This window comes from Saccopteryx leptura, chromosome 1, assembly GCF_036850995.1.
Source record: "Saccopteryx leptura isolate mSacLep1 chromosome 1, mSacLep1_pri_phased_curated, whole genome shotgun sequence".
NCBI lineage: Eukaryota > Metazoa > Chordata > Mammalia > Chiroptera > Emballonuridae > Saccopteryx > Saccopteryx leptura.
In genome coordinates, this window is record NC_089503.1 from 9,896,556 (window position 1) to 10,120,347 (window position 223,792).

Here is a 223,792-nt window from a genome sequence, read left to right on the forward strand (position 1 = left end):
GTTTTTTCCTCAAACCAGATGAGCCCGCACTCAAGCTGGCGACCTCGGGGTCCGGAACCCGGGTCCTCTGCATCGCAGTCCGATGCTCTATCCACTGCGCCACCGCCTGGTCAGGCGGAATCTGGTCATTTTTTAAAAATAAAACATCGTTCAGACTTAAATATAAATAAAACGGAAATAATGTAAGTTATTTATTCTTTCTCTGCGGACCGGTACCAAATGGCCCACAGACCAGTACTGGTCCATGGCCCGGGGGTTGGGATTCACTGCTCTACAGTAAACTGGTAATGGTAAGTGAAGCCCTTTCCAAGTCCTGTGAGTTATTCTAGAGAAGTATTGAACCTGAGGAGGGATTAGGGGAACGCCCTGAAATTATAGTTGATCGATACCAGTGACAACCTGGGACATCTCAAATGGGGACAGTCTTGTGGGAACAAGCCCTGAACCCGTGGGATCCAATGCTGACGGCCCATCGGGAGTGTAAGAACTGAACTGAACTGCAGGACACCCAGTCAGCGTCCAGAGAGTCAGAGAATCAGAGAATCGGCTGGTATGAGAAAAAAACCACACGTTTGGCGTCAGATGTGTTGTGAGTAAAAACAGTTTCTATACCCCACAGGTGAGGAAACTGAGGTTAAGAGATTTAGTCAGGCCCTGGCCTGTTGGCTCAGTGCATAAAGTGTCGACCTGATGTATGGATGTCCTGGGTTCAATTCCCAGTCAGGGCACATGGGAGAAGCAACCATCTGCTTCTCTCTCCCTCCCTCTCCCCCTTTTCTCTTTCTTCCCCTCTCATAGCCAGTGTCTCCATTGGTTGAACCATGGGCTCCCAGCGCTGAGGATAGCTGGTTGGTCTCAGTGTCAGCGTGTCAGCGTGTCAGCGTCAGGTGCTGAAAATAGCAAGGTTCATTTGAGCATCTGTTCCAGACAAGGGTTGGTCGGGGCACATGCCGGAGGGAGTCTGTCTCACCATCTCCCCTCCTCTCACTTAAAAAAAAAAAAAAAAAAAAAAAAAAAGAGCAAGGAGTCCATCCCCAAATGGTCTTCAAGCCCATGCTCGCCTTTTGTTAACTCTGGCTGCCTCCAAGGCTGACTCATTTATCTTAGTGCCGACATCATGATCTCTCCAGCCCCGGGGACCTCGCCTTCTGCCCCACATCGGCAATGTCCTCAATGGCTCCTTCGGCTCCCTCGTGGAGAGCTTACACACTAGTGTTCTCACTGCCCACTGGCACCAGGCTCCCTCTTCTCCTCCAGGCCCTGCCTTTTTACGCCCCATCATCCAGCGCCCTTCCCTACCGTGGCTCCTCCCTTCCCTGAGAAGCGTGAATCAGGCAATCTTTCGTCCATGCCACACATATGTGCAGTGCCCTGGCTCCTTGGTTCCACTGCAGACTCACCACCCTGGATCAATCCTCCACCCATGCTCCCTGACCCCACGTGGGCCCTCAAGCACTGCTGGAAAAAAGTCCTTTTCTACCTTGCAGATTGGCTCCAGAGGAGACACAGGGTTCCTGACCTCAGCCAAAGGGCCTCATGGTGCCATGTCACCATCCTTGTACTTGTCCTTGGTCGGCTCTTTGCCTTAATCCCAAAAGTATTCTCAGTTTTCATCTCTGTCTTTATACCTCCTGCTCTCCACCTCACAACAGGTCTCCTTGCATCCTGCATGTTCATTTAAATGACACAAGACTCAAACTCTTTAAGAAATCTTGATGCCTGCCTGACCAGGCGGTGGCACAGTGGATAGAGCGTCGGACTGGGATGCGGAGGACCCAGGTTCGAGACCCCGAGGTCACCAGCTTGAGCGTGGGCTCATCTGGTTTGAGCAAAAGCTCACCAGCTTAGACCCAAGGTCACTGGCTCAAGCAAAGGGTTACTCGGTCTGCTGAAGGCCCGCGGTCAAGGCACATATGAGAAGGCAATCAATGAACAACTAAGGTGTTGCAATGAGCAACGAAAAACTAATGATTGATGCTTCTCATCTCTCCGTTCCTGTCTATCTGTCCCTGTCTATCCCTCACTCTGACTCTGTAAAAAAAATAAATTAAATAAAATAAGTAAGAAATCTTCTTGGCCTTGGCCGGTTGGCTCAGCGGTAGAGCGTCAGCCTGGCATGCGGGGGACCCGGGTTCGATTTCCGGCCAGGGCACATAGGAGAAGCGCCCATTTGCTTCTCTACCCCTGCTCCCCTCCTTTCTCTCTGTCTCTCTCTTCCCCTCCCGCAGCGAGGCTCCATTAGAGCAAAGATGGCCCGGGCGCTGGGGATGGCTCCTTGGCCTCTGCCCCAGGCGCTAGAGTGGCTCTGGTCTCGGCAGAGCAACGCCCCGGAGGGGCAGAGCATCGCCCCCTGGTGGGCGTGCCCGGTGGATCCCGGTCGGGCGCATGCGGGAGTCTGTCTGACTGTCTCTCCCCGTTTCCAGCTTCAGAAAAATACAAAAAAAAAAAAAAAAAAAAAAAATCTTCCTTTTTTTTTTCATTTTTCCGAAGCTGGAAACGGGGAGGCAGTCAGACAGACTCCCGCATGCGCCCGACCGGGATCCACCCGGCACGCCCACCAGGGGGCGATGCTCTGCCCCTCCGGGGCGTCGCTCTGTTGCATCCAGAGCCATTCTAGCGCCTGAGGCAGAGACCACAGAGCCATCCTCAGCGCCCGAGCCATCTTTGCTCCAATGGAGCCTCGGCTGTGGGAGGGGAAGAGAGAGACAGAGAGGAAGGAGAGGGGGAAGGGTGAAGAAGCAGATGGGCGCCTCTCCTGTGTGCCCTGGCCAGGAATTGAACCCAGGACTCCTGCACGCCAGGCCGATGCTCTACCACTGAGCCAACTGGCCAGGGCCAAGTAAGAAATCTTGATGCCTGGACAGGCAGTAGTGTTGTGGTTAGAGCATTGGCCTGGGATGCTGAGGAACCAGGTTCAAATCTCCAAGGTGGCTGGCTTGAGCGTGAACTCACAGACATGACCCCATGGTCATTGGCTTGAGCCCAAGGTCACTGGCTCAGCTGGAGCTGCCCCCTCCCCTTCAAGACACATATAAGAAAGCAATCAATGAACAACTAAGGTGCTGCAACTATCATATTAATTGATGCTTCTCATCTCTCTCCCTTCCTGTCTGTCTCTCTATCCCTCTCTCTCTCTTAAAAAAAAAAGAAAGAAAAAAGAAAAGATTTTTTGCCATTGTCTGACCTGTTGTGGTCCAGTGGCTAAAGCATTGACCTGGAAGGCTGAGGTCACATTTGAAACCCGGGCTTGCCTGATCAGGGCACACACACTCCTTCCCTTCACCACATCCCCTGTCTCCCTCTCTCTCTCTTTCTGAATAAATAAAATCTTTTAAAAAAAAAAAAAAAAGAAGAAAGAAAGAAAGAAATGTTGTCATCCTTGGGTCTTATTTTACCTCCTGCACGTGGGAGAAGAGAGATGTACCAATGCTCCCCTTCTGGCTTAACAAAAAACTCACAGGTATTTATACCTTCTAGAAAACAGAGGTGTGAATTTAAATATTATTGCCAGGGCAACACAGTATTAAGGAAGACAAGCAATTAGAATTGCGAGCTTTTTAAAAGTTGAAGGTTACTTTCACAGGCCAAAGAACAGCCTCTGACATTGCATTGTCTTGACAAGCTTCCCTGGTTAGAAATAACATTTGCAAAGACATTTTTGTGATGCAGGGGAAAAAAAAATCTGCTTTTATTTCTGTTTTATTTGCTTCTGAAAAGGAGGAAACATTTTCTCCTTATCACACTGAGATTCTTTTTGCACGCGGGGGTGGGGTGGGGATGTAGAGTGTAAAGCGATGAAAACCCATGAGTTACCTCCAAGAGAAACAAAAGCAGGTTGTTCACACTGCCTGTCAATAAGTCTACCTTTCCCTCCGATAATGGCTCTACCATTCTCCTACATCAGGGCTTGTCCAACTGGAGTGTGCACAGGAGTACCTGCAATTTAAAATCGGACTCAGACTCTAAGTCAATGGGTCTGGCGGGGGCCTGAGATCCTAACCGGTAGGTGATGTGCTTGCAACCAGCTCCCAAACAGACACTGTGAGTAGGAAGATCCTGGCAGATTATTCGAGTACTTCCCCCCTCTTGGTCTCTGTCTCTGTTTCTCTCTCCAAATATATATAAATATAATATAATAATGTATTTAAATTACACCTCAATAAAAAATTAAATTAAATCAAAAATAAATAGTGAGTGCCTGACCTGTGGTGGTGCAGTAGATAGAGCACCAACCTGGAAGGCTGAGGTCGCTGGTTCGAAACCCTAGGCTGCCCGGTCCAGGCATGACAAGCAACCAATGAACAGTTAGAGTGAAGCAAGTCCTTCTTGTTCTCCGTACCCTGCTCCTCTCTGTAAAATCAATAAATAAAACCTTAAAAATAAAAGAGCACAAGGATTGCCACTCTCCCCACTCTTATTAAGTAAATAGATAGCTAGATAGTGAAAGAAAACAAAGCCTTTGGCTCCGTTTGTCCTCCAACTATTGCCTCTTTTCTTCCCTCCCTGCCTTCAGAGCCACACTGTCATTAGTCCCTGACTCCAAATTCTCTCTTCGGATCCTCTTAAACTCTTTCCAGTCGGCTTTTGCCCCAGCCCCAACCAAATCTGCTCCTGCCAAAGTCACCGAAGGCATCCATGCTGAAAAACCCCATAGCCCAGGCTCCGTCCTCCACTTGGCCACCAGCAGCGTTTCATGGAATTGATCGTCTTCTCCCTCACTTGACTCCAGGGCACCCTCCTAGCCACCTCGCTGACCCTCTTTCTCGGTCTCTGTTGCTAGCTTGTCAGCCCTCATACCTTTGAAGGACAGCTTTGGTCCTTGGTCCTCTTCTCTTCCCTCTCTACCCTGACTCCCGTGGTCATGTCCTGTCGTCTCATGCTTTTAAGTGCCAGCTGTCTGCGTGACTCCCAGACCCTCATCTCCAGCCCAGGTCTCTTCCTGAACGCCAGAGCAATATGTCCAGCTAGAACCCTGGCGTTTCCGCTTAGATGTCTGCTGGTTCTCAAAGGCACCAGGCCCTAAACTGAAATGCTCACTGCTGCTTTTAAAGCCCGGTCCCCAGCAGCCTTTCCTGCCACAATAAGTGGTAAATCCAAAGTTCCAGCTGCTTAGGCCAAAAACGTTACAGTCATCTTTAACTCTGTGCCTCTATCTAGGGCAGGGGTCCCCCAACTTTTTACACAGGGGGCCAGTTCACTGTCTCTCAGATGGTTGGAGGGCCAGACTATATAAAAAACTATGAACAGGCCCTGGCCGGTTGGCTCAGCGGTAGAATGTCAGCCTGGCGTGCGGGGGACCCGGGTTCGATTCCCGGCCAGGGCACATAGGAGAAGCGCCCATTTGCTTCTCCACCCCTCCTTCCTCTCTGTCTCTCTCTTCCCCTCCCGCAGCCAAGGCTCCATTGGAGCAAAGATGGCCCGGGCGCTGGGGATGGCTCCTTGGCCTCTGCCCCAGGCGCTAGAGTGGCTCTGGTCACGGCAGAGCGACGCCCCGGAGGGGCAGAGCATCGCCCCCTGGTGGGCAGAGCGTTGCCCCTGGTGGGCGTGCCGGGTGGATCCCGGTCAGGCGCATGCGGGAGTCTGTCTGTCTCTCCCCGTTTCCGGCTTCAGAAAAATACAAAAAAACAAAACAAAACTATGAACAGCCTGACCAGGCGGTGGTGCAGTGGATAGAGCATCGGACTTGGATGCAGAAGACCCAGGTTCGAGACCCCAAGGTCTCCAGCTTGAGCACGGGCTCATCTGGTTTGAGCAAAAAGCTCACCAGCTTGGATCCAAGGTCGCTGCCTCGAGCAAGGGGTTACTCGGTCTGCTGAAGGCCCACGGTCAAGGCACATATGAGAAAGCAATCAATGAACAACTAAGGTGTCACAACAAAAAACTGATGATTGATGCTTCTCATCTCTCTCCGTTCCTGTCTGTCTGTCCCTGTCTATCCCTCCTTGACTCTCTGTCTCTGTAAAAAATAAAATAAAAATAAAATAAAATTTAAAAAAAACTATGAACAAATCCCTATGCACATCCCTATAATAATAAAATATCTTATTTTAAAATAAAAAAATAAAACAGGAACAAATACAATATTTAAAATAAAGAACAAGTAAATTTAAATCAACAAACTGGGCCCTGGCGGGTTGGCTCAGCGGTAGAGCGTCGGCCTGGCGTGCAGGGGACCCGGGTTCGATTTCCGGCCAGGGCACATAGGAGAAGCGCCCATTTGCTTCTCCACCACCCCCCTTCCTCTCTGTCTCTCTCTTCCCCTCCCGCAGCCAAGGCTCCATTGGAGCAAGGATGGCCCGGGCGCTGGGGATGGCTCCTTGGCCACTGCCCCAGGTGCTAGAGTGGCTCTGGTCGCAACAGAGCGATGCCCCGGAGGGGCAGAGCATCGCCCCCTGGTGGGCAGAGCGTTGCCCCTGGTGGGCGTGCCGGGTGGATCCCGGTCGGGCGCATGCGGGAGTCTGTCTAACTGTCTCTCCCCGTTTCCAGCTTCAGAAAAATACAAAAAAAAAAAAAAGTTAAATCAACAAACTGACCAGTATTTCAATGGGAACTATGCTCCTCTCACTGACCACCAATGAAAGAGGTGCCCCTTCCGGAAGTGCGGCAGGCCGGATAAATGGCCTCAGGGAGCTGCATGCGGCCCGCAGGCCGTAGTTTGGGGACCCCTGATCTAGGCCCACGTTATGGCAATCAGCACCGTGGTGTGAATGAGAAACAGGCATCTCGTTGGTGAAGGCACGGTACCGCGGTGCCTGGGTCCACAGTGAGGCTCGCCCGTGGGGGCCATTGCAGATGGAGCACGCTCTGAGTAGCAGCCTCACCCACAGCCCACCCAAGCCGCCAAAGGCTCTGTGCCCAGCCTAGGTGTACTGGCAGTGTGTCCCCAGGTGGCAGCCTCCCAGGCTGTTCCAGTTAAAAGACAATTGTACTTCCTGCTGCTTGGCACTTGCTTCCTGACCATTTTTTCATATCTGGTCCTGCCTCCTCCTGGCAGTTCCTGATGACCTTTCAATTAATTCTTCTGCTGCTTAAGAAAATCAAGAACTCCGACTGATACTATCGAGACAACTTGTACAAACCTCTCCCTCCCTTAAAATCAAGAAAAACCATTTCTCCGCCGTGCCCTGGAAGTGCTCTGGAGAACACCACCAGTGACCTCTTTGTCACCTTGTCTGAAGGCTAGCTAGGACAGCTGTCGCTGACACTGACCTGGCCCCTTCCTCCTGTCTTCCCATCCCCCTACCCTGCCCAGGGCTCCATTCTCTTCCTTCCTTCTCACATTGTCTGCCCTGTAAGTGTTGCCAGTCCTCGGGGCTCCAGCCTTCTCACCCACACAGTCACCCAGGCATCATTCACACCCATGTTGCACCCCACCTCTACCCCGAGGACTCCTAGGGCTCCCCTCTTCCCCACCCGGAATCGCCATCTACAAGTCCGAGAGCACCTCAACCCAGCACGTAGACACAGAGCCCATTCCTGACCACCTGCCGCGGCTCTGATCTGTCAGCTTCAGCCCAGTGGCCCAGCCTGCCCCCTCCTCACTCAGGCTAGAAAGTCAAGTCACCACACAGCTCCCCTCCCCCCTCACTTAGTCCACCCCTCCTACACCCTCATGAAATCCTGCATCTTCTTCTGTTGACCATCTCTCCAGGCCACTCCCTCCACGCCAACCCCACCACCCCTGCCTCCTTAACTTCTGAAGCTTCCCAGGCTCTTCCGAGGGGCTCCCTGCCCCTGCCCAGCCACCCTCCAATTCTTCCTCCACAACTGCAGAGCAGAGTGAGCTTTCTGGGACTCAATCCTGACTGACCGTGTTACTCCCTGCCAAGCACCTTTCAGGGGTTTCCCTGCCAGCAAGAACGGTGTTCCTTTCTCATGCTTATCTGAGCCTCTTTTTTGTTATTTTTATTTATTGATTTTTTAGTGAGAGAGGAAGAGAGAGATGAGAGAAAGAGTCAGGAACATCAATCTGTTCCTGTATGTGCCCTGACTGGGAATCGAGCCGGCAACCTCCGCACTTCTAGATGATGCTCAACCAACTGAGCTACCCAGCCAGGGCTTATTTGAGCTTCTTATACAGATTCTGGTGTATCCTAGACCTTCTGAAACGGAACATCCAGGGGGAAAAACAGGACCTCTCTAACTACTGTCCTCAGGCGTAACAAAGCAAGTTTGAGAAACGTTAACATAGTGATTTCCAGAACTGCTGTGAGGATCATTTTGGGAAGTTGGTTAAAAATAGACTCCCAGGCTCACCCCTTTAGAGACCCCGATTTAGTGGATGTTGGATAGGAGATACTGTTTTCAGAGGAACCTGCATAACCAGGCTGGGAACCACATTTGAGCGAAGTGGAGCTAAACTGAGCATGGCTGTTAGCGCCTCTGCTTGGCGCTTGCCACTGCTCTAAACCGTCCGAGACTGTACTCTGTGCTCCCGCACACACATCGAGCTGTCTCAGCTGTCTCAGCCGAGTGGCTGTACACATTGTCCCCTCTACCCAGGTGGCCCTGTCCCACAGCCTTGATCTCCGGACTGCAATTAATGGCACACCTGCTACCATTCCCTATCAGTAAAGCCTGAAGTGCGGGACAAGGGCAGCATTGTTTTTCTTTTTTAATTGATTTTAGTGAGAGAGGAAAGAGACAGAGAGAGAGAGACAGAAACATCGATGATCTGTTCCTGTCTGTGCCCTGACCGAGGACCAGACCAGCAACCTCTGCGCTTCAGGACGACATTCCAACCAACCGAGCTATCTGGACAGGGCAGGGGGCAGCATTTTAGTCCCCTTTTCTGTCCCCCAACACTGTAGCACACTGACTGGTAATGGAGGAATGACTCAGACAGAACGTCAGTCCCTTCCCCGACCCACAGGCAGTAACTGACCAGGGTCTCTGGAGAAAGACCGAGTCCCGCGGCACAGGGAGCTTGACCACAAAGCTTAAGGCCGGGTCCAAACGGCGAGCTCGACTGGTGTCCAGGAGAGTCCCTTCACTGTTCTGGCCCTCAGCCCTCCTTGAGGACTGAACGGAGAAAAAGTAAAATTCTCAATCAGTTATCTCACTTAAGTGTCCTTAACCCTTAAGAGGTAGCCTTCAGTGCCTAGAATTCCAAGCCTCTGGTCTTTTGGGGACCGGAAGCTTTGTGAGGGGAGGGTCTTGTTCACCCTGAGTGCAGAAATTTGAGGGTGGGACCAGAAACAGAGCAGTAACTCAAAAGATGTTGAGCCTGACCAGGTGGTGGCACAGTGGATAGAGTGTCGGATTGGGACACGATCCCAGATTCAAAAACCCAAGGTCACTGGCTTGAGGACGGGCTCACGAACTTGAGCGCGGGTCACTGGCTTGAGCATGGGATCATAGACATGACCCCATGGTTGCTGGCTTGAGCCCAAAGGTTGCTGGCTTGAGCAAGGGGTCACTTGGTCTGCTGTAGCCCCCCTCCCCCAGGTCAAGGCACATATGAGAAAGCAATCAATGAACAACTAAGATGCTGCAAAGAATTGATTCTTCTTATCTCTCTCCCTTCCTGTATGTCTGTCCCTCTCTGTCACACACACACACACACACACACACACACACACACACGAAAGTTAGTGTTTAACGGATACAATCTCAGTGTGGCACCACAAAAAAGTTTTAGCCTGACATGTGGTGGCACAGTGGATAAAGCGTTGACTTGGAACGCTTGAGGTCACAGGTTCAAAGCCCTGTGTTTGCCCAATCAAGGCACATACAAGAAGCAAGCAATGAACAACAGAAGTGAAGCAGCTATGAGTATGAGCTGATACTTCTCACTCTCCTGTCCCTCTCTTTCTTCTCTCTGTAGAATCGATAAATAAAATCTTAAAAACAAAACAAAAACCGTTTGGGAGGTGGATGGCAGTGATGGTTGCACAATGTCATGTACTTAATGCCACTGAACTGTAATAGCTAAAAATAGTTAAAATGGTAAATTTAGTTATGTATATTTTACCCGGGTTTTTTTTGTTGTTGTTTTTTGTTTGTTTTGTACTTTCCTGAAGCTGGAAACGGGGAGAGACAGTCAGACAGACTCCCGCATGCGCCCCACGGGGATCCACCCGGCACGCCCACCAGGGGGCGAAGCTCTGCCCCTCCAGGGCGTTGCTCTGTTGCGACCAGAGCCACTCCAGCGCCTGGGGCAGAGGCCAAGGAGCCATCCCCAGTGCCTGGGCCATCCCTGCTCCAATGGAGTCTCACTGCGGGAGGGGAAGAGAGAGACAGAGAGGAAGGGGGGTTGGAGAAGCAAATGGGCGCTTCTCCTATGTGCCCTGGCCGGGAATCGAACCCGGGTCCCCCGCATGCCAGGCCGACGCTCTACCGCTGAGCCAACCAGCCAGGGCCTATTTTACCCGTTTTTAAGTAAAAGCTCACAATATATGGCAAATCACACAGGCATGCCCAGCCTGCAACCGGAGTGACAGGATGCTACAAACCCTGGGTCCGAGAGGAGGCCAGGAGGCAGAGGAGGGGAGAGGAAGGGAGGGCTGGAGCTGGGCCTGGACAGGGGCCTGAGGGGAAGAGGCGGCACCTCAGGAAGAGAGGCCTCGATTAAACAAAAGCCAGGAAGGGGGAGGGGGAGGGAAATCCTGGGCGGTCCAGCTGGCCGGCTGGCTGGGTGTGTCTGCCCTGGTCCTGCCGGACCCCTCAGAGTGCACGCCCAGGGTACACCCCCCTTGCAGCCCTCAGGCACAGATGCGGAGCGAGGCAAACCAGTCAGCAAACCAGGACTGGGCCTGAATTTGATTTGTTCCCTTTCACCTGGACACCCTTCGAGCCCAGGCCCAATCCACCAGGAACTAGTGTTCTTTCCAGCAAATCCTGCGGTTGGATCTGCAAAATAAATGCAGGATCCAAACCAAGCCCACTGCCACCACCCTCCTAAGTCTTCTAAGCAGTAGCAACCACCATCCTAATCAGTCCGCTGCTGGACGGACAGCCAGTAAGCTAGATAAAACCTAAGTCAACCCGGTCAGCACCCAGAACCCTCCCAACAGCCACCCCATTCCCTTACACCCGGACAGTGAGGAATTCACTCAGCCCCCAGGGGCTGCTCTCCAGGGCCCTGGAATGTACGGAACAGCAGTGCCTTTGTTAGTACGGGCACTTCAGACATCGGTCTAGCAATGTGATTTATGATGAGGGCTCACAAGCTTCTAGAGGAATTCCCGTTCTCTAGAGGAATAAAACTAAAGGTATTCCTGACCCTCTGGGACAGGCTGGTGACTAAAGGTCAGCCATTTACTTACCTTATTTCAGTATGTGCTTTGACCCCAAGAAACACTCTGGACACCCAAGGCTCGGGGAGCTCCCCTCCTGAGCCAGCTCGCGTGTCCAGGCCTCCACTGGGAGGCCCACCCAGTAGAAGCTTCATGTTTGGATTCTGCCCTTTGCACCTTTGGTCAGTTCTAATATGTATCCTTTCACTATAAAGCTGATCTCAGTGCTTTCCTGAGTTCTATGAGTCATTCTAGCAACAACCCACTGAGCGTAGTCAGGAACTTGCAGCTGAAGTGTCTGAAGTGAGGGCAGTCTGGGCAGACCACGCCCTCCCCGTGTGCTCTGCTGCTTTGTACCTGCAGCGCAGGGACCCTGCGTCTGCTCCCTTCTCTCCTCATTCCTCCCGGGGTCAGGCATGCTCCCGCCTCAGGGTCTGGCAAGCTCTGTCCCACTGCATCGGCCTAGTTAACTCCCTGCTTCATTTCCAGCCTTTTATACAAGTCACTTCATGGTGAGGCCTATGCTAGCCCCCACCCCAAATTCCCTTCACCCCCAAACACCCACCCCTTTTCCTGCTTTACTTTTCCCTCTTTGACCACTATCACCATATCCACTACACACTAAAATTTACTTACCTTATTTCTAATCCGTCCCCTCACCAGAATATAAGCCCTAAGGAGACAGGGATTTTGCTCCCTCGTGGAACCCCATACCTAGATCTCCTGGAACATACTGAGTGTGCAGTCAATTCCTACTGAATGAACTCTTCTCATATCCCTTAGAAGTACCTCTTAGCCTGACCAGTGGTGGTGCAGTAGATAGAGCATCAACTTGGGACACCGAGGTCCCAGTTTGAAATCCCAAGGTCGCTGGCTAGAGCAAGGGGTCACTGGCTAGAATGGATCCCCCTGGTCAACGCACATGTAAGAAGCAATCAATGAACAAATAGTGCCACCACTATGAATTGATTATATCTCATCTCTCTCCCTTCCTATCTCACTCATTCTCTCAAAAAAAAAAAACCCCAAGTACCTCTTAGAAAACATGCCAGCACACTCCCACTCTAGCTCCTTGAAGGCTGAGTCAGCAAAAACAGGAAAACGAACCACACATGGCTGGAGACCCATTGCTGGGGGAGGTAAGAGTCAGCAAGACCTGAGAGCACGGGTATAGCTCCAGGCCCAGCCAGGGGAGGAGGCATGGGACCCGTCCCAGCCTGGGCACTTGCACGCGGACCTTGGCCGGCCCCTTCCCCTGGGCTGGAGCAGGTGTAAAAACTCTCTGGCCATGGCCCTGGCCGGTTGGCTCAGTGGTAGAGCATCGGCCTGGCGTGCAGGAGTCCCGGGTTCGATTCCCGGCCAGGGCACACAGGAGAAGCCCCCATCTGCTTCTCCACCCCTCCCCCTCTCCTTCCTCTCTGTCTCTCTCTCTTCCCCTCCCGCAGCCAAGGCTCCATTGGAGCAAAGTTGGCCCGGGCGCTGGGGATGGCTCTGTGGCTTCTGCCTCAGGCGCTAGAATGGCTCTGGTTGCAAAAGAGCAATGCCCCAGATGGACAGAGCATCACCCCCTGGTGGGCATGCTGGGTGGATCCCGGTCGGGCGCATGCGGGAGTCTGTCTGACTGCCTCCCCGTTTCCAACTTCAGAAAAATACAATAATAATAATAATAATAATAAATAAAACTCTCTGGCCCTGATCACTGTGGGTAAGGTCCAGGCGGAAGGAGGACGGGAGAGAAATTCCCGCCATAACAGAGGGGTGGACGAAGACAAGACCTCACCAGGCAGGAGTGACTTTTATTGGAAGCCAGAAAACACCCTATTGGGGGTTCATCTATAACCTATGACAGTAAAAAACAAAGAGAACCCAGAACCCGAAGGGCCTGGGGAGTGGAGGGGCAGGGTGGCGGGTCCCGGTCAGGCCACGTGGGGGAAGCGAAGCAGCAGCCCCTCGTGGGGCTGTAGTCTCAGGTGCTCCAGCTCAAGAGAGGCGCCTTCCTTACGGCCCGGCTGGGTGCTGAGCTCCAGGGTAGCCCTGGCAGGCAGGCTGGTGCTGGAGGGCAGGTCAGGGACCCCCAACATGGCAGACTGACCTACATCCCCAAAATTGAGCACTACCAAAAAACGATCATTCTGGTCCCACTGGCGGATGTAGGAGAAGGAGTCCGGCTCGGAGGAGGAGAGGACCTGGAAGTCACCATGCAGCAGGGAGCGCTCCTTACTCCGATGGAGGCTCAGCAGCCGGAACAGGGAGAGGAGGGAGCCGGTGTCCTTATTCTGGCCCTGCAGAGGAAGACACCCGCAGGAAGAGATGAAGAGCTCCCCGGGGCCCGGGGCGCAAACTCCTCCAAGCCACCTGGCCACCGTTGGCTGGTCCGGCCCTGCCCGCCCACAGCCCTCACCTGCACAGTCATGTTGGCGCTCACAGATCCTGTGCTGTTGACAGAGCTGAGTTCATCCCACAGCATGACTGGGGCCTTCATAGGCTGAAAAGCAGGGAAACAGGGCTGGGAAAAGGCCTGGGCCCTGCCCCCTGGCTCCTCCCCTTGTGCCCACCTCACCAAGGCACAGCTTCCCACACTCACACCTAACTCCTACTGGACAAGCAGCAAGGCAGGCTCCCAGCTCAGGTCGCAGCCACACCGTCCCCTCAGCCTGCAGGGCTCTTCTCGCAGACAGCCCCACACAGGCGGCCTCACTTCCCTCTAGGCCCTGCTCAATTGTCTCACAGGGTTTCTGGTGGCCCCTCAATATAAAACATGACCACAGCCCCTATTCCCTGACCCCGCACAATGTTTCCTTTCGCATCGTGCCCATCAGCACCTGGCACCTTTATCACACCTGCTGATCGCCTCATTTCACCACCTCCAGTCCCTCTGGACACTGCTGAATCCTCCCTGCACGGCACACAGGACTTAATACGACTAGGTGGAATAAATCAGTGGCTGGTTCTATAGACATCAGCTCAGATGTCAACCTGCAAGCTCATGGCTAGAGCCAAGCGAGTGCTAAGCAGCCAGAACAGGGAGAAGGAGCCGGGGTCCTTATTCTGGCCCTGCAGAGGAAGACACCGCAGGAAGGCATGAAGAGCTCCCCGGGGTGCAAACTCCTCCAAGCCACCTGGCCACCGTTGGCTGGTCCGGCCCTGCCCGCCCACAGTCCTCACCTGCATAGCCATGTTGGCTCTCAGTGCTCATGGTCTTACCCCTATCCGACACTCACTGCCATGTACTTCTCTCACCCATCTGGCTCCCCCACTAAACTAGGAGTTCCTAGGAGGCGCAGCGCCTAGCTCAGAGTGTCCACTGTCCAATGAATGAATGAATGAATGAATGAATGAATGAGTGAATGAGTGATGGCTACCATACTGAACACATACTCGGTACCAGGCATTGCATTTTAAAGTAAACCAGCATTTAATCCTAACTACACTGCAAGAAATACAGTGTCATAGAAGAGATGACCAGAGAGTGAAACAGCTTGCCAAGGCTACCAACTAGGTGATTAGGAATCAAACACAGTTCCACCCTAAAGTTCACGTCTGCCTGTCCGCCAACATCCACAGAACCATCACGATGGAGGAACACACCCTCCCCGACTCTGCTGGGGAAGGCAGCACGGAATACCTGTCCAGGAAGGGCCGCTGCCGTGAGACCAATCTCATCCCCAGAGCTGAACACGGGGGTCCCGGGCAGGGTGAAGAGCAGCAGCTGGTAGAGTCGGAGGAGGTGGGCTGGCACGAAGGAAGACAGCAGGCCCGCCTGAGACAACTGGAGGGATGGGCACACTGGTGAGCCCCAATGCCCATGCCGCCCTACCTCCCAACACCCCTCTTCTCCAAAACCCAACCTGCCCCGGCCCTCGCCCACCCTGTGCTACTCACACTCCAGCTGCACCAGTGCTCGTCAGTGACGTTATTCCAATACTGTGTAACTAGGAACTTCATATGCTTCCCTGTGCTGTCAGAGGCTGACAGGTAGGAGCTAGTCAACAACAGGTCCTTGGTGTGTCGGAGGAGGTTCAAGATCTGCTGAAGGTTGGAGGATTCGGTCCCTGCAATCAAGACCCTGCAAAGAGCAGAGCAGGGGTCAAGGTTGGTACAGGATAAAAAAGGAAGAACGGAAGGGAAAAAGACCTTTAAATTAGGAACTCCTTCCTTCCCCGGGTCTAGCACTCCACTGAGGGGTCGCCACGTGGAGTGAAGTTGGGGATAAAAGGGTCTGGCACTCACTTATCTTCACTGAAGCTCTTGGTGATGTTCTGCCACTCAGACAAGAATAGAGATGCATCCTAGAAGGCAAGAACCAGAGTCAACTCCTACTGGGCCCTGGCGAATCCCGCTGTTCTCATCCAGGCTCTGCCTCTCACGTGCAAAGCCAGCTTACCGTCACACTGTCCATATCCCGAACCTGGAACCCATCCACGCCAGCTTGCAGCCAAAAACTCAGAGCATCCTATGAGGAAGGGGAGCAGAAGACCAGAGGAAAACTATTAGCACTCCGAGGCAAAGGCTCAGAAAACTCCAGCCCATACGAAACCGTGCCTGCCATGTACTTCCCCATAACCTTGGGAGTCCCTTAAACGAGAACCTTAAATTAAATGGTCTCATTTTCCCATCTCTATTTTTTTTTGAGAGAGAGAAAAACAGGGACATCAATCTGTTCCTGTATATGCCCCGACCAGAGATCAAACCAGCAACCTGTGTGGCAGGACAGCGCTCTAACCAACTGAGCCATCCAGCCAGGGCCCCACCTCTATTACAAATGTTCAGCCCTTGGTCCCCTCTCATTCTAACCTATCACTGATGTTCTTAGCGATAGAGCATTTCCCTTCTCTACTCCTACCCACGTCAAAACACGCGCCTTCACCTTTGACAACCACAGAAAAGTGTGTCCATAACCATAACTTCATTTAATACTTGGCATGTGTGGAATGCCGGGATACCCATTTTAGAGATGCAGAAACAGTCTCAGAGGAGGAAGGAGGCACGCCCAAGGCACAATCAGAGAGCAGCAGGCACAGGACCGCAGGCTAGTCAAGATCCCAAGACAAAAGTACTGACTCCTCCCCCAGTGTCAGAGGCCTGGGGCGGGGAGGTTTACAAGCCAGTCAGAGCAAAGCAAAGGAGAGTAGAATGCAAAGTATACCCCCGGGGCATTCTAGAGGAAGATTTGAAAAGAGCCAGCTCTGAGCAGCAGGCCCAGGCCTGAAGCCCTGAGGTTTGCAGCACAGAGAACACCAGGCCCCATTCCAACTGCCCCGTTTCCCTCTCCTCCTCTCTGCTCCATGTGCGCTCTCCTCTCGTCTCCACTTTCACCTGAGGCTAGTACTTTTCATGTCAAATTTCCCTTACCAATAATAATTTTTAAGGTTGTTGTCCCGGCATCATTTTTTTTAATCGATTGATTATAGAGAGGGAGATAAAAACATTGTTTTGTTGTTCCATCTATCTATGCATTGGTTGATTCACTGGTTATTCAATGACCTGATCCAGGACAGAATCTGCAACCTTAGCATATCGGAACAACGCTCCCAACTGAGCCAACCAGCCAAGTTTTCCCTTTATCAATAACATCCCCCCCAAAGTGAGAAGCGGGGAGGGGGGGGAACGGACACAGACAGACAGACTCCGCATTTGCCTGACCGGGATCCACCCGGCACGCCCACCAGGGAGCGATGCTCGGCTCCTCTGGGGTGTTGATCAGCTACAACCAGAGCCATTCTAGCACCTGAGGCAGAGGCCATGGTGCCATCCTCAGCGCCCGGGCCAACTTTGCTCCAATGGAGCCTTGGCTGCAGGAGGGGAAGAGAGAGAGGAGGGAGAGGGGAAAGGGTGGAGAAGCAGATGGGCGTTTCTCCTGTGTGCCCTGATTGCACCCAGGACTTCCACAGCCAGGCCGACGCTCTACCACTGAGCTAACCGGCCAGGGCTATCAATAACTTTTAAGGGGTCCTCCAGTAATTCACTAACTGGTGAACTGGATGACCCCCAGGGTCCTCCAGAAATGTCGGGAGTGTAGGATTCTACCACAGAATCAGGGCAGCCAGCAGTATCAGGATCTGCGCCCACTTTTGTTCTACACGTTCTGAACTGGTCAGTGTCCTGGAACACAGGCATTAGGAGCTTGGGTGACATACAACGCCCCACTCCTAGCCTGCTGGATACAGAGCTTGAACCTATACCTTCAGAGAAGTCAGATTAGAGAAATAATCCTACTTGGACCATAAATCCCAGGCACATTGAGTCCTCTGAACCTTAGCATTCTCATTTACAGTTTGGGGGTATTGATAGGGACCTTGTGTAGGTATGCAGGGGATTAGAATACATATACAAAATACCTTGCATAGTCCCAGACACACAGGAAAACCTCAGTGCTTACAATTTCAGACCGGGCTGTTCTCCAAAGCACATCAAACAAGAACTGGGAAACCAGTCAGGACAGATTCCCACTGAGCAAGGGTTTCCTCTCCCCAAAGGAAGAAAACTCAAACCCAGTTTAACATCTGAGAAGCTGCCTTCCTGGCAGTCACCATCAGAGTCAAGGAAACAAGAAAAATGAGCAGGTCCTAGCCGGATAAATTAGTTGGTTAGAGTGTCATCCCAATATGCCAAGATTGCAGATCCCAAGTCAAGGTACATACAAGAATCAACCAATGGCCTGACCAGGTGGTGGCACAGTGGATAGAGTGTCGGACTGGGATGCAGAGGACCCAGGTTCGAGATCCCAAGGTCGCCAGCTTGAGCGCAGGCTCATTTGGTTTGAGCAAAGCTCACCAGCTTGGACCCAAGGTCGCTGGCTCAAGTAAGGGGTTACTCGGTCTGCTGTAGCCCCACGGTCAAAGCACATGTGAGAAAGCAATCAATGAACAACTAAGGTGTCTCAATGAAAAACTAATGATTGATGCTTCTCATCTCTCCCCGTTCCTGTCTGTCTGTCCCTATCTATCCCTCTCTCTGACTCTGCAAAAAAATTAAAAAAAAATAAAAAGAATCAACCAATGAATGCATAAGTAAGTGGAACAACAAATTGATGTTTCTCTCTCCCTCCCCCTTCTTCTCTCTAAAATAAAAAGAGCAGCAGCAAAAACAAGGGTGCACTGCTGGGGAGGAGTGTGTCTGCTTGGCTCCAAAGAGCAAGGGCCCGTCAGCAGGAGCAGCACTAGGGTTACAGAGCTTGCAGTGAAAGGACCCACAAAGGCCTTGCACCTGGCTGCCACCTGCCATCAGCACCAGCACACTTACCTTCATCTTGGTATCCACAGTGTTCATCTGAATGGGGAGGAACCACGAGTTCTGGCCCCTGTAGTTTGGAGTGAGGTCCAGAATGACCCGGATACCTAGAACAACGGAGGAAGAGGCCACTGTGAGAAAGATTTTGGGGTGAAGAGAAAGGAAATCAGCAAATACAAGTCAGTAGCCAATAAAGTATTTCCTTTGTATTACTTGGTACAAAAGCTTAGATTTGGTCCAGGCCAGAAAGCTCGGTTGGTTAGAGCACAATCCCAAAGCACAAAGGTTGCCAGTTTGATCCCCAGTCAGGGAACACACAGGAACAGATAGATCTATGTTCCTGTCTGTCCGTCTCTCTCCTTTCCTCGCTCGCTAAAATCAATAAAAACTTTTTAAAAAGGGCTTAGATTTGAACCCTGGCAAATCTCAGTTCACTGAAACAGAAATGACCAAGGAGGGGCCTTTAAACCTAATAAGACATGTTTAACAGTGTTACTTAGAGAAGGCTAAGTTATGGAGCTCTGGACTCCCGATCCCCAAAGTGAACACTTTTAAAGTATTAATAGATTTTATCTAGACCCCCCCCCCCCCAAGAAACCACTTGGCCCTGGCTGGCTGGCTCAGCAGTAGAGCATCCGCCCAGCATGTGGAAGTCCCAGATTTGATTCCTGGTCAGGGTACATAGGAGAAGTGAGTACCTACCCCTCCACCCCTCCTCTTCCCCCTTCTCTCTCTCTCTCCTACTCCCACAGCCATGGTTCAAATGGTTTGAGGGAGTTGGCCCCAGGCACTGAGGATGGCTCCATGGCCTTGCCTCAGGCACTAAAATAGCTCGGTTGCCAAGCAACAGGGCAACAGCCCCAGATGGGCAGAGCATGGGCGTGAGGGTTGCTGGGGTACATGCCCGAGTCTGCCTCCCAATTCTTACTTAATTTTTTAAAAATAGAAAGAAACCACTCTTAAGTTTAAAAGCCACCAATTTAGTAAAATCCTGCGTTCTGAAAATAATAGACCTGAATGAAGCCCAGAAGTAAAATGATTGCACAGTGAGTAGGAAGTCTCTGAACCACTTGACAAATCCATTTTAGGCTGAAGCCTAACAAACCTCCTTCAAACATGCCCGAGGAAAACTCAGAGCCAGTCAGGAGTAAACCTGACAAAAGTCCTATCCTGCCTCCCTCTGTCCAGAAAACCAAGCTAGGAAAGCTGCTCCCTCTCCAACAGGACACCCACTTTTTTTCTTGGCCAATTGCAGGAGGCTGTCAAAATCTTCCTTGGAGCCAAAAGTGGGGTCGATCTGTTCCAAGTCGGTCCTGTCGATGTCATCTTTCTGGTTCTTGTGAATTGGGCCCAGCACAAAGCCCTTCACCTTCAGGGTGCTCAGGTAATCGAGCTTCTCCTTTAGGCCTGAAATAGAGAAAAGCGTTAAAAGTGAGGCCGGTGTGTGGGGGGGGGGGCGATCTCCTCTCTCGGAGACTGTGTGGAGGCTGAGGCTGGATCAGGAGACGCTGATGTAAGGAGGCTCGCACATTGCTTTAGAAACTGGCCGTGACTGGCTCTGGGCGCCACAAGAGGAAGGGCAGATGCTGAGTCAACTACCTTCGTGAAGGAGAAGGGAGGGGGAGGGGAGAGGGAGAGGGAGGGGAGGGGAGAGGGAGAGGGAGAGGGAGGGGACAGGGAGAGGGAGAGGGAGGGGAGGGGAGGGGAGGGGAGGGGGAGGGGGAAATTCTTCAAAGAAAAGAAGGAGAAGCTACATCCCGGGGAGCGGAGCGGCAGTCGCTACTGGGTGGGGTGGAGAACCGTCCGAGTCAATTCGGGTAAGGAGTCTAAGCCGGTGACCAGTTAAACCAAGGCGGTGCGGGGTGAGGGGTGGGGTTGCATCGCCCTCACCTGCTAGGTCGCCCTGGTCGCGGCCCAGGAATGCCTGAAGGTCGCCGATGCGGTAGAGGGCGCCCTTGTGCCACCAGTGTTGCGTGGGCAGCTCGCGGCAGCGCGGCGCCTGCACGATGATGACCACGGCGCCCGCCAGCATGCCCAGCCAGCCGAGCCAGAAGAGCAGAAGCAGCGCCCAGCGGGTGCGCACCCAGCCGGGGCTGCCCGCCACCTTCAGCAGCTCTTCTTTAGACAGGCCCGTGAACTTGGCCGCCGCCACCTCCGCTTCGTCGTCGGCCACCTTGATCTTCACCAGACCGTTCTTCTCCGAGCCGCCCGCCATGACCGCGGACACGGCCGCCTCCGACGCCGCGTTCATCGGCTGCTTCTCGGGTTCCAACTCGTTCAGCTCCACTTCCTTCATGTCGGACTCGGTGCCCTGGCTCATGGTGCCTGCGGAACCGGCAACACGACGCGGTCTGTGATCGGGTGGTGGCTGGATACCGGTTTCGACCTCCCGGCCCCAGAACGGTCTTCCTGGCTTGTGACTCCGTGTAGCTCGGAGACCGAGTCGGCCGCGGGGCGGGGCGGCGCGACATCGGGGAATTGGGCGGGGAGTCCCGCCCCGGCCCGCCCCCGTCTGCCCCTTAAAGTGGAAACTCCAGGGTTGCTCTTTCTGGGACGCTCGGGTGGGCGGGGTAAGGGGTAAGAGTGTCGAGAACAGGCTTCCAACGGCTACGTGGGCCAATTCCTCATATCGAACCCGTCTACCCTCAACGTTCCTGCAAGCCGGACGCTAAGAAGACACCTTAGCACGGAGCCATCTTTAGGTGGACCGAGTCTGTGATTTTCACCTGCCCTGAGTTCCCACTGGTCACCCCATCCACCTGAAACTGGATACAGAAAGGTGATATCCGGCTCCATGGGAGTCCCCAGGATCCTCTTCGGAGGCCACACCATCCTCCATATTTGCCCCTGCCCCAGGGCTCAGGCCACAAAGCCACCTGCAGCTCAGAGTCAGCCAAATTCAGCTTCTACCCTTTTCCCACCTGGCCTTGTCTTCTTAGGCCTCCGGGCCTTAGCCAGACCTCTGTTTCCCCCACAGGGCTTACTCCCACTCCTTCAAAGCTCATCTTGAGTTCAGTTAATACATGAGGCGGCAATTATTTATGGACCGCCCACTACAATACTTTGCTTTATTAACTTTATTGAATTAACTCTAATCCAGTCTTCTCCATGTCGTTTTACAATAGCTGTTTGGACAGGAAAGTTGCTGACACTCCATCTTACCCTCCCCTCCCCCTCCCCCAGTTTCTGGCGCCAGGATGTCAGGCAGCTAGGAATTTGACAACCAAGAGACTGATAGGCAACCTCTGGGCTGTAGCAAACATTCCAGGGCTCAGTTAGAGGCATCCACCTTTTTCCTACAACAGATCAGAAGGTGCCATGGTCAGACTCTTCCCTACCTTGCACGTCCTCCCACAGATTATCCTAATCTCCCCAGGTGCCAGGGTTCCCTTACCTCCCCACCATTTAACTATGCTAGGCCTTTGAAGCAGCTGGTGCTGCGGAGGTCTGGAAGACCACCCAAATTCCCTCCACAGAGGTCCCTGAATTGACGGCAAGTGGGGCAGGGTGAGAAGGTTCACAGCAGGGACTGCTAGACAGCAGCACCAAGAGCTCCCCACACTCGGGAACTTCCTGTCCCTGAGCACTGCCAGCTGGGTTATTTTCAGAGAGGAGCGAAAGGAAGTACTTTCTCCCTCTCTTCCCTGGGCTGGAAGCCAAGATGGCTGTGTATTTGGAAGAAGGCAGAAGCCAAGATCTGAAGAAACAGTAGACAAAGGGTACGAAAGGAGAGCCAAAGGTGTGAAAGGCTCATCCTCTGCCATCCCCTTCTTCATCCCAAAGCCCATACCCCACCCCACGCCCTGAGAAAGCCAGAACCAATTCCTAAAGGGAGGCAGGCAGGTGGGTAGAGGTTGGAGTTCAGACCAGTGTTTAATGATGATAAGAAGTCCGAGGTGCCCTGAGCATGCAGTGGAGTGCCAACCAGGGCCTCTGCACAGACTTTACCCCTAGCACGAGTTCAAAGTCAGACACTGAGGTCAGAAGCTGTCCTTTAGGCGGTCCAACATAACACCCCCCAGAATGCAGTATCTCATTCACAGTTCCCCTGGCTCAGTAGATAAAGCCAATCCCTTTTGCATGCGATGAAGCGAACCTCCTGTTTATCACCCACCACACCTGCCACAGGGACTGCCCTCCAGCCACATCAGCCTTCGAACACCTGCCAGCCTCACAACAGCCTTTTCCAGGCTTCTGCCTCTCTGTTCCGGCCATTCCCTCTGTGCTTTGCCCTTCCTCTCGGCCACTCTACCTCATAAGCGCCTATTCATTCAAGACTCAGCTCAAATGACAGCTTTTCTCAACTCCCCCAAAAGAATTACCGTGTCAGACATGCATAAAAGTTGCCTTTTCGATTCCCGGTCAGGGCACACCACAGGAACAGCTCATTGTTCCTGACTCTTTCTCTGTCTCTCTCTTTTTCTCTCTCTGTCCCCCTTCCTCTCTTTCACTAAAAGCAATAAATCTGGTGTGAATGAATCAACATTAGACCTGACTGTTGTCAGACCCTCAAAAAAAGAATTACCTTCCATCCATTGTGTACCTACCTCTGCTACAATTCATATCCTGTTTATTTTCTCTCTCTCTCTCTTTTTTTTTTTTTTTTTACTATTTTTCATTCTTATTCATCTCCCATTTATTACATTTCCTTGTCTGAGTGTCTGTTCACACTTCAAGACAAGGAGCAGGGACCTTGTGCTGTTTGTCAGTGAACCTGCCTGCTCAGAGGTAGCAGAGAGCACGCACTTGTTTGATCAATTAGTGGATGAACTATATCATTCAAACCCAAATAATTCCCTCGTAGACACAATTCAACAAAAGTACCATGTGAAGATAAAGAGAGAAAAATTAAAAGGAATTTTAACAATATTGTACCTTTTAAAGATGAAGCTGTTCATAGAGGAAAAAACAAGACTTATAATTTGTCAACCAAAATAAAAGTACTAAATGTGGGCAAAGGGGAGGACATAAAAGCAACTAAAGAAAGAGGACAGAGGGTGGCTAGAGTGCCTTAGATCCTACAATGTATGTTAATAAATATAAATTTTAATATTTAGCCCTGGCTGGATAGCTTGGTTGGTTAGAGCATTGGCCCGAAGTGCAAAGGTTGCTGGTTCGATCCCTGATCAGGGCACATACAGGAACAGCTCAATGTTCCTCTCTCTCCCTGTCTCTCTAACCATTCCTCTCTCACTGAAATCAATAAATAAAAATTTTTTAAAATAAAATATTTGCCCTGGCCAGTTTGCTCAGTGATAGAGCATCAGCCTGGCATGTGAAAGTTCCAGGTTTGATTTCCATTCAGGCATCCACTTCTCTACTCCTCCCCCTTCCCTTCTCTCTCTCTCCCTCCCGTAGCCATGGCTCATTCAAGCAAGTTAGCCCTGGGTGCTGAGGATGGCACCATGGCCTCGCCTCAGGCGTTGAAATAGCTCAGTTGCCAAGTAACGGAGCAGCAGCCACAGATGGACAGAGCTTGCCCTGTTGGGGGCTTGCCAAGTGGATACCGGTCAGGGTGCATGCAGGAGTCTGTCTCTCTGCCTGCCTGCTTCTCACTTAATAAAAATAAACAAATAATTAAAATAACAGAAACTTAATATAGGAATGCAAAGTGTATAATTTGTCAAAAAAGAACTTAGCCTTTAAGAGAAGCTGAGACAAAGCAAAGAATAAAAGCAGTTCCACAGTTCAGAGGCCAATAAGGACCACGTGAGACCACGAGCCCTCAGTATTCCACACCCTCAGGCCGGCAGATGGAGAAGCTCTGAAATGCAGAAGGCCAAATGTACAGAGAAAGTTCTCTCTAATCCCGTTGCAAAAAGTCATGTCACGTGTTTCCCAACAGAGGACGATTCCTTGATCTTGGCTGAAAGGTAAGGACGTTATTTTTCCCCCAAAGTGTAAAAAAGGATTTCCGAAGAGAGCAAAGACGGGGAGGTTAGTTAGAAACTTAGGAGACTATCTCTGTCCAACAGACGCTGCAGCTCTGCCAAAGCCCAGGGCAGTCTCCCAAAGACCCAGAAAAAAAGCATCCAGGCTCTGCTTCTCAAGTACCCATCAGCCTTGAGCAGTTTAGCCGTCTGAAAAATCGCTGTTGGCTGAAGTTAAGAAACTCAGTATTTGGAAGTCAAAGAGCAGCTCTGATGAGAGCCCAGGAGCCAGTCCCGCCCAAAGGGGCTGGTTCGGCAGCTGTTACTGAAAGAACTGATGTCCGAACAATGTTGTTATTCCAAGTCCTGCAGAAGGGACACTGGCTGCTAAAGAAGAGTTGTCTTAGGGAAGGATGAGGAATGTGAGGGGGGAGAAAAGCCAGAAAGATAAAAAGAAATGCAACCAAAGCAATCTCTTAGGAAAAGAGAATAAACGCACCATCTGAAAAGTATCAGGTACTCAAATAAATTGGATAAAGGCATCCAAGATGGCTAAGTGCTACCAGAGCTTTTCAATACTGCAATCCCACAGTCACATAATGAGAAGTTGGGATCTCTGATTTCAATACGGGATCTTAGATTTCCTGAACATGAAGTCTCCCTTCATTCCCTGGCTGCAAGTAACTCCGTATTAACCCCACCCACATCTGCCCCTGCTCCATTCTCTTTCAGGTCTATTATAGGAAGTCTTCTTAGGGCCTGCATATAGAGAGGGTAGAGAATTTATCAGATATTATGTGGTAAAAACTGGTATCGTTCTTGATCTTGGGCAAAAAAAATATATATAAACCTACAATTAAGATTCCTGCCTGGCCTGACCAGGCGGTGGCGCAGTGGATAGAACACTGGACTGGGATATGAAGGACTCAGGTTTGAGGTTGCCAGCTTGAGCACAGGCTCATCTGGTTTGAGCAAAGCTCACCAGCCTGGATCTAAGGTCGCTGGCTCGAGCAAGGGGTTACTCGGTCTGCTGTAGCCCCACGGTCAAGGCACATATGAGAAAGCAATCAGTGAACAACTAAGGTGTCACAACAAAAAACTAATGATTGATGCTTCTCATCTCTCTCTGTTCCTGCCTGTCTGTCCCTATCTATCCCTCTTTCTGATTCTCTATGTCTCTGTAAAAAAAAAAAAAGATTCCTGCCTGACCAGGTGGTGGTGCAGTGGATAGAGTGTCGGACTGGGACACCCAGGACCCAGGTTCCAAACCTCAAGATTGCTGGCTTGAGTACAGGCTCATCTGGCTTGAGTGCAGGTTCACTGGTTTGGGAGTGGGATCACAGACATGACCCATGGTCACTGGCTTGAAACCCAAGGTTGCTGGCTTGAGCAAGGGGGTCACTCGCTCTGCTGTGCCGGTCAAGGCACATATGAGAAAGCAATCAGTGAACAACTAAGGAGCCACAACCAAGAACTAATGTTTCTCATCTCCCTTCCTGTCTGTCTGTTCCTATCTGTCCCTCTCTCTGTCTCTATCACACAAAAAAAGATTCCTAACAGGTCTTGCTTCATAAATTTCACTCAAGGCGACAAAGGCAGCCTGAAAACTGTTCCTTATAAAATTCCACTTTGTGCCCTGGCCGGTTGGCTCAGTGGTAGAGCGTCGGCCTGGCGTGCAAAAGTCTCGGGTTCGATTTCTGGCCAGGGCACACAGGAGAAACGCCCATCTGCTTCTCCACCCCTCCCCCTCTCCTTCCTCTCTGTCTCTCTCTTCCCCTCCCGCAGTGAGACTCCATTGGAGCAGGGATGGCCCAGGCACTGGGGATGGCTCCTTAGCCTCTGCCCCAGGCGCTGGAGTGGCTCTGGTCGCAACAGAGCAATGCCCCGGAGGGGCAGAGCATCGCCCCCTGGTGGGCAGAGCTTCGCCCCCTGGTGGGCGTGCCAGGTGGATCCCCATCGGGCGCATGCGGGAGTCTGTCTGACTGTCTCTCCCCGTTTCCAGCTTCAGAAAAATACAAAAAAAAAAAATTCCGCTTTGTGTGTGTGTGACAGAGACACAGAGAGAAAGACAGGAACATCTATCTGTTCCTGTATGTGCCCTGACCAAGGACCAAACCAGCAGCCTCTGCATCAGGATGATGCTCTAGCCAACTGAGCTGTCTTGCCAGAGCTCAGGGAAATCTTTCCCAGTTTTATATTAACCATTACCTGCAACCCACATTTCAAGAATTATATCCATACACTTCCTTTCGTTTCTAGCTCCAAGCCTGTGCTCAAATTATTTAACTGAAATTTCCTCCCTGGGTCTACCTTGAAAGGTAAATAGACCCAGGGAGGAAATTTCAGTTAAATAATTTGAGCACAGGCTTGAAGCTAGAAACAAAAGGAGTCAAAATTCCCATTCCCACCTACAGCCTTGCTAGCTTTGTCTGCCTACTCTAGGACTTCTGGATCTTCCATAGTTTATCTGTTCCCTTTTCTATACATTTTGTTATTACTTTTCAATCATGTACTTGATTGAATAAGCACTTAACTATTGGAGCCCTGCCAGGGAGCTCAGTTAGAGCATGGTCCTTATATGCCAAAGTTGTTGGTTTGAATCCTGGTCAGGGCACATAAAAGAATCAACCAATATCCTGATCAGGCGGTGGCACAGTGGATAGAGCATCAGACTGGGATGCAGAGGACCCAGGTTCGAGACCCCGAGGTCGCCAGCTTGAGCGCGGGCTCATCTGGTTTGAGCAAAATCCCACCAGCTTGAACCCAAGGTTGCTGGCTCCAGCAAGGGGTTACTCACTCTGCTGAAGGCTGGCGGTCAAGGCACATATGAGAAAGCAATCAATGAACAACTAAGGTGTTGCAACGCGCAATGAAAAACTAATGATTGATGCTTCTCATCTCTCTCCGTTCCTGTCTGTCTGTCCCTGTCTATCCTTCTCTCTGTCTCTGTAAAAAAATAAAAAATTTTAAAAATTAAAAAAAAAAGAATCAACCAATAAATGCATAAATAGGTAGAACAAATTGATGTTTCTCTCTCTCTAAGATCAATCAATACACAAAAAAAATTTTTAAAGCACTTAACAGCTCTGGCCAGGCGGCTCAATGGATAAAGCATTCTCCCATTGCACTGAGGCCGCAGGTTCAATCCCCGGTCAGGGCACACATGAGAACCAATCACTGAGTGCACAATTAAATGGAACAACTAAGTAGCACAACAATTTGATGCTTCTCTGTCTTCCTTTCTCCCTTCCTCTCTCTCTTTCTCTCATCTCTCTCTCCTCTGCTCTCCCTTTCTCTCTCCTTTCTTCTCTGTCTCAAATCCACGGGGGGGAAATTTTTTTTAAAGGCACTTAATAGTTACTGAGCAAATTAATTTACCGCAGTCCACAATACCTGGAATTTTCTCAATATTGTATAGTGTCACTTGTTATGTTGCCCTGGAACACATGGGGACCACACGGCTTTCAAAGGAGCAAAAACTGATTCTTGGTAGAGGAAGGGTATAGGGATCCTAACAGTGAAGACCAGGATGTGATCTCTGGTTCTCATAAGAAACTGCAAGCAGCCTGACCAGGTGGTGGCGCAGTGGATGGAGCGTTGGACTGGGATGCCGAGGACCCTGGTTCGAGACCCCAAGGTCACCAGCTTGAGCACGGGCTCATCTGGTTTGAGCAAAAGCTCACCAGCTTGGACCCAAGGTCACTGGCTCGAGCAAGGGGTTACTCGGTCTGCTGAAGGCCCACGGTCAAGGCACATATGAGAAAGCAATCAATGAACAACTAAGGTGTCACAATGCACAATGAAAAACTAATGATTGATGCTTCTCATCTCTCTCCATTCCTGTCTGTCTGTCCCTGTCTATCCTTCTCTCTGACTCTGTCTCTGTAAAAAAAAAAAAAAAAAAAAAAAAGAGCCTGACCTGTGGTGGCGCAGTGGATAAAGCGTCGACCTGGAAATGCTGAGGTCGCAGGTTTGAAACCCTGGGCTTGCCTGGTCAAGGCACATATGGGAATTGATGCTTCCAGCTCCTCCCCCCCTTCTCTCTCTCTCTCTCTCCTCTCTAAAAAAATGAATAAATAAATAATATTAAAAAAAAAAAAAGAAAAAGAAACTGCAAGCAGCAACAGCTCCCCCAACCTATGGGCTGCGTGCCCTAGGACCAGCTCCCTTGTGTATCTGGGCTAGCCTTGGTCCCCCGGCATTTCTAGGTCAGCCGCCCAGAAGACTCTTCTTTTGGGTATAGGCTAGCTAGCTCAGCAAGTTGACATCACCACACTGATGTAATGGTTGATGTGATATTAGCCCCATGCTGCTACTGTCCCTAAGCCCAACATCTATCCGCGCCGGTACTGCTAGGGAGGATACAGAAGACATCAGAATTCAGGAGAGGAGACATCATGATTCGGAAGACTGAGGAGACTTCAGAACTGAGGATTCATTAGACTTGAGATGAGGACTGAGGAGACTGGGGGGAGGTGGACATCAGAAACAGAAATAACAGCTGTTGCATTAGGAACAGAAGCAGCAGAGATAAAGCAGCAAATAAAACATTGAGGAATATAGCACCTTGCCTCCGGCTCCTAGTACTTTCTTTCACCTTAGGGATCACACTACCTAAGTCACCCCTTGTAGACCCCTTGTAGGTGTGCTCCAACAAACGGGCAGCAAGAAAACCTCAGATATCAAACAGGTTTCTGGTCCTCTGTGGGCCACAGTACATAAGAAGATATACAGTATACAAGTGGTACGAACATTTTATGGAGGGATGGATTAGAGGGGAAATGTCTTTTTACAGCTCCTGTGGAGAGACAATAATGAAAAAAGATTGAGGAACAGTAAGTAACCAGGGATCATTTCACTTGCTTCCTATGTATTTGCTCTGGGACAATCTTGAGAACCATGTGTGTGATGGCAATAAAGCAAAGTGGTAAAAAGGGCAGGCTCTGGAATCAGACTGCCCTGGATTTGAACCTTGGCTCTTCTATTTCTTAGCTGGGTAACACCAAGCGAGCCACTTAACGTGTCTACGTCTCAGGTTCCGCACTTATAACATTACCTTCATACCTTCCTCCTAGGGTTGTATATCAAGTGAGGTTGTACAGAAGAGCACATACAACAAGCAGTTGTAAGTGCTTATAAAACGTGCATGTAGGCCCTGGCAGGGTAGCTCAGTTAGACCACTGTCCCAATAGCCAAGGTTGCAGGTTTGATCAGGTCAGGGTGCAGATAATTATCAACCAATGAGCCTGACCAGGCGGTGGCGCAGTGGACAGAGCGTTAGACTGGGATGCGGAGGACCCAGGTTCCTGACCTCAAGGTCGCCAGCTTGAGCGCGGGCTCATCTGGTTTGAGCAAAGCCCACCAGCTTGGACCCAAGGTTGCTGGCTCGAGCAAAGGGTTACTCGGTCTGCTGAAGGCCCGCTGACAAGGCACATATGAGAAAGCAATCAATGAACAACTAAGGTGTCGCAACGAAAAACTGATGATTGATGCTTCTCATCTCTCTCCATTCTTGTCTGTCCCTATCTATCCCTCTCTCTGACTCTGTCTCTGTAAAAAAAAATTTTTTAAATCAACCAATGAATGCATAAATTAGTGGAATAACAAAGCAATGTTTCTCTCTTCCTCTCTAAAATCCACAAATTTAAAAATAAAATAAAACAAAACGTGCACGTACATTAGGTTTTACCACAAAAGACTGATGAGCTAATGCTGGCAGGTATCAGTAACAAGACTGTAACCACCTTGACAATCAGGCGGGAGGCAGCTGTGCAAGAGCATAGCCCTGGGGTCCCTCATCTATCAATATAAAAGGTGGCGTAGTTGCACCTACCTCTTGGGATTTGGGAGGACTAATCAATTCATGCAGCGTGCTTAAAACGGTGCTCCTAAAGCTAGCCGATCTACAAGCCAAGATCCTAGCAAAGTCAGACCAGACCTGCAGGGCACTGGTGGCCAGTCAGGAAAAATCAGACCGTGCCCTAAGACTCAAGCGGAGCTCCTACGGCCAGACTCACTTCCCCAAATGAATCCATGCAAGGGACCTCCAGCTGAGCTCAGCCCAGCCCAGCCCGGGGCTCAGTACCTGAGTCGCCTCCCGCGCTGGCATCCTGAGCACCTGGCCCGGATTGCGCGCTGGGCGGCTGGCACGAAACTGAGACGACATCAGTGGAGGGTTCAGGAGGTTCGGGATCCATGGAGGCGGACCCTGTATGGGGTTAAGGGTGCGTGTGGGCAAAGGGAGCTCAGGAAAGGGTGTCAGGCAGACGGCTGTAACCCAAACGGAGCATCAACCCGGAATCGGCTAGAAGCCGCCCCAGGCCTCAATGCTCCAGTCCCACCAGCAGCAAGAGGTAGAGAACCTGCCGCAGTGCCGCAGCGCCCCAGTGCCGCACCGCAGTAGGCGTGCCCGCTCACTGCTCTAAGGCGCATGCGCGCCCTTTTCGCGCCGCTTGGGGCGCGCACTCACATCTCCCTTGCCGGGAACACTCTACCCACAATTCCCAAGGTTCGCACAGGCTCTCGTAATGCGCGTGCGCCCAACACAGTCCCGCCCTCGAATCCCGTGGGCCTCTGCGAAATAGTATTTAAGTGTCTCGTAGTGGTTTTTAGGCCTCGTTTTTCGTTTGCTCCAGGTAGGTACGTTTTGCCTTTGAAAAAGTGATGATCGCACGTGCGGGGCGGCCATGTGTCGCACCCGTTTGATTGGAGGGGAATGGGACGGCTTGGCCATGGCCTCCAGGCCTCGAAGCTGCTGCAGGGCTTTGTAAAGGACAAAGTGGTGATGGCGGGCGGTGCCGGCGGCCCTCTCTGTGATGAGAACCTTTTCACAGACCTGTTCTGAATTCCGTGAGGATAAGAAACTCTGAGACTGGCCTTGCACAGCCAATGCAGTCCTTCCGGATAACAGGGTTTGCGAAATATCCAGTGCTGACCTAATGTCCTCTTGTCTTCAGGGTTCAGGCGCACATTTGAACGCTAAAGAACCTGAAACGTCTCTTGTTAGAGTAAGTGCTTAAGGCCATTCTTTATGGCCGATCCTCCGTTGTTGAGTGTATGGAAGTCCTATGGCATGTGCTACGGAGATGATAAAAATTGAACTCTCTCTTTCTGATGGGTTAGTGGAGAACTGTAAATTCTGAGTAGCACCACCCACAGCAAACGTTTGGGGGGTTGGTTTTGTTTTTTTAATTCTGAAGTGTTAAGGCACTAACACGCAAAGTATAAAAGAGTGCTTTTCATTTTTTTCAGATGTGGTTTAGTTCAAAAGAGCTTACGGGGTGGATGATGAGACAAAACCTGTCCCTTTGCAAATCTGCCATTACACTGATGCTCCAGGTGGGTATACGATGCTTAAGCAGTTACAGGTAGGGGCACAGTGTCTAGATGGGCATCTAGTTGGGCTGGCCACTCCATGATGAACGTAAAATGACAAGCATATGACTGATCATAAAAGTGATGTCATCATACTCCTGAGAAGTGGGCCAAGAATATTAAAGGCATTGTTTGAATGGCATTGCTGGGTTCACGTACTACCTCCCTTTTCTGTCCGTAGCATCCCATCACCAATACTGAAGAATTCAGCTGTCTCCCAGAGTGACTGCAGGTAAACGGTTCAAATGGGGGTTTGGGATATCTCTCCAGTGTTCCCCACAACCAGGAGAACAAATTGGCCAATGGAGCAGTGTTGCTTTTTTTGCTCCATCCAAATTTGTTTTTCCTGGGGAGGGAGAGAACAACCAGTAGTACTGTTGGTTCTTGAGGGTGTGAATTTTTCTTGCCCTCACCCACATGTCACTGTCAGATGATTTGAATTGTTACGCTGATGCTCTGTGAGGTGTGACAGGTAAAATAGCATGTTAGAGTTCTGATGGCAGTTTCTGTTAAAAACAAAATTCTCCTTCCGTTCTAATATTTTTAAGTAATGTTTGCTCTTTTACAGGTTGTCCTGATGATGATCTAGTCAGCTACTTTACTGGTAAGTTCCTTCCAGTATTGTGATAAATTAACATGTGAACCCATTATCCAAACGATGACTTAGCAACATGGGAGGTTTAGTTACCAGAGCTCTGATAGACTCATATAGCTTTCTGGTGTCTTTTGTTCCTGGTAGTGATGTTTCTTTATCTCTTTCCTCTCCTAGATGCCCGTTGGTCTGCCCAGGGTTGAACTTGTGGATGGAGTCGGAAGTGGTGAGTGTCTGTAACTTAGTTGTAGCTTGCTCCACTTTTCAGTGCCAGTGAGGAGAGCAAGCATCCTGTCTTATCCCTGTTCTAGCCCCAGAGCCAGTCATGGTGAACCCACTGGGGCTAACAGGGAGAGAGGATGAGAACTTGTTCTACAAGGAACTGTCTGAGGTGCCACAAATACCTATAGATAGTATTAGTTTTTCTTGACCTATCCATTAACCGTAGCTAGAGTATCTTTGGTTGTAATAGATACTCTGCTAATTACATGATCTCATTTAGGAGCATTTGGGTCCATACTACTGAGAAGCTGCCAGAGATAAAAGGTTAGTTCATTAATGTCAGGCTTATGCCACCAAGTAGTCAGTTTCTATGATGAAGCAAACTAGCTCACTATGACTTAAATAATGAAAACATTTGAACACCTGAGAAACTGGAGAACACAAAAGTGGAAGGGATACTGACCAAGTTACGGGATTTTTACCAGCTACAGCTTTGCTTTGTCTTTACCTAGGTAGTATTACCAGGAACCAGCTTGTCTGCTCAAAGGTGAGTGATTGCCCTGTGTTGGTGCCTGCAGCATGCACGCTGGGTAGAAAAATACCTTTGTAGGCCTATACATATGATGACTTACCTAGAATCTCGTTCGGCTGATGACTTGCTGTTGAGACTCGGAAATCTGATTTTCTAGGAACTGGCTTGGGCAGGGACAACGTCTAGTGCAGAAAGGACACATTGCTGACTAGGTTTTATTTGTTTCAGGTCTGACACCTTACCTGGAGCCCAAGAGTGATTATAGGTAAGTCTTGACAGCACTCAGTTTGTGGCTGCTACATAAAATTTGCCACGATTTTGTGTGTGGCACTTTAGATTACTCACCAGTGATGAGTTGAATACCGCCCCAGTCTGATTAGTGTGACTGAAAGGTATTTTCTGAGCTGTGAGCTAGCCTTAGCGTGAAAAATGACAGTGGACAGTGGATTGGGAAGGCTGTTGAGCCAGTAGGAAGTTCTTAGGAATACCTCGTTTCTGTAAAGATGTGCGTGTGCAGGTGTGCCTTCCCTCCAAGCAGCAGCGTTCCCAGGACTGCAAGGCTTAGTTCCCAATCATTCCTTTGCAGGGAAAGTGCGGGCCGTTTTTCTGCTTGGCTTTTGTCAGAAGTTAGAGGTGAGTAACTTCAGATGTAAAATGTGAGCCTAGTTAAAATTTCCCAGTGAGGAAACATTCACATGTCTTACCTCCTGTCCTGGTCCCAGAGCCTGTAAAGGTGAACCCACTGGGCCGGGCTGGGGGAGAAGAGGAAGGATTGTTCCAGAAGGAACTGTCTGAGGGATCATAAGGTTTCTAAACATGGGAAAGAAGTTTTAAGTCACTTGTTGAAAAGTCGTGCATTTTTTTTCCAGTTCTAAGGAAGAATAAAGCCATGTGCACATAAAATGGGTAGGTATCTGCTCACTTGTTGCTGTTTAGTGTTTAAATTGCTGCCATAACAGAAGAGCTAGAGGTGTAACCAGTTTAAAGGTTAGCCCCTTACAAACTCATAGTGCACATTCTTTCCCATCAAGTGAGAAAACTCATTTTTCTTTTTCTTTGTAGGACTCCAGCTCTTGGAAGATGTCAAAGGAGTTTTCATCCAATTTCTTATACAATCTAGCTGTTCAAATTTGTATATAACTGTTTTGGTCTTTATAAATAAAATATTTGTTGAGCTCTTCACTGTGATTGATGTGTTTGAGTGAGTCTGGTTGTTGACCTAACAAGGATGCAATCTCTAGGGCAGGGATCCCCAAACTTTTTACACAGGGGGCCAGTTCACTGTCCCTCTACTGTTGGAGGGCCAGACTATAAAAAAAACTATGGGCCCTGGCCGGTTGGCTCAGTGGTAGAGCATCAGCCTGGCATGCTGGAGTCCCAGGTTCGATTTCCGGCCAGGGCACACAGGAGAAGCGCCCATCTGCTTCTCCACCCCTCCCCCTCTCCTTCCTCTCTGTCTCTCTCTTCCCCTCCCGCAGCCAGGGTTCCATTGGAGCAGAGTTGGCATGAACAAATCCCTATGCACACTGCACATACCTTATTTTAAAGTAAAACAAAATGAGAACAAATATTTAAAGAACAAGTTTAAATCAACAAACTGACCAGTATTGCAATGGGAACTATGGGCCTGCTTTCAGCTAATGAGATGGTCAATGTCCAGTTCCATATTTGTCACTGCTAACCATAACAAGTGATATGATGTGCTTCCGGAACCATGATGTGTGCATCCCATATCACTGGAAGTACTGGACTTGAGCGCCGCCGCCACAGTACTCTCACCACCAATGAAAGAGGTGTCCCTTCCAGAAGTGTGGAGGGGGCAGATAAATGGCCTCAGGGGCCGCATGCGGCCTGCGGGCCATAGTTGGGGACCCCTGCTCTAGGGCATCTGGTAGCTGCTCAGGTAAATGCTTGTTGAATGAATAGTGTGATTGCCACCTGACCAGGCGGTGGTAAAAAAAATAGTATGATTGCCATTGACCATCCACCCTGAGCTCCATATACCCTTACATCTGAGCTCATGTAAATGGTTCTTTGAGAAGCCTGTTTCCACACATACCCACCATTTTAAAATCTTTTTTTTGCTTTTTGTTTTGCCCTGGGCAAGTAGGCTTTGGGGATGAATTAAGGGCAGTGTGGCACACAGTGTGGTGGTGGGGGGTCTAGTGAGGTCAGTAATTCTTGGTCTTGAAAGCCATTATGTAGTCTTATACCTTGAGGATCAGATCAGTCTGCACACTGACTCCCACACGCCAGGAAGTATTTTTTTTTTAGTGATTAGAGGGGAGGCAGAGACAGACTCCCCATGCACTCCAACTGGGATCCACCAGGGGTGATGCTCAACCCATCTGGGGTCGGTCTTCGCTTCATTGCAACCAGAGCCATTTTTTTAGCAACTGAGACAGGCCATGGGAGCCATCCTCAGTGCCCAGGGCCAACTCACTCTAATTGAGCCATGGCTGCAGGAGTTGAGAAGAGAGAAGTGAGGGGGAGGGGTGGTGAAGCAGATGGTCACTTCTGTGTGCCCTGACCAGGAATCAAACCCAGGACATCCACATACTGGACTGATACTCTAACATTGGGCCACCAGGAAATTTTTTTTAAGATCTTGCTTAACATGACCTGTGGGGGCACAGGCGTCCCCAAACTATGGCCTATGGGCCACATGCGGCCCCCTGAGGCCATTTATACAGCCCCTCACCGCACTTCTGGAAGGGGCACCTCTTTCATTGGTGGTCAGTGAGAGGAGCACTGAATGTGGCGGCCCTCCAACGGTCTGAGGGACAGTGAACTGGCCCCCTGTGTAAAAAGTTTGGGGACCCCTGGAAGCGTCAACCTGGAGTGCTGAGGTCTCCAGTTCAAATCTCAATCCTTGTGCTTGCCTGAGCAAGGTGATGCTTCCCGTTCGCCCCTCCCCGTACCTCTCCCTCTCTAAAATCAAGTGAAATATTAAAAACAAAAAACTAATACAACCCTGAGGATGGTAGGGTTTCTGAAAGTGGATCAAATAAGAAAAGACCCATAGCAGGACCCTGGGGGAAGAGTGGGGGGATAGCAGAGGAGAAACCAGGAAAGTCACTGCAGGCAGTGGGAGACCCGCAGATCAGGAAACCAGGGGAAAACCAGCACACGTGCCTGAGGAATGGTGTGTCAAAGCGGCAGAGATCAGAACAGACCAAATGACTGCCAGCAGGTGTGGAGCATTAGCTACAATCCAGTGCCTCCTCTCCCCTCACCATGAGAGGCATGTGCCAGAAGCATCCTTGGGTAGAGGAGGAAACTGAGGCACAGAAAAGATAAGCAAATTGCCCATTGTCACAGAGTTAGAATAGCAGGAAGGAGAGGGTCAATTGTTGAAGTCCCAGGCCAGATAGCTCAGTTGGTTAGAAGATTGTGCCAATATGCCATGAATCCCCAGAAATCAACCAATGAATGCAAAAATAAGTGGAACAACAAATAGATGTCTCTCTCTCTCTCCCTTTTCTCTCTAAAAATCAATTTTTAAAAATTTAAATGTACCCATAGAAAGAATATTCTTCCCATGCCTGATCAGGCAGTGGCACAGTGGATAGTGTTGGAATGGGACGCAGAAGACCCAGGTTCGAGACCCCGAGGTCGCCAGCTTGAGCGTGGGCTCATGTGGTTTCAGCATAGCTCACCAGCTTGAGTCAAGGTCGCCAGCTTAAGCAAGGGGCCACTCGGTCTGCTGTAGCCCCTGGTCAAGGCACATATGAGAAAACAATGAACAACTAAGGTGCCACAACAAAGAATTAATGCTTCTCATCTCTCTCCCTTCCTGCCAAATAGATCTTACACTTTTGGAGGTCAATAGTCCAAAATGGGTCTCACTGTGTCAGTAGGGCTGCATGCCTTTCTGGAAGTTCTTTTTTTGTTTTTATTTTTTGTTGTTGTTGTTTTTGTGGCAGAGACAGAGAGAGTCAGAGAGAGGGACAGATAGGGACAGACAAACAGGAAGGGAGAGAGATGAGAAACATCAAATCTTCGTTGAGGCTCCTTAGTTGTTCATTGATTGATTTCTCATATGTGCCTTGACTGTGGGACTACAGCAGACCAAGTGACACTTTGCTCGAGCCAGCGACCTTGGGCTCAAGCTGGTGAGCTTTGCTCAAACCAGATGAGCCTGTGCTCAAACTGGTGACCTTGGGGTCTCGAACCTGGGTCCTCCACATCCCAGTCCAATGCTCTATCTACTGCGCCACTGCCTGGTCAAGGCCTTTCTAGAAGTTCTAAGTGAAAATAATCTCCTTGGCTTTTCCAGCTTCCAGAGGCCACTGGGCATACCTCCTGCCATCTTCAGAGCCAGCAATGGCTCATCAAATTTTTTTCATGCTGCATCGCTCTGATACTGAGTCTGCTGCCTCCTCTAATTCCTATTATAAGGCTCTTTGTGATGACACCAGTGACCCACCAGATAATCAAGGGTAATCTCTCCTCAAAATCCTTAATCATATCTGCAAAGTACTTTTTTCCTTGTAAGGTAACACATTCAGAGGTTCTAAGACTTAGAACAGGCCCTGGCTGGTTTGCTTAGTGGCTAGAGTGTAGGCACAGCGTGCAGACATCCTAGGTTCAATACCTGGTCAGGGCACAGAGGAGTGACCATCTGCTTCTCTTCCTCTCCCTCTCCCCCTTCTCTCTCTCTTCTCTCAATTAGTTCGAGCATTGGCCCTCAGACAGGGGTTGCCCCGTGGATCCCAGTTGGGGAGCACGCAGGAGCCTATCTCCCCTCTTCTCACTTAGAAAAAAAAGAATTAGAACATAGGCACCTTTGTGGAGGGCATTATTCTGCGGATCACAACCCCTTAATTTAGCCCAGGGGTCTCAAACTCGCAGCCCGCAGGCCGCATGCGGCCCGCCGAACAATGTTGTACTGATTTTTTTTTTGTTTTCAACTGCAGTGAGAAAAGTGTTGCGTAACAGTTGCCTTTTGTAGACCTAGTGCGGCCCGCAGAACGGCTGTGATCTTGCTCTGCGGCCCACATGCTGAGTTGAATTTGAGACCCCTGACCCTTCCTGGAGACTCTGGTTCTACTGCTTCTATTTATTAACGTCAGGGACACAGTGCTGAGAACCTTGACATTGTTCTCTAAAATCATGAATTATCAGAAACTTTGCTAGTTGAAAATAATGAACTAAAGTGAGGGAACTATGAGTTGATACTTCTTGTTCCTCCCCTCTCTGTCTCTCTCTCCCCTCTGTAAAATCAATCAATACAGTAAAATCTTTTTTAAATTATTATTTTTTAAAAAAGAAAGAAAAGGGCCAGGCCTCTTCTTCCAGCCCAGCTGCAGCACTTTAGTTAGGGAGGTTTCCAACAGAACATCCAAGAAAAACCCTGACCTGTGGTGGCACGGTGGGTAGAGGCGACTTGGAACTCTGAGGTCACTGGTTCGAATCCCTAAGCTCGCCTGGTCAAGACACATATGGGAGTTGATGCTTCCTGCTCCTCCCCTCTTCTCTCTCTCCTCTCTCTAAAAATGAATAAAAAACAAACAAGGACCTCAAGTCCCTTCTCAGGGCCAGATATATAATCCCTTTCATACAGCCGGGATTTTGCTTTGAGACTATTAAATATCTGCTTATTTATTTATTTATTTATTTATTTATTTATTTTTAGAGAGAGAGGAGAGAGAGAAGGGGGAAGGAGCAGGAAGCATCAACTCCCATATGTGCCTTGACCAGGCAAGCCCAGGGTTTTGAACCGGCGACCTCAGCATTCCAGGTCGACACTTTATCCACTGCCCCACCACAGGTCAGGCTTATTTATTTATTTTAATGGAATATATTAGGGTAAAGATCTGCTCATTTAAAATTTTGACCTACCCGACCTCATCGCCCCTCCTCCACACGCACCTCCAACAGTCGATGTGACAACTCAGGGGGAAGGCACAGAAAAGAGCCAGGAAGGGAGGAGAACGCAGTCCTAAAGGCCAACCTTCACTGTATCCTCATATCCAGGCGCGTTAGGATTTTCCCATTTAACAGTGGAAGAGACAGAAGCCTAAGCAACGTGCCTCACGGCTTTAAGTCAGGAATTTGCGAGGAGGGATCGCAGCTCGGCAATTTGGACTCCAATGCCTGTGTGCACTTCGGTGCCGCGGCCTCCGCAGTTGTTGCCCGCAAAGGGGGATACCGCCACCGCCGCACCCGCACCCTACAGCAGAGACCACCGCTCGGCCAACCCAAGGGACGCCTAAAAGCCTTCAGGACAGGACACTAAAGTCACAGTCCAGGAGAAAAAGAAAGCACGCGGCCAATAAAATCACTTGTATGTGAACCAATCCCAAGAATATTACGAAGCATAGGGGCGGGTTTATGCAAAAGAAAGAGCAGTGAGCGGGTTGGAAAGCAGTAAAGAATTCTCTTTAAGGTCTAGTTCCAAAATCTAACCTTATTTTGAAATGAGAATAATAGGAAATTGAGTATAAGAAAGATTGTGTATGGAAAACAATATTATTATTATGCCATAAAAGTCACCAGAAACGTAAAAGCTATAGTACTGTTAAGCCTGGGCGGGAGAGCAGAGTCTTGTTATCGCTTCTCGGCCTTTTGGCTAAGATCAAGTGTAGTATCTGTTCTTATCAGTTTAATATCTGATACGTCCTCTATCCGAGGACAATATATTAAATGGATTTTTGGAATTGGGAGATGGAATAGGAGCTTGCTCCGTCCACTCCACGCATCGACCTGGTATTGCAGTACTTCCAGGAACGGTGCACCCCCTTCGGGGGAATCTAACTGGTTAAAAAATAGATTGGCTTGATTTTTAGTTCGCTTCTTTTATTGGGTACACTGGCTTTAACTATAACTATTTAAAGTATCTTGGTTTTATGTTCAGTGTTTTCTATGAACTGTAGATAAACGTTGGGTATAACTTTCAGAGTTCTAACTGTACCTCTCATTACACTTTCTTTTTGGTACTGTCTGGACGGGGTGGGGGTGATCAGTTTTTTTTTTTGTATTTTTCTGAAGCTGGAAACCGGGAGAGACAGTAAGACAGACTCCCGCATGCGCCCCACCGGGATCCACCCGGCACGCCCACCAGGGGCGACGCTCTGCCCACCAGGGGGCGATGCTCTGCTCCTCCGAGGCGTCGCTCTGCCGCGACCTGAGCCACTCTAGTTCCTGGGGCAGAGGCCAAGGAGCCATACCCAGTGCCCGGGCCATCTTTGCTCCAATGGAGCCTTGGCTGCGGGAGGGGAAGAGAGAGACGGAGAGGAAGGGGGGGGGGGGGGGGGAGAGAAGCAAATGGGCGCTTCTCCTATGTGCCCTGACCGGGAATCGAACCCGCACGCCAGGCCGACGCTCTACCGCTGAGCCAACCGGCCAGGGCCAATGTTCAGTTCTTTAGTGTTTGTTTAATGTGACTACGTATTAAGTGGTGGGATAGCAGGTCTAATCCTATCATCCTTAATACAGAGAAAACCGCACAAAGGAGAAATGGTTGAATGTACCTCGCCAAAATAACGTTACAGAATTTAAGGAAAGGTGGGGTTTAAGTTTAATTTAGTGTTCTAATAGGCTTAAAGTACGGCTCTGGACAGAGATGTCAACATTAGGTCGCGACTGTGAAGTGTACCCAGGGTGCCATTTCCTTAGTAACACAAAAATAAATGTGGAATGTTATGCTCAGAACTCTTATTGGCAGCTCTGTGCTCTGATAATCAAGGCTGCTTTTCCGTGGAGGACTTAGATCTACCAGGCAAGTAGATCCACCAAGCAAGAGTGGGGTGCTTTATTCTTTTCTTTTTTGGACAGAGAGAGAGTCAGAGAGTGGGATAGATAGGGACAGACAGGAACGGAGAGAGATGAGAAGCATCAATCATCAGATTTTCGTTGCACACCTTAGTTGTTCATTGATTGCTTTCTCATATGTGCCTTGACCGTGGGGCTGCAGCGGACGGAGAAATCCCTTGATCGAGCCAGCGACCTTGGGCTCAAGCTGGTGAGCTTTTGCTCAAACCAGATGAGCCCGCGCTCAAGCTGGCCACCTCGGTGTCTCGAACCTGGGTCCTTCTGCATCCCAGTCCTAAGCTCGATCCACTGCGCCACCGCCTGGTCAGGCTCTTTTCTTTTTAAAGATTATTTATTTGTTCATTTTTAGAGAGATAGGAGAGAGAGAGAATGGGGGAGGTCCTATATGTGCCTTGGCCAGGCGTAAGAAAACAATCACTCAAAAAGAAAAAAGAAACACTCAAAAAAGGAAGCCATGGCCTGGTCTGTGCTGACACAGTGGATAAAGCATCAACCTGGAACACTGAGATCGTTGGTTTGAAACCCTGGGCTTGTCTGGCCAAGGCACATATGGGAGTTGATGCTTCCTGATCCTCCCCCATATACTCTCTCTCAAGCTTCTCTAAAATAAATAAATAAATAAATAAATAAATAAATAAATAAATAAATACATACATACATACATAAATAAAATCTTAAAAAACAAAACAAAACAGGGAAGCCATTATGACATTTTACTTTCCCTTCCCCCAAGTTATGACATTTTAAAGTGCGTCTTATGTTTGGGAGAAATATTGTTTCTACTAACTGTAGATTTTTTTACTGTTTGAGCTAGTTTTTTACCATCACCAAACCTCAATGTGAGTTCCCGTGTTTCTTCGTTTTGTGTCTTTTACACTCGAGTTTGAATCCACGCACCACAAAAGTGATTTTTAAATTTTTAAAAATTGATTTTAGAGGAGAGAGAAAGTGGGGGATGGAGCGGGAAGCATCAACTCCTAGTAGTTGCTTCCTGTATGTGCCTTGGCCAGGCAAACCTGTGGTTTGGAACCTGTGATCTCAGCATTCCAGGTGGACACTTTACCCACTGCATCACCGCAAGTCACGCCACAATAGTGATTTGAATCGTTTCTGAAGTGTGCTCTTGTGCAGAAAAGACATGCCATGATGTTTTTTTGCAGCAGATTACCGGACTACAGTTGGCTCGCCCACATTGCGGTCCACTTAGGATGCGTTATACTCGAATTGAAAATTGGTTAAGTTAGCCTGACCAGGCGGTGGCGCAGTCCATAGAGAGTGGAACTGGGATGCCGAGGACCCAGGTTCCAGACCCCGAGGTTGCCAACTTGAGCGTGGGCTCATCTGGCTTGAGCAAAGCTCACCAGCTTGGACCTAAGGTCCCTGGCTCGAGCAAGAGGATACTTGGTCTGCTGTAGCCCCACGGTCAAGGAACATATGAGAAAGCAATCAATGAACAACTAAAGTGCCACAACGAAAAACTGATGATTGATGCTTCTTATCTCTCTCCGTTCCTGTCTGTCCCTATCTATCCCTCTCTCTGACTCTCCGTCTCTGTAAAAAAAAAAAAAGAAAGGAAAGAAAAGAAAATTGGCTAAGTTACTCTTCAGATCCTCACTTCATTTCATTTAAGTATTGCAAAACTAGCGGCAGTGGGCAGGTGACTTGTGCTTTTCCTGCTTTAAACTCCCGGAAACCACGTTGTTCAGATCCCACTCGGCCCAGGCTGGTGACGCAATGCTGCGCCGGAAGTGCGGCTGTCCGCTGCCAGGCTCCGTGATGGCTGATGCAGGGGCATGCTGGAACCACGTGTGGGTCGGCACCGAGACAGGGATCCTGAAAGGTGGGTGGCAGGACCGGGCGTCGGTAAGTGGGGCGGTCGCCAGCTTGGGACTCCGGTGCGATTGACGCCCGCGTCCCGCAGGGGTGAACCTGCAGCGCAAACAGGCGGCGAACTTCACGGCAGCGGGACAGCCGCGGCGCGAAGAGGCGGTGAGCGCCTTGTGCTGGGGCACGGGCGGCGAGACACAGGTGAGCGGCCACCGGCCGGGGTGGAACTGTGGAGGCCAGTAGTCTAGCTCTCCTTGCCATCCTGCCCTCCTCTGTCTACAGATCCTGGTGGGCTGTGCCGACAGGACAGTGAGGCACTTCAGCACCGAGGAGGGCAGATTTCAGGGCCAGAGGCACTGCCCCGGCGGAGAGGGCACGTTCCGAGGACTCGCCCAGGTCGACGGGTAAGACCGAGGCCCTCGCTAAACGCTTAAGCAAAGCGTAGAGACTCCCGCAGGACGGCCGAATAATAGCAATCGACCCTTAGGTGACGCGAGCCAGCCCTGGGTGACAGGGACCTGTGTCCTATCGTTCATTCCTACAACTACCATTTATTGAGCATCTACTGAGTTACAGGCACTGAGCAAAATGAAAGGGCTGCAGGTAAACCAGACGCGTAGCATCTACCTTCAGTAGAGTTTCCATCCTTGAGGAATTTTCTCCTGGTTCCTGAACCTTTTTGATTGACCCAGAGAAAGTAATTTAATAGTTTAGAACACTGTTGTGTTTTTTTAAGATTTTTATTTATTTATTTTTAGAGAGAGATAGAGAAGGGAGGGAGGAGCAGGAAGCATCAACTCCCATGTGTGCCCTGCCCAGGCAAGCCCAGGGTTTGGAACCGGTGACTTCAGCGTTCCAGGTTGACGCTATTCTCTACTGCCCCACCACAGGTCAGGCTTAGAGGATTTTTTATTTTTTATTTTTTTTGACAGAGTCAGAGAGATGGGCAGATAGAGACAGACAGACAAGGAAGGGAGAGAGATGAGAAACATCAATTCTTCGTCGTGGCACCTTAGTTGTTCACTGATTGCTTTCTCATATGTGCCTTGACCCGGGGGCTACAGCAGATTGAGTGACCCCTTGCTCAAGCCAGCGACCTTTGGGCTCAAGCTAACGATCATGGGGTCACGTCTATGATCCCACACTCAAGCTGGTGAGCCTGTACTCAAGCCAGCGACCTTGGAGTTTCAGACCTGGGTCCTCTGCATACCAGTCCGATGCTCTATCCACTGCGCCACCGCCTGGTCAGGCAGGCTTAGAGGATTTTTTTTAAAGATTTTTGAAAATTGATTTTAGAGAGAGGAGAAGGAGAAAGCAGGGGGAAGGAGTGGGACACATCAGCTTGAACTCAAGAGAAGAATCTGGTGTTTGACCTTGGCCAAACCCTAAATCCAGACCAGTCCCATTTCAGTCCCTTCAGAGTTACTGATCCTGACCCCTGGTGACCAACTCAAGATTCAGAAAAACCTTCAGGGCCAGGCACTCCCAGATGAACCTGTGGAATACAAAGGCATGCTGCTTTGGAGTGTCACAGACTTGATTTTTGGTTTTGACATTTGCCGAGTGGGCAATCTTAATTGCTCAAAACTTCAGTTTCCTCACTTGTAGAATTGGTAAACCCTCACTCTGTTGAGGAAATTAAATAATAGACACTGAAGCCAGAAACTTTCAAGCCCTGTCTGGGTTACCTGGAAGCTTTCTTAGGAACAGGGCTGGTAGGAATCTAGTTAATTTGGGGATGGCTTGACCAGGGCCTAGAAAACACTTTCACACTTTTTTTTCTTTAACCTAACTCTGTCCTTCCTCTGCCTACAGCACCCTCATCACATGTGTGGATTCTGGGATTCTCCGAGTCTGGAGTAACGATGATAAGGAGACATCCTCCGACCCAGTGAGTCTCCCCTGCCCGGATCCTGATGGTGGGGAAAGTGGGGGCCAGGGTGGGAGTTGCATGAGGGTTTTTGGGAGGAGTGTTAAGGACTCTGGAACTGACTCTCATTTCCTATCTCATCTCTCATTATTTTTAGCTCCTGGAACTGAAGGTAGGCCCTGGGGTGTGTAGGATGCGCCAGGACCCAGTGCACCCCCACGTAGTTGCCACCGGTGGGAAGGAGAATGCTTTGAAGGTGTGGGACCTGCAGGGGTCCGAGGAGCCTATGTTCAGAGCGAAGAATGTGAGTGACAAGGGTAGGGAGGGGATGGGCCCGAGGTCCAGGGAGGCAGGGGCATTGACTATGAGTCATAGACCAGTGGGCTTTAGGGGATGACGACAGAGGGCTGAAGGAAGGGGCACACTGAGCTCTCACCACCCTTTCCCCCATCTGCCCACCCCACCAGGTTCGGAATGACTGGCTCGACCTGCGTGTTCCCATCTGGGACCAGGACATACAGTTCCTCCCAGGGTCACAGAAGCTCGTCACCTGTACAGGGTACCACCAGGTAAGGCACCAGCCCCACCCCTGCCTCCTACCGGGCTTAAGCAGCCTCATAGAGAACCAGCCACCCTGTGTAGACTGCGCCCCCATCCTTTGTCACAGCCACCCTTCACACCATCCATCCATCCATCCATCCATCCCTCAGCTCTCAGAGGAGGGATCTTCCTCTGACCGTTTCAGCCCTGTGACCTTCTCTTACTGCATTTTCGGGTGGAGTTTCCTGAACTCTGCCTCTTCCTCCCAACTGGAAGGGAGGACAGGAGAAGGAAGTATGCCTCTCACAGTAGAATTACAGGGTCAGGTGTCATGAGAGGGCACTGGGCCGCATGTCAAGAGAAATGGGTTTCTGGTCCTGAGGCAGCCTCTGATTTGCTTCAGGCCTGGGCCTCTCTCCTCTCTGGCCTCAGCTCCTCAGTTGTGTAAGAAGGGCCGACTGCGGATCTTTACTGACTCAGGCAGGACTGGGTCACCGTTTTTGCTGTGTCCTTTGTCCTTTGCTCTTGCCTTTTTTTTTTTTTGCTCCTGCACATTGAACTCTGATCTTGGTGATACGCTTCTCCTCAGAACACACGTGAGAGCTTCCTCTTTCCTCCTTTGTTCGGGCTACACCTCTGCGCTTGAAATTCAGCATCCTCTGACAATTGCACCAACTTGCTTTTCTGTCCCCGGATGGGAGTATGGGGGATGGAATGGTCACACATGCAGATCATGGGAGTGCTGCCACTTCCTAACTGGGGACTGCTCCCCTCAGCCTTGTCCCTGATGCCCCGGAGCAGCTCCCCCCACGCACAGGCACACGCACACACACACTCAGAGAAGAGGGATACGTTTCTTTTTTTTAAAGATATTTTTTTAAGATTTTATTTATTCATTATAGAGAGAGAGAGAGAGAGAGAGAGAGAAGGGGGAGGAGCAGGAAGCATCAACTCCCATATGTGCCTTGACCAGGCAAGCCCAGGGTTTTGAACCGGCAACCTCAGCGTTTCCAGGTTGACGCTTTATCCACTGCGCCACCACAGGTCAGGCCAAGAGGGATATATTTCAACCGAGAAAGTTTCTCGAAGAGTGGGTTACAAACAGGAAAGCAGTATAAGGAGGAAAGGAAGATGTGGGGAAACCACAGGGTGGGTATTTGGGGTGAGTGTACCGGTGATAACTAAGTCTTCCTCCAGGTCCGCATCTATGACCCAGCCTCCCCCCAGCGCCGGCCAGTCTTGGAGACCACCTATGGAGAATACCCACTGACGGCTATGACTCTAACTCCTGGGGGCAAGTGAGTGTTTAATGGACAAAGAGTGGGGTCAGGAAGGACTCCAGGAGGCTCCTGCTGACTTCATCTGCCTCTGGTCTCCTCCTCAGTTCGGTGATTGTGGGGAACACTCATGGGCAGCTGGCAGAAATTGACCTTCGGCAAGGTAGTGGACTGGGAGCCTTGGGGGAGGGCAGGGCAGGGTTCCCTCTGAGGCAGGACAGTGGGGCTGCGGAGCCCTCATTTAGGTGTCACGTTGTCTGGGCCCATATCCTGGTTTCAGAAGCTGTATGACCTTGGACAGATTACTACACTCAGCTCCTCCACCTGTAAGAGGGGGACGTATTGGGAACTCCTACCTTAGCATTATGTTGAAGATTAAATATTGAAATGTAAAGTGATTTGAACAGTAAACACTCAGTGTTGGTTGTTGGCTGGCCAGCTGGCACTGATGCCTCCCCCTTCTCCAGGGCGCCTACTAGGCTGTCTGAAGGGGCTGGCGGGCAGTGTCCGGGGGTTGCAGTGCCACCCTTCAAAGCCCCTACTCGCCTCCTGTGGCTTGGACAGAATCTTGAGGGTACACAGGATCCGGAATCCACGGGGCCTGGAGCATAAGGTGAGAGCCTGCTGCCTCCTGTGTCCCCCACTCGTGTTTCTGTATATTTCAGTGTGTTTGGCTCATTAAGGCCCTTCATCTCTTGCAGGTTTATCTCAAATCTCAACTGAACTGCCTTCTCCTGTCAGGCAGGGATAACTGGGAGGTAAGCGGTTGGGTCTGGGAAGGTAGAACCAAGGGCAGAGATGTGAGGATTTATTTCCCTGTGGGGAGAGAAAGAAGCAGCTGGAACACAGACCTGAACTGTCCATCTCCCTGCAGTCCTGACAGGGTTACTGCCAAAGGTGACATAGGAACATGGATGGGAATTATTTCCCAGAGTAGGAAATAAAAGGGGTGTTATCTAGAAAGATTGTTTCCCAATTAGAGCCTCCTTCCCTGTAGGTTTGTTACTGTGCTCCTGACCCCTAAGCTTTTCTCCACTCACCAGGATGAGCCTCAAGAGCCTCAAGAACCCAGTAAGTTGTCCCCAGAAGACAGAGAGGCAGATGAACTTTGGGCCTCTTTGGAGGCGGCTGCCAAGCGGAAGCTCCCTGATTTGGAGCAGACCCCTACGGCTTTCCAAAGCAGACGGAGAAAGAAGAAGCGGCCTGGCTCCACCAGCCCCTGAAGAGCCTGTGCTCACTTTGTAAATAAACGGCTTGACACCTATCATGACAGACCCGTTTGTGACTGGAGAAATGATAGGGGCGGCAGTTCTCTGAGCTGGGGCTGCGGGATATCTGACGTCACAAAAGCCTGGTGGGGGCCAGGTGGGCTGAAGTGGCTGGCACAGTGTCCAGCCGCGGGGGCCATGGGCTGTTGCCAAGCCAAACAATCGAACACCTCAGGTGCGCCGGCCAAGCAGGACCAATGGGAGGAAGACGGAGAAGGTGGGAACGGAGATACACCTGAAGTGCATAAAGAATGGGAGGCTGGGAAACCCCAAGGAGGTTGGACGGGGTGGGGGTGGGGGGGAGCGGAGCTCAGCTGCCGCATCTTTGCAGACACAGAAGAGGTCGATGCGGAATCGTCGGACCACCGGGATCGTAGTTCTACCGAAAGCCTTTTGATCACTGTGCTGTGGCGGCGGCTATCTATGTTCAGCCGTCGGGGTTCCTCGCGGACAGGCAGGAAGCGATCAATTCAGAATCAAAAGCATGGGTGTAAGTTCCAGGAGAACAACCCAGAGGGAATCAAGGAGGAGCCGGAGAAGGGGTAACCTCAGCCCTGCACTCATTCCTCCCTAGCTTCCAGATAATAAAGTTTCTAATGTGTACTTGCCCGAGCGCCTGTGCATCTGTTGCTCCTTGAACGTACTGTATCCGGGCAGCACCGGGACCGGGGTTGCGGTCTCTTTAAGGCTCCTCCCCTGAGGCTGGCCCAACCTGGTGGACCCAGCTCTAGTCCCAAGGAGGCGGAGTCACGGTAGCGGCCTAGCCTATGGGAAAGCAGGGTTGTAAGTGCATTTGAGTGGGGGCGTGTCGCTTGGTTGCCGGGCTCAAAAAGGCGTGGCAGCGTCCTCCGGTCACTGGGGGTGGGGTTACGTGTGGGTGACGTGGCGGCTTCTAGTCTTCGGTCGGGTGTTAGAAGCTTCCGCTCTCGTGGGAGTAGGCAGTGATTATAGCTGCGGCGGCGGCGGCAGGCGGCAGAGAGGAGGTAGGACTTGCGCTAAGAGTGGTCTGGCCGCTGGGTCAGCTTGGGGCAGCGGCTTTCTGGGGGCTGCGACGGGCGGGGTAAGGGAAACGGGAGAGCTGACGAGTCCTGCCGGCCCGGTTCGGAGTGAACGAATACTTCGGAGTCCAATCAGGAAAGTCTCTGTTGAGAAAGACATTGGCATTAGCTAATCAGTAGTTGCAGTCCCTTAGAAGGCGGGGGTTGACTTAGGGTGGGACTTCCTGTTTCAAATAAACACCCAGAGATCCCCCCCTCCGCCCACCGAAGTGTGTTCCCCTCCGAAGGTCCGTTGTCACTTCTCTCTGAGGAGGCGAAGGGACCCGTGAAATCAAGAGGCCCAGCTAGGGCCTGGGATAGTTGCACAGACCAGGCTGGAGCCTCGGGGACACGGGACCTTCCCTTGGCCCTGTCTCCGTTTCAGGGCCCCCGACCTGAGCTCTGACTACCCGAGCTAAGTTGGAAGAAGAGTGAGGAGGGGAACGGCTTAGGCCAAAGAGGAAGTGGAGTCCTGCCCGTTGCCGGCCGGCCCCAGGTTCTGCGGGTGGCTTTGGAGCTCAAGAATTTGCTGGTTGGGGGGAATTGGTGGGTAAGAGGCCTGCGGAATGACCCTCTCCCCTCCACAACAGTCTGAGGTTATGCGTCTCAATGATCCCGCGGAAACGCTACGGGTCTAAGAACACGGATCAGGGTGTCTACCTGGGTCTCTCGAAGACGCAGGTCCTGTCCCCTGCAACTGCTGGCAGTAGCACCAGCGACATCGCCCCTCTGCCCCCCCAAGTGACCCTGGCCCTTCCCCCTCCCGACACCATGTCCTGCCGAGATCGGACCCAGGAGTTCCTGTCTGCCTGCAAATCCCTGCAGAACCGTCAGGTAAGGACCAGGAATGGCGAAGGCAAGGGTGAGCTTTACTCAGATGTGGGAGAGGATGTGTTGATTGAAGTTACTCTAGTGGGAAACTGGTGAACTCATCAGGCTTGGAGGAGGCAGTAGGATCTATGTGGCTAGCTACCTAGAGGCAAGCATATAGACTTTTTTGGTGGGATGCATTTTTAAAAATTAATTTTAAAGAGGGGTTGGGGGAGAGAGACACACATATTGATTTATTGTTCCACTTATTCATGCATTTATTAGTCGATTCTTGTATGTGCCCTGCCCCGACCAGGAATCGAACCTGGGACGGCTGAGCTCTAGCCACTGAGAAACCAGCCAGGGAAAAATATTTTTACTAGTCAGCTTTTGTGTGATCTCCAAGAGCTTTTCAGTTATACTCTTTGATTCCCTGATTTATTTATTTGATTCCTTACCATTTACTTAGTGTTTACAATGTACCAGTTATTTGGCTAAAATATATACGTTATAATCCTTATGTTGTTTAATCTTAGCAACAACCATAGGAGGTGTGTGGACTGTCTCTATTTTACAGAAGAGGAAATAGAGATTCAGAATGGTTTAAGTAACTTGTCCCAAACACCCCAGCTAGTAAGTGATAGAGTCAAGATTTATTTATTTATTTATTTATTTATTTATTTTAATACTTTATTTATTGATTTTACAGAGACAGGAGAGAAAGGGGAGCATGGAATGGGAAGTATCAACTCATAGTTGCTTCATGTTAGTTGTTCATTGCTTGCTTGTGTGTACCTTGACCAGGGCAGCCCAGGGTTTCGAACTGGCAACCTTGGCATTCCAGGCCAAAGGTTTATCCACTGCGCCACCACAGGCCAGGCTGGAGTCAAGATTTTTTTATTTATTTTTTGTATTTTTCCTGAAGTTGGAAACGGGGAGGCAGTCAGACAGACTCCTGCATACACCCGAACTGGATCCACCCAGCATGCCCACCAGGGGGCGATGCTCTGCCCATCTGGGGCGTTGCTCTGTTGCAACAAGAGCCATTCTAGCGCCTAAGGCAGAGGCCACAGAGCCATCCTCAGCACCCGGACCAGCTTTGCTCCAATGGAGCCTTGGCTGCGGGAGGGGAAGAAAGAGACAGAGAGGAAGGAGAGGGGGAGGGGTGGAGAAGCAGATGGGCGCTTCTCCTGTGTGCCCTGGCCGGGAATCGAACCCAGGACTCCTGCATGCCAGGCCGACACTCTACCACTGAGCCAACTGGCCAGGGCCTGGAGTCAAGATTTGAACCCAGGTCTACTTGTCTTCAAATTTGAACTCTAAACTACCACTACTAGTACTAAAATTAGACCGTTTGGTGGAGGACATCATCAATACTAGAAGGAGAGTTCTGTGGACACCTGAGAACAGTGAAAGCTTATAATAGGGAGGGGGGACTAAAATGTCACTTCTTGACATTGTTTTTCAGAATGGAATACAGACAAACAAACCAGCCTTGCGTGCTGTGCGGCAGCGCAGTGAATTCACCCTCATGGCTAAGTGAGTTGAGAGAAGTTATGTGGTGTGCTGAAACAGGGTCTGGGGAGGAGTAGGCTTGCCTCCGAGGGCCTTGGCTGTGAGGGCTGGGGTTGGTTATGCTGGAGCTAACGCGGGAACAGGCCCTCTCCTGTTCTTCGCAGTGTTCTCACTAACGCTTGCTCGCAGGCGCATTGGGAAGGACCTCAGCAATACGTTCGCCAAGCTGGAGAAGCTGACGTTCTGTGAGTGTTTCATGGATGGGGCAGTGAGCCAAGGGGGTGGAGGAACCGTACTCCCTGAGCCTTGTCTTTGATGTCACCTGTCATGACTTCTTGTTTATCTCTGCAGTGGCAAAGCGCAAGTCCCTCTTTGATGACAAAGCAGTGGAAATTGAGGAGCTAACTTATATCATCAAACAGGTGAGCCACTAACAGTAAGAGAGCCCAGATTTCTAGTCAGATCATTTCTGACATTTTCTTAATTTCTTTTTTTTTTTAAAGCAAGGGGTGGGGGTGGACAGATGGACAGGAAAGGAGAGAGATGAGAAGCATCAACCCATAATTGTGGCATCTTAGTTGTTCATTGATTGCTTTCTCATATGTGCCTTGACCCGGGGACTCCAGCTGAGCCATTGACCCCTTGCTCAAGCCAGTGACCTTGGGCTCAAGCCAACAACCATGGGGTCATGTCTATGACCCCACGCTCAAACTGGCGACCCCATGTTCAAGCTTATGAACCCACATTTAAGCTGGCGACCTTGGGTTTTTTGTTTTGTTTTGTTTTTACAGAGACAGAGAGAGGGATAGACAGGGACAGACAGACAGGAATGGAGAGAGATGAGAAGCATCAATCATTAGTTTTTTGTTATGACACCTTAGTTGTTCATTGATTGCTTTCTCATATGTACCTTGATTGGGGGGCTACAGCAGACCGAGTAACCCCTTGCTTGAGCCAGCAACCTTGGATCCAAGCTGGTGAGCTTTGCTCAAATCAGATGAGCCTGCGCTCAAGCTGGCAACCTTGGGGTCTGGAACCTGGGTCCTCTGCATCCTAGTCCAACGCTCTGTCCACTGCACCACTGCCTGGTCAGGCGCGACCTTGGGGTTTTGAACCTGGGCTCTCTGAGTCCCAGGCCGATGCTCTATCTACTGCACTGCCACCTGGTCAGGCTTTTCTTTTTTCCTTTTTAGCAAGAGAGGAGGGAGGCTTAATATTTATTGATTTTAGCTAGAGAGGAGAGAGAGAGAAAGGTGGGGAGGAGCGGGAAGCATCAATTCCTGGTAGTTGCTTCTATCTGCCTTAGCTGGGCAAGCCCAAGGATTTGAATCAGTGGCCTTTTTTTTTTTTAGATTTTATTTATTTCTTTTTAGAGAGAAAGGGGGGGGAGGGGAACAGAAAGCATCAACTCTCCTATGTGCCTTGACCAGGCAAGCCCAGGATTTTGAACCAGTAACCTCAGCGTTCCAGGTCAACGCTCTATCTACTGCACTACCACAGGTCAGACTGTAATAACTTATATGTATTGTTTATGCTGTTCCCTCCCCTCAAAAGAAAAAAAAAGGAAGTGCCACAAGAACAGAGATTTTTATTTTATTTTATTTTTTTTAGCAAGAGAGACAGAGAAAGGGACAGACAGTAAAGAAAGAGATGAGAAGCAATTTTTCATTGCGGCACCTTAGTTGTTTATTGATTGCTTTCTCATATGTGGGGAGGACTGTAGCAGAGCATTTGACCCCTTGCTTAAGCCAGTGACCTTGGGCTTCAAGTCTATCATCCCTTGCACAAGCCTGCGACACTGTGTTCAAGCTGGTGAGCCCACGCTCAAGCCAGTGACCTCAAGCCTGAGTTCAAGCCAGGGTCTCAAACCTGGGTCCTCTGCATCCCAGTCTGATGCTTTATCCACAGCGCCACCACCTGGTTAGGCCGGAGATTATTTATTTATTTATTTATTTATTTATATCCTGCTTGTATCCCAAATGCCTATAACAGTGTCTGGTGTTTGGTAGGTACTCAATTCGTTGACTGAGTAAGTAATGTGCAGAAGATGAGGCTGTAAAGGTAGCTTGGTGGCTGATTGTGAAGATCTTTTGGCCTTTGCTAAGGAATATGGAATAACTCTGAATGCCATAGGCTATGAAGATGATTAGAACCTAGATCCCAATTCTGTCTTTTTTTTTTTTTTTTTATTCATTTTTAGAGAGGAGAGAGAGAGGGGGGGGGGAGGGAGGAGGAGGGAGGAGCTGGAAGCATCAACTCCCATATGTGCCTTGACCAGGCAAGCCCAGGGTTTCGAACCGGCGACCTCAGCATTTCCAGGTCGATGCTTTATCCACTGCACCACCACAGGTCAGGCCCCCCAATTCTGTCTAAAAGACATTGATGTAGCACGATGCTCTACAATTGTGACTCCTTTTCCCAACACAATATAATAAGAATAAAATGTGAAGTTGAATGACCATGGCTGGAGGCGGGGGAAATCCTGAGAGTGGCTGAGCAGAGAGGCGAGGATGACCCTGTGCATTGTCCAGTGCGAAGATGATTATGGCAGAATGCCCAGGGAAGACACGTTCAAGAGCTGCTGTGCTGGGCTGTGCTGAAAAGAGAGGGTTGGGTGTTATTACATAGGCATTCAAGGACCGCAACTGGATTCAGACAGACTTGAGTTCAAATCCCAGATCTACACCTTAATGGTGTGACCTAAGCTCTCTAACTCCTCTGAGCTTTAGTTCCCTTATAAATAAGAATGGGATGATAGTAGTCCCTACCTCCCAGGGTTGTTGTGAGGACTCCTCTCTCTATTTTCTAGTCACTCGTGTGACTGAGTGCGTTTGACCGCCTGGTTCTGGGGACTTGGCAGTGAACAAGGAAGATGTGTGGTCCCTGCCTTTGGGAAGCGTCTGTCCGAATGGTTGAACTAAACACTCTACAAATAAACTGAAAACATAATTTCAGATAGTGGTAAATCCTTTAGTAAGAAATAAGGTGCTTGACCTGTGGTGGCGCAGTGGATAAAGCGTCAACCTGGAAATGCTGAGGTCGCCGGTTCGAAACCCTGGGCTTGCCTGGTCAAGGCACATATGGGAGTTGATGCTTCCAGCTCCTCCCCCCCCTTCTCTCTCTGTCTCTCCTCCTCCCCTCTAAAATGAATTAAAAAAAAAAAAAAGGCACCTCTTACCTAAGAGTGTGCCTTAAAAAAAAAAAAAAAAAAAGAAATAAGGTAAGTGAGGTGGTCAGGGTAGGGGATGAGGTCAGAGACCTGTGGGCCAGACCATCTAGAACTGTGTGAGTCAGGTAAGGAATTGGGTTGGATTCTAAATTCAGTGGGGCGCTCTGGGGAGATTGTAAGCAGAGGGATGGTGTGCCCCATTTTTGGTTTAAAAGGGAACTCTAGGTGTTGTATGGAAAGTAGATTGTAGGCCTTGGCTGGTGGGCCCAGTGGATAGAGCGTTAGCCCAGTGTGCCGACATCCCGGATTTGATACCCGGTCAGGGCACACATGAAAAGTAACCACCTGCTTCTCCTCCCCTCCTGCTCCCCCTTCTCTTTCTCTTCCCCTCTTGTAGCCAGTGGTTCAATTGGTTTGAGTGTCAGCCCTGGGCACTGAGGTTGGTTCAAGCATCGGCCCCAGACAGGAAATGTGGGGTACGGGATTCTCCCTTTTTTTTTTTCCAAGTGAGAGAGAAAGTAAGGGAGGGAGATGAGAAGCATCAACTAGTAGTTGCACCACTTTAATTTTTTTTTTTTTTAACAGTCAGAGAGAGGGATAGACAGACAGGAACGGAGAGATGAGAAGCATCAATCATTAGTTTTTCGTTGCATGTGTGACACCTTAGTTGTTCATTGATTGCTTTCTCATATGTGCCTTGACTGCGGGCCTTCAGTGGACCGAGTAACCCCTTGCTTGAGCCAGCAATCTTGGGTCCAAGCTGGTGAGCTTTGTTCAAACCAGATGAGCCCATGCTCAAGCTGGCGACCTTGGGGTCTCGAACCTGAGTCCTCCGCATCCCAGTCCGACGCTCTATCCACTGCGCCACCACCTGGTCAGGCTAGTTGCGCCACTTTGCCACTTTAGTTGTCCATTGGTTGCTTCTCATACGTGCCTTGACTGGGGGCTTCAGCCAAGCTAGTGATCCTTTGCTCAAGCCAGCGACCTTAGGCTTCAGGCCAGCAACCTCTGAGTTCAAGCCAGCAATCATAGGGTCATGTCTATGACCCTTGATCAAGCTGGTGAGCCTGCGCTCAAGCTGCTACCTCAGGGTTTCAATCCTGGGTCCTCAGCGTCCTCGATTGACACTCCATCCACTGTGCCACTGCCTAATCAGGAGCCTGTCTGTATCTCCCCTCCTTTCACTTAAAAACAAACAAAAAAGTGGATTGTAGGGGAGCAAGCTCTAAGATGAAGGTCATTTATTTAGGAGGTTTTTGGAGATTTTTTTTTTTTTTGTAGCAGATACAGAGTCAGAGAGAAGGACAGATAGGAACAGACAGACAGGAAGGGAGAGAGATGAGAAACATGAATTCTTCATTGCGGCTCCTTAGTTGTTCATTGATTGATTTCTCATATGTGCCTTGACCGTGGGGCTGCAGCAGACCAGCGACCTTGGGTCCAAGCTGGTGAGCTTTGCTCAAACCAGATGAGCCGTTTCTGAGCTCGAACCCTGCAAGAGGAGATGGGGAACCCTGGAATGTAGTTTTGGCACATGGCTGTGAGGAGGCTGCATCCACTTTCCAAAGGGACAGACTACTAAACAGTATAAATCATCTAGTAGTCTCAAGAGAATGGTTGGGACTGGAGTACTAATTGAGGAGACTATTGAAGTGACTATAGAAGTTGTCTATTCTAGTTTTTCCTCTAGTTTATTTCTTCTTTTTTTTTTTTTTTTTTACATAATTTCTTCAACTCACTGTTCTAGCCCTCTCCCCTCCCTTCCCCACTGCTCAGCCCTGGCTGCTGCCCGGGGCCAGCCTTTCTCCGCCCTTCTCTGGCAGCCCCCTTCACCTCCTTTGTGCCGTGTGGCCCTTGGCGGGCTGGGCGGAGAATGGACGAGGCACTGGGCTCATGTAGGAAGCCTGGCATGTACTCATTGAGTGGGACCCAAACAAGGTGCAGCTTTCATTCTTGCAGTGATTGTGGGTTTTTTTGTTTGTTTGTTTTTTGTTTGTTTGTTTTTTACAGAGACAGAGTCAGAGAAAGGGCTAGATAGGGACAGGCAGACAGGAACGGAGAGAGATGAGAAGCATCAATCATTAGTTTTTTGTTGTGACACCTTAGTTGTTCATTGATTGCTTTCTCATATGTGCCTTGACTGTGGGCCTTCAGCAGACTGAGTAACCCCTTGCTCAAGCCAGCGACCTTGGGTCCAAGCTGGTGAGCTTTGCTCAAACCAGATGAGCCCACGCTCAAGCTGGCAACCTCAGGGTCTCGAACCTGGGTCCTCCGCATCTCAGTCCAACGCTCTGTCCACAGCACCACAGCACCACCGCCCAGTCAGGCAGTAGTGATTGTTTTTGAAAGGAATTCTATCTATAGAAATTGTTTTATTGATGCTTCTGGAAAACCATGTTACCTTTGACTCTTCTTTTGATCTACTTATTTTTATTTTTGAGTCGTCTTTTCTCCTGAATCCTACATAGGTGCTTGCTTTGTTGGTCGATGTGCTCTGGGTTCAAGATTTTGACCTTTTTTATTTTTTTTAATTTTTTTATATTGTTTTTATCATCTTGCTGACTTTTTTTTTTTTTTTTTTTGTATTTTTTCTGAAGCTGGAAACAGGGAGAGACAGTCAGACAGACTCCCGCATGCGCCCGACCGGGATCCACCTGGCACGCCCACCAGGGACGAAGCTCTGCCCACCAGGGGATGATGCTCTGCCCCTCTGGGGAGTCGCTCTGCTGCGACCAGAGCCACTCTAGCGCCTGGGGCAGAGGCCAGGGAGCCACCCCCAGCGCCCGGGCCATCTTTGCTCCAATGGAGCCTTGGCTGCGGGAGGGGAAGAGAGAGACAGAGAGGAAGGAGGGGGTGGGGGTGGAGAAGCAAATGGGCGCTTCTCCTATGTGCCCTGGCTGGGAATCGAACCCGGGTCCCCCGCATGCCGGGCCGGCGCTCTACCGCTGAGCCAACCTGCCAGGGCCGATTTTGACCTTTTAAGTGGTTCTGTGACCATGAGCTTGGCCTCATGGTGTGGAGTAGGGCAGTAGGGTGGAGGGGTAAACAAGTGGCCGAGGCCGTATTTCACCCTTTGGCTTGCATCTGCAGGGGCTGAGCCTGAGCAGACCCCATAGCCTGGAAAATCCCAGTAGGCCCTTTTTGGTCTGATTAGTAACTGCTAGTAACTCCCACTCTGCCCTCCCTGCCAGAGATGTCTATGTGGGAGAGAGGCTGGCTGAGGACTCCTGGCTGATACTGTTTCTCCATTGGCTCTTTCCCCAGGACATTAACAGTCTCAACAAACAAATTGCCCAGCTTCAAGATTTTGTGAGGGCCAAAGGCAGCCAGAGCGGCCGGCACCTGCAGACCCATTCCAACACCATCGTGGTCTCCCTGCAGGTGGGACCTGGGGCGGGAGAGGGGAGATGGAAGGAAGGAAAGCACTGTCTTCCTCTGGCTGACCCTTTCTCTTTTTATTCTAGTCAAAGCTGGCCTCTATGTCCAATGACTTCAAGTCAGTTTTAGAAGTGAGGACAGAGGTAAGAAAAATCGGTGTAGGACAGATAGGAGTGGGGGGTAGGGGTCCAAGGGGGAAATGGGAGAGAGATGAGGAAGGACCAGGGCGACAGGGCCATGGGCCGACAGGAGGAATTTCTGTACCAGGCCTCTTCCCAGGACCTTTGCATTTCTCCCCCAACCGCAGAACCTGAAGCAGCAGAGGAGCCGGCGGGAGCAGTTCTCCCAAGCGCCCGTGTCAGCCCTGCCCCTGGCCCCCGACCACCTGGGTGAGTTACAGGTCAGAGGAGCCGGCGGGAGCAGTTCTCCCAAGCGCCCGTGTCAGCCCTGCCCCTGGCCCCCGACCACCTGGGTGAGTTACAGGTCAGAGGAGCCGGCGGGAGCAGTTCTCCCAAGCGCCCGTGTCAGCCCTGCCCCTGGCCCCCGACCACCTGGGTGAGTTACAGGTTAGAGGAGCCGGCGGGAGCAGTTCTCCCAAGCGCCCGTGTCAGCCCTGCCCCTGGCCCCCGACCACCTGGGTGAGTTACAGGTTAGAGGAGCCGGCGGGAGCAGTTCTCCCAAGCGCCCGTGTCAGCCCTGCCCCTGGCCCCCGACCACCTGGGTGAGTTACAGGTCAGACAGGGAGTCCTGAGGGTAAGGCTCGGTTACTCTGGCTACGGTGGTGTCTTCGAAGGGCGAGGGTTGGGTAGGGTAGTGGAGGGGAAGGAAGTTGGGAGGCTTTAGCTGTCAGAGGTCAAACCTGATTGCTGGCATCCATGGTCCGTGTTTAGTCTCTCACAGTCTCACTGTTGGGGACAAATTCAGTCATGTTCAGAATGACAGTTACTGATATTTTTTGTGTACTCACTTTATTCACATTCTCTCATTTAATTTTCACAACTACCCTTTGAGAAAACAACTATATATTATAGTATTATTCCCCATTTTACAAGTGAGGAAACTGAGTCTCAGAGGGGTTAAATGACTTGTCCAGGATCACAAGGCTAGTAGGTGCCAGAGCTGGGATTCAGATCCAGAGCATGTGGGCTTTGAAAGTGCTTCTTTTTCATTCAGTGAGAGGAAGGGAGGCAGAGCAACAGACTCCAGCATGCACCCTGTCCCGGATCCACCCGGCAAGCCCACTAGGGGGCAGTGCTCCGCCCATGTGGGTGTGCTGTGTTGCCCAGTAATCAATCTTTTCTTAGTGCATTTGACGGAGGCCATGGAGCCATCCTCAGTGTCTGGGACAAACTCGCTCTAATCCAGCCATGGCTGCAGGAGAGAGAGAAAGAGAAGCGAGAGGGGGAGGGGTGAAGAAGCAGATGGACACTTTTCCTATGTTCCCTGACCAGGAATCGAACCTGAGACATCCACACGCTGGGACAATGCTCTGTGACTGAGACAACCGGTCAAGGCCTGAAACTGCTCTTAACAAATAAATAGTGCCATTTCTTCTTTCTTCCTCTAGGGGGCGGTGCTGTAGTTCTGGGGGCAGAGTCCCGTGCCTCTGGAGATGTAGCCATCGACATGATGGACTCTCGGACCAGCCAGCAGCTACAACTCATTGATGAGCAGGTACCCAGGTTCTGAAATGGGAAGAGTTGCCCCTTTGTTCTCTGGGCCACAAGCAGGTGTTTGGAATGTGCCATGGATGAAATGGCAAGCTGAAACAGTCTTAAAGAGGCAAGCACCCCACCAGATAAAGGGCAGGCCTTACTGTGAAGAAGCTCCCAGTACTCATATGCCTTCTCTCTCCTCTGAAGGATTCCTATATCCAGAGCCGGGCAGACACCATGCAGAACATTGAGTCCACAATTGTTGAGCTGGGCTCCATCTTTCAGCAGTTGGCACACATGGTGAAGGAACAGGAAGAAACCATTCAGAGGTAAGACACTCTCTCTCTCTCTCTCTCTCTCTCTCTCTCTCTCTTTCTTTCTCTCTCACCCCAAACAGAGGAGCCTTCTCTTCCCTGTGGGCTGGCATCCTAAGGGTCCTCAGAAACAGCCCTTTGGAAGAGTAGAGAGAATCCTGCCCACTCACAGGGCCCAGCTCACCTCCCTCCATTTATTCCGCAAGTGTTTATTGAGCACCTGTTCCATGTCAGGCACTGTTCCAGGGGCTGGGCACACAGCAGTAAGTAGAACAACAGCAAAGTCTCTGTTTCATTGAACTTAACTTTTGTAGTGTATGTATGGAATTCAATTGAGTGTGTAAGGACAGCTATTAAAAAGTTAACAGCCTGGCCTGACCTGTGGTGGCGCAGTGGATAGAACATGGGACTGGGATGTGGGGGACCCAGGTTCGAAACTGAGGTCACCAGCTTGAGCGCGGGTTTATCTGGTTTGAGCAAGGGGCACCAGCTTGAGCCCAACCAAGGTCGGTGGCTTGAGCAAGGGGTCACTTGGTCTGCTATAGCCCCCCCACCTCCGTCAAGGCACATATGAGAAATCAATCAATGAACAACTAAGGAACCACAACGAAGAATTGATGTTTCTCATCTTTCTTCCTTCCCTATCTGTCTATCCCTATCTGTCCCTCTCTCTGACTCTCTCTGTCTCTGCCACAAAAAAAAAAAAAAAAAAAAGAGTTAACAAGCGTGAGCAGGTAGTGGCGCAGTGGATAGAGTGTCAGCCTGAGACGCTGTGGCCCTAGGTTCAAAACCCTGAGGTCGGCCCTGGCCGGTTGGCTCAGTGGTAGAGCGTCGGCCTGGTGTGCAGAAGTCCTGGGTTCGATTCCGGCCAGGGCACACAGGAGAAGCGCCCATCTGCTTCTCCACCCCTCCCCCTCTCCTTCCTCTCTGTCTCTCTCTTCCCCTCCCTCAGCAAGGCTCCATTGGAGCAAAGATGGCCCGGGCGCTGGGGATGGCTCCTTGGCCTCTGCCCCAGGTGCTAGAGTGGCTCTGGTCGCAACAGAGCGGCGCCCCGGAGGGGCCGAGCATCGCCCCCTGGTGGGCAGAGCATCGCCCCCTGGTGGGCGTGCCGGGTGGATCCCGGTCGGGCGCATGCGGGAGTCTGTCTGACTGTCTCTCCCCATTTCCAGCTTCGGAAAAATACAAAAAAAAAAAAGTGGGGGGGGGGGGGCCTGAACTGTGGTATTTTAGTGGAGAAAGCATTGACGTGGAATGCTGAGGTCCTGGTTTGAAACCCTGGGCTTGCCTGGTCAAGGCAAATAGGGAAGTTGATACTTCCTGCTCCTCCTCCTCTCTCTCCCTCTCTCCCCTACCCCCCAAAAAATGAATAAATAAATTTAAAAATCTTAAAAAAGGAAAACATATATATATATATTTATAATTGATTGATTTGAGAGACAGAGAAAGAAAGAGAAACATCAACTTGTCGGTCGGTCCACTTATCTATACATCCATTGGTTGATTCTTGCATGTGCCCTGATGGGATCACACCCACATTCTTGGCATATCGGGATGACGCTCTAACCAACTAAGCTACCCAGACAGGGCGTAATCTCTGTTTTTTGGGGGGTTTTTTGTTTTGTTTTTTTGTTTGTTTGTTTGTTTGTTTTCATTTTTTCGAAGCTGGAAACGGGGAGGCAGTCAGACTCCCGCATGAGCCCGACCGGGATCCACCCAGCATGCCCACCAGGGGACGATGCTCTGCCCCTCTGGGGGGTTGCTCTGTTGCATCCAGAGCCATTCTAGCACCTGAGGCAGAGGCCACAGAGCCATCCTCAGCGCCTGGGCCATCTTTGCTCCAGTGGAGCCTCAGCTGCGGGAGGGGAAGAGAGAGACAGAGAGGAAGGAGAGGGGGAGGAGTGGAGAAGCAGATGGGCGCCTCTCCTGTGTGCCCTGGCCGGGAATCGCACCCGGGACTCCTGCATGCCAGGCCGGCGCTCTACCACGGAGCCAACTGGCCAGGGCCCATAGTCTCTGTTTTTAAAAGTACGTTTTTCCCTTGCAGTCAGCTAGTAATATATGGGCACCCTGTGCCCCAAAAATCTTTACCTAATGTTTCTAACATCCATTTATGATGCTTGTCTGAATCAGTTTATCTTGTTGGGATACATTTTAGTGTGAAGAGAGCTTTTCTTTGTTAATGGCAGGTGAAGTTTCTCATACTTGATATAGATAAAACCTTATCATTATTTTCCTGGGTTTTCAGAGTAAATAGTTGGTGGGGCATTTGCCATAGTCAGTGACCACAGAGTTTTTGTTTTGTCTTTTGAGCATCACTATAGGCTTAAGGTTTTTATTTTGACTATTATAATGAATTAGGATAATGGTTATTTTCAATGCTCAGATTGTTTCAGTTTGCCCAGTGGGAGGCAAGAGGTTGCTTGGTTGGTTGGTTGGTTTTTAAGAATGAGAGAAAATAAAAATGTTTGTATGCTAATGGGAATGATCCAACAGAGAAATAAAAATTGATACTATAGGAGAAAGGGGGTAGAATTCTTAAAATTATGTCATAAGAAGTAAGAGGAAAGAAGAAAAAAAAAGAAATGGTAAGAGGAAGTGGGATGCAGAGCATAGGTGGTGGGCTTGGCTTTAAGAGGAGCTGGTGAGCCTGACCTGTGGTGGCGCAGTGGATAAAGTGTCGACCTGAAACACTGAGGTCGCCGGTTTGAAACCTTGGGCTTGCCTGGTTAAGGCACATATGGGAGTTGATGCTTCCTGCTCCTCCCCCTTCTCTCTCTCTCTTTCTCTCTCTCTCTCTCTCTCTCTCTTTCTCTCCCTCTCCCCTCTCTAAAATAAATAAGTAAAATCTTTATTAAAAAAAGGAGCTGGAGCCTGACCTGTGGTGGCGCAGTGGATAAAGCATCGACCTGGAAATGCTGAGGTCGCCGGTTCGAAACCCTGGGCTTGCCTGGTCAAGGCACATATGGGAGTTGATGCTTCCAGCTCCTCCCCCTTCTCTCTCTCTGTCTCTCTCTCCTCTCTCTCCCTCTCTGTCTCTCTCTCCTCTCTAAAAATGAATAAAATAAAATTAAAATTAAAAAAAAAAAAAAAAAAAAGGAGCTGGAGGCCCTGGCCGGTTGGCTCAGTGGTAGAGCGTCGGCCTGGCGTGCGGGGGACCCGGGTTCGATTCCCAGCCAGGGCACATGGGAGAGGCGCCCATTTGCTTCTCCACCCCGACCCCCTGCCTTCCTCTCTGTCTCTCTCTTCCCCTCCCACAGTGAAGGCTCCATTGGAGCAAAGATGGCCCGGGCACTGGGGATGGCTCCTCGGCCTCTGCCCCAGGCGCTGGAGTGGCTCTGGTCGCGGCAGAGCGACGCCCCAGAGGGGCAGAGCATCGCCCCTGATGAGTGTGCCGGGTGGATCCTGGTCGGGCGCATGTGGGAGTCTGTTTGACTGTCTCTCTCCGTTTCCAGCTTCAGAAAAATATTAAAAAAAAAAAAAAAAAAAAAAAAAAGGCTGGAGATCGGGAACCCCTTTCTACTTAGTGCATGGGATACTGCCGAGTTCATGCGTCATTTAAGAAAGCCAGTTAGATCTTCAAAAAAATAACAAAGAGGAGCCAGTGGTAGGTGAGAAAGCAAACTGTTTTGCACAGATGTTGGGGGTGGGGATGGTAGGTCTCCTACGACTTGAGTTTTCCCAGTTCAGTAAGAGGAAAAGCCATCAGTGGAGAGAGCTGGGGCAAGGAGGCACGGGAGGTTTGAGGAATCCACAGATCACACATGCGCCTACTTGCTCTTGTGCCTTTCGGTGGCATCCAGTCCTGGTTAAACTGTATTGTCCACAGCACCTAGCAGAGCCCTTTTACCCTATGTTGTTGATCATGTGAAGCTGGATAAATACCTGCATTTTGTATACAGCAGCTTGACCCATCGGCATCCTCACTTACTAACTTAGGCAAAGTATAGAAAATAATTTCCTGGCCTCACACTTAGAGATTCTGATCCCATAAATGTGAGGGGAATGTGAGTTAAAGACCCTAAGGCAGTGGTTCGCAAAGTGTGCGCCAGGGCACACTGGCGCGCCCTAGAAGATTTCCAGGTGTGCCCTATGGTATTCCAGAGAAATATGGGCCCGTTGGGGACGAAACAACCAACAGAGTTTTCGAAGTTTAGATTTTTGGGGACAGAGGTGTGGGGAACTGGCTGTAAGCTGACAGTCTGCCCAAGCCCCCACCTCACTTGCCTGATTAGGTTGCAAAAGGCTGTTAAGCTGTGGTGCTGGATTGTTTATACTACCCCCCGTGTTCCCCGGAAAGACTGGAGGCAAGTTTCTTCAATCCTTTGTTTGGTGTAAAGTTAAGATGATATGTATGGTGGGGATTTTCTGCACTCAACACGATTAAGAGTAAAAAGAGAGGAATTCTTCAATGTATTGACAAGGAAATGAGAGTTTGCCTTTCAAATATCTGCCCAAACATTGAAGAAATTGCTAGGACACATCAGGCTCATGTTTCTCATAAACACAAGAATGAAAAAACTTAACACATTCGCGCAAGGACCTGCCGAATTTAAGTGTATCTATATATATAAAAAGATAACTTTTTTGTCTTTTTAAAAATTTTTTAACCCTCTTTTTTACGAATTCTAGACAGCATAACTAAAAAACTGTAATGTAAAAATGTTTTCTGGCCCTGGCCGGTTGGCTCAGTGGTAGAGCGTCGGCCTGGTGTGCAGCGGTCCCGGGTTCGATTCCCGGCCAGGGCACACAGGAGAAGCGCCCATTTGCTTCTCTACCCCCACCCCCTCTCCTTCCTCTCTGTCTCTCTCTTCCCCTCCCACAGCCAAGGCTCCATTGGAGCAAAGATGGCCCGGGCGCTGGGGATGGCTCCTTGGCCTCTGCCCCAGGCGCTAGAGTGACTCTGGTCGCAATAGAGCAACGCCCCAGAGGGGCAGAGCATCACCCCCTGGTGGGCAGAGCGCCCCCTGGTGGGCGTGCTGGGTGGATCCCGGTCGGGCGCATGCGGGAGTCTGTCTGACTGTCTCTCCCCGTTTCCAGGTTCAGAAAAATACCAAAAAAAAAAAAAAAAAAAAAAAAAAATTTGACCTGGAACGCTGAGGTTGCTGGTTCAAAACCCCAGACTTGCCTAGTCAAAGCACATAAAGGAGTTGATGCTTTCTGCTCCTCTCCCTTTCTCTCCCTCTTGTCTCCTCTCTCTAAAATGAATAAAATCTTTAAAATAATAAAGAGTGGGTATAGACATTCTTTTTTTTTATTATTATTATTATTATTTTTTACAGGGACAGAGAGAAGGATAGACAGGAACGGAGAGATGAAAAGCATCAATAAGTTTTTCATTGCGCATTGTGACACCTTAGTTGTTCATTGATTGCTTTCTCATATGTGCCTTGACCGCGGGCCTTCAGCAGACCGAGCAACCCCTTGCTTGAGCCAGCGACCTTGGGCTCAAGCTGGTGAGCTTTTGCTCAAACCAGATGAGCCCACGCTCAAGCTGGCGACTTCGGGGTTTTGAACCTGGGTCTTCCGGGCCCTGGCCGGTTGGCTCAGTGGTAGAGCGTCGGCCTGGCATGCAGGAGTCCCGGGTTCGATTCCCAGCCAGGGCACACAGGATAAGCGCCCATCTGCTTCTCCACCCCTCCCCCCTCCTTCCTCTCTGTCTCTCACTTCCCCTCCCGCAGCCAAGGCTCCATTGGAGCAAAGTTGGCCCGGGCGCTGAGGATGGCTCTGTAGCCTCGCCTCAGGCACTATAATGACTCTGGTTGCAACAGAGCAACGCCCCAGATGGGCAGAGCATCGCCCCCTGGTGGGCATGCCAGGTAGATCCCAGTCGAGCGCATGCGGGAGTCTGACTGCCTCCCTGTTTCCAACTTCAAAAATACAAAAAAACAAAACAAACAAACAAAAAGCCTGTGTCTTTCGCATTCCAGTCCGACACTCTATCCACTGCGCCACTGCCTGGTCAGGCGGATATAGACATTCTTATGTTTGCTTTCTGGATGCCAGTGGATCTGGATTTGCACACCCTTCTTAAGAGTCCAAAGTCTCCTCAGCCTGTTGATGTTCCATGCCTGACTGGTGTGAGATTGTAGATACCAAAATTGTAATTTTCTAATTCTCTCAGTCCTTCTGCATTTATTAGCTGGCATTCTTCTGGAAAAAAGGAGCTTTTTCTCTTGCCTGACCAGGCGGTGGTGCAGTGGATAGAGCAACGGACTGGGATGCCGAGGACCCAGGTTCGAGACCTCGAGGTCGCCACCTTGAGCATGGGCTCATCTGGTTTGAGCAAAAGCTCACCAGCTTGGACCCAAGGTTGCTACTGAGCAAGGGATTACTCGGTCTGCTGAAGGCCCGTGGTCAAGGCACATATGAGAAAGCAATCAATGAACAACTAAGGTGTCTCAATGTGCAACGAAAAACTAATAACTGATGCTTCTCATCTCTTCGTTCCTGTCTGTCTGTCCCAGTCTGTCCCTCTCTCTGACTCTCTCTGTCTCTGTAAAAAAAATAAAAAAGGAGCTTTCTCTCTTTAAAATTACAATAGAACCCCTGGCTCGAGAGCTCAGTTGGTTAAAGTGTCGTCCTGATACACCAGGTTGTGAGTTCAATCCTGGTCAGGGCATATTAAGAGTCAGCCAGTTGCCTGACCAGGCGGTGGCGCAGTGGATAGAGCATCAGACTGGGATGTGGAGGACCCAGGTTCGAGACCCTGAGGTCTGCAGCTTAAGCGCGGGCTCATCTGATGTGAGCAAAAAGCTCACCAGCTTGGACCCAAGGTCTCTGACTTGAGCAAGGGGTTACTCAGTCTGCTGAAGGCCCAAGGTCAAGGCACATATGAGAAAGCAATCAATGAACAACTAAGGTGTCGTAACAAAAAAACGGATAATTGATGCTTCTCATCTCTCTCTCTGTTCCTGTTTGTCCCTGTCTATCCCTCTCTCTGACTCTCGCTCTGTCTCTGTAAAAAAAAAAAAAAAAGTCAGCCAGTTAATGCATAAATAAATGGAATAGCAAAGCAATCAATCTCTCTCCCTCTAAAAATCAATTTTTGAAAGATATTTTTTTGACAGAGAAAGAGAGAGTCAGAGAGGGACAGACAGGAAGGGAGAGAGATGAGAAGCATCAGTCCTTCATTGCAGCTCCTTAGTTGTTCATTGATTGCTTTCTCCTATGTGTATTGATTGGGGGGCTACAGCAGAGCAAGTGACCCCTTGCTCAAGCCAGCGACTACGGGATCATGTTCATGACCCCTCGTGCTCAAGCTGGTGACCCCGTACTCAAGCCAATGAGCCACGCTCAAGCTGGTGACCTCGGGGTTTCTTTTTTTTTTTTGTATTTTTCCGAAGCTGGAAACGGGGAGAGACAGTCAGACAGACTCCCGCATGCGCCCGACCGGGATCCACCCAGCACGCCCACCAGGGGCGACGCTCTGCCCACCAGGGGGCGATGCTCTGCCCTTCCGGGGAGTCGCTCTGCCGCGACCAGAGCCACTCTAGCGCCTGGGGCAGAGGCCAAGAAGCCATCCCCAGCGCCCGGGCCATCTTTGCTCCAATGGAGCCTTGGCTGCAGGAGGGGAAGAGAGAGACAGAGAGGAAGGAGGGGGTGATGGAGAAGCAAATGGGCGCTTCTCCTATGTGCCCTGGCCGGGAATCGAACTCGGGTCCCCCGCACGCCAGGCCGATGCTCTACCACTGAGCCAACCGGCCAGGGCGACCTCGGGGTTTCGAACCTGTTTACTTTATGTCCCAGTCCAACGCTCTATCCACTGCACCACCACCTGGTCAGGCTGAAAGAATTTTAAAAATTAAAAGTAAAATTAGTATGGAATAATTGTCATTTCTTTTTATATACAACATATTACTGTATTTTTCACTCGATAAGATGCACTTTTTTTTTTTGTATTTTTCTGAAGCTGGAAATGGGGAGAGACAGTCAGACAGACTCCCGCATGCGCCCGACCGGGATCCACCCGGCACACCCACCAGGGGCAATGCTCTGCCCACCAGGGGGCGATGCTCTGCCCCTCCGGGGCGTGGCTCTGCTGCGACCAGAGCCACTCTAGCGCCTGGGGCAGAGGCCAAGGAGCCATCCCCAGCGCCCGGGGATGCTCCAATGGAGCCTCGGCTGCGGAAGGGGAAGAGAGAGACAGAGAGGAAGGAGAGGGGGAGGGGTGGAGAAGCAAATGGGTGCTTCTCCTGTGTGCCTTGGCTGGGAATCGAACCCGGGACCCCTTGCACGCCAGGCCGACGCTCTACCCCTGAGCCAACCGGCCAGGGCAAGATGCACTTTTTTTAACCCCTGTTGTGGAGAGAAAAATGCCCCTGGCATCTTATGGAACAAAAATTACAGTATTTTATTAAATATTTTAACACAACATTTGGTTCAGAATATTTTTTTTCTTATTTTTCTCCTTAAAAGCCTAGGTGTGTCTTATGGTCAGGTGCATCTTATGGAGCAAAAAATATAGTATATTATATTACCATTACCATCATTATTCTTTTTTACTAAATTTGGCCAAATCAAGCTACATCAAGGCAGTGTTTGGCATCCTCTTGAACACAACACAGTTACTCTCAATCATTGTCAAGTTTTGGAGAAACTGCCTGAGCAGGCGGTGGCGCAGTGGACAGAGCGTCGGACTGGGATGCGGGCAACCCAGGTTCAAAACCCTGAGGTCGCCAGCTTGAGCCCAAGGTCGCTGGCTCGAGCACGGGGTCACTCGTGCTGCTGTAGCCTCCTGATCAAGGCACATAGGAGAAAACAATCAATGAACAACTAAGGAGCCGCAATGAAAAATTGATGCTTCTCATCTCTCTCCCTTCTTGTCTGTGTGTCCCTATCTGACTCTCTGTCTCTGTCAAAAAAAAAAAAAAAAGGCCCTGGCTGGTTGGCTCAGTGGTAGAGCGTCAGCCTGGCGTGCAGGAGTCCCGGGTTCGATTCCCGGCCAGGGCACATAGGAGAAGTGCCCATCTGCTTCTCCACCCCTCCCCCTCTCCTTCCTCTCTGTCTCTCACTTCCCCTCCCACAACCAAGGCTCCATTGGAGCAAAGTTGGCCCGGGCACTGAGGATGGCTTCATGGCCTCTGCCTCAGGCGCTAAAATGGCTCTGGTTGCGACAGAGCAACGCCCCCTGATGGTCATACCAGGGTGGATCCTGGTCAGCGCATGCGGGAGTCTGTCTGACTGCCTCCCCGTTTCCAACTTCAGAAAAATACAATAAATAAATAAATAAATAAATAAATAAATAAAATAAAAAGTTTTGAAGAAACTGAAACTCAAAAACAAATTCCAGATCTCTTTATCACGGTCACACAATCTTCATAGTTGGGTTCACGATCTGTTTGTCTCAACCTCCTGCTTTTGTTTTTCCCAGCCTTCTGTTCCTCTGCTTTTCCATGCCTCTCACAACAATTTCATCATTTCCCTTGTTCAGAAAGACTCCAGATTCTTTTTTTTTTTTTTTTTTTTACAGAGACAGAGAGAGAGTCAGAGAGAGGGACAGACTGGGACAGACAGACAGGAACGGAGAGAGATGAGAAGCATCGATTATTAGTTTTTTGTTGTGCGTTGCAACACCTTAGTTGTTCATTGATTGCTTTCTCATATGTGCCTTGACCGCAAGCCTTCAGCAGACCGAGGAACCCCTTGCTCAAGCCAGCGACCTTGGGAACAAGCTGGTGAGCTTTTGCTCAAACCAGATGAGCCCTTGTTCAAGCTGGCGACCTCGGGGTCTCAAACCTGGGTCTTCCGCATCCTAGTCCGACGCTCTATCCACTGTGCCACCGCCCGGTCAGGCAAGACTCCAGATTCTTATTCCTTGATACCTTTCTTCAGTAATTTTTCTTTCTCTCTTTTAGACATTCTTTTGTCCTCCTCCCCTTTAAGCTTCTTCCCTTTCCATTTTCCTCAGCCCTCTCCTTCCCAAGCCATTATTTTCTGCCTCATTCATTTCCGCTTTCTAACTCCCCTGCAGTTTCCTCTCAGTATCCCACTGATTTGTAATTATTTTCACCACCAGTGTTCCCTTCTATTGGTTTCATTCATGGACTACCATTTAAAATCTTTTCTGTGCCAGATTGCAGTTATTTTTGTCATTATTTTTCTTTTTCTTTATTTACTTGTCTTTTGTTTTTTAAAGCAAAGCCAGTGTGAGCTTTGATATGAAATGACAAACGTTCGCACGCTGAGAAATATACAGTATGGCAGAAAGCTAGGAAACCTGGTACTTTGTTAGCGTCTCTGACATAAACAGGGAAGCAAGTGCAGTCCAGCCTTCTGTACTGGGACAGATGAGCTCACAGTTCTCATGACCCTGGACCTTGGGCACGCAGCCACTAGGCCAGCCTCTCCTCTCCCTTTCCTGCTGCATTGCCAGCTCCGCCAGCTTCTCCGTCCTCATGGCTTGGAAAAGGTCTCTGTTCCCAGGGATTCCCTATGCCAAGGCCCGGGTTTGTATTTGGGTTTTTTTAGCATATGCAGATTGGCTGGGAAATGTTTTCTTTTTCTCAGCCATCTCCCAAGAGATTGGCCTTCCTCTGAGGACTTCTCTCTACCCTGGAGAGACGTGTTCTAATGCAGGGCTTTTCTTATGCCCTGACTTCCTGTTCATAGGATTCAGTTTCTCTTCCTGTCTCACTCAGAACCAGGATTTCCTGACTGGAATGGCCTGTAAACGTCTGTCCTCCCCCCCCCCCCCCCATTACAAATGCAGTATATTTTTAGTAGACAAAAATCAATAAATGCCTGACCTGGCGGTGGTGCAGTGGAAATGGAAAGAGCATTGGCCTAGGACTCTGAGGACCCAGGTTTGAAACCCCAAGATCGTCAGTTTAAGTGCAGTTTCACCAGCTTGAGCACAGGGCCGTTGCTTTGAGCGTGGGATCATAGACATGACCCCACGGTCGCTGGCTTGAACCCAAGGTCTTTGTCTTGAACCCAGGGTTGCTGGTTTGTGCAAGCGGTCACTGACTTGGCTGGAGCCCCCCCCCCCCCCCGCCCCCCCCCCCCCCCCCCCCCCCCGTCAGGGCACATAGGAGCAAGCAATCAGTGAACAACTAAAGTGCCACAACTATGAGTCGATGCTTCTCATCTCTCTCCCTTCCTGTCTGTCCCTGTCTGTCTGTCTGTCTGTCTGTCTCTCTCTCTCTCTCCCCCTCCTTTGCTTAAAAAAAAGAACAATAAATACTGGCTTTGACCAGATAGCTCAGTTTTTTAGCATTGTCCTGACATGTTGAAGTTGCCGTTTAATCCCTGGTCAGGACACGTATAAGAAGCAGCCAAGGGGGGGAGGGGGGAATGGGAGAGGGAAAGGGGGAGGGGGAGGGGCACAAAGAAAATAAGATAGAAGGTGACAGAGGACAATCTGACTTTGGGTGATGGGTATGCAACATAATTGAACGACAAGATAACCTGGACTTGTTATCTTTGAATATATGTATCCTGATTTATTGATGTCACCCCATTAAAAAAATAAAATTAAAAAAAAAAAAAAGAAGCAGCCAACGAATGCCTAGATAAGTGGAAAAACAAATTGATGTCTCTCTTTCTGTCTCTAAAAATAAATTTAAGAACTGTTTTAAGAGCCTGACCTGTGGTGGCGCAGTGGATAAAGTGTCGACCTGGAAACCCTGAGGTTGCCGGTTCGAAACCCTGGGCTTGCCTGGTCAAGGCACATATGGGAGTTGATGCTTTCTGCTCCTCCCCCCTTCTCTCTCTCTCTTTCTCTCTCCCCTCTCTATAATGAATAAATAAAATCTTTTAAAAACAAGCAAAAAAAATCCTGTTTTAAGGGTTGTTGTTTTTTTTAATTTTATTTTACTGATTTTAGAGAGAAGGGAAGGGGGTGAGAGAGAGACAGGAACATTGATCTGTTCCTGTATGTTCCCTGACTGGGGATCAAACAGGCAACTGTGCTTCGGGACAATGCTTTAACCAACCGAGCCACTGCCAGGGCAAACCCTTTTTTAAAATCAATAAGTAGCCTGACCTGTGGTGGCGCAGTGGCTAGAACGTCGATCTGGAATGCTGACGCAGGTTTGAAACCCTGGGCTTCAGAGTTGATGCTTCCTGCTCCTCCCTCTTCTCTAATTTTCTACTCTCTAAAATGAATAAATAAGATCTTAAAAAATAATAAATCAATAAAAATCAATAAGTAGAGATTTGACTTTGGATGGTGAACACAATACAACATACAGATGATGTATTATAGAATTGTACACTTGCAGCCTATATTATTTTATTTACCAATGCCACCCTAATAAATTTTTTTGTGTGTGTATGTGACAGAGACAGACAGTGGGACAGACAGACAGTAAGAGAGAGATGAGAAGCATCAATTTTTCGTTGCAACACCTTAGTTGTTCATTGATTGCTTTCTCATATGTGCCTTGACCGGGGGGGGGGGGCTACAGCAGAGTGAGTGACCCCTTGCTCGAGCCCACGGAGCCCGCGACCTTGGGCTCAAGCTGGTGAGCCTTGCTCAAACCAGATGATCCTGCACTAAAGCCGGCGACCTCTGGTTTTGAACCAGAGTCCTCCACGTCCCAGTCTGATGCTCTATCCACTGCGCCACCACCTGTACTGGCACCACCCCCAATAAATTTAATAAAATTTTTTAAGAAAACAAATATTAATGAGCAAAAAATTATAATAGCTAATATTTGTGGGCTCTTTGTATGTATTGGGCACTTTTTTTTTTTTTTTTTTTTAATTTATTCATTTTAGGGGGGAGAGAGAGACAGAGAGAGAGGAGAGGAGGAGCAGGAAGCTTCAACTCCCATATGTGCCTTGACTGGGCAAGCCCAGGGTTTTGAACCGGCGACCTCAGTATTCCAGGTCGATGCTTTTATCCACTGCGCCACCACAGGTCAGGCCTGTATTGGGCACTTTATGTGACTCAGATAAGATTGACAACCAGAACCTGACCAGGCGGTGATGCAGTGGATAGAGCATCGTACTGGGATGCGGAGGACCCAGGTTCAAGACCCCGAGGTTGCCAGCTTGAGTGCGGGCTCATCTGGTTTGAGCAAAGCTCACCAGCTTGGACCCAAGGTCCTTGCTGGCTCGAGGAAGGGGTTACTCGGTCTGCTGTAGGCCCACGGTCAAGGCACATATGAGAAAGCAATCAATGAACAACTAAGGTGTGACAATGAAAAACTGATAATTGATGATGCTTCTTGCCTCTCTCCGTTCCTGTCTGTTTGTCCCTATCTATCCCTCTCTCTGACTCTCTCTCTCTGTCTCTGTCAAAAAAAGTAGAAAAAAAGAAGAAAAAAGATTGACAACCAGAGAGGAAGGTTTTGTGTTAGCCTCACTTTTCCTTCCTTTTCAGTTGGGTCAGATGAGATTTGAGGTTAAATGACTGATTTAGGGTCATCAGCTAATAAGTTGCAGAGCTGATTTTCAAACTAGAGCCAAGACTTGTTCTAGACACAGAGACTTTTTCTGTGTACAAATATGCATACACAAAAATGGGATCATATTGTATATAAAGATGTTTTATTTGCTTCAAATTATAAGAGAAAGTTTAAAGAAAAATTAAAAAATAAAGTTTATTTAGAAAATTTCACTGGGTGATGGGCATACAACGCAATCAACAGTTCAAGTGCTATCCAGATGTTTACCTGAAATCTTTGTACTCTTGTTGACGAATGTCACCCCATTAAATTTAGTTTCTAAATTAAAAAAGTTTCAGAGGTAGAAGCGAGCTGGCTGGACCGCACAGGCTCAGGAAACAAATTACAGAAGGAAAAGAAGGGCCCTTGGCACTGAGGAGTCGGAAAGGCAAAGAGAAGGCGCCTCAGAGGGCAGGGAGGGGAAAGACACGGGGTGCTGGTCAGAGGAAGAGTGGGCCTAAACACTTTCTACTTCCACATACTGTGACCATCTTTCCATGTCATTAAATACACTTCAGTAGCATCCCCCATGCCCGCCCCCAATGCCATTCTTTCTAATCCAGTGTCCTGTTTCTTCTCCTCCCTGCCTATCCCCAGGATCGATGAGAACGTGATGGGAGCCCAGTTGGATGTTGAGGCCGCCCATTCAGAGATCCTCAAGTACTTTCAGTCGGTTACCTCCAACCGGTGGCTCATGGTCAAAATCTTCCTCGTCCTCATTGTCTTCTTCATCATCTTTGTAGTCTTCCTGGCTTGAAGCCTCTCTACTCTGAGGCACTCGGTGGGGGTTTGAAACCTACCTGGGAGGGCAGGTGGCCAGGGCTGCCACTGAGCCTGTGCAGGGTGCTTGGGAGAAAGACCCTGTTTTCCTGGAACTGCTAAGGATGGTCTCTGGCCCTGTTCCCCGGCCCCTTGCCTCTGGCCAGCCACCCTGTCCTCCCCTCACTGTCCTCCAGCCCAACAAAACACGGTTCTGGATATGGACTCTGCTGTGAGGTGGCTAGAAAGGACCAGAGGCCAGGTCGGTGGGCGAGGCTGTCTCCACTACAAGATTTTTATAAACCTCCTTAGCTCTCCTCGAGGAGACTTTGGCAGCACGGGGAGGTGATGCCCTTCCTCACATCCTGAGAGCGAGGAGGGGAAGTGAAGCTGCCCTGGGGACCAACTTTCCCGTCTGGCTTAGAATTTGACCTCTTTTTCCCTCTCTTCACCATGTGAGGCAGGGGGCCCTGAGCACCTCGGCTGCCAGCACAGCCCCAACTTTGGCTTGTTGTGACTCAATCAGCCAAATGTGCTGCGGCCTGTTTTCTCCCAATTACAGCAAGACTGGCGGCCTCACTAGCCATGGTGTCATTTCTGGGTGGGAGCGACGAAGGGCCTAGTCAACAAGTGCGGTGAGCCCACTGCCCCAGTTCCAGAACTGAAAGGGCTGGGCTGACGGCTGGGAGGGGCCAGTTTTGGGCTGTGTGCATAATGGCCTCCAGGCAGGAGAACAAAGTGCAGCACTTCGATAACATGGCAGCTTCCCTTCCAAGAAGGAAGCAGGAACCACGTGTGTCCCTGATCGCTGGCAACCTCCAGGATCTTCTCCAGCAGTATTCACACCTGTTTCATCTGCATCCTCTGGTTGGCCCCAGTGTTCCCTGAGATAGATGAGGCAGGAGCTCTGTCTGCTGCTAGGGGTGAAAGGTGAAGAACTGGTTCCCAGCTGTATCTGAGGCTCTTGGTCCCCTGCAAGCTCCTCACCAACTCCAAGCCCTGAGAGACCTGTCTGGAGTACCCACCATCCAGGGAGGTTAATATACTGTCATTCCTGACCAGGACCAACATCATCATTATTAGGTCACTGGAATCTTTCCATCTCACACATCACAAAGGAAGCTCTAGTTACAGACAACATCACCGTAGACTAGCTTGGCCCTAGTACACAGGTGGGGGCATGTCTAGGCAAGCCCATACCTTATAGCCCTGGATTTAAATATTGCCTCTCCCCTTGGTTTCTGTTCAGCAGGGGGTCTTGCTGGAATCTTCACTACCCAGTTGACACACCATACAGGCCTAGCACAACACATCTGGTGGTGGGTGGGGAGGTTGTAAAGACAGTTGCTCCGCAAAACCTGACAAATCAGTCATTTGCAATGCTTCATGGGGTGGTGGTGGTGCATAGATCAGAAATTCGTTTTATAAATATTTTTGAGTTCCTGCTATTTGCCAAGCATGGTACTGACCCAGGCACTAAAGAAAAAAGCTATGAATTTGTCAAGGTCCCTGCTCTCATGGAGCTTATGTTTAGTTTCCTATTTTTTTTTAATTAAGATTTTTAAAAATTGTTGATTTTAGACAGAAACGTCAATTTGTTCCACTTACTTATGCATTCATTTGTTAATTCTTGAAGTGTTCTGACTGGAAGATCGGCAGGAGGAGGGACATACAGGTCTGATGAGTTTTATAAGAAGTTTGTTTATGTATCAGTGGTGAGCTGCAGGGAGAGGATGTCTGATATAGGGCTTGCTGCAGACATCTGCTGGCATGGGGTTGGGCGCACCTGGACATCCTCAGATTAGCATATCTTGGTTTGTTGCCTTTGGTCACAGACTCCCTTTCCCAACCTTCAGGTCCCTCATGATGGCCTTGTCTCAAGGACATTTTCCAGAGCCTTCCCAGGGTTGGAGGGGGGTTGCTTAAGGGGAGGGGGAGGTTGGGTGAGGGAGATGCTTAATGAAGAAGTTGCACTAGTGGGAGGTGGGATATGGAAAATTTGAGTTGAAAGGGGCTCTGGATTTTTTTTTTTTTTTTTTTTTTTGAAACGGGGAGGCAGGCAGACAGACTCCCGCATGCGCCCGACCGGGATCCACCCAGCACACCCACCAGGGGCGATGCTCTGTTGCAACCAGGGCCATTCTACTGCCTGAGGCAGAGGCCATAGAGCCATCCTCAGCGCCCGGGCCAACTTTGCTCCAATGGAGCCTTGGCTGTGGGAGGAGAAGAGAGAGACTGAGAGGAAGGAGAGGGAGAGGGATGGAGAAGCAGATGGGTGCTTCTGTGTGCCCTGGCCGGGAATCGAACCCGGGACTCCTGCACACCAGGCCGATGCTGTACCACTGAGCCAACCGGCCAGGACTGGGCACTGGATTTAAAGGAGCCCTGAACCCAAACCTAACTGACTGGGGATTGAACCCGTAACCTTGGCATAGTGGGATGATACTCTAACCAACCAAGTATCCAGCCAAAGCTAGTTTTCTTTTTTCTTTTTTTTTTTTTACAGGAACAGAGAGAGAGAGAGGGATAGATAGGGACAGACAGGAACGGAGAGAGATGAATGAGAAGCACCAATTATCAGTTCTTTGTTGTGACACCTTATAGTTGTTCATTGATTGCTTTCTCATATGTGCCTTGACCGTGGGCCTTCAGCAGACCGAGTAACCCCTTGCTGGAGCCAGCGACCTTGGGTCTAAGCTGGTGAGCTTTTTGCTCAAGCCAGATAGATGAGCCAGTGCTGAAGCTGGCGATCTCGGGGTCTTGAACCTGGGTCTTGGGCATCCCAGTCCGACGCTCTATCCACTGTGCCACCACTTGGTCAGGCAGTCTTTGTTTTGGGGGGTTTTTTTTGCTTTTTTTATTTCTCTGAAGTTGGAAACGGGGAGGCAGTCAGACTCCCGCATGTGCCAGACCAGGATCCACCCGGCACGCCCACCAGGGGGTGATGCTCTGCCCATCTTGGGGCGTCGCTCTGCCACAATCAGAGCAATTCTAGCGCCTGAGGCAGAGGCCACAGAGCCATCCTCAGTGCCCGGGCAAATGCTGCTCCAGTGGAGTCTTGGCTGCGGGAGGGGAAGAGAGAGACAGAGAGGAAGGAGAGGGGGAGGGGTGGAGAAGCAGATGGGCGCTTCTCCTGTGTACTCTGGCTGGGAATCGAACCCGGGACTCCTGCATGCCAGGCCGACGCTCTACCACTGAGCCAACCGGCCAGGGCCTCTATATTTTTTTTATTAAAGATTTTATTGATTTTACAAAGGGGAGTGAACAAGAAGTATCAACTCATAGTTGCTTCACTTTAGTTATTCATTGATTGCTTGTCATATGTTCCTTGACCCTGCAAGCCCAGGGCTTTGAACTGGAGACTTCAGCATTACAGGTCCACACTCTATCCACTGAGCCACCACAGGGCAGGCTAGTTTTATATTTCTTGACAATCCACTTTATAGGTAAGAAAAGAGAAGAACAGATCCACAACTGGTAGAGGGCTGAGCTGAGACAAACACTGGCTGGATCCCTTGTAGGGGTCTGTGAGCGGTCACTGCCGCCTTGAACCTCAGGTCTCCTAATCCTCGGGAGCCCTGCGTGTGGCCCCTGTTAGCCGTTTCCTTCCCGAGTCCTGGGTTTCAGTAGCTTGCCCTGTGCTCCAGGGAGAACCCTGCAGGTGCTAGCGTACCAGCAGATGGGTGAAAAGGGCGCGCAGCAAACCAGCCCCAAACCTCCGCTTGCCAACTTTGTGCCTTGGGCGGGGCGTGCAGCAGTAGGGCCCCGCCCCCAGCGCGGTTGTTTGCGTAGTGCGCACGCGCAGTGGGTAGGGCACGCCTGCGGCCCCACCCACCACCTAAGGACGTCGACGGCGCACCGCACGCCTGGACGCATAAATGCAGTGGCGCCGGTCTCTGGGGCACTTCGACCCGGAGCAGCTGCGGGTTCGGACGTTTGGTGGCTTTGCGGCCCGCGCCTGAGCTCGTCCTGCATCTCGCTGTGCCATGGCGGACGAGGGGAAGTCATACAACGGTAAACGGTGGTCCCGGATCGGGGAGCCGAGCGATCTGGGGCCCGAGTGGGCGGCGCCGGCCTAGGCCGCAGCCCGGAGGCGGGAGGCCGCGAGGGGCCCTCGTCCACGGGGAACGGTGGAGGCGCGGGCCCGGGGCTAGGGAGCTCTGGGGGCCTGGCTGGACTCGAGGGTGGGTGTCAGAGGTGTTGGCTACGGAATTCTGGCGTTGTGAAGAGCTGCGGCTCGGACCTGGTGTCTCGGCCGTGGGGTGACGAGATTCCTTTGAACTTGGTGGGTGGTGTGTCCCTGTCATTTCAGTTTGGCGGCCAGACTCTTTTTAATGTGAGTCAGTGCCTTGCTCATGGGTTACCTGCACCCTATTATCTATCGCGTCCAGTCGGTTTTGCCCCACTTTCTGTGGCTTTGACTTTGGCTTAATGTTTTAGACCTACACACCGACTCCATGCTAGCCCAAACACTATACTGGGTCCAGGGTAGTAGTTTGGAGCACGTAACAGCCAAGTTTTCAATCCTATATTAGCTACACCAAGTCTGAGTGAGTAAAACTCTCAGGCCTCAATTTCCATACCTGTAATGCAGGTAGGAACAGTATCTATAATACTTCCTAAGTTTGTGTCCTTTTATGTGATGTGGGTATGTGTTAAAATGAGATCATTCATATCAAGTGCCTGGAGTATTATAGTGCCTGGCACTGGAGAAAGTTCTCAGTGAATGTTAGCTGTGCCCTCTATTCATTTATTCTTTTTTTTCCTAGGATCATTTCTTGAAGTTCATTGTTTGCAGAACATTGCATTAGACAGAACTTGTTTTGTGTGGTGGATTTAAGTTTTATTTATTTACTGAAGAGAGAGGAAGGGAGAGGGAGAGAGTGGGAAAAAACATTGATTTTGCTGTTCTACTTATTAATGTTGATTCTTGTATGTGCCTTGACTGTGGATAAAACCACAACCGTGGTGTATCTATCTGGACAGAGCTCTATAACCAACTGAGCTACCCAGCCAGGGCATGGACTTTATATATATAATTTTAAAAATTATTGACTTTTTTTTTTTTGTATTTTTCCGAAGCTGGAAATGGGGAGGCAGTCAGACTCCCGCATGCGCCCGACCGGGATCCACCTGGCATGTCCACCAGGGGGCGATGCTCTGCCCATCTTGGGGCGTCTCTCCGTTGCATCCAGAGCCATTCTAGCGCCTGAGGCAGAGGCCACAGAGCCATCCCCAGCGCCCGGGCCATCTTTGCTCCAACGGAGCCTCGGCTGTGGGAGGGGAAGAGAGAGACAGAGAGGAAGGAGAGGGGGAGGGGTGGAGAAGCAGATGGGCGCCCCTCCTGTGTGCCCTGGCCGGGAATCGAAGCCAGGACTCCTGCACGCCAGGCCGACGCTCTACCGCTGAGCCAACTGGCCAGGGCCTGGTTGATTCTTTTTTTTGCTCAAGCTGGCGACCTCGGGGTCTCAAACCTGGGTCCTCGGCTTCCCAGTTCGATGCTTTATCCACTGTGCCACTGCCTGATCAGGATCATTGGTTGATTTTTGTATGTGCTCTGACCAGAGATAAAACCCTCAACCTTGGCCTATTAGGACAGCACTCCAACTAACTTGGCTACCCAACTAGGGCAGCTTGAAATTGTTTTTTTAAAAGATTTTACTTACTGAATTTTAGAGAGAGAAGAGAGAGAAAAATGACACAGGGAGCAGGAAGCATCAACATGCAGTTGTTTCTCCCATGTGCCTTGACCCAGCAAGCTCAGGGTTTCGAACAGGCGACCTTAGCATTCTAGGTCGACACTTTATCCACTGTGCCACCACAGGCCAGGCAGGGTGTTTTTTTAAGAAGCCGTTCCCAAATACCAAGATTCAGAGGGTTATATTTCTGGAGAATATTTGAGGGCCCTTGGTTAAACACCCTAGCTGTCACTATGACCTGCATCTAGGATTTGTCTTCTGAATTAAAAGACATTTCTGGCCAAGGAAATGAAGAGCTCGTTCCCAAAACTTTAGAGTGGCAGTTTGAGAACAGGACTTTTAAAGAATTCCTTAAAGCCCTGGCTGGTTAGCTCAGGTGGCTAGAGCAGAGTTTTTCAATCACTGGACCGTGAGCAGATTAACCACCCTGGTATTGTATGAAGATTCTAGAGTCTATAGTTGTTGTGTCTATAATCTTCATACAACATCAGGGTGGTTAATTCTTGGGGACCAGCATCAGTCCATGAACCAGCCATTGAAAAACACTGTAGAGCATCATCCTTAAGCACCAAGATTGCATGTTCAGTCCTGGTTGGGGTCGTGCAGGAATCAACTAATGAGTGCATGAATGGGTAGGGCAACAGGTTGATGTCCCCCCCCCTCTCTGTTTTTCTCTCTCTCTCTCTCTCTCTGTTTCTCTCTCTCTCCCTCTCTCCCCAGCCCCCCTTCTCCCTTTGTTTTTCTCTAAAATCAATAAAAGTAAATTAGTGGCTTTGAAAGAAATGAAAATAAAAAGTTCTTAAAAGTAATATTTGTAACCAACATTTGTACTGTATACCTGTGGTCTGCAAACTCATTAGTCAACAGAGCCAAATATCAACAGTACAGCGATTGAAATTTCTTTTTTTATTTTATTTTATTTTTTTTTGAAATTTCTTTTGAGAGCCCGACTTTTTAAACTTAAGCTATATATGCCTGACCTGTGGTGGCGCAGTGGATAAAGCGTCAACCTGGAATGCTGAGGTCGCCGGTTCAAAACCCTGGGCTTGCCCAGTCAAGGCACATAAGGGAGTTGATGCTTCCTGCTCCTCCCCTCCCTCTCTCCCCCCTTCTCTAAAATGAATAAATAAAATCTTAAAGAAATAAAAAAAAATAAACTTAAGCTATATAGGTAGGTACATTGTTATTAACTTAATTAGGATACTCCTGAGCTGGCCTTTGCTAAAAACGTCCTCAATCTGAGAGCCACATGTGGCTCGTGAGCCACAGTTTGCCGACCACTGGATAGGCAAAAGAACTGTTACTGAAAGCTGTTGTAATTATTGTGATGGATTATTTTAAGGGGGTGGGAGATAGGTCATCATCCGAATATTGAGTGGGTTAAATAGATTTGGGAGGCTGAGTGGAAGCGGGTGGCTCAGGGTCTGAGTTTGTCCAGTTCTACTTTTGGGTCACTCACACTTCCACATTCTGTTTCTCCTCGCTGTTGTTCCAGTTTCTGCTTCATTTTTCAACAGCTGTGCAGTTTCCTAGTGATTTTTGCCTGATGCTGCAGTCCCACAGAGAAGGTTCTTTCCCGGGGCAGAGCAGAGGAGTTTGTATGGAGGGTGGCGCTGCAGTTAGTGTGTATCTCTTCCAGCAGGGTGTCGGGTGGACACCAGTGATGGATCTTCTTTTTTAAAATTTTTTTTAAGACTTTATTCATTGTAGACAGAAGAGAGAGAGAGGGAAGGGTTGGGGAAGAGCAGGAAGCATCAACTCCCATATGTGCCTTGACCAGGCAAGCCTGGGATTTTGAACCAGCGACTCTAGTGTTCCAGGTCGACGCTTTATCCACTGTGCCACCAGGCTAATGTATCCACTTTTTCTTTTTCTTTTTTTTTTTTTTTTAATAGAGACAGAGAGAGAGGGATAGATGGGGACAGACAGACAGGAACAGAGAGAGATGAGAAGCATCAATCATCAGTTTTTTGTTGCGACACCTTAGTTGTTCATTGATTGATTTCTCATGTGTGCCTTGACCGTGGGGCTACAGCAGACCGAGTGACCCCTTGCTCGAGCCAGCGACCTTGGGTCCAAGCTGGTGAACTTGGCTCAAACCAGATGAGCCTGCGCTCAAGCTGGCGACCTTAGGGTCTTGAACCTGGGTCCTCCGCATCCCAGTACGACGCTCTATCCACTGCGCCACCGCCTGGTCAGGCTCTTTTTCTTTTTCTTTTTTTTTTAAGATTACTGTGTTTAATGTTTACCAAGTTAAATTCTTACAACTAGCAAGGTGTTTCCTACACCACTGTGGTGCGCCCGATGATGGAATGGTCTCCGGAGGACGAGATCACGGATTCCTTAATAGCCACCTTAGCTACACATCTGCGCCCGTAGTCACATTGCCCAGGTCTCCAACATGCCTCTCTTGATCCTGTGGCCCACCATGTTTTGTTTTGTTTTGTTTTATTATTTATTCATTTTAGAGAGGAGAGAGAGGGAGGCAGAGAGATAGAGAGAGGGAGACAGAGAGAGACAAGGGGGAGGAGCTGGAAGCATCAACTCCCATATGTGCCTTGACCAGGCAAGCCCAGGGTTTCGAACCAGCAACCTCAGCATTTCCAGGTCGACCCTTTATCCACTGCGCCACCACAGGTCAGGCCCACCATGGATTTTGTGTGGAGGATTAAAGTGAGGGCCTGCACTGGTACAACCTTGAGTATTGTCTCCAAACTGATGCACATGGAATTCATACTCACCTTTGGTCAGTCCTGAGATGGAGACTGAGACCGTGACTGGCCCACTTCCCTTCTGCTCAAAGTGGGTGGTGCCCTGCACTGGGTCGTCGCCCTTACCATGCACACAGCCTTGGTTGCTGTGATCACGGGCCATCCAGCTCCGATAGCCCACAAGACGCCACAGACACACTGACCTGTATGTTCCAATTTGTGTTCTAACTCCAGAGCACGATGATCGTGTTAATTTCCCTCAAAGAAGAAAGAAAGGCCGGGGCCCTTTTCGGTGGAAGTGTGGTGAGGGGAACCGCAGGACTGGAAGAGGAGGTACTAGCATTCGGTCCTCCCGCCTTGAGGAAGACGACAGAGATGTGTCAATGAGTGATGCCCAGGACCTTCCCCGAATACGATAGTAAGTAATCAGTTCTGGTTTAAATTCAGTGACTCATTCATTTATATAGCCCTCTTACTCTCCGTGTCATTTCCCCTACTACCTACCAGAGTGAGAAGTTCCAGGGCCAGCTTAATGGTTGAACAGTCTTAGTGTCGCCCAGATAACAGTGCAGCAAAGTCTTAAAGGAGACATTCCTAGCATTATGGACATGTTATTCTCTGCTTTCCCACAGCATCCCCTATGCGTCTCGACCCAACCGTCGGACCGATAACTGGCATGATCGAGACCGCATTCATGTTTCTGTGCGGAGAGACAGAGCTCCTCCACCGAGAACCGGGGCTGGCACCAGCCAGGATGGGACCTCGAAGAACTGGTTCAAGATTACAGTGAGTATCTTGGAAGTAGATAGTGCAGGAGAAGTTGGGGGCTGCGCTCAGAGTGAAACCGCAAGATCAGTTTTCTCCATTGTTTGCTCCACAGTCAAGTATCCATCTTCTCTCCTAAAGATCAGTATCTTAGAACAGCCGAGGATAGGTTCAGGAAAGGAGAAGGCACAGGCAGGATTGGAGGCAAGGAGAAGCTGTCTAAAGGGAAACATGGCTTCTAGTTGGGAAGTGGAATAATGCCTCTGCATGTTTCCATTTGGCTCCAGCCAAATTGTAGGGGTTGGAGTCCCTGACCTCTGAACGGCAGGCAAGGTATAAATATCTTGGCAATTTTAACATCAAACAGTTTGATTCTTGATGAATAACCAGTATAAACAGAAGGGAGGTTAAGGAACCTATCTGACTTGAATAGACTTTTAACTGGTATTTTTAGAAAGTCTTTTAAAGCTCAGCAGACTATGTAAAGGAGCATTAGGTCGGATCTGCTGTTCAGCCTCAGTTACGTATTGTTCCCTTCTTTTTCTCTCATGCAGATTCCTTACGGCAGGAAATATGATAAGGGATGGCTCCTGAATATGATTCAGAGTAAATGCAGTGTCCCTTTCACTCCCATTGAGGTAAGAGGAGACCTGAGTGGCTGGCTAAGCGCTGAGGAAAGGGGGGGGGTCGGGTGGGCCAGGGGCTCTGGGCCCTAAGCCTCCTGTTCCTGTTTCCTCTTGCAGTTTCACTATGAAAACAACCGGGCCCAGTTTTTTGTTGAGGACGCCAGCACCGCTTCTGCTCTGAAGGGCGTCAACTACAAGATCCTGGATCAGGAGAACCGCAGGGTGTGTATGAAGGGGCTGGCTTCACTGGAAGTGGGGACTGGGGCCCAGAGGGCTGGGCCTTGGTCCTGGGGTTTAGGCTTCTTAGAATTCATCCTGCCCTTGGTGTCTTCCCTGTAGATATCTGTCATCATCAACTCCTCTCCTCCACCCCCTACTGTGCTGAACGAACTGAAGCCAGAGCAAATAGAGCAGCTAAAGGTGAGGCAGGCTCGTATAGTGTGTTTCCACCCCAGTCCTAGCAGTTCTTACAACTGTGCACTCCTCCCCGCAAATGCACAACCCCAGTGACCACTGAAGCCTTTTCTTCTCTGTAGCTGATCATGAGCAAACGATACGATGGCTCCCAACAAGCGCTTGACCTCAAGGGCCTCCGTCTAGACCCAGGTATTGTTGGCAGCAGCTCTCAGCTAGGTGGAGACAGAGGGCTATCTTCCAGGGAGGGAACGTTTGGGAATGGTAGGGTGCTAATGCTGGCCTAAGCAAACCCTCTCACACTTCCTTTCCTTCCTGAAGATTTGCTCGCCCAGAACATTGACGTTGTCCTGAATCGCAGAAGCTGTATGGCCGCGACCCTGCGAATCATTGAGGAGAACATCCCTGAGGTGAGGCCTCTGCCCCATTACTGGGTGGAAGCAAGCAGGGTGGGACATACAGGATGGGGTAAGAGGCAGATTTGTCTCTGGTCCCCTTCCTTGGTAATGCTTCTTCTAAACTTTTCTCCCCAAAGCTATTGTCCTTGAACTTGAGCAATAACAAGCTATATAAGCTGGATGACATGTCCAGCATTGTGCAGAAAGCACCCAAACTGAAGATCCTAAACCTCACTGAAAATGAGGTGAGACTTGAGAGCAGGCTGTGTGTTGATTGGGGTGGGGGGAGAGGGAAGAGGACGTGCCTGGTGGTGGCAGGAGGCTAAGGAAGGCATTGAGCGGGTGAGGGTGGGGTTTAGGAGTGTGGGCGCTGAGCTGGCTCTCTTTACTTAGGGTGTACTTAGGGTGTCCTTTCTGCCTTTTGCCCCATCCTTTGCAGCTGAAATCTGAGCGGGAACTGGACAAGGTGAAAGGGCTGAAGCTGGAAGAGCTGTGGCTCGAAGGCAACCCCCTGTGCGACACCTTCCGAGACCAGTCCACCTACATCAGGTCAGTTGTGGTTTTTGTCTCCCCTCCTGGGGACCTTCACCCCCTGGGGGGCTGAGCTAATGCACCCTGACCAGTGCCCATCTGCAGGAGATGTGCAGCCCTGAGCTGGGACCACCTGGCCTTTGGGAGGATCACATGCTCCTCCCTTTTGTCTGTCCACATCCCAGCTGGCCCCAGGTGTCCTTCCCTTTTTTTCCCCTTCATCTGAATACTGTTTGCTGATTCTATGGCCTTTCTCCTTCCTTCCTGAACACAGCCTTTTCTAGAATCTCTCTACCCTGATGTTCCAGGAAGGGCATCTCCCCTTTGCTGGCATGACTGGGGATGTCTTATATGAGCCTCATACGTGGAGTTGTCTTATGCCAAGAGCCTATAATTGCTGGGCTGAGAAAGCCCTCCCCCTGGGTCTGCCTGCTGATGGGCCATTTTCCTTTGTCCTCTGCTGGCCCCTCTTGCCCTTTTGCCAAGAGGGACCCTCTTCTCACAATCCATTTGCCCACAGCTGTTGCTGGGCTTTCTGCTCATGCTAAGGCTGAGGCCTCCTGGTGGCCGGTGCCATGGATCTGTCTCTCGCCCAGTGGTGTGAGCTGGGCCCTCCCTGGAGAAGAAACCTGGGTTCCCCAAGACATGTGACCAGAGCTGGGGCCCCGCCAGTAGGCGAGGGAGTCCCAAGGCAGGTGCTGGGCGTGGAGGCCATGGGGGCATAAGCTACCAAGGAGACAGAACTGAACATCTGGGGGGGGCACTGCCCCTCCCTCACTCGCACACCTCACATCACCCTGCTTGGCCCCGGAGGATGGCTGGTTAGCCAGAGACGGGTAAGATTCCTCAGGGAAGGAACAACCTAAGACAGGCACAGTCGCAGAGGGGCCATCAGGAGAGAATTTGGGGGCCAACAGAGGTGGGGCACAGACCCTCACCCCCCCAACATTGCAGGGGCCTGCACCCTCACCCCTTCTGAGGGCGGTCTCCTGCCCCCATGGCTGCTCTGCTTCCCACGCCCAGCTCAGATCGGGACCCAGGTAGCAGACAGACACCCGGCCAATGACAGCTGCCCTCCCGCTGTTGCAAGGGCTTGTTTCCCGTTTCTGCCTTGGACCACAGGGACAGGGCAGCCGAAGGAAAGGGCTGTGTCAGTGCTGCCTCCTTCCCTCTGTTCTCCCTCTTCTTTTTCTAATGCTCCCTTGCCTTGTAGTTTTTGCTTTCTCTTTCCTTTTTCTCTCTATCCCCCGATGTCTCCTCCCATCTCTCCCTCGCTCCTGCCCTATCCTACCTCTCTCTCCGTCTCCTTTTCTTTCCCTCACTTCTTCCTTGGCTTTCCCCCTTCCCGACCCCCGCCTTGCTCACCTCCCTGCCCCACACCCTGTGCCCCCTGTGGTGTGTGCTGGTCTTGGCCACGGCCAGACTTGGCAGAACTGATGGATCCCTGTTGAGGCCGCGGAGCCCCTGGGCTCCCACCCCATTCCCTCCTCCCGGGGCTGCACAGGTGAGTAGGTAGAAGGTAAGGGGCGGCGGGGAGGGAAAGGAGGTCCTGGGCTTAACGCCTGGGCTGCAAGTGGGTGCTGCTCCTGTGGCACTGGGGTCAGGCCGGGAAAAGAGGCTGCCTTCAAGGTAGTCATTTCTGGGTGTCCCAGGTGAGGTGGGGCATGGGGCCATTTTTCTTGGAGCTCAGAGGCTGGGAGGAGTGAGAGAATGAGTGACGTAGGATGGGCTGTCCCTCGGGTGTTGGTGTATTTGCTCCTAGAGCAGCCCAGGAGGCACGGTGGCTCTGAAGCGTCACTCACTCCTGTCCCGTTCTTGACAGCGCCATTCGTGAACGATTTCCCAAATTACTACGCCTGGTAAGTCCATGACTTCTTTTAATGCTCTTCTAACAAGCATCTCTCAACTAGTTCTTGCCTACTATGTGTTTGTCTGACCATTAACTTGAGGACATGGAGCCCTTTGAAAATCCAACAAAGGCTATAATCCTTCCCAGAAAAATGCCTGTAGACCAGTGGTTCTCAACCTGTGGGTCAGGACCCCGGTGGGGGTCAAACGACCAAAACACAGGGGTCGCCTAAAGCCATCGGAAATACGTATTTTATTTAAAAATGTATTGTAGGCCCTGGCCGGTTGGCTCAGCGGTAGAGCGTCGGCCTGGCATGCAGGAGTCCCGGGTTCGATTCCCGGCCAGGGCACACAGGAGAGGCGCTCATTTGCTTCTCCACCCCTCCCCCTCTCCTTCCTCTCTGTCTCTCTCTTCCCCTCCCGCAGCAAGGCTCCATTGGAGCAAAGATGGCCCGGGCGCTGGGGATGGCTCTGTGGCCTCTGCCTCACGCGCTAGAATGGCTCTGGACGCAACAGAGCAACGCCCCAGAGGCGCAAAGCATCGCCCCCTGGTGGGCATGCCAGGTGGATCCCGGTCAGATGCATGCGGGAGTCTGTCTGACTGCCTCCCCATTTCCAGCTTCGGAAAAATGAAAAGAAAAAAAAAAAGTATAATAAATATGTATTTTCCGATGGCTTTAGGCAACCCCTGTGTTTTGGTCTTTCGACCCCCAGCGGGGTCGCGACCCACAGGTTGAGAACTGCTGCTGTAGACAAAATGGCATCTGTCTGGATTCCATGTCTCTTTTACACTTTCCGTCTGACTCCTTACTCTTAGTTTTTCTGTTTTCTGTTCACCCAGCTTTTTTCCTCTGGTTTCACTCCCATCCTCATTTCTGGCAGGACGGCCATGAGTTACCTCCGCCAATTGCCTTTGATGTCGAAGCCCCCACGACGTTACCGCCCTGCAAGGTGAGAAAGGGGACAGTTAGAACTTGTGTTGGGGGGGAGGTATTGCTTACATGGTCTAATATCTGTTTGATTCCAGGGAAGTTATTTTGGAACAGAGGCCCTGAAGAATCTGGTCCTGCACTTCTTGCAACAGTAAGTATCCTGGGCCCCTGAGGCAGGGGAGAGGTGGGCTAGTCCCAGCACAACTCACTCTTGAGAGCTATTGGGTCCTTTTGTGGATCCAAACCGTGGAGCACAGACTTTTCCTCTGTTCTCCCCCCAGGTACTATACTATTTATGACTCCGGGAACCGGCAGCGGCTCCTGGATGCCTACCATGATGGAGCCTGCTGCTCCCTGAGCATCCCCTTCATCCCCCAGAACCCTGCCCGGTGAGTGCCACCTCCCGACACCCGCCCAGGACCCGCTTCTCGGCCAGGACAGGCCTGCTCCTGTTAGCGGCCAGCTGCTCTAACTGCCACTGCCTTCCCTCTTGTTCCCAGAAGCAACTTGGGCGAGTACTTCAAGGACAGCAGGAATGTGAAGAAACTGAAAGACCCGAGTAAGTGTGGGATGTGAGCAAGCAGGCCTGGGAAAGGGGGTGGGGCTCCGGAGTGCGTGGCAGCTCCTGACTTTGGCCTCTGCCCCGCCCACAGCCCTGCGGTTCCGGCTGCTGAAGCACACACGGCTCAACGTGGTGGCCTTCCTCAATGAGCTGCCCAAAACTCAGCATGACATCAATTCCTTCGTGGTAGACATAAGTGCCCAAACAGTAAGCGCTTCCTTCTGCCCTGGCAGCCTGGCCTCGGGAAGGGCTGCTTCAGAGGCAAAGGGCCCGAGGTTGTGGCTGGGAGCCTGTGTGGTCACCATGCTGCTTCTCTTTCAGGACCGGCTGCTGTGTTTTTCTGTCAATGGAGTCTTCAAGGAAGGTGAGCATCTTTGGAGTCCTGTTCTCAGAGCCGTCCTCTCCCCGTTAGAGCCCTTCCTCAGCGCTCGCAGCCTCCAGGCTGCTTTCCCTGCTCTTCTCCTTGGCCTCTGCTCTGCCCCCAAGCCGTCATCATTTGGCCCACCCTCTTTACCTCGCTTTCCTGTAGCTTTCCTGTCGGGATGTGGGAAAAGCCTGAGGGTTAGGAGGATACAATCTTTGGAGTCAGGCAGGTCTGCGTTTCTATCCCAACCTTGGTCCTGTGTGTCTGGGCAATTTCCATTACTTTTGAGTCTCAGCTTCTTTTATAAAATGGAGTGAGGAATAGCCATTTCATACTGGTGCTGTGGCTTGGCACCTAGAGACTGTCAGAGGAATAATAGTGGTTATTACTTCCCTTCTGACCTTGACACTCCTCCCCACCTCTGTACCCCTGCACACATATAGCCATCCCTGTCTGGCCCACTGAGGGTTCTTTGTATCAAGTATGATCATGCTTTAAGAGCTGGTTATAAACAAAGTGTGAGGGACTCTGGGATCATCGCCATCCTTATCATTGCCATCATTATCATTGCAGTGGATGGAAAGTCCCGGGATTCTTTGCGAGCCTTCACACGGACATTCGTGGCTGTTCCAGCCAACAATTCCGGGTAAGTGTTTGGCTTACCACATAGGTGTCTAGTCCCAGCCCCTGGAGAGCACTGGGAGTTGGAGGGGTTGGGGGTGGGGTTAGTCCTCAGGCTCTTTTTGAAATTTCAGGAAGTTGAGGGGGAATCAGGAGGAGGCTAAGTGGTAAAGAGCTTGGCTCTGGAGTTGAACTGCCTGAGTTTTTCAGCTTGGCTCTACCACTTCCAAAGGCCAGTTTCCTCATCTGAAAACTGGTGTAACTATACACTTCCTGAATCTGTTGCAAAAGTATAATGGGAGGTAAAAACTTGCGGGGGTGGGGGGAACTATGGTTTGAGGCAGATGACTCCATCATCTGTGGAGTCCATGGGAAAGACCATATCAATAAAATGATAACAGGAATAGCTTTTTTTTTTTAAAAGTAGTGGCCCTGGCCAGTTGGCTCAGTGGTAGAGTGTCGGCCTGGCGTGCAGAAGTCCCGGGTTTGATTCCCAGCCAGGGCACACAGGAGAAGCGCCCATCTGCTTCTCTACCCCTCCCCCTCTCCTTCCTCTCTGTCTCTCTGTTCCCCTCCCGCAGCGAGGCTCCATTGGAGCAGGGATGGCCCGGGAGCTGGGGATGGCTTCTTGGCCTCTGCCCCAGGCGCTAGAGTGGCTCTAGTCTCGGCAGGGCGATGCCCGGGAGGGGCAGAGCATCGCCCCCTGGTGGGCGTGCCGGGTGGATCCCGGTCAGGCGCATGCGGGAGTCTGTCTGACTGTCTCTCCCCGTTTCCAGCTTCAGAAAAATACAAAAAAAAAAAAAAGGTAGTAACTAAGAGTGGGAGAGGGACCTTGCAGGTATTTTAGAATCTGAGTGCGAAATGTCGGTGAGAATAGGAATGATGTTGGGAGGATCAGATTAGCTGTATTCAACTGTTTAAGGTGCTTTTTGTCCCCAAGGCTGTGCATCGTAAACGATGAGCTGTTTGTGAGGAATGCCAGCCCTGATGAGATCCAAAGAGCTTTCGCCATGCCCGCGCCCACACCCTCCTCCAGCCCGGTACCCACCCTCTCCCCGGAGCAGCAGGAAATGCTCCAGGCATTCTCCACGCAATCCGGCATGAACCTCGAGTGGTCCCAGAAGTGAGTGTTGGGCATGTGTACGAATAGGGGTAAACCGAGGGAGAGTTGGTAGTGAATGATGAGTGTTCCTGAAAATTTTAAAGCCAAAACATTTTTATTGATTTAAAAAAATGGTCCTCCTGACCTGTGATGGCACAGTGGATAAAGCAGAGGTCAACCTGGAATGCAGAGGTCGCTGGCTCTAAACTCTGGGCTTTCCTGGTCAAGGCACATACGAGAAGCAACTACTATGAGTAGGTGCTTCCCACTGCTTTCTCTTTCTCTTTCTCTTTCTCTTTCTCTTTCTCTCTCTCTCTCTCTGTCCCCCCCCTTTCTTCCATCCTCCTTCTCCCCCTCCCTCCCTTCTCTCCTTCCTCTAAAATCAAAAAATAAAATCTTTATTAAAATGTCAAAAAAGCCCATAAAATTATTTTTCCTATATATAAATTAGCATAACAAAGTTTAAAGCCAAAATGAAGTCCCTTTACATATACTGTTCTGCACTTTCTTTACTTATCCCATGAACACATTCCTCTATCAGTATAAATAAGTCACCTTTGTCTTTTTTTTTTTTTCAGTCTTCTTGGTAGCTGTTCAATATTACTTTGTGTTCAGTAGATCATTGATGAACATTTTGATTTTTATGTATATTGTGCAAGGATGTTCATGAGTTGGGAAACTTGGGCCAGTGTAAGGATTTTGAAGTGGCAATTTAGTGATCAGGGTGACTGCATTTTGGTTCCAATGGAGCTGCTCCTTCTTCCCCCACTCCAGGTGCCTTCAGGACAACAACTGGGACTACACCAGATCTGCCCAGGCCTTCACTCATCTCAAGGTAAAGTTTGGGACTACAATGGCGAACAGATCTGTGGGCCTTCAAGAGGGTCGAGTAACGGGAGTGTTGGGGGCAGGAGGAGGCTGGCAGCAGGCGCCTGACTACCCTTTTCCTTTTTCTCAGGCCAAGGGTGAAATCCCAGAAGTGGCGTTCATGAAGTGAGCCGTGGCCATGCCCCTGACGACGCCCCGTGTAAATAGTCCTTGGATATACTGTCTGGTTGTTGTCTCGTCCTCTCCTCTCCTCTCCGGCCTGGCCTGAGGCCACCCTGTGACTGTGATGGAGGTGGGAGGGCAGCTGGGTCCCTCTGTCTCCTGCCTTCTGAAAGACTCTGGAAGACTTTCAGAAGATTGAGCCTCACTAGTGCCGGGAAGCCAAAGGTTACTTTGTAGAACTGACACTAAACTACCCGAAGGACTGAGGTGCTTTGTGTACTTAACCCCAGAATTCCACCTTTACTTTTTAAGATAAAGAGTGATACAGTATTTTGTGTGTATGCACTGGATTAGTTGGCCCCCTCTCTAGGGTTGGAGCGGGGCGGGGGCTACCCGCCTCTGAGACCCATTGGAGAGGCTTGGGGGGCGGGGCCTGCCTGCAGGAAGTCCCGCCCCAGGAGCGGTGGTGCTGCACGGCCATGGCGGCAGCTGGGCGCCTGTGGCTGGTGCAGGTTGTCGCCCTGAGGGACCTTGCTGCACGCCGGACCCTGCACGGAGCGACCCCACCGCGGGACGTGCTGCTCTTTGAACACGAGCGGGGAAGCTTTTTCACAGTTCTTGGGCTGTTCTGCGCCGCCCAAGGCGTCTTCTGGGCCTCTCTCACCGGGGCAGCCTTAGCCCATCCCCCCGTGCCGGCGCGGCCTTCGGATGCGGAGGCCCCAGAGCGCGGCCGCTTCGACGTGCGTTCTGCGCTTTGGCGCTACGGCCTGGCCGTGGGCTGCGGCGCCATCGGTAAGGCATGGGCTGGCTTCTTACCACAGGGAGGTGTGGAGGCTGGGCACGACCCTCCCTTAGGCAAGGAGAGCAAGGCGCTCCCGACCCTCCAGAATGAGCGGGAAGGATGGGCAGGCCACTGCCCATGGGAGTGAGGGACACTGGAGATGGAAGTCCCCAAGCATGAATCCCTCAGACAGGCCTAGGCTGAGGTCAGCCTCTCTCTGCGCCCTTGAGCGAGTTACTTCAGCTTGGATCCGTTTTCTCATAGTTCAGATGGGGTCGGACATCTACTCAAGTTGTTAGGAGGAATGAGTTAACACAGGATCTGGGGTATAAGAGGAGCTCAGTGAATGTTCCCATCATCACAATCATTTCATTTATTCTGGGGACACCAGAGGGGTTGTTGCTCAGCTCTCTGGTGAAAACCCTGACCCCAGTCTGCTCTACCTGCAGGTACCCTGGTACTTGCTGCTGGTCTTCTCTTCTCCCTCCGCTCTGTGCGTTCAGTGATGCTACTGGCTGGAGGGAAACAGGTGACCCTCACCACTCATGCCCCCTTTGGCTTGGGTGCTCATTTCACTGTCCCCTTGAACGAAGTATCCTGCATGGCTCACCGGGGTGAAGTCCCTGCCATGTTGCCTCTAAAGGTCAAAGGCCGACGCTTCTACTTCCTCTTGGACAAAGCTGGACATTTCCCCAACACAAAACTCTTTGACAACACTGTGGGTGCCTACCGTAGTTTGTGAAAAAACCACCTTGGGACACTCACCCCTCCCACTGGGGAATAAAAACTGAAATTTAGTGATGAGTTGACAACCAGAATAACAAACAACAAGGGTCCCAAGATGCATGAACAGCAAATTAAAGCAGGCATCCCAAGAGCAGGTACCTGAATAAACCTCTTAAGTTTTGAACTGTCGATCCTTGACTCTTTCCTCCCATCTACCTACCTACGGAGCTTTAACACTAAGAACTCAGTACCAAGATGAAGGAAAAAAAGTAATATAATATTTTGGTACAAAAACAGCTGTGAGAGATGGAGGGGGGCTTTCCCTCTTGGAGGGAAAAGGGCTGAAGCTCCCAGCATAAACAGGGCCAAGTCAGGCAAGAGGATGGCAGGCGCTTGGGCACAGAGTCACTGACTGCAGGAAGCACTCTGATCACTCTTCAGGAATGGGAAAGGTGTGACCCAACTAGAACATCTGTTTCAGAGCTCCACTCAGGGTCCCCTCTCTCCAGGGACGGGTATGAGGCGGTTTCAGACTTCAGCTGTATGACCTGTAGCACCAAGATCACACTCCACAATACCAGATTCACCCAAGAAGAGTTCTGTGGGAAATAAGAACAAGAGTGTGATGGGTGAGGTCATCTTAATCCAGTTCTACCCATACCCCCCTCTTTTACTGTTTGCTGTCAGGCTGGTAAGCCCTTCAGCATCTCTCAGCTTCTCATTAGTGGCGGCCATCCTTATATCTACAGACGTTTCTATGAATCTGTGTATCCCTGGGTCTCCACCCAGTCTTTCATATCCCAGGACCTCACTTCAGCGTTGTGTAGGTTGGAGTAAAAATGCAGAGCGGTTCCAGGGGGTGTCCACGGACTTTTCTGGGCTTCAGAGCAGCTGTGGGGTCAAAAGACAGTTGTGAGAAAGGGGTGTGTGTGTGTGGGGGGGTATATCCTAAAGACTCTGGTGCCCAATTGCCCTTTAAGATGAGAACAACTGATAGGGGTAAAAATGCGGTTGTAGGATTCCCTCTGCAAAGGGAAGGTAGTATAAACCAGTGGTCCCCAACCCCTGAGCTGCGGACCAGTACTGGTCCGCAGAGAAAGAATAAATAACTTACATTATTTGTTTTATTTATATTTAAGTCTGGACGATGTTTTATTTTTAAAAAATGACCAAATTCCCTCTGTTACATCTGTCTAAGACTAGTCACTCTTGATGCTTGTCTTGTAAGTTTGACAATTATATTTTAAAATACCAGTTTTTACGCCAGTCACGTAATTTTATTTTGTGCGTTTATCCGTCCCACCCTAAAGGCCGGTCTGTGTAAATATTTTCTGACATTAAACCGGTCTGTGGCCCAAAAATGGCTAGGGACCACTGGTATAAGCCATATAGGGCCAGGCTCCCCCCTTCTCCCATTACCTAATTGTAGTGTTCTGAGAGATGATGGAGTTGCAGAGAGAACTGGTGCCAAATCGAAGGACACAGGCAGACACTAAGACCAGGAAGATGGCTATAGCTGAGATGGCCAGTGCAATGCGGAGCCCTATCGGGCCTCTGAGGGAAAGAACAAGCCTGTGGTTGGAGTGGGACTCCTCCCACCTCTGCCCCTGGACCTCAGAGTGGAGCAGTCACCTTTGGGAGTCCTCGATGCAGCTGCTGTAGACCCAGAAGAGCAGAAGCAGAAGACAGTAGAGGGCCAGGAGACCAGAGGCCCCAGCCACAAAATAGCAGAGCGAGAGGTCTGCACCTCTGGACAAGGCCAAGGAGGAACGATTCAGGTGGGCCACACCATACAGGGGACAGCTGCCACTGAAGGAGGCCTGTGGAGAGAAGTTGCTCAGTCCTAGATATCAGGTTAGTGACTGTGGATGCAGGCTCGTGGCAGGTATTAGGGATAACCTAGGCCAGGGCCACACTAGCAAGTTACTTGCACACTGTCAGTTCCTGTTCAGAGCAGGCAGAGGGCCTGCTGAGGAAATCAAACCTGCAGTGGCCAGAAGATTAAGGAAATAGGCGGTGGTTATGAAATACATTGAACTTCAGAGATGCCTCACAGGTTCTGGTCTCCTCTCTGCAGAAATCCTAGGGTAAATAAAACCAGAACTTGTGTCTCCTATGTTTTCTGATCTGAAATTAGTGCTTACTTGATAGGGATTAAATGAACCTGTTCACTAACAAGATTTCTTGGCTGGGTTAAACACTCAATGTAAATCACTGGCTTGTTTCTGCGTAACCATTTTCTACATCGCTTGTCATTTACCACATTGTGTTTACAACTATGTGGTAACTTGATCATTGCTACCCTATGCTTTACTTCTTGGCATAGGTCAGCACAATCGTGTCTGACTTGAGGATGAAGTCAGGGCGTCGCCCAGCTTGTTTCAGAACCAGGGTAAAGTTATGCAGCAGAACCACCAGGCAGGGCCGTGACTGGTGCTGTCAGACACTCCTGAAGGCTTATTCATTTGGCCACAGTATGACGTAAGTATGACCTGGGCAGACGGAGTCGCAGAGTGCGTTTAGCGCGGATCCACCGCCAGCGATGGGCGCCGCCAACCCCAGGGCTTCGTGGAGCAGTGCGCCAGGCCCGACCGCAGAGTTCTGTTTCCGCGTTAGGATCAGCCCACACCCAGCCTACCCGTCCCGACCCCACTGCTGGCCCCCGCACCGCAGCCACACCTGGGTCCGGGTCAGCGCCGCGGTAGCCAAAACCCCGCACAGGAAGGCGGCGAAGAAGAGCGTAAGCTCGGCCCGCTGCAGACAGGACAGCGGCATGGTTCCCTCGCACCCCGGAAGGGCTGCCGCCCAAACCCCGCCCCTTCCGGCACCACCCACGAGCGCAGAGACTGACTTCCGGGCACGGGGTTTATTTACACAAAAAGGCCGCACAGCCTCACAGAGGCAGGTACAGAGAGTAGTCCGAGAGCGCCCAGCGGCGGGCCGGGCGCCCGGTGCGGCCGATCATGGGCAGTTTCTGCACGTAGCGGGAGGCCGGTCCGGGCCCGTACGGCGCGGGGAAGGCGGTCTGGAAGAGGCGGCCGCGGCACCGTCTCCCGGCCTGCCGCCCGGCGATGATAAAGCGGAAGTGGGGAGCGCCGCGCGGGGCAAAGCGGCTCTTTTGGAAGACGTCGCGGGTGCCGGCGCCGGGGCCCTGTTGCCGGGGCGCCCCCCGCGCCCGGTGCACGCGCGGCAGCGGGCGGTTGTCGGAGGCGGCGGGCGCAGAGGCCGACGGGGGCCCGCTGCTGCGGGGGCTCTCGTCGCCCTGCGGGCTGACCATGGCGTTGGCTGTCAGCTGCGGCATCTTCCGCACGGAGTCTGGGGCCGCCGCCGGCTCCTTCTTGTCCCCGGGCGGCCGGGGAGCCTTGGGCGCGGGCTGACCCGTGCCGAAGCGGGTGGCCAAGCTGTCACCGAAGAAGGCGTAGAGCTCCCGGTAGATGTCCGCAAGGGTCACCGAAGGAGAAGGTTCCTCCGGCCCCGCACCTCCTGGCGGCAACGGGAGGCCAGACACGAAGCCTGGCTCTGCGCTGCCCCCGGAAGGCGACTCCTGCAGGAGAAGGCTGTCCCAGGGCAGGTCGTCTGAGCGCCGGCACCCCCTGCCGCCGGGGCCACACTTGGGCTCTGCGGCCTGGGCCTTCATCTTCAGCAGCCGCTCCACGGCCACCTGTAAGAGCAGAGTGGATTAGGTACAAACACCTAGGAAGAACCTGGGCCCCTCAAGTATTCCAAAGTAAGCCCGCTGAGTTCATGCATGGAAGGGAGGCTGGAAAAGGCTGACACTCACCAGAATGGCTCCATAGACTTTGTGCCCATCTGCTTTAACCTGGGCGTTAGATACTGAATAGTCATCTAGCACAGCTTGCAGATTTGTCCAGTAAGTGGACAGGTGTGGGTACAAGACTCGTTCTACTGCCTGGAAGACAAAGGGACGCAGTGAGGGCCTCTTGGTGGCTTACTGCCCCCAAGTGCCCTTTCCCATGAAAAAGGTACTTTTATCTCCGATACTGGTCAGGATTCATTTTCCTTAAGGCCCCTGCTTGGTATACTTAGCCAACATTTATTTGAAACCTGCATGCCCAAGCCTTCACTAAGCACTGGGAATAAGGGTCAGGTACAGCCTGACCAGGCAGGCGGTGGCACAGTGGATGGAGCGTAGGACTGGGACGCGGGAACCCATGTTCGAGGTCCTGAGGCCACCGGCTTGAGCGTAGGCTCATCTGGTTTGGGGTTTTTTTTGTATTTTTCTGAAGTTGGAAACAGGGAGGCAGTCAGACAGACTACCACATGCGCCCGACCGGGATCCACCCGCCATGCCCACCAGGAGGCGATGCTCTGTTGTGACCAGAGCCATTCTAGCGCCTGAGGCAGAGGCCATGGAGCCATCCCCAACTCCAATGGAGCCTCGGCTGTGGGAGGGGAAGAGAGGAAGGAGAAGGGGAGGGGTGGAGAAGCAGATGGGTGCTTCTCCTGTATGCCCTAGCCAGGAATTGAACCCGGGACTCCTGCATGCTAGGCCGACGCTCTGCCACTGAGCCAGTCAGCCAGGGCCGGCTCATCTGGTTTGAGCATAGCTCACCAGCTTGAGCCCAAGGTCACTGGCTTGGGCAAGGGGTCACTCAATCTGTTGGGCCTCCAGGTTGGGGCGCATATGAGAGAGCAATCAATGAACTAAGGTACCGCAAAGAAGAGTTGGTGCTTCTCATCTCTCTCCCTTCCTGTCTGTCCCTATCTGTCGTGTCCCCCCCATCTGTCACAAAGAAAAAAGACAAGTACAAAGACAATATACAGTGACCTCACTATAATGGACATGTACCATATCATCGACACAGGCGCTAAAAGGGTACAAGTGATGCCCAGTGCTAACAACAGAGGAATTTAATTTGCCAACTGCTACCCCATACAATCAATAGACAAGTACTGTCCTCACTTAGATGTAAACTTGGACTCATTTCAAACTATAAAAACAGACCAGAGTTCTGGACTCTGATTCTATAATTTTAAATCCTGTGGTTAATTTCAGGAAAGGAATTAAGATGTCACAGAGAAGGTTACATTTTATTGGGCTTTCGTCTTTGGTTAGTTATCCAAAGCCTGAGGATTTGAGAATGCTAAGAAGTTCCTGGAAAAATATAATTTGGTGCCGACTCAAGATATATGAAAGTCAGAATAATTCTTTATTCTGGTAAAAACCTTATGCCAGAATTTACAGTCTACAGACACTCAATGAAAAGAACATCTCAATCTTACTAAAACAAATATAAAAAACTTTCCCTCCCTCATTCTATAAGGCCAATATAACCCTGACCCTAAAACCATATAAGGATAGTACTGAGCGGAAATAGGATTAATTTCACTCATGAATATTAAGTCCTAGAAATGTTAGTAAACTCAACAGTGTATAGAAAATGCGTTATAGCCCTGGCCAGTTGGTTCAGTAGTAGAGCATCAGCCCGGTGTATGGAAGTCCCAGGTTTGATTCCTGGTCAAGGTATACAGGAGAAGCAACCACCTGCTTCTCCACCCCCTCTTCTTTTTCTCTCCTCACACAGCCATGGCTCGAATGAGCAAGTTGGCCCCAGGCACTGAGGATGGCTCCATGGCTTTACCTCAGGCCCTAAAATAGCTCAGTTGCCGAGAGGTGAAGCAGTGGCCCCAGATCAGCAGCACAGCCCCAGGCAGGGGTTGTCAGGTAGATCTCAGTCACAGTACATGCAGCAGTCTGTCTCTCCACCTCCCTGCCCCTCACCTGATAAAAGATAAAGACAATTGGCCCTGGCCGGTTGGCTAAGCAGTAGAGCGTCGGCCTGGTGTGCAGAAGTCCCGGGTTCGATTCCTGGCCAGGGCACACAGGAGAGGCGCCCATTTGCTTCTCCACCCCTCCCCCTCTCCTTCCTCTCTGTCTCTCTCTTCCCCTCCCGCAGCGAGGCTCCATTGGAGCAAAGATGGCCCTGGCGCTGGGGATGGCTCCTTGGCCTCTGCCCGGGGCGCTGGAGTGGCTCTGGACGCAACAGAGCGATGCCCCAGAGGGGCAAAGCATCGCCCCTGGTGGGCATGCCGGGTGGATCCCGGTTGGGCGCATACAGGAGTCTGTCTGACTGCCTCCCCATTTCCAGCTTCGGAAAAATGAAAAATAAATAAATAAATAAAGACAAAAGAAAATGCATTATATTCTAATAAAGTTTTGGGGTTTTTTTTTGGTTTTTGTGGGTTTTTTTGTATTTTTCTGAAGTTGGAAACGGGGAGGCAGTCAGACTCCCACATACACCCGACCAGGATCCACCTGGCATGCCCACCAGGGGGCGATGCTCTGCCCATCTGGGGCGTTGCTCTGTTGCAACCAGAGCCATTCTAGCGCCTGAGGCAGAGGCCATGGAGCCATCCACAGCACCCAGACCAACTTTTGCTCCAATGGAGCATCGGCTGCGGGAGGGGAAGAGAGAGACAGAGAGGAAGGAGAGGGGGAGAGATGGAGAAGCAGATGGGCGCTTCTCCTGTGTGCCCTGGCCGGGAATCGAACCTGGGACTCCTGCACGCCAGGCCGATGCTCTACCACTGAGTCAACCGGCCAGGGCTAAAGTTTTGTTTTTTTAGAGAGAGAAAGACAGGAAGCTAGAGAGATGAGAAGCATCTACTTATAGTTACGACACCTTGGTTGTTCATTGGTTGCTTCTCATACGTGCCTTGACCAGATGTCTCCATCCGAGCCATTGTCCTCTTGCTTAAGTCAGCGACCTTTGGGCTCAAGCCAGCGACCATGGGATCATATCTATGGCCCTACACTCAAGCTGGCAAGCATGCACTCAAGCTGGCGACCTCAGGGTTTCAAACCTGAGTTCTCAGCATCCCAGGTCAACACTCTATTCACTGTACCACCACCAATCAGGCAAGTTTGGATCTTTTTAAAGACTAGACCATGACCAAATTAATTTTATCCTAGAAATGTAAAGGTTTACTGTCGAAAACCTAGCTGCCACCTGGCAATCAATCAGTGGCAGCCACTGAGCAGATCGGACTCCTCTTGTTCGTGCACCTCACTCCACTTCCTCTGCAACCATGTCTGGCAAACTCGACATGGGCTAAGATTGAGAATTCATAAATTGAAACTGAAGGAGACAGAAACACAAGAGAAAAATCCACTGCCTTCAAAAGAAAAGAACTATTATCCACAAAGGCCACACCTGCCTCTCCCATCTGCCTGTCTGGCAAGCAGGGAAGAAAAAGAACTTGCATGCTGGGGAAGGAAGAAGAGGAAGAAGCTGGGTGGGACAGCATTGAAATCTAGGGTAAAAACCAAGCTGGGGCCCTGGCCGGTTGGCTCAGCGGTAGAGCGTCGGCCTGGCATGCAGGGGAACCGGGTTCGATTCCCGGCCAGGGCACATAGGAGAAGCGCCCATTTGCTTCTCCACCCCCACCCCCTCCTTTCTCTCTTCCCCTTCCGCAGCCAAGGTTCCATTGGAGCAAAGATGGCCCGGGCGCTGGGGATGGCTCCTTGGCCTCTACCCCAGGTGCTAGAGTCGCTCTGGTCGTGGCAGAGCGACGCCCTGGAGGGGCAGAGCATCGCCCCCTGGTGGGCGTGCCGGGTGGATCCCGGTCGGGCGCATGCGGGAGTCTGTCTGACTGTCTCTCCTCGTTTCCACCTTCAGAAAAATACAAAAAAAAAAAAACAACAAAAAAAAACAAAACCCAAGCTGGTCCAAGGAGTTCTGCAGGCTGTAAAAGGCGGTTTAATCAGAGTACGATTTTTTGTTCAAATGATTTTAATTACTGGAATGCACACAAATTTTTCAATATACAAATAAAAAGTTTTTAAAACCTCTCTACACAATCACATTAACATAAAGCAGAAAAACCAATTCAATTAAAAAGTATAGAAAAATGCCTGACCTATGGTGGCACAATGGATAAAACATTGACCTGTAATGCTGAGATCACTGGATCAAATCCCTGGGCTTGCCCAGTCAAGGCGCATACGAAGAGCAACTACTACTATGAGTGGATGCTTCTGGTTTCCCCCATGGCACCCTCTCTAAAAAGCAATAAATAAAATCTTTAAATATACATATAGAAAAAGCATTTGCCTGGCCTGTGGTAGCACCATGGATGAAATGTTGACCTGGAATGCTGAGGTCCCCGGTTCAAAACCCTGGGCTTGCCTGATCAGGCAGTGGCGCAGTGGATAGAGCATCGGGCTGGGATGTGGAAGAACCAGGTTTGAGACCCCAAGGTCGCCAGCTTGAGCGTGGGCTCATCTGGTTTGAGCAAAAATTCACCAGCTTGGACCCAAGGTCGCTGGCTTAAGCAAGGGGTTACTCGGTCTGCTGAAGGCTCACAGTCAAGGCACATATGAGAAGGCAATCAATGAACAACTAAAGTGTCGCAATGCGCAAAGAAAAACTAATGATTGATGCTTCTCATCTCTCTGTTCCTGTCTGTCCCTGTCTATCCCTCACTCTGACTCTGTCTCTGTAAAAAAATAAAAATTAAAAATAAATAAAAATAAAAAAACCCTGGGCTTGCCTGGTCAAGGCACATATGGAAGTTGATGCTTCCTGCTCCTCCCCCTTTCTCTCTCTCTCTCCTCTAAAATGAATAAAGAAAATCTTAAAAAAAAAAAAAACTTAAAAATAAAAAGCATTTGATAAAAGTTCAACAAATCAATGATAAAACTAAGAATAGATCCTTTTTCGGTTCATAAGTGTGATGATTGGGTGTTCACGCTCTTGTGTGACATGTGCCTCCCTCAAAACTTGTTACGACGTTGGCACATTACCCGTCGGCACATTACCCGTCTGACGTGAAGAAAAAAAAAACAAAAACAAACAAACAAAAAAACCTAAGAATAAAGTTCCTGGCTAAGTAGCTCAGTTGGTTAGAATGTTCAAATATGTGAAGGTTGTGGGTTTGATCCCTGGTCAGGGCATGTAACAAGAATCAACCAATGAATGCATAAATAAGTGGAACCACAAATCCATGCCTCCATCCTCTCCTCTCTAAAATCAATAAAAACTAAAATTTTTTTTTTTTTACAGGGACAGAGAGAGAGTCGGAGGGATAGACAGGGACAGACAGACAGGAACAGAGAGAGATGAGAAGCATCAATCATCAGTTTCTCGTTGCGACACCTTAGTTGTTCATTGATTGCTTTCTCATATGTGCCTTGACCGGGGGCCTTCAGCAGACCGAGTGACCCTTGCTCAACGAGCTTAGGTCCGAGCTGGTGAGCTTTTTTTTGCTCAACCCAGATGAGCTTGTGCTCAAGCTGGCGACCGCGGGGTCTCCAACCTGGGTCTTCCGCATCCCAGTCCAACACTCTATCCACTGCGCCACCGCCTGGTCAGGCTAAAAAAAAATTTTTTACTTAATCTGAGAAAGGTTATGTATAAACCATACAACAGAGATGGAAAATGTATTAGCACTTCTTTTAAAATTGGAATGAGACAAAGTTGCCCATTATCTTATGTAAAATGGTATTAGTGGTCCTAGCAATGAAATAGATATTAAAGGCATTATGCCCTGGCCAGATAGCTCGGTTGGTTGGAGCAGCGCCCAGAAGCACAAGGACTGCCGTTCGATCCCCCCAGTCAGGACAGCTCGATGTATCTGATCTCTCTCTCTCCCCTACTTCCCCTCTCACTAAAATAAATAAAAAATCTGTTTTAAAAAAAGAAATTAGGTAGCTCAGTGGTAGAGCGTCAGCCTGGCGTGCAGGAGTCCCGGGTTCAATTTCTGGCCAGGGCCCACAGGAGAGGCGCCCATCTGCTTCTCCACCCCTCCCCCTCTCCTTCCTTTCTGTCTCTCTCTTCCCTTCCCACAGCCAAGGCTCCATTGGAGCAAAGTTGGCCCAGTTGCTGAGGATGGCTCTATGGCCTCTGCCTCAGGCGCTAGAATGGCTCTGGTTGTAACAGAGCGACGCCCCAAGATGGGCAGAGCATCGCCCCCTAGTGGGCATGCCGGGTGGATCCCGGTCGGGCAAATGCAGGAGTCTGCCTGCCTCCCTGTTTCCAACTTCAGAAAAATACAGAAAAAAAAAAAGAAATTAGGTTTAGAAAAGATGAAATAAAGCTGTCATTACTTGTATACAATATGATCTACATTAAAAACGGAAGAATCGTCTGACCAGGCGGTGGCACAGTGGATGGAGCATTGGACTGGGATGCAGAAGACCCAGGTTCGAGACCCTGATGTCCCAGCTTGAGCGTGGGCTCATCTGGTTTGAGCAAGAGCCCACCAGCTTGAACCCAGGGTCGCTGGCTCCAGCAAGGTGTTGCGCAGTCTGCTGAAGGCCCACAGTCAAGGCACATATGAGAAAGCAATCAATGAACAACTAAGGTGTTGCAACACGCAATGAAAAACTAATGATTGATGCTTCTCATCTCTCTCCGTTCCTGTCTGTCTGTCCCTGTCTGTCCCTCTCTCTGACTCACTCTCTGTCTCTGTAAAAAATAAATTAATTTAAAAAAAAAAAAAACGGAAGAATCCACAGACAGAAATGATAATTTATGTATAAAGTAGCTGAATCAACTAACACAGTCAGTTCTTTCTACATAGTTATATCAGAAATACCATGAAAAGAAGGCACCATTACAACCGCATCAAAGAATAGCAAGAATCTAGGACTAATTTTTTTTTTTTTTGAGAGAGGCAGGTAGGAGAGACAGACAGGAAATTGAGCTGTTCCTGTATGAGCTCTGACCATGGATCAAACAGCAACTTCTTTCGGGACGATGCTTCAACTGACCTATCCAGCCAGGGCTTTATTTATTTATTTATTTTTTAAATATTTTATTTATTGATTTTTAGAGAGAGAGGAGTGAGAGAGAGAGAGAGAGAGAGAAGGGGGGAGGAGCAGGAAGCATCAACTCCCATATGTGCCTTGACCAGGCAAGCCCAAGGTTTCGAACCGGCGACCTCAGTGTTCCAGGTCAAAGCTTTATCCCACTGTGCCACCACAGGTCAGGCACCAGGGATTTATTTTTTATTAACTGATTGAATTTTAGAGAGACAGAGAGAGGAAGGGAGAGAGAACGGAGGGGGGAGGGAAGCATTCATTTGTTGTTCCACTCAGTTGTGCATTCATTGGCTGCTTCCCACGAGCACGCCCTGACCAGGAACAAACCCACACATTGTTTTGGAACAGAGCTTTAACTGGCTGAACTGACCGTCCAGGGCTTAGGACTAAATCTAATAAAGTATTATAGATTCTCTTCAGGGGAAATTATGAAAGGATCCTGAAAGAGTGAAAGACCTATAAAGAGAGAGATAATGAGCCTGACCAGGTGGTGGTGCAGTGGATAGAGCGTCGGACTGGGATGTGGAGGACCTAGGTTCGAGACCCCGAGTTCGCCAGCTTGAGCACACGGGCTCATCTGGTTTGAACAAGGCTCACCAGCTTGAGCCCAAGGTAACTGGCTCAAGCAAGGTGTCACTCGGTCTGCTGTAGTCCCCCTGCCCCCGTCAAGGCACATATGAGAAATCAATCAATGAACAACTAAGGAGCCGCAATGAAGAATTGATGTTTCTCATCTCTCTCCCTTCCTGTCTGTCTGTCCCTATCTGTCCTCCTCTCTGACTTTCTCTGTCTGCCACAAAAAAATAAGAAATAAAACTAAATTTAAAAAAAAAAAGAGAGAGCCCTGGCCGGTTGGTTCAGTGGTAGAGCGTCAGCCTGGCGTGCAGAAGTCCCGGGTTCGATTCCCGGCCAGGGCACACAGGAGAAGCGCCCATCTGCTTCTCCACCCCTCCCCCTCTCCTTCCTCTCTGTCTCTCTCTTCCCCTCCTGCAGCCAAGGCTCCATTGGAGCAAAGATGGCCCGAGCACTGGGGATGGCTCCTTGGCCTCTGCCCCGGGTGCTGGAGTGGCTCTGGTCGCAACAGAAGCAACGCCCCGGAGGGGCAGAGCATCGCCCCCTGGTGGGCAGAGCGTCGCCCCCTGGTGGGCGTGCCGGGTGGATCCAGATCGGGCGCATGCGGTAGTCTGACTGTCTCTCTCCGTTTCCGAGAAAAAAAAAAAGGAGAGATAATGACATATTTGTGGACAAAGGAGTTAATATTAATGTCAATTCTCTCCAGCATTGATCTAACGGATTCAATGTAATCCAATAAAAATCTCAAGAGCAGCAAACAGAATTTCTTCCAGGTAGGCAAGAGTGAGTCAGAAAAATCCATTCATATAACCTGTCAAATCAGAACTAAGGTGAATAATCATTTGATAATCTCTACAGATGCTAAAAAAGTATTGACAAGCTCAATTATCTATTCCTGTTTAGAATACAGTATATGCAATACGAGAGGAAGTGAGGGATAGTTCCTTAACGTGATAAAGTAGAATGTGCAGGAATTTATGAAATGGTATATTAATATTTGCCATGCAGACTTTTGAAAAGGTGTTTATATACAGAAAGTCAGTTAACCAATGTTGCCCCAATAAATTCAAATAAATAAATAAAATTAGGAAATAAGTATAAAAAAATAAATAAGGCTATCACTGATCCTGGCCCAAGGCAAGAACTCAATACACAGCAGTGGCAAGCATATACCATTTTTGTGATAAAAGAGATACTGTTTTTCTAATTATAAATAGGGGCTCTTGCGGCTCTGTGAGCAAGGCCAAGGTCCTCACCTTCCAGCCGAGGGCATGCAGCCCCACCACAGCCCCATAGTGAGAGCAGAGAGGCCGCACAGGGTCTGCCAAGACCTTCTGAAGGGAGAGCAGGATCTGCTGATACAAGCCGCTGACCAGGTCTCCGTGGGTCCTGTGGGAGCAGCATCCATCAGAGGGCTGAGGCCAGCACCGCCCAGTGATCCTGGTCCCAGCATACAGGGCAAACAGCACTTGTGTGGCACTCTGGGGTCAGTGAGCGAGGTTGCTAAGGGTGACTGGTCCGGGACCAGAAGGCGTAAGGACCGAACCCTGGGCCTATCTGCCATCCATTTGTAGAAGCCCAGTGCACTATGGCACAGTGGCTGGGAGCTCCAAGGGAAGAGGCTCCTGACCTCTCAACATAAGGCTTCAAAGCCTGAATTTTAACCCCACCCACCTCCTGACCCCAACCCACTCAGCTCTGGGCCCAGCAGCTACCAGAAGATATGGCTGAGGAGGAGGGCAGCACCATCCCGCAGAGTCCAGTGGTCATTCAGGGGGTTGATGGACGCAGCCAGCGGCTCCAGGACACAGTAGAGGACACTGCCCACCAGGGAGCGGACATAGGGCCCTAGGCAGAGGTGTGGGTTCCGAACCAGGCTCCGGGCCACTTGCAAGAGCCGGTGAAGCTGCTCCAAATCATGGCTGACAGATTTCACCTGTTGGTAGAAGAAGGTAGCTCAGGGCGACACAGGGGTGCAAGGAGCCTGCCATTCCGATGGTACCTTGCATGAGCCCTACTTGCTGTTAAGTCACCTCCGCACAAAACGTTCTCCCCACCCCAGCCTGGCCACTTACCCCACTGACCACGTAAACAAAGTAAGGCAGGAGCGCCGCGATCTTGGAGTTGGTCTGCAGGTCCTGGAGAGCGATCTGAAAAGGAAGGGGCCAAACAGCAGCGGGGCCGCCAGCCACAGGGAGAAGTCGGCGGTTTTTTTAAGGAGAATTTAGCACTTATATATTGAATGTTTATACTCTGCTTCAGCAATTCTACTTCTGTAAACTTACCCAATTATAAAAAAACCCATTCATATACATACCCATATACAGCACTATCTTTAGTAATAATAAAATTCTTTTCAGTTAAGATTTCTAAAAAATTTTATTTATTGATTTTTAGAGAGGAAAGAAAGAGAGAGAAGGGAGGTGGAGGAGCAGGGAGCATCAGCTCATAGTAGTTGCTTCTCTTATGTGCTTTGACTGAGCAAGTGTAGGGTTTCAAGCCAGTGACCTCAGCATTCCAGGTCGATGCAATAATAAAAAATTGAGGCCCTGGCCGGTTGGCTCAGCGGTAGAGCGTCGGCCTGGTGTGCAGGGGACCCGGGTTTGATTCCCGGCCAGGGCACATAGGAGAAGCGCCCATTTGCTTCTCCACCTTCCCCCCCCCCCCCTCCCCTCTCCTTCCTCTCTGTCTCTCTCTTCCCCTCCCGCAGCCAAGGCTCCATTGGAGCAAAGATGGCCCGGGCGCTGGGGATGGCTCCTTGGCCTCTGCCCCAGGTGCTAGAGTGGCTCTGGTCACGGCAGAGCGACGCCCCGGAGAGGCAGAGCATCGCCCCCTGGTGGGCGAGCGTCGTCCCTGGTGGGCGTGCCGGGTGGATCCCGGTCGGGCGCATGCGGGAGTCTGTCTGACTGTCTCTCCCCGTTTCCAGCTTCAGAAAGAAAAAAAAAAAAAAAAAAAATTGAATCTAGCCCTGGCTGGGTAGCTTAGTTGCTTAGAGCATCATCTCAAAACACCAACATTGCAGGTTCATCCCCTGGTCAGAGCACATACAAGAATCAACCAGTGAATGTCTAAGTGGAACAACAAATCAATGTTTCTCTCTCTAAAATTGATAAATTCAAAAATTGTTTTAATTGAATACAATTGCTCTAGCTGGGTGGCTCACTGGATAAAGCACTGACCTGGCACACCAGCGATCATGGTTCAAGCCCTGGTCAGGGTGCATATGAGAAGCAATCAATGAGTACGCAACTAAATAGAACTAATTTGATGTTTCTCTCTCCCCTCCCCGACCTCTTTCTTTTTCTTTTTCCCTTTCCCTACTTCTTTCTCTCTCCCCCTTCCTCTCTTTCTCTCTCAAATTAATGGAAAAATTTTTTTTAAAGTTTAAAAAACTGAATACAATATAAATGCCTAACATGTTTAAAAATATTTTTCATTTCTTTAATTTATTGGGGTGACACTGGTTAATAAAATTATATAGGCTCCAAGTGTACATACAATTCTAATACATAATCTGTATGTTGCATGTGTGCCCACTGACTAAAGTCCAATCTTCTTGTCACCACCAACATATTTTTAACTGAGAAAAGCAGTTGTTCTAAGACTAGATAGATGTTTTGATAACACCACTTTGGTTTATATTACAGTATTGATTGCTTATACATAGAAAAAATGGTGGCCCTGGCCAGTTGGCTCAGTGGTAGAGCATCGACCCGGCATGCAGAAGTCCCGGGTTTAGTTCCTGGTCAGGGCACACAGGAGAGGAAACTATCTGCTTTTCCACCCCTCCCTCTCTCCCCTCTCTTTCCTCCTCCCACAGCCATGGCTCATTTGAGCAAGTTGGCCCCGGGTGCTGAGGATGGCCATGGCCTCATCTCAGGTACTAAAATAACTTAGTTGCTGAACAACATAGCAACAGCCCCAGATGGGCAGAGCATTGCCCCATAGGGGGCTTGCTGGGTGGATCCCAGTCGGGGTACATGTGGGATTCTGTCTCTCTGCCTCCCTGCCTCTCACTTAATAAAAAAATAAATAAAAAAGTGAGGTCCTGACCTGTGGTGGCGTAATGGATAAAGCGTTGACCTGGAAATGCTGAGGTCGCTGGTTCAAAACCCTGGGCTTGCCTGGTCAAGGCACATATGGGAGTTGATGCTACCAGCTTCTCCTCCCCTTCTCTCTCTCTGTCTCTCCTCTCTGTCTCTCCCTCTCCTCTCTAAAATGAATAAAAAGCCCTGGCCGGTTGGCTCAGTGGTAGAGCATCAGCCTGGCGTGCAGGAGTCCCGGGTTCGATTCCCGGCCAGGGCACACAGGAGAAGCACCTATCTGCTTCTCCACCCCTCCCCCTCTCCTTCCTCTCTGTCTCTCTCTTCCCCTCCCGCAGCCAAGGCTCCATTGGAGCAAAGTTTGCCCGGGCACTGAGGATGGCTCCGTGGCCTCTGCCTCAGGCACTAGAATGGCTCTGATTGCGGCAGAGCGATGCCCCAAGATGGGCAGAGCATCACCCCCTGGTGGGCATGCCGGGTGGATCCCGGTCGGGCGCATGCGGGAGTCTGTCTGACTGCCTCCCCGTTTCCAGCTTCAGAAAAATACAAAAGAAAAAAAAAAGTGAGGGTGGTTCAATAGAAGACTTTCACTTCCTACTTTGTATGTTTTGTTTTGTTTTTTGTGACAAACAGAGAGAGTCAGAGACAGGGATAAATAGGGACAGACAGGCAGGAACAGAGAGAGATGAGAAGCATCAGTTCTTCATTGTAGCACCTTAGTTGTTCACTGATTGCTTTCTCATATGTGCCTTGACCGGGGGGCTACAGCAGACTGAGTAACCCCTTGCTCAAGCCAGCGACCTTGAGTCCAAGCTGGTGAGCTTTGCTCAAACCAGATGAGCCCGCGCTCAAGCCAGCTACCTCAGGTTTCGAACCTGGGGCCTCTGCATCTCAGTCCAAATCTCTATCCACTGGGCCACCACCCGATCAGGCCAAACAGTGCTCTTAACCAATCAAGCTATCCAGCCAGGGCAGAAAGTTGCAGTGTTGAAGCCCCCACTAAGCCTCAGGTCAACAGACACTCCAAGAGTGGGTTCTGGTCTGCATATATACGTATACATATATGTAGATATAGATGCATGTTTTTTTTATTATAATGATTAATAAAGCATCTCTGTGCTTAAAAAAGAGTGAGCTCTGGAGACAAGGTGTGGAGACCCCTCAAGGGCCCTGCTGAGTTGCCTGTTTCCCTCAGGAGCGGGGTTTCTTCTAGAGTGGGGAGGGGTCCCTACTGGAGGACAGCCAGCCTCCGCACACCACTCCCTCCCCACGTCAGTCAGTGTGGAGAGGACAGGAAGTGGGGAACTGAGAGACTTTCATGAGAATTCGGAAGATGAGCCCCGGCGGGCCAGCTTGGCTGGTTAGAGGATTGCCCTGAAGCACAGAGGTTGCCGGTTCAATACTGGGTCAGGGCACGTACAGGAACAGATTGATGTTCCCCCCTCTCTCTCTCTCTATACCTTCTTCTCTCTCTCTGAAATCAATAAAATAAACATTAAAAAAAAATTTTAAAGCTAGACTTTTGTCCCAAATTGGTACCCCCTTGCTCACCTTCATCAGCTGTGGATCGTCCCCCAGGACAGCCCGAGTCACTTGCTGGTAGTACTTGAGAAGGTCATCGGTCAGTGAAGACACAGCACTGGGCACTGAGACGACGAGGAGGTGCTCAGGGCAGAGCCTGGCCCTCTCTCGTCCTGCCCCCCCACAACCTCCATCCCCACAGCCCCTTAGACTGGACTCCCCACGCAGAGCCAGCAGCCCCTCCGAGCACCTGACCTTACGAGCTCTCCACACCTCTGTGCTCTGTACGCTGCCTCCCCGCCCCACCCCCGTCCTCTGCCAGGCAGCTCAGTTCTTAAGCCCCAAGCTCTGCTCAGCAGAACCTGGGAGCAAAGCACACCGCATCAGGGACCCCAGCACGCTACGCGGACTTCCACGCTAGCATCCAACACTCAGCATCATGGCTGGTTACAGGTCTGTAATCCTGAACAGCTTTGCACCCTCTGGGCAGCGACCAGTGCCCACTCCAAACAGGGTGTCAATAAATACTTGTCAGATGAAGACTCAGGGGTGTAGAGGCACCACCCTCAGCTCCTCAGGGAGGAAGGGTCAACCGGAGGGCCCATTCCCCACAGTGCACAGGAAGGGTCCCTTACCCGATCCTTGAGGCGCCAGGTTCCCTTTGCCGTCTAGGTAGGAGACATGGACTAGAACCAGAGCGGAGAGCTGGCTCAGCCTCGGGCTGTGCCCCTTGTGCACCACACACCCACCAGCCAGCCCACCGCCACTCCTCTGACAACCCAGCTCTTGTCCCCACCCCACAAAGGACCCTGGCATTCACCTCTCACAGCCGTCTCAGCACAGCCTTTGGGGATGTTGGTGGCCAGGGCCAGCTCCACGAGGTTCACCTCTCGGTCTTCAGGGAAGTAGAGCTCACCCTCCCTGGTGGGGCGCAGAGGCAGCACCTCCTGGGACCCGTACCCACACACAGCCTGAGCACAGAGGATGGGACAGCAGGCTGAGGGCGGCCCGCGAGGAGGTGCTCTCCTGGCCGGGGCAGGGAGCCTCCTATGAGGGAAGTCCAAAAACTCTGAGGAAAGGGGGATGCCTGGGGCTTCAGACCCATCGCTGGGAATTTGGCTGGGGCATTCGGGGCTCACCGGTCAAGATGGAGAACGTGGTTCCCACTCCCAGACCCATAGGTGCTCTGAGTTCCCCCCTCCGCAGGTCCTCCTGCTCACACCCAACGCAGGAAACACTCCTCTCTTCTAAACACAACTTTCTTCCCCCAAGTTAGCTCTCACTAACTTGTGTGTTGGGTGTGTTTCATGAACTGAGAGCTATTCTTCCTGCCCAGAACAGCCACACGGGACATTCTAACACCCACACTGTGCCCAGGCCCCTCCCTCACCCAGAACGCTCTCTTCTCCTCCCACATTCGTCTAACCCGAGCCTCCTCGAAGGCCCAGCTCAAGTCCCATCTCTTCCCAGAAGCCTTGCCTAACCTCCTGGGCCCGTGGCCTCCTCTCCTGTTTCTGAACCCATAGACTTCAGGGGCCTAAGCCCAGCACCCATCCTGAGGTTGCTGTGAGCTTTCCTCTTCACGTCCGGTGTTCCATCCATGTCACTGCGCTGCCAGCCCTGAGCTTGGAGCTGGGCCCTCTGCAGCCAGTGGCCCACTCACCTCCACGCTGCTCCATCTGAGGGCCCTGTTGAAATCTTCCACAGTCAGCTTCCGCCGTTTGGTGTGTTTCATGAACTGAGAGCTATTCTGGGAGGAGAGGAACGGAGTCGGGACAGGGAGCAGGGGAGCAGGGCCCTCAGTGCAGCGAGGCAGCCAGGGGCGGAGGCAAAAAGGACACCAGACCAGCGATGAGAAAGCCTGGACAACGCCAGTGTCACGGTCCCTCTCTGGGCCTTGGTTTCTCACCAGCAGAATGTGAACCCGAACCTGCCTGGGCTGCCCAGCAGGGTGTTGTGAGAAGCGCACGAGAAGATGCCCAGCAGGTGCTTTGTCTGCCAGAAGCCCAGATGGTTAGAAGGGGAACCCTGCGAAAGGCAGGACTGCCTCACTGTGGCCCCTCAAAGCACAGAGAAGGTCCCCTATATGTTTGGTGAGCGAGCCCCTGGGGGAGGGGTAGCTAAGGAGAGCCGGGGGCACTGCGAGGGGGTGCGTACCTGGGTGGCCTCTCGGAGACGGTAGCACACATCCTCCGCGAGCAGGGCCGCCACCTCGTCACTCAGCTCCAGGCCCGTGCTCTCTGCCATGAGTCGAACTGACTCCCGAGGGATCTCCACAAACCGCCGCTCTTCTCGTTCTGACATGGCCCCAGTGGAGCTGGGAGTGGGGGAGGGAAGGTTTGAAAAGCCACCCATTCCCCTCAGAGCCCAGGAGCCTGACTAAGGCCTTCTACACCGGTCTTCCAGCTCCTGTTCCCGAATCCCCCACCAAAGAGCCATAGAGGCTGAGTGTCCAGGTGAGGACACAGAGTTGATGGGGCCAGGGGGAAGACGACAGTGATGGCCTGACAGTGTCCAGCCTTGGGCTCCTAAGAACTGGGTCCCAGCCCTGCCCTACCTACCACTTCCGAAGTGAATCTAGCCAAGACCTTCACCAATCTGAGCAACTGGTGTCCTAAATTGTAAGTCAAGGCAATAATCCCTGCCTTCCTGAATTCAGAGGGTCGCTATGAGGACAGAATGCGATGACGTACGAGAAAGCCAGGGACTAGTGTGCTACACAAATGGAAGACATTATCACCATTCACTGTAAACAAAAACTTCATACCTTCTTCCTTCTGATTCTTGCTACAACCACTGTCCACTAAATCTTGATGAAAACACTATTTTACCTGACATGCCCTTGTTCAAAAATCTTCAACACTTCCCACTTCCCCTCTGCTTAAAAAAGGACAGCCCACACTTCCCAGAATGTCATTCTGTTTGGTCCCAAATCCCCACAACTGTTCAAGCTGAACCCTCCTCCCAGTAAGTAGAGCCTGATGTTTTCTGGCCTGCCTGTCCCCCAGCACCAGTGCCCAGGCCACTTGATCGCCCTCTACTCCAGAGCCTCCACGCCCTCCCCTTTGCTAAGGCAAACTGTCTCTCCTCTGAGATCTCCCTCCCTCATATGCCATTTGGGACTGTCAGACTTTTCAATAGTGGAATTTTTTGCCCATGTGCCTGGTTCTCCCAGTTCGGCTACAAAGCCTAAGAGTAGGAACCTGTTCTTTCGTTCACAGGATATGGCAGAATAAGACCCCAACAAAAGCCTGACCTGTGGTAGCACAGTGGACAAAGTGTTAGCCTGGAATGCTGAGGTCGCCGGGTTTGAAACCCTGGTCTTGCCCAGTCAAGGCACATACAGGAAGCAACTACAAGTTGATGCTTCCTGCTCCTCCCTACTCCCTCCCCCCACCTCTCTCCTCTCTCTAATATCAATAAATAAAATCTTTGAAAAAAAAAAGAAAGGGCCCCAACAAAACACTGCAGCTGTGACTGCCTCCAACACACAACACTATTAGAGGATAGTCCCCGTGGGTCAAAGTGAGGCATTAGCCCCACAGGAAGCAAGAGTGAGTTCCACGGTGACCCCTCCAGGCACTGCCCCACTACTCCTCTCTGGAAGGACTCATCAGGTCATCAGTGACCATGAGGTCCCTAAATCCAATGGGCATCCTACCACAGCTTTTCTCCCAATGGCTCCCCATCGCCTTTGGAATAAAGAACAGACCTGGCCTGACCAGGCGGTGGCGCGGTGGATAGAGCGTCGGACTGGGATGCAGAGGACCCAGGTTCGAGACCCCGAGGTCGCCAGCTTGAGCGCGGGCTCATCTAGTTTGAGCAAAACCTCACCAGCTTGAGCCCAAGGTCGCTGGCTCGAGCAAGGGGTTACTCAGTCTGCTGAAGGCCCACGGTCAAGGCACATATGAGAAGGCAATCAATGAACAATTAAGGTGTTGCAACAAAAAACTAATGATTGATGCTTCTCATCTCTCCGTTCCTGTCTGTCTGTCCCTGTCTATCCCTCTCTCTGACTCTGACTCTGTCTCTGAAAAAAAAAAAAAAAAAGAACAGACCTGGACTGTGGCTCCAAGGCCCCACATGTGCACCTACTTCTGCCTCACCTCTTCCCACTCTGTTCCGCACTCCTGCCCTTGGCCTCTTCAATTCCTCAAAGGCACCTCATTTTAGGTCGACCATATGTTGTATTTCCTCTACTTGAAATATTCTCCCCCCCTTCCCCGGCCACCCCTGTCTAGGGAATGCCTACTTACTTCTTCAGATCTCAGTTCAAATGTCATTTGCTCAGGGAAGTCTTTAGACCCCCACAATTTCCCAGTATAGTACTTCGCCTTCAAAGCAGTTACCACAGTTTATATAATAATCATACATTTTTGTAACTTTTTGATTAATACCTACCTCCCCACTAGGTCATAAGTTCCAGTCCAGCAAGGATCATGCCTGTTTGCTCACCTTTGCATCCCCAGCTTCAGACACAGTGTCAGCACATAATACACCCTCAGTAAACACTTGCTGGAAAAAGAAATAAAGAACAGCTATTTTTCTAAGCACATGCCATGCCTGAGGCACTGGGCTAAGAGATTATAGGCTTATACCTCATTTTACCTTGATTAACAATGAGATGGGTATTAGTAAGTATTGAGCCTATTTCACAGCCAAGGAAATTAAAGCTCAGAGAGGAAAAATGTTAAATGACTTGTCCAAGATCTTCCAGGGAGCACCAACTAGGGAGCAGGGACTCAAATCATCAGAAGTGGCTGGCTGTGTGGGGAGCAAGGCCTGGATCCCCAGCGCGAACACCTGGAGCTGGAGACCAGCCAATACATCATTGTTAAGCTTCTGTTTCCCCGTCTGCAAAATGGGAGCATGAAATCCTGTCCCGTGAAGGCGCAGAAGGCGTTTCCCTATTATGTACCCACATTAAGACCCACAAAGTCTGACTCGGACCAAGATCTCCCGCTCCCCAACCTCCCCTCGGCGTCCTCGGCCACTAGCCACACTGCGATAGGGAGGCGCGGAAACTGACCTTTACAGGCCTCAGTGCTGCGCATCCTCCCGACCGCTTCACTCATCCCAGACCCAGAGGTGGTGGGGCGCGGTGCAGGAGGTCAAGGGTTACGGAACTTGGGTCACGTGGTCAGCAAAGGAGGCGGGACCCCAGCGGAGAAGGCTCTAAGGCGGGCCGGAGTGCGCAGCCCGCAGCAGGACAGGGAGTCTTCAGGCCAGCAAGGGCAGCTCACCTGAGCTCCAGCAGGCGCAGGTGGCTGCCCAGCGACAAGGCAGCGACGGCTCCTTTAACCCTGATCACACTAATTCATTCAGGACCCGCCCTCCTCGAGCACAGCCAATCGGCGACCATCTTGCAAAGTTCCCGCCCGCCAAGAGGTGCCCATCCAAGTGATTGGCCAGTATAAAGGCGCCAGGGTCACGTAATACTAGAGTCGCGTTTCTTAAAGCAACGGCTCTTCGGAGTTTTGGAAGTAGCTTTGTATGGTTTGGTGTACGCTTAAATAATCCTGTCCTCGCCCTGATCGGTTGGCTCAGTGGTAGAGCGTCGGCCTGGCGTGCAGGAGTCCCAGGTTCGATTCCCGGCCAGGGTACACAGGAGAAGCGCCCATCTGCTTCTCCACCTTTCCCCCTCTCCTTCCTCTCTGTCTCTCTCTTCCCCTCCCGCAGCGAGGCTCCATTGGAGCAAAGTTGGTCCCGGCGCTGAGGCCTCTGCCTCAGGCGCTAGAATGGCTCTGGTTGCAGCAGAGCAACACCCCAGATGGGCATAGAAATACAAAAAAAAAAAAAAAAAAAAATCATGTCCTCAAGGAAAGTGTCCCCACTCCCTTGATCTTTTTTTTTTTTTTCACATTTTTTTTTAAGATTTTTATTTATTTTTATTCATTATAGAGAGGGGGGAGAGAGAGAGAGAAGAGGGTAGGAGCAGAAAGCATCAACTCCCATATGTGCCTTGACCAGGCAAGCCCAGGGTTTTGAACTGGCAACCTCAGCGTTTCCAGGTTGACGCTTTATCCACTGCGCCACCACAGGTCAGGCCCCCACTCCCTTGATCTTGAATGCTCCTTTTTTTTTTTTTTTTTTTTTTTTTGCAGGTTAACCAATTTTAATGGAACCAAATGATTATATAGAAATATTTTATATACGAATACATTCATTAAAATAAAAAAACCTTACAACTTAAAAAAAAAAAAAAACTTACAACTTTTCAAAGATTGAAGAAAGCAAGCAGTGGGGAGCATAACCTTAATGTAAAGACTCCTTGGAGTTGGAAATGGAGATTAGTATTTTGGTCTTTTCACTTCAACCCCATCAGCTTTCATCTTCTTCCTCTTCTCAATGATTGCACTAATCTTTTTCCATTGGCGATCAAGCTCTGCCTTGTCATTGGTTTCCTTGAAGCGCCTGGTTTTCCGTCCTTCAGACATTTTGATGTCATACTGGAATTCAGCCTTGGGTAAAGCTTCCTTGTTGTTCATATACTCGCTGTATTCTTTCTGGGTATCAAAGTCCCAACGGCCTAAGGGCCCCTTCTTGTTACCCTGGTCCATTTTGCTATAATCAACCTCCTCATCACTGTCGACAGCCACGTCATCCATCGTGGCTGGGTAGCACTCAGCATAACTGTTGGACATGCCAAAGAAATCTCCCAGCTGCTTCTTATCCTCTGGCTTCTTCAGCGATTCGGTGCCTTCCCAGCCAGCAGAACCAGCAAACTTTTCATTGATTGATTTGATCTACTCCTTGGCAGACCCAGGTCCTTTGTCAACATCTATGGACTCATCATCCACATTTGGCTTCTCAAAGTAGCTGTGCCTCTTCTTCTCTTCCTCTCTCTCTCTCTCTCTCTCTCTCTCTCTCTCTCTCGGTCCCGCTCCCGATCTCGTTCTCGCTCCCGCTCTCTGTCACGGTATCTCTCTCTCTCTCTCCTGATCACGCTCCTGCTCCCGCTCCTTGTCCCGAGGCGTCTTGGTTGTGGAAGGCACATAATCCCCAATGTCTTCGAATATATTCATGTCAGCCCCAGGGGGGTTCTTCTCTTCCAGCCTCCTGACTTTCTGAACACTTTCATTTATGTGACTGCAGCAAAGCTCTAGACTGGTGTCTGGCTTAGTTTTCCTGTCCGCTCCACTTACCTCTGCAACACCGCTACTTACTCTTCCCAAAAGAATGGATACGACCTGACTGGTGGTGGCACAGTGGATAGAGACCTGTGACGCTGAGGTCCCAGGCTCCAAACCCTGGGGGTCACTGGCTTGAGCCTAGAGGTTGCTGGTTGAGCCCAATGTCGCTGGCTTGAGCAAGTAGTCATTGACTTGGCTTGACCCCCCTGTTAAGGTGTGAATGAGAAGCAATGAACTACTAAAGTGCCGCAACTATGAATTGATGCTTCTCTCTTTTTCTCTATCGCTAAAAAAATAAATAAATAAAAATAAAAGAAAAAGAATGGATGAGGTTCCTGTTAGGTATTCTCTGTGGGCAAAACGGTCTTCTAACTGCAAGCTCTGGACTCCCGGGCTCTGTTCATCTGGGCACCCTATCTCGCATCTTCCCCATTCCTGTCCAGTAAGCCAATATAAGCCGTCACCCGCCTCGCTGACTTCCTTGACAGTTTCACACTCACACACTTACCCGAACATAGGCAATTCTCAATTGAGAAGCAAGTGGGCATATTAAGTAAATGATGGTATCTGAAGTCAGACCAACCTGGGTTCAAACTCTAACACTGCTTTTGAGCAAATTACCTAATCACATTTCCCATCTACAAAGTCGGTAATAACACCTATCTCGCAGTTACTGTAGGTTGAGACGTCTGTGAAAGCACTTTGCAGTTGGTGGTTGAACTCTTGCACTCACATCATGAAACACAGTAAATTAATTCCTTATGTTCATCCAATAGAGGATAGTTTGCATGGGCTATTCTATTCTTTATACATTTGTGTGTGTGTGTGTGTGGCAGAGACAGGGAGAGTCAGAGAGAGAGACAGATAGGGACAGACAGACAGACAGGAAGGGAGAGAGATGAGAAACTCAATTCTTTGTTGCAGTTCCTTAGTTGTTCATTGATTAATTTCTCATATGTGCCTTGACCGTGGGCCTTCAGCAAACCGAGTAACCCCTTGCTCGAGCCAGCGACCTTGGGCTCAAGCTGGTGAGCCTTGCTCAAACCAGATGAGCCCACACTCAAGCTGGCAACCTCGGGGTCTCGAACGTGAGTCCTCCACATCCCAGTCAGACGCTCTATCCACTGCGCCACCGTCTGGTCAGGCTCTTTATACATTTTTTTTTATTATTCATTTTAGAGAGGAGAGAGAAAGGAGGGAGGAGCAGGAAGCATCAATTCCCATATATGCCTTGACCAGACAAGTGCAGGGGTTTGAACCAGCGACCTCAGTATTCCCAGGTCAACGCTTTATCCACTGCGCCACCAGACATCAGGCTATACTTTTTTTTTTAATTTAATCTCAGAGATAAGAAGGGGAGAGAGAAACATGTTTTTGTTGTTCTACTAATTTATGCATTGGTTGATTCTTGTATGTGCCCTGACTGGGGATCAAACCCTTTTGTGCCTTGACGGGGCAAGCCTAGGGTTTTGAACCAGATCTCCACATTCCAGGTCGACGCTTTACCCACTGCGCCACCACAGGTCAGGCCAGGTGGGCTATTCATTATAGAACACAGCTTTCTGCAGGGGAGCGAGCATGGATGTAATACCCTCTCTTCCTCCCTCTCAGGGTAGATGCTGCTGCCTCTAGAGAAGATCCTCTGAGACCAGAGCTGGGAAAGCCAGATGGATGTGAGGGGGTTGTCATGGTAACACCACTTAAGGAGACTCTGACACTGCTGAGTCTCTTCCAGTCATATTCAGAACGGCATTTGGAATAGTTTCAGTACTGTGCTTGAACACTGGAATGTCTGTCAACCTATTTATGAAGGGAAGGACTGAAGTCCAGAGTCTGAGATCAACTCAGCAGAATCTGGGCTGCTGGCAGATCTCCATGCTAAGATATCATTGGTCGTGGCAGTCATTGGCAACCTTGGAGGCATGAGTCAAAGGAGAAAGGCCCAGGGTCTGTGGGATGTGAACTGTCTCCGAGCTGTCTGGGGCTCATTTGCTCCCAACCTGAGTATAAGCATGAGCCAGGGAAAACAGAAGTTAAAGGAAGCATGACCACAGATGGGAGAAAGGGTGCTTCCATTCACTCCCCAGACACCCAATGAGTGAAGAGTTATGATGGCTGACAGTTTAAAAAAATAAAAGTTCCACTACTCACTAGTTGTGTGACTGTAGGCATGTTAGTTCATTTCCCTGACCTCTGTTTCTCAATTGTAAAGTGGGATAACAAAACCTATTTTATGGGTTATAAAAATTCACTAATGTGTGTAAAGGTATATAAAGGATTTACTACTCACAAAAATTAGGGAGTCAGGGAACATGCACATACTCCAGTACTTTCAGCCTTTTGTATAGTGTGTTTTCACCAATGAAATAAAGTTGGTTTTGTATCACATTTGCATAATCAAACAACTTTCTTTGACTTGTCCTTTGCGTTTCTGATGTTCTTGTTCATTTATTTATTTATTTATGTTTGTAACAGAGAGAGGAAGGGAGAGAGATGAGAAGCATCAATTTTATGTTGTGGCACCTTAGTTGTTCATTAATTGCTTTCTCATATGTGCCTTGACCGTGGGGGCTACAGCAGATGAAGTGACCCCTTGCTCAAGCTGGCAACCTTAAGGCTTAGAACCTGGGTCCTCCACATCCCAGTCCAATGCTCTATCCACTGCGCCACGCCACTGCTTGGTCAGACTCTGATGTTCTTGTTTAATAAAAAATCAAATGCTTTTATCACTTCATATTCATTTTGAAATATCCCCTAATTTTTGTGAGCAGTACAGCATGTTACCAGGCAGACATTCCTGTTACTACTGGCCTGTGATCTCTTTAAGACATCCTTAACTGCCCAGTATCAGAAGGGTCCTGGAAATCACCCGTCTCTCCTGCCTATCCCCTTAGTCCCTTCCCCACAGTGCTAGCCTTCTTGGTGGGTGCCACATTCCACATATTAATATGTATCCATATGCTTATGTTCCCTGAGCTGTTTCTGTCCACCAGTATCTTACTTGTAGGCCTGATGTTCCTTCCGCGTTATCGCTGACACGGTTTACAGAAAGGTGGGTCCATTTGCAAACTTGGAAAGAATTTTAGTCTCAACAAGACACAGGATGTTTAGGGTCTAGAAAAATCCTGTCCTGTCCAGATAGCTGTGTTGGTTAGAGCGTCATCCTGAAGCACAGAGGTTGCCAGTTCAATCCCCAGTCAGGACACATACAGGAGCAGACTGATGTTCCTTCCTGTCTATCCCTCTCTCTCCCCAAAATCAGTAAAAATAAAAATTTTAATAATTGAGGCCTGACCTGTGGTGGCACAGTGGATCAAGTGTTGACCTGGCACGCTGAGGTCACTGGTTCGAAACCCCGGGCTTGCCTCGTCGGGGCACATAAGAGGGTTGATGCCTCTTGCTCTTCACCCCTTCTCTCTCTATCTTTCTTCTCTAAAATGAATAAATAATCTTAAAAACTTTTAATAATTGAAACTTTAAATAATTAAAAAATGAAGAGGGAGGCAATAACAGAATAACAGTATCTTCTGACCCACTACAGAGGGATGAATGGAACAGCTTCTCGTGGTCAGGGAGTTGGGAAGGCGAGGGGAACAGAACCGCATTCTGACCATGTTCCGGATGATTCCGGTCAGGGTTTCTGGACCATGGCACAACTGCCATTGGAGGCCAAACCCAGTTTTGTTGGAGAAAGCTGTTCTATCACTGTAGGATGTTTAGCAGCAACCCTGGCTTTCCCCCACAAGGAGGCAGTAACACCCCCCCACACTCTGCAACATCCAAAAATGTCACTGTCTAATATCCTCTAGGGGCCCAAATCACCTCAGATAGCTACTGCTTATGATTGTAATCATGATTAAGTTGAATGATTCTCACGGACCACCACTCTATGCCGGCCAATTGCATATACAGGAAGTCCTCACTGAACACCACGGACAGCTTCTGCAACTTAAAGCAAAATGACATATAAAAAGACAATTTTTGTTGTTGTTGTTTCCAATTTGGTTTTTAATTGTTATTTATTTATTTAAAAAAAATTTTATTTAGTTATTTTTTACAGAGACAGAGAGTGAGTCAGAGAGAGAGATAGACAGGGACAGACAGACAGGAACAGAGAGAGATGAGAAGCATCAATCATTAGTTTTTCATTGCACGTTGCAACACCTTAGTTGTTCATTGATTGCCCTCTCATATGTGCCTTGACTGCGGGCCTTCAGCAGACCGAGTAACCCCTTGCTGGAGCCAGCGACCTTGGGTTCAAGCTGGTGGGATTTTGCTCAAACCAGATGAGCCCGCGCTCAAGCTGGCGAGCTCGGGGTCTCGAACCTGGGTCCTCTGCATCCCAGTCCGACGCTCTATCCACTGCGCCACCGCCTGGTCAGGCTAATTGTTATTTATTGATTTTAGAGAAAGGGCAAGAGAAAGAGAGACAGAAACACTGATCTGTTCCTATATGTACCCTGACTGGGGATTAAACCAGCTACCTCTTCCTGCTTCTGGATGGTGCTCTAACAAATAGAGCTATCTGGCCAGGACAGGAAACCAATATTAAAACAGACTAATTGACATACACAAGAGTTAAGTTGCAAAGGAATCTCATCAATGTTACAATGAAACAAAATTGGCCTGACCAGTGGTGGCACAGGGGATAGAGCACTGACCTGGAATGCTGAAGTCCCTGGTTCAAAATTCCAAGGTCACCAGCTAGAGCATGGGGTCATCAGTATGATCCCAAGGTCCCTGACTTGAGCTCAAAAGTCACTGGCTTGAGCAAGGGGTCACAGGCTCAGCTTGAGCACTTCCTCCCACCTCCCCGGCAAGGCACAGATGAGAAGCAATCAATGAACAACTAAAGTGAAGCAACTACGAGTTGATGCTTCTCATAGCTTTCCTTCCTCTCTCTCCTTTCCTGTCTCTCTCTCTAAAAAAAAAAAGTAGTGTTGACTGAAACCATGTTGAAAAAAATGACATTATTGCCCTGGCCAGGTAGCTCAGCAGGTTAGAGCATCATCCCAATAAGCCAAGGCTGCAGGTTCAATTCCCAGTCAGGGCACATACAAGACTCAACCAAGCCTGGCCAGGTGGTGGCACAGTGGATAAAGCATCAGACTGGGATACGGAGGACCTGGGTTCAAAATTCTGAGGTTGCCAGCTTGAGCAAGGGGTTATTCGGTCTGCTGTAGCCCTCAGGTCAAGGCACATGAGAAAGCAATCAATGAACAACCAAAGTGCCACAATGAAGAACGATGCTTCTCATCTCTCCCCCTTCCTGCCTGTCTGTCCCTATCTCTGTCTCTCGGTCTCTCTCTCTGTCTCGGTCAAAAAAAACAACAAAAAACCCTCAACCGGCCCTGGCCGGTTGGCTCAGTGGTAGAGCGTCGGCCTGGCGTGCAGAAGTCCCGGGTTCGATTCCCAGCCAGGGCACACAGGAGAAGCGCTCATCTGCTTCTCCACCCCTCCCCCTCTCCTTCCTCTCTGTCTCTCTCTTCCCCTCCCGCAGCGAGGCTCCATTGGAGCAAGGATGGCCTGGGCGCTGGGGATGGCTCCTTGGCCTCTGCCCCAGGCGCTAGAGTGGCTCTGGTCTCAACAGAGTGATGCCCCGGAGGGGCAGAGCATCGCCCCCTGGTGGACAGAGCGTCGCCCCCTGGTGGGCGTGCCAGGTGGATCCCGGTCAGGCACATGCTGGAGTCTGTCTCCCCGTTTCCAGCTTCAGAAAAATACAAAAATTTAAAAAAAAAAAAAAAAAAAATATATATATATATATATATATAAACCCTCAACCAAGGAATGCATAAATAAGTGGAACAATAAATCAATGTTTCTCTCTCAAATCAATTTAAAACCGTAAAAATTAAAAAACAAATGACATTATGGAGGACCTCTGATAGTAGCAGCAACCATTCAAAGAGGGCAGTATACTCATTTTACAGCAAGGAAACAGAAGTTGCCCAGCTGGGACTGAAACCGGTTCTGTATCAGTCCAAATACCAAGCTGTCCACTGCACAGCTCTGTTGGCCAAGGAAGTCAAGGAAAGGTGAGAAAGAGAGAAAAGAAAAGAAAAAACTAACCGGTTTGCTAGATTAGGTTGGGAAAAGGGCACTCCGAGGTAGACAAATAGTACTGCAGAGGCTAGATGTGACGAAGGGTAGTGTGTTTCATTTTGTAATCATTTCCTGTATTTTTTTTATGTTATCCTAAGGAGATTATGAGCCCTTTCACGCTGTCGGTTCAGTTTAGCATAGTGATTACTCAACACATAAAGGCTTCTGTTTTGTTTTTTATTTTATTATTTGTTGATTTTAGACAGAGAGGAAAAAAGCGAGAGAGACAAGAGCATCATTCTGTTGCTGTATGTGCCCAGATCAGGGATAGAACCAGCAACCTCTGTGCTTCCAAGAGATACTAACCAACCGAGCTAGCCGGCCAGGGCAAGGCCTCTGTTGTTTATGTACCCATTCTAGGAAGGGCCATGTTGGGACCCTAGTCTGTGTTATTACTATCCTCTTGTTCACTTCTCCTTGCATGCTGTCCCCTCTCCCCAGCTATACTCATTATTTTTAAGGGTGAGGAAGCTCAACTTTAGACCTTAGCAAAAACAGATCCCCTGGTGGCTGAGGCAAGTTGAAGCCTCAGGCCAAGTAAAAAAGGGCAAGTGAGCAACTGCACCCCAGCCTTTTAAAAAAGAGCTGTTCTTACCAAAGAAAGAAGATAACACTTCCATGAGAACCAAGGACCATTTATGGTTAGAGCACAGACAGAGTCAAAATCTGGGAGTAGGTGCTAAGCCGCAAGGAAAGCCAGATGCCTTCTGGGACGAGGAACCTTCCTGGCCTCTCCCACCGCAGCCAGACTGGGCCTTGGGACAACAAGGAAGTGTGACAATCACACCTCCTAGAAGGACCAACCCAGGTAGGAGGTGTGGTGTTCAGCTCACGAGCCCTAGGAAAAGAGGGAAAGCACATCCATGAGACCCAGAACTTGGGGCAGCTGTACCTGTGTACTCCCCATCCCAAGGGGCACATGTCCTGAGCTTCCAACAGACGGCATGCCAGTTTTCTTCATCTGGGACTCAAGCAAACCCCATCTTCACCCCTATCCCCACACATCCCTTCCCCAGGCAAGAACCCTGGCATGCATGATCAGGGACTCACCCAAGTAATCGTCCATCAGGGAGCCAATGGCAAACTGTGGGAGGGAAGGTAAAAAGGAAATGAAGCCTAAGCAAGCCCAGAACTGTCCTCTACGACTCAGGCCCAGGCCTCCTGCAACCCCACGCCCTCTTCATGGCAGACGAGCACAAAACCCCCAGGAAGTCTAGGTGGTGAGAAATCAACAGCTCCCAGCTCTGCCTGGTACAGGAAGGGAGGCCGGCAAGCGACTCACGATGTCATTCTTATCCACACGGGTCCCCACAATTTTCAAGCGGATTTCGTCATCCTGCTGAATCACGATGTCCTGGAGAAGAGGCAACAGTATACTCAGACATCCCCCCTGAGTGGCTCCCTCCCTCCCTTCTCTCACTGACTTCTTCCTACCCACTCACCTCATCCATTGTCTTGTAACATGGTGGATTGGAGTTAGGATCAAACTCCATCTCTGATGGAATGGACTGAGAGGAAAGTGAGACTGGGTTAGCACTTTAAATGGATGTACCAGTGGATGTCATGAGTGGGTGTCTTTCCTTAGCCCCACTCAGCGTGCCCAGACTTACATGTCGAGAGATGAAGCAGGACATAGGTCCAATTTCTGTGAAGAGTCCAACCTAAAAGGAAAATGAATGACCTTTGCTTTTTCTTTTGTCTTCAAAAGTCTTCTAAGTTTCCTATCCCCCCCCCCCCCAGAGAGAGAGAAAGGAAGGGAGATGAGAAGCATTAACTCATCTATTTTCTTTATTAACTGCTTTCTCATATTTGCCTTGACCAGGAGGCTCCAGCTGAGCCAGTGACCCCCTAACTAAAGCCAGTGACCTTTGGGCTCAAGCCAGCAACCACAGGGTCACATGTATGATCCCAAGCTCAAGCCAGATGAGCCTGTGCTCAAGCTAGCAACCTCGGGGTTTTGAACCTGGGTCCTCAGCGTCCCATGACAACACTCTATCCACTGCACCACTGCCTGGTCAGGCTAAACTTCCCATCTTTATCTGATTCCTAACAAATTCACCATGCGAGGCCATGGGGCCATCCTCAGCACCTGGGCCAACTTGCTCCAATTGAGCCATGGCTGCAGGAGAGGAAGAGAGAAATAGAGTGGAGTGAGAGGAGGGGAGTGGTGGAGCAGATGGTTGCTTCTCCTGTGTGCCCTGACCAGGAATTGAACCTGGGACATCCACATGCCAAGCCAACGCTCTACTGCTGAGCCAACCAGCCAGGGCCACAAGCTTTCATTTTAAGTTAAGTGAATATACTGTAATAGTGAAGAGCTGAGGCTTGGGACTTGTCTGTCCAGGATTTGAACACTTCTTGGTCACATGACCTTGGCCACTAGACTTAACTTCTCTAAGCTTAAGCCTCTATAAAAAGCACCTACCAGCCAGAGTCACTGTGAGGCTTTACATGTTACCTGACCCATAGTAACTACTCAATCAGTGGAGGCTACTAACATCATGACTATTATATCGCCCCTGAGTAAGGTAGGGGAGACCATACCATTTGACAGGTGAGAAAACTGGAGTCCAGAGAAGTGACTTGGCCCAGGACACAGTTAGCAAGTGGAATTGGGACCTACCCTACATCTTCTGAGGGACCATCCTACTGCCTCCCTTGTATGGTCTCACCTTGTTGACCTGAGTCACAACAGCATCCACGACTTCCCCTTTAAAGGGCCGGAAAACAATGGCCTTGTACTTAACTGGATAAAGGACAAAGCCTCGGCCTGGCTGGATCACACCAGCACCAATGTTGTCAATGGTGGTGACAGCAATTACAAAGCCATACCTACAAAGAGGATGACAAAGAGAAAGGCACTGTGTCTTGAAGAGCCTCTAAAATCACCTGCAACAAGAGTCCATGAGCCCAGGGGTAGGGGGACAGCACAAAGAGGAAGTAGATGGCACCCCAGCCCCTACACAGCTTAATGGCCAAGAAAAAAGGCAGGACACTGATCAGTATCTATAATGCCAAACACTGCTCTCCTAATTTCACAATGAATATTCAAGAAAGCTGCAGTCCTTAAGCCAAAGATTGTCAGAATCACCTAGGAGGAACTTATTAAAATGCAGATTCCCAGGCATGTCCTCAGGGAGTCTCAATTGTGTAGTGAGAGGACGGGGCTCAGGAACACCCAGGTTATTCTAATGATGGAGGCTCAAGTACTCCAATAACCCTCAGCTCATCCTAGCTCTTGCACATCACCGTGTGAGGGTCCTCCCTGTGTAGAGCCCAGAAATGTGCCATGTCAGGTTCCTGGGAAGGGGAGATAGAGAAAACCGGCTGAATCACAGAAAGCAGACACATGAACAATGATTTAGACCGTGAGCTCCGCGAGGGCTGGCCTGATTTATTTCATCTTTCACTGCAATGTTCCCAGCGACAAACACTGGACCCGGCACACTGCGGGAGCTTTAGAAATGTTTGCGCAGTAAATGAATGACCAATCTCAGCTGAAGGAAGAAAGTCTTGTGATCCAGCTTTGCAAAGGGGGCCACGGGAACCCACAGCAGAAAGCATCTGACTGCCTGGGCGCCTAGGAGTGTATGAGGAGGTTCCCAGAGTCGGTGGCAGGACCTTGCAGAATGAGTAGGAATTGGGGACGGGCTGTAAGCATAGGGCTGATCGATCAGGAGGCACAGGGCGCTGGACTCACTTGCCGGTGCAGGTCCCCTCCACCTCGGTGAAGAGCTTCTGCTTCACCGTGTTGAGCAGGTTGGGGCCGAAGTAGCGCGGGTGCAGCAGGATCTCGTGCTCCAAGGAGATCTGCGGGGACAGGAGGATGGAGACCGGGAAAGGCAGGGCAGGAAGACGGGGCAAGAAGAGGCCCTTCGTCTGGACACCCCGCCTCTCTCCTCCTTTCCACCCTGCCCTCTCCACCACCCCGTGCCCAGCTCACATGATAGAACATCTTCCTCGAGGACTCTGGAAAGCAGACGAGTAGGCAACTCCGAAAGCCGCACCACCTCCGCCCCCACCGGAAACACACACAACCTCCCCAACCCTGCTTCCGGAGCTTCAGCGACCTGATTGGGCGTCATTGTTGTGGGCGGGGAAATCCACGAAGCCCCGTCCCATCCCGCCCAGCAGCGATCCAACCGCTGGCTCTCTTAAATTAACAGGGCCTAAATAAATACTCAATAAATATTTTTAAACTGAATTAATTCGTGAAAAATAATATTTCAACCTCTGCGGTTCAGTACAAAACTGTAACAAACTGAGCTATCCAGGGCAGATGCAAGAATTTTTTTTTTTTTGGACAGAGTCAGAGAGAGGGACAGATAGGGACAGACAGACAGGAAGGGAAAGAAATGAGAAGCATCAACTCTTCCTTGTGGCACCTTAGTTGTTCATTGATTGCTTTCTCATGTGTGCCTTGAGGAGATGGGCGGGGGCGGCTACAGCAGAGTATATGACCACTTCCTCAAGCCTATGATCCCACGCTCAAGCTGGCAACCTCGGGGTCTCGAACCTGGGTCTTTCGCATCCCAGTCCAACGCTCTATCCACTGCGCCACCGCCTGATCAGGCTGTTTTATTTTTAAAGAATGACCAGATTCCCTATGTTACATTCGGCTAAGACTCTCTCTTGATGCCTGTCTTGGTCACGTGATACATTTATTTGTCCCACCCTAAAGGCTGGTCCCTGAAAATATTTTCTGACATTAAACCGGTCCGTGGCCCAAAAAGGTTGGGGACCAGTGCCCTATGGTCCTTTCTCCACAGAGTAGCCAGGATAAGCCTTTAAAACCGAGAATCAAAAAACAAAAAAACAAGAATCATATCAGAACACTTCCCTGCTTAAAACCCACTGTTTCCTATTACACTCAGAATAAAATACAAACTCCTCACTGATAGTGAAATCCCATGCCTACCCACCTGTGTGAGGCCAGATTTTCCTCATGTAATCAAAACAATATTTCGTAATGGCTTGGAAACAGATGTGTGAATCCTACTGTCTTCTGTTAAGCCAGGCATTAAAGAAATTTGGTAAAATACAAAACTATGCCACTATTTTCACTACTACTTTCTTTTGTTTTTAGAAATAGTCAGTTTTCATAAAAAAATTAAGATGTTATGTTTGTTTTTGTCAACAAGAAACGTCCAAACCTGTAAGAATTTTTTATGAGTTTACTTAGGCCAAATTGTCTGTAATTGCTGGGAAGCAGTCTCAATGGATTGAGAAAATGTTTCAGAAAATGGTGGTTTTACCACTTTATACATTAGAATCAAAGGGGGAGAGTTAAGAGGGTTACATGAAATTGATTGGTGATAGATTAGGAAAGTGGGAGAAAGCACAGTGGGGAAATCTCTAGGATTGGATAAAATGTAAAAAGATACTGAAAGTTCTTTTATATAGTCAGGAATAAGAGAGTTAATGGGATGCCTGCTCTGGTAGGGCATGAAAATATTACCCTTACATTTCAAAGACATGTTATCAAGTATGTTACTGTAGATAAGGTGACCAACTTTTTTACAATGAAAAGGAGGACAAAAATAAATTGAAAACAATATTGTAAATAAAAGAGACATTTTATTCATTGCAACAATAATACACTATATGATAAATGCATAAAACATTTGTAATATTTTATATTGTAATTATGATTACATGCCTATTAATTTTATTTTTTTTTTGTATTTTTCCGAAGCTGGAAACGAGGAGAGACAGTCAGACAGACTCCCGCATGCGCCCAACCGGGATCCACCCGGCATGCCGGGGGGCGATGCTCTGCCCCTCCGGGGCCTCGCTCTGCCGCGACCAGAGCCACTCTAGCGCCTGGGGCAGAGGCCAAGGAGCCATCCCCAGCGCCCGGGCCATCTTTGCTCCAATGGAGCCTTGGCTGCTGGAGAGGGGGAAGAGAGAGACAGAGAGGAAGGGGGGGGTGGAGAAGCAAATGGGCGCTTCTCCTGTGTGCCCTGGCCGGGAATTGAACCCGGGTCCCCTGCACGCCAGGCTGACGCTCTACCACTGAGCCAACCGGCCAGGGCCTGCCTATTAATTTTTAATAATTGTAAGAAAAAAGTACTCATTTAGATGCAAATATGTCACATCACATGCAATGGATCGACTCAGCATCGATTAGTCTTCCAATATCAAAAAGGAGGACATGTAAGAGGACACTTTTCGAGGGAGGACAGAACTTACAAAAGGACTGTCCTCCCTAAAGGAGGACGATTGGTCACCTTATTGTAGATGAAAAATGTTTGGTCCACAAAGAGGAATCACGCACAAGGCCAAATGGGGAAAACAAAGTTTATTGTTACATCTGGGTGCAGATGGGCTGAGGTAAAAAAATAAATCAGCCTCTAGTGCTAATTAGAGAGCCACTTTTATAGGAGCAAGGCTGCTACAAAAGGTAGATAAGGCAGACATACATCAGAGGCAGCTGTGTCCGTTGCTTGCAGTTAGGACAAGATATCTGCATCAAAGGACTTATCTATATAGTCTCCCAAGGCAGAGACTCTGCCCTTGGTGCCTTTGTATCTCTGCAGGGATTCAGCTGTGGTCATCTTGGAAGGTGAAGAGGGGTGGGAGCTTGGCCCTTTCACAAAAGACAGGCTCTATCTTTTAAGGCAGGGATTGTGAACCTCTTTGGCTGAGAGAGCCATGAACGCCACATATTTTAAAATGTAATACCATGAGAGCCATACAACGACCCGTGTACCTTATGCATTATCCAATAAAAATTTGGTGTTGTCCCAGAGGACAGCTGTGATTGGCTCCAGTCACCCGCACAACCATGAACATGAGCTGTAGGAAATGAATGGATTGTAATACATGAGAATATTTTATATTTTTAACGTTATTTTTTTTTTATTAAAGATTTGTCTGCAAGCCAGATGCAGCCATCAAAAGAGCCATATCTGGGCCCTGGCCGGTTGGTTCAGTGCTAGAGCATCAGCTTGGTGTGCAGGAGTCCCGGGTTCGATTCCCGGCCAGGGCACACAGGAGAAGCGCCCATCTGCTTCTCCACCCCTCCCCCTCTCCTTCCTCTCTGTCTCTCTCTTCCCCTCCCGCAGCCAAGGCTCCATTGGAGCAAAGTTGGCCTGGGCGCTGAAGATGGCTCCATGGCCTCTGCCTCAGGTGCTAGAATGGCTCTGGTTGCGACAGAGCATCGCCCCCTGGTGGGCGTGCCAGGTGGATCCTGGTTGGGTGCATGCGGGAGGGAGTCTGTCTGACTGACTCCCTGTTTCCAACTTCAGAAAAATACCAAAAAAAAAAAAAAAAAAAAAAAGCCATATCTGGCTTGCGAGCCATAGGTTCCCGACCCGTTTTAAGGTAAGCATTGACCTTTAGAAAAATACCACCCTAGGTCATGACCACCCACCATGACCTGCTGTTAGTTAGAAAGTTTTAATTTCAGAACATCTTGTGTGGTTACTGTAGGCCTCTGAGTTTGTAAGGCCACCATGCAGGGCTCACCTGAGCTTGTCAGTTTTAGTCTGTGCCCCTATTTTTTTTTCCATCCACATTTTAAATCCTATTCAATAAACACTGTTGCCCTGGCTGGATAGCTCAGTGGGTTGGAGCATCTCCCAAAGTGCAGAGGTTGACGGTTCAATCCCAGGTCAGGGGACATACAAGAACAGCTTGATGTTCCTGTTTCTCTCTCCCTTTCGCTCTAAAATTAATAAAAAATTAAAAAAAAATTGTACGGCTTAGAAGACTACCTGAGGCAGCGAGGTCTCAAGCTGAGCCCAGTGTGTCCTGCATGTTTGTACTACAAGATAGCTGAACTGACCCTAATTCTGGTTAGGTTTGATTGGAGGGCTTTACTGCAGAACAAAGTGGAGATGCTTTGTGTGGTGGGTGAAGGGGTCAGCAGTGAGTTAAGGGCACTGAATTAATCCTCTGTAACCCTGTCCACAACACACTGCTCTGGTCAGAGAAGAGACAGGTAGCACTAATTCCCAATTTACAGCCACAACACACTGCTCTGGTCAGAGAAGAGACAGGTAGCACTAATTCCCAATTTACAGCCCTTTCCTTTGATTCTCTAGGGACCACTCTCAAATATTTCTTCATAAGTAACCATGCTCTTTATTCTCCTGTCCTGGGGTATTTTAGGGCCTTGAACTCCCTCACCATTTATCCGCACCTGCCAAGTATGCTCCAGAGAAAGGACACTTTAAACTCTTCATTGTAAATTGACTATAGAGCTCAGGCCAAGGACTACGACTACTTCCACGCAGCTGCTAGTTCTCTGACACTACTAGTGAGTCAGGAGCCCAAACCATGAAATTGCGGGGAGGGAAGCAGTAGTGCCCCTTGGAATTTTTTTTTTTAACTTTATTTTTATTTTATTATTATTTTTTTACGGAGACAGAGTCAGAGATAGACAGGAACGGAGAGATGAGAAGCATCAATCATTAGTTTTTCGTTGCGCATTGCGACACCTTAGTTGTTCATTGATTGCTTTCTCATATGTGCCTTGACCGTGGGCCTTCTGCAGATTGAATAACCCCTCGCTCAAGCCAGCGACCTTGCGTTCAAGCTGGTGAGCTTTTTGCTGAAGCCAGATGAGCCCGCGCTCAAACTGGCAACCTCGGGGTCTCGAACCTGGGTCTTCCGCATCCCAGTCCGACGCTCTATCAGGCCCCCTTGGAATTTTTGAGGGTGTAAGGAACCTTCAAGAGATAATTGCAGTGCAGAGAGGTGTGACTACTGCCCACGGTTACGACAGAGCAGGGTCTAAAAACCCAGGCCTCCTGATACTCTTTCTCCCGGTAAACCTGCCGTTGACGTAACACAATACTCCGCGAAGTCGATGATCTCGCGCCCGGACGCGAATCCGTCGCGCTCCGCTCCCTAGAGCCGGTCCTGGCTTCAGGTAGATGAAGAAACTCAGCCAATCCAGAGGCCTCTGGAACAAAGAAGGAGGGACGAGGAAGAAAAGTTTAGGACAGGAATGCCAACCAATCCGGCGCTTATGTGCCTGAGCGACAGCTACCAGCACCCATTTGGAAACGCCGCTCATAGAGGAAAGCTGGTTAGCGGACAGGGAGCCAATCCGTGACAAGGAAAAGCAAACTTGAGCCCTTACATCTGAGAGGGTGGGAAGGGGCGGAGTTCGCCCAGTGGCTGCTCGGTTGTGGGTGAGGGATCAGCTTTCTCTGCTAGTTCCCACCCTAGGACTTCATAGCTCCTCGAATGCGAGAGAGAGAAGCTCAGGGAGTTCTCGGAGTGGGGCGTAGAGGTATACTCCCGGGAAGGCCTGGGAGCGAAAGAGAATCTTAGTTGGAGGAGCTACTGGAAGCCACCGGGTGGGCATCGAGGAAGCGGAGGCTGATTAGGGGGCAGGACTTCCGGGGGCGGGGTTTGCTTCTAATGTTAAGGGGGAGGAGCTAAAAGAAGACCACTATGTTTGGGACCCTAAGAGAAGGTAGTGATATAAGCAGGCGTCTTGGGGTCAGGACAGTGTTGCCAGAGGTTTGGGGTGGCAGGTGATAGTTCAGGACTGACTTTATGGTTTCTGGGAGGTTACCTGCCTTAACCCACTGTCCTCTCTTCCCAGGGAACCACTGGTGGGGACCTTTTTGGGGACTTTCCCTTCGTGGGTGCTATGGAGTTCCCAGAACACAGCCAGCAGCTGCTGCAGAGCCTCCGAGAGCAGCGGTCCCAGGGTTTTCTTTGTGACTGCACCGTGATGGTGGGTAGCACCCAATTCTTGGCCCACCGGGCTGTGCTGGCCTCCTGCAGCCCATTCTTCCAGCTTTTCTACAAAGAGCGGGAACTGGACAAGAGGGATCTGGTGTGTATCCATAACGAGATTGTCACGGCCCCAGCCTTTGGGCTGCTTCTGGACTTTATGTATGCTGGCCAGCTGGTACTGAGGGAGGATACCCCTGTGGAAGATGTGCTGGCAGCTGCCAGCTACTTGCACATGAATGACATCGTCAAGGTGTGTAAGCGGCGTCTGCAAGCCAGGGCCCTGGCAGAGGCAGACAGTACCAAGAAGGAGGAGGAAACCAGTTCACAGCCCTCTAGTTTGGAGTTTTTGTCCAACACTTCCCGTGGCCCTCAGCCCTCCTTGGCATCTGCTGAGACTTCAGACCACTGGGGCAAAGGGGACTGGAAAGGCCCTGCAGCTCCCTCACCTACTCTGTGTCCTCCAGATGAGCCGCCAATGCCCGGTGGAGCTGACACTACACAGCCTGGAGTGGAGGTTGACTCGCTGCATCTGCGGGCACCCCCTCCGCCAGTGGCTGATGTCTCCCTTGCCAGCCCCAGTAGCTCCACAGAGACCATTCCTGCAAACTACTTCTCTTCTGGCCTCCCCACAGTGTCAGTGGAGCCACTGGCTCCCCTTGACGTGGGTTCTGAGAGTCTGAGGGTGGTGGAACCAAGGGGTACTGGAGGTCCATTGCAAGGCTTCTATTCCCCGGCTTCAGCTGCAGTCCCAGTCCCGCCCCCAGTTCCGTCCCAGGCTCCAGCCCCAGCGGAAGCTGAGCTAGTCCAGGTGAAAGTAGAAGCTATTGTGATTTCCGACGAGGAGCCTGATGTGTCAGAGGAACAGCCTCAGGGGCCTGAGGGACTGTTCGCACCTGGAGGGGCAATGTATGGTGGACAGCCCGCACAGCCGGAGGCTTTTGAGGAGCCAAGGGCAGCAGGATTGGAGGAGTTGGGGCCAAGTGAGCACTTTCTGCCCCCAGATTCTCACGTACCTTACCATTTACTGCCAGGTCCAGGGCAGTATCATCGGGGATTGGTGACCTCACCCCTGCCTGCGCCCCCCACCCTGCATGAGCCACTTTACCTGCCTTCTGAGTATGATGCAGCCCCAGGAAACTTTGGTGTTTTTACTGAAGATGTTCCCACTTGCAAGACATGTGGGAAGACCTTCTCATGCTCTTACACACTGCGGCGACATGCCACAGTGCACACACGTGAGCGACCCTATGAGTGCCGCTACTGCCTGCGCAGCTACACGCAGTCAGGGGACCTTTACCGTCACATCCGCAAGGCTCACAATGAGGACCTGGCCAAACGCAGCAAACCGGACCCAGAGGCTGGCCCCCTGCCAGGAGTGCAGCCTCTCCCTGGCTCCCCTACAGCAGACAGACAGAACGCTTGTGGAGGGCCACCCAAAGATTTTGTACTTGGCCCCAAAAACTAACATCTGGAGAGCACAAGCTGATGCTAGGCCTGCTTTTGCCATCGCTGGGGCAGCACAGAAGGTTGAAAGCATCTCGTTTCTTCTGGGTTAGAGAATGGATTCTGCTCATGCTGAACGTTCTTCCTGTCGTTTCCTTCCCCCAGCCAATTAGGACCTTAAGGGGCAGAGCATCGCATTCAGATCCTCTCCAAGGGCGCTGGGATTTTCCTGGGGTGTAATCGCTTCTCACTCCGTGTTCTGGCCCGTAAAACTAGCAGTGAAACTATGTCGTTGAACTGGTGTTGGCTGGTTTTTTCCACAAACCTTCATGACTCCTGACTCTCAAGCCTCTCCTCTAGATCTTTTAACAATATGATAGCTGTACTTGGGGTAGGGGTGCGGATCGGTTTGCTTATGAGGGAAAAGGTGAGAGGAAGAGGGCAATGTAGACTTTACTTAGGAAAATTATACAAGTTTGAGAATCTTACACAATTATGGTTTATTGTTGTAGTGAGCTCCTGTATATTGGACTGTATTAGGAACTTACTATAAATACCATTTCATTTAATCCTTGACAACTTTATGATGTATTTTTTTTACTACTTTTATTTTATCCTGTCTCTCTCCCTTCCTCTCCTCTAAAGTCAATAAATTAAAAAAAATTTTTTTTAAGGGTGAATTTTATGCCTGACCAGTGGTGGCACAGTGCATAGAGCGTCGACTTGGGATGCTGAGGTCCCAGGTTCAAAACCCCAAGGTCAATGGCTTGGGCACGGGCTCATCTGGCTTGAGCATGAGTTCATAGAAATGATTCCATGGTCGCTGGCTTGAGCCCAAGATTACTGGCTTGAGCAAGGAGTCCTTGGCTGGACTGGAGTACCCTCCCCTACCGGCTTCGAGGCACGTATGAGAAGCAATCAATGAACAACTAAAATGATGCAACTAGGAGTTGATGCTTCTCATCTCTCTTCCTTACCCCCCTTTCTAAGATAAATAAAAGGGTGAATTTTGTGGTATGTGAATTATATATCAATATATATAGATATATAAACACACACCGTATGGGGGAGAGAAATTGGTTGCCTGAGAACAGGAGTTCCTAAAAGCCAGACACATGAAAGGTGCCCACATGTGTATATAATGTACTATATCATTTCTGGAGACAGAAGAAAAAACACAGTAACCATTGTTACTGTCTCTGTATGTACCCTTACACCTAACTAGGGAGGATCTTACTACTTGGAGAAAGTCTCCTGAAGAGCAACTACTTGCTTTCAGTTCCCAGCATAAAATGCATTTAAAAAAAAATTATTGCCTGACCTGTGGTGGCGCAGTGGATAAAGCGTCGACCTGGAAATGCTGAGGTCGCCGGTTCGAAACCCTGGGCTTGCCTGGTCAAGGCACATATGGGAGTTGATGCTTCCAGCTCCTCCCCCCTGTCTCTCTCTCCCTCTCTCTTTCTCTGTCTCTCTCCCTCTCTCTCTCCACTCTAAAATGAATAAGTAAAATAAAATAATAATAATAATAATAATTTTTAAAAAGCAGGGAAGTGCCTGACCTGTGGTGGCGCAGTGGATAGAGCATCTACTTGGAAATGCTGAGGTCGCCGGTTCGAAACTCTGGGTTTGCCTGGTCAAGGCACATGTGGGAGTTGATGCTTCCAGCTCCTCCCCCCTTCTCTCTCTCTCTCTCTCTCTCTCTCCCTCTCCTCTCCTCTCTAAAAATGAATAAATAAAAAGAAAATTGTAGCAGGAATTTAAAAAAAAATTATTTACTGATTTTAGTGAGAGAGGAAGAGAGACAGACAGGACCATTGATCTGTTCCTGTGTGTGCCCTGACTGGGGATCGAACTGGCAACCTCTGTGCTTCAGGACAGTGCTTCAACCAACTGAGCTATCCAGCTAGTGCATTCCTTTCTAAAAAAAAATTATTTTTAAAAAATATTTTGAAAATTATCTTTGGCACATAATATTATATTAGTTTTATATGTGTTTTATATGTGAGATGCATTCTTCATTGGAGGTGGCAGGAGTTTTCAATATTTTTTTTTTTTTTTTTTTAACAGAGACAGAGAGAGAGTCAGAGAGGGATAGATAGGGACAGACAGACAGGAACATCAATCATTAGTTTTTTGTTGCGCATTCCAACACCTTAATTGTTCATTGATTGCTTTCTCATGTGTGCCTTGACCGTGGGCCTTCAGCAGACCGAGTAACCCCTTGCTCGAGCCAGCGACCTTGGGTCCAAGCTGGTGAGCCTTTTGCTCAAGCCAGATGAGCCCACGCTCAAGCTGGCGACCTCGGGGTCTCGAACCTGGGTTTTCTGCTTCCCAATCCGACGGTCTATCCACTGCGCCACCGCCCAGTCAAGTGGAGTTTTCAAGATGTTTAAAGCAGCAGCCAACACAGCCACAGTTGCCTGACTTGAACTGCTGGATGCTAGGATGCGCAGGTATGCTCAACAAGATTATCTTTGGTTTTCACTGTTTTGTTTGTTTTTTGTTTTTGTGAGAGACAGAGAGAGGGACAGACACACAGGAAGGGAGAGAGATGAGAAGCATCAATTCTTCGTTGCGGCAGCTTAGTTTTTTTTTTTCTTTTTACAGAGACAGAGAGAGGGATAGATAAGACAGACAGAAACGGAGAGAGATGAGAAGCATCAATCATCAGTTTTTCATTGCTATACCTTAGTGGTTCATTGATTGCTTTCTCATATGTGCCTTGACCGTGGGCCTTCAGCAGACCGAGTAACCCCTTGCTCAAGGCAGCGACCTTGGGCTCAAGCTGGTGAGCCTTGGGCAAACCAGATGAGCCCGCTCTCACGCTGGCGACCTTGGGGTTTGAACCTGGGTCCTCCACGTCCCAGTCAGACGCTCTATTCACTGTGCCACCGCCTGGTCAGGCGGTTTTCACTGCTTTGATGCTGCATCCTATCCAAAGATTCAAGGAACCACAGGTTGGCTCATCTAACCTCTTGTCCAACAGTGATCCTTCTTTTGCCAGTTGTTAAGCCTCTGCTTGAAAGAGAAGTCCCTGTCCTCATAGGAAACCTATTCTATTGTTGGAGACTCTAATGTATAATACTTCAGTCAACGGGCTAAAATCAGCCTTCTTTTATGGGGAGGCGGGAGGAAACAGGCCAGTCCTCAACCTATTAAGAGTTTCACCCTTGGAGTTATTTGGTTTTGAGATAGAAGCTTAGTTTTTATTTATTTTTTATTTTATTTTATTTATTCATTTTTTAGAGAGGAGAGAGAGAGAGAGGGAGAAAGAGGAGAGAGAGACAGAGAAAAGGGGGAGGAGCTGGAAGCATCAACTCCCATATGTGCCTTGACCAGGCAAGCCCAGGGTTTCGAACCGGCGACATCAGCATTCCAGGTCGACGCTTTATCTTAGTTTTTAGACCACTCTTTTTCTCTGAAGCTGTGAAGTTACTTCTAGTTTAGGATTTCATTTCTTTTCCTAATTGGCTATTTTGTAAGTGTGCCTTCGCCTGGTGCTAATGCCTCTTCAACTGCCAGACATTTGGCCAAGCTCAGCTTCACAGAACTTATCAATTTGGCCCATCTCACATTGGACTTTGATTTTAATTTTGCCAAAAGCCAATGTTTACAAAGATGGTTTACTTGGACATATAGTAATATTTTTTATTGAAAATTTTATGTATTTATTTTTGGCAAATGATATGATATGCTCTAAAGTCCCCTTCCCAGTTTTATCAGTAAGCAATTTCAGTATATACTTTAAAAAATTGGAGGGAAATTTAAAAAAAGGACCAAATACATTATCATGCTCAACAAAATTGACAATAATTCTTGTTCCAATTCCCCTGATTGTCTCATAAACTTTAAATTTTTTCCAATGAAAATGCAAATTCCAAGGTTTTTAGGAACACTGCCAGGAACTAGGAAGAGACATATATGTGTATGTATGTGTGTGTATGTGTGTGTATATATATATATACACACACATACACACACCCATCTTTTGTTTTTCTAGTATTTCAGTCTCATAAACTTCTCGTTTTGCTCAAATTAGAATCCAAAGTACAGTCACATTGTGTGGCTGACGTCTCTTAAGCCTCTTTTGCTCCATAGTCTCCCTCTCTTTTTCCTTGCAATTTACTTAGTGAAGAAATTGAATTACTCCTCTTACAGTTTCAGTCTGGAGTTTGCTATTTACATCCCCATAGTATCATCTTTTTTTTTTTTTTTTTTACAGAGAGAGCCAGAGAGAGGGATAAATAGGGATAGACAGACAGGAACGGAGAGAGATGAGAAGCATCAATCATTAGTTTTTCGTTGTGACACCTTAGTTGTTTATTGATTGCTTTCTCATATGTGCCCTGATCGTGGGGCTACAGCAGACCGAGTAATGCCTTGCTTGAGTAGCAACCTTGGGTCCAAGCTGGTGAGCCTTGCTCAAACCAGATGACCCCCGTGCTCAAGCTGGCGACCTCAGGGTCTCGAACCTGGGTCCTCCACATTCCAGTCTAACACTCTATCCACTGCACCAACGCCTGGTCAGGCCCCATAGTATCATCTTAACATGTTCCTCTATCCAAAGGTTCCTTTAAAAATACCTATTTAACTTATTTACTAAATAAGAGTATAGGTAGTATGAGGTTTTTTGCAAAACTGTTAATGGGAGTGGGTATGAGTTTGGAAAACACTGTTGTAAACTGTCCCCTACGAGCCCAAGCATAAACCTTCACATCGCCGTGAATGCTTTCTCTTCAATCAAACCCCGAAATCCCGTGTGGAAACCACTAAGGGTTGGTAGAGTGAGCAGCCTGCCCTCCTCTGTATTTCACAGAACAGAGATTTTGGTATCCACTGGATGGTTCCTTCAGGATCTGGGCTTGCCAGACCTCCTCCAGACCCAATCAGATCGCCTACATTTGTCTACTTTCCTGTTCATTAACATCTCCATTAAGAGCTGCCGTGGGCCCTGGCTGATTGGCTCAGTGGTAGAGCGTCAGCCTGGCGTGCAGGAGTCCAGGGTTCGATTCCTGGCCAGGGCACACAGGAGAAGCGCCCATCTGCTTCTCCACCCCTCCCCCTCTCCTTCCTCTCTGTCTCTCTCTTCCCCTCACGCAGCCAGGGCTCCATTGGAGCAAAGTTGGCCAGGTGCTGAGGATGGCTCTATGGCCTCTGCCCCAGGTGCTAGAATGGCTCTGGTTGCAACAGAGCAACGCCCCAGATGGGCAGAGCATCGCCCCCTGGTGGGCATGCCGGGTGGATCCTGGTCAGGAGCATGTGGGAGTCTATCTGACTGCCTCCCCGTTTCCAACTTCAGAAAAATACAAAAAAAAAAAAAAGCTGCCGTGGAAATCAAGACTGGAATGTGAGTGTGAGCACTTTGTCTCTTAGCAGCGCTAATAAACGGATGCACAGATAAATTTCTAAAATCCATTTTTAAACAAGTTTTATTATTTCCTCACTGACGCAGAAGTTAGTTTGCTGTAACATTAAGTCTTGGAGGAACCCCCCTACACACAAACAAAATAAAATCAGAAAGCAAAAACAGCCCAAAACAAAACATGCAACCATGACAAAATTTTGTCAACAATCTAGACTTAGAAATTTAAGAGGCTTGGAAGAGGAATAAAATACTTTTGTTAGTTGTGTCCTTGGACTTCATTAAGATTATTTGGTTGAAAAACCTTTTGTTGTAAGCTGATGGTTGCATCATTTAAGGGTGCAGAAACACAAAGTGGAGCCTAGTTCACTGGGAGGCGGGGGGTTAATGATAAAAGGGAAAACTCATGTACATTTGGCGAGACTAAGGTTTCTCTGAAATCTGTCCGTGGTTACATGATGGTAATGACACATGCTTATCGTTATCACCTGCACTCATAAAGCTGGAGGCTGTGCTATACGGTCTCATCTGCTCTGCAGAACTCACACTGGGCATTATCCGTAACGAGTGATCTCTGGTCCACGGAGCCCCCTACTGAGCCATGACTGCGTCAGATTGGCAGCCCGCACTCGTGCCCAATATAGCTTCCAGAAAGTTCGTCAAAGGGCTTAAGATGCACTAAGGAAGGAGAACCTTCCCTATTGTTTCCCCCTCTATAAAGGAAACTGAGCCTTGGCAAAATAGAAGGTGACAGGGAAAGAACAGATTTATGTTTTTACCCTGCTCTTTTATGGTATTGTTTCTAGGAGCCTTGGTAGTCCGTCTTTCCTAAGGGTTTCAGAGATACAAGCATACTATAGCTATGCACTTGTTAAAAATTAAAATGTTAGGCTCTTGGTTCCTGAGATTATCATTAGAGGAGAGAGCAGAGAGAAGAGAGTAGAAAAAAAAAAATCAAAATGTTAAAAAAGATTTTTTTAATAAAAACTTTAAATTTTTACTTGGGTGTTTTTATAGCATGAGGGCTAGAAGTTTATTAAATAAATACTCAAATGCTTGACTCCAGAGATCTTAAAATAGAAGAGTTTAACAAAAAATTAAATAAGTCTACTATATGAATTATCTGAATACAAACAACAGCAACAACTAGAAGTTACCAAGAGGAACAATAAGAACCAGGTAATTTCATAGGGGAAAAAGAATCTGAATGTATGTGGAATATTAAGAATAAGAAATTAATTTAATTAAACATAGTTGATTTCAAATCATTCGTTTTAAGACATGTGGGCCCAATTTATAAATGTCTAGTATTCCAAAAGAAATATATTGCCCAGTATGTGGCCCATGTAACTTTGGCTTTGGGCATCTGAGGAAACAAAGAAGAAACTCCTTTCCAGCACTCACTGTTTCATCCTCAGCTAGCCTTCCCTCTGCATATGAATACATCTAACAGCACGTATCCGTTAAAATCTATGCCATACATATGATTAATTCCACCCATAGCTGACGAATGTTTCTGGTTCTATTTCTCAGGGCAACTGTCTCCAAGAATACCATATAGAAAAAGCTATACAAATATAAAAATGGACAGACAAAAAAAGAAGCAGACTATGTAAGTAGTTAAGACTTTGTGCAGAACCAGAAACAAGACAGGAATCCATCTGGGTCAGAGGTATGGGGTTCATTTCTCTCGTGAGGCTCAGGTTTCACTTGATGGGTCTTTAATGGTTCACCTAAGTTCAAGAGGAAAAGCATCATTCTTCTCTATTAACCAAACATGCCCAGGTAGAGCTGCTTCTCTTTCCGATGGTAGCTACTGAGTTCCGACTGTGTTAGCTGGAGGTACCGCCGGACGTTGGCATCTTAGAAGAGAGCAGAGAAGGCAATGAGACAATGTCATCCCTATAAACTCAATAAAAAAGAATAGCTCAGTTGATTGCAGCCTTGTCCTAGTATGCAAAAGTTGCCAGTTCAATCCTCGGTCAGGGGATATACAGAAACAGATTGATGTTTCTGTCTCTCTCTCAAAGCAATAAATCAATTTTATAAAAATAACTTCAATTTTAAAAAAAAGTAGGCCATTAGAGACAAACCATAATCTCACCTCAGGGCAGGAGAAGATTGTTAGCATACTTACATTTTTGAAAATCATTCTAGCCTGACCAGTGGTGGCGCAGTGGACAGAGCCTCGACCTAGAACACTGAGGTTGCGGTTTGAAACCCTGGGCTTGCCTGGTCAAGGCACATACGGGAAACAACCAATGAAAAATTACAGTGAAGCAACTATGAGTTGATGTCTCTCTCTCTAGAAATCAATCAATAAAAATGTTTTTAAAAGAATTTATTTAGTGATTTTCAGAGAGAGGAAAGAGAGAGAAGTGGGAAAGCATCAACTTGTAGTTGCTTCCCATATGTGCCTTGACCTGGCAAGCCCAGAGTTTCGAACCCTCGACCTCAGCATTCCAGGTCAATGCTCTATCTACTGTACCACCACAGGTCAGGCATAAGTTAAAAAGATCTAAAAAAAAAAAATCACTCTAAGATCTGGATATATTATTTCATGCAATAGTTAATCTCATTAATACCCCTTTAAATGTTTGAAAAATCTCTGTACAGGTCTGGGCTGGTTGCTAATTTTTTATTTTATTTTATTTTTTATTATTATTTTTTTTGTATTTTTCTGAGGCTGGAAACGGGGGGAGGCAGTCAGACTCCTGCATGCGCCCGACCGGGATCCACCCGGCATGCCCTCCAGGGGGCGATGCTCTGCCCATCTTGAGGCGTTGCTCTGCCGCAATCAGAGCCATTCTAGCGCCTGAAGCAGAGGCCACAGAGCCATCCTCAGCGCCCGGGCAAACTTTGCTCCAATGGAGCCTTGGCTGCGGGAGGGGAAGAGAGAGACAGAGAGGAAGGAGAGGGGGAGGGGTGGAGAAGCAGATGGGCGCTTCTCCTGTGTGCCCTGGTCGGGAATCGAACCCGGGACTCCCACATGCCAGGCCGACGCTCTACCACTGAGCCAACCGGCCAGGGCCGTGCTGGTTGCTAATTTTATAATGAAAGGGGGTTTGAAGAAATAAGTCATTGTCATAGCAGAGCCGGGGAAGATACTATACCTGGGGGACAGTTAATCTATGTACTTGAAGACAAACATGAACAGTGGCTCATATTTTATATCTTTATTAATTCATAGTGGCTTTCTATTTCAGTCAGTGAGATTTTACTGTATTATTATAATGTTTGGGGACCCTCTAATCCTAGCATCTAGCAGTTGCTTTAAGCCAGAATGCAAAAAGGGAGACCAGTTTTCAGTGCTGAACCATCAACACAGGAATGAGCCAGCCATCGCAGTCCCCACCCCGGGCAATCTGCTTCTCAGTACCCTTTTTGCCTTGGAAACAAAGAACCAGGTCTCAGACTCTCAGTAGGCCTTTTTCTAGGTCATACTAGGGGTTAGTGGAGCTAAAGAATAAATCGATTAAACTGAAGAGCTGGCAGAAACAAGGATTATCCAGCACATTCACTGGCTTCCATTTCAGTCACCACCTAGGAACCGAAACTGGAAAAACAATGCTTTTAAATCTCTTTCCTCAGGGGAGGAGGGGAGATTATATGTGTGTGCCTGTTTTAAGCACAAGGATTTCTGGAGGTTATACTATATTGCTTTACTGTGGAGACAAGAATGTAAGAGTAGCCCTGGTAGGTTGGCTCAATAAATTGAAGGTCAGCCTGGCATACGGATATCCTGGGTTCAACTCCTGGTCAGGGCGTACAAGAGAAACCACCATCTGCCTCTCTCCCTTCTCCCTCTCCCCCTTCCCATTCCACAGCCAGCGGCTCAATTTGTTTGAGTGTCAGCCCTGCGCACTGAGGATAGCTGGGTTGGTTCTAGCAGGTCAGCCTCAGGCATTGAAGATAGCTTGGTTGGTCTGAGCAATGGCCTCACTCACTAAAAAATAGCTAGTTTGATTACAGCATCCACCCCAGACACGGGTTACCTGGTGGATCCTGGTCTGGATCCCAGTCAGAGCGCATGCAGGAACCTGTCTCTCTATCTCCCCTCCTCTCACTTAAGAAAAGAATATGAGTAGAACGCCTGTTCATTGTACACTTTTATACTTTTTGAGTTTTGAACCATGTGAATATATTATTACCTACTCAAAAAAATTCAATACATTGAAAAAGTAAAAGTAAAACCCCTTCCAAGCTACCCCCTTATCAGGACAATTTTCTTCGTACTTCCCACTCCGATCCCCTCCTCTCTCACCTTTTGGCTGCCTATTGACAGCAGCCAGGAGGTAGTGCCGCGCTTGGTCATAGTCCTGCAGGTGGAAAAAGGCCACTCCAGCCCGATACAAGGCCTTGGCATTATCAGGCTGTCGTTCCAGGACTTTCTGACTGTATTCTTTCACTCGTTCGTAGTTTACTGGCTCCATCTGAAGGAGACAGGCTAATAGGGCCAAATGAAAGAAAGAGAGAAGAGGGAGCAGGGCCTTATAACACTAAATTCCACTGGGAACTCAAGGCAGACCAAACATAGAATATCAACAACATTCACTTACTCAACAAACAAATGTGTCTGCCGCGTGCCAGACCTTCTTCTAGGCTCAGGATGCAGCAGTGAATAAAAGCTTTACATACATACCTTCCATCGACGGCAACATCTACCTAATGCCTAATTTGGGTTAGGCCCAGCTATAAAACTGATAAGAATATATTATAAAATTTACTTAAACCTTTTCTTCATCGTGTCTCTTCTACCTAAGGCTCTCTGTGTTGAATCTCCCATTTCTCCACAACTCTTGTACTGCAGCTTTGCTAACAACCACAGTTGCCCTTAACTGTGTGAAGTACTGGCAAGCACTGTGCTACACGCTCGTTTCATCTTCTCATCTATGAGACTGGTATGGTTTACTACCTCCATTTAATGAAGAAATCAAAGCTCAGAGAGGTAAAGTAACCTGTCCAAGATCTCACAGCTTCCAGGTGAAATGACAAAGAAATCTGAAGCAAGGACTCTCACTCTCCATGATGATATTTCACTTCACTAATCCCCTGGATGACTTAATGGCACCTCACAATACAAATCTGTTTAGGAGGCAAGGGTCAGGTCAATCTGCTTTTTATAATTAAGAAGGGAAATGTTCCCCTATTTCCTAACAGTGGGAATTAAACGTATTATCACATCATGGGGCTGGCAAGCACAGAGAATCAGGGCGACGAGAACGTTAAAGGGCTGATGCCTGCATCCCTTCTGCAACATCCCCACCAAGTGGTCATACGGTTTATGCTTAGATATTTCCCCAGACTAGTGGTCAACCAATGCATCACTATAGCTTCATTCATTCATTTGACAACTAGTTATGGAGCACTGACCATGTGCTATGCAGAGCTAGGAATAGGGGATAAGAGGAATGAATAAACAGAGTTTGCATCCTAGTCCCCAAGAAGTAAAAATATACAATAAACAAATAAGTAAATTTTTAAAAGTACATTGAGAAAAATAGAACTGTCCTAAGATAGTGTGAACCGAAGATGAAGCCAAAATGCAGCTTGGGTACTGAAGGCCTCTCTAAGAAAGTGATTTTATTTTATTTTCAAAATTTTTATCTATTGGTTTTAGTGAAGAAGAGGAAGGGGGGAGAGAGAGAGAGAGAGAGAGAGAGAGAGAGAGAGAGAGAGAGAGAAAGAGAGAGAGAAGAACATTGATCTGTTCTGGTATGTGCCATGACTAGGATCAAACTGACAACCTCTGTGCTTCAAGATGATATTCTAACCAACAGAGCTATCTGACCAGGGCTAAGAAGCTGACTGACTTTTGAGCCAAGATCTGAATGACAAAGGTCATTCAAGGAACAGAGGTTTTAAACCTGAAAAAAGAGATCCTATAAATTCATTGTATGGAGGAGCCAGATCATGTCAGGCCCTGCAGATAAGGGTTAGAGATTGCATTTTGTTCCTAAATGTAACTAGATGTCACTGGAGGGTTTTTTGTTTTGTTTTGTTTTTACAGAGACAGAGAGAGTCAGATAGATAGGGACAGACAGGAACAAAGAGAGATGAGAAGCATCAATCATCAGTTTTTCTTTCGTTGCGACACCTTAGTTGTTCACTGATTGCTTTCTCATATGTGCCTTGACCGTGGGCCTTCAGCAGACCGAGTAACCCCTTGCTCGAGCCAGCGACCTTGGGTCCAAGCTGGTGAGCTTTTGCTCAAACCAGATGAGCCCGTGCTCAAGCTGGTGACCTCGGGGTCTCGAACCTGGGTCCTCCGTGTCCCAGTCCAACGCTCTATCCACTGCGCCACCACCCAGTCAGGCGCACTGGAGGGTTTTAAGCAATGACATGACCTGGCTTCCTTCTCTATAAAATGGGGATTATCATAATTTCTTTACAGAATTATTGTGGAATGAGAAATATTATAAATAAACTGCTCAACATGTTATAGGCAGTCAATAATCGAAAGTTGTTGCCTGACCAGGTGGTGGTGCATCAACCTGAGACCCAGAGGACCCAGGTTTGAAACCCTTAGGTCTCTGGCTTGAGCGTGGGATCATAGATATGACCCCGTGGTCACTGGCTTGAGCCTAAAGGTCACTGCCTTGAACAAAGGGTCATTGGCTTGGCTGGAGCCCCCTGGTCAAGGCACATATATGAGAAAGCAATCAATGAACAACTAAGGTTCCGCAATGAAAAATTGATGCTTCTCATCTCTCTCCCTGTCTGTCTGTCCCTCTCCTGCTAAAAAAAAAAAAAAAAAAAAAGTCGTTAATTCAGTGAGTCTTTGTGGAGCATCTACCAATTAATTACCCACAAGCAGTAAGGTCTCTGCCTTCAAGCTCACCTGGAGAGTCAAGATATTGACAGGTACCCATCTCTACAACATCTCATTTCCTTAATTGCTGGTCAATTCCCTAATATGTATCCTAGTCTCAAAATACAAATCTGTTTAGGAGGCAAGGTTGAGGCCAATCTTCTGCCCCTTTTTTTCCCAGCCTTTTTATAATTAGAAAGGAAAATGTGCAGTATTCTGTAATAAGAACTTCAGTTCTGATGTTAAGAATTGCCTAGGTTTAATTTTAGTTCTTTGACACCATGGTTCCTTACTAGCTGTTTGACTGGTTCATTAAACTTATCTCAAAGGATGCTGTGATACTTAAACAGGTTAAAACGTATAAAGGGCTTAAACCAGTTGTTCTCAATGTGTGCACCCTAGAAGATTTCCGGGTGCGCCCTATGGTATTCCAGAGAAATATGTGCCTGTTGGGGACCAAAAAACCAACAGGGTTTTTGGAGTTTAGATTTTTGGGGGACAGAGGTGTGGGGAATTGGCTGTAAGCTGACAGTCTGCCCAACCCCCCACCTCACTTGCCTGATTAGGTTGCAAAAGGCTGTCAAGCTGTGGTGCTGGATTGTTTACACTACCCCCCATGTTCCCCAGAAAGACTGGAGGCAAGTTTCTTCTATCCTTTGTTTGGTGTCAAGTTAAGAAGATATATATGGTGGGGGTTTTCTGCACTCAACACAATTAAGAGTAAAAAGAGAGGAACTCTTCAATGTATTGACGAGGAAATGAGAGTTTGCCTTTCAAATATCTGCCCAAACACTGAAGAAATTGCTAGGAAACATCAGGCTTATGTTTCTCATAAACACAAGAATGAAAAAACTTAACGCATTCATGCTAGGACCTGCCGAATTTACTAAATCTTACTAAGAATGTGTATCTATATATATAAAAAGATAACTTTTTTGTCATTTTTAAAAAAATTTTAACCCCTTTTTTACAAATTCTAAACAGCATAACTCAAAAAATGTAAAATAAAAATGTTTTTTAATGTCAGAATAAATTTAATTTTGTTGTATTTATTTTGTTTAATTACCATAAAAGCACGTTTGGACTTTATACTTTTTTCTTTAATATTTGACTTAATTATTATAATATATTTCTCAGAAATTTGTATATAGTGTGTTTACAATTATTTGTAGGATTTAAAATGTGCCCCGACTTCAAAAAGTTTGAGAACCACTGGCTTAAACAGTACCTTCCCAGGGCATTTCATGAATGTTACCACAGTGAGCCCTCCCTGACCACTCTTGAAAAATAAACACCCCATGACTGTAGCACTCCCTATCCCCATTTTCTGCTTTATTTTCACGTATTACCATTTTCTATCCATTATCCTACTTTTTTGTTGTTGTTGTTAATTGTCTATCTCCCTTACTTGAATACAGGTTCCATGAGAGCAGGGATTCTCAGCATCCAATATATAATTGTTGAATTGAAACATGAGCTACTATAATTATCATTTTTCTTACTTGAGTCCAAGAGTAGCACTGAACACGCACTGTAAAAAGGTCTGTAAAAAGGTCGATTTTCACCCAACTCTAGATGATGAATATTGAGAAAAAAAAAAAATCACCTTTAAACAACCATTACAAAGTGTAAAAGCTACTCCTAATAATTTCTCTGGCCTCAGCTTGGACCGTTAGAATGTTTTAATGTACTTCAAAATAATTTTTCTTCATGGTTAGCTAGCCTGCCACAGAACAGACCTGAGAAGTTTCCTTTCTTTTAGCATATTAATCCTAGTATGTTAATTAATCCTGGTAATTCTAGACAGCCATCTCCTTACCCAAGGTTATCTGGAAATGGAAGATACTCGTTATCCAAGTTACCCTCCAGCTGATTTACAGGTAGGAGGAAAATAAGGAAAAGCTATCCAAAGCATCTGAGTGACTTACACCAGCTGAAGCAAGAGTCTTCTTTCCTGTATTTTAAATATTTTTGTAAATGCCCCCTTGCCTGGCCTGTGGTGGCAGTGGATAAAGCATCAACTTGGAACGCTAAGGTCCCGAGTTCGAAACCCTGGACTTGCCTGATCAAGGAACATACAAGCAATCAATGAACAACCAAAGTGAAGCAACTAGGAATTGAAATTTCTCGTTCCCTCCACCTCTATATCTCCTCTCTCTGTAAAATCAATAAATAGTATCTTTAAAATGAAATAAAATCTCCTCAGTGTAAACTCAGTATTTTCGCCACCGCGTGCAAAATTTCCTAAACCTATCAGCATCACCTGGGAGTCTGTGAGAAAATATAATTAGAGCTGCATAAACTGGAAACATATTTCAAATTATGGCGGACTAACTAGATGACAACAGAAAAACCCTCCAGTGTTTTTCCCAATGTTCACAGCTTTTCCTTTACCTGCCTGGATTCCTCTACTCACACTTCGGCCCTGTTCTTACCAGCTAGATTGTTGTAGCAGTCTGTCTGGGTGGTGTGCAGTATGTTTTCTTGTTCAGGTGTGAGAGCCGGGCCCTGAGGTCCTAGATTAGGTATCGGGGAGGGCAGACTTGGATCCAAACCCCGCAGCTGAAGCAGAGCTCGATGGTACCCACTCACAGCGTCTCGGTACTTCCCTTCCCGGTATCGCTGGTTCCCTTTCTCCTTGTACAGCTGAGCCTCCTGCAGGCGCGTCTCCATAATTCCGTCGCCCGTGCTCTTGAGGAATTGGGAAGTTAAGAAGCAACGGAAGCTCTGGGGGTGGGAGTAAAATGACTGGTTTTGGTAGCCAATTAAGGCAGGAAATGACCCTTCTCCAGGAGGCTCTACAGGGAATGCGATGTACTTGTTTCTACTACCGCCTCGTCCCTTCCTCCCCGCAGTATTTTTCAATCTCTAGTAGCGCGGGAAACTAATCAGTAAGAGGATGTGAGAATAGTAAAGCCAGAGATGAAGTGATTTCTCTAAAGAGGCGACTCTGAAGTGAGGAAACTGCCGAAAAAGCACAGACCGCGCCAAGGAATTGTGACAGGCGTTTGAGAGCCGGCATAATTTGCTTCCTTCTCTCTTTTAAACACTCCTCTCTGACCTGGAAGTGGAAGAAAGTAGGCGGGAACAACTGCTAAGAAATTTAAAGGGCTTTCCTCCCTCCCAGCTCTTTATCCGCACATATTCAAGAAGCGTTCGTTGTGGCCTTTGCCTGGAGCTGGGAAACCGAATGTGCTCCATGGATCACAGGCCGAGGCTGAGCCGGCCGTACAGAAGCTCAGCTGCAAGCCCCCCAAACCCCACGGCCTGCCCTTGCCTTCTGCAAATGGCCAAGTCCGGAAGTTCCCCCCTGGACTTTGAATTACGGATGGAAACATCCGGGGGACTGGGTCCGGTCTCCTGACAGTTTGTTGTCTAGGGTCGCGCGCATTGCACCAAGCCGCCCAATCAGAAGCGGCCTCAGAAAAGTAATCCCGCAGAAACGACTCCGCCTTCCCAGCCTCCCCTGCGGCCCAACCAGGAAAAAAAAGAAGAAAAAAAACCTCCTGTAGTTTCGCCAATTGGAAAAATCCGGACGATCCCGGATGACCAATCAGAATTGTAGATGACGATTCAAGTTGGCCAGTAAGGTAGCTAAAAGGCGAAGCAGGGGCGTCCGTTACTAGGTAGAAGTTGAGGGATGGGGGCGGGGCAAGGGGTTACTGTATTCCTTGGTTTTGGAGAGCCCTTTAGTTTACTAAGTATAACGACGATTACTAGAAGACTTTTACGTCGCAACATGTTCTCTTCTGGATTTTTTTAACTCTTAAGAAACTGCTCCATACAAAGACAGTAGGAAAAGTGACTAGTAAGCAAGCACCAAGACTAAAGCGCGAACCGATATCAGACGAGAGTTAGCGCAGTGACAGGGTGGGAGGGGCATGTGGGAGAGCTCCGGGCGGCTGCGCAATTCCCCGCTGAAAGTACGGAAAGAAGAGCGCGCACACGCCTCCATGCTACGAGGCATTTGAGCCGCAGCCAAGCTTTCCCGTCTCAGGCTTCGGTGCGGCTGCGCAGTGAGACACCCGGCGGCGATTGGCCAATAGGTGAGAGGAGGCGGGAGGTAAAGGGGGGGAAGTCCGTCGTCCTCGGCGCGCGCCCGCCCGCGGCAGGGAAACCGAGGGAGGAGGAAGCGAAATAGTTCCCCGCTGCGTTGTTCTGTGCTTCGTAGGCCGAAAAGGGGAGGGGAGCAGAAGGGAGAACCGTAGCAGAGGCTGCGCGCGGCCCTAGCCGCCTGCGTGCGTCCGTGCGTGCGCTGACTCGCGCGGGCTCAGTGCTGGCGAGTGAAGCGGAGGCGGGCGGCGGCGGCGGCGGCGCCTGCGCGGTCGGGCTCGGTCGTCGGTTCGCAGGGGAGGAGGCAGCGGGAGGCGGAGGAGGCGGTGGCGGCGATGGAGGTGAAGCGGCTGAAAGTGACCGAGCTGCGGTCGGAGCTGCAGCGGCGGGGCCTGGACTCGCGCGGCCTCAAGGTGGATCTGGCGCAGCGGCTGCAGGAGGCGCTGGACGCTGAGATGCTCGAGGACGAGGCCGGTGCTGGCGGGGCCGTGCCCGGCGGGGCCTGCAAGGCGGAGCCTCGGCCTGTGGCCGCGTCGGGCAGCGGCCCGGGCGGGGACGAGGAGGAGGACGAAGAGGAGGAGGAGGACGAGGAGGCGCTGCTTGAGGACGAGGACGAAGAGCCACCTCCTGCTCAGGCCTCGGACCAGGCCGCTCAGCCGCCGCCGGAGCCCCCGGAGGCGGCAGCAGTGGAGGCCGCAACCGAGCCCGATGCTTCCGAGAAGCCGGCCGAGGAGGCCACGGCCGAGTCAGGTGGGGTAAATGGTGGCGAAGAGCAGGGTACCGGCAAGGGGGAGGAAGACGAGCCGGAGGAGCGGAGCGGGGACGAGACGCCAGGATCCGAGGCGCCGGGTGACAAGGCCGCAGAAGAACAAGGTGAGGAGCTGGCAGCGGGGCCCAGCGCCGATCTGCCGGGTGCGCACTTGCCCCAAGCACCCAGCCCTGCCACCGCGGGGTCCGGTCCCGTATTCTCACTTGCCTAAAAGTGCAAGATGCCCACCGTCGTTGGATGGGACTCCCCAGGGGAGGTGGCTTTTATTCTCTACGCACCTTTCTAGGTTTGGCCGCCTCTGGTGGCCCCAGTCCCTGCAGGCGGGAGGTTCCTGCCTAACTTGGTTCGTTGATGGGAGTGAATGGGAGTGAGCGGCGTGGCATGCCAGCAGCTTGCGAGCTAGCTACCTGTGGCGCAGCCGCCCACGGTGCAGGTTATCTTTGCTTGGAAGTGAGAATGCACTGAGGTATTGGCGATTCCACGGACAGCCAGGCCAACTGGTGGAGGCTTTGGCCTTTGGGCTGACTGTTGACCTTTTCGCCGTAAAAAATATTAAGCAGTAAACCAAATTCGTCCTTCGCTTTGTGAAAAGCACAGTGGTTAGAGCGTGCGCGACACAGAACCTGGCAGTCTAACCTTGCTCCTGCTTTAGCAGTAGGGAACAACAGCCTGTGGTGTGACGGTGTCGAGTTTAATGGTTAACTAGTAAGAGAAAGTCTTATCTAGTGCATTTGGAATAAGTCAGTTAACTTGGCTAGCGGTTTTATCTTGCCTGTATTGTGATTAAAATGTAATCTTCCCACTGAGTTGATAGATGGGCATGTTTGTAAATTTGTTATGCACTTAGCTCTTCTCTTACATTTCAGGTCCTTGACTAACAAATGATTGAGGTGTTGGTGGGTCCATTGAATTACCTTGTCAGGAAGAGAGTGTAAAGTTGCCCCAGGGAGTTAGTGACCTGTCTTTTCTTTGAAGTGATTGGGTGGTTAGAACTGATCCATAACTCTCTCTCAGAATAAGGAGGGAAACTAGAGCTGCTTCCAAGTCTTACTATGAAGGGGGTAGCTTTAGTTCTTTTTATAATACATTGGTTAGGCTGTTACTTAGTGTCATGATATAATTGGAGCCTATTCTACCATAGTCATGTGCAGCGTGAAGATTGTTTGTCTTATGTCCTGGAATAAAAATCCCATTACATAACCTTTGACTTAATGTGTATCCCAAATAGCAAATAAAAAAGGTTGAGGAATAAAGGACTGCCTTAAATTATTTAAAAGCCTTCTTTATGTTGAAAACTACAAAGGGCTGAGGAAAAACTCTTGGGGTATTTTTTCCCCTCTTGTAAAGAATGTTGTTAAATATAGGACAGCACCTTTCTGCCCCAAATTATGTGCAGTAAAGATGCAGTATTGTTTATGGGTCTCTTGTGAAAGAATGGTTTGTCTTGCAACTTTCAGTAAAAATCCATGATAAAAATACAGCTCTGTATTGTGCACCTGCGTCCACATGCTATGTAAGTAAATCCATGGATAACTGCATTTTAAAGCTGGGAAGGCAAACTTTTTTTTTTTTTTTAATTAAGGCTCCAGTATCATGAAGCTGTGGAAAATGTTGAAAATATGGTTTGTGTCTAGCTTAAATCCAGATCTTACAACCAAGAATCAAAATTAACCTGTGAAGTTTTCTTTCTTTTTTTTTTTAATGTCATATTGGTGGGGAAAGCTGCAAGTTTGACCTGATTTAAGCGGATAAATTTAGAATACAAGAATTGCCCAGCCTTTATCTACTGCTTGACTGTAATTAGCCCATAGTGTCCTTCTTAAAAAAATAAGTAAATAAAATTCCAGCCAGTGACAGGAGGATGATCTTGGGAGATGAAACATTCTGTGGATATAGTTGGAGAAATTTGGCTATTCTGAAGAGACACTCAGACCCCTCCCCCTTTAGTTTCTGTTGGTTCTGAGCTGTTCTACACTACAGTATGAAAACTGCTGATTTTCTTTCCCTCCTTTTTGTAGGAGATGACCAAGATAGTGAAAAGTCAAAACCAGCAGGCTCAGATGGTGAGCGGCGGGGGGTAAAGAGACAGCGGGATGAGAAGGATGAACATGGCCGAGCTTACTATGAATTCCGAGAGGAGGCTTACCACAGCCGGTGAGGGAAACAGTCCCTTTCATTGAAGGGACTGATTTTGGTATACCTGATGTTCATTGGAGAGTCTGGAAAGAGGGGTGGATTAAAAATGGAATAGGTTTTTATAGGTACACGTTTTAGATCGAATCTACCCTGAAAGCTCCTGTTGCCCTTTACTCATTTAATGAAAGAAGCTGTCTGCTGGAATTTTATATTCATTGATAGTTTAAAACACATGATGTCATGCAGACACCCCTCAAAGAGAGGGCTTTGGTTACATTGTGTTTTCTTTTATGTGTATAGCTCAAAGTCACCACCACCCCCTGAAGAGGAGGCAAAAGATGAGGAGGAGGATCAAACTCTTGTGAACCTGGACACATGTATGTATAAGGCAGCCAGGTGGGGTTTTAACTAATCAGAAGTAATTTTGGAGATTAAAACTTCATGGCCTGCAATTTTTTTTTTTTCTTTACATTTTTAAAATTTCATTTTTATTGATTTTAGTGAGAGGAAGGGAGAGAGAGAAACAAAATGAGTGTATTTATGTTCTGTTGGTGGCTTTCAAGTGTTGGGTATTGGAATAAACAATTGCTTCTTTCTTAACAGATACCTCTGATCTCCATTTTCAAGTGAGCAAAGACCGCTATGGAGGGCAGCCACTTTTCTCCGAGAAGTTCCCCACCCTGTGGTCTGGGGCAAGGAGTACTTATGGAGTAACAAAGGGGAAGGTCTGCTTTGAGGCCAAGGTAGTATGTACAGCTTATAAAGACCATTCAGTTATTAATTCTTCATTAAACTACTACATATTGGACTCCTGCTTACCAGTATTTTATTAGTGCAGAAAAAGGCACCATACTTTAACAATAACCTTAGCTCCAGTAATCAAGAAATTAACACCGCCTGACCAGGCAGTGGCGCAGTGGATAGAGCGTCAGACTGGGATGTGGAAGACCCAGGTTCGAGACCCCGAGGTCGCCAGCTTGAGCGTGGGCTCATCTGGTTTGAGCAAAAGCTCACCAGCCTGGACCCAAGGTCACTGGCTCAAGCAAGGGGTTACTCAGTCTGCTGAAGGTTTGCGGTCAAGGCACATATGAGAAAGCAATCAATGAACAACTAAGGTGCCACAACGAAAAACTGATGATTGATGCTTCTCATCTCTCTCCGTTCCCGTCTGTCTGTCCCTATCTCTCTCTCTGACTCTTTCTGTCTCTGTAAAAACATAAAAAATTAAAAAAAAATTTTTTTTTTAATTAACACTCTTTCCTCCCAGGGCTTTGGTTTTTAAGTTTGACAGTTATTCTGATGTTGAGTTGTGATAGTTGTCATTTCCAGTTTCTATAGTATAAAAATCTTGTCTTTTTAATCATCTTTGCTTCTGAGTTGGTCAGAGTATCTGAGAGTTACATTTCTGACTTGGCCAGGTAACCCAGAATCTCCCAATGAAAGAAGGCTGCACAGAGGTTTCTCTCCTTCGAGTTGGATGGTCTGTTGATTTTTCTCACCCACAACTTGGTAAAGTTATTTTTACTTCATTAGTGTTTGCTACCATATTGCTTACTTCATGGGAAGTTTGGTTTTAGGTAACTAATTTGTTGACTATTCTAGGTGAGGATGAATTCTCTTATGGTTTTGATGGACGAGGACTCAAGGCAGAGAATGGGCAATTTGAGGAATTTGGCCAGACTTTTGGGGAGAATGATGTCATTGGCTGCTTTGCTGTAAGTGCTGCTGAAATTTGTGGCTTCGTAGCAAAGAGTGGGTAGAGGGCACTGGAATTCACTTTGTTTTCTGTCAGTTACTGTCTTTTATGTATTTGATGTATTGCCCACTTAGTTGTGTTGTACAGCAGTCTTTGAGGTTTGTTTTTTTGACATTAAATTGTAAGATTCAGTCCACCTCAAACCCTGTAAGCCTATGAGTGCTCTTGTCTTTTGTCATTATAGAATTTTGAGACCGAAGAAGTAGAACTTTCCTTTTCCAAGAATGGAGAAGACCTAGGTGTGGCATTCCGAATCAGCAAGGAATCCCTGGCAGACCGGGCCCTCCTACCCCATGTCCTCTGCAAAAATTGTGTTGTAGAATTAAATTTTGGTCAGAAGGAGGAGCCCTTCTTCCCAGCACCGGAAGAGTTTGTATTCATCCATGCTGTGCCTGTTGAGGAGCGCGTGCGCACTGCAGTCCCACCCAAGACCATAGAGGAGTGTGAGGTATGGCACACAGTGTGCAGAAAACTTAGTGCTCACGGTTTGGAGTGGGGCTGGGTTGCTTTTCTTCTTAAAGCTCTACTGGGTACGTTTTGGGTCTGCAAATGCCCCGTGTCAGCCATATGCAGCCAGCATATTTAATAAATCTCCTCCTTTAATAAAACTTTTCAAAATTAAAAAAAAAAAAGGCTCTATTAAACTGGGGTAGGGGAGGATATTATTAAATTGGGCTTTTAATTTAAAATTTTTTAAATTTATTGATTTTTAGAGAGAGAAAGAAACACCGATTTGTTGTTTCACTTATTTGTGCATTTGTTAGTTCAGTGGTCCCCAACCCCCAGGCGTGGACCGGTTCCGGTCCACAGAGAAAGAATAAATAACTTACATTATTTCCATTTTATTTATATTTAAGTCTGAATGATGTTTTGTTTTTAAAAAATGACCAGATTCTCTCTGTTACATCCATCTAAGACTCACTCTTGACGCTTGTCTCGGTCACGTGATACATTTATCCATCCCACCCTAAAGGCTGGTCCGTGAAAATATTTTCTGACATTAAACCGGTCCGTGGCGCAAAAAAGGTTGGGGACCACTGTGTTAGTTGACTTTTGTATGTGCCCTTATGTGAGATTAAACCCCCCCAACCTTGTCATATTGGAACAGTGCTCTAAGCAGCAGAGGTATCTGGCCAGGACTACTAGGACTTTTAAACATGGCCCTTGTTTATTTTTTTATAGCATACCTGATTCTGTTTACTTGCAGGTGATTCTGATGGTGGGACTGCCTGGATCTGGAAAGACACAGTGGGCGCTGAAATACTCAAAAGAAAACCCTGAGAAAAGATATAACGTCCTGGGAGCTGAGACTGTCCTCAATCAAATGAGAGTGAGTTGCTGGGGGAGATCAGTCAAGTGTGTATTTGCTCTGGAGGTGCCAGGAAACTCCTAGGACCTTTTCCCAGGGGAGCTAGTCTTTCAAGCATCTGAGAACAAGGGTCCACAAATAGAGAAGTGAGTTCTTCTCAGTCTATGTTAAAGGGAGGTTTTTTGTTTTTTCCCCCCTTTGCTGTGTTGTGTTTCTGAAAGTTGAGAAAATCTGGATTCTATCCAGATGAAGACTGCAAATGACCGCTACAGGAAATGGGCAACAGTCATGGCAGTAGGAGTAGGAAGGAACTGATTTGGTAGCTTTGGGAGCGTTAAAGAGATGATACTTACCAATGGCTCTTGGCTTTAACTTGCTGCATAACTTCTTATGTTTCTCTTTATTTCCTCTCAAACTCATCAGATGAAGGGGCTTGAGGAGCCAGAAATGGACCCCAAAAGCCGAGACCTTTTAGTTCAGCAAGCCTCCCAGTGCCTTAGCAAACTGGTCCAGATTGCTTCCCGGACGAAGAGGAACTTCATTCTTGATCAGGTATTTTTCAGATACTCAAAAGAAACCTAGTTTTACAGAAGACCCAAAGATGAAAATTTTGGCATCCATTCAGTCTGACACAATTGCTTAAAGTCAAAGTGCGGTGTAGAAAGAGATTGAATTAAGGAATAAAGTCAGTTTACTTAATTATGACCAAGTGGTTGTGTGTTATAGTTGTAACGTAGAAGTACCTCTTATTAGTGTTTTTACGAGAGAGGATATGGATCCAGACTGCAAAACAATACTAGAGGCTGACCTGTGGTGGTACAGTGGATGAGCTTTGACCTGGAATGCTTAGGTCCCCAGTTCGAGACCCTGGGCTTGCCTGGTGGAGGCACATGAGAGAAGCAACCGCGAGTTGATGCTTCCCACTACCCCCGCTTCTTTCTCCCTTATCTCAAAAATCAGTAAATGGGGTCTTTAAATTAAAAAAACAACCACACACACACAGAGACCCATATTAGAGGCAGTGGAAATAGCATTAGAGCCTCTTTGGATTCCTGGCCCTACCACCTACTAGGTTTGTGATGTTGGCCAAGTCTTGGCCTCTATAAGTCTCAGTTTTCATGATGAGCAAACCCAGTAATGTCTGCCATGTAGAGTTTGAAGAATCAAAGGGAAGTGTATATGCAAGATCTCTAGTCTGATGCCTTATCTATAAAAGATGTTTAATTAGTGTTTTGATTTAATTTGAGTGATGGGGGTTTGTTTGTTTGCTTGTTTTTAGTGATGATCTTTATTTCTAAAACATCTGAAACCATCAACCTGTAATGCTGAGGTCGCTGTTTCGAAACTCTGGGCTTGTCCAATCAAGGCACGTGCGAGAAGCAACTATGAGTTGATGCTTCCTGCTCCTGTGCCCCCCTTCTATCTCTGTCCTCTCTCTAAAGTCAAATAAAATAGTTAAAAATAAATAATAAAACCTCTGTTCTTCCTTCTGTCCCTAGTGTAATGTATACAACTCTGGCCAACGGCGGAAACTGCTGCTGTTCAAGGCTTTCTCTCGGAAAGTGGTGGTGGTTGTCCCTAACGAGGAGGACTGGAAGAAGAGGCTGGAGCTGCGGAAGGAAGTGGAGGGAGATGATGTACCTGAGTCAATAATGCTGGAGATGAAAGGTGGGCTGATACTGTACAAGTTAGGGACAATGTCCTTGGACAGTACACACTGTACTAGGGCCTTTTAGCCCTCAGAGTGATTCTCCACACTGAAAGTATAAATCTGAAGAGTGAATTAATGGGTCTGAGCACCTGTAGATGAATGAATAAACAGTGAATGGAGAAGCACTAACTCCTTGGCTCATTCTGAGTAAGATACAATAGTGATAGACCACAGGATAGTTAAAACTCAAGGCAGAGGCTTCCTTGAGTCAGTTATTCATTGAATAAATACTTACGAAGTGTCTGCTATTTGTCCAGTACTATTCTAGATGTAGGGCAACCATGAATGAAATGAAGTTCTACTTTATTGAATTTATATATGTGGAGGGAGGGGTATTGGGTATCGTGATTCAAATTAAAATATAGTGGTTGGACTGAAGGATCTCATTATATCTTGATTTCTGATAACACATTAGGTTTGCTTGTTGTTTGTTTGTTTGTTTGTTTTAGTTTTTGGGAGGAACCTGAATCTTTAATGCAATGCAAAGCCTAATAGCAAGGTTCATAAGGTGGAAGTATCTGTCTTGATGCCACTTCTGCTGTCGCCTTCAGAGTGTGATTCGTTTTTCCCCTTGTAGCCTTCAGCTCCTGGCACCCCACCTGCCCCATCAATTGCTGGCTCTTTGAATTCTGATAACGTCTCGGATGGGAGCTGGTTCCTCATTAGAGAGCCAGATTGTCTGAGTTTATGCAGCATGAACAGTACCAGTCCAAAACTGATCCTCAGGCTCTCGAAGGAATTTAGTTCAAGAAGGTTAACTGGATTCATCAAAGAATTAAGAAAGCCCCCAGTGAGCTGAATTCCACTGGGACTCAGCCTCCGAACTTGTATTTCTTAGCCTCTTATCTAACCAGCACCAAAACTTTCTCAGTTACTTTTAGCCTCTGGCTACCTGTTTCTGTCCTGATAAGAAACCTTAACCCAGTTCACTCTTAATTTATTATGGATCACTCGAGAACTTGTAAATCTACAGTTTGCAGATAGCCCTTTGCCTGGGAGTTACAATTTAGGGGAAGCTTATGTTAGAGAAAGTACCAGTATGTTTTGTGCATTACTAGAGGAGGCTTAGGAAATCATATTCTTCCTGTAATAGAGTTTTTATAATGAGATCTTACCCATCTATGCACTTTTCAGGCCCACAAGCTTTTCTCTTACTCTTATAGCCAACTTTTCTTTACCTGAAAAATGCGACTATATGGATGAGGTGACATACGGGGAACTGGAGAAAGAAGAAGCTCAGCCCCTTGTCACTAAATACAAGGAGGAGGCAAGGAAGCTGCTGCCCCCCTCTGAGAAACGGACAAACCGCCGAAACAATCGAAACAAGCGCAACCGGCAGAACCGAAGCCGAGGCCAAGGCTATGGTGAGTCCCGGGGGCCTGCCAGCCCCGAGCTGCGGGCTGTGCTTTGTGCTGAGCAGAATCCACAAGGAAACCAAGTCCAGTTACTAACAAGGAATAAGGAAGTAACTTCTTTTCTTTATGGAACTTACTTCTTCCTGTGTCCTCTACTTCCAGCTTCTTGTGCTTTTTTCCATAATCCTTCAACAAAAGGAAGTTATTTTTCAACAGAAATATTTGTTTCTGTGAAAAGTCATGCTGAGCCCTCTCATTTGTCTGCTCCTCATTTGTACACATGGTCCCACTTTGCAGTGGCAGTGTGTCTAAAGTATTTGTGCAGGGAAATTGGATCTTCGTCTTGCTTTGTCTAGTGGGTAAACCCAGTTATGTAGACCAGAAAGTAAGTGCATTATTCAGTAATTTTTTAGGGTTACAAAGTCACTTAGGCTACTAGTGGAATTCATATCCCTCCTAAAGGTTTGGTTTATCAGTTAACCCTCTACTGTGCATCCACTGCCCTTTCAGAATGTGTGCATGCATGCACATGTACGTGTGTGTTACGTCAACAAAATGTTTGAGTGCCTGCCCTGTTATTAGGCACTGAGAATAGTTCCAGGAGTTCCTGCCCAATAGTTCCTGGCCTGGATGAACTTACTACTTAAACTTTGTTTCATTTGTATAAAATGATGGGTCTGGGTTATATGATATTTGAGATCCCTTCTAGGGCTGAAAGTCAATGATTTTATGGATGGCAGTATTTACTTATGTTTCTAACTCTGCCAGATATTGTTTGCCATCTTAAATGTTTTGCAGGAATTGGGGACCTTCAAAAGAAAGATGGCTTGGTTTTCTTGTGTCTCTGTTCCTCTGCCCTCCCCCCTCAGACTTTCTAAAAGATCCTGGCTGGTGCTTTAATTAACATTGCGTGAGCCTGACAAACGCAGGCCTCCTATTCCCCCAGAATTGCCTTTGGCTCCGACTTTTTGATTTCCACTCCGATGTGGAGCCAGGACCCCACGCCAGCTGTCTGAGCGCGCTCTCCCATTTCTCTTCCAGTGGGCGGGCAGCGCCGAGGCTACGACAACCGGGCCTACGGGCAGCAGTACTGGGGGCAGTCTGGAAACAGAGGGGTGAGTGCAGCTCTCCTCCTGCTCCTCCTCTGGGCTGTGTTAGCCATTCCTACTGGCTTGGGGGAGCAGAGTGGTTTGGGCTGTTTTCTTAGGGTTTAGGGTTTTCCCCGTTTAATGTGTTCCTCTGGAAAAATTTCTCCTGGGAAGATTAAGTCTGTATCAAATCAAGCTGAGATGTGTTTCATTTAAGATGGGGGACAGCAGTGGCTCATGACGCCGGAAACCCATAAATCTTTACTCTCCTTTCTCAGGGTTACCGTAATTTCTATGATCGCTACAGAGGAGACTATGATCGATTCTACAGCAGAGATTACGAGTACAACAGATACCGAGACTATTACAGACAGTACAATCGGGATGTAAGTATCGTCTGGGGACAGAGGGGGAAGGGAGGCAGGACCAGAGGGGAGTGTCATGCCTCTCTGTCCTCAGCCAGCTGTGGCTCCAGGTGATGGGGTGTCCCCTCTCTTCTAGTGGCAGAATTACTACTACCACCACCCCCAGGACAGAGACCGATACTACAGGAACTACTACGGGTACCAAGGGTATCGGTGAAGCCCCTGCTCTTGTCGCCTGTCAGCCATGAAGCTGAATCTCTTGGGGGTGCCAGGCACCCCCCAAAACACAACCAAGGAAAACAGGGGCTGTCGGGGTGGGGCTGAGCTGCCAGGGAGGGGTGGTGGGGGGGAGGGTGCGCAAGCAGGGGGGAGGGAGGGGGGAGGTGGAAACAAACAACAAAACTGTACATTTTTTTTAAAGTTTGTTGAAAAGAATATTGTCTTATTCTATAAAACATTTCAAACCTAGTTAGATATTTGTAATCAAAAACATTTGCTCAGAAAGCAGCACTTAGGGCTGCCTGTCCTGTACCCTGCAGTTGGACAGGAAAAGTACTGAAATGTCACCCTTCCGACACTGTAAGGCAGCTTGGACGGGTGGCCACATGCGGAGAGTGAGGCGGCATGGTGAGAGCGGCAGGCGGGCGAGGGCGCTCTCCGTAGTCGCAGGAGCGGGGACAGGGAGAGCTTGTGACTGGGGCGGTGAAAATAAACAATTGGCTCTTATCAATCACTTGCACCAACTAACCGTTTGTATTTTCTTTACCAACCTTTCCCTCTTGGGATATCTGGTCTGGTGGGCTGGGAGGCCAGAGTGGCATTGTCTCCACTTTGCTGTGCCTTCGTGCCGTTTGGCCGAGGCCTGGAGACTACCAGTTGGATGGTTGTATTGTATAGGATGCCCAGGCTGAGGCGGCAGGGAGCTGTGCTTGCTTGTAGAGCAGAATAGCTTGGACCCTCCATTAATGAGTTCTCATGCAGTCTTAGGAGAAAATGGGGCTGCAGGCCTCGGCCTGAGGGTTGTCATCATCAGTCTGTCCTCTGTCTTCCAAGGTTGAGAGAGGCGGGAGCAAGTCTCTGAAATCATCTCTGTTGGAGTATCTGTCCTCTTATAGTGAGAGAGAAGGAACGTTTCTCAGGGTTTCAGCTCACACAGAAGAGAAGCAGGATTCTTTTCGCAGCAGCAGGATGTGTATATAGGTGAATCCTGTGGTGTGGGCTCCCCGGCCCAGGTGCTGAGAATAGCAACTATTTTATACAGTATGGAGGGCGCAGCCCTGCTGGTCTTTTTGATACATAGGTAGAAAGTGAATAGAAAGGGGAGGGTGGGGGGGTGGGAGGCAGCTCAGTGGGGCTGCTGCAACTTGGGAAGAGCGTGAATGTGTGTGTAATGCGTGCATGAAAGGGAGCACCACTTCCCAAGTGAAACGGGATTCCTCCTGGGTGCTTTTCCTGCGTCCCCAGAGAGGCCTCTGGCCAAGAGACCAGTTGGGATGGTCTTTGTAACTTCACCAACACCCTCCCAGTTCTTGACAGACAGCTTCAGGTGGCTGGGGTCAAGGATATGGGTGGGCTGTGGGAATGCTCTTTTCAATACTTAGCTTCCGTTTTAATTCATCTTCCTGCTCAGCACTGAGTCAGCCCAGAGCTCACTCGGCAAGTCTCACCTACTGCAGCGCTTCCTAGTGGGGGAAGACCCTGAGTTGTGCACTAGAAAACGCTTCCCTTCCATTTCCTCGCCTGGGTGGTTCTCTTGCTTCAAATTTTGTGCTCGGATTTGACCTTTCTCCCTCCCTCACTGTGATTGCCACGCAGCCCTTCTCCAGGCTCTCGTTGGAGCCCTCTAGTTGCCCGTCTGTGACACATCCTGCCCCACAAGTACCCCGGACCCTGAGGCTGGAATGGGGGGCTGGTAGGAAATCAGTTTGCTTGCTCTAAAATAAATGATGTTTTTCTCTGGGCACCTGCTTTCTCGTGGTGCCATAGGATGGATTTGTGTGTGGCAATGGGGAAGTGATTGCATGAACTCTCCTGTAACTCACTAACTTTGTATTAAAGAAGTTTTTGAGAAGCTTTGCTCATAGCATTAGGGCAAGGAGGTGAACACTGGAGCCCGAAGAAATTCTCTTAAGGCAAGATCATGTTATAATAGAAAATTGAATTTGAGGTGGAAACTGCTACCCCATATGAAATGTTTGGTCCTCCAGTGAATAGCATCCTTTTATAGTCTGTGACGTGGTTTGGGGATGCTAGGCCATCAGGCCTAGGGGGACAAACACTATGCCACTTTGGGTTTCTTGGAGGCAGGGAGGCTTAGGGGAGGTACTTGCTGTTAATTTTTGACACTAGAAAATCATCTTTTTTAAAAAAAGCTGTTTTTCTAAGTGGGTGGAAAGTGAAACTGCCACGTCCTTGTTGGTTTAGTCCAAAAGATCACTCGGAACAACTGTAGATGTCTGGGTTTTGTTTGTCTGTCTTTTTATTATTAAAAAACAAAACAATGTCAAGAGGACAAATGTGGATTAACTGGAGGGATCCTTAGCCTTGTTTAGTGTTTTATCAGACGTCTGTTATAGTTGTAGATGGAAAAGCTTATGAGAAAAACAAACATCACACGGAGCCTGTAAATGTTTTTGCACAACCTGTAAAGCATCTTGGAAGTGGCCAGTAAAAAAGGGTTTTACCATTTTTAACAAATGTAACTGTGTCATTGTTTACATCTGTAACTTTTTCCTTCCCTGTTCTCATTACAACATTCTGGCGAATATGTAGGCTCAGTAGCTTCCAGTTTTAGAATAAATAACCATTTGGATTGAATTCACTCTTATCTCCTGTGGCTGCACTGACTGGGGCGGAGTGTGTCATCTGGGGGGTTGATTTATTTATCTTTGATGCTGCAAGTTGCACTGGAAGGCCAGCCAAGGACGGCTTTCTTCTTGCATGGCTGTTCCTCCCCCCCTGTTCTGCCGTGACCTCACTTGGGTGCTAGCCGTGCCTTTCCTCTGGGGACTGTTAGCCTACCCAGGGCTTGCTTATGCTACAAGCCGAACCGCTGGAACAGAAGAAAATTATGTCGCTACCTCTGCGTATCTGGCATATACTAAAACCAGTTGGACGCTTGAAGTTCATGTGTAAGATTCCATTTGGGAACCAAGTAAGTTTATTTATGATCATTTATAATTACCACTTTGGAGGAAAAGCCTACTCATCCAACAGCCGATATTTAATAGGAGTTATTTCCTAGTGAATTTGGAGAATGAGAAGGAAACTATAATTAAAAGCCCTATTGCATTGCTTGCAGTGAACTGATTCTAGTTGTAATCTCTAATAAATGGTCAGGGCTTTCCTGAGGCTGGGCTGCCCCAGGCTGGGGCGTGTTGTGAAGGAGGAGTGCTAGAGCTCTAGGTACTGCTCCAACTTTCTGTGTGGCACAGATTCAGACCCCAGGGGCGGACAGCTTTGTACGCTAAAGGCTACTCTTGCTTTCAGTGTCTGCCCATTCTCTAGGATATTTAAAGTTATTCAGTGTTAAAACTAATTAATCATTTTTAACGGTTATTTATAGCTCATACCTTGTCTCTCAAGCTCCTTTTTGCCCAACTAGGGCTGCAGTCATTCACTCCTGATCCCATGAGTATGAAAATAGAGTGCAGAAAAACTCAGTTAAGGCTTTTTTTTTTTTTAAGTATCAAGATTACATTTATTGAATTTTTCTGGCTTTTTACTAAGTCTGAGCTGGTTGTGGAAATTTTCACTTACTCCCCTGGAATTTGCCAAACATTGTGATGCAGTAGGAAGAAAAAGGTTTTTAGTGTCTGCTATGCCCTACTTGCCACTTCAGCGTGTATAGCACAATCCATTCATTAAGTATTTGAGTGCCAGCCATGTGCCAGACACTGTCAGGAGGCAGGGGTTTTCACCAAGCACCAAGGAGGAACGAACCAGCTCCTGAACAGAGTAAGAGTAGGTCCCCACTTCAAGAGGACAACCTGCTTCCTTTCCCACTTTCCTCTTATTTCTCTCGTTTTCCTGTGTGGTGTGGGGAATCTAGGGGTGATGGGCTACCCATAATAGAGGTCACTCTCCTATTACTAGAGACATATACACCCCACCCCACCCCGCAAAAGTATCCAGGCACAAAACATGGGCTGGCCCAGGCTTCCCCTGGGGAGAAAAAGCTATATCCCTGAATACGGGGGGTCTTCACAATCCATGAGGAGCAGACATCCTGGAACCGGGCCGTTAACCTTCTCTGCTGTGGCCCTGGTCCCACCTCAGTATGTTCACCCTTGAAAGGAAAAGGCTTCCAGGAAGACATGCAGGGGCTTATAAACCTGCCAGGTTTGAGTCCGGAGGCGTTCGGAAGACGCGGAGTCTTTGGCCTCTGGACAGGCAGGATGTTGGGCCACTACCAAGGGTGGTAGGCACACTGCGGGCGGAGGCATAGCTTCTGGTAGATGTGACATAATGGGCCTGAGGGGGAGACGGGAGTCCAGCAAGCGCCAGTTCCCCCAGAAAATCCAAATTTCGGGCTTATCTGACTCCTAGAGCGCGGAGGTGACCAAGGGACAGCGCCACTGACAGCACTTTTCTGTTTCCGCTCCAAAGGGAACCTCTATTTGGCAGGCTGCAGAAACCTAGGTTGCCCCGCAAGATCCACGTGTGACCGGAGCCTGCTACGCAGTGCTTGCTGAGGTCCTCTTGTCCCATGATCCTAGTCTGTAGCGTCCTGTATGCCTTAACTTGGACTGTGGGGACGGCGGCTCCCAGACGCCGGGGTGGGTAGGAGTGGGTATCGAGTTGGCGAGGGAAAGGGCAGCCATTTTGAAGCTAGACGAGCAGGAAAGGGACCATATTGAGAATTCTAGCTGCCTATGGCCGCCATTTTGAGAATGGAGCTGGCGGAGAAGCCCTGTACGGTGAAACGCAGTGACGTGAGCTGCCATATTGGCTCAGGTCCCATGGCGGCAGCCATCTTGGAAAAGGGCCCGCTGTGGGCGCGGCCATCTTAGAAGTAAGACCGGCCCCTTCGCAGGAACTGCAACCGAGCTCTTCCTCCCCCTCGTTACTGGGCTCCTTCTGTCTGCCGCTGCCCTCCCGAAATCTTCCCTAAATCCACCCTGTTCGGTCTGTTTTCACTTTCACTTGCCTTCATTGTTCATTGCTCGTGTGTGTGTGTGTGTGTGTGTGTGTGTGTGTGCGCGCGCTCCGTAGCCTCTGAGTATCTGTGGTACCTTAATTCTTCCACTTGAGATGCTCTCTTGCGCCTGCTATTCCCCCCAACCCCACCGATCTCCGATCCTAGACAGTGTCTAATCTGCTTTGGCCCTGTTCCCTGGGTATAGCAAGCCTTTCAACTGCCGCACCCACCCTTGCATCTAATGACTGATGATCCTCTCCCCCAAGAACGCTAACACAGGCGCTGTACCTCTGAGACTCTGGATGACTTTATTCTTCAAATGGCTTTACCATTCCAAAAGCTCCAGGTGAGACTGGAAGCACGCGCCCGGCCCATCCCTCTCTCCATTGTCTGAGCGGGTCACAGAGGGAAGTGCGCAGGACACCGGCAGAGACTGACCGCACTTCTGTGGGTGGGGCAAAGGGTGCCCCGGTGGGCGTGGATATGGGGTCGACAGATAGGAGGGCCTTGTGCTTCAAATAACCTCATAGGTTTGGGTAAGGGCCAAGAAGGGGGTGCAGGAGACCCTCAGGGAATAACGACAGTGACTGACCTAAGTAAGGAAGGGCTCAGGAGAGGGCAAGGTGAGGAGTTGTGAGAGGGACCTGGCAGCTCAGAGGAGGGCACAGAAGAACTTCTTCTCCCGGAAAGGGTTCTCCGAAGTGGGCACAGGGGTGATGAGGGGATCCTCACAGGCGTGGGCATCACAGTAAGTCATCAGGTCTGCTGCTGCCTTGGACACCTGGGGCACAGCAGGAGAGGATTGTCAGCCGGCCAGAACCCCTGAAAGGCACTGCAACCTCCCGTCCCACACGGGTTCTCTTTTATAAGCCCGAAGGCTCCTTACAACAATCTTCTAGTCCCTCATCCACCAAGAGGCCTGGGGACACCTCTTCTAATAGAGCCCGGGTCTCCTCCCCCGATCTCAGGGAGTCAAAGGGGGAAAAAAACATCTCCTGAGGTTTGGGAACGTACAGCACAGTCAAGGCAACTGATGGAATCCAGGGTCCCACCTACCTTTATCCGGCACAAACTGGCCTCAATCTTAAGCTGTTCCACCATCTTGCGGGCTTGCCCAATGCTCATAGTGCTGTTCACAGGGGTCTCCCCTTTCATCCTGAAGAAGACGGACAGATCAGAGCAGTATCAAGAGACGGCCCCCCTCCATGCTCACCCATCCAACCTTTATAAGTCCGGGGTCATGTGTCCCAATATTTTGTTCTCCCCTATCCCCACTGTTGTGTCTCTCGGCTGAGGAAGTGGAGAGGGTAGGATGAGATGCCCCACACCCCAGCTCCCACATGGCCGGGCCGCCTGGCATGAAACATACAAATAAGATAAAGCTTTCAGCCGGTCGAGCAAGTGTTCCCGGCTCTGAAAGCCTCCACCAGAAGGAGCCCCGCCCTGATGGGGAGGGTACAGAATCCCCACCTGCCCCCTTGAGCTCCAACAGGGAAAAGCAAGATGTTCCTGACTCACCTGAGGCCACAGGCAGCCGCAGCCTTGGGGAGTAGGGGCAGTGGGGTGCACCAAAACCTTCGATCTGAGATGGATGCCCCACCTTGCAGGGCGTTGCAGCTGGAAGTGTCTGACGCAGAAGCTGCTAATACAGAGTAGGCCACTGGGGTGGGTCAAGTCGATGGTCTGTTGAGGGCTGGTCCCAGTTTCTGCAGCTCAAGCACTTCCCAGACAGCTGGTACCTGCAGGATGAAGGATGCTGGAAGGAGCTGTTCAGATCCTGGAGCATACCAACTGCCTGGCCAGTGGGGGAGTCTGGCTGCTGCCTGCAGCCCCTGTGCACACTCCCACTGTTACTCTCTCAACACCTGCCCCTCCCCCATTGCAGGCATCCTGAGTCTGGCCTAGAGGCTTCCTCACAGGAGCTGGAGCCCGGGCCGACTTCCCCCTCAAATAAGGTGGTCTGGACCTGTGACCGCTTCTGCAGGGAAGTCTGTACTGGCTGCGGGGGACCCTGCTCATTTGAAAATCTGACATCAGCTGGGCAGTCACCCCTACCATCCCCTCCTTCCTCTAACTCTGACACAGCATTTATCACGTGAATCTTCGTTTCTCTCCCAGGGACCCTCCATTCCCTATACCCAGGAAAATGTGATGAGCTACAGGTATCAGCTTCTAGATCTCCACTTCATATTCTAGCCACAAGTGACAAGTACAAGATCCAGGGGCAGCGAGATACGTCAGGAAAATGTCTAAAGAAATGGCAGACCAAAGAGAAGAACCTGGAGGGAAAGAGGCGTGCAGAAACCAGATAAAAGAATCGGACAAAGAAGAGGTAGGAGGCATTGTGGTGAGAGTCGGTGGATCTTTCTGGAAATAGATGGGCTTTTGGGTGGAGGTGGAGAGCATTGGTCTGAGAGATGACATCCGACACCAGCATCATTGTGCTTGGTGCTGTAGTGCCAGGATGCCCACAACACTGACCTTACCCTCTGAGAGCTCTTATTTGGGGTGAATAAACGTACAAAATAGAAGGTGTCGCCTTCCAAGACCTAGTCTAGATAGTGTGCGGACTCTGAGGGAGAGTCTAGTTAGGGTCAGAGGAGGTCAATCAACGCATCGTAAAAGCTGGAAGCAGAACGCGGGGCTGAACTGCTACCACTTCTGTCTGAACGGGACAGCCAGAGCGCCGGCGCCACGCGCACGATGCACAGGTTTCCCGCAGATGGCACCGTTCTCTGGGTGAACGCTCTCCGCTTTGGACGCGTACCGGTCCGAAGAGATATGGACGGTAACGGTCAGCGCCAGCTGGGTGCCCGCCTCTTTCCCCTTTTGGGGGGTTAAGTGGCCGATGGGGGGGAAGGTGTGGACGGAGGGCCGTGATTGCGGTCTCTAGGGGCAGGCTGACTAATAGCATGCTGACTCATAGCATACCCTAGGGATCTAGTGGGGCCAGGAGGGAGGCGCCTGTCTCCTTTGGTCGTGGTAGCCGTAGGGTGACGAACCGCAGGGAAGAAGAGTGCGGATCGCGCGGCGGTGGCGGCCCCGCTGTCTGGACAGCCCGCCCCTGCGCCTAGCCCCGCCCCGACGGGCCCCTCCCCTGGGCAAGGCCCCGCCCCCCGAGCCACATTGGCGGCCGGCGCAAGGAGGCGGGGCGTGCCCGAGAGGCGGAAGTCCCTCTCGCCGTTGCCCAGGCAGCGCGCGATGCTGGTGAGTCTGAGGAACCCTGGTGCCCCGTGAGTTGGTTTTTTCAACCGTGGAGTCGTTAAGTGGGGGTCCCGGTCGCCGCGCCCACCGGCGAGCTGGAAGGTGCTGGCGGGGAGCAGCCATAGTCTGCAGGGCGCCCTGCCCCGCGTGGGGCGTGGGCTCGTCAAGGAGCGAGCGCAGCTCCAGGAGGAGAAGGGAAGCTCGGGAGGCAACTGTGACTGCCCTTCGGCTGCTTGCTCGGAGTCTGGCTGTGCGACTGTACACATGTCGCGTATTCTCTCCGTGCAACTACCTAGCCGTGTGGATTCAGTGTGTGTGTAAATGCGCCTGAAGGTTTTAAAGCGCTCATCCTCTGCTATTGCTATGCATGAGTATCCGTGTGGCCTGTCCTGAAATCAGTTCAACTGAGATCTGCACTGGGGGTGAAGAGAGCACAGTGGAGGAAAAGGAAGAGATAATTGGCTGAGAAACACAATCGTTTGGAGAAAGGCCATTTGAAACAAGAGTGCGCTATGTTCCTGCTACTCTGGTTCCTCAAAGCCAACCCAGTGACCTTGTCCTTTATGCCCCCCCCCACCACCACCAAGAAGCTTTTCTTTCCCCCTCTCTGTCTTTTTCTAGGAACCACCAGCTGCTTCATCCCATGGCCAGAGGTGGCGTCCAGGTGGCAGAACAGCCAGGAGCTCAAAGCCTGAACCTGGGGCCAGACCCTCTGCACACTCTGCCATGGTCAATGACCCACCAGTACCTGCTTTGCTGTGGGCCCAGGAGGTGGGCCATGTCTTGGCAGGGCGTGCCCGCAAGCTGCTGCTGCAGTTTGGGGTGCTCTTCTGTACCATCCTCCTCCTGCTCTGGGTGTCTGTCTTCCTCTATGGCTCCTTCTACTATTCCTACATGCCGACAGTCAGCCACCTCAGCCCCGTGCATTTCTACTACAGGTGAGAGGGGTCTTCTATGACAGTAGAAGAATTCTTTTTTTTTTTTTAATTTATTATTATTTTTTTAATTTTGTTTATTTATTTTTAGAGAGGAGAGAGAGACAGAGAGGGAGAGAGAGGAGAGACAGAGAAAGAGAAGGGGGGAGGAGCAGGAAGCATCAACTCCCATATGTGCCTTGACCAGGCAAGCCGAGGGTTTCGAACTGGCGACCTCAGCATTTCCAGGTCGAAGCTTTATCCACTGCGCCACCACAGGTCAGGCGACAGTAGAAGAATTCTGTGGGAGAATTGCTGTAAGGCCCCTTAGGCCTCCTTCATTTCAACCCCCTCATTTACACAGGAGGAAACTTGGGCCCAGTGTGCTTTATCACTTCTTGCCTTTCACAGCCCAAGGCCAGAAAGCAGGTCTGGACTGATAGGGCTCTAGGATCCTAGTTCTACCTCTGGTGAAGAAGAATTTTTTTAAGAACCCCTTCTAGACTGTCATTATTCATGTCAGTTCTCTTCAGGTTGGATCAGACCTCTCTTGGGGCCACAGACTTCTGAAACAAGCCAGCTCCTTGGGTCATCTGAGAACTAAACTGGCCTTTACTAGAGGAGGTGTTAGGAAAGCAGCAATTTGCCTTTTACATTATGTCATTCCCAGTCATTATTGCACAGTAGAGATTATGGAAACAGGGTGGCTGGATATATAAACTCCCAGAGGCCTGCTCCTGCCCATCTTACCCTGCCAAATTCTTTCCCTTTTCTTAACAATGGCTATCAGACCAACCAAGAGATGACAAGGGCATTATTATCAGTTGTCCAGAATCTTTTTTTCCCCCTGTCCTGAGTCCCTGGTCATGAACTATAATTTCTAAGGCTGAGCTGCTTAAATTTTTAGGTAGTATGGATTTCATAAAAGTTATAGGCTCTTCCTGCCATAAAAACGTATCAGGCCTGACCAGGCGGTGGCACAGTGGATGGAGCGTCGGACTGGGATGCAGAGGACCCGGGTTCGAGACCCAGAGGTCGCCAGCTTGAGTGCGGGCTCATCTGGTTTGAGCAAGGCCCACCAGCTTGGACCCAAGGTCGCTGGCTCCAGCAAGAGGTTACTCCGTCTGCTGAAGGCCCGCGGTCAAGGCACATATGAGAAAGCAATCAATGAACAACTAAAGTGTTGCAACGCGCAATGAAAAACTAATGATTGGTGCTTCTCATCTCTCTCCGTTCCTGTCTGTCCCTATCTATCCCTCTCTCTGACTCACTCTCTGTCTCTGTAAAAAAAAAAAAAAAAAAGTATCAGTATGCCCATGCATGTGCTGCACACACAGGCCCATGTGCAATTTTGCATAGGACTTGAGGGGTTTGTGAGCCTCATTAAGACCAGGTGTGGATTCCTCTCGAAGAGTTGATTCTAACTAGGCCCCAGACCAGAACTACAGAATCAGAATCTTGGAGTGGGACTGCAGAATATGCATTTTTTTTAAGCTCCCCAAGTGAGAAACACGTAAGTCTGAATCTTTTCAACTAAATGTCCATAGATTCCCATTTAAGAACGTCTGTTTTATGAGAGGAAATAAGCTGAAGTAGCAGGAAGAGAATGAAAGAAGCACTTGGATCTGCTGGCTGCATTTCTGCTCCCTCTCCCTAACAGAGGCGGGCATCTGTTCTCCCAGGAGGGGGGAGGACAGGAGGGCGCTAGGGCGCCGACGCTTGGGGACAGGTAAGGCAGACTCCAGCATAATTTAGCAATGTTGTCCTCATTCTCATTTAGGACTGACTGTGATTCCTCCGCCTCCATACTCTGCTCCTTCCCTGTTGCCAATGTGTCCCTTGCTAAGGGTGGACGTGACCGGGTGAGTATGGGAGTTGAAGAGAGTTGCATTAGAGCTTTGATAACTTGAAATCAAAAGGGAGTCTTGAGAAAGACCTAGAGAACAGGGATTGAGTAATAGAGACCAAGGAAGGAAGGCTTTCAAGAAAAAGGAAGTTATTAACCAATGTCACCTGAATAATTTCAATAAAAAAAAAAGGAATGGGAAGTTAAAAGAAAAATTAAGGTCTAAATAAATTGTATGGCCCTGGTCTGGTGGCTCAGTGGATAAAGTGTCATCTCATGTACTGAGGTTATGGGTTCGACTCCTGGTCAGGGCATGTAGAAGCAATCAATGAGTACAGAACTAAGTGGAATGACAAGTTGCTGCTTCTCTCTCTGTTCTCTCTCTCCTTCTCTCCCTCCCCCTCTCACACTCTCTCTTCTCTCTCCTTCCCCCTCTCTCTCCCTTTCTTCCTTTCCCTCCCCCCTCTTTCTCCTTCTCTCTCTCTCTCTCTCTCTCTCTCAAATCAGTGGGAAAAAATTAAATGAATTGGATGACTTGTTCTTTCCTGCAGATGTTAGCAATGTTCTCAAATTGTTGCAGCCAGTCAATATCTACCACATGAGGTGTGTTTCAGACCTAAATGAACTTAAACTAACAAACTAGTTATTTCATTGGACTAGGATGGAATTCACCCAAGAGTTTTGAAAGCTTGTGTGTAAAATTATGAAACTGTTGTCAAGTGTGTGTAATCTGCCATTACAAAGGGTACTGTGCCACAGGACGGACCAGATGCCAATATGACTTCAACAAACCTGGAAACCCCAGGAAGTGCAGAATGGGAATGCATCCTTCTTTAGTAGACTCTGAGAAAAGGGTAGGATCCCTGAACACTTCACATGGGCCTTGGAAGAGCCATACAATTTCTGATCATCAGAGTTTTTTGAGTTGTCAGTCAGCAACATCATCAGTAGTTAGACTTACTTTAAGAATTTCAAGCCTGACCTGTGGTGGCGCAGTGGATAAAGCGTCAACCTGGAAACACTGAGGTTTCCGGTTCAAAACCCTGGGCTTGCCTGGTCAAGGCACATACGGGAGTTGATGCTTCCTGCTCCTCCCCCCTTCTCTCTCTCTCTCTCTCTTTCCTCTCTATAATGAATAAATAAAGTCTTAAAAAAAAAAAAAAAAAAAGAATTTCAAAATTATTTGAAAAACATTTTTTTTTCTTTTTTCATTTTTCTGAAGCTGGAAACAGGGAGAGACAGTCAGACAGACTCCCGCATGCGCCCGACCGGGATCCACCCGGCACGCCCACCATGGGGCGACGCTCTGCCCACCAGGGGGTGATGCTCTGCCCATCCTGGGCGTCGCCATGTTGTGACCAGAGCCACTCTAGCGCCTGAGGCAGAGGCCACAGAGCCATCCCCAGCACCCGGGCCATCTTTGCTCCAATGGAGCCTTGGCTGCGGGAGGGGAAGAGAGAGACAGAGAGGAAGGCGCAGCGGAGGGTTGGAGAAGCAAATGGGCGCTTCTCCTGTTTGCCCTGGCCGGGAATCTAACCCGGGTCCTCCGCACGCTAGGCCGACGCTCTACCGCTGAGCCAACCAGCCAGGGCTGAAAAACATTTTTTATTTATTGTATTTTATTATTTTTTTATTTTTCTGAAATGAGAAGTGGGGAGGCAGTCAGACAGATTCCTGCATGCGCCAGACCGGGATCTACCCGGCATGCCCACCAGGGGGTGATGTTCTGCTTATCAGGGGCATTGCTCGTTGCAACCGGAGCCATTCTAGCGCCTCAGGCGGTGGCCATGGAGCTATCCTCAGCCCCCAGGCCAACTTTGCTCCAGTGGAGCCTTGGCTGCGGGAGGTCAAGAGAGATGGAAAGAAAGTAGAGGGGGAAGGGTGGAGAAGCAGATGGGCACTTCTCCTGTGTGCCCTGGCCAGGAATTGAACCTGGGACTTCCACACATCGGGCTGACACTCTACTGCTGAGCTAGCCGGCCAGGGCCTTCCCCCCAATTTTTTTTTTCAGAGACAGAGAGAGAGTCAGAGAAAGGGATAGACAGGGACAGATAGACAGGAACAGAGAGAGATGAGAAGCATCAATCATTAGTTTTTCGTTGCGCATTGCGACGCCTTAGTTGTTCATTGATTGCTTTCTCATATGTGCCTTGACTGTGGGCCTTCAGCAGACCGAGTAACCTCTTGCTCGAGCCAGTGACTTTGGATCCAAGCTGGTGAGCTTTTGTTCAAACCAGATGAGCCCGCGCTCAAGCTGGCGACCTCGGGGTCTCGAACCTGGGTCCTCGTCATCCCAGTCTAACGCTTTATCCACTGTGCCACTGCCTGGTCAGGCCCCAAAATTTTTTTAAATGATACTTAGGAGTATACTGACTTAAAGATAGAAAACATAGGATAGGTCCTGGCCAGGTAGCTTAGAGCATTGTTCTGGTATACCAAGGTTGTGGGTTTGATCTCCAGACAGGGCACATACAAGAATCAACTAATGAATGCACAAACAAGTAGAACAACAAATTAATGTCTCTCCTTTCTCTCTCTCTTCCCCCCCACCCTGCCGCTTCCCTGCTCTAAAATCAATTTAAAAAAAACAAGATAGAAATAAACGGTCACTCTGAAGGAAGGAGTATAAGCTATAGAGTACGGTGTTCCCTGAGATTGGGGTGTAGACTGGCCTTATATGACAATAAAAACAACCTGAGAGATTTGTATATCCTGTGACATCTTCCACTTTACCAGGTGGCCCTACACTATCAAAAATAATTACCAGGTCAGCCCTGGCTGGATAGCTTGGTTGGTTAGTGTGATCCTGATACACAGATGGTGATTCAGTCCCCAGTCAGGGCACATACAGGAACAGTTTGATACTTTTTCTCTCTCTCCCTCTCTTTCTCTAAAAGAAACAAACATACAAACAACTTACCAGGTCATATGAGTGAGCCCCTACAAAGTAGTGAGGTGGAATGTTGGGCATTGCAAGACAGATTTATCATTGTAATGCCGCTGCTCAGGAAGAGAGCTTGGAGATTGTTATAGAACGTTCTGTGAAGACATTGGTTCACTGTGCTTCTGTGGCTATAATAATAATAAACAGAATAGACAGAGCAGACTAGAAGTAAAGCCTCAGTCCATCTTCACCGGAAATAGTGCATACAGTTGTGTGGCTGCCCATCGTAGAGATCACAGTGTTGCTGCAGGGAGCCTAAAGAAGTCAGCACAAGGCTGCCTGCCGGATGGGGAAGGAAGGAAAGTTGAAGGATGAGGAGAGAGCCAGCCCAAGTCCCTGTTCATTAAAGCAGCTTGGTCATTTTGTTCATTTACAGTGAACATTTTTGAATGGATGGATGGATGCATGAAATAATGTATCTATGTGTAACCCTTGCTAACAATTGAAAAGTGGTCCTGCTTTCAGGGAACTCACAGGACAGATAGAATTCTACAGTATTCTATGGTATTAAGTAGCAAAATGTAAGCCTGACCAGGCGGTGGCGCAGTAGGTAGAGCGTCGGACTGGGATGCGGAAGGATCCAGGTTCGAGACCCCAAGGTCGCCAGCTTGAGCGCGGGCTCATCTGGTTTGAGCAAAAAGCTCACCGGCTTGGACCCAAGGTCGCTGGCTCCAGCAAGGGGTTATTCGGACTGCTGAAGGCCCACGGTCAAGGCACATATGAGAAAGCAATCAATGAACAACTAAGAAGTCGCAACGCACAACGAGAAACTAATGATTGATGCTTCTCATCTCTCTCCGTTCTGTCTGTCTGTCCCTGTCTATCTCTGCCTCTGTAAAAAAAAAAGTAGCAAAATGTAAGATGCAGATTCTGCATTTCAGAAGAATCTGTGGCACTGGCCCAGTAGCTCAGTTGGTTGGAGAGTTCTCTGATACACCAAGGTTGTGGGTGTGATCCCTGGTTAAGGCACATACAAAAATCAACCAGTGAATAGATAAGTGGAACAACAAATTGATGTTTCTCTCTCTAAAATGAATAAAATTTTTAAAAAATTAGAAAAATTGATGAAGAATTGGAGAGATCAGTGTGAGGCTATGGAGACAGTGAGGCTCAAAGTAGACCTTTTAAAGAAGGGTGAAGATTATGTGGGAATGGGAGAGAAGGGGGAGAATCTGCCCATTAGGCAGACACAGGTGAACAGGGACCCTTTACAAGGGTCTGGTATTAGATTCCATGAATCTCCCTGGAGATAACATTTATTTAGACAAAATTACTAGTTTAATATATAATATATATATGTATACATATACACTTAATATATACATACACATAAAACAGCTTTGTTAAGATATAATGCACATTATATACAGTGGACTCACTTAAAATGTACAGCTCAGTCATTTTTAGTGTGTTCACAGAGTTGGTCAACCATCCCCCACAGTTGGTTTTAGTTCATTTTCATTGCCTCCAAAAGAAACGCATGATCATTAACTAGCAGTCATTCCCCATTTCCCTCCAGCCACCCAGAGAACTATTTTAATATTTCAAAGAATTCAGTGAAGCAGCTGGCCTCTAGAGGGGATTAGGAATATCATGGGATACAGTACATCTTTTTCAACAGATAATTCCGTCTGAAAATAAGATATAAAGATTTGGATCAGCGTTTTCCACCTTTCACCCTACTGATAAAATGCTCAGAGGACCCTCATAGCTACATCCAATTTTTAGAGCTAGTTCACTATAGTTAGGGCAATGTTTTTCAACATTTAAAAAAAAAAATCTGAGTTGTACTTGAGGAGACAAGATGGCAATGGAGTAGGCGGATGTACCAACTTCCACCTCCCAGAACCAAAGTGGATTACAAACTAATTTTAAGAACCATCATCTGGAAAAACCAACTCTGGACTAAACTAAGAGGACTCTTCAACCAAGGAACACTGAAGAAGCCACACTGAGACTGGTAGGAAAAGCGGAAACGCGGAGAGGGCTGCCCAGCTCCCCGGAGCAAACGGCAGCCAGGAGAGACTCGTGTGGTGGGAAGTGAGTTTAGCAGAGAGGGGAGGATCCTGAGTCCCAGGAACAAAGCCCCAGCCTGCAGCCCCAGAGCCTAGAAGAGGCATATGGACAGTATTTAGCTGGAAACAAGACAGGATACTGTTTATGAGAAAGAGACTGATTTCTCAGACCTAGGTTTCTTCTTAAAGGGACTGTGCAGAAAACGTCTCGCACAAACACCCGGGCTCCAGGGGATGGGAAGAGAGTAGAGGACCAGAGCAGCAGGAAGAGAGTGTAATCTAGGAGGCACAGGGAGAAACATTTTGGGAGACACCCACCCTAATCCCTGGGCTGAGTCACTTCCCAAATCTGAAGTGAATATTTCCCCTGGAAACAGCAATACCAGCAAAGGGAAGCAGGACACCAGCCAAACAAGCTCTCCCGCAGCATTCAGAGCAGAGTTGCTTAGAAGGAGGGAGCTTTTGGGACTACGGTAGTGAGTGTTAGGGTCTGAGCTGCAGCGCCCCTACCCACATGGCTGAGGGCTCGCCTGAGGGCGGGTGGCAGTGGGAAGTGGAAGTGTGGTTCTGTTGGCAAGGGCGGAAGCTGGCTGGCCACCACTGGGCCCAGGTGTGAGCTCAGTTGTGTCCAGCTGGGAAGGAGGGGGCGTGCAAAAGCAGCCAAGCCTAGCTGCAGGCCGCCTGCAATTTGGGCGGGAGCTGGCTGGCCACTACTGGGCCCAGCTGTGAGCTCAGTCTTGTCCAGCTGGGGAGGAGGGGGCATGCAAAAGTGGTCAAGCCCAGCTGCGGGCCGCCTGCAATCCAGCCTGCGGGAGAACCGCAGGAACCCCGGAAGCGGTGGAGACCTGACCTTGGGCGAGGGAGCAGGAGCACAGCCCTGCCCCTCCTGTGAACCGAGGCTTGTGGCCTGACTTGAGAGCCGGCTCCTCCCGCGGGGGTGGAGCCAAAACCCAGAACAAGCAGAGTCCTGCTACTGAGCGTGGGCACGCAGTCCCGCCTGGCCTGTGGAACCCAGGCTTGCAGCCATCCCACGAGCAAGCTCCTCCTGCAAGGGCAGGGCGAAAGCCTGGAATCAGGCGGAGACCTGCAGCTAAGCAAATATGCTCGCCACTGCCCTCAGGGCCGAGCATAATGCCACCCGCGGGGGCGAGGCGAAGGCCGAGTCCACCGAGGCTTGTATACCCGAGCAAGTGATCACAGCCACTCCCATGAAGGAGAGGCAGAAACCACAGCAACAGCCCCAGTGGGCAGGCACTGGCAACGCCCATACCTGAATGCCCTAGGCAGCAACAGCAGAGGGGGGGGTGGACCTGTAGACAGATCACACCTAGGGAACACAGAGGACACGCCCAGTGGACTCCAGTGGCCAAAACCTTCTGTTACACAAACAAAATGAGAAAGCAGAGAAATGCAACACAAATGAATCAAGAGAAATCCCAGAAAAGGACCTGAATGAATCAGATATAACCAATTTACCAAATGCAGAGTTTAAAATAACAATTGTTAGGATGCTCAAAGATATTAGAACAACAATAGATAGTCATTACGAACACCTAAAGAGATAGCAAATATAACAAAGGATATTGAAATAATAAAAAAGAATCAGTCAGAAATGACAAATACAATATCAGAAATGAAGAACAAAATGGAAGGAATTAAAAGCAGTATGGATGAAGCTGAGAATCGAATCAGCAAGTTAGAGGACAAGATAAAGGTACAGAAGCAGAGCAGAAAAAAGAAAAGAGACTCAAAAAGTCTGAGGAAACTCTAAGAAAGCTCTGTGACAACATGAAGAGAAATAACATCCGCATCATAGGGGTTCCTGAAGAAGAAGAGAAAGAACAAGAGATAGAGACTTTGTTCAAACATATCATAGCTGAAAACTTCCCTCAATTAAGGCAGGAAAACATCTCAGAAGTTCAAGAAGCACAGAGAACTCCATTAAAGAGAAACCCAAAGGAATCTACACCAAGACACATCATAATTAAAATACCAAAGCTAAGTGATAAAGAGAAAATATTAAAAGCTGCTAGAGAAAAAAAGACTATCACCTACAAAGGAGCCCCCATAAGGATGACTTCCGACTTCTCAACAGAAACACTTGAGGCCAGAAGGGAATGGCAAGAAATATTCAAAGTAATGCAAAACAAGAGCCTACAACCAAGACTACTTCATCCAGCAAGGCTATCATTTAAAATTGAAGGAGAAATAAAAAGCTTTCCAGACAAAAAAAAAAACTCAAGGAATTCATTACAACAAAACCAAGGCTGCAAGAAATACTAAGGGGCCTGTTGTAAACAGATCAAAGAAAAAGAATATAGCAAAAGAGGAATACAGGGCCCTGGCCGGTTGGCTCAGTGGTAGAGCATCGGCCTTGCGTGCAGGAGTCCCGGGTTTGATTCCTGGCCAGGGCATACAGGAGAAGCGCCCATCTGCTTCTCTACCCCTCCCCCTCTCCTTCCTCTCTGTCTCTCTCTTCCCTTCCCACAGCCAAGGCTCCATTGGAGCAAAGTTTGCCCGGGCACTGAGGATGGCTCCATGGCCTCTGCCTCAGGCGCTAGAATGGCTCTGGTTGCAACAGAGCAATGCCCGAGATGGGCAGAGCATCGCCCCCTGGTGGGCATGCCAGGTGGATCCCGGTCGGGCGCATGCGGGAGTCTATCTGACTGCCTCCCCATTTCCAACTTCAGAAAAAAATACAAAAAAAAAAATGAAAAGAGGAATACAGTTTTAAAGAATAAAATGGCGGCCCTGGCCGGTTGGCTCAGTGGTAGAGTGTCGGCCTGGAGTGCAGAAGTCCCGGGTTCGATTCCCGGCCAGGGCACACAGAAGAAGCACCCATCTGCTTCTCCACCCCACCCCCTCTCCTTCCTCTCTGTTTCTCTCTTCCCCTCCCGCAGCCGAGGATCCACTGGAGCAAAGATGGCCCAGACGCTGGGGATGGCTCCTCGGCCTCTGCCCCAGGCGCTACAGTGGCTCTGGTCGCGGCAGAGTGACGCCCTGGAGGGGCAGAGTGTCGCCCCCTGGTGGGCGTGCCGGGTCGATCCCAGTCAGGTGCATGCGGGAGTCTGTCTGACTGTCTCACCCTGTTTTCGGCTTCAGAAAAATACAGAAAAAAAAACCCAAAAAAACCCCAAAGACTATAGTAAGAGATAAAGAAGGTCACTACATAATGATAAAGGGAGCAATCCAACAGGAAGATATAACCATTATAAATATCTACACACCTAATATAGGAGCACCTAAATATATAAAGCACATCTTGATGGATATAAAGGGCGAGATCAGCAGCAATACTATAATAGTAGGGGATTTCAATACCCCACTAACATCACTAGATAGATCCTCAGGAAAGAAAATTAACAAAGAAACAGCAGACTTAAAGGACATACTGGGTCAACTCGATTTAATAGATATCTTCAGAACCTTTCACCCTAAAGCAGCAGAATATACATTCTTTTCAAGTGCTCATGGTACATTCTCTAGAATAGACCACATGTTAGGGCACAAAAGTGGCCTCAACAAATTTAAGAAGATTGAAATCATATCGAGCACTTTCTCTGATCACAATGGCATGAAACTAGAAATCAACCACAACAGAAAAACTGAAAAATACTCAAACACTTGGAAACTAAATAGCATGTTATTAAATAATGAATGGGTTAACAATGAGTTCAAAGAAGAAATTTAAAAATTCCTAGAAACAAACGATAACGAGTATACATCAACTCAAAATTTATGGGACACAGCAAAAGCAGTCCTGAGAGGGAAGTTCATAGCATTACAGTCATACCTCAAGAAGCTAGAAAAAGCTCAAATAAACAACTTGACCATGCATCTAAAAGAACTAGAAAAAGAACAGCAAGTAAAGCCCAGAGCTAGTAGAAGGAAGGAAATAATAAAGAGCACAGCATAAATAAGTGACATAGAGGCTAAAGAAACAATACAGAGGATCGATGAAACCAGAAGCTGGTTCTTTGAAAAGGTAAACAAGATCGATGAACCTTTAACCAGACTCACCAAGAAAAAAAGAGAGAGGACTGAAATAAATCAAATTAGAAATGAGAGTGGAGAAATAACAACTGACACAACAGAAATACAAAATATTGTAAGAAAATACTATGAAGAACTGTATGCCAAAAAAACTAGACAACCTAGATGAAATGGACAAATTTCTTGAAACATATAATCTTCCAAAAATTAATCTGGAAGAATCAGAAAACCTAAACAGACTGATTACAACAAATGAGATTGAAACAGTTATCAAAAAACCTCCCAAAAAAAGAAAAGTCCTGGGCCTGATGGCTTCACAAGTGAATTCTACCAAATATTCAAAGAAGAACTAACTCCTGTCCTTCTCAAGCTATTTCAAAAAATTCAAGAGGAAGGAAGACTTCCAAGCTCCTTCTATGAGGCGAGTATAATTCTGATTCCAAAACCAGGCAAAGACAACACAAAGAAAGAAAATTATAGGCCAATATCCCTGATGAATTTAGATGCTAAAATCCTCAACAAAATATTAGCAAATCAGATTCAGCAATATATGAAAGAAATCATACACCATGATCAAGTGGGATTTATTCTTGGGAGGCAAGGCTGGTACAATATTCGCAAATCAATCAATGTGATTGATTGATAAACATAAACAAAAGGAAGGAGAAAAACCACATGATAATTTCAATAGATACAGAAAAAGCATTTGATAAAATTCAGCATCCATTCATGATCAAAATTCTCAGCAAAAAAAAAAAAAAAATTCTCAGCAAAGTGGGAATACAGGGAACATACCTCAACATGATAAAGGCCATCTATGACAAACCCACAGCCAACATCATACTCAATGGGCAAAAATTAAAAGCAAACCCTTTAAGATCAGGAACAAGGCAGGGGTGCCCCCTTTCACCACTCTTATTTAACATAGTTCTGGAAGTCCTAGCCACAGCAATCAGACAAGAAAAAGAAATAAAAGGCATACAAGTTGGAAAAGAAGAAGTAAAACTATCATTATTTGCAGATAATATGATATTGTATATAGAAAACCTAAAGTCTCAGTCAAAAAACTACTAGACCTGATAAATGAATTCAGCAAGGTGGCAGGATATAAAATTAATACTCAGAAATCAGAGGCTTTTTAAAAATATTTTTATTTATTGATTTTTTATTTTTTTTATGATTTTTTTTTTTTTGTATTTTTCTGAAGCTGGAAACGGGGAGAGACAGTCAGACAGACTCCCGCATGCGCCCGACCGGGATCCAGCCGGCACGCCCACCAGGGGCGAAGCTCTGCCCACCAGGGGGCGATGCTCTGCCCCTCCGGGGCGTCGCTCTGCCGCGACCAGAGCCACTCTAGCACCTGGGGCTGAGGCCAAGGAGCCATCCCCAGCGCCCAGGCCATCTTTGCTCCAATGGAGCCTTGGCTGTGGGAGGGGAAGAGAGAGACCGAGAGGAAGGGGGGGGTGGAGAAGCAAATGGGCGCTTCTCCTATGTGCCCTGGCTGGGAATCGAACCTGGGTCCCCCGCACGCCAGGGCGATGCTCTACTGCTAAGCCAACCGGCCAGGGCCTTATTTATTGATTTTTTAGAGAGAGAGGAGTGAGAGAGAGAGACAGAGAGAGAGAGAGAAGGGGGAGGAGCAGGAAGCATCAACTCCCATATGTGCCTTGACCAGGCAAGCCCAAGGTTTCGAACTGGCGACCTCAGTGTTCCAGGTCGACGCTTTATCCCACTGCGCCACCACAGGTCAGGCCTCAGAGGCATTTTTATACTCTAACAATGAGCTGTCAGAAAGAGAAATTAAGGAAGCAATCCCCTTTTCTATTGCAACCAAAAAAAAATAAAGTACCTAGGAATAAATTTAACCAGGGAGATTAAAGACTTGTAGTTGGAAAATTATAAAAGATTGATAAAAGAAATCAGGGAAGATACAAACAAGTGGAAGCATATACCGTGCTCATGGTTAGGAAGAATAAACATCATTAAAATGTCTATATTGCCTGACCTGTGGTGGTACAGTGGATAGATCATTGACCTGGAATGCTGAGGTCACCAGTTCAAGACCTTGAGCTTGCCTGGTCAAGGCACATAAAAAGCAACCAATAAACAACTAAAATGAAACAACCATGAGGAGATACTTCTCGTTCCCTCCATCTGTGTAAAGTCAATTAATAAAATCTGTTTAAAATGTCTATATTAGGCCTGACCTGTGGTGGCGCAGTGGATAAAGCATCGACTTGGAAATGCTGAGGTCGCCAGTTCGAAACCCTGGGTTTGCCTGGTCAAGGCACATATGGGAGATGATGCTTCCTGCTCCTCCCCCATCCATATCTCCCTCTCTCTCTCTCTGTCTCTCCCTCTTTCTCTCCCCCCCCTCTCTCTCCTCTCCAAAATGAATAAATAAAATTTTTAAAAAATGTCTATATTACCCAAAGCAATTTATAAATTCAATGCAATACTGATTAAAATACCAATGACAGCCTTGGCCGGTTGGCTCAGCGGTAGAGCATCGGCCTGGTGTGCGGGGGACCCGGGTTCGATTCCTGGCCAGGGCACATAGGAGAAGCGCCCATTTGCTTCTCCACCCCCCCTCCTTCCTCTCTGTCTCTCTCTTCCCCTCCCGCAGCCAAGGCTCCATTGGAGCAAAGATGGCCCGGGCGCTGGGGATGGCTCCTTGGCCTCTGCCCCAGGCGCTAGAGTGGCTCTGGTCGCGGCAGAGCGTCGCCCCTGGTGGGCGTGCCGGGTGGATCCCGGTAGGGCGCATGCGGGAGTCTGTCTAACTGTCTCTCCCCGTTTCCAGCTTCAGTAAAATACAAAAAAATAATAATAATAATAATAAATAAAATAAAATAAAATACCAGTGACTTACTTCAAAGATATAGAACACATATTCCAAAACTTTATATGGAACCAAAAGAGAACACGAATAGCCTCACAATCTTGAAAAGGAAGAATAAAGTGGGAGGTATCACTTCCTGATATCAAGTTATACTACAAGGCCATTGTACTCAAAACAGCCTGGCACTGACATAAGAACAGGCATATAGATCAATGGAACTGAACCGAGAACCCAGAAATAAACCCACAGCTCTATGGACAACTGATATTTGACAAAGGAGGTAAGAGCATACAATGGAGTAAAGACAGCCTCTTTAATAAATGGTGTTGGGAAAATTGGACAGCTACCTGCAAAAAAATGTAACTAGACCACCAACTTACACCATTCACAAAAATAAACTCAAAATGGATAAAAGACTTAAACGTAAGCTGTGAAACAACAGTATCTTAGAAGAAAACAGGCAGTAAGCTCTCCGACATCTCTCGCAGCAATATATTTGCCAATTTATATCCACAGGCAAGTGAAATAAAAGACAGGATAAACAAATGGGACTATATCAAACTAAAAAGCTTCTGCACAACTAAAGACAATAAGAACAGAATAAAAAGACAAACTACACAATAGGAGAATATATATATTATATATATATATATAATATATATATATAATATATATATATATATATTTTTTGCTATTTTTCTGAAGTTGGAAACAGGGAGGCAGACAGACTCCCGCATGCGCCCGACCGGGATCCACCTGGCATGCCCACCAGGGGGCGATGCTCTGCCCATCTGGGGCGTGCTCTGCCACAATCAGAGCCATTCTAGCGCCTGAGGCAGAGGCCATAGAGTCATCCTCAGCGCCCAGGCAAACTTTTGCTCCAATGGAGCCTTGGCTGTGGGAGGGGAAGAGAGAGACAGAGAGGAAGGAGACGGGGAGGGGTGGAGAAGCAGATGGTCGCTTCTCCTGTGTGCCCTGACCGGGAATCGAACCCGGGACTCCTGCACGCCAGGCCGACACTCTACCACTGAGCCAACCAGCCAGGGCCTAGGAGAATATATTTGACAATATGTCTGATAAGGGGTTAATAACCAAAATGTATAAAGAACTTGTAAAACTCAATAAAAGGAAGACAAACAATCCAGTCAAAAAATGGGTGAGAGAAATGGATAGACACTTCTCCAGAGAGGACATACAGATGGCCAATAGGCATATGAAAAAATGTTCAACATCACTAATCATTTGAGAAATGCAAATTAAAACCACAATGAGATATCACCTCACACAAGTCAGAATGGCACTCATCAACAAAACAACACAGAATAAGTGCTGGCGAGAATGTGGAGAAAAGGGAACCCTCCTGCACTGCTGGTGGGAATGCAGACTGGTGCAGCCACTGTGGAAAACAGTATGGAGATTTCTCAAGAAATTAAAAATCGAACTTTCTTTGACCCAGCTATACCACTTTTAGGAATATACCCCAAGAACACCATAGCACTGTTTGAAAAGAAGAAATGCACCCCCATGTTTATGGCAGCATTGTTCACAATAGCGAAGATCTGGAAACAGCCCAAGTGTCTGTCAGTGGACGAGTGGATTAAAAAGCTTTGGTACTATGGAATACTACTCAGCCATAAGAAATGATGACATTGGATCATTTACAACAACATGGATGGACCTTGATAACATTATACTGAGCGAAATAAGTAAATCAGAAAAAACTAAGAACTATATGATTCCATACATAGGTGGGACATAAAAATGAGACTCAGAGACATGGACAAGAGTGTGGGGTTTACAGGGTGGGGGGGAGGGGAGGGGCACAAAGAAAACCAGTTATAAGGTGATGGAAGACAATTGGACTTTGGGTGATGGGAATGCAGCATAATCAAATGTCAAAATAACGTAGAGATGTTTTCTCTGAACATATGTACCCTAATTTATCAATGTTACCCCATTAAAAAAAATCTGCCTGACCAAGCAGTGATGCAGTGGATAGAGTGTCTGCCTGAGCTGCTGAGGACCTAGGTTCAAAATCCTGAGGTCGCTGGCTTGAGCGCAGGTCACCGGCTTGAGCGTGGGGTGATAGACATGACCACATTGTCACTGGCTTGAGCAAGGGATCACTGGTTCAGCTGTATTAAAGCTGATAGTAAAGCTTTTGTTTTTAACCAGAAAGGAAATGGATTTTTTTGTATCTGTTTGAGTATGTGAGTGAGAGAGAGAGAGATAGACAGACAGAAGGGAGAGAGGTAAGAAGCATCAATTCCTCGTTGTGGCACCTTAGTTGTTCATTCATTGCTTTCTCATATGTGCCTTGACCAGGGGGCTACAGCTGAGCCAGTGACCCCTTGCTCAAGCCAGTGACTTTTGGGCTCAAGCCAGTGACCATGGGGTCGTGTCTATGGTCCCACAGTCAAGCCAGCGACCCCACGCTCAAGCTGGTGAGCCTGTGCTCAAACCCGCCACCTCTGGGTTTCAAACCTGGGTCTTTTGTGTCCCAGTCTGACATTCTATCCACTGTGCCACTGCCTGGTCAGGCTCATCCCTATGATTTTAAAAAAAAAAAATTGTTTATTGATTTGAGAGAGAGAGAAAGGCTGGTGGGAGCAGTGGGAAGCATCAACTCAGAGTTGCTTCTCATTTGTGCCCTGATTGGGCAAGCCTGAGGTTTCAAACCTGTGACCTCAGCATTCTAGGTCGATGCTCTGTCCACTGCACCACCACAGGTCAGGCATCACCCCTGGGATTTTTATTTATTTATTGGCATTGATTTTGTTGTTTACCTGTTTATTCATTGGTCAATTCTTGTATGTGGCCTGATGGGGGAATTGAACCTGCAACCTTTGTGTATTGGGACAACACTCCAACCAACTGAGCTACCCAGCCAGGGCTCCCCTGTGATTCTTATATGCCACCCTGAGGGGTCGTGCTATAGGAAAAGAGTTGATAAAGGATTAGAGGAGTATGGGAATAATCAGGAGAAACTATGATATATTTAGTGGCAGGTCTTTAATATTTTGAGGTTAATCTCAGAGAAGAAACCTTCTCACTACGAGTCTCAGGGTTCTACTAACAGAACGAAGACAAGGGACCCAGAATGACAAAGATGATCTGGAGCAACAGTGACTACAAGAGGTGGCTAGAGAGATGGCACTTGGTTAATTAATAATGTAAGTGAAGGCAGGCTGGGCCTGGAGGGTTGGTCTCAAGGGGACAGGCTTGAGTCACAGATGGCCCACTTGGCAGCATGATGGTTCTCTTGGAAAATAAACGTGTCTCAGAAAAGAGGAGCAAGAGTCTGGTTCAGATCTCAGAAATAGGAAGCATCCAGCTACCAGAAGGGGGCAGCATGTTATTGGGATGAGAGATTGAGAGGCCTGTTCATGCCAACCAAGGGGGTTGTGGCAGAGTATTTGGAAGGGTAGGGGAGAGGGGGAAGAGGACAGTGCCATTTAAAAATAGTGTTTTTGAAAAAAGTCGGGGCTATCTCGGGCAGGTGCTGATGTACGGACAGCCGTACCGCGTTACCTTAGAGCTGGAGCTGCCAGAGTCTCCCGTGAACCAAGGCTTGGGCATGTTCCTGGTCACCATCTCATGCTACACCCGAGGCGGACGAGTCATCTCCACTTCTTCCCGTTCCGTAAGTGTTCACGGCCTGTTTGGGAGGGTGTGGAGAATGAGGACAGATGTTATAATATCTGGGTAGACCTTCTGGAGAAAAGATCCTAGGCCTTCGGTCACAGACTCATCAGGACTGGGAAGCAGAGTCACTTTACCAAATCAGACAAACACCCCAGATGTCTGGTGGCATCATCCAGCTTTGGGATAAAATATGAAAAGTGGAACTGCTCTGAAAACAGGCATCTCGGAAGCCAGACAGAACTGAGCTCAAATTCTCACGCAGAAACATACTAGCTGTCTGACCAGGAGGTGGCGCAGTGGATGGAGCGTCGGACTGGGATGCAGAGGACCCAGGTTCGAGACCCTGAGGTCGCCAGCTGGAGCGCAGGCTCATCTGGCTTGAGCAAGAGCTCGCCAGCGGCCTGACCTGTGGTGGTGCAGTGGATAAAGCATCAACCTGGAAACGCTGAGGTTGCTGGTTCAAAACCCTGGGCTTGCCTGGTCAAGGCACATATGGGAGTTGATGCTTCCTGCTCCTCCCCCCCCTCCCCTCTATATAATGAATAAATAAAATCTTTAAAAAAAGAGCTCACCAGCTTGAACCTAAGGTCGCTGGCTCCAGCAAGGGGTTACTCAGTCTACTGAAGGCCCGCGGTCAGGGCACATATGAGAAAGCAATCAATGAACAACTGAAGTGTTGCAACGCACAACGAAAAACTAATGATTGATGCTTCTCATCTCTCTCCGTTCCTGTCTGTCTGTCCCTGTCTATCCCTCACTCTCTGTCTCTGTAAAAAAAAAAAAAAGAAAGAAAAAAGAAAAAGAAACATACTAGCTGAGGGGCAACTTACCTAAGCCCATTATCGAGTATACACTTAACCCCATTATCGAGTATACACTTAACCCCATTATAGAGTATATAAACTATAATGGTAACTCCTCATAGCAAGTAGTTTGGATTCAGTGAGGAAATGGAAAGTGCTTACAGCACATAGCAGGTGTTCAGTAAATGTTAGGCTTTGTTCTTTTTTTTTTTTTTTTTTTTTTTACAGAGACAGAGAGTGAGTCAGAGAGAGGGATAGACAGGGACAGACAGATAGGAACGAAGAGAGATGAGAAGCATCAATCATTAGTTTTTCATTGCGTGTTGCAACACCTTAGTTGTTCATTGATTGCTTTCTCATATGTGCCTTGACCACGGGCCTTCAGCAGACCGAGTGACCCCTTGCTCCAGCCAGCGACCTTCGGTTCAAGCTGGTGGGCTTTTGCTCAAACCAGATGAGCCCGCGCTCAAGCTGGCGACCTTGGGGTCTCGAACCTGGGTCCTTGGCATCCCAGTCCGACATTCTATCCACTGTGCCATCGCCTGGTCAGGCTAGGCTTCGTTCTTAATTGTCAACAGGACCACATCATGAAGCAAATCCCTAGACTCTGGGAAACAGAGCTTCAGGTGGTACACTGGGACTTAATCCATTCTGGAATATGGAACTATTTGAGGGAAAGGTAGATCAGAGACAGTATTCAGCTTAAGCTAGGAAGGTTTCTTAGAAGAAGGGCTTTTGTTGTACTGGAACAGAGACGTGGTGAGCAGGGCAGGGTGGGGCTGTCCACTCAAGCATTTGGAATGACTAGGTCAGGTTTGGGGGATCGTGGTAGAAGGTGACAGAAGGTGGAGTTTGTCTGACTTGGAGCAGGGACCTGGGGGGAAGCAGCCTGCATAGACTGGGCAGGGTGACTGAGGGGCGGTGGGCCTGTGAGGATCGGGGGTGCCTGACCACCTCCTCTCCCTCCTGCCCCTGGCAGGTGATGCTGCATTATCGCTCAGACCTGCTCCAAATGCTGGACACGCTGGTCTTCTCCAGCCTGCTGCTGTTCGGCTTTGCAGAGCAGAAGCAGCTCCTGGAGGTGGAACTGTACCCGGAGTACAGAGAAAACTCGGTAAGAGGGTGAGGAGGGCTAGGAGACGGCCCTCCCCATACGCCCAGAATTCTACCTGGGGAGCCTCTGGGCTCGGTCAGGAGGAACCGTGACCAAGAGGCTGGAGGCAGGCCTCAGACTGACAGCAGCAGGATCCTGGCCTCACGTGGCTGCCACCCTCCACCCCCAACCCCACAGTACGTGCCCACAACCGGAGCGATTATCGAGGTCCACAGCAAGCGCATCCAACTGTACGGAGCCCATCTCCGCATCCACGCCCACTTCTCTGGGCTCAGGTGAGGAACCACTGATGTGTGCCTCGGAGGCTCGTGGGCTGCCCTTTCTAAGTGAAGAGGGCCTAAGCAAAGGTAACAGGTTTCACATGGGCCACAGGTTTCCAAGCCTGGCTGCACACTCACTATCAGTTCCCTGGGAATCTTTTATTTTTTTCTTGAGATAATACTGGTTTCTAACTTTTTTTTTTTTTTAATTTTTTAAAAATTTTATTTATTCATTTTAGAGAGGAGAGAGAAAGGGAGAGAGAGAGAGAGAGACAGAGAGGGAGAGAGAGACAGAGAGAGAAGGTGGGGAGGAGCTGGAAACATCAACTCCCATATGTGCCTTGACCAGGCAAGCCCAGGGTTTTGAACCGGCGACCTCAGCATTTCCAGGTCGATGCTTTATCCACTGTGCCACCACAGGTCAGGCTGGTTTCTAACATTTCAATGAGAAAAAGAGGCAGACAGACCCGCTGGCACCCTGACCATGATCCACTCAGCAAGCCCACTAGGGAGCAATGCTCTGCCCATCTGGGGCTTTGCACTGTTGATCAGCAACTGAGCTGTTCTTAGCACCTGAGGCAGAGGCCATGGAACCATCCTCAGTGCCAGGAACCAACTTGCTCCAGTTGAGCCATAGCTGCAGGAAGAGAAAAGAGAGAAAGAGAGAGAGAGAGAGAAGCGAGAGGGGCAAGGGTGGAGAAGCAGATCAGTGCTTCTCCTATGTGCCCTGAATGGGAATTGAACCCTGGACATCCACACACGGGGCTGACGCTCTACCACTGAGCCAACCAGTCAGGGCCAGTTTCTAACATTTCAAGTATAAAAATTATAATTCAACAACTGTATACACTACAGGATGCTTACCACCAAAAGTATATTCTATCCATCACTATACAGTTGACCCCCTTTACCCATTTCACGCTCCTTCACCCCCCTTTCCCTCTGGTAACCACCAATCTGTTGTTTTATTTGTTCATTTGTTCCCTGGGGGGCTTTTTTTTTTTTTTTTTTTTTTTATAGAGACAGAGTGAGTCAGAGAGAGGAATAGACAGACAGGAACGGAAAGAGATGAGAAGCATCAATCATTAGTTTTTCATTGCGCATTGCAACACCCTAGTTGTTCATTGATTGCTTTCTCATATGTGCCTTGACCACGGGCCTCCAGCAGACCGAGTAACCCCTTGCTGGAGCCAGCGATCTTGGGTTCAAGCTGGTGGGCTTTTTGCTCAAACCAGATGAGCTCAAGCTGGCGACCTTGGGGTCTCGAACCCGGGTCCTCTGCATCCCAGTCCAACGCTCTATCCACCGCGCCACCGCCTGGTCAGGCTCCCTGGGAGACTTTTTAAAAATACTGATGTCGCCTGACCTGTGGTGGCGCAGTGGATAAAGCGACAACCTGGAAACGCTGAGGTTGCTGGTTCAAAACCCTGGGCTTGCCTGATCAAGGCACATATGGGAGTTGATGCTTCCTGCTCCTCCCCCCTTCTCTCTCTCTCTCTCCCCTCTCTATAATGAATAAATAAAATCTTTAAAAAAAAAAAATTTAAAAAGAAATTAAAAAAAAAATAAAAATACTGATGTCGCCTGACCAGGTGGTGGCGCAGTGGATAGAGCGTCGGACTGGGATGCAGAGGACCCAGGTTTGAGACCCCGAGGTCGCCAGCTTGAGCGCAGGCTCATCCAGTTTGAGCCCAGGGTCACTGGCTCAAGCAAGGGGTCACTTGGTCTGCTGTAGCCCCCCAGGTCAAGGCACATATAAGAAATCAATCAATGGACAACTAAAAATACTGATGTCTGGGCCCTGGCCGGTTGGCTCAGCGGTAGAGCGTCGGCCTGGTGTGCGGGGGACCCGGGTTCGATTCCTGACCAGGGCACATAGGAGAAGGGCCCATTTGCTTCTCCAACCCCCCCCCCTTCCTCTCTGTCTCTCTCTTCCCCTCCCGCAGCCAAGGCTCCACTGGAGCAAAGATGGCCTGGGCGCTGGGGATGGCTCCTTGGCCTCTGCCCCAGGCGCTAGAGTGGCTCTGGTCACGGCAGAGCGACGCCCTGGAGGGGCAGAGCATCGCCCCCTGGTAGGCAGAGCATCGCACCTGGTGGGCGTGCCGGGTGGATCCTGGTCGGGCGCATGCGGGAGTCTGTCTGTCTCTCCCCGTTTCCAGCTTCAGAAAAATACAAAATAAATAAATAAATAAATACTGATGTCTGGCCTGACCAGGTGGTGGTGCAGTGGATAGAGCGTTGGATTGGGATGCCGAAGACCCAGGTTTGAGACCCGAGGTTGCCAGCTTGAGTGTGGGCTCATCTGGTTTGAGCAAAAGCTCACCAGCTTGGATCCAAGGTCACTGGCTCGAGCAAGGGGTTACTTGGTCTGCTGAAGGCCATGGTCAAGGCACATATGAGAAAGCAATCAATGAATAACTAAGGTGTCACAACACGCAACAAAAAACTAATGATTGATGCTTCTCATCTCTCTGTTCCTGTCTGTCTGACCTTGTCTATCCCTCTCTCTGGCTCCCTCTCTGTCTCTGTAAAAAAACAAACAAAAAAACCCTGATGTCTGGAACACCCCACCAGACCATCTGAACCAGAATCTGTTAGGTTCACATTTAGCCATCAGACTTTTTTTTTTAAGATTTTATTTATTGCCTGACCTGTGGTGGCGCAGTGGATCAAGTGTCGACCTGGAATGTTGAGGTCACTGGTTCAAAACCCTGGGCTTGCCTGGTCAAGGCACATATGGGAGTTGATGCTTCCTGCTCCTCCCCCTTCTCTCTCTCTCTCTCTCTCTCTCTGTCTCCTCTAAACTGAATAAATAAATTTAAAAACAAACACAAAATATATTTTATTTATTGATTTTAGAGAAGAGAAATTGGTGGTGGTGATTGGGGGCATCAAGTCATAGTAGTTTCTTCTCGTATGTGCCTTGACCAGGCAAGCCCAGGATTTCAGACCGGCGTCCTCAGCGTTCCAGGTCGATGCTCTATCCCCTGCGCCACCCCAGGCCAGGCTAGCCATTAGACTTTGTGAAAGCACCCTAGGGATGGTTTGTGCAGCCAGAATTGAGAACTGATATCTTTTTTTTTTTTTTTTTCATTTTTCCGAAGCTGGAAACGGGGAGGCAGTCAGACAGACTCCCGCATACGCCCTACCAAGATCCACCTGGCATGACCACCAGGGGGCGATGTTCTGCCCCTCTGGGGCGTCGCTCTGTTGCAACCAGAGCCACTCTAGTGCCTGAGGCAGAGGCCACAGAGCCATCCCCAGCGCCCGGGCCATCTTTGCTCCAATGGAGCCTTGGCTGTGGGAGGGGAAGAGAGAGACAGAGAGGAAGGAGAGGGGGAGGGGTGGAGAAGCAGATGAGCGCTTCTCTTGTGTGCCCTGGCTGGGAATCGAACCCGGGACTCCTGCACGCCAGGCCGAGAACTGATATCTTAGGAGAAGCCTGGTTTCCGTAACTGCTCCATTCCTGTCCCTCCTTTTTGCCTCAGGTACCTGCTGTACAACTTCCCCATGACCTGCGCCTTCATAGGCGTTGCCAGCAACTTCACCTTCCTCAGTGTCATCGTGCTCTTCAGCTACATGCAGTGGGTGTGGGGCGGCATCTGGCCCCGACACCGCTTCGCCTTGCAGGTTGTAAAGGGCCCCTTTCCTCTCCCCTTCCTGAGCCTTCTTGGACTGGGGAATGGACCAGGGCAGGTTGGGGGCTCAGGCAAAGGGCCCTCCCTGGTCACTGAGTGAGGAGATTGCTAGTCAGTCCGTGCTGCTGAGCAGTTTCTCCTCCACAGGTAAATGTCCGCAAAAGAGACGGTTCCCAAAAGGAAGCCCAGGGGAAGGTCTCTGCCCATCAGCCAGGTAAAGGTGATGGTCGGGGGCTGCGTGGTGAGGCGCTTGCTGCATCCAGTGGGAGGCTGGAGGCTCCCACACTGAGCAGAGGGTCAAAGGGTTGGAGGACTGCCGTCCAGGCGCAGCCACCCGGACCCTGTCCTGCCCTCTATCCCAAGGCCAGGAGGAGTCAGCCCAGCTGCCAGATGTCACAGAGGACGCCGAGGGCCCTGAAGACCCCTCAGGGACAGGTATGGTGCTGCTGCCATCCTCCTCCCTCTCACCTGACGCCTCCAGCCCCCCGCCCCCGTCAGCCCCTCCTGTCTCACTGCTTGTTCCCCTGTCACGGCAGAGGCCCAGCTCTCTGAGGAGGAGAAACCAGACCCGCAGCCCCTGAGTGGCGAGGAAGAGCTAGAGCCAGAGGCCAGTGATGGTGAGGGACACTTGCCCAGGGAGCTGTGGGGTGGGGGCGTGGGGTGGCTCGGGAGGAGGCCCCATTGGCTGGGGCGGCCCCTGGTTATCTCAGTTCCCACCCCTGGCGCAGGTTCAGGCTCCTGGGAAGATGCAGCTCTGCTGACGGAGGCCAACCTGCCCGCTCCTGCCCCTGCTCTGGCCCCAGAGACTCTGGGCAGCTCCGAACCCTCGGGGGGCTCTCACCGGCAGCGCCACACCTGCTCCAGTTCCTGAAGAGAGCAGAACACTATCACACTCCAGCCCTCTTCCACCTGACACTCCCTTCCCCCTCTCCTGGGCCTTCCCCAATAAACTATATTCTTGCCATCTGCTTCTTTGATTCTTTGAAGTAGATTCAGGGCCATTTGAAAATCTTGTGTTCCTCAGGGCCCCCCGCCCGATTAAAGGAGGTTGTCTGTCTTGAGCTCAATGGGGAAGGCCTCCACACCCTGACCCACTAGGCACAGCTGTTTCCATCCGTAAGCCTAGGGGTGTGAGGAGAGAACACCTAGCTTGCCGGCTCCGTCCCTTCCACCCCTCCATCCAGTGACTCCCTCTTCTCCCTCTGGGGAGTGGGAGAGTGTAGGGTGGGTCTGGAGAGCTGGGATACATCCTTCAGGCCTCTGCACCCCTCCCTTTCTGTCTATTGGGAGGCAGAAGACAGGAAGTGACAGCCATGGATGTGGTATGATTTGTACCAAAAAAAGTATTTTGTAGCCTGGGCCACATGCTATCCACAGCTGTTTCCCTCCTCGACACCAGCCAGGTGGCCCCCTGCCCCGCTTCCCTCCCAGCCCTTCACGTGACTTCGGCAAAGGCTTCGCAGCTCCTGGCTGCTTTCCACATTCCGGTCCCTTTTCAGAACCCAGGCCTCCCGGCCTCCAGCTGAAACCACAGCCTGCGGCCTCCCCCACCCCTGGCCCTGTGACTCAGGCCCTCTGAAGGGACCAGCCCTCTTCTTGGCACTCACTAGGAAAGGGGGGCCGAGTGAGGGGGGGCTCGGTAGTGACATCACACTTGAAGGGTATAAATGTTTCCAGCCAAAACAGAATTGGAATTGAAGACACAAAATCTGATTGCGCAGCCTGTGTTCCTGGGGGCCCCGGGGCCTGAAATTCACAGAGGTCTGGTGGCGGTATCCACCGCATCAGGACCTGCACACTGGTGAGGGGCTGTGGTGGGAAAAGGCAGGGCCCAGGACGTCTGCGACAGGTGGGGAGTGAGTGAAGTCCCCATTTCTCCTTTCTGTTCCGCCTCTCCCTTCTCTTCCGTCTCATTTCTGGCTGTTTGCATGTGCAGTTGACTGATACTTGTTTTACTTAGACCTCTGCTCTGGGTAGCAGCTGGGAATTACTCCACCTTTCTCCCCTCAGCTAATTAAATATTTCCTCCTATTTGCTCCCATCCCCCAGCAGTTGGTTTATTGATTAACTGATTCTAGGAATTCCAACTTTGCTAGTCACACATCTGCACATCTGTCTTCCTGTCAGACCACATTTTCTTTTTTATTTATTTAATTTTTTTGCCCAAAATCAAGCACATAGGCTGCTCAGAAATTGGTTGACAAATAAGTGTCTGTCTCATTTTCTCCTCTTTTCTGGTCTCTGGGTCCCCAGTGGTGTTCTCTTGTCCCCGGGGTTTTGTTGAGGCAGGGGGCCTGGACGGCAGGCGGGCTGAGCAGCCTTGACTGATCCATCCCCCTGACCTTCCAGGCTCCATGCTGGGCTCTTCCTGCCTGCTGTGGCTCCTGGCTGTGGCCTTCTCCTTGGTTCCCAGAGTGCAGGCCTTGGCCCCTCAAGCCTTGGAAGAAGAGGAGGAACAGGAGATTCCGCAGTCAACTTTGCCGGCAGTCCTCTGTGACTACGACAGCTGCCGCCACCTGCAGGTTCCGTGCCACGAACTGCAGAGGGCTGGCCCGCGCGCCTGCCTGTGCCCCGGGCTGTCCAGCGCCGCGCAGCCGCCCGCCCCGCCACGCCTGGGAGAGGTGCGCGTGGTGGCCGAGGACGGCCGCGCGGAGGTGCGCTGGTGCGCGCCCTCCTCCCCGGTCCTCCAGTACTGGCTGCTGCTGTGGGAGGGCGGCGGGGCTCCCGAGATGGGTCCCCCGCTCAACTCGACCGTCCGCCGCGCGGAACTGGAGGGACTGAAGCCCGGGGGCGCTTATGTCGTTTGCGTGGTGGCGGCTAACGCGGCGGGAGAAAGCAGCGTGCCGGCGCTGGATGGCGAGGGCCCGGGGGATGCCGGGGGCCCCGCCTTCGGGCCGTGCGGCCGGGTGTCCGTGCCCCCGCGGCCCCGCAGCCTGGTCCATGCGGCCGTGGGGGTGGGCGCGGCGCTGGCCCTGCTGAGCTGCGGCGCCCTGGTCTGGCACTTCTGCCTGCGCCAGCGCTGCGGCTGTCCCCGCCGTCCCCGGCCCGCCGCCCGGCCCCCTGCCGGGCTCTGACGCAGCCCGGGCCCCGCTGAGCCCCGGCCCTCCCCTTGAGAGCTCGGGCAAGTGTCTTCTCCTCCTGGCTCAAGTTGGAGGAGTGGAGAGAAAGAGTCCGCAAACATTTTCTTCAAGGACCAGATAGTAAATAATTTCGGTTTTGTGGTTTTGAGGGTAGATCTAACATATAGGTACTTATATAACCATTTATAAAAATGTAAAAACCGTTCTTAGCTCATGGGCCTTACAAATCAGGCCCATTGCCACATTTTTAACCTGTTGGCTTTAGTAAGCAACCCCTGCCATACACCCGTACAAGGCCTTTGCCACTGTGGCTGGTTTCAGTGGGATCTGGAGAATAAGCTGCTGCAGGGTGGGAGTTTGGGGCCCGAGACCACTCCTCATTCTGCCTTTTGTTTAGATATTGAGGTTGCGCCCCCCTGGCTCAGAATCCACCTGTTTCAGAGGCAGGTGGAAATAACTGACTGACAGGGGGTGGAGAAGAGAGGGATAGCCCAAACTGTTGTTTGGGTCAAGAGTGCTAGTTAAAAATAATAAAATAATTATAATAGCCTGGCCTGTGGTGATTCAGTGGATAAAGCATTGACCTGGAATGCTGAGGTCGCTGGTTCAAAACCCTGGGCTTGCCCAGTCAAGGCGCATACGACCAGCAATCAGTGAACAACGAAAGTGAAGCAACCATGAGTTGATACTTCTCCCCCCCCACCTCTCTCCTCTCTATGTAAAATCAATAAATAAAATATTTAAAATAATAATAATACCAAGGGATTTTCTCCTCCTGCCTATTTGTGTTTATTGTGTATCCCTTGTAACAATATTAAAGGAAACATGAAGATATTTCTCACAATCTTTTTCAACTCCCTGTCCACACAGCTATATTTTGGAATAGTATACCTAATTTTGAATTTATTTTAAAGTAAACTGGATGTAGAAAAGTTTAAATTTTTGAGGAGTAACCTGACCAGGCAGTGGTGCAGTGGATAGAGTGTCAACCTGGGACGCTGAGGACCCAGGTTCGAGACACTGAGGTAGCTGGCTTGAGCAAGGGCTCACCAGCTTGAGGGCAGGGTTACTGGCTTGAGCATGGGATCACAGACCCCATGGTCGCTGGTTTGAGCCCAAAGGTCGTTAGCATGAGCAAGGGGTCACTGGCTTGGAGTCGCTCCCCACCCCCCGGGGTCAAGGCATGTATGAGAAAGCAATCAATGAACAACTAAGGTGCCACAACTACGAGTTGATGTTTCTCATCTCTCTCCCTTCCTGTCTCTCTCTCTCTCTCTCTTTATATATTCTTTATATATTTCTGAAGAGTATAATTCTCACTTTTTTTTTTTATTTACAGAGACAGAGAGTCAGAGAGAGGGATAGATAGGGACAGACAGAAGGAACGGAGAGAGATGAGAAACATCAATCATCAGTTTTTTGTTGCAACACCTTAGTTGTTCATTGATTGCTTTCTCATATGTGCCTTGACCGTGGGGCCACAGCAGACTGAGTGACCCCTTGCTCGAGCCAGCGACCTTGGGTCCAAGCTGGTGAGCTTTGCTCAAATCAGATGAGCCTGCACTTAAGCTGGTGACCTCAGGGTCTCAAACCTGGGTCCTCTACATCCCAGTCCAATGTTCTATCCACTGTGCCACCACCTGGTCAGGCTAATTCTCACTTTTACTGGTCTTACATCTTCTCCCCAGAAGTGGGATTTGAAGATCTTAGAACATTTAAAAAATTATATAAGTAACACAACAAATTTCACATAATACTGAAGGAGAGTATAAAGTGAAGTTCTCCTCAAGATGTTACTGCCTGTAGCAGAGCAGATCTTTATGCAAGACAAATATTTACTTTTCACTTTGTTTCTTATGGACAATTTTCCTTGTTGGTAAATCATAGCCTCCTTAGATGTTAAAGAATGCATAACTTTCTATAGGAGGATACTCCTTAAACAACAGTAGCCATTGCTCTTTGATGGAACATTTAGGTTGTCTCCATTGTTTCCTATGAACATCCTTTTTATGTGTGTATCCACATGTTGGGTATTTCAATAGGGTACTTACCTGGAAGTAGGTCAAAGAGGCAGTATTATACAATTTAACTTTTATTTTTTATTTATTTTTTTACAGAGACAGAGAGAGAGTCAGAGTGAGGGATAGACAGGGACAGACAGACAGGAACAGAGAGATGAGAAGCATTAATCATTAGTTTTTCATTGCGCATTGCGACACCTTAGTTGTTCATTCATTGATTGCTTTCTCATATGTACCTTGATCGCGGGCCTTCAGCAGACCGAGTAACCCCTTGCTTGAGCCAGCGACCTTGGGTCCAAGCTGGTGAATTTTTTTTGCTCAAACCAGATGAGCCTACACTCAAGCTGGCGACTCGGGGTCTCGAACCTGGGTCTTCTGCATCCCAGTCCGACACTCTATCCACTGCGCCACTGTCTGGTCAGGCAGTATTATACAATTTAATCATTCTCTTCTTATCGGGCCTCTAGAATAATTTTAGAATACGGTTGTTATCTAGAATATACTTATCACACTTCAGTAAATACTTTGTGCCATTTTTGCTTTATGTATCCTCAGCATTTATCCATCTACAAATAATGAGGGCCAACTATCTCATTATATAAAAACATGCTTGCCCTGTCCAGATAGCTCGGTTGGTTGGAGCGTTGTCCAGATGCGCAGAAGTTGCCAGTTCAGTTCCTGGTCAGGGCACCTATAGGAACTGATTGATGTTACTGTCTGTCTTTATCCCTTCTCTCTCTAAAGTCAATTTTATATAGATATATGCCTGACTGTTGGTGGCACAGAGGATCGAGCGTCGACCTGGGACACTGAGGTCCCAGGTTCGAAACCCAGAGATTGTCAGCTTGAGCACAGGCTCGTCAGCTTGAGTGCAGGTTTACTGGCATGAATGTAGGAGCATCATCTTGATCCCAAGGCCACTGGCTTGAGCGCAAAGGTCACTGGCTTGAGCTCCCAAGGTCGCTGGTTTGAACTGCTAGGGGTTACTGGATCTGTTAGAGCCCCCTACAGTCGAGGCACATATGAGAAACCAATCAATGAAAAAATAAGGTTCCACAACAAAGAATTGATGCTGTGTCTTTCTCTCTGCTCTCTCTCACTTAAAAATAATAATTTTTAGCCTGACCTGTGGTGGTGCAGTGGATAAAGCGTCGACCTGGAAATGCTGAGGTCGCCGGTTCGAAACCCTGGGCTTGCCTGGTCAAGGCACATATGGGAGTTGATGCTTCCAGCTCCTCCCCCCTGTCTCTCTCTCCCTCTCTCTCTCTTTCTCTGTCTCTCTCCCTCTCTCTCTCCTCTCTAAAATGAATAAGTAAAATAAAATAATAATAATAATAATAATTTTTAAAAAGCAGGGAAGTGCCTGACCTGTGGTGGCGCAGTGGATAGAGCATCGACCTGGAAATGCTGAGGTCGCCGGTTCGAAACTCTGGGTTTGCCTGGTCAAGGCACATGTGGGAGTTGATGCTTCCAGCTCCTTCCCCCTTCTTTCTCTCTCTCTCTCTCTCTCTCTCTCTCTCTCTCCCTCTCCTCTCTAAAATGAATAAAAATAAAAAAAAATAAAAAAAATAAAAAAGCAGGGAAGTGCCTGACCAGGCGATGGCGCAGTGGATAGACCGTCAGACTGGGATGCGGAAGGACCCAGGTTAGAGACCCGGGGTTGCCAGCTTGAGCAAAAAGCTCACTAGCATGGACCCAAGGTCACTGGCTCGAGCAAGGGGTTACTCGGTCTGCTGTAGCCCCATGGTCAAGGCACATATGAGAAAGCAATCAATGAACAACTAAGATGTCCCAACGAAAAACTGATGATTGATGCTTCTCATCTCTCTCCGTTCCTGTCTGTCTGTCCCTATCTATCACTCTGACTCTCTCTCTGTCCCTGTAAAAAAATAAAAAATAAATAAATAAAAAGGCAGGGAAGTAATGACAGGGTAAGATACTGTGTTTTGCAGAGATCCTTTCCCCAGTAGGGCGAAGGATGGCTCAATTCCCCCGACAGGCTGGGCGGGTCAGAGAATGCACATTAGTAAGGCTCCTGATAAACAGTGCCAAACAACTTGCCAACTGGTTGCGCCCAAGGACCACATGGGGAGCTGGCTTCATTCCGCGCTTGGATTGCAGGGCCGCGCAGTCTTTCCCCACCACGCCCAGGCCCCCGGGTTTAGGGGCCGTTTCTCTATCCCGAACTCCCACGAAATGCCGGCCCCGCCCGCGCTGGTCCTGGCGGAAGGGCCGGGCTTGTGCTTTCTGGCTCTCGGCAGCACCCGTCCTCGTCCGCCTCCACGTGACCCAAACAGATCCGGGCACTTCCACGTTCCCTCCGCTTTCTTCTCGTCGGGAGTCCGCGGGGGCTCCAGAGTCGGCTGAGACCGAACGCCGGAGCGGGACCGTCGGGAGCGGGATTGCCCGCGGGCCGGGGGTGCCCCGCGCTGACGCCGTCCGCCCTCCTTCTTGTCCTCTTAGGTCCCCGCGGAGGCGGCGTTGGCGGCGCCATGGCGGAGCTGACGGCTCTGGAGAGCCTCATCGAGATGGGCTTCCCCAGGGGACGCGCGTAAGGGAGCCCCTCTTACCCCAGGCCGCGGACGTGTCGGGCTTTCCCCCCTGCCTGACCGTCACCATGGCTCGCGGGCGCTATTCACGGTGTTTCTGCCCCCAGGGAGAAGGCTCTGGCCCTCACAGGGAACCAGGGCATCGAGGCCGCGATGGACTGGTGAGCGTTCACGCCGGGGGGCAGGGGACTGGGGGCCGGGAGGGGCAGCCTCAGTGTTGACCTCCCTCCCGACTTCCTGCCAGGTTGATGGAGCACGAAGACGACCCCGATGTGGACGAGCCGCTAGCGACCCCCCTTGGACATATGCTGGGACGGGAACCCACCTCCTCGGAGCAAAGTGGCCCTGAAGGTCGTGATGGAGGGACACAGTGGTTATTCGGAAGGGCCCAAGGAGGATGGACGGGCAGTGATACTTATTGCTTGCTTGTAGGATCTGGATCCGCTGAGGAAGAAAGCAAACCCATTTTGAGTGAAGAGGAAAGACAGGAACAGACTAAGAGGTATATAGTAAGGAACAGTCTTGCATATTTGAGGGTCCCCTTCCATCTCTTCTCAATATACGGTCTGATCAAAGATCCTCAAACTTTTCACATTCCCTTTGTCCTTTCTTGGCATTTTCCTTTTCGTTTTGTTTTTTTTTTTAATCTGTCTTGGGACACGTGTTGCTTGATTTTGTTTTCTGAGTCCCTTGTTATAAATTCACTTTCCCAATCTATGTTCATGTCTCTTGAGCTCTTTCCTCTTTTTTTTTCTTTTTTTCTTTTTTCTTTTCTTTCTGAAGCTGGAATCGGGGAGAGACAGTCAGACAGACTCCCGCATGCGCCCGACCGGGATCCACCCGGCACGCCCACCAGGGGGCGACGCTCTGCCCACCAGGGGGCGATGCTCTGCCGCGACCAGAGCCACTCTAGCTCCTGGGGCAGAGGCCAAGGAGCCATCCCCAGCGCCCGGGCCATCCTTGCTCCAATGGAGCCTTGGCTGCGGGAGGGGAAGAGAGAGACAGAGAGGAAGGAGGGGGAGGGTGGAGAAGCAAATGGGCGCTTCTCCTATGTGCCCTGGCCAGGAATTGAACCCGGGTCCCCCGCACGGCAAGCCGACGCTCTACCGCTGAGCCAACCGGCCAGGGCCTCTTTCCTCTTTTTTTATGACAGAGACAGAGAAAGGAACAGATAGGATAGACAGACAGGAAGGAAGAGAGATGAGAAGCATCAGTTCTTCGTTGCAGCACCTTAGTTCATTGATTGCTTTCTCATATGTGCCTTGACCGTGGGGCTACAGCAGACTGAGTGACCCCTTGCTAGAGCCAGTGACCTTGGGTTCAAGCTGGTGAGCGCCTTGCTCAAACCAGATGAGCCCACACTCAAGCCAGCGACCTTGGGGCTTCGAACTTGGGTCCTCTGCATCGCAGTCTGACGCTGTATCCACTGCGCCACCGCCTGGTCAGGCTTGAGCTCTTTCCTCTTTGCAATACAGGATGTTGGAGCTGGTGGCCCAGAAACAGCGCGAGCGTGAAGAAAGAGAGGAGCGGGAGGCACTGGAACGGGAACGGCAGCGCAGGAGACAAGGGCAAGAGCTGTCAGCTGCCAGACAGCGGCTGCAGGAGGACGAGATGCGCAGGGCCGCTGAGGAGCGGAGGAGGGAAAAGGCTGAAGAGTTAGCTGCCAGGTCTGGGTGCTGGGAGTGTTGGATAAGAGATAAGAAAGGAATCAATATTTGTTTTGTCAGCCTGACCTACTTTCTTCCTGTCTGCGTTCTAGGCAGAGAGTCCGAGAAAAGATTGAAAGAGACAAAGCTGAGAGAGCCAAGAAGGTAGGTGGTTGGGAAATGTTGAGAGTAATTTAGTAGGTGAGGCTAGTAAATCCTATGTTTTGTTCAGAGGGAAAAGATGGGGTTACACAGTGTTTCTCCTGAAGGTGAGTGCCTGATGGGTGTTTTACTTTGTCCTCCAGTATGGTGGTGGTGTGAGTTCTCAGCCAGCCCCGCCCACTGAGCCGGGTCCTGTCCCCTCCTCTCCCAGCCAGGAGCCTCCCACCAAGCGGGAGTATGACCAGTGTCGTATACAGGTACTTGTTCTGATTCCTGTCTTGCTCCTGGAACCCCTCTGTTGGCCTGTAAAGCACCTAGCCCAGAGCTTTTTTCAGTTTCGTTTCCTTTGCCAAACCTCTCCCTTCTTTGTAAATGACTTTTGAAATCCTGCCTCCTCCACTCTTTGGAATGATATCAAATTTCACTTGCCTGTCTTATTTAAATCCGTATTTTTCTCTTACTCAGCAGTTACCTCTATACTTGTTCCTGCTTTTGTTGGGTTTATTACACAGCTGTTTGCAAAGCTAACACTCATTTATGATGTAGTATTTATCCAGGTAGTTCTGTATAATCTTGTTTTTGTCTTTCTTAAATTGCCAGTAGGGAGTCTCTTTATTCAGTGCTTAGTAAAGCAGAGTCTAAGTGGTTGCTTGTTCATTAGGTTCTTTCAATAGTAATTGTGCTGTTCAATCTGAAAGGAGCCAGCATTGCTCTTCTTTTCTTTCCTTGGGTACCTCACTCAGTTCAGACACTCACGGTCCTGCGTCTCACTTGCCCTCCAGGTCAGGCTGCCAGATGGGACCTCATTGACCCAGACATTCCGGGCGCGGGAGCAGCTGGCAGCTGTCAGGCTCTATGTGGAGCTGCACCGTGGGGAGGAACCTGGGGCCGGCCAGGACCCTGTGCAGTTGCTCAGTGGCTTCCCCCGGCGAGCCTTCTCAGAGGCTGACATGGAGCGGCCCTTGCAGGAGCTGGGTATGACATGTGGGACCTGAAGGCAGACTTGGGGGGTGATAGGGGGACATGCTTGAGAAAGGAAGAGATGCAAAGAGAAGGGACTTTGTGGAGGTGCTGTGAAGCCAGGAATTTTGGGGGCAAAAAGCAGACATGTGGTTTAAACCTCTTTTTCCATCTTTAGGACTTGTGCCTTCTGCTGTCCTCATTGTGGCCAAGAAATGTCCCAGCTGAGAGGCCCTTATTCCGCTGTCCCTTTCTGACCTCTTCATCTTTGATAAAGCACTGACATCTCCTTCCTAATAAATAAACCAAGTTCTCTATGTGCCGGACTCCTTCCTGAATGGTTAGGCAGAGGAATAATCTAAAGGGAGTGCATTTAGAGTAGGGCCTACTCCTTATCCTACGTTTCCAACAAAGAGACTTGTTCCTAATCTCTGGGTCTGATGGTTGCTTGGGAAGTTGATGGAGGTGCTGGGAGGGTGGGGAGTACACAGTGGATGGCACCTTTTGCTCCTGTGGCTGAGGTGGGGCATACGCCTGAAATCCTTATTAGCTATGTGCCTTGATTCGTAGCCTAGTTTCCTCCTTTAGTAAAATAGGGTTGATAACGCATGTCAATTGGGGTTGTTGTGGGGGTTACATAATGCCAATAAAAAGCGTGTTAGCACAGTGCCTGGCGCCAAATAAGTCCCCAGTAATTCTGGCTACTAAAAGGGTAATTTTTTATGTGGTCACTCCTAAAAGTTGAGGAACATTAGTGACCTTTACTACTGCATATCTTCTGCACTAAAAAGTATTGAGTCCTGGCTGGCTGGCTCAGTAGGTAGAGTGTCGACCCAGCATGTGGGTGTCCCATGTTCGATTCCCAGTCAGGGCACACACAAGCAACCATCTGCTTCTCTTCTCCTCCGTCTCTCCCTCCTCTCATAGCCAGTGGCTCAGTTGGTTCCAGCATTGGCCCTAGGTGCTAGGGATAGCTCGTTTGGATTTAACATCAGCCTCAGGCATTAAAAATAGCTCAGTTGAGGCCCTGGCCTGTTGGCTTAGTGGTAGAGCAACAACCTAGTATGTGGAAGTCCTGGGTTTAATTTTTAGGGCACACAGGAGAAGCAACCATCTGCTTCTCCAGTCCTCCCTCTTGCAGCCATGGCTCAGTGGTTCAAGCAGGTTGGCTCCAGGTGCTGAGGATGGTTCCATGGCCTTGCCTCGGGCGCTGAAATAGCTTGATTGCAAAGCAACAGGGCAGCGGCCCCATATGGGCAGAGCATTGCCCTGAAGGGGGCTTGCCTGGTGGATCCCGGTTGGGGCACATGTGGGAGTCTGTCTCTCTCTGCCTCCCTGCCTCTCAATTAAAAATAATAATAGGCCCTGGCCGGTTGGCTCAGTGGTAGAGTGTTGGCCTGGCGTGCAGAAGTCCCAGGTTTGATGCCCGGCCAGGGCACACAGGAGAGGCGCCCATTTGCCTCTCCACCCCTCCCCCTCTCCTTCCTCTCTGTCTCTCTCTTCCCCTCCCGCAGCGAGGCTCCATTGGAGCAAAGATGGCCCGGGCGCTGGGGATGGCTCCTTGGCTTCTGCCCCAGGCACTAGAGTGGCTCTGGTCGCAGCAGAGTGACGCCCTGGAGGGGCAAAGCATCGCCCCTGGTGGGCAGAGCGTCGCCCCCTGGTGGGCGTGCCGGGTGGATCCCGGTCGGGCACATGCGGGAGTCTGACTGTCTCTCCCCGTTTCCAGCTTCAGAAAAATACAAAAAAAAAAAATTAAAAATAATAATAGTTTGGTTGATTCCAGCATCAGCCCCAGATGGGTTGCTGGGTGGATCCCCGTTGGAGTGCTTGCAGTAGTCTGTCTCACTATCTCCCCTCCTCTCAAAAAACAAAAAGTATTGAAAACTTAGTATGTACCACACATTTTAATACTTTATATGTATTAACTGAGATATGAAGGCACTATTACCTAAGAGTAGGTATAGTTACCCCACCATTTTAGAGGCTGGGACACTAAAGCACCTGATTTGCCCAAACCAACACAGGTAGCCAGTTACACATCTTGAACACACACCTGGGGGGCTCAGGCTCTGAACTGCCAAACGCCTTTATTGGAGCCGTCTCACTGCTGCTGATCACCTCACCCTGGTGTTTCCTCAAACAGCTGCTGCCTTTCCTCTCATTCCCGGGCTGGCAAAGGGTCACAAACTGTAGAGCGTCCTCCTGATATGCTACATGTGTGGGTTTGATCCTCTCAGGGCACATACAATAATCTTTCACTCTACTCTAAAATCAATTTTTAAAATGTTTATTGATTTTTAGAAGGAGAAAGACAGGAACATCTATTCCTGTATGTGCCCCGACCAGGGATTGAACTGGCAACCTCCATGCTTCAGGACGATGACCAATGAGCTATCTGGCCTGGGCTCTAAAAACTTTAAAAAATTTTGGCCCTGGCCGGCTGGCTCAGTGGTAGAGCGTCAGCCTGGTGTGCAGAAGTCCCGGGTTCGATTCCTGGCCAGGGCACACAGGAGAAGCACCCATCTGCTTCTCCACCCCTGCCCCTCTCCTTCCTCTCTGTCTCTCTCTTCCCCTCCCGCAGCCAAGGATCCATTGGAGCAAAGTTGGCCAGGCGCTGAGGCTGGCTCTATGGCCTCTGCCTCAGGCGCTAGAATGGCTCTGGTTGCAACAGAGCAAGGCCCCAGATGGGCAGAGCATCGCCCCCTGGTGGGCATCCCGGGTGGATCCTGGTCAGGCACATGTGGGAGTCTGTCTGACTGCCCTCCCCATTTCCAACTTCAGAAAAATACAAACAAACAAAAAAACTTAAATTTTTAAAGCTCAACCAGGCAGTGGGACAGTGGATGGAATGTTGGCCTGGGATGCTGAGGACCCAGTTTTGAAACCCCAAGGTTGCCAGCTAGAGTTCAGGCTCACCAACATGAGCACAGGGTCACCAGCTGGAGTGGGGTCATAGACATGACCCCATGATCACTGGCCTGAAGCCCAAGGTTGTTGGCTTGAGCAAGGGGTGACTGGTTCAGCTGAAGCCCCCTGGTCAAGGCACATATGAGAAGCAATCAATGAACAACTAAGGTGCCACAACTATGAGTTGATACTTCCCCATCACTCTCCCTGTATGTTCCTGTCTCTCTCACTTAAAAAGTTGTCTTAAAAAATTACAATAGTGCCTGACCAGGTGGTGGCGCAGTGGATAGAGCGTCGGACTGGGATGCGGAGGACCCAGGTTCGAGACCGCAAGGTTGCCAGCTTGAGCACAGGCTCATCTGGTTTGAGCAAAAGCTCACCAGCTTGGACCCAAAGTCGCTGGCTTGAGCAAGGGGTTACTCAGTCTGCTGAAGGCCCCGTGGTCAAGGCACATATGAGAAAGCAATCAATGAACAACTAAGGTGTTGCAACGAAAAACTCATGATTGATGCTTCTCATCTCTCTCCATTCTAGTCTGTCTGTCCCTATTTATCCTATCCCTCTGTCTCTGTAAAAAAAAAAAAAAAATTACTGTAGTGAAATCCTGAAGCGGGGGAACCCCACTATTTACTGAAAGGCTGCTCTTCCAGGCACTGCACTTTACTTTTCTAAATTAATCTTATGACAGCCCTTAATTATCACCTTTCACTGAACAGGACTGAAGGTCAGAGAGATTTTGTAATATGCTGGAGTTGAATCAAGATCTGTCTGAGCCCGAGCTGATGGCTCAGCAAATAGAGCATCAGCCTGGTGTATGATGTCCTGGGTTCGATTCCTGGTCAGGGCATACAGGAGAAGCGACTATTTGCTTCTCCATCCACCCCCCTCCTCTCCCTCTTCCCCCTCCTGTAGCCAGTGGCTTGATTGGTTCTAATGTGGACACAGGCGTGCTGAGGATAGCTCAGTTGGAGCGCATCAGCTTCAGGTGCTAAAAGTAGCTCAATACTCCAGTATCAGCCCCTAATGGGGTTGCCTGGTAGATCCTGGTCAGGAACTCTTAATGTGCAGGAGTCCGCCTCACTATCTCCCCACCTCTCACTTAAAAAAAAAAAAAAAAGATATCTGACTGCCTGACCGGTGGTGGTGCTGTGGATACAGCATGGGCCTGGGATGCTGGGTCAAGGTTGCTGGCTTGAGTGTGGGCTCATCCCACTTTAGCTACAGGCTCTCCAGCTTGAGCGTGGGTCGCTGGATTGAGCGTGGGATCATAGACATGACCCACATCCCTGGCTTGAGCCCATGGTTGCTGGCTAAGCTGAAGCCCCCTGGTCAAGGGAGGTATAAGAAGCAATCAGTGTACAACTTAAAAGAAAGTGCTACAACTGTGAGTTGGTGCTTCTCATCTTTCTCCCTCTCTGTCTCTCAAAAACAAAGTTTTTTGTTTTTTTTTTAATTATTCTCTGTTGCTTTTTTTGTCTTTATTTTTTCCTATTTTTTTAAATTTTTTATTTTTATTGAATACAGAGAGAGTAAGGGAGTAAGGGGGAGACAGAAGCATTAATCTGTTTCTGTATGTGCCCCAGCCAAGGACTGAACCAGTCACCTCTGCATTGCAAGACAATGCTCCAGCCAAGTGAGCCATCCAGCCAGGACTCAAAAACAAAGTTTTTGCAAGCACAGTCACTACCCTAAGCAAATGGACTCTGAAGGTTAGATGACGGTCACTGATGCCTGGCCTGTGGTGGCACCGGGGCTAAAGCCTAGACCTGGAATGCTGAGGTCACCAGTTCAAATCCCGGGCTAGAAGCAAATGCTTCGCACTTCATCACCCGCCTTTCTCTCCTCTCTCTAAAATCAGTCAATATAAATAAATAAAAATAATGGCCACAGAAGACATCTGGCATATCTTTTTTTTTTTTTTTTTTTTTTTTTTGTATTTTTCTGAAGTTGGAAACTGGGGAGGCAGTCAGACTTTCGCATGTGCCCGACCGGGATCCACCCGGCATGCCCACCAGGTGGCGATGCTCTGCCCATCTGGGGCCTTGCTCTGTTGCAACCAGAGCCATTCTAGTGCCTGAGGCAGAGGCCATGGAGCCATCCTCAGGGCCCGGGCCAACTTTGCTCCAATGGAGCCTTGGCTGCAGGAGGGGAAGAAAGAGACAGAGAGGAAGGAGAGGGGGAGGGGTGGAGAAGCAGATGGGCCCTTCTCCTGTGTGCCCTGGCCGAGTACTGAACCTGGGACTCCTGCACGCCAGGCCCACACTCTACCACTGAGCCAACCGGCCAGGGCCATCAGGCACATCTTAAGTGCTAGAAGTGCCACTCCAACCTCAATGGAAGAACAGGAACCCAAAGTGTCCTCTTTGAGCATATACTGTACTTATTACAAAATTTCAAGGATAGGTCTGATTTCAAAAATGATGCTAGGTTATCCCCCAAAGTACACTCAAACAATTTACATGACCTGACTTGTGTTTTGAAAACATGGTCGCTGTGCCTACTGGGTTTCAACCTCACATGGGGAATGGGGTGGGCGGGAGCCGGGGTCATTCCTGCCCGCAGAACACAGCCCCAGAACACGACATTCACGGCGTCAGACTGCAGGGCTCACTCTCTGGATGGAAGAACGTGGTTTACTAGTTCCTTCAGTTCGCCACATCCGATGGCCCCGCGTGACCATGCAGCCAGTGCTGGGTTTGGGAGGAACGTGCTCACCCCGCGGCAGCTTCCTGGACCCGGCCTCCCCGCCAGGTCCACGGAAGAAAAAGGCCGCCTCGGACTCCAGCGCCCCTGGAGCAGAGCTCCCAGCGTCCACCGGTGCAGGTCCCCGTTCACGCTGACTTCCCGCCGCCGCCGCTTATCCAGTCCTTCCTCCAGGTCACATTTTCCTGCGTGTCAGCTGCCTTCTGCAGAGTGGCCAGCACTAATTGTTTGGTCTTGGCCGCCTCTTCCCGGCTTTGGGAGTCCAGCCCCGGCATCCCCTGCGGGCAGGAAAAGAGGTTCGTAGTTCTAGCCCCCAGCCCGCGGCTCTCCGCCCGTCCGCCCACCGACCCACCCCATTTCGGATTTCCAATTGCTCACACCTTCAGCATCACCTGAACCTGCTCCTCTCTAGGGGTCACGAGAAGAAAGAGTGCGGAGCCCACGCCAGCCCACGCACCCACTATTGCGACTGCGACCAGCGATTTGCGCAAGGACGCCATAGATGACCAGCGAGACTGCTTCAGCTGTCTCCCGCAGCCTAGAAAGGCCAACACGGCGTCTCGCCGCCTCCTGCGCAGGCTAGAGCGACCCACAAAGGACACCATAGAAAAAGGGTAGGCTAGAGAGGGCCTAATTAGCGAAACGTTTCTAGAGCGCCTGTGTCTTAAGTCTAGATTTGGCGGAGTGAGTTGGGTGTGTCAAGGTGTCGGCACTGAAGGTCGACCGCAGGCCTCTTGTCTTGAGGTCCGGAGTGGGATGCTAAAGGGAGAGTGAGTGTCTTCATGGTTGCTGTAGGTAATACAGAGTGGACATACAAATACTTGGACACATTAATCAGTCTACAGACCCCCTTAAATCCCTTCAAATCCTGAACAAAAACTCAAAGCCAAGTGTACTGGGTGGGGAAAAGGTATATTTACATATTTCTTCTTTATTTTACTTATTAATAAATTTGTTAAAAGTAATCTTGTTTCATTTTTCATCATGGTATATCCTTGGCATATATCTTTCTTTTTTTTAAGATTTTTTTTCTCTCTCTTTTTTTTTTACAGAGACAGAGTCAGAGAGAGGGATAGACAGGAATGGAGAGATGAGAAGCATCAATTATTAGTTTTTCGTTGCTCGTTGCAACACCTTAGTTGTTCATTGATTGCTTTCTCATATGTGCCTTGACCGTGGGTCTTCAGCAGACTGAGTAACCCCTTGCTCAAGCCAGCAACCTTGGGTTGAAGCTGGTGAGCTTTTGCTCAAACCAGATGAGCCTGCACTCAAGCTGGCTACCTTGGGGTTTCGAACCTGGGTCCTCCGCATCCCACTCCGACGCTCTATCCACTGCGCCACTGCCTGGTCAGGCTAAGATTTTATTTATTGATTTTACAAAGGGGAGGGGCAGGGAATGAGAAGTAGTTGCTTCACTCTAGCTGTTCATTGGTTGTATGTTGTATGTGCCTTGACCAGGCAAGCCCAGGGTTTTGAACCAGTGACCACAGCATTCCAGGTCGATGCTCTATCCACTGCACCACCACAGGTCAGGTGGCATATGTCCTTTTTTTTTTTTTTTTTTTTTTTTCTTTATTCATTTTTAGAGAGGAGAGAGAGAGACAGAGAGAGAGAAGGGGGGAGGAGCTGGAAGCATCAACTCCCATATGTGCCTTGACCAGGCAAGCCCAGGGTTCGAACCGGCGACCTCAGCATTTCCAGGTCGACGCATTATCCACTGCGCCACCACAGGTCAGGCCATATATCCTTTTTTTTTTTTTTTTTTTTTTTTTTGTATTTTTCTGAAGCTGGAAACGGGGAGAGACAGACAGACTCCCGCATGCGCCCGACCGGGATCCACCCGGCACGCCCCCCAGGGGCGAAGCTCTGCCCACCAGGGGGCGATGCTCTGCCCCCCCCCAGGGTGTCGCTCTGACGCGACCAGAGCCACTCTAGCGCCTGGGGCAGAGGCCAAGGAGCCATCCCCAGCGCCCAGGCCATCTTTGCTCCAATGGAGCCTTGGCTGCGGGAGAGGAAGAGAGAGACAGAGAGGAAGGAGGGGGGGGGGGGTGGAGAAGCAAATGGGCGCTTCTCCTATGTGCTCTGGCTGGGAATCGAACCCGGGTCCCCCGCACGCCAGGCTGACGCTCTACCGCTGAGCCAACCGGCCAGGGCTATATATCCTTTTTTAAAGCATGAAAACTCTGCATTTTTGTGTAACATACCAAAGTCCAATTTGGAGAAGAAAACACTTCTAAGCTGACTGGTAGTTCAGTTGGTTGGAGCGTTGTGCTGATATGCCAAGGTTATAGGTTCAATCCCAGCTCATGCTACATACCAAAAGCAACCAATGAATGTGTGAATAAGTGGTACAACAAATCGGTATTTCTCCCTCTCTCTTAAAAATTATATATGGTCTACCGGAAAGTTCTGTTCGTTTTTGGAATAAAACAAAATACAAATTTTTCTTACTGTCAATAAACTTTATTAAATAATATATTTCCACACCAATCCTATCTTCCGAATATGGTCCAAAATGGTTTGCTGAGCTAAATTAAGCCTTTCTGCAATCTCCAGTGTTGTCAGAAAAGGATCTTGCTCCAACATGGTCTTAACAACATTGTCATCGATCAAAGATGGTCGCCCAGAACGTGGCTTATCAGAAAGGTCGAAATCACCTGTTTTGAATTTTTCGAACCATCTTCTGCATGTCCTATCAGAAACTGTACCTTCACCAAACACTTCCAATAAATTTCTACATGCTTCTGTAGGATTTCTTCCTTGTTGAAATTCGTATACAATACAGTGGCGTAAATGAACTTTATCAGTAGCCATGGGTACACTATCGCTTCACACATAAGACTAACATGAATTAACTTTGTTTTAGTTAATTTGCTACGTTAGTATGTATACATTAAGTGATAAAAATAGAGAGGCACACATGCACCAAATAAACATGTGCTTACATGTCGAAACTTGTTGTGATAGAAATGAACAGAACTTTCCGGTAGACCTTATATATATAGACATCTCTTAGTTGTGTCTGGACAAAGTCATTTAAGTTTTCTGTGCCCTGGTTTCTGCATCAGAAAGTGAGGCTAATAACAGTATCTATTTCATAGCTTTAGGGTAATTAAATAAGTTTACATGCAAAGCATTTAATTTTTTTTTTTTTTTGTATTTTTTTTCTGAAGCTGGAAACAGGGAGAGACAGTCAGACAGACTCCCGCATGCGCCCGACCGGGATCCACCCGGCACGCCCACCAGGGGCGATGCTCTGCCCACCAGGGGGCGATGCTCTGCCCCTCCAGGGCGTCGCTCTGCCGCAGAGACCAGAGCCACTCTAGCGCCTGGGGCAGAAGCCAAGGAGCCATCCCCAGCGCCCGGGCCATCTTTGCTCCAATGGAGCCTTGGCTGCGGGAGGGGAAGAGAGAGACAGAGAGGAAGGAGGAGGGGAGGGGTGGAGAAGCAGGTGGGCGCTTCTCCTATGTGCCCTGGCCGGGAATCGAACCCGGGTCCCCCGCACACCAGGCCAACGCTCTACCGCTGAGCCAACCGGCCAGGGCCGCATTTAATATTTTTAAAGATTTATTTATTCATTTTTTTTTAAAAACAGAGACAGAGAGTCAGAGAGAGGGATAGACAGGGACAGACAGACAGGAACGAAGAGATGAGAAGCAGCAATCATTAGTTTTTCGTTGTGCTTTGCAACACCTTAGTTCATTGATTGCTTTCTCATATGTGCCTTGACCGTGGGCCTTCAGCAGACTGAGTAACCCCTTGCTCGAGCCAGCGACCTTGGGTCCAAGCTGGTGAGCTTTTTTGCTCAAACCAGATGAGCACGCATTCAAGCTGGTGACCTCGGGGTCTCGAACCTGGTTCCTTCCGCATCCCAGTCCAATGCTCTATCCACTGCGCTACCGCCTGGTCAGGCTATTTATTCATTTTTAGAGAGGAGAGAGAGAGAGAGAGAAGGGGGGAGGAGCAGGAAGCATCAACTCTCATGCGCTTGACCAGACAAGCCCAGGGTTTCGAACCGGCAACCTCAGTGTTTAGGTTGATGCTTTATCCACTGTGCCACCACAGGTCAGGCTGCATGTAAAACATTTAAAACAGTTCCTGGTGCCCTGGCCAGATAGCTCTAGTGGTTGGAGCATCGTCCCAACATGCCAAGATTGCAGGTTCGATGGGGTCAGAGCACATACAGTAATCAACCAATAAATGCATGGATGGGTAGAATAGTGAGTCAAAGTTTCTCTCTTCCCCCACCTCCAAACTATCTCTCCAAAATTAATTTTTAAAAAAGTTTAGAAAAACCCCCAACAGTTCCTGCAAATAGTAAATACCATATAAATATTCATTAAAAAGATACAAGGAGCCTGACCTGTGATGGCGCAGTGGATGAAGCATCTACCTGGAACACTGAGGTTCCTGGTTTGAAACCCTGGGCTTGCCTGGTCAAGGCATATATAGGAGTTGATGCTTCCTGCTCCTCATCTCTTCTCTCTCTCTCCTCTCTAAAATGAATAAATAAAATCTTAAAAAAAAAAAAAAGATACAAGGAAATACATCAATTTGGGAAACCCAGTATGCAAAGGAATCAGGAAGTTTCAGGAGCCAATGAATGCACAACTCAGTGGAAGAACACATGAACAATTCTTCCCCCTCCTCTCTTCTCTCTGTCTCCAAAATCAATAAGTAAATAATTAAAAATAAGTAAATAAATAAAAAGAAATTAGGAAGTTTCAAGTTTGTTGTCTAGGCCTTTCACTCACAGGGCTTTAATCCGGGTGCCCTTGTTGATACCTCTGCTGCCTTTCCCAGTGTCACTAGGGAGGTGAATAAAAATAAAGCTCTTATCCCAGTCCTGGGATTTTCCCCTCCCCTGGAAGGCCCATAATCTCCAAGCATGTCATCCTGCTCTCCTCAGAAGTGATTAAGGAGCTAGGCTCCAAAGAAGATTAAAGGAGCAGTTTGTGGGGTGCACTGTGCAGGGGTTCAGAACTCTACTGAGTTCAGCCACCCTGTACACTAAAAATCAGCAGCCATGGACCTTGTGCCAGGAAGCAGCGAGGATGGGCCTTGGCCTAGAGATCACCCAGGCTTCCTCCAGCATCCAGAAAGTCCTAGATTGACCAACCTTCTCTGGAAGGACGGAGAAGAAAAGGATGGCGTTGAAGGTCACCAGGATGTTCAGGTTAGTACTGCCCCGCCCTGCGCCCTGCCACTGCGGGCTCATCCTCCAATTTAGCCCAAGAAACCTGCTGTCCCCATGCAGGTTGTCTCTCAGAAGACTCGTCTGCCCTCCATTGTGGTAGAAGCCTCTGAGGTAAGTGAAGAGAGCAGGGAGCTCCGGTGGCCACATGAGGAGCTGCTGTTGCTCAGTGATGATGAGGAAGAAGAGGCCCAGGTGTTCTTCCAGGACCAAAGTGAAGAGCCAGGTGACGGGAGTGGCAGCTTCAACGGGGCCCTTGTGACCTGGATGTTCTGAGCAGGACCAAGATGGGAAACTCAGTTGTATCCCTTGCATTAGTGCCAGGCACAGATATTCAATAAATATAGTGAAAAAAACGAGGTGCCCTGGTTGAACTTTAGAGGCAGTTCTGATGTCAGATGGGTCATCTCTTTTAATATATATATATATATATATATATATATATATATATATATATATATATTTTTTTTTTTTTTTTTTTTTTTTTTTTTTTTTACAGAGACAGAGAGTGAGTCAGAGAAAGGGATAGACAGGGACAGACAAACCGGAATGGAGAGAGATGAGAAGCATCAATCATTAGTTTTTTGTTGCGACACCTTAGTTGTTCATTGATTGCTTTCTCATATGTGCCTTGACCGCGGGCCTTCAGCAGACCAAGCAACCCCTTGCTGGAGCCAGCGACCTTGGGTTCAAGCTGGCGGGCTCCTGCTCAAACCAGATGAGCCTGCGATCAAGCTGTGGACCTCGGGGTCTGGAACCTGGGTCCTCTGCATCCCAGTCCGACGGTCTATCCATTGCGCCACCGCCTGGTCAGGCAATATATATATATATATATTTTTAACATTTTAAACTACTGTTTGTTGTGAGGAAAAGAAGATAAAATTACTACCCCAAATCTGACTGCCCAGTGATAGGTTAACATTTGGGATGTCTTCTCTTACAGATTTTCCTCCATGTTTGTATATGGTTATACAAACTTTTCTTTAAAGATCTTTTTTTAAAGAGAAATGGAGTGGGTGGAGCGAGAAGCATCAGCTCCTAGTCGTTGCTTCTCATACGTGCCTCGACCAGGCAAGCCCAGGGTTGTGAACTGGTGACCTCAGCATTCTAGGTCAATGCCATATATGATACAAACACTGCGCCACCACAGGTCAAGCTAAACTTTTTCTTTTTTTTTTTTTTTTTTTTTAGCATTTATTATGTTTCAGGAAGTGTGCTAAACACTTACCTCATGATCTTCAGACCCCAATGAGGGAGGTACTTTCTTCTCATGAGGAAACTGAGGCTGTGAAGTTAGACTCTTCATAGAAATTGCTGTCTTGCTGTTTTATAAGCAAAAGTTACAAATTCATGGGTTATTTTTTTTTTTTACATTTAATTGATTTGAAGGGAAACAAGTATCATAAGTTCATTTTATTTTTATTTCTTTATTTCTTTATTTATTTTTTTAAAATTTTTTACAGAGACAGAGAGTGAGTCAGAGAGAGGGATAGACAGGGACAGACAGACAGGAACAGAGAGAGATGAGAAGCATCAATCATTAGTTTTTCATTGCGCGTTGCAACACCTTAGTTGTTCATTGATTGCTTTCTCATATGTGCCTTGACCGCGGGCCTTCAGCAGACCGAGTAACCCCTTGCTGGAGCCAGCGACTTTGGGTTCAAGCTGGCGGGCTTTTCCTCAAACCAGATGAGCCCACACTCAAGCTGGCGACCTTGGGGTCTCGAACCCGGGTCCTCTGCATCACAGTCCGACGCTCTATCCACTGCGCCACCGCCTGGTCAGGCAGTTCATTTTATTTTTTAAAAATTCACTGCATCAGGCCTGACCAGGCAGTGGTGCAGTGGATAGAGCGTCGGACTGGGATGCGGAGGGCCCGGGTTCGAGACCCCGAGGTCACCAGCTTGAGCGTGGGCTCATCTGGTTTGAGCAAAGCTCACCAGCTTGGACCCAAGGTCGCTGGTTTGAGCAAGGGATTACTCAGTTTGCTGAAGGCCCACGGTCAAGGCACATATGAGAAAGCAATCAATGAACAACTAAGGTGTCGCAACAAAAAACTGATGATTGATGCTTCTCATCTCTCTCCGTTCCTGTCTGTCTGTCCTTATCTATTCCTCTGTCTCTAAAAAAAATTTCAATGCATCAGGAATATTTTTCACTGTTAATGGGCTCTTTAACTCCCCTCCCCCAACCCAGGTTGGACATGGAGCCCACTGGACCCCAAATCTCCCTTAAGAACCTTTAACCCAGAACTCAGCTGGGGGCAGGAACAGGGACAAAATGCCTCTTGGATTCCCGAGGACACAGAGTGTCAGGAAGCACCCAATCCCTGTCCTCTCTGGGATCCAAGAACAGGCTTCAGTGTCTGCAGAAGCCACTTGGTGGAATATCCCCATCTCCTGCCTCCCAGGAGCTTTGAGGGTAAGTATTTTTTGTCCTCGTTCCTTGAACATTTCACCTAGGCTTATTTATGGATCCCGTCTACTCATCCTTTCACAATCTCCCCTGTACAGGTGAGAAAAATGAGCTTAGAGGTTAGGCCACTGGGTCATACAAGTCAATCATTGCTGGGATTTGGGTAAGAGCTATCTGCTGCTTTCACAAGTTCCAGTTAGTTGGGGGTTAGATCCACTCATCTTGGGACTGGTCCTGCTAAATGTTTCAGCTATCATTGTATGCAATCCCCATAACTCCAGGTATCATTCCTACTTTTCTGATGTGTAAACTGGGGCACAGAAACAGCCAGTACTTTGTGCACCTAGCTAGTTAATGTGGAAGCCAGGACCGAAATCCTCATTTTCCGGCCATCTTGCAAAGGCAAAGCTCTCTTCATCTCTCTTTATCCAACAAAAACTCTAGGGTCGCCTGACCTGTGGTGGCGCAGTGGATAAAGCGTCGACCTGGAAATGCTGAGGTCGTCGGTTCAAAACCCTGGGCTTGCCTGGTCAAGGCATATATGGGAGTTGATGCTTCCAGCTCCTCCCCCCTTCTCTCTCTCTCTCTCTCCTCTCTAAAATGAATATTAAAAAAAAAAAAAAAAAAACCACAGAAAACTCTAGGGTCAAGATTAAGTCTTTAATGAGAACCTTGAACCAAGTAAGCAAAGTAGGTGATGCCCCTGAAAGGGCCTATCTCCTGTATAGTCACGGTCCTGCCTTGCGATCCTTGCTCCAAACAGGGAAGCCGAATGTCAGGGTCCTCATCTGAAAACTGAATCAGGGTCCCCTGGGGGCTTAGGACCCTCAGGCATTCTGACAGCAGCTGGTAAGCTCCAGGCAGACCGCCCCGAGCAACAGCATCCCAGGTGCCCTTGTCCAGCACTAGCTGGAAGGAGCCCGAGGAAGCCACTGGCTCCAGGTTCTGGGCATCAGCCTGCATGAAGTGGAGGCGGGAGGCAGGGTGTCCAGGGCACAGGGGCGTTTGGCCTTGGCCACCTTCCAAGACGTTTTTCATGTGGGCTACAGCCACAGGAGAGAAGTCGACCCCCAGCACGTCCACGGGATGTGGGCACTTGGTGTAGAGGCCTGTACACAGGCTCGAGGTCCCACAGCCCACGTCTAACACCGGCAGTGGACAGACAGCCTGGGCCCTCTGCAGCAGGGGCAGTAGGAGCTCCTGCACTTCCTCGTATCCAAAGAACCAGTCGAAGGTAGGGACGCTACCCAGCCAGGGCTGGGCGTACACCTTATCCCAGAGACAGCGGTCCGCCAGGCAGCTACCAGCCAGGGAGCCTGTGGGCACAAGCGGAAGGGATGTGTCATCCGGCGCCCTATCCAACGGCTGCAAAAACGCTCAGCGTAACCTGAGCTTTTATGAACCACACTTAAAGGACTAGACTCCTGGGTGACGAAGCAACTACCTTGCCCTCCCACTGTCCATCTTTCCTACCCGCTAAGGAGCGGCGCGTCCCCGCAGCCAGGGTCGCCAAGTGAAGGGTTCGGTGTAGCGCGGCCATCCAGAGGGGCCGGCAAGGTCGGCCAGAGAACCTTCTGCGAAATGTTGCGCGCACTCCGGCAGAAGCCTCAGATTCAAGAGAAGATTTGCAAAATCTGCTTCACGGAACAACGCGTACAGCCTAACTCTGCAGCCTCGGGGGGAAAAAGCACGCGAACACACACACCTACAACGGTAGGAACGGCCTTTATTGGTTGCAACGGGAAGTGGAAAAGAGGGGCTAGGACAGCTCCATCTCCTGGGGCGGCTTCACGGACCTGCAACAAAAGGAGGAAAGGAGGCATGAAGTTCCCCAGGAGGAGCCCACAGAACTTCGGTCTGCCCTGTACCTTGGAGAACCGTGTCCCGGCGCTTGAGGATAGAACCGGCGGACTGGAAACCGTCGGCACCGAAGACATGACGCCGAGAGGGCCGGGGCCCTTTCCCTCTGCCTCCGTACATTACGGGGATCGGGACCGCACGCCCGAACCCCGCCAAGAAGAGGAGGGTCCGCAAGCCCCGCCTAGAACCCCCGCACGTCCCAAGTTGGTTCACAAAGCGAGACCATCCTTACTTCGCAGCTGCCCTTGGAAAGGATTGGGAACGCGCGGAGATCCTTTATATAGCACTAGGACCCGCCCCCAAGCTACGATTGGCTTGAGGAGAACTGAAGGGCGGGGCCCACACGAACCTTGAGAGCTGCGAAAACGCAGACCGGAAGCCGGCAAAGGTGTTCAGCCATGGGTGCTCCGGGGGGTAAAATCAACCGTCCCCGAACGGTGACTATGGGGGAGCGCCTACTTTGTTTCCGAAGCGTCCCGGAGCCCTCTAATCCTGCCCGAAACGGGATTGGCAGAACAGAGACGCCGGGTGCGGGGATCCCGGGTCACTATGCGTGGCCTCCGTCTGATTAGCATCTTCCTCCCCTGCAGGAGCTGAAGAAGAAGCTGTTCAAGCGTCGGCGGGTGTTGAACCGGGAGCGGCGCCTGAAGCACCGGGTGGTCGGGGCCGTGATAGACGAAGGGCTGATCACGCGGCACCACCTCAAGAAGCGGGCGTGAGTGCCAGATACCTGTTCCCCTGGGTCTTCCCCCCTAGTCTCTTTTCCCCTTTCTGCCAAACTCCGGAGCATCTAGCACCTCCCTGCTTTCACTGTGCGCTCACATTTATGCAAGGGACATGGATGCTGTGTTTATGCCTTAACTCTACTAGCTTCTCACTATTCTGGTCGCTCACAACCCTTCTTTGGGTCTTGAACCTCATTGATAATCTTAAGGAGAGCTATCCACTCTCCCATCTCCCCAAGAAAGATTGTACAGTCACATAGATTTTTATAAGTAAATTTTAAAGCGTACACGACTAGATGAATTTTTACAGAGGCACATGTAAGGTTTTGCATATAAGTTTCAGGGTCCCTTGAGTCTTGGGGAAGAGTTCCTAATCAATCCATTCATTGACTTTTTTGTTTTGTTTTGTTTTGATTGACTTCTTCAATATCAACATCTGCAGAGTTTATAATAAGAAATTTATTTGGTCTTTGTCACTAGTTCCTGGCTCAGAGCCCCTAAAACCTGTGGGTTGATGGGAGTGATTTTTATTTTAATTAGAAGCTCCTTCTGAGTACACCTAAATTTATGCTACTGAGTGACAGGGTGGGCTAATCACCATAAAAACTCAATGTTTAGGGGATTGGAAAATTAAGCCCCCTCCTTGGGATCTCCGAGAAATAGGAACTGTTGAGAGTGCTGGCCACTAAGCTCTATCAAAAAACTCTTGAACAACAGATGTTTGATAAACTTCCTGTTTGGTGAATTGGTAGAGCTTGGAAGGTAGCTCACCTGAAGAGGGCTTGGGCACTTTGGGCATCTCTTCTGCAAGTAAACATTTCCCAGATTTCTGTGAGCTATTTTCCAGATTACAGAGTCTGAAAAAAGGAATTTGAAAATCCTGACTTATAGCAGGTGGGTCAAAAATAAGGGTGGCAACATGCTATTTCCAGGTATAATGTCAGAACTGAATTAAAATTTTAGGACACTCAGATAATGTTTGCTGAAAATTGGGAGCATTGTTTGATGTGGGAACTGCCCCCTCCAACATCATAAGTATTGAGAACAGAGGAGAAAAACAGTTTTCCCTTGCAAGTTTGTACGATATACTAAAATTTAATAACATTTAATTTTTGTGTGTGTGTGTGAGAGAGACAGGAAGGCAAGAGATGAGAAGCATCAACTCATAGTTGTGGCACCTCAGTTGTTCATTGATTGCTTCTCATATGTGCCTTGACTGGAGGGCTTCAGCTGAGCTAGGGACCCCTTGCTCAAGTCAGAGACCTTGTGTTCAAGCCAGCAACCATGGGGTCATGTCTATGATCCCACGCTCAAGCAGTAACTGTGGAGTTTCGAACCTGGATCCTTAGCGTCTCAGGCTGATCCTCTATCCACTGTGTCACTGCCTGGTCAGGCAACATTTAATGTTAAGTACTTTATGTGTTGAGATGAAACTCTGACTTAGAGTCCAGATTTTTTTTTTTTTTTATTTACAGAGAGAGAGAGTCAGAGAGAGGGATAGGTAGGGACAGATAGGAACAGAGAGAGATGAGAAGCATCAATCATCAGTTTTTCATTGCGACACCTTAGTTCATTGATTGCTTTCTTATATGTGCCTTGACCGCAGGTCTTCAGCAGACCGAGTAACCCCTTGCTCGAGCCAGCGACCTTGGGTCCAAGCTGGTGAGCTTTTGCTCAAACCAGATGAGCCTGCGCTCAAGCTGGCGACCTCGGGGTCTCAAACCTGGGTCCTCCGCATCCCAGTCTGACCCTTTATCTACTGCGCCACCGCCTGGTCAGAGTCCAGATTTTCAATTAATTCTTTGATGTGGATCCAAAGAGCTAGAACCACTTGTGTTGTTTCTGTTGGTTCAGGTTAACTGGATCTTTGCTCCTACCAACCATTCAGGTCCAGTGCGCGTGCCAACATTACACTATCTGGGAAGAAGCGCAGAAAACTCCTCCAGCAAATCCGGCTTGCTCAGAAAGAGAAAGCAGCCATGGAAGGTGAGGCTGGGGCACAGAGGTGGGGTGAGAGGGCAGCCTGGATCCACGGGGGTTCTTTCATGTTTCTTTCTCTTTCCTCAGTGGAAGCCCCTGCAAAGCCAGCCAGGACTAGTGAGCCACAGCCCAAAGTGCAAAAGAAGACAAAAGCCCCCCAGGATGTAGATATGGAGGACCTTGAAAATGGGAGCTAGATCTTACCTCTTTCACCAGAAGATTCTCAGCTGGAGCCAAGAGGACTCCGGGGTTGTTTCAGAAGACTTTGGACAAAATATTGCTCCCTTTCACTCTCCCCCAACTCTTCTTCCATAATGGCCAGTGACCTGCTATGGAGAGAGATGTTGAGAGGAGGAATGGAAAAGAAAGATTTGAGAGGGTGCTGGCTCTTTAGCAGTCAACTCCATTTGTAATAAAGCCCTAGAGTTCTCACCAAGATGTGTGTGATTAAATGTGGAAATGGGGGTGGGGTTGGGCCGTGAAAAGGCATCTGTGATTGTAGAAAAAAGGCAGTTGGGAAACAGTACCCACTGAGTACTTGAGCTAAAGCATCAAGAAGCCAGCCTCTTCAACAGCCCTGTCTCTAGTGAGTAATACTCCAACTTGCCATTTTTGACCAAAACATAGATCACTGTCCAGACAGCAGAGGAGGTAAGGGTTCTGTACCAGACCTGCTGCTGCTTCTGTGTGACCAGGGTGGGCAAATCACTTGGTCATGTTTGTCTCTACTTTTGCTGGATTATATTTTTAATAAAGTGAAGACCAAACATTATTTTTCCCTTTTAACATTCAGAGATCCTGTTGGAAGCCAGGGCCAGGGTGTTTAATTAAAGTGAAAAGCTGCCAGCCTGACCAGGAAGTGGCGCAGTGGATAGAGCGTCGGACTGGGATGCAGAGGAACCAGGTTCGAGACCCCGAGCTCGCCAGCTTGAGCGCGGGCTCATCTGGTTTGAGCAAAAGCCCACCAGCTTGAACCCAAGGTCGCTGGCTCCAGCAAGGGGTTACTCGGTCTGCTGAAGGCTGGCGGTCAAGGCACATATGAGAAAGCAATCAATGAACAACTAAGGCGTTGCAACGCGCAATGAAAAACTAATGATTGATGCTTCTCATCTCTCTGTTCCTGTCTGTCTGTCCCTGTCTATCCCTCTCTCTGACTCACTCTCTGTCTCTGTAAAAAATAAATTTAAAAAAAAAAAAAAAAGCTGCCAGCCTGACCTGTGGAGGTACAGTGAATGGAGCATTGACCTGGAATGGTGAGGTTGCTGGTTCGAAACCCTGGGTTTGCCTGGTCAAACCGTATGCAAGAAGCAACTATGAGCTGATGCTTCCCACTCCCTTTCTCTCTCCTCTCTCTAAAAACCAATAAATAAGACCTTTTCTGAGGGGGGGGGGTGATAGACTCCTGCATGTGCCCCTATCAGGACCACCTGGCAACCTCCATCTGGGGCTGATGCTCAAATCAAGCAAGCTATCCTCAGTGCCTGGGTCTGATGCGAGAACCAATGAGCCACTGGCTGCAAGAGGCGAAGAGAGAGAGAAGGGGGAAAGGGAAGGGAAGAGAAGCAGATGGCTGCTTCTCATGTGTGCCCTGATTGGGAATTGAACCTGGGACATCTCCATGCTGGGCTGACGCTTTATCCACTGAACCAAACTGCCAGGACCTAATAAAATCTTTAAAGAAAACCTGCCTGTGTGGAGGTGTGTTCAACCAGGGAAAAGTATATTCTCTGTGCCCTATTTAATTAGTGTAGGCTTGCTGAAATGGAGATGGTTTAGGCCCCATATAACACCTCCTCCAACTATTTTTTTTAATTGATTTGAGAGACAGAAACATTGATTTGTTCCACTTATTTATGTATTTATTGGTTGATTCTTGTATGTACTCAGACCAAGGATCAAACCCATAACCTTGGGATATCAGGATGATACTCTAGCCAACTGAGCTACCTGGCCAGGGTAGGGCTAAGACTTTTAACATTAGTGAAATAGCTAATATTCAGTTTTTCTTTATTAGTCTTTTACAGTTCTTCATATTCAAAAATTTCCAGTTGTTCTAATAATGTTCTATATCACTATTTTTTCTCCCCTCAAGGGGCCAAAGATCACATACTGCATTTTGTTATGTCTTATTATTATATTATTATTATTGATTTAGAGAAAAAGGAAGAGAGCAGAGACAGGGACATCTATTCCTGTATGTGCCCTGACCGAGGATCAAATCGGCAACCTCTGTGCTTAGATGATGCTGTAATAATCCTGCTAAGGCCATTGTGTGTCTCTTTAGTCTTCCACAATTGAGAGCAGTATCCTACCTGGTCTTAGATGTCCTTTTTTTTTTTTTTTTTTTTTTTTTTTTTGAGAGAGAGAGAGAGAGAGAGTATGTTTATTAAAGCTGGGGACAGTGATACAGGAAGGGCCTAGGCTTGACCTGTGGTGGCGTAGTGGATACAATCTCCACCTGGAACGCTGAGGTTGCCGGTTCCAACTCCGGAGCTTGCCTGATAAAA

The 223,792-nt window shown here is 49.2% G+C and overlaps 18 protein-coding genes, 1 long non-coding RNA gene, 12 other non-coding genes and 1 pseudogene across 51 annotated transcripts; 23 read left to right on the plus strand and 9 right to left on the minus strand.

Annotated features, from left to right (window-relative positions):
• Positions 1-13,013: 13,013 nt before the first annotated feature.
• On the minus strand, positions 13,014-30,714 carry SLC3A2 (solute carrier family 3 member 2). The gene is made up of 10 exons (XM_066360213.1): positions 30,423-30,714; positions 20,358-20,792; positions 19,701-19,874; positions 18,480-18,574; positions 15,622-15,690; positions 15,468-15,526; positions 15,120-15,303; positions 14,863-15,006; positions 13,639-13,722; positions 13,014-13,519 (listed from the first exon to the last, which is right to left on the minus strand). The coding sequence occupies exons 1-10, from the start codon at positions 30,532-30,534 to the stop codon at positions 13,154-13,156; spliced, it is 1,722 nt and encodes a 573-aa protein (XP_066216310.1). The 5' UTR covers positions 30,535-30,714; the 3' UTR covers positions 13,014-13,153.
• A 186-nt stretch (positions 30,715-30,900) lies between these two features.
• Positions 30,901-34,239, plus strand: LOC136388294 (uncharacterized). 3 transcript variants are annotated; one of them, XR_010748181.1, is made up of 12 exons: positions 30,901-30,972; positions 31,294-31,344; positions 31,589-31,675; positions 31,893-31,943; positions 32,280-32,315; positions 32,481-32,529; positions 32,806-32,849; positions 33,038-33,072; positions 33,286-33,322; positions 33,644-33,690; positions 33,927-33,963; positions 34,120-34,239. It is a non-coding gene; the product is annotated as an uncharacterized lncRNA (long non-coding RNA). The 3 variants fall into 3 exon arrangements; XR_010748182.1 differs by lacking the exon at positions 30,901-30,972 and adding an exon at positions 32,615-32,694 and having other exon boundaries at positions 30,986-31,344; XR_010748180.1 differs by lacking the exon at positions 30,901-30,972 and having other exon boundaries at positions 30,993-31,344.
• On the plus strand, positions 31,415-31,484 carry LOC136389770 (small nucleolar RNA SNORD26). The gene has a single exon (XR_010748344.1). It is a non-coding gene; the product is annotated as a small nucleolar RNA SNORD26 (small nucleolar RNA).
• LOC136389769 (small nucleolar RNA SNORD27) lies at positions 31,747-31,818 on the plus strand. The gene has a single exon (XR_010748343.1). It is a non-coding gene; the product is annotated as a small nucleolar RNA SNORD27 (small nucleolar RNA).
• On the plus strand, positions 32,137-32,213 carry LOC136389768 (small nucleolar RNA SNORD28). The gene has a single exon (XR_010748342.1). It is a non-coding gene; the product is annotated as a small nucleolar RNA SNORD28 (small nucleolar RNA).
• On the plus strand, positions 32,572-32,698 carry LOC136389779 (small nucleolar RNA SNORD22). Its single transcript, XR_010748352.1, has one exon. It is a non-coding gene; the product is annotated as a small nucleolar RNA SNORD22 (small nucleolar RNA).
• On the plus strand, positions 32,891-32,957 carry LOC136389765 (small nucleolar RNA SNORD29). The gene has a single exon (XR_010748339.1). It is a non-coding gene; the product is annotated as a small nucleolar RNA SNORD29 (small nucleolar RNA).
• On the plus strand, positions 33,142-33,211 carry LOC136389771 (small nucleolar RNA SNORD30). The gene has a single exon (XR_010748345.1). It is a non-coding gene; the product is annotated as a small nucleolar RNA SNORD30 (small nucleolar RNA).
• LOC136389772 (small nucleolar RNA SNORD31) lies at positions 33,398-33,466 on the plus strand. Its single transcript, XR_010748346.1, has one exon. It is a non-coding gene; the product is annotated as a small nucleolar RNA SNORD31 (small nucleolar RNA).
• Positions 33,732-33,857, plus strand: LOC136389778 (small nucleolar RNA SNORD22). Its single transcript, XR_010748351.1, has one exon. It is a non-coding gene; the product is annotated as a small nucleolar RNA SNORD22 (small nucleolar RNA).
• Positions 34,240-39,611: 5,372 nt separating the features above from the next.
• LOC136390050 (U2 spliceosomal RNA) lies at positions 39,612-39,802 on the plus strand. The gene has a single exon (XR_010748573.1). It is a non-coding gene; the product is annotated as a U2 spliceosomal RNA (small nuclear RNA).
• Positions 39,803-42,567: 2,765 nt separating this feature from the next.
• WDR74 (WD repeat domain 74) lies at positions 42,568-47,612 on the plus strand. The gene is made up of 11 exons (XM_066360226.1): positions 42,568-42,673; positions 42,755-42,861; positions 42,943-43,064; positions 44,476-44,551; positions 44,688-44,834; positions 44,998-45,099; positions 46,268-46,368; positions 46,455-46,510; positions 46,815-46,960; positions 47,049-47,105; positions 47,391-47,612. The coding sequence occupies exons 1-11, from the start codon at positions 42,568-42,570 to the stop codon at positions 47,568-47,570; spliced, it is 1,200 nt and encodes a 399-aa protein (XP_066216323.1). The 3' UTR covers positions 47,571-47,612.
• An 841-nt stretch (positions 47,613-48,453) lies between these two features.
• STX5 (syntaxin 5) lies at positions 48,454-74,225 on the plus strand. 3 transcript variants are annotated; one of them, XM_066360232.1, is made up of 11 exons: positions 48,454-48,598; positions 49,038-49,486; positions 50,931-51,001; positions 51,167-51,222; positions 51,329-51,399; positions 57,411-57,527; positions 57,611-57,667; positions 57,832-57,913; positions 59,092-59,198; positions 59,387-59,508; positions 73,482-74,225. In XM_066360232.1, the coding sequence occupies exons 2-11, from the start codon at positions 49,262-49,264 to the stop codon at positions 73,639-73,641; spliced, it is 1,068 nt and encodes a 355-aa protein (XP_066216329.1). In that variant the 5' UTR covers positions 48,454-48,598; positions 49,038-49,261; the 3' UTR covers positions 73,642-74,225. The 3 variants fall into 3 exon arrangements, with proteins under 3 accessions (XP_066216329.1, XP_066216338.1, XP_066216334.1); XM_066360241.1 differs by having other exon boundaries at positions 49,243-49,486; XM_066360237.1 differs by lacking the exon at positions 48,454-48,598 and having other exon boundaries at positions 48,852-49,148; positions 49,243-49,486.
• Positions 74,226-77,497: 3,272 nt separating this feature from the next.
• NXF1 (nuclear RNA export factor 1) lies at positions 77,498-91,536 on the plus strand. Its single transcript, XM_066360257.1, has 21 exons — positions 77,498-77,657; positions 82,288-82,471; positions 82,686-82,839; positions 83,373-83,456; positions 83,562-83,666; positions 83,784-83,864; positions 83,981-84,050; positions 84,180-84,268; positions 84,394-84,501; positions 84,696-84,805; positions 86,610-86,646; positions 87,518-87,586; positions 87,663-87,718; positions 87,849-87,956; positions 88,068-88,126; positions 88,221-88,336; positions 88,451-88,493; positions 89,067-89,139; positions 90,055-90,237; positions 90,991-91,051; positions 91,175-91,536. Exons 1-21 carry the CDS (start codon positions 77,630-77,632, stop codon positions 91,211-91,213), a joined length of 1,857 nt encoding a protein of 618 aa, XP_066216354.1. The 5' UTR covers positions 77,498-77,629; the 3' UTR covers positions 91,214-91,536.
• A 19-nt stretch (positions 91,537-91,555) lies between these two features.
• TMEM223 (transmembrane protein 223) lies at positions 91,556-92,902 on the plus strand. The gene is made up of 2 exons (XM_066360263.1): positions 91,556-91,998; positions 92,437-92,902. Exons 1-2 carry the CDS (start codon positions 91,686-91,688, stop codon positions 92,727-92,729), a joined length of 606 nt encoding a protein of 201 aa, XP_066216360.1. The 5' UTR covers positions 91,556-91,685; the 3' UTR covers positions 92,730-92,902.
• A 67-nt stretch (positions 92,903-92,969) lies between these two features.
• Positions 92,970-95,539, minus strand: TMEM179B (transmembrane protein 179B). The gene is made up of 5 exons (XM_066360268.1): positions 95,393-95,539; positions 94,346-94,533; positions 94,133-94,267; positions 93,526-93,604; positions 92,970-93,312 (listed from the first exon to the last, which is right to left on the minus strand). The coding sequence occupies exons 1-5, from the start codon at positions 95,486-95,488 to the stop codon at positions 93,151-93,153; spliced, it is 660 nt and encodes a 219-aa protein (XP_066216365.1). The 5' UTR covers positions 95,489-95,539; the 3' UTR covers positions 92,970-93,150.
• Positions 95,540-95,548: 9 nt separating this feature from the next.
• TAF6L (TATA-box binding protein associated factor 6 like) lies at positions 95,549-114,949 on the minus strand. Of its 2 annotated transcripts, none has more exons than XM_066360247.1 (12): positions 114,666-114,949; positions 114,092-114,151; positions 111,794-111,953; positions 111,300-111,386; positions 110,457-110,607; positions 110,272-110,322; positions 109,667-109,761; positions 106,148-106,222; positions 105,788-106,008; positions 105,329-105,461; positions 96,495-96,623; positions 95,549-96,374 (listed from the first exon to the last, which is right to left on the minus strand). In XM_066360247.1, the coding sequence occupies exons 2-12, from the start codon at positions 114,097-114,099 to the stop codon at positions 95,607-95,609; spliced, it is 1,878 nt and encodes a 625-aa protein (XP_066216344.1). In that variant the 5' UTR covers positions 114,100-114,151; positions 114,666-114,949; the 3' UTR covers positions 95,549-95,606. The 2 variants fall into 2 exon arrangements, with proteins under 2 accessions (XP_066216344.1, XP_066216350.1); XM_066360253.1 differs by having other exon boundaries at positions 114,038-114,151.
• LOC136389972 (small nucleolar RNA U13) lies at positions 101,387-101,505 on the plus strand (annotated as a pseudogene).
• Positions 114,950-123,356: 8,407 nt separating the features above from the next.
• POLR2G (RNA polymerase II subunit G) lies at positions 123,357-126,923 on the minus strand. 2 transcript variants are annotated; one of them, XM_066360277.1, is made up of 8 exons: positions 126,815-126,923; positions 126,572-126,681; positions 125,619-125,703; positions 124,482-124,532; positions 124,314-124,379; positions 124,154-124,225; positions 123,922-123,955; positions 123,357-123,709 (listed from the first exon to the last, which is right to left on the minus strand). In XM_066360277.1, the coding sequence occupies exons 1-8, from the start codon at positions 126,824-126,826 to the stop codon at positions 123,696-123,698; spliced, it is 444 nt and encodes a 147-aa protein (XP_066216374.1). In that variant the 5' UTR covers positions 126,827-126,923; the 3' UTR covers positions 123,357-123,695. The 2 variants fall into 2 exon arrangements, with proteins under 2 accessions (XP_066216374.1, XP_066216370.1); XM_066360273.1 differs by having other exon boundaries at positions 125,544-125,703.
• Positions 126,924-131,938: 5,015 nt separating this feature from the next.
• Positions 131,939-134,582, plus strand: ZBTB3 (zinc finger and BTB domain containing 3). 2 transcript variants are annotated; one of them, XM_066360283.1, is made up of 2 exons: positions 131,939-132,014; positions 132,434-134,582. In XM_066360283.1, exon 2 carries the CDS (start codon positions 132,482-132,484, stop codon positions 134,033-134,035), a length of 1,554 nt encoding a protein of 517 aa, XP_066216380.1. In that variant the 5' UTR covers positions 131,939-132,014; positions 132,434-132,481; the 3' UTR covers positions 134,036-134,582. The 2 variants fall into 2 exon arrangements, with proteins under 2 accessions (XP_066216380.1, XP_066216379.1); XM_066360282.1 differs by having other exon boundaries at positions 131,969-132,115.
• Positions 134,583-139,424: 4,842 nt separating this feature from the next.
• Positions 139,425-149,599, minus strand: TTC9C (tetratricopeptide repeat domain 9C). 3 transcript variants are annotated; one of them, XM_066360286.1, is made up of 4 exons: positions 149,328-149,599; positions 148,622-148,913; positions 143,640-143,822; positions 139,425-141,237 (listed from the first exon to the last, which is right to left on the minus strand). In XM_066360286.1, the coding sequence occupies exons 1-4, from the start codon at positions 149,385-149,387 to the stop codon at positions 141,143-141,145; spliced, it is 630 nt and encodes a 209-aa protein (XP_066216383.1). In that variant the 5' UTR covers positions 149,388-149,599; the 3' UTR covers positions 139,425-141,142. The 3 variants fall into 3 exon arrangements, with proteins under 3 accessions (XP_066216383.1, XP_066216385.1, XP_066216387.1); XM_066360288.1 differs by having other exon boundaries at positions 149,248-149,599; XM_066360290.1 differs by lacking the exon at positions 149,328-149,599 and having other exon boundaries at positions 143,640-143,808; positions 148,622-148,752.
• Positions 149,600-150,258: 659 nt separating this feature from the next.
• On the plus strand, positions 150,259-161,061 carry HNRNPUL2 (heterogeneous nuclear ribonucleoprotein U like 2). Of its 2 annotated transcripts, none has more exons than XM_066360292.1 (14): positions 150,259-151,151; positions 153,027-153,162; positions 153,445-153,521; positions 153,748-153,887; positions 154,563-154,653; positions 154,747-154,859; positions 155,085-155,348; positions 156,108-156,230; positions 156,633-156,761; positions 157,709-157,877; positions 159,084-159,284; positions 160,317-160,390; positions 160,642-160,749; positions 160,865-161,061. In XM_066360292.1, the coding sequence occupies exons 1-14, from the start codon at positions 150,575-150,577 to the stop codon at positions 160,943-160,945; spliced, it is 2,283 nt and encodes a 760-aa protein (XP_066216389.1). In that variant the 5' UTR covers positions 150,259-150,574; the 3' UTR covers positions 160,946-161,061. The 2 variants fall into 2 exon arrangements, with proteins under 2 accessions (XP_066216389.1, XP_066216391.1); XM_066360294.1 differs by having other exon boundaries at positions 150,260-151,112.
• Positions 161,062-163,592: 2,531 nt separating this feature from the next.
• Positions 163,593-194,047, plus strand: BSCL2 (BSCL2 lipid droplet biogenesis associated, seipin). Of its 5 annotated transcripts, XM_066360317.1 has the most exons (13): positions 165,797-165,855; positions 166,135-166,214; positions 168,065-168,200; positions 169,694-170,010; positions 171,767-171,848; positions 187,123-187,266; positions 189,051-189,185; positions 189,363-189,460; positions 192,934-193,075; positions 193,231-193,297; positions 193,447-193,518; positions 193,620-193,700; positions 193,812-194,047. In XM_066360317.1, the coding sequence occupies exons 3-13, from the start codon at positions 168,114-168,116 to the stop codon at positions 193,952-193,954; spliced, it is 1,368 nt and encodes a 455-aa protein (XP_066216414.1). In that variant the 5' UTR covers positions 165,797-165,855; positions 166,135-166,214; positions 168,065-168,113; the 3' UTR covers positions 193,955-194,047. The 5 variants fall into 5 exon arrangements, with proteins under 5 accessions (XP_066216406.1, XP_066216400.1, XP_066216414.1 ...); XM_066360309.1 differs by lacking the exons at positions 165,797-165,855; positions 166,135-166,214 and adding an exon at positions 163,593-163,882 and having other exon boundaries at positions 167,987-168,200; XM_066360303.1 differs by lacking the exon at positions 166,135-166,214 and having other exon boundaries at positions 165,749-165,855; positions 167,987-168,200.
• On the minus strand, positions 166,160-168,924 carry GNG3 (G protein subunit gamma 3). 3 transcript variants are annotated; one of them, XM_066360333.1, is made up of 4 exons: positions 168,800-168,924; positions 167,387-167,607; positions 166,925-167,024; positions 166,160-166,649 (listed from the first exon to the last, which is right to left on the minus strand). In XM_066360333.1, exons 3-4 carry the CDS (start codon positions 167,021-167,023, stop codon positions 166,521-166,523), a joined length of 228 nt encoding a protein of 75 aa, XP_066216430.1. In that variant the 5' UTR covers position 167,024; positions 167,387-167,607; positions 168,800-168,924; the 3' UTR covers positions 166,160-166,520. The 3 variants fall into 3 exon arrangements, with proteins under 3 accessions (XP_066216430.1, XP_066216441.1, XP_066216435.1); XM_066360344.1 differs by lacking the exons at positions 167,387-167,607; positions 168,800-168,924 and adding an exon at positions 167,238-167,275; XM_066360338.1 differs by lacking the exons at positions 167,387-167,607; positions 168,800-168,924 and adding an exon at positions 167,091-167,222.
• Positions 179,130-179,205, plus strand: TRNAA-UGC (transfer RNA alanine (anticodon UGC)). Its single transcript has one exon. It is a non-coding gene; the product is annotated as a tRNA-Ala (tRNA).
• TRNAS-GGA (transfer RNA serine (anticodon GGA)) lies at positions 179,540-179,615 on the plus strand. Its single transcript has one exon. It is a non-coding gene; the product is annotated as a tRNA-Ser (tRNA).
• Positions 194,048-194,707: 660 nt separating the features above from the next.
• On the plus strand, positions 194,708-196,855 carry LRRN4CL (LRRN4 C-terminal like). 2 transcript variants are annotated; one of them, XM_066360367.1, is made up of 2 exons: positions 194,708-194,932; positions 195,433-196,855. In XM_066360367.1, the coding sequence occupies exon 2, from the start codon at positions 195,438-195,440 to the stop codon at positions 196,155-196,157; it is 720 nt and encodes a 239-aa protein (XP_066216464.1). In that variant the 5' UTR covers positions 194,708-194,932; positions 195,433-195,437; the 3' UTR covers positions 196,158-196,855. The 2 variants fall into 2 exon arrangements, with proteins under 2 accessions (XP_066216464.1, XP_066216465.1); XM_066360368.1 differs by having other exon boundaries at positions 194,708-194,884.
• Positions 196,856-200,461: 3,606 nt separating this feature from the next.
• UBXN1 (UBX domain protein 1) lies at positions 200,462-203,820 on the plus strand. Its single transcript, XM_066360353.1, has 9 exons — positions 200,462-200,735; positions 200,841-200,894; positions 200,978-201,084; positions 201,166-201,235; positions 202,209-202,400; positions 202,493-202,544; positions 202,685-202,798; positions 203,324-203,516; positions 203,680-203,820. Exons 1-9 carry the CDS (start codon positions 200,677-200,679, stop codon positions 203,727-203,729), a joined length of 891 nt encoding a protein of 296 aa, XP_066216450.1. The 5' UTR covers positions 200,462-200,676; the 3' UTR covers positions 203,730-203,820.
• Positions 203,821-209,019: 5,199 nt separating this feature from the next.
• UQCC3 (ubiquinol-cytochrome c reductase complex assembly factor 3) lies at positions 209,020-209,879 on the minus strand. The gene is made up of 2 exons (XM_066360405.1): positions 209,492-209,879; positions 209,020-209,389 (listed from the first exon to the last, which is right to left on the minus strand). Exons 1-2 carry the CDS (start codon positions 209,714-209,716, stop codon positions 209,240-209,242), a joined length of 375 nt encoding a protein of 124 aa, XP_066216502.1. The 5' UTR covers positions 209,717-209,879; the 3' UTR covers positions 209,020-209,239.
• A 4,157-nt stretch (positions 209,880-214,036) lies between these two features.
• On the plus strand, positions 214,037-221,719 carry LBHD1 (LBH domain containing 1). Of its 2 annotated transcripts, none has more exons than XM_066360388.1 (6): positions 214,037-214,287; positions 214,342-214,531; positions 216,502-216,726; positions 219,171-219,295; positions 221,194-221,291; positions 221,373-221,719. In XM_066360388.1, exons 1-6 carry the CDS (start codon positions 214,138-214,140, stop codon positions 221,401-221,403), a joined length of 819 nt encoding a protein of 272 aa, XP_066216485.1. In that variant the 5' UTR covers positions 214,037-214,137; the 3' UTR covers positions 221,404-221,719. The 2 variants fall into 2 exon arrangements, with proteins under 2 accessions (XP_066216485.1, XP_066216493.1); XM_066360396.1 differs by having other exon boundaries at positions 214,038-214,287; positions 214,369-214,531.
• On the minus strand, positions 217,366-218,965 carry CSKMT (citrate synthase lysine methyltransferase). Of its 3 annotated transcripts, XM_066360378.1 has the most exons (4): positions 218,589-218,965; positions 218,426-218,516; positions 218,194-218,326; positions 217,366-218,036 (listed from the first exon to the last, which is right to left on the minus strand). In XM_066360378.1, exons 3-4 carry the CDS (start codon positions 218,258-218,260, stop codon positions 217,381-217,383), a joined length of 723 nt encoding a protein of 240 aa, XP_066216475.1. In that variant the 5' UTR covers positions 218,261-218,326; positions 218,426-218,516; positions 218,589-218,965; the 3' UTR covers positions 217,366-217,380. The 3 variants fall into 3 exon arrangements, with proteins under 3 accessions (XP_066216475.1, XP_066216468.1, XP_066216462.1); XM_066360371.1 differs by lacking the exon at positions 218,194-218,326; XM_066360365.1 differs by lacking the exon at positions 218,194-218,326 and having other exon boundaries at positions 218,426-218,965.
• On the minus strand, positions 218,598-218,746 carry LOC136389787 (small nucleolar RNA SNORA57). The gene has a single exon (XR_010748360.1). It is a non-coding gene; the product is annotated as a small nucleolar RNA SNORA57 (small nucleolar RNA).
• Positions 221,720-223,792: the final 2,073 nt, after the last annotated feature.

Excerpts from the sequence above, each read along its gene's own strand:
- SLC3A2 (XM_066360213.1), bottom strand. The coding sequence starts at position 30,534 with ATGGATCCCGAACCTCCTGAACCCTCCACTGATGTCGTCTCAGTTTCG. Across the intron at positions 19,875-20,357 it reads CGACCAGGGCGACCTAGCAG|GCCTAAAGGAGAAGCTCGAT; the intron begins GTGAGGGCGATG and ends TCTCTATTTCAG. Across the intron at positions 18,575-19,700 it reads GCAATTGGCCAAGAAAAAAA|GTATCCGGGTCATTCTGGAC; the intron begins GTGGGTGTCCTG and ends CCGTTGTTCTAG.
- WDR74 (XM_066360226.1), top strand. The coding sequence starts at position 42,568 with ATGCTGCGCCGGAAGTGCGGCTGTCCGCTGCCAGGCTCCGTGATGGCT. Across the intron at positions 46,961-47,048 it reads CACGGGGCCTGGAGCATAAG|GTTTATCTCAAATCTCAACT; the intron begins GTGAGAGCCTGC and ends CATCTCTTGCAG. Across the intron at positions 47,106-47,390 it reads CAGGCAGGGATAACTGGGAG|GATGAGCCTCAAGAGCCTCA; the intron begins GTAAGCGGTTGG and ends TCCACTCACCAG.
- STX5 (XM_066360232.1), top strand. The coding sequence starts at position 49,262 with ATGATCCCGCGGAAACGCTACGGGTCTAAGAACACGGATCAGGGTGTC. Across the intron at positions 51,223-51,328 it reads GCTGGAGAAGCTGACGTTCT|TGGCAAAGCGCAAGTCCCTC; the intron begins GTGAGTGTTTCA and ends TTATCTCTGCAG. Across the intron at positions 59,199-59,386 it reads TACAACTCATTGATGAGCAG|GATTCCTATATCCAGAGCCG; the intron begins GTACCCAGGTTC and ends TCTCCTCTGAAG.
- NXF1 (XM_066360257.1), top strand. The coding sequence starts at position 77,630 with ATGGCGGACGAGGGGAAGTCATACAACG. Across the intron at positions 83,457-83,561 it reads TCCCTTTCACTCCCATTGAG|TTTCACTATGAAAACAACCG; the intron begins GTAAGAGGAGAC and ends TTCCTCTTGCAG. Across the intron at positions 86,647-87,517 it reads TTCCCAAATTACTACGCCTG|GACGGCCATGAGTTACCTCC; the intron begins GTAAGTCCATGA and ends CATTTCTGGCAG.
- TMEM223 (XM_066360263.1), top strand. The coding sequence starts at position 91,686 with ATGGCGGCAGCTGGGCGCCTGTGGCTGGTGCAGGTTGTCGCCCTGAGG. Across the intron at positions 91,999-92,436 it reads CGTGGGCTGCGGCGCCATCG|GTACCCTGGTACTTGCTGCT; the intron begins GTAAGGCATGGG and ends CTCTACCTGCAG.
- TMEM179B (XM_066360268.1), bottom strand. The coding sequence starts at position 95,488 with ATGCCGCTGTCCTGTCTGCAGCGGGCCGAGCTTACGCTCTTCTTCGCC. Across the intron at positions 93,605-94,132 it reads TCTCAGAACACTACAATTAG|CTGCTCTGAAGCCCAGAAAA; the intron begins GTAATGGGAGAA and ends TTGACCCCACAG. Across the intron at positions 93,313-93,525 it reads CCAACCTACACAACGCTGAA|AACTCTTCTTGGGTGAATCT; the intron begins GTGAGGTCCTGG and ends TATTTCCCACAG.
- TAF6L (XM_066360247.1), bottom strand. Across the intron at positions 109,762-110,271 it reads CCTGGCGCCTCAAGGATCGG|TGCCCAGTGCTGTGTCTTCA; the intron begins GTAAGGGACCCT and ends TCGTCGTCTCAG. Across the intron at positions 96,375-96,494 it reads AAGTCTATGGAGCCATTCTG|GTGGCCGTGGAGCGGCTGCT; the intron begins GTGAGTGTCAGC and ends CTGCTCTTACAG.
- POLR2G (XM_066360273.1), bottom strand. Across the intron at positions 124,533-125,543 it reads TTGTGACTCAGGTCAACAAG|GTTGGACTCTTCACAGAAAT; the intron begins GTGAGACCATAC and ends TTTTCCTTTTAG. Across the intron at positions 124,380-124,481 it reads CCTGCTTCATCTCTCGACAT|TCCATTCCATCAGAGATGGA; the intron begins GTAAGTCTGGGC and ends CTTTCCTCTCAG.
- ZBTB3 (XM_066360283.1), top strand. The coding sequence starts at position 132,482 with ATGGAGTTCCCAGAACACAGCCAGCAGCTGCTGCAGAGCCTCCGAGAG.
- TTC9C (XM_066360286.1), bottom strand. The coding sequence starts at position 149,387 with ATGGAGCACATTCGGTTTCCCAGCTCCAGGCAAAGGCCACAACGAACG. Across the intron at positions 148,914-149,327 it reads AACGAACGCTTCTTGAATAT|AGCTTCCGTTGCTTCTTAAC; the intron begins GTGCGGATAAAG and ends TCCCACCCCCAG. Across the intron at positions 143,823-148,621 it reads CTGCTACAACAATCTAGCTG|CCTGTCTCCTTCAGATGGAG; the intron begins GTAAGAACAGGG and ends TGGCCCTATTAG.
- HNRNPUL2 (XM_066360292.1), top strand. The coding sequence starts at position 150,575 with ATGGAGGTGAAGCGGCTGAAAGTGACCGAGCTGCGGTCGGAGCTGCAG. Across the intron at positions 156,762-157,708 it reads GGAACTTCATTCTTGATCAG|TGTAATGTATACAACTCTGG; the intron begins GTATTTTTCAGA and ends TTCTGTCCCTAG. Across the intron at positions 160,391-160,641 it reads GGCAGTCTGGAAACAGAGGG|GGTTACCGTAATTTCTATGA; the intron begins GTGAGTGCAGCT and ends CTCCTTTCTCAG.
- GNG3 (XM_066360333.1), bottom strand. The coding sequence starts at position 167,023 with ATGAAAGGGGAGACCCCTGTGAACAGCACTATGAGCATTGGGCAAGCC. Across the intron at positions 166,650-166,924 it reads CCAGTTTGTGCCGGATAAAG|GTGTCCAAGGCAGCAGCAGA; the intron begins GTAGGTGGGACC and ends GCTGTGCCCCAG.
- BSCL2 (XM_066360309.1), top strand. The coding sequence starts at position 168,114 with ATGTCTAAAGAAATGGCAGACCAAAGAGAAGAACCTGGAGGGAAAGAG. Across the intron at positions 189,461-192,933 it reads GCCCACTTCTCTGGGCTCAG|GTACCTGCTGTACAACTTCC; the intron begins GTGAGGAACCAC and ends TTTTTGCCTCAG. Across the intron at positions 193,076-193,230 it reads GACACCGCTTCGCCTTGCAG|GTAAATGTCCGCAAAAGAGA; the intron begins GTTGTAAAGGGC and ends TCTCCTCCACAG.
- LRRN4CL (XM_066360367.1), top strand. The coding sequence starts at position 195,438 with ATGCTGGGCTCTTCCTGCCTGCTGTGGCTCCTGGCTGTGGCCTTCTCC.
- UBXN1 (XM_066360353.1), top strand. The coding sequence starts at position 200,677 with ATGGCGGAGCTGACGGCTCTGGAGAGCCTCATCGAGATGGGCTTCCCC. Across the intron at positions 200,895-200,977 it reads ATCGAGGCCGCGATGGACTG|GTTGATGGAGCACGAAGACG; the intron begins GTGAGCGTTCAC and ends ACTTCCTGCCAG. Across the intron at positions 202,799-203,323 it reads ATGACCAGTGTCGTATACAG|GTCAGGCTGCCAGATGGGAC; the intron begins GTACTTGTTCTG and ends CTTGCCCTCCAG.
- UQCC3 (XM_066360405.1), bottom strand. The coding sequence starts at position 209,716 with ATGGTGTCCTTTGTGGGTCGCTCTAGCCTGCGCAGGAGGCGGCGAGAC. Across the intron at positions 209,390-209,491 it reads AGGTTCAGGTGATGCTGAAG|GGGATGCCGGGGCTGGACTC; the intron begins GTGTGAGCAATT and ends TCCTGCCCGCAG.
- LBHD1 (XM_066360388.1), top strand. The coding sequence starts at position 214,138 with ATGGACCTTGTGCCAGGAAGCAGCGAGGATGGGCCTTGGCCTAGAGAT. Across the intron at positions 214,532-216,501 it reads GGACCAAAGTGAAGAGCCAG|GTTGGACATGGAGCCCACTG; the intron begins GTGACGGGAGTG and ends CCCCCAACCCAG. Across the intron at positions 219,296-221,193 it reads CACCACCTCAAGAAGCGGGC|GTCCAGTGCGCGTGCCAACA; the intron begins GTGAGTGCCAGA and ends CCAACCATTCAG.
- CSKMT (XM_066360365.1), bottom strand. The coding sequence starts at position 218,657 with ATGTCTTCGGTGCCGACGGTTTCCAGTCCGCCGGTTCTATCCTCAAGC. Across the intron at positions 218,037-218,425 it reads GGCCGTTCCTACCGTTGTAG|GCTCCCTGGCTGGTAGCTGC; the intron begins GTGTGTGTGTTC and ends TTGTGCCCACAG.